The 288358-nt window shown below is 32.7% G+C and overlaps 8 protein-coding genes and 3 long non-coding RNA genes across 25 annotated transcripts; 7 read left to right on the top strand and 4 right to left on the bottom strand.

The window, feature by feature from the left end:
• Positions 1–580: 580 nt before the first annotated feature.
• Positions 581–25670, bottom strand: LOC120356994. Its single transcript, XR_005574200.1, has 3 exons — positions 25613–25670; positions 25086–25137; positions 581–763 (listed from the first exon to the last, which is right to left on the bottom strand). It is a non-coding gene; the product is annotated as an uncharacterized LOC120356994 (long non-coding RNA).
• Positions 25671–40729: 15059 nt separating this feature from the next.
• On the top strand, positions 40730–50573 carry LOC105200714 (protein krueppel). Its single transcript, XM_011168384.3, has 3 exons — positions 40730–41368; positions 48827–49487; positions 49775–50573. The coding sequence occupies exons 1-3, from the start codon at positions 41329–41331 to the stop codon at positions 50571–50573; spliced, it is 1500 nt and encodes a 499-aa protein (XP_011166686.2). The 5' UTR covers positions 40730–41328.
• A 49580-nt stretch (positions 50574–100153) lies between these two features.
• On the bottom strand, positions 100154–121981 carry LOC105200713 (endochitinase). Of its 2 annotated transcripts, none has more exons than XM_011168383.3 (10): positions 121876–121981; positions 108025–108105; positions 107004–107333; positions 106303–106525; positions 105799–105922; positions 104804–105001; positions 104619–104706; positions 103921–104141; positions 102323–102553; positions 100154–100586 (listed from the first exon to the last, which is right to left on the bottom strand). In XM_011168383.3, the coding sequence occupies exons 2-10, from the start codon at positions 108083–108085 to the stop codon at positions 100461–100463; spliced, it is 1602 nt and encodes a 533-aa protein (XP_011166685.1). In that variant the 5' UTR covers positions 108086–108105; positions 121876–121981; the 3' UTR covers positions 100154–100460. The 2 variants fall into 2 exon arrangements, with proteins under 2 accessions (XP_011166685.1, XP_039313610.1); XM_039457676.1 differs by lacking the exon at positions 121876–121981 and adding an exon at positions 108585–108624.
• Positions 121982–126650: 4669 nt separating this feature from the next.
• LOC105200712 (cysteine--tRNA ligase, cytoplasmic) lies at positions 126651–140696 on the bottom strand. Of its 3 annotated transcripts, none has more exons than XM_011168381.3 (10): positions 140538–140696; positions 137369–137547; positions 136145–136487; positions 134373–134513; positions 134089–134299; positions 132711–133186; positions 131401–131545; positions 131102–131325; positions 129900–130268; positions 126651–129784 (listed from the first exon to the last, which is right to left on the bottom strand). In XM_011168381.3, the coding sequence occupies exons 2-10, from the start codon at positions 137545–137547 to the stop codon at positions 129650–129652; spliced, it is 2223 nt and encodes a 740-aa protein (XP_011166683.1). In that variant the 5' UTR covers positions 140538–140696; the 3' UTR covers positions 126651–129649. The 3 variants fall into 3 exon arrangements, with proteins under 3 accessions (XP_011166683.1, XP_011166682.1, XP_011166681.1); XM_011168380.3 differs by lacking the exon at positions 140538–140696 and adding an exon at positions 137805–137958; XM_011168379.3 differs by lacking the exon at positions 140538–140696 and adding an exon at positions 137715–137945.
• Positions 140697–140698: 2 nt separating this feature from the next.
• On the top strand, positions 140699–158384 carry LOC105200711 (exportin-1). 7 transcript variants are annotated; one of them, XM_011168377.3, is made up of 14 exons: positions 140699–140825; positions 143640–143874; positions 144520–144714; positions 144792–145142; positions 147063–147788; positions 148257–148491; positions 148587–148750; positions 149201–149335; positions 152822–152965; positions 153042–153188; positions 153547–153795; positions 153886–154138; positions 154469–154719; positions 156285–156431. In XM_011168377.3, exons 2-14 carry the CDS (start codon positions 143677–143679, stop codon positions 156429–156431), a joined length of 3195 nt encoding a protein of 1064 aa, XP_011166679.1. In that variant the 5' UTR covers positions 140699–140825; positions 143640–143676. The 7 variants fall into 7 exon arrangements, with proteins under 7 accessions (XP_011166679.1, XP_011166680.1, XP_039313627.1 ...); XM_011168378.3 differs by lacking the exon at positions 140699–140825 and adding an exon at positions 140834–140949; XM_039457693.1 differs by lacking the exon at positions 140699–140825 and adding an exon at positions 140844–140953.
• Positions 158385–168510: 10126 nt separating this feature from the next.
• Positions 168511–185746, top strand: LOC105200913 (E3 ubiquitin-protein ligase HECW2). Its single transcript, XM_026138482.2, has 10 exons — positions 168511–168665; positions 169871–170210; positions 172257–173227; positions 173689–173976; positions 175449–175647; positions 176215–176741; positions 176823–177160; positions 178733–178933; positions 182302–183261; positions 184680–185746. The coding sequence occupies exons 2-10, from the start codon at positions 169916–169918 to the stop codon at positions 184789–184791; spliced, it is 3891 nt and encodes a 1296-aa protein (XP_025994267.1). The 5' UTR covers positions 168511–168665; positions 169871–169915; the 3' UTR covers positions 184792–185746.
• A 2811-nt stretch (positions 185747–188557) lies between these two features.
• On the bottom strand, positions 188558–232994 carry LOC105200912 (cilia- and flagella-associated protein 44). 4 transcript variants are annotated; one of them, XM_026138484.2, is made up of 25 exons: positions 232574–232991; positions 228578–228740; positions 224471–224610; positions 214188–214482; positions 212187–212331; positions 210528–210721; positions 209374–209613; positions 208358–208539; positions 205890–206028; positions 205547–205820; positions 201707–201941; positions 199996–200266; positions 199477–199643; positions 198096–198314; positions 197604–197720; positions 197306–197528; positions 197006–197191; positions 195750–195947; positions 194162–194686; positions 193211–193382; positions 191260–191549; positions 189701–189897; positions 189148–189365; positions 188923–189065; positions 188559–188856 (listed from the first exon to the last, which is right to left on the bottom strand). In XM_026138484.2, the coding sequence occupies exons 1-25, from the start codon at positions 232747–232749 to the stop codon at positions 188641–188643; spliced, it is 5325 nt and encodes a 1774-aa protein (XP_025994269.1). In that variant the 5' UTR covers positions 232750–232991; the 3' UTR covers positions 188559–188640. The 4 variants fall into 4 exon arrangements, with proteins under 4 accessions (XP_039315659.1, XP_025994269.1, XP_039315661.1 ...); XM_039459725.1 differs by having other exon boundaries at positions 188558–189065; positions 232574–232992; XM_039459726.1 differs by lacking the exons at positions 188559–188856; positions 188923–189065; positions 189701–189897 and having other exon boundaries at positions 189197–189365; positions 232574–232994.
• A 5617-nt stretch (positions 232995–238611) lies between these two features.
• On the top strand, positions 238612–256039 carry LOC105200710 (protein SPT2 homolog). 2 transcript variants are annotated; one of them, XM_011168372.3, is made up of 8 exons: positions 238612–238890; positions 239060–239160; positions 242793–242945; positions 245300–245429; positions 248435–248589; positions 252650–253562; positions 253648–253860; positions 255787–256039. In XM_011168372.3, exons 2-8 carry the CDS (start codon positions 239107–239109, stop codon positions 255870–255872), a joined length of 1704 nt encoding a protein of 567 aa, XP_011166674.1. In that variant the 5' UTR covers positions 238612–238890; positions 239060–239106; the 3' UTR covers positions 255873–256039. The 2 variants fall into 2 exon arrangements, with proteins under 2 accessions (XP_011166674.1, XP_011166675.1); XM_011168373.3 differs by having other exon boundaries at positions 238622–238906.
• LOC120360058 lies at positions 246158–247491 on the top strand. Its single transcript, XR_005576708.1, has 2 exons — positions 246158–247105; positions 247165–247491. It is a non-coding gene; the product is annotated as an uncharacterized LOC120360058 (long non-coding RNA).
• A 2353-nt stretch (positions 256040–258392) lies between the features above and the next one.
• LOC120356973 lies at positions 258393–258768 on the top strand. Its single transcript, XR_005574161.1, has 2 exons — positions 258393–258623; positions 258730–258768. It is a non-coding gene; the product is annotated as an uncharacterized LOC120356973 (long non-coding RNA).
• Positions 258769–263298: 4530 nt separating this feature from the next.
• Positions 263299–282242, top strand: LOC105200708. Of its 2 annotated transcripts, none has more exons than XM_011168370.3 (6): positions 263299–263919; positions 268170–268324; positions 268469–268700; positions 271816–272897; positions 274291–274592; positions 279479–282242. In XM_011168370.3, exons 1-6 carry the CDS (start codon positions 263853–263855, stop codon positions 279549–279551), a joined length of 1911 nt encoding a protein of 636 aa, XP_011166672.3. In that variant the 5' UTR covers positions 263299–263852; the 3' UTR covers positions 279552–282242. The 2 variants fall into 2 exon arrangements, with proteins under 2 accessions (XP_011166672.3, XP_039314764.1); XM_039458830.1 differs by having other exon boundaries at positions 263300–263919; positions 271828–272897.
• Positions 282243–288358: the final 6116 nt, after the last annotated feature.

A 288358-nucleotide genomic window follows, 5' to 3' on the forward strand; every position in this document is an offset into this window, starting at 1 on the left:
GCAACGAGCGGAGTTATTCAGCCATGAAGCTACGATGATACTGTAACACACAAACACAAGATTTAAAAATTAAAACTGTGTTCAAAATAATCGACATTTCAAAAGTTACTTTTTATACATCCAGAAAAAGATTTCTTTGAGTCAAAAAATATTTGTTTGACTTAAAGAAATTTGTACATTGATATACTGTTAAAAAAAATTTCTTTAATTCGAAGAAATTTTTTGATTCTTGAAATCCTTCGTTCCTTGAAATAATTTGGTTGTGCAACGCAAATTTTATTTAAATAAAAGTTATATATTTTTTAAAATCAAAATAACTAAATTATGTCTTACATTTCTGTCAGTACCTTCTTTGAATCAAATAATTATTTATTAAAATTAAACCAATCATTTGAATAAGTAATTTATTTACTTTAAAAATGATTGATAACGTCATTTTTTGAAATCAAATAAATTTTTATTTTCCTCAAAAGTATTTTTATTTCAATTTAAAAAAAAATCAAGTTAAAGAAACGATTTCATCAATTTAAACATAACTTTTCTCTAGATGTGTATAAAATTTAATATAAATAGCTTTTCTTTAAATAACTTTTTTTTAATTTATCGCGATAAGATCGAATAAAAGGGAGAAAGATTATTAAATTCATATAAATAAAAAATTATATTTACCCCAAGGTTGCTCCGCTGGGGCCCGATGCCTCTCCCAGGCCTCCTCCTCCTCTCAGTGTTCTTTAGGTTGTCCTCTTCTGCTGGCAGGTTTAACCTGAAACCACACAGTACGACGTGATTAATAAAGCGAAGTTAATAATTAATGGAAAGTTAATAGTTCGATAATTGCTAATTGTAATACATACTGGCAAAACGGTTACATTTCGCGAGATAACACACGTGGCTCGCGCCGCTACCTGCTCGCTCGAGTCTCGAAACGCGAATGATAGCGCAGCGACCTTGCCTAAACACATCGCGCTGTACACAAGATTAACGAAATCCAAGGCCAAATTCCTCGAATGTCGTATGTATACTGAATATTATCTCGCACTTTAAACTAATTATTAACAAAAACTTGACTTTCCACGTGCACGCAAATTGCACGCAAATGCGGCTTACAGCATTCGAAAACGCGAATCTTTACCTTTAATTTGCGTATTTGTTGTTTCACCGAGTTATTCAACATTGAAGCAAAAGAAACCATTGTTGCTTCAGTGTTGAATAACTCGGCGATAAAAAATCGTACAATGCTCGACAAATACGCAAATTAATTTTGACTTAAAATTTGTAATTTATATGAAATTATGTAATATTGAAAGTTTTGTAGCGCGTGCGTAGCGCACGCCTGTTTTGTCTAGTTTAAATAAAATTGCGATATGTCTAATATAATTAAAATTGAGCAAAGACCAACAAATGATCATAGCAAATGGTCAATAACATTTTTTATGTAATTTTGTATAAATTTTTTTCAAACTACATCGTTACTTTTGGTCTTAAAACGCAATTCTTAAATTATACCAGAGTAGTAATATTGCAATTATTTAAAATTGATAATCAATTTAATAACACTGACGTTAACAAAGAGTTAGAAAAGTTCAGGAATTTCTTATATTGAATTTTACACACATCGCCGAATAATCTCGACCTCGTCGCGGGCGGTCGTCCCGAGAAAAGCGGGACCTCCGGCCACGCGACTTCTAGAGAACGAAGATACTCGTGGTTTGACAAAGATTGGGAAAGAACGAAAAATGGAGCGCGATACCAAAAGCAATAATTATCGGTGCGTTCGGAGCGATCGCTGTGACCGTCGTCGGCGCCAGCCGGAAGTTGGTGGCGTTTAACCAGGGACCGCACGAAAAGGGATGAAAGGACGAGCCGATATCGGGCTCATTCGTCTAAGACGGACCGAGGAATTAGTCGGTACCGCTAATAAGAGGTCGCTTCCCTTTGCTTTCTCAACCGACGAGCAGGGGTGTCACCGTTAAATCTTAAGCGGATGAAGGGCAAACGAGGTGGAGAACGGGAAGGGACGACAATTTCTTAGGAGAATCTTATTTTAAAATCCATAGGCTTTTACTACTGAAAGCTAATTAATTGATTAAAAACGCGGCGACTGATAAAAATAATGTTTCTTTATCAGAACAGAAAGATGACTTCTTTTTATCGTTTGAATCATGAATTCGTGATGCATTGTGCAGATTTTAAAATATTATTAATCGTATTGCTACCTGCAAGACCGATTAATGAAGGAGACAGAGTCGGCATTTAAGAACGTCGGAAAGTTTCTTGGGATCTCAATGGGGCGATGGTCTATTCTTGGCATTTGCCGTAATTAGCAAAGGTTACTCCTTAGTAAAGCTGTCCCCTGTAATCTATCGCGATCTTGACCAGACTTAACAGAGCGTGACAAAATACTGCGCGCTGTAACCAAGGTTGTTAAACGAGCATCGAAAATCAGACAGAGAACTAAAATTCAAACTAAAAATCCGAATGATTGTCAAGTTATTTTCTTCCAATCGCGTAATCTGTTTTAAGAAGCCACATAAAATTATAGTCCACTTAATGCAAACATTCGAATCATTCTTTGATTGCTCAATTCTTAAAATTTTTTGCTCCGCTTGATCAATCAAACGTTTGGAAATATTTGTAGTGTCAAATGGATCGCAGACGGTCTCGTGTAAGTTTTGCTTTATCAGAAGAAATACGATGCGCAAAACTACGTATCACGCATTGCATTACTGGCTAGTCTCAGATTTTATTTAATTAGAAAAGGCGAAGTTAATTATTCTTTGTTTATTTAATGTGTCTACAAGTGTCAACAAATACAAAAGTATTTAATATTTCTAACTAATTAAATTTTGTTTATAATTAATTAAATTTTGCTATAATAATTATGATTAAGATTTTCATTATTAAAGTTATTACTATTATAATGTTGGTAATATTAGCAGAAGTGTGTTACATTGACAAAAAGGTTGATGACAAAAAGTTAAATTACTATAACTTAAATATCCATAACTGTCATTATAGCAGTATATAATTACTATAAAAATGAAACTTCTAACTATAATTATTTTAACATTCAATTTTAATCAAAAGTATCAAATTCTTTTCTCTCATTGTCAGTATATGAATATTTTATATTTTCGCACTTAAATAATAATAAATTAATAGGAAATTAAATGATTTGGCATTTGAATGACGATAAACAATAGTATATCCAAGCTACAAGATAACTAAAAATTGTATTTTTACACTGAAAAAGAGTTTGGTGACAGTTACCAAATGTTGAGTAAACTAATGTCAATTAAATATTTGGTTAATATACAAAAGCTGACTTTATTTTTCTAAATATTTAGTGTTACAAAACACAATAATACACATAACCAACCGTTTGGTAATACGTGTAAAAAATATATAGAAGAGTAAAATTATTTTTATTATCATTATTTAATCGAATATTTAATTGGCATTATTTCACTCAACATTTGGTAACTACTACCAACTCCTTTTTTCAATGTATATTTTCACAGTATATGTATTGATGGATTGGAACGGGACAGTAAGCAACACAAGTTAACGCATCGCAGAAGTTAACATTGTAAGCTATAACAGCGAAGCAACAAACTTTGGGGCCCAATTAATCTTTTCCAGCGGGTTCTTTGCACGCACGAGCGATTTAACGAGGTTGCTCGAAGCAACGCGCCGCCCACCAAGGACCGATTAATCTTCCCGCGAGAAAACGAGCGAGAAGAGTTCCTCCGAATCACGAGGGAAACACCGGCGTAAAATTAGCTAACACCACCTCTCGACAAGAATCCTCGGATTCCTCCTCTTCCTCAGAGATATAGCATGATGCTGCAACTATAATCCGCCATCGCGGTGGATGGCGAGAGAAATCGTCTCGGGCGCTCAGTAGGTTGCCACGGTTTGCGCCCGGCCACCCTTTGTTTGAGAAGCGAATTGCCGATTCATCTTGGCGCGTAATTATTTTTCGTAGAAGCAACGAACTTTAGACGGCGCGCCGTGGGGAGCCACTCGAAACTATTGGAATCCGCCGCATCGCTGTTGTAAATACTTTTACGTTATCCTGCTAACGCTAACCCTCTCACTTCGCCATTTCAAAATTAATTATTGTTGAAGAAATGTAATCTTTTTTATTCAATATCTGATAGATGTATCGAAGGAATTTTCTAGAATTTAACCAAACTGCTTTATAAGATAGTTTCGTTAAACTTTAATAAAACTTTTTATTAAATTATAAATTACAGTTAATTTTAAAATAAGTAGTAAAATTCTTCCAAATTCACGTTGTTTCACGACTACCACGATTTTGAGGATAAATTGAAATGAAAAAATTTGTTCCACGTAATAGCATATTACAATTTCCAACTTTTGTGAGATTTAATTCATAATGAATTAACTGCTCGCATTAACTGCTGAGAGAATAACATTGCAAGCTGATATTGAAAACAAAGCTAAAATAAGAAAATATTTTCTCACAACTGTTCGAAACCTTTCTATCTGTAAATGACAGTAATCTTCGTAGCTTAGCAAGAACTACATATAACAATAGCATCAGCTATTTATATAATTTTTTCTCTGTTCCTTGGTTATTCAATATTTAAAGATTCTCACTCTGAAATAACATGTTTCCGGAAAAAAAGAAAATGTTCGGTGATAGACCGCCAGGGAGATTAATTCTTCCTTTCTCGGTTCTGAAGAGCGAACAAAAGGGCGGGAGGTCCTGCGACAAGAAGGAAAGAAGGCGACGCGCCATTATTCCCCGGGTGCTTTATCTACGCCTCTCTCCGAGAAACAAAAGTTCGCCATCGCCACCACGACGGCGTCGGTACCTACCGACTATCGATCTTTTCGCCCTTTCGCGAACTGGTCCCTCGCAGGGAATAATGCGCGACGCGGAGATATACCTTGATCCGCAGATATCCAGCGGTCACGATCCCCGCGAACTTTTATATCGAGGGTCGCCGAAGTTTTTTGGCGCGTACTTCAAAGAAGTTCCCGCAAAAGGCAAAGAGAGAGAAGAGGAGAAAGTGAAAGAGACAGAGAGTGTAAGAGGAAAAGAGAGAGAAGATCCGGTAGACCGTCGACAAGTCCATCGTCAGGACGGCAGTGCGCCATGAAATATTCTATGAATTCCGAGTCGGCTTTGTGTCGGAATACAGCGACGGCGCGTCGCGAAAGGAGATATTTCCCCGCATTAAATTTTTATTGAAAAAACTTTTGCACACACCGCGATAAAATGTTCTGGGGGAGGGGGGAGGGAGAAGGGTGGCCCATCCCTCCCCTCTTCCCTCCCGTGCATCGTGCTTATATTTATTTATTCATGCGCTATACGCACGATAACCTTCGGCAATTTTCTTAATCGATAAAATTGTTCAGCGATATTTTTCCTACGCTTTTGTCTTTTCTCTCTGTTACGTGATATACGAACGCCATTCCGGAAGAAATTGTTATTGTAAATACTCAGTTTATTTTAAAGTCGAAAGGTTGATGTCTCTCACGCACATGTCTCGCGGATCGAAATCTCGAATGAGAAATCAATTGCAGCGTGTCTTCCATGAATAAATATAATCCGGTCAACCTACATACTAAAGCAAACTCTAAGTAATCTAACTTGCGTAAAATATTGTTCATACTCCGTATAATCTTGGTCAAAAGTATCAGACACCTTATATATTTTTTAAATATTTTTAACTGTATCTAGAAATTTAAACAGAAATAAAAATATAAATTATCCTTTCTTCAAAAACTCTTTAAGTTAATTTTACAATGTTAGTATAATCAATAAAAAATAATACAAACAAAAGTATTCTGGATAAATGAAAACAATACAAGTGCCTAATATTTGTAGCCAAGGCTGTGAATGTAAAATTAAATTATACATATAAATATACGGAGGGGTTTCTCTTTCGGAGGCTTCGGAGCGTATATCTTTCGCCTATTTCGCGCTTAAGAGCGATTTCGCGAAAGATGGCGATCTCATCAAGAAGTAATACGATACACCGCCAGCCCCTGTCGAACAACGAGAGGAAACCTTCGAACTAGCAGAAGCCATAATTTCGCAAAATGAGGTAAGCTTCTTCTATCTCTCCTTCTCAGGGACGTCCCTCAAGGCTGGCATGGGGTTACATCCCTCTTCTGCGATCGCCCCCATCGCTCCGGCCAACCCCCTTGTGTCATGTTGGGGTTGCGCGCTGCACAACTGACCAATAAGCTACCCCTCGCGCTTATGTCCACACCGACTATTCGATCGATAGTTACAGTATCCATGTAACTTTCTTCGTCCACCATCAGCTCCCTTCTCGTAACGTACGCCGAAGGCACGGCTCAACTCGGCGCGCACGACATTTCGCAGAAATAATACACCCCGCGCTTTCCAACTTTTCAGTCAAGTTTGTTACAAAAAAAATTCCCGCCGTCTCGCGATACCCGCTCGGTTTTTGACATTCGATCGTACGTCGCGAATAGAAGATAACAACAGTTTATTAACATTTATAAATAGCTAGAATGCATGAATAGCTAGAATGCATATTTACGATGATAATATGGTACACGGAGAAAACTTTTTCTTAGAACTAAACTACTTCATATTATAAAAACTATAATAAATGTAAAATATTAAGTATTCAGAACAAATATTTTATAATATAAAATAGAGTTTAATTAGATTTTACAAAAATTCTGCTAATTTTTACTAAAGTTATGGTAAAATTTTACAAAGTCCATGTTATTCCACAATTATTATAATTGTCAAAGTAAATTAAAAAAAAAATTCCGTGTAGAAGCGCCATGTAATCAAGGCAGTTTAATATAGTTATAGTTTAATGATCGAAAGCAGAATTGATAGATAAAAATATAATTTAAATTAGTTTATTTCATCGCAACAATGTCGGACGACATGATGAAAACTGCGTTCTGAATCAGCAAGTTTCTCAATTAACTCCTGGAAATGATATAAAGCTAACAACGGCCCCGGATATTTTAAAGGGCCACTTATTTTGCATCGTTGCATTTTTATTCGGCCTCGCGTACCCATCGGGAGAAACTTTTCCATTAAAACCTGCCGCGAAAGTTGCTGACGACCATCGATAAGACGCCTTGACGTAATTAATAGCGGCCGCAACGAAAGATGGTTAAGTCGACGACGCGACGAAGGGAGAGAATAATGCCGAGCTAAGAGGCTCGGAGCGAGTGTGATAGCGTACTAAAAAAGACTACACAGAATCGAGAAACTGTATTCTTTTATTTCGTACTTTACGCCCTCTCTCTCTCTCTCTCTCTCTCTCTCTCTCTCTCTCGTGAATTTTACATCGTCAATATTTTTCAAATATAATTAATATTTATTGTAAAACACAAATAAATATTAATTATATACTGAGATGAAAAAAAAGAAATAGTTATAATTAGCACAATTAAACTATAATTTATAATATATTCGCTAAAAAACTATTTATAGTTATTTCAACCATGCAAAGCTAAGAAAATGGTAACAAAAATAGTTATATACACTGTAACTGCGACTACATTTCTCATATAAAAATGTTTATTTTATGTTTACCGTCCATGACTTGATATTTTATTACACTAATATTTAAAATGATCAAAGTTTATAATGAAATTTTTTCCGAGGAGGTACAGGCTATACGTATAAGATTATTATGACTAACATTTATAACGGTAATAACAATAAGAAACGGAGCTTCTAATCGTGCAATCGTGGAATACCAAATACTTTTTTTCTCAATGTAATATCAAATGAAACAGATAAAGGAAAAAATGTTGATCTGTGAGAAAGTTGGTTCTCTCATTTTGATATAATGTACGCGCTTATTACGAAACGGTAATAAATTGTCGAGGGTTCCCCCACATTCGCGGCGAAAATTCCCGATGAAGGATCGCTCGGGATGGATTGGCCGTTAATCAGGAGTAAGGGGCTACTGATTCAGGAATTTTTAATGGCCGATCTCCTCCCACCGAAGAGAGCTCTTCTCTCACCAAGGAAAATGCCGTCGATTAATTCGGGTGACATTTTTGCGAAGAAGTTCTTTTTCGGAAAGACAATGTGCCAGGGAGGCAAGGGGGTGTGCAAGTTACAAAAGGGAGAATTCCGGACAAAGGGTGCGAGAACGCTGGAACAAAGGAACAGATAACGGACCGAGCAAAAACACTGGGGCACAGAGAAGTCTCCGTGCCTACTTCGTTCCGGATCGTGGCGCGCGTTCGTCCTTGGCGCGAGAAAAAAGCGTCTGCTTCCTGTTTTACAAGAACCAGTTCTTGACTTTATCACTCCCAGATAAAATATCAATTGAAAAATATTGTACTCAAAGTAGAAGGTTACCTTCTACATTGAAGAAACGCGTTACCGAAGCACTGTCAACCGTATTGAAATGTTTTGAATACCAGAAGTCAGTTTTTTTTTTTCCAAGAAGTAATGTTGGTCTACAGGCGACTGAGATAAGAAGCCGATAAGGAAAAGGGATTCCGTAGCTGTGCGTTGAACGGACGATAACACAAACGTGGAAGAAAGCGTGAAGTTAAAAGGAGGAAAAGAATAGCGGGAGAAGCGAGCGTTATTTTTAAAGAAAAGAGAATCCTCTACCCCTCTCGCGCGGGGAGTGCGCAAGTAGAAGACCCGCACCGTAATGAAAACATGAATACTTGAAGCCCTCCCACCGCCCATAATTATATCTTCGCCCTCCGGTTAGGCTCGAGCCACGATCCGCGAAGCTCGGGGAAACGCAGAACAGCAGAAGGGGAGAGACGGCGGCGGCGGCGCGCGGCGAAGAGAATCGAGGGGGTGGACAGGGGTGCCATTTCTGTCCCCTAAATAATTAATTCCGGCAGCGCCGCCGGCTTAAATGTGCGCGGAGAGTGAGAGAGGGAAAAACTTCGGTATAACCGGGGACACAAGTCTGCTCTGGAGATTCGACCCCGACCCTCGTAGCAGAGCGCGCGCGCGCGCGCGCAAAATCGATTGCATCGAGAACACGATGGAGTGGTATTTAAAAGCTGCTGAACTTTCCCGTGTGGCTACCACGGCGTATCTTAGAAAATGCGACCGTGACATATGGCAAACGAAAATTTATGAAACTCCCTCTCAATTCTCATACACTGACAGAATTAATGGTATTCGCTATTTGTAATTACAATTTAATGAATGAAATAATTATGGTTACAGGAGAAGCAGTATCAAATTAATATATTCAATTTAGAAATCACTGTTTCACACATAAACAAGAAACTATGTTTCTAGTCACTTAAAAAACACAATGTTCTATATATAACAGTATTTAAAAAATTCTTATTTTTTGGGTTAAAGGTATTGTTATTTTTTTTCTTTTTAAGCCACAAAAATTAATTACACAATGAGAAAACATTTTTCTTGATAAAACTATACAAAATTTATAATTATGTCCAGTTCGTTAGCAAAACAAAGCAACTGTAACGGTAACGGCGTTACAAGTAACTCGTTACTTTCCATCCCTGAAATATACAATATACATATATATAGTTGACGCCAAAAATAATTATAAATTACAATTAAATTACGGCAATAGCATAACCATTTCTCTTCTCAGTATACGATATCTTTATGAACACGAAATGAAGTTTTGATTTCTCCGATACGTTGTTATAAATCAAGATTCGAGGTATCTGTATCGAACGAAACTATAAAGGGCCTTACGCACGTAAGCAACGAAGCGTTAAGACTGACCGTCGAAAGATTGATTGATCGATTTACTCTTAAAGTATGGAGAGAGGGGAAAATCGCCGCGGCGCGGTGCCGGCGTTTAGATTAAATCGCTAATCTCTATTCTGCTTTCGCATTTGCGCGAGCGCGAGCTCGACGGTCGGTTGAGCTTCAACGTAGGTGCCTTACGTCTTGGAAGATAAGGCGGAGGATTAATGGTTGCGGCATTAGGGCGTAATTTTATGGGGATTATTTTAAAGGCCTTCTTAGATCCAGTGGCTCAGTCGCGATTATCTAGATATCATTAATCATGCGCCCCCGCGCTCGCGCTTTAAACTCCGTAAACGCGATACCAAAAACTTTTTGAAGCACCATTTACCCGGCTGCCGCCCGAGTTTAGGTAGTTACGGTATAGCTTCTCACTGGTAAACGTTAATATCTTCAGGGAAAATGAGAGACGGCGGTCGCTCGTAAAATTACACGAAAAGACGTTTCGTGACCGTGTGATATTCTTCAACACGCGTATTTGTCAGAATGCCAAAATATTTGTCCATCTCGCTGGTCCATCTCTCTCGTGTGCACATGATTACCGAAATATTTGCATTGTCATTCGTATTGCTATTTATTGTCCGACTTATATATATGTATATATTACCAGAAAATACGCCAGGAGTTAACTGTGCTAATGCCAAAGTACACGAACATGACCGTCCTCAAATATTTTCATATTGTGAAGAGCAGATGATTATTTATAAATACACCACCTTTCGCTTGATTCTGTACCAAATACTAATTCTGCGAAACTTATAAACATATCAATGACAGAGTAAACACTCTAAAATGTTCGCTCAAATGGGGTAGAACGCAATGACAAAGCGGGAAGAAAGTGTACAAACCTGTCTTTTTCTACAATTGCACTGATTGTTCTGAAAACAAACCACTGGCGTTAATCAATCAAAAATTATGAAACAAAAAAAAAAGAAATGGACATTGATTTATGGACTTATCGCATTTCTTTTTGTGCTTGGCTTGTAAGAATTACACATAGAGAATGTTCTTTTGCTCTTAAAATCATAATCGTAAAAGAACGTGAATTTCGGAGAATTTACCGTAACTTTCGTAAAATTTTACTAAAATTTAATCAAATTATTTTATATCATACTATAGAACAATTTGCTTAAATTTTACTAAAATTATAATAGTGCAGTGAAACCGTTGTTCGATTTGAACTGTAAAATCCAGACTTTAAAATCCATGTTTAGTGATTCAAACAATTTTACTATATTTTTAATCAAAATTAATCAAATTGTCATATAATATAAAATTTAGAGCATAAAATTATATATTATAAATTTAATATTATAAAATGGTTGAGTTAAATTTTATTACAATTTAGTTAAAAATATCGTAAAATTCATCAAGTTCATGTTGTCGCACGACTGCCAAGATTTTTAGAGTAAATTGTAAGAGAAAATCCTCTCTATGCAGTGAGCATTATAGTATAGTATATTTATGTATATTCAATGACGAGATTGTTCGCTAAATTTAAACTCACTGCGATCTTGAGGGTTTCAGATGAAGACAGGCTTAACATAAAATAAAATCATCACTGACTGTGAATGCAGGCAGATCAATGCAAATACTGGTACTGTTTCGCGGTAAAGGGTAAAGAGCCACGCCTCTTCTCAAGTTTTTCACCAATCCGAGGGGTGGGCCTGTCTGGTTACGTCAGCCGACTCTGGGCAGGTGCCGCATAGGGTTGGAAAGCATAGGTAAAAACCAGCGATACGAGAAGGGGTTAAACAAATCAGAGCGCATCGATTGGTCGCGCGGCGGCCAGAGGGAAGACACGAAAGGGTTCGAGGAGACTTAATGAGTTAAACCGCCATTTTGAATCCTTTATGCTCTCGCGCTACCGAAGCTTAAAACTCGATGCGGTTCCGTTCGTTAATTCTTTTCTCCTTTCTCTCTCTCTCTCTCTCTTGCGCGCGCGTAATTAAAGTCAAGCAATTTATATCGCTTGTATAAACGTTTGCGTAACGGTATTAGAGATACGTACTTAATCCCGAGCGTACATGCACCCTCGTATCTTCGGCGGCTCCGAGAAATCCCGTTACATCCCGCACACCTTAATCCTGCGGACGCTCCGTCTCCACGAAAAAAAGCAACGTAATAAAGGACCCTTGAAATCCACCGGCCAGAATCAGAGAGAGAAAAAAGCGGAGCGCTGGCTGCACGCACGCGTTGCATAAATATTATTAAGTTTGACCGACGAAGCATGCCTACATCTGCCCGATGACGGAGAAAGGAAAGGCGAGCGATTTTCGGAATCCACGCGGCCGATATAAATTTGACGATCGGCCTGGATAGTCCTTTGTACTATTTTTTTTCTTCTCCTGCCATCCTGTTCGCGCGCGCGGCACGGACCAAAACACGTGCTGAAAACTCTCCGCTATTGGAAAATCGTCTCAAGGAGTTTTTAATACCGCGCGAAAAAACGACCCCACTAGCATAAAAGTTACATTTTCGATTGAAGAATAGACTAATCGTTTCGAACTGTGCTATTGGTAAAGAAGATGCGTGGGACAGATGCGTGGACAGATGCAGAAGTTCTATTTGTAGTAAAAAGTATAATTAACCCTTATTCGTGCGAAGGAGTCTGCTATATATAGGTTTAAAAGCAACTTTTTTTATTCAATGAAACTTATTATTTTAACATTTAAAATAAACAAAGGCCCCCAATTTTTTAATGTTAAAGGGTTATAAGATTTTAACGCAAATTAATATTCTTTAACGTTATTTAAAAGCTGTGTTTAAAAAGATACTCGTACGATGTTTCTGCTTTGAAAATATGTATGTCTGTTAAAGAGAGTAAGATGCAAAATTATATTGAAAATATTGTAAAAGTTTGAACGTATTTTTCTCAAAATATTATTTTTTAGAACAGTAGCCATGATAACTTAAACATGTTTTAGGTGATTAATTAAAAATTTTTAAATAATACAGTACTTTTAACAACATTCAATTTCTGATCATGAAAGCTTTCTTCGATTTTTAATTCATTTTTCTTAAGTTATATAAAAATTTTTTTCCAGAAAACCCAATTTTTTAATTTAAAAATATATGCAGAGTTTCGCGAAAAATGAGATTTAAAAAAATTCTCTTCGTAATGCAAAAATGACAGGTGTAAAGAAGAAAAATTATTCACTTTTTAATTTCAGACATTCACAATTTATTTACTGAGACAGAATCGTGGCTATTACGCAGCATTTATTTAGAGAGAACGCTATTATTAACTCTCCGAGGACATTGTTGTTTTCCACTGTTTTCATGGCACGAAGGGTCGTTGGTGCTTGAGTGTTTTTGGAAAAATGATTCTAAAAAAATCTGTAAAAATTTTGGTACACTTTTCCGACATTCCATAATACGATTTCACATTTGCTTGACCCAAAACGTTATTCATTTTTTTTTTAACATAAAATTTAATTGCCATAAAATTATACCGAAAAACGGTATGGAAAATCTACAGATCGAAAATTTGAGGCGTGTAGGCGCGTGCTTTTACATTCACCCGCACGTGAACAAATTGAGAAATTAATATCAAATTAATATAAAAGATGAGCTTTATACCTAGCTTATTTATTTCCGATATTTCTTGTATGATTTTATATATCTTTATAAGTTTAGCAAACTGCGCAACAAATAAATTTTCAACCTTAAAATATAGTTATAAATTGAACAAGAATGTAATATCATAATATTAAATTTATAATCAATTCAATAATAGTAATGCTAAGCATCTGTTATCCTCTTTCTACATATCATCACACGCCTCGGTGGTCGAAGTATAATACTAAGACATATCCGCCCAGAAAAATTAGGAGGTTCCAGATTCGATTCTTGGCTGAGGTGTTATTTTTAGCAACAATTCTTGGTAGTATTTATGGGGATGAAATAATAGCAGCGTTATTATTAACACTAAAAGAACCGGATTAGACGACCCTCTTAGAAAAACCGTGAGAATTAATTTGGCTCTAAATACATATTGTCGTAACTAATAAATAGAAAAAAACTAAACGTACAGATATTTATATCTGTACGTTTTAATATCAATAATACCAATTATTACATATCGAATAGCAGCCAATAAGCGAATGGCGGCATTTTATGTAACCGGGGTGATTTTCCGCGCCTTATTGGTTCACCTACGGAACTACTTTCGTACCGTATTCTTCTCTTGATACAGCTGCACTCACCGATTTGAGTCGAGTCACACCGTGGCATGCACGTATAACGCGGTCCTGAATAAAGGCATTCTTTCATTAATTCTTATTTAATCGTCCGTGTATCTCCTCGATTCCACGAATTTAATCGAAAATACATTACCATACATGTATAATATATTATACCTTCACCAGTCTCGGCATCCTTGCAATTAATTTTGTTATTGTTTCATATTAAACAGACAAAATTATTTGCGGTAAAAAAAAATTTTTTTAATCTATGCAAATTCAGGAGTTTATAACAAACACTTTTTCTTTTCGCTCTTTTTTCCCTAAACTCTTTAATATCAAAGTTAAAAAACATTTTATTAACTATAAGTTTTACTACAAAAAGGTCGATACTAAAAATACTAAAAATTATCGTATTAATTTTTTCCAAAAAACATTTTAAAACTCAAAAAGCCTACTTTAAAATACATTTATATTAAATTTTGTCCGATGATATTTTATCAAACTGCAGCACTTTAAAATGAAACAAAAATATTGCAAAAAATATCAATTTTCAACTGTATGTAATTTAAGAATAAAATGTCGTTAAAACAAAATTCAAACACAGATTTAAAGCCCTGCCTTTGCTCTTTAAAATGCGTGATTAAAAACTTCTCTACGACTTTTTTCACTGAGATATTTAACTTTTCGTAAGATGCGAGAAAATTGCAAGTGTTACCAAACTTTTGATCGGCACTTTTCAAGCGAATAAATAGATAAATACACTTCAAGATATTCATTTATTTATTTAAATTCATAAAACTTGTAAATAGAATCATAAAATATATACAAATATAACATCAAATATAGAAGAGCCAAATTGACTCTAATGGTCCTTCTAGGTAGACAATTAAATAAAAAGTTAACTACTTATAATATATATATGAAAAATTTTTTTTACCAAAATTGAAAACAAAAAATAATGAAAAACCACAAAAGGATATCATGTAAAAGCAAAATTGTAAAAAGTTACAACAGTTTGAATTTTACAAGAAGTCAAATTGGCTGCCTCGGTCCTTCTAGTATAAATTAATATCATTTTAATATTGCGATATTATATTATTCTCATTCAGTTCATAATTATGTTTTAAGACTGAAAATTTAGCAATTTGATGAACTTGAAAAGTTCAAAAAAATTACACGAGAAATATCAGCACGAAAGCCTAGCTATGATCAAATAAGGCTCATCTTTAATTAATTGTGTTTTTACATCGATCTATATTTCTCTTATTCTCCTATTATTATTTAATATGTAAGATTTGACGGGGTGATGTCCATCATTATTCTGCGTGCGCTTTAAATAATGTTGTACATGACACGAAGATACACACGCGTTAGCGGATTATTACGTAAAATTATGCCGAGCCGAGGAACGTATGCAACGGCACGGAAGATCTACAGATCGGAGATTTGGGGCGCGTGGGCGATTCTAAATCCGACAATGGCGCGCTTATGCCTACCACCTGCTTAGGTGAGAATCAGGAGACAAATATTAACATCTATATTTCAGCGAGCCAGACGCGCGAACGAGAAAAAGGCAGCTTTTGTTCCGCTCGAAAAGTACGACTTCGAATTCACGTATTCACTGCGCTGCACAGAAAAAAAGATTTCTGTCAAACCGACAATCATCGTTTAATGTATATAAAAATATAAAATTTTCTTTAAAGAATTTGATAGTCTCAAACATTTTCTATAATGACATAATGACATAATCTGCAATGATATACGTAGATACAACTTAAGTAGATTCTGTTTAATAGTTAATTAAATTTCAATGTGATTATTGTGGCAAAATTTTAATAGATAAATATTTTATCCATTGAGAAAGAAACGGAAGCTTTTCTTATTTAAGCTTATTTTAGATTTGTCTTGTTTTCTTTTTATAAGAATCTTGTATTATAAAATTTTAGAGATACTGATAAATACGAAGGAATACTTATACGCTCTCTTCTTTCGCTCGTTTCTCTTCGCGGCGCCTTTTCCTGCGTTCGGCACAAAACGAGTAAAGCGTTTCGTGATGGAGAAAACGTGCATCGACATGATCCATACGGCCCACTTGACTCTTTGGCCCGTCTCTTCCGCTCGTCTTTCCCGAGTGAACATGGCTCACGCTTACGGCGCGTTTGAAGTCGGTCGTGTCGCCAGCGATCTCTCTTTCTTTCTCTCGCGCGACAAATCGTTCTGATCGAAGCAACGTGGCCAAAACGTCGCCAAATTGATACCGAAGAAAGAGAGGAAAACGTGGTAACCGACTAGCCCGACCATGTATCCACGGCCATCGGGTTTCTGTTTCCGGGAGCACGAGCGCAATAAAATGATCCATTGCCAGGAGGAGGAAAGAACGAGAAACGACGACGCCGTGATCCCGGAGGAGAAAAGAGGAGAAGGAGGAGGAGGAGGAGGAGGAGGGTAAAAAGCGGCAGCCTGTTGCTGCTCGCGTGGAGCTGCCGTTTGCACGTATGTACGTGTGGATATATCTACACGTGTATAGATACACACATGGACGGTGAACCGTGTGTGCGAGAGACGTTGGGACTCCTCAAAGGAAGAGGATGAGTCGGCGCGAGTCGAACACACGAAGGGAGGCACTGACATCGTGTAGTTGCTTGAGGAATCTCTCCTCTCCCTTCAGCTGTATTCCCAGTAGCGTTATCTCCGTCAGTTTCATTGTCGCGACATAACTTCCCACTTGTCTCGCCGTGTCTTCTTTCACGGCAAAAATGTTAATAGGCGTAGCGATAAATAGGCCGCACATATGGCTACGTATGTAAACGTGAAAGCGTTCCTCTCCAAATTTCTATCTCGCCTCTCGCCTCGAGAAACGTGGCGATCGCAAAATAACGAGATGAGCAACGAGAACCTTGCACCGTTGCCAGTCGCGAATAATTTACAAAACGCTGAGAGTGATTCTTATGCAGTTGGCAACCGGCGCGGCGCAGCGGTGGCGGACCGCCTCCGCGAATGCAAGAGGAGCCAGAGGGGGAGAGAGAGAGAGAGAGAGAGAGATCTCGCGCGCGCGGAATTCTTTCAGGGGACCATTTGTCAGTGTCCATTAGTGCGGGACACTGGCAGCGGGACGTTTAGCGCGACACAATGTTAAAGAGTTGTGTATTTGCAAAGTTAAATGAACCTTGCGCCGTGGGCGACGATTGTGCAGCTGCGCGGAGTGGCTGCCTCTCGCTGTCGCGACAAGAGCTGGCGGGGGCACCCTCTTGAGGTGTGCCCATGCGAGAAAACTGCCAAGAGGACGCGCGGTGGTCGCAGCCTGGAAAGGCTGCCCGGAATGACGAGGCGTGTGTGCTTCTCTCTTTCGATGTATAAATAAAACTAACTCCCGCATCTCTCCTTCCGTCGCGCATGAGTTAACCCGCGTGCTTCTGCCTTCCAATGTCCTGCGGAGAAGACGAAAAGATGCGCCCGAGGATCGCCCAGGAGACACGGGCACGTACCTTATCCCATTCTCGGATATTTCAGCGAACTTAACCGTTCTTATGAGAGCGCTTTTGTGTATAAACGCACTCGGCGGGAAGTCGAGTGGTTCTTTGATAAAAACAGAAAATAAACGGGACTTGATGCTAAACGCTATCAAAAGTCGCAGTATTTTGTCGATTTTTAAGTTTTTCAATTTCATATGTCCACGATAGAAATGTCAAAAGGATTTTTTTTGTTGTATTGTATCTTATCGAAAAGTTGAAGAATAATTATGGAAAAATTGTACAAAATATTTGTAATATTGTTTAGCCATTATTGCATATCAGTTACCTCATTCTCATTCAAAATTGAGTTATTAAATAAGTTAATCTAGGATAAATGAAGAATAATGAAAAACAAAGAGTGAGTAATATATATATATAGAAAATATACCAATCAATTTTTATTATGAAGCTAATAACATATTTCAATTTTCTAAGAGCTTTATAATATTTCCCACTTTCTCTTTTTTCAGTTCAATATTTTTATATTCCCGGCTTTATATAAATCCGTTTTTCATTACCATTACATTGAAAAAAATATTGTTAACTGAATTTTTCAATTTGATTAAGTTAAGTATATACATATTTGAACATTAACATTTTTTGTTCATATTTAATTTAATTACATACTCCATTGGCCAAAAATATTAAATACTTATATTTTTTTATTTGTCCAGAATTTTTCTTTGAAGTAATGATTATCTTCTACAAATAATATTTTTTTAATAAGTTTTAAAATATATTTATCACAAATTTTAGTAAAACTCATTATCAGGGTACTAAAAAAAAATTAATATTTTTTTAAGAAGAATAATGTAAAATTCGTATAAAGAAAAATCAGAATAACAAATATTCCTCTAAGTATATGATAAGGAATTTTTTTCAAGACGCGCCAAACCACACGTCACTGAGAGGTGAGCGCGTGCGTCAGTTTTGAAATCGTGAACAAAGTCTGGATAGCATGCCCACCCTGGTCGACGAGTCACGTAGCGCCTTTCGAAAATCCAAATCGGCGAAAAATTTAATCGACCATGCGGAGTTTCGCCCGCGGGCTCGCATTTTCCCGATGGATCTGCGACAATGTGAATCGTCCGTAGCGAGCACAATGGTACGGAATTCGAAGATGGGTAAAAGGAGACGTGAAGCAGAGAGAGAAACTGAAATGTAGGAAGATCAGACCACACAGGCGACGACTCGCGTGCTTCGGGCGAGGCCATATATCGTAACGAGGCATCGATCGATTAAGTTGTACGATCAACAATGAAGCAATTACAGATCGCGCGGATGCTAAATCGTGGGCCCTTCGGGATGTATTATTAATCGGACGAGGGCGCGGACGCGAGGAACGTTTGCAACGGCACACCTGTCTCGTGTGTATAAATTCACGGAACCATCTACTACGTTATGAAGGCCCTTAATTTGTAGCGTCGTAACCAAACATATCATAGAATTCGGAAAAAGAGTACCCCCGAACTATCCAAACTTTCGACTATCCGCTCGAGCAATGTAGAATCGCTGCGTCATAACAATCATTAGACATATGACTATTTAAGAAAAATAATAAAATAATGAGACTTTAAAATAATATTATTGCAAATTGATTTATATGTTTTAGATCTAATTTTCATACAGATTTTATTAAAATAAATTTTTTACTTGAACTTGTAATTATCAACAATTATTGTTTTTATTTGTTCATTGACCGGTGACTCTGGGCTTCTTCTATGTCGTGAGTTAAGCAGCAAATCGTCTTCTACGAGTAAAAAACGTCGGATATGCTCGAAAGGCGAGCCAAATGTCGGAAAAGGGACAAACGAGACGAAAGGAGAATCTCGACGTGTTCGACTCCCAAAGTTTTTACGGCTGCCGAAGCAGATGCGGACGGGTGTCCGCCGAAGGAGAACGGTGACGAGAGTAAAAGTAAAGGCTCTCGTTTATTTCTCGTTCATTGAGAGCGTGCATTCGCGAGAGAGCCGCACATCATTGTCAACGAACGTCTTGCTGAAACGATCGAGTCGACAGTCTCATCGACATTCACGCGCGTCGTGGCTGTCGACCGAAAAAGAGGGACGTTTTGAATACGGGCCGCGAATAAGGGTGAAGGCAACCCTCGCGGCCTCTCCTCTAGAAACGAGTTCGGTCGGAGTGACCTCTTCACCCTGTGGCGACGTGCGCGCGCGCGTATAAAGAAATCGAAAAAGCGAAATTGACATTCTTTGCGAGCGGCAAAAAGAGGGTAAAACTCGTAGCCTAGGGTAACACGCATTGACTTTAAGCTGATTGACGCGCGAATGCGATCCGGCCGCGGCGTCCTGTCGGCTGTGCCACTAGCATGTGGATGCAAACGAGATGCGCGAAGAAAGAGGATGCGACAGAAAATAAAAAAATACAAAAGTAATTCGTAACTCTTTGTAACAGAATTGCACGTTAAGAAATAGATAAGATATATTTATTATAAATTGTTTAATAATTAATAATAATTAATTATTAAACAATTTTTTTTTAATTATTGTTATCTCATCAGGCACGAAAAGGTTAAATACATTTTTTTTTTAGAGTGCACAGAATTCAATTTGCATACATTTCAATCCTGATTTGAGTCCTCTTCAGTACGTATTATTTGTGAATCATAGTATGTAAAATACTTTATGTTTAAATTTTATTTGTCCATTTATTCATTACAGTAAGGTATAAATCAAATTACTAAAATGCTTGAAGCTGTCTTCATAAATTGTTAAAATTATTGAAATTATCATGGCTTCACTCGAAAAAAAAGTGTTTAATTTTTAAATATTAAAATGTTTTACTTCCGTTTTACAAACACTTAAAAATGTTTTTATTTTAACCAATATAGATCTAAAACACTAAAACGTATAAAACTGTACTTTTTAACAGGCTTTAAATATTTTGGTAGTTTAAATTTAAACATCGTTTAAAACGAAAATATTTTTAAGTATTTAAAAAACAGAGACAAAAATAAAAGATGTTAATATCTTAAAATTAAACACTTTTTGAGTAGTTTAATTGAAATTATTTTAAAAACGAGAACGTGATTTAGTTTTCCGAAAAGATTTTCCGATATCGTGAGTTATGCAAGAACGTTTCTAGGAAAGATAGGAAAGAATTTATTATCGCGGGAGGAAGCATCACCGGCACAGCCAAAAACACGCAGCTCAACACGCATCCAAAAAATATCTTAAAGAAATCTTTTAGACATGCATGTTGTCTGGAACTAATGCTCCACTAAATTCTTAGAAACACATTTAATTATTACAAAACCACTTTTTGCAGTTCAATCGATTAGCAAAGCGTGAAAATCTTGGATCAAGAATCCCCCTATTGCAAACGTTTGATCTCGTAAAGATACTTCACATAAAATTGCAAGAAGGGAGACTAAATCTGATTCAAGATATGGAGCTGCATGACTACGCATGCCTTCGTGAAAAGATTAGAGTGTTTCTATTTCATAAAGTAAACAAAGCGAAAGATTGCAAGCAGCTTACAATAAAACATAAGAACAGAAAAACAACACTATTAAACAATATATGACCCATTTCTCACCCAAGAAAATTCAGATTTGAAAGAGTAAAGATAGTCTTAAATATAAGATTTAATTATGAATATCAATTATGAATTATTCTTATATTTAAGTCTAAACTGTCTTCAAGAGATGTCATCAACCAATCACAGCTGTATTAGAATCTCAAGACATTACTTAAGATAAAAAAAGACAGTCTCGAAATAAGATTTGACTATGAATAGCGGCATTCGTCTCGCTTAGCTCGCTCCAAACTCTTCACAAGATAAAATCTTAAAATAAAAATCAATCGGTCTGTGAAAGAAAAGAATACCGTGTGCGTAGTGTAAATAAAAAATTAATACTAAATAAAAATTTTTTTGCAACAAATTTTTTATAGTATTTTTTAAGAGAAAAATGGTTTTCCTATTGACATTATTGCTTGTTAGCATCATTCATTATTATATTGATTATGAATTTAATATTGTGCTATTACTATTCTTGTTTAACTTATAATTGTCTTTCACGACCAAAAATTAATTCGGCGTGCAGTTTCGTGAACTTAAAAATGTATATAAAATTATACAAGAAATATCAGCACTAATTGTAAAATCTAACTATGACCGTAAAGATTCTTCAATTATGATTTGTGTCTTTACGGTCTATTATTCTAATTATTCTGCTTTATAACTAAAAAGATTAAATAAAGCTCAAACTGATTAAAATCAATAAGATAAAACAGATTTATAAACTAGATTTATAAGCTAGATATTTATGCTTTAACTTATTTAGTCCAACTAATTAACGAATTTAGTCTATAAAACATCTAATTAATTGCAATTTAATATAAACATTGCAAAGATCGAATATTCAAACTCATACTCGAAGAATTTGCATGTCCTATAAAATTTTCTCTCTCGCACAATAATAAATCTTTATCAGAATTCGGCGTGTTTGTCCTTGCAAACGCCGGTCACAATAAGCAAATTTGAAGTCTTCCGACAGAGATCACACTATCGTCGAAAATCGTTTGCGAATTCATCGCCGTAGCGTCATTCACGCCGCAAATTGTCGCGGACAAATTACTGGCGGCGAATAAAGCGATCTCGTTTCTCCCTCTTTCCTCCTCGCGTAACCACCCGCCCTTCGCTCTTCCTCTTTGTCGCACCCCTCGGAAATATTGGTCAGACCTGTCCCGCATTCGTTTTACGGGGGGGGGGGGAGGAGGAGAGAGACCGCGCGTAACGGGGGTGGCAAACGGGCACGGTGCAGAGCGCCGATTCGAAGAGCGCGACCCTTCTGTTCGCGCCGCGCACACATCCCAGACCCGCGCCAGCCCAGCCTCGAATTACTCACCGATCTCCCCTTTACCCGTTGCCCGTTTTACCCGAAAATCCAAAAACGAGGGGATTTGCTCGTGTGTGCGGAAGCAGAACCAAACGCGTGGGGTCGATTGCTCTCCTTCTCTCCTTCTCTTTCTCTCTCTCTCTCTCTCTCTCTCTCTCTCTTCCGCGCGTCTCTCTCTCTCTCTCTCTCTCTCTTCCGCGCAGTACTTTCATCCATCTCAGAATCCAACCTTCCCTCCCCCCCTCCTCGAAACCGAATTTCTCCCCAACAAAGTTCTTTCTCTCCAGTAACTTATTCCGTGATAGAAATTTACTCTCGACGACCACTCTCGCCCGTTATAATAGCGATCTGTTAAATGGCGGTCAAATATTACTCGGTTCCGCGATTGCATCAACTGCCGGCGATAAGACTATCTTATATCTCAATAATCTGTAGATTTCAGATTAACTTGTATACAAGAATTTTTAATTTTTTTACCAAAAAAATTTATGTACTATTTAATGCATTTTTATAGTCAGTGCATTTTTTAGTGCAATTTTATAGAAAATTAATGGAGAAATTACAAACTATGGCCATCTTTTCCGTATAGCCATAATATCTCAATTGACCATATTGGATTGCACTATTTTTATAATTTTCTCATTGTCTACGTATTGAGAAGAACCAAAACCCAAGGTAGAAATGTTTACGATTCGCAGTACTAATTATTATCATGTAGAAAAAACATTATCAAGTAATAGCAAGATAAACTTATTTATGTACAGAGTTCTTCAAAAGTGAATGTTAATTGCTCGGGAGGTGATTGGGAATCCAAAAACGAGAAAAAAGTTAGTATAAAAATAAGTTTGCAAATACATTGTTTTCAAGTTATCGCTATTTTTATGTTGAAATTGCTTTCAAATTCTTTTGTCAAAATCAAAAATAAGAGATTAACGTCTCTTGGCAGAGATGGTTAAGCGGGCTGTGCCTTCACGTGGCGCATCCTGTGAAGTGATAAAGCAACCCGCAACTTTTATTTTACTTTAATTATATTCCTTTTCAATTTCGATAAAAGAAGCAAATTCAAAAACAAAGAAATTTTAACATAAAAATAGCGATAATTTAAAAACAATGCATTTTCAGGTGTTGATTCATATCTACTTTTTTTGTTTTCGGACTCTCAATTATAAGCGATTAACCTGCATTTTTGAAACACTCTGTATTTCCTATAATTAATAATTAGACTTCTTTAAAAAATTTAATAACCTTAACTTACAACAAAATATTTCATATTTTTATTTTAATATGTAATAGTCATATAAAAAACACGATGTATAGTATGATTGTTTTGATAATAATGCACTGAGAAAAAAAAGTTAATTTAACTAAAATTTTCAACATGATTAAATTTTTTTAGTTCCGATATTTATATATTTAATTCAAATACATAAAATACTTGAATTTTCATTTGAGCATTTATATATTTAAATACATAAATACTTAAATTGAAATTTAATCAAGTTGAAAATTGTAGTCGAGATAACATTTTTTTCTCAGTGTAGCAATAATAATAATAAAATATTAATCGCACCGTCAAACATGGCCAGTCGCATTGGCAATTGTAGGTACTATCTTTTAAATAAATTCCATTTTCATTTTGTCGTGTCACGCGCGAACCAAAGCGACACGTTGCGTCGCGAACGAAAGATGCCGTCCTTTCGGCATCCGGTCAGTTTTTCGCTTCCTTAAATCTCCTCTCGCGAGGGTAGCCGAATCACACGTCAGTTGCAGAGATGGACGTTTTTGTGTTATGGGAAAAAAATATCGTGCCGGTCTCCCGGGCCGCCGCGCCGCCACCGCCACCACCGATAGGGTGTAAGAGTACGCGGTGCGCACGGATGAAAGGGGGTGAAGGGCAACGGAGAATGTAGGGTGGTTTTAGGTCCTCCATTCAATTTATCGATGGATTGACAGCTCTGTTAGGCCCTTGTTACGCGAGAGCACGTTGTCGAGCAAAAAAGATAGACCGAGAGCTGCGGGAAAAAAGGAGAGCAAGCGGAGAGGCAAGGGGCAGGAGAAATAGATTTGCGATTTAATCGTGCGCACTTTACGTCCGTGCATACGTGTTCTTCTACAAACGGGAAGCACATTGCTTCTATCGGTATCAATTAAATACGGAAATTATCACCTCGAGGTAGAGCCGATCAATGGCAACATTTTCCAATATCGATACGATTTCAAATATTTTTAAGATAGAATTTCTTGAAATGAAAAATGAGAAATAAGAATTTACGTGGATAGAATCGGAAATGAGAAATGAGAATTCACATGGATAGAATTTTCTTTTAGAATTTGTCCTCAAAATTGTAGATGTTACTATATTTTAAACAAAATTTTAATAATTTTAGTCAAATTATTTAATAAATTTAAATAAATTTTACTAAAAATAATGAAGTTCTTTGACGTTCATGTTCATGTCAAGAATATCCGGCTTTATGCGAACGGCACTATTATAGGATAAGGTTGCCGAAATCGCACTACTTTTCACATAAAGGCTTATAACTAAGAAATTATAAGAAATATTTTTAATTTTCTTACATCATAATAACGTACAATATTTCTCTTTTCATATTTATTTTTTTTCAGAATTTTATGCATTGTCATAAATTTTTAATATACCTGACGATTTTTAATATGCCTTTAAATAGTGCGAGTTAAGCAACCGGTCTTCTCGTACTATAGGCTAACATTTGCAAAACATTAAAATATAATAAAGAAATTGATTTTTGACTCACCGACCCGATGCGCAGCGAGTGGAGTTATTCAGCCACGAAGCTACGGTGATTACTGCAACACAAACATAAAATTTAAAAATTAAAACTGCGCTCAAAATTAATAAGCTCAAAAGTTATTTCTTATACACTCAGAGAAAAGTTCTTTTAAATAAAAAAAGTATTTGTTCAACTCAAAGAAATTCGTGCACTGCTATACAGTTTAAAAAAAGTTTGTTTAACTTGAAGACATTTTTTGATTGTTTCTTTTATTAGAATTTAAGAAACAATTTGGTTGTGCAATGCAAATTTTATTTAAATGAAAGAAATATATTTTTAAAACTAGAACAACTAAATTATTTTTTACATTTCTATCAACTTAAAACAACCAAACTAAAGAAACGATTTTATCAATTTAAATAACTTTCCTCTGTGTGTGTATACAATTTTATATTAATTTTTTTAAGTAGCTTTTTTTTTAATTTATTCAATAATATCGAAAGAAAAGGAAAAAGATTATTAAATTCATATAAATAAGGAATTATACTTACTCTAAGTTACTCCGCTGAGGCACGATGCTCCCAGGTCTCCTCTCAGATCTTGTAAATCTGTAACATACAAGTAGAACAAAGATTATAGAAACGATCAAAATAATTAATATTTTAAAGAATAATTATGTAGTTCATTGAATTTTATTTATACTTTCAACTCCAAGGCCATGTGTCAGTAAAATTCCTCGAAATGTCTAAAGCGCTGTATAGTACGTACTTGCGAAACGAAGAACGATCACGAGATTCGCGAGATAGCACACAGAGTGGCGCGCGCCACTACTTGCTCGCTCGAGTCTCGAAACGCGAATGATAGCGCGGTGACCTTGCGTAAACACATCGCGCTGTATACAAGAGCAATAAACTCCAAGGCCAAATTCCTCGAATGCGTATACTGAATGTGTATACTGAATATTATCTCGCACTTTAAACCAATTCTCTTCACATGTTTTTTTGTTAATCCTGAAGACATGTGAAAAAAGTTACCACAATGGATCTCTTTTGTTATCAATTATTTTTGCATTATTTTATTTAAAGTGGTTCAAAATTAATATCCAAAAATAATTTTATTTTCCTAAATGTAGTATTATCCAAAATTTAGTAAGTATTATCAAATCTAATATAACTTTACTACATATTTAGAAAAGTAAAATTATTTTACATTGAACAAACACATTCAACAGCAAAATTAAAGCATTACCTATTTTGACTCTCAAAAATAGACAAAATTCAAGTGACTGTAACTTCGTTAAAAATGATCGTAAAAAAATGTTCAAAACAGCATTTTAAAGCTTGAAATCTTTAGATTTGAATTTGCTTTTTCATTAAACAATTTACAGATTGTTTACAAAGTTACGCGGATTCAAATAAGGATGCGTCAAATCTCAAAACTTTTTACAAACTTTGCATAATTCCACGGCGTAAAATAAAAATTGCACGCAAATGCGGTTTACAGCATTCGGAAGCGCGAATCTTTATCTTTAATTTGCGTATTTGTTGAGCGCTGTACAATTTTTTATCACCGAGTTATTCAATACCGAAGCAACAATAGTCTCGCGCAGCGAGACTCCGCACGCTGCGCCGTCTCTGTTAAATGCCCCACTCGGGTTATTGACCGCTCACGGTGCGGCACGCCGCGCGTAGTCTAGCCCGCCTCCCCACTCTCCTCGGTCGCACCGTCGCACGGTCATTCACACCCGAGGCGCGCATGTAGCCTGTTGGCCACGTGCGCCTCGGGTAGTGCGAATGACCGAGCGACCGAGGAGAGTGGGGAGGCCAGACGGGCCAGACGGGTCAAACGGAACGTGGCGTGCGGCCTATCTTATGGGACCGTGCGAAACTACTGCGTCTCTTAATCGCTCGTCTTCTTGCATTGCACCGTCGTTACAAACTCTAATAATTTATTTGCAGGGTTGGATAATTAAAAAATTCAAAGTTAAATAATAAAGTTAAATAATAACTTTTAACTTAACTTAGCTAATTTTAAATAATTGAATTTTTAACTTTAATTAGTTATTTTTAAAACACATAAACTTTAATTTATTAACTTTTTACCAAAGTTAAAAATTTATTTGTATAAAAAAAGGTTATAAAAAAAAATTTTTTTTAATAAAAATGAATAAAATCGGCAAATGAGCACGTACTTTACTAAATCTCGGTAACTATTGCTAATTTTGAAAAATGGTAAAGGACTTTTTTTCTTAATTTGATTTGCTCTATGAACCCACAAGAACATAACTTTTTCGGACACCCTGCCATATATAACCACGATTAAAGCAATGGTGCGATTCAGAAAACTAAGACATGGTGCGATTTAGGAGACTAAAGTATTTTGTAAAACTTTATTTAATTTACAAATAAGAGCACAAAGTTATTTAAACTTTGTTAATCTAATTTCAATAATATTGTGATCATTACAAATTGTCAAAATTTAGATTATTTATTTTACCTTTTTTGCAATTAAGCTACGAATGTGTTGAAAAATAGCAGCAAAATTACGATTTTTCTACAAATTAATAATAAACTTTTTATTATTCTTAACATGTTGAGTTTAATAAAGGATGATGATAATGTTATGTAGTTCCCAAATAAGCCCACGAAAAGTGTACGAGTACTGTGGTTAAATTTATATGCAAGGTAGTGCGATTTAGGAGCCGGTGCGGTATCGACTTTACCTTATATACTATTCTTGCACATCTAATTATCTTGTAAATAACAACTCGCCGTATGCTTAGTAATGATGACCGAGAGAGATCGTCGCACCTCGCCACGCGTTCACATTTGGCGATAGATCGAGCGAACTCGACTATCTTTATAAATTACTAACGCATTAATGCAAAAATTTGCAAAATAGTATAGGACTTTTTTCGACTCAGTTTAGTCCACTTTACTTGTCTGTAAGCGGTGTTACATCTAATGTCACATACTGTGTATAAAGTAAACGCATCTTTGAATGAGATTTTCTAGAAATTCATGATCAAGCTATTGTTAGACTCGCGTGGATTTTCCACACGAACAGAGAACTAATTTTATCCCGGTATTTGATTAGGACCGAACTCGGTCGAACATATACACACATACACACACGGGAGTCGCCGTTAATCGGACAGTGATATATCGTGTCGTGTCATCTCTTTCTCTTCCCTTTCCTTTTCATCTCCAAAATCGTCTTCGACTCAGGCCATTGTCCGAGTCCGATCGATCGATCCTTGACAAATAATCCTGTGAGGAGGTGCAGCGCCGCGGTCTGCCAGCCGCACCGCGAATCGATCGCGTGCCTCATTATTTATTAAATGAGGTGGCTGACCAGCGACCAGCGACCAGAGAGAACTCGCTGCTCCCCTTGTGGTAAACCCGCCACCGTGCTATCCGTTGCAAAATCCGTCCTAAAACCAACTCGATTTCTCTCGAGCGACCAGATGCTCGGCCCAGTGAATCGCTACGCAAGACTTACTCAGTTTTCTTCATCCCCCCTTTCTCTATCCCACCTTCTCAACACTCGTTCAATCGGATTCGCGACTAGGAGCAAATGAATACTAACGAAGAAAAAAGTGGTTTATTCGCTCAAAGAACTTACGTGTACAGATTAAAAAAAATATGTGTATAATTTTAAGGTATTAAAATATTTTATTTCCGTCTCCCTTTTTTAAATACCTGAAAATTTTAATTTTAAACGGCGTTTAGATTTAAAATATTAAAACTTTAAAATTGTTAAAGATTTCTAAATGTTTTAATGTTTTAAATCTAATCACTGTTTAAAATTAAAACATTTTTTATTATTAGATTATAAAGTATTAGATTATAAATATTTAAACAATATTCAAATCATCAGAAATAATTATTGTTACTCAAAAGTATTATAATTAATTAGATAATTCGAATATAAGTATTTAAAGAACAAAATAATTCTTTTATTTAATTTAAATTGTTAATTACAAAAATAGCAAACAAATTACAAATCAAAATTTTCCAAAGTATTCGTTATTTTCTTTTCTTTCAAGATATCGCAAAAACATCTTTATATGAAGTTGCTTAAGAAATATCACTTACTTATCTTTCTTACTTATCTTACTAATTATTTTCATTCTCAATCATTATGTATATAGATTTACTAAATATTTTCTAACAAAAATTAAAAAAAAATTTAAATAGGTGTTCTCGAACAAAAACTATTGTTTCTACTCATTTTCTCATTATTGAGATGTAATAATCACTTTGGGTGACTATTCTCGGGTTAAATGTGTAAGAGACTAAATTTTAACTCTTTCGTGCGCCGTCTAGGTCGAAAGCCGAGCAAAATTCCGCGGCGGCACGATACAAGGACGATAGGGTCAGCAAAAGGTTGAAAAAAAGCCAACTCAACATCCTCCTAGACCAGCTGGTGCGTCGGACCGCATCTCGAGTCTATTCGCACACCACATGTTCGCCAGTGGGCGAGCACCGAATTAATGCAGAAAAGAGGGCACTGCTCCGCTATTATTAGCCTAGGCCATTAAGCGGTATTGGGATCCGATAATTAGGAGATTCGGTAATAAGCTTGTAACGCGGTCTATCTCGCCGACGTACGGGTCGGTGGTCCCGACGCAAGCTCGTAAATTTCGTATCAGAAAACTGGGGTGTGCTATCCAATGACAAATATATTAATTTTTTTGTTAGTTACTGTTTCTTCATTGTTCATCAAAAGGAATAAATACACGATTGTTCTTATATTCCCAAAGACAATTGTCTCGTAAATGGAAATCATGGTAGTCATAGAACAGCATTGTCTTTCGAAGAATTTTGTATGAATTTTTCTAATTTATTATATAATATCGGCTACACTTATTTTACATTTTAATGAAGTAAAATATAAAATATGTTGGATTATTTTTACTAAACTGTATAACTATATAAATTTTAATGATTTTAAAATATGTTGAACAATTCACGGTTTTTTATTATTTTAAAATAATAGAATAAATGCAATTGCGATAAACATGTACAATATCTTACATAAATTTTACAATGCATGCACAGTCAATTTGAAATTTTAATATTAGTCCTACTTTAAATTTTATATGGAATATCCGCAAAGATCAAGACCGAACTTGTACAACGCCTTAATGAGGTAAAAAAAATGAAAAAAAGTTTATATTTGTATCCGAAAAAGTTTCATAAAAAATTTATAAACTTTCAAAAATTGTTATTAGAATTGTTATAATAATAAAAGTAAATGCTAAAAAATTCTTCCTTTTGCAGGAATGCAAGCTTCTATTGGTCGAACTCTTTCAAATAATTCTTGAACATTTATTATAATTATAATAATTGTGATAAAAATCTTTGAACGTTTATAAATTTTCAAACATAAAATTATATTACTTCAAGCGTTTTCGAACATAAGTTTATACTACTTTTCAGCTATACTTGACGACATGAAAACGCTATATAAGTTAGAACCCGATCTTTCTAGACAACCTGTATAATTTTTAAACAGATTGAAGCATTTTAATTTCGATTACATCATTTAAGGATGGATAATGTTGCTGTCGTAATACATGGCTCAGTTAATCAAGCATTGATTTTCGATTCCTCAAAACTTCATCCATCGCGAGTATTCTCTCTCAACGTAATGAAAATAGATATCTGGAAATATATACGGTAACGAATTTCTCGGGAGGAAACAGCTGACGACTTCTTTTGCGGATCTCGATCGCTCCGCAATTCGCTTGCTTAGAAAAACTTCCGGTTTCCCTTAAATAATATAAAAAAAAGAAAAACGGTAGCGTCTTAATATCCAGAAAAAAATATTCGAAAGCACGTTTGATATCTGAGTGGAACGATCGCCGCGGGAGAGAAACGGCGAGGAGAAAAAATTTGCTTGAACGATAGAAGAAAATTTCCAAGTCGGCTGCTCTCCGCTCTGCGAAAAACCGTTCGTCGGTTACAGATCAAGATACCAATACAATCCGCGGTATTGGTCTCTATGTAAAGTGGTGCGCAACGGTCAGATCTCTGATCTGGGGTAGATTGGTCGATTCTGCATACGGTAAATGGCCACGCAAAGAAAAATCTCGTTGGATATTTCGGTTCTTTTCAACGACGGAAAAGAGCGCAAAAACGCAAAAAAGCATTTCTAACCGTTTTCCACTGAATGGAGATGGCAACGTACACAATTAAAGGAGAAAAGAATACGTTTAAGTATTATAAACAAAAATCATTGAATTATTTAAATATTTTATATCGTAGAGAGAAATTTTGAAATGTAAAGGAACATCATACAGTACATATACAGTAAAACCGTGTTCAAATCAGTTTTGGAGAATACTTATATAAATACATCAGTCTTAAACAATGTTACTTATTTAACATAAATAGAAAATGTTTAATCAATATAAATAAAACAAAATGGTCATAATAAAAGAACCTAGAATCTAAATTAATATGCAAAAACACAATTAATTGAAGAGTCTTAATGATCATTGCTATACTTTAGCTTATATTTTTTTGTGATATACATTTTTAAGTTAATAAAACTATACGCCGAATACATTTTCGGTCTTGAAACATAGTTATAAATTGAACAGGGTTAATAATATTAAATTGATAATCAATTTAATGGCAAATAATGCCAAACATCTAATGTGATAATAATGCCAATAAAATAATCACTTTTTCCTTAAAAAAAACTGTAAAGAATTTGTTGCAAAAAATTACCATCTTAGCCAGAGATCAAGCCTGGCCTGCTAATTTTTCGAGGCAATGCAAAAAAGAATCAACTTTCTTAATTTTTGTTTATTGAATAAAAAGAGCAAGACTTACAATTAGTAATTTCTTGAAAACTGCGGTTATCAATAATAGATTTCAATCCGCTTATTTTAGAAGAATCTATCAACATTCTATCTATCCATCACCTATCTATCAACATTCTATTGTAAAATTCAGAAACCAAATTGTTTTTTAAATAATTTTACAATTTTACAAGTTTTCCATCTTTTTAATAACTTTTTTCCTTCTTTGTATAATATATACAATATATAATAAGCTCAACGGAATTTATTATTGTGCATAATGTTCCTGAATTGAGTAATACGGATTGGAATAGTGAGTCAGATTATAAAAATTACCAGCAATCGTTTTCAAATCTTACGTGGTGTCTTCAGAAAAGAAAAAAAGACAAATTTTATTCGTCTTCAGGACTATTTACACGAATAATATTTGAAGATAATCTCATTTTTTATCTATTCTGATTCACATTTTCTCAAAATAAACGTTACTCGGTTTAAAAATTACATGAAGCTTTAAAAGATTAAAGAATCCTATCGAAAAATAGACTATTCTTCAACACCACGTAAAACTTTTACTTAGATAAATGTGTTTCAATTTTAAAACTATATTTTATTTTAAAAAATAAGATGCAAAATTAGAATAAATGTGAAAATAAACAAATAATAATAGCATCACATACAATAAGAAGAAAATCCTAAATTTTAATAAACATTTATTCGAATAGTATTTATAAAATACTTATTTACAATACAAAAATATTTACTCTATTAGAAAAAATGATACTTGAATTAAATTAATGGTTCTTGTCCTAAATAAATATATATTTACATTTAATAAATATTTTGTTGATACTATTTGAATAAATATTTATTAAGATTTAGTAATTTTTTCCGCAGTGTGAATAAATGCACGTAGGATAACATCGATATATACGCCGCACTGATCGAATAAAATATACCAATAAAAACTTTATAATGTCTACTATTATAAAAGAAAAATTAAAAATTCAAAAGATTTATTTTCTTATGTTTAAAAAAAAACTTTGGAAAAACTTGGAAAAACTCCTTCGTTTTTGCCGTATATCAAAAGTAATGAGATTTATAGTCACTCATGAGTGGGACAATCAAATTGGACTTATTAGACATCGGATACAAGATCTAAGCTCTTTGTATTTTTGTGTACCCCATAATTTATTATGTCTCTACACTTGTATTATAAAATAATCTATATATCTATCACTTCCCACTGAGAGAGTAATTGCTTTACGTAAATTGTAACGCGTAGCTGCGTAACATTGACAAATTAACTTAACTCTCAATGCTTTCGTTAACATTAAGAGTAAGAAATTGAAATTACACAACACAATACTAATGTAACAAAAAAGCATAGAACAGAGTAATTGTAAACAAGTTATCTCTTATGGTTAGGCATTTTTTACACTAAATAAAGAGAGTTTTTACGTCAAAAATCAGGTTTCTTTTGATTTATTGCTTTTGTCTGACAAAATTTATGTAACAGCAAAACAATCATGTTTCTTCGTCTTTCTCCATTGACTCTTTCGAATATATAAACAATACGAAATAAGAGAAAAAGATGCGAATAAAAGTAATGTATAACTCTGTTGAGTTTAAAGCGAAAAACGACAATGAATCCGTTTATTGTTTCTCTTAACTCTTTGGACATGTATTTATGTTTTCTTTTCTCTTTTTACAGAGCACTTTCAAATTTTTATGCACGTGACCAAAAGAGATTAAATTATATTTAAAACTTTTATTTATTTATTTATTTTTTAAGTTAAGCAACGGATTAGTCATCCATTTCCGTAAAAATGAGAAAATATTAAAAAATCTTCGAGAAAATAAGAAAGATAAAGATGATTTAGAGCTTTTCTTTAAGGAAAGCCAAAAATCCGAAATAAACAGTCGCATTGTTAATTGATTAAGATTACTTTCAAACTATTTAACACTTTGACATGTTATCTATACTAGATGATGCATAAATTTCCCTAAAGGCTTATCTATTTCTAGGTAACAATTTTATTTAACTGATTAATAATAACTTTACTAAGTATTTAAGACATTTAAAAATAACATAAAATATATTAAAACATTTAAAATACCATAAGGTATTAAAATATAACATACTAGATCAGGGTTTACAAATGATCGCAAACCATTTTTGTAAAACTAAACATCTGCAAGCCATTTAGCTGCGAAAAATATAAAAAAGTGAATAGAGAAAAGAAATAAATTGATTAATTATTTATTCACACTTTTTATTTTTCTTACTTTATAATTTTTTATTCATTATAATTTTATAAATCTATTTCTTAAAGAACGATAAATTGATAAAATATTTTTAAATAGTTATAAAAATGTGACAAATTCATCATATAATTTTAATTTTGTTTTTCAGATATTACCGAGATACGGAAATTCTCCGGAAACTTTTCAGCATTCTTGAAGAAAATATACATGGAAACCTCAAAAACGTAAATAAATATTTTCTTACATCGGGGAACAGTTACATGCTTTCGCTTTCTCTAATCCTTAGCCATTGTCAGAGCGAAGTAATCCGTCAACGAATTTCGTGGTGAGGACTTTTTACAATTTATAGAAATATACAGAACCTACGGTTTAAATGCTGGTTTTCAATGACCTAATTTAGAAGAATTCTCTTGGCAAGATACTCTCAGTAGTTTTCCATTGCCTTCCGAGAAGTAACCATTGAATAAAATCAGATGTTTCTGATCAATGGGATTTAAACCTAGATTTTCGGCATAGACTGTAACGCACGATTCTCAACGCCACAATTAACTACAACGCTTTACTGTTTGTAAAAAATTTTGGAAAATTTTAAAACTTGTCAAATTTTTTCAAAAAACAAAAAGGAGTGCTTCCAAATCGAGAAAATTTGGTTACAACGTGCATATTCGAAATGCATTTCTATTTACACGTGTACGATGCCCACGGAACAATCATGGAAGATGGAAGAAATAGAAGAATTCTTGAAGATGACGATATGAACAGGTAATAAAAACAAAAATTTTTTTACGTAAAACATTGTGTATTAAGCCAAGGTTGTTTCTCAAACATGTGTGAATCGCGGGCTATTTTTTAAAACGGCAAACCTGCGCTACATCTCGTTTAGCTTTAGTAGATATGACAAAGAGAGAAGGTGTGTAAATTATTTTATTTATATCATTATATTTATCCTACTTTTTAATTTTTCAATAAATATAATTTTATAAACTTATTTTTCAAAATATGATACATCGCGACCATTATTTACTAAAGTAAAATTAAGCAAACCCTCGAAAAAATAACTACGAAGTGAAACAAATTGGTGAGAATACGATGCATTATTGGAACGTAATTAAGTGATTATTATAATACATTTAACTTAACGTTTCATAAAACTCCAAACGTTTCGACTTTCTTGGAGCTATCATCAGCATAGCTTTTTTTACTACCTGCCGGCAGACCGGAGAATAAATCGCTCTTAGCATAACCACACCAAAAGCAGCATTGAAATTAAAGAGTAGATAGTACGTAGTTATATACATTATTCTAATGCAAACATAATGTTTGTAATAAAATCTTGTGTAAAAATAAATACTCTGCAACATAATTCCGTAAATTTTTAATTCGTCATATAAAGGAGAAAAGACGAAAGAATAGCCATTACTTTCTTAAGATTAAGTGATGATGCTATGTCATCCTAAAACCGCAGGAAAAATGCAAAGTATTAAAAGAATTCGAAGCAGGTATAGTGTTAAGAGATGGGTTAAAGGGTTATAGGGGCCTAATAAACCTATTCGATCCAAAATAATCTCATTCATCATAAGGGCTCCCAGGCTTAAGCTGTAATAATAACCATGGTGTCTATTGTGAATGGATTTCGTCTGTTAAATTTTCACTAGGGATAAAAAAAGTTCCATTCTTCAAAAAGCGGACTTTGTTCTGTACATCTCTCTCATTACTGTTTTACGATACTGTAGAAAAAGACGTATTAGGAAAATCATCTCTCTCTCTCTCTCTCTCTCTCTCTCTCTCTTTCTGCAGATAATTGTTAATTTATTAATAATAGTTGTTTAAACGCTGACAAGTAGCAGCAAAAAATTGTGTTTCTTAATCCTAAATAGTCATTCGCTCTAAAATTTCCCTAATTGGTATTCGCAAATCCAGCGTTCCCACAAAACTTTAAATCAATACATCTTGTCAAAATTCTCATCTTTTTCAGAAGATAACAATTGTTGCAAATTACAAAATGTCGTTTAATGTCATGTTACACGAGGATGAGGATTTTGTATAGTAACGAATGTGTGTCGATAAAAAAATAATTAAAGATGCACAATGAGAGATAATGCTTTTCGTATACATCCCGAGACCCTTGCGAAGCATACAGAACTCAGCTGTTTGCCTGCGCAGTTTTTCACAATATTTTGTCAGGTTTGTATGCGGAAGTACTTTCGCGACGTACACTCGTGGCACTCTCTTCGGGTGTCCCGCCCCTTCGCCACCCCTCCGAAATATCACAAAACGTATGACATTCATCGAACAAAAAAAGGTCTTCTGGCAGTCATCCGAGTGATTGTTCATTCTCGACGCGACCTCTGAAAATCATCGTCGGGAATGTCGTTCGCACAAAATAACGCAGATAACGATGTATATCAATTTTTGAAAAAAGTCAAAATTGTCTTTAAACCGTCGCGAATAAACGCGAACAATAACAAATCCCGCCGTCGTCAGATCCGTCGCATCTGCGAACGTAGATATAAACGACCGAAGGAAAAAAGGCAAAAAAAAAAGGAGAGAGATATTTTCAGTAACACGGAAAGGAACCTCTTGTGGATCGGCCGACTCACTAATTCGACAATCGCCCCAGATCCCGCACCCCGATTCCCCGCATTCGGCTCTTTTTTTTCGTCCGTTTTTCTCTCTTTCTCTCCCTCCTCCCGTCATCATCCTCTCGCGCGACCTTCCCGTTTTTCTCTCTCGCTCTCTCGCACGCTCGACTCTCCGTCCTTCTCTCCACGGCGACGACAGGCGGCTGACAGGGTGGAGTGCTCGCACCACCTTTATACCCGCGTGTGCGTATCCGTATCCACGTTGCGTACATTTGTGTTAGTGTCACGACATGTGGCCGTGTGCGTGCGTGCGTGCGTGCGTGCGTGCGTGCGTGCGTGCCTCTCTCGCCCGTGCCACGAAGGGCCCGTGCGCGCGGGCTCGTTCGCGCGTGCATGCGTGACACGCGGTATACGCACGGGGATCCGAGAGGCATTCTTCCACTTTTTTATCGCGGCCGAACGCGCGTGTTACGGTGGCTGCGACGCGGCGACGCGCTCTCTGCTGCAGGCACGCGCGAGCAGGTGAGACGGAAGAGCGAGCGCGCGATTGCACGCGTGGACTCCACGCTTCTGTCCTTCCCCCGCCCTTCGCTTCTCCTTTCTGCCACCCCGTGAAACGACCCTCGCGGGGGTTATCGGTGGCCGCTTCCGTTTTGCGGAGGTAACAGTGGAAGAAAACGAAAGCACTGCGCTGTGGCCCCCGAGTGTACCGTTGTCGCAGCAGAGATCGTTCTTCTTGCTCCCTTGTCTCGAGTATTCTTTGCATTAAATACGATAATCATGCTTGTTTATGGCAGATTCTAACCTTTCACTAATAGTCGTTCTTGTAATAAAACAAATTCTCACTTTTATTCACGTTTTTATTTGCATTCGTAATTGCACCATTGAAATATCTACGACGAAAAAAGTTTTTTATGTTCAAGTAAATATATTTGTTCTAGTATCATTTCCTTGACTTAAACAAATATTAGCTAGTGTAAAATAATTTATTTTTAAGAGTGGAAAATATTTTTTTTTAACCAAGGAAATAATGTTAAAATAAATATATTTATTTAAACATAAAGTTTTATTCAGTGTAGATAAACACACATATAATATACCATAAATATGTAAACGTAAAGTTTAATGACACAGAACAAATGTATTCAATTTTATTTAGCCATACATTGATAATTTAAAATTTTATTAATGCACAAGTATAACAATAATTTAAGCACAAATCTATGCAATTTTCCCCTTGAATTCTGCACTTTGACCTTCATACATAAAACGCGGCATTTCTAAAAAGATCCATTTTTAGACCCTTTAGAATTCTTTGTTTCTCAGTTACTAAAATGGATCACGCTTGACAATAGAGATTAGGAACTAAAAAGCGAAAGTTACGCAATTGTTTGAAAAGAAAAAATTCAGACTACAAACAAATGTGTAAAATTGAGATTTATTTAACGTGCAAAAAAATAAAGCGACCTAAAAAATGACGCGATCTAAAAAGTAAAACGGTCTAAGAAAAAGAAAACACAGATGCTTTTTTCAGCCTTGTTTTAGAACCATTAAATATAAATTCTAGAACACGATTAAATGCCTTTACTTTAATAAATTTTAAGGTAAAAAAGCTATTTATCATCGAGACAAAGATCCGAACTCATAGACGTTTCTCAGATCTCAGGTCTATTTTCGTTTCGCGTATGGTAAAACGTAGTACGTAAAACAAAGACAGACTGATAATAAGATTTGAGAAATGATTATGAATTCGTAATTTTAAACTTAGAAAATTATAAGCATATTTAGTTCAACAATTTGTCACCGAGATATCTGAAAACTTAGAAAATGGTAAAAAATTTGCGAAGAATTTTTTAAATATATAAAATAAAATAAAAATCAATTATTTATTTGATTTTATATATGTAATAATTATTTTACTTTACACATCCTCTTCGATAATTATCCTTTATGTCAAGAATCCTTTAAATTTATGTATGCCGATAATCAATAAGAAATAATAATAACAAGTAAAAAAATTCAAATTAAATAAAAAAATTGTTTTCAATATTTTTTGCTAAGACTATAAAATCAATCTTTATTTGTTAACTTTAAAAAATTTTTAATTTGTACCAGCCTATTGAAACATACTAGTTTTCATCGGGTTTCCATACAGTTGACAAATTTGGAACACGTTTTCTTTTAGATTCTAAATTTTTGCAGTAAACAAAAAATTCCAAACTGACATCGCTATATAAGAAAAATTCAAGTTATTACTATTGTGGTTAAGGATTTATATCAAAGATTTTTTGATATTTGAAATGCAAAATATATGGAAATTGTATTTGAAATACAAAATACAAAATACAAATTATATTTCAAATATATATATTTGATAATATATAAAATAAAAATAATCTAAAGAATTCACTAGGACAAAAAAGCGCAATGGATTTAATACTCTCGATATGTATACATATGTATACATATCCTAATCGTAGATTAATCACTTGCCAAAGGTGTGAGTTGTTCGTCAACGACTTTGGCGATTTTCGCATCTTTTTTTACATTTGCTTGCGCACTGTTTACACAATGTTATATTACTCTTTCGCGCGCAACCTCGAAGACTCTCCGGACGCGACGTATCGCCACGCAATTTATATAGACTGCTTTTGAAATATTGACAGCCACGGCGAACTTTTGCAAAAAGCTCGGCCGCACCGTACTCGCGCGGAACTGTCAATAACGCGGAAAGCGGTACATTCAGCGTAGAGCATAAAATAACGAATGTACTCGTATTCGCGTGTATCTGCGTCGCAGAATGAAAGACAGCCAGCTCTCGAGGATCGAAGCGATCGAAGCGAACGACATTAATTGTGAAGCGATTGCGAGCAAATACAGCTAGAGATGCGCGATTTTACGACTTATCCTATTAACACCGTGTGTTTTTCTCAAATCACAACGCAATATACAATTGGATTTTCCGATTATTAAATGTTTATTTTTAATGAACTGATTTAATCCGCTTGAAATTATTTTTTTATTAATTGGTGAAAATTTTGTAAAATATGATATTTAATCATGTAGAATTAGGAAAATGTATCAATTTAAAACTGTTGCGAACGTACATAAGTTTTTATTTACGGTAAGATATGAAAAAAACGTATCCATCTTTTCGTATTGTGAACAAATATTTGTGTACGTTTATAAATAGTATAACATTTAGTTCTTCTAATTTAACTCAATAATGTCAAGTGTCGTATTAATTATTATAGTTCTTTAACACATTGTATAATAAAAGGTTTAAATTGCGTTTATGCAAATTACGCACAATTAAAAATAAAAATCTTGATGCATGATTTCGTAAATAGCACGTGTCCAGGTACAACCTGTCGAAATTCTTCTCGATTTCTTCGTCCTCGTCGCGCAATATTTCGCGATCTCAAGAGGAAGCGCACGCGATCGACCATTCAACTTTGGAATCGCGCGAAACGCGACCGCCGCGATCTCGCCCGTTGCACCCTTCGCGTCCTTCATCGTCCGTTTATCCCCCTTTTGCCTTCGAGACCGAGCAATCTCCCACCTTCTCCTTCACCTCCTTAGGGAAAAAGCGCGCTCTCCACACGCGCCAACCCCTACTCTTAAAGATCACGGTCGCAGGTTCACCCTGTCTCTGCCTGACCTCCCTGCCTCCCGCCCCTGCCCAGTCTTCTCCCTAGTCCTTCTCTCGCGTTTGCTCTTTCTATGCAATAACGTCTTTTTCACCCTCTCATTTCTCTCTCTCTCTCTTTCTTCGTCCACTCCCTCGCACTGTTATTCCTCTCCCTCCACTTTCCTTCTCTCTCTCTCTCTCTCTCTCTCTCTCTCTCTCTACTCCATCTTTCGCGCGACGAAGAGCGTTTCGACTCGCGCACCCGGGGTTGCGATTCGAGAGGGTAGCACGATTGTGGCGGCCTGGTGGGGAGCTTGCCAAGGCGCGTGGTGGGGCGTCCACCGGGATGCGCAAGGGTGGGGAAATGTTTGACTACTAGCGAGCGGAACTTGGTTGTCACTTAGTATTGGGTAAGGTCAGCCCGGAGTCGGTATCGTTCGTCGGTGGTAGCGGTTCGTCGCCCGCGTGATCTCGTAGCGATTCCTCGCTCCGCTCGTGCACGACAGTTAGTACTTGGGATAAGCGATTGACTGTCTAAGGGCGCGCCGGGCCTTCTTACCTTCGCAGAACTCATTCTGTGCGTCGACACCACACCCGTGCGATCGGCGTACCGATGTTTCACAGTTCTCCAATCTCCACTGGAGTAAGTCACTTGTGTTTGGATTTCTCTCCCTCTCCCTTTCCCTCTGTCTCTCTCTTTCTCTCTCTATCTCGGGGTTGTTGGTTTCCTCCTCTGTCACGGGAGAACAAACAAGAGTACCGACCGGCGACGATCTCTTGTTTTAATCGCGCCATCGATTAAATCGCATCGTCGTTGTCATCGTCGTCGTCGTCGTTGTCGTCGTCGTCGTTGTCGTCGTCGTCTCCGTCTCGGTTTCCGCATCATCATCTCGCCGTTAGTGATCACGCCTGTGCTCGGAGAGAACGCACGAGATGTCAAAGTGAGGACGGAGCCACCACGGAGCATCGTGTAGCATGGCATTGTCTTGCCTGCGCGAAGTGCAGATTTATGCAGGTACCCTTTTCTCTTTTATTTCCTTTTTCCTCTATGAAAATTGCACAAAGGAAAAGTGCCGAAAAGACCATGGAAATCGCACAGATAGTCTTGAAAGGCAACCCGACCGTGCCGATCTCTGTCGACAAATTTTATTAACTCCGCTGCGGCCGTCGTGGCAAAATTTAATGCCGTGCTCGCCTTTGTTTTCGGCAATACGTTATTTAGTAAAGTTTAGTTTCTCCTCTCTCTCTCAGCGGTTTTACGTTAACCCGACGCTCGTAATTTTTAACGTTTACCCCTTGCAGAAACGGGCTCCGAGGCTATTTAACCCCGGAGAGCTACTGTAAACGATTTTTCATCCGCATTTTATGTTAACCCTACGACCGTCATTTTTAACGTCTACCTTTTTGCACACAAACGGTTCCGGCTCTATTTAATCCTAGAGAGCTACCGCAGGCAAATTTCCCCCCCCCCCCCTCCCCGTCTCCACAAGTGCTATTTCAAGATTAGCAGTTTTCGTTATTAAAATTCGGATGCTTTGAAATAGCATTCAAAAAGATGCTGTTTGCATTAAAGTGACGTTAGATCAGCCATTCCAACACCTTGCAACCTACAGAAATGGAAAGAAAAGTACTTGGAAAATTCTTGAAAATGTAAAAAAGAAATTCTCGATTTTGTAAACTTTCGCCCGGAGCAATAATAATGTAAAAGAAAGATGTAAATAGTGCTCGAGAGTTAAATCACCTCTTTTACTCGCCTCCGGCGGAGCACGGCAACAACTGTTATATCACGTGACGTTAGAATGTTGTTACGGCGACCTCGCATTGTTTCCCTCTTCTTTTTTGATTCGCACATCTTACGATCTGCCGGATGTTGGCCTCGAATGAAAGTGAAAATGTAGGTGGTGCGTCGGCGCTTTAATATATATAGAGCAAGAGAGTGTGAGGAAGGGAAAGGGGGACAGGGGCAGAGGCGAGAAGAGAGCAATTTCGTAGTTTCTTAAGAGTCGTGCGATTTCCTGGCGTATCGCCAGAATCTAAAAGCATCTCCACGGCGCGATACCGGCGCACGTATACGTTGTGTGACACGTCGTAAACACGTCGATAGGCCTCAGGGGGGGAAAACTCGGCTAAATCGCCCGGCGCGGAAAGGGGAAGATCGTTCGAAAAATGAAATCCGTGATTTCGCGAATTACTCGCGAACGCGGTGCGAGGCGACCGTTCTAAAAATAATCAGCGCGATTGCTTCGGAATGCCCGGCACGCTTCTCCCTCCCGCGTAACGATCTCCCGATGTCTCCGCAAACGCGCTCATCTTAAACCAGCCGAAACTCGACCTTCCCGGTTCGTTATGTAGGTATGTCGTACCTAACGGTAAACTCGTATTCTACGAGCTACACGCCTCAATATTTATAATAAAGATTTGTAGAAACGCCGCGATGTACATGTCTTGCGTCCACTAAAATGATACCCAAATATTTTTAGACAAAATCCAAAGACAATGAGCATCTACAAAGCGGCTAACAAAATTAAGAAACGGAAGTACTTATTTTATAATTTTCCTGCATCTGACGAGAACGTTGCGTAGCGAAAGAAGAGAAAAAAAGATTGTGTTACTTAGAAAAATTGTGTGACACATAGGAACTGGTTAGACGGAAACACATCTTTCTAAACTTTCAACCGCTTTTCAAAGCTGTGCGGAAAAAATCTGCCCTCAAAAAGTACCGACAAAAAGTACCTACAAATGTATCAATGAACGTGATTTCTCTGTCGGCATTCTAATTTCTTTATGTGAAAACCTAAAGTGATTTTACCATTATTGTAAAAGAAATTTCGTATATTATGCAAAAAAAGAATTAGTATCAAATCGATAATTACTGTCTCATATATACATAAGTAAAAACGTAAATCTTCTTTAAACCTAATTTGCTCCAAAATTATCTTCACTGTATTCATCAGTACAATGTACTCGACGAAACTTTAAATTAATATATCTTTGCTCAAATTTAATGTAACTGAAAAATGTTCTCATTTTGAAAGCCAAAATTTGAGCAATACAATTGTGTATAATGTAAGATTGTGAATAACATTTATTATAAATAGTTTTCCGCAACACTATCGGGAGATTTGACGCACAATTAAAAAAAATTTTCCGGGTCTACTGGGCCCGCGAGTATCAATTAAAATTGATGAATTTGATAATCTTAAAGAGACATGATTCGCTTATATAGATAAACTTTTTATACTATAACTTTTTTATCAAGAAAAATATTTTTATTTATTCAATAATAATTTTCATAATTTTTAACATTATTTTTTTATTAATTTATAAAATATAATTGTACGCGAGCGCCGTCGTTCGCGCTGGATTCTCATTTACCGTATTTTATTTTTAATTTTATATTGTTGCTTATATATGAAATTATTGCGTTAAACTTAATATATTAGTTTTAATTTAACACTAATTTTTTGTGTAATTATTTTAACATGTTCAACAAAATTATTTTCAGATTTATACTCAGCTAAATTTGTAGATGCTCCGTTCTTCCGTCGGTTAATACGCAATGAACTTACATTGTCCTAATTTTTAATAAACAAAAAATAATTGATAAAAATCATCAATGTCTCACATATTAGCAAGAATATAAAATTTTCTTTAACAAATTTGATAATCTTTAAGATACGTAACTCTCTTACACGATAAAAGTTTATAACTTAAAAATTATATTTATTTTCATTCAATAATAATTTTCATGAATCAGAGGAAAACAGATAAAAGAAAACAATATCTTCAAACTCAGAATTAAAATATTTGCTCACATTTGCTTTTTTGATGTCTATTATAATATCGAAATACATATATAATATTTTACTGAAATTTAAAATTATAAAATTTTGTAAAGGTTTTACATTTTTGCTCGTATATACAGCGTTTGCCAAAAGTATTTTCAAATATTTTTAAGTGGAACGATTTAAGCAGAAATTAAAATATGATTTATCCTTTGTGTCACTCACACAATAATCTTTTAAACTTGTCCATAACGTCACTAGTAAATATGAAATAATACAGATAAAAGAAATTCCAGATAGATGAAAAAAAAATATAGGCGCTTAGTAATTTTTTCCAGGGCTACATATATATAAGGCAATGTAGATATAAAACTAATTTTTTTCTATGTAAGTATTGTGTTGATTTTTGTCAACCGCGTAAACATAGCTTATCTATATTATATCTTCCCGATAAAACCGAATAAATACGAATATATGACTTAATTTGAGACGCGCGCGCGAGTCTAGCTTGTGAGAGGGTCTTCAAGAGAAAGTACTCGCGATAGAGCTACAAGGGTTGCGACCAATTAGGGAGTAGACGCAAAAGCGGGGGCGGTACTCCTCGCGTCGCGTTGCCAAGAAACGGCGATCGTCGTAGGCTGTAAGGATTCCGGTCGTCGTTAAGGGAATTTTAGGGTAACGGGAGTAGGAGACACCGTACGCACCCTTATTGATTCAACTACACTCTCTAAATACTCCATTAATTAACGGCGCTCGAATGTGGATCTTTGTCGGTTACTGTTTCCTTATATTATACGCAATTTTACGAACAAGGGAAAACACGAGGCATAAAATTCAAAATAAAGAAATAAAGTACCGATAGATTCTTGATCTACGAAATACTTTTTAATAAAATTGATAAAAAGTTTTTTTTAATTGACAATAACGAGATGCGGCCTTGGGGAAGGTTAAGAGCGGCTTGAAAAATATATATCATTCGGAGTACTTCGTTTTACGGATTTCGTAAACGCCCGTCGGAGTGTTTTCCTACGAAATTCTCGTACCAAATATCTTTAGGTTGTATGAGAGAAACCCCTAAAAATTAACTGACGAAGGTGTGCCTCGTGTGACGTCAATTCGCGTCGTAACAGCAACCTTTTAAAAGCTGCGATCTCGCCACGTAGGTGACTTTCAAAAGGAAGACTTGCAGCAACCCGTGCTCCGATGTCCGCTCGATCATGAACTAATCGCGCACATTTATCAGAGAACAAAACTCAAGATTGCTAATCTTAGAAATATAAATTTACGTCATATCCCTTATATTTCTGTACGTTCTGTACGTTGATTCGAAGAGTATATTCTCATTGTACATTTTCTTCATTATCTCGTAATAATTATAATTAAGTGAATAAATAACTAACAAGAGACATCGTCTAATCGTTACAGGGTGATTTTGACGAAACTTGTGTTTCTGAACATAATCCGATAATGAAAAATATAATGCCAATTTTATCGGCAAACATCGAGATCAAGGTAATTAAAAAATAATTTGGAAATGTGAATAGCACTTATTGTTGGATTTCAACTCATTCCACTTTATTAAATACGATTAGACGCGTATTGTGTACAATCTGGATATATTATCTTTTATTGTCAATAACGCACCAAATTTGTTTATAACAATGGAATGTACAACATTTGAGTACTTTTACTAATTAATATAAACATCTAACGTAAAAAGATTAATATTTTTATTTGTTTAAACGAGAATTATATTATCCGTTACATATATTATTGTATACATTGAATATAAGTTGTTATAGGAAATTAAAATGTAATATGTGAATGCGCAATATTATGTAACAATATAAATAAATAAGTAATATATATATACATAAAGTAATATATGTTTAAAAATTTTAAATTTTTTCACGTAATCTTTACAATAGTAATAATTTACGTAAAAGTGCATAAAACACAGAGTTTCATTACATCAAACACGATGTAACAAATAAAAGTTAATGCGTTTAAAATATCAAATTTCCTAAACTTTTCTCATTTTTGTGATTAATTTTACTAATTTTATCATTTTTATGTTAAATATTTATATAGTTAATAAAAATACTCAAATTCTATTGTAAACACATTTATATGTTAGTATCAACAAAAAATGATATATTCAAACAGTGCAAGACGCATGATGGATTTAATCTACTAAGTCGTAGCCGTGGTTGCAGTTTGATAGGCGCTATTTACATTTTTATATTGTTTTTCAACTGTCAATACGTTGACAAATTTTTTAATAAAATTGTCATTATTATTTTTCGTTTCAAGAATATTTTTAATGCAACAAATTTGATCAAAATTGACGTCTAACGTTTGAATAGTGTCTTTCATAAATAATTTTTCAATAAATTGAAATTTTTCAATCAATTATCAAAATCTGTGTTCTAATTGTTGGGACACTAATCAAGACACTGCAAATTTATTGTTATACTAGCACAGAATAAACAATTTTGCTCTCTTCAAAAATATAAAAAGTATCTGAAAATTTACTAGATACAAATCTGAAAATAATTTATTGGATTCTCAAAATAATTATGTAGAACACTGAAACTGATTGATAAAATGTTACTTTAGCATCCGACATAATTATTTTAAGAATTTGTTCAATAAAATTGTTTTTGGATTTGTATTTGCACACGCAAAGATATATACTGCATCTATACGTATTTATAAGTAAATATTTTTTGTTCCAAATATTTCACAAGTTTATTTATCCTGCAAATATATCACAAGTTCATTATAAGTATCAAATTTATTTAAAATATATTTTTAATTCTATGAAGTTTAATATTCTAGCAAAAATATTGAAGGAGAAAAATTTTGTAACAGAAAAGTCGGGAAAACGTTGACTTTTGTTAATATAAGTATAAGAATGAATTAAATATGAGATTCTTTTGTGGATTAAAAATTTATTTTTAAAATTACAAAACATTAACGTTTAACACATGAAACTGTTGCAGCCTGACTCATCGCGCGGCATAAATCAATGCTTTTACAAAGATAAATTCGAGAATAAACAAATGTATCATGATATTTTTTTCAAGTTCAGAAGCATTAAATTTTTTACAAACTCGCTATAGTCAATTATATATGTTAATCTTTACTGGATTTCTTATTCATATAACAAAAAGCTTTCGAAACATAATGCTGTTTAGTTCAAATAAATATCAACTATATCACACTTTAATCTCTGCAAAACCATGATTTATACCGTGCGACGGATCAAACTATAACGGCCACACATATGTTGATATTTGGTTGGACTTTGAAATTTTTTTTATTGTTAGCATATAGTATGAATGATGCACAAAAGGATTTTATTCAGTTGATTCCTATTTTTATATTAACGAGGCAAAATTTACTGATTTTCGCCTTTACATCTTTCTACCTTCTTTAAATTAAAATAAAAATTTGGTTTGTTTATTATTCTGACCTTTCATTATTCAAATTTTAAATTATTCTTCTCGAAAAAATATTAATTCTTTTTTCTTTTAGTATCCTGATAGTGAGTTTTTCTAAAATTTGTGATAAATATGTTTTAAAACTATTTTAAGATTATTATCGAGAAGATATTGTTTGTTGAAGATAATCACTACTTGAAAGAAGAAAAGTAAATTCCGTAATCGCTTTTCTTAGGATAGTATTTTTCTGTGTGTGCAGCTAAATTTTTAGATATTTCAGCAAAATCATTCCTTCCATGCGGATATTCTCGTCGATTTCAAGACATCGACATTCTGATAAGCGCGAATATTCTCGCACGCCGATAAAGTCGTTGGCCCCGAGTCGAAGAGGCGGGTACGTTGTCGGCGCGTAGGTGGATAGCCGGAGCCTTATGAATGAACTCTCGCGTAGCCGAGAGTGTGAGTGAATGGAGGAGGATCTAGTAACCTCACGTGCGAGCGACATGTGTGGGAGGGCAAGTCGAGAGTGGTAGGGAAGAGAGAGGAAGAAGCGCGCGGGGAACAACTGACAGAGAAAGAGGTCTTTGGATTCGCGCAGATCGTACACATTCTCTCGCAAGATTATCCGATATCTATTCCCTCGTTCAGGTGATCGCTAACCTCGCCAGATTGTCCCGACAGGGATAACGAGGTGCTGAGGAATATCTTTGATATTCCCCAAATGATTACCTGTTCACGTACATTCGCATTTCACGCCAAGACACGAGTGACAAAGTGTTGTAGGAATGTAGGACCATAAAGCCGATAGATTAGATAATGATGGACTATCGGAATAATCATGAGAGAAATATACCTGAATACTAAGAATGAGAACCGAGGAATTCCGAGTTTGAATCTCACAAAGGCTCCGTTATTTCTTCCGTCGCTTACAGTATATTTTATACTACTATAATCATCGGATTTAAAAAATATTACGATATATCGGTGATTTTTGAATTTTCTTTCTTTCTTTCTTTCTTTCTTGAGTTTAAACTGTGAGTATCTCGCGATTTATTCTTGTGTGTATTTTAAAAGTGTACTTTAAATATAAACATGTTTTAAAAATTCTTTTTTTGTGTTTCGTAAAGTCATAATGTCGGTAATTCCGTCAGTTCGGAATCTCCGTGAAACGTAATTGCGTAATCACATCTGTGATTTCTTCGCTGCACGCGCGGTATTATATGTTTCCTTATTAAAGTGCAGGACTCCTGATCAGTCAGCACATGATGCAGGACCCCGAGAACAACACTCAGGTCGACAGCGCGCCGCAAAGAATGTTTCCCATGTTCGATCCCGCGACAGGAGGACTGCCGATAACCCAGGAGCAGCTAATTGCTAGCGCGAATCAGGCGAGGATGAGGATAGCCATGATGGCTGCCGCGACTCGACTTCCCATATCGTTACACGCTACCCTGGCCACGTCCCCGTCGCTCTACTCGCAGGATCTCTTTGGCAGTTGGATACCGCGAATAGCGTCCTCGCCGCCATCTCCCATTCGCCCACCGCCCACCGAAGTGTCCTCGGCTCCCAACACGAAGCCCACGTCCCGGCGAAATAACAATAACAACAACAATAACAATAATAACAATAACGATAACAGCGACAACAACAACGACGATGACAGAATCGTCAGGCGGGGTCGCGCCGCGAAAAGGAAACCCACGAAATCGAAAGCGGAGGCTGTGACGGAAGGCGGAGACCCGGTCAGTCCTTCCATCAGTCCCGAGACGACGAAAGACAGTAAAGATAAGGTTTTCACTTGCGGCGTATGCCAGAGATCCTTCGGTTACAAGCACGTGCTGCAGAATCACGAACGTACGCATACGGGCGAAAAACCTTTCCAGTGCCGAGAATGCCAAAAAAGGTAAGAGCAATCGATCTTCGCGTGTTATTCTAACAATAAATTATAACTCTTCAATAGAATCTCTTTAGAAACACATTAATGTCAAGTAATATTGATTTAAAGAGAACACGCTTAAAAGTTGATTCACACTATACACACAGAAAAAAAAAAAATATATATATATATATATAGATAATACAAATAAATGTAAATATTTGATATATTTGATATTTCTGATGTGCCTTTCATGCCAGAATCATTAGAATCGCAAAGTCAGCCGATAATCGTAGAACGTGGATCTTTTGCAGATTTACCCGGGACCATCATCTCAAGACGCATATGCGACTCCACACAGGCGAGAAGCCTTACAAATGCAAGTATTGCGAGCGAAAGTTCGTCCAGGTGGCGAATCTCCGTCGCCATCTACGCGTACATACGGGCGAACGGCCATACGCCTGTGACGTATGCACGTCCAGGTTCAGCGATTCAAATCAGCTGAAGGCGCATATGTTGATACATAAGAACGAGAAGCCGTTCGAGTGTGAGAGCTGTCAAATGCGTTTCCGACGGCGGCACCATTTGCAGCAGCACAAGTGCGGTAACGCGACGCAGGAGTCACCGCCGGACGCCGGCTCGCCTCCGTCGTTGAACAGCGACGAGCTCGACTCGGAGGAGTACGTCGACGTTGACGTCGACGTGGACATGGACGGGGGGGAGCAGGCGCCAGGAGACGAAGAAGCGGAAGGGATCGCGCTCAACGCCAGCAGAAAGTACATCACGCCGATCAACAGACTGGCCCGTCATCTGCGAATTAATCCCGAGCTGAACGGTCCCGTGTACCCGGCCTCGATGCCGCTGAATCCAGCCCCGGTCGTTTTGCCGGTGCAAACGGAACCCGAGGATTTGTCCATGAACAAATCGTCGTCACGCAGATCGCACTCCGGCGGCAGCAACAACTCCTCGCTAAACGCCGACGTGAGCAACGAGGACGTGAGCAACGAGACCAATCTGGACGAGAACGACGAAGAGGATGAGGCGACCATGTTCCTGAGGCGCTCCCGCGCTCATCGTCAGCAAGTGGTCATCGATAGTGATCACGCCTCCTAGTGAAGTCTCGACGGTGTACGTAGAGGAAACTACTTAAACAGCCCCCTCACCGTACTCTGCTCAACACCGTCTGCTGATACGGTAAGGGTGCTATTTACACGGCATTCTCTCGTACGGCGGCACACCGTCGCCGCGTCGCCTCGTACGTCTCATACGTCTCACGTGATAGATCTTGATACGGGTTACATGGGACGAGCCGTGTCGCAACTGTCGCAAGACGCGATCGCGTTTGAAGAAGCGCCCGCCAAGTCTTTGTCGTGTACATAGTTTCGCATCGAAGAAGAGAGTCAAAAGTAAGGAAAACAAAAGAAAAAGAAAAGAGGAATTCGTGTTTAGTTAATCGTTGTGGTAACTGTTAATGTCTTTTGTTCGACAACCTGATGAAAAACTTGGCGTAAATGTAGTTAGGTAAATAATGATGAAGGGAAGGACATGAGCGTCCTCGCGAGTGAGCGCCGTGAGCGCCTTGCTTACCACGAAAGGGAAGGAGAGAATATAGCCGTTTGGATTGGATATACTGGTATACAAGTTCCTCTGACAGTAAAAAGTAGCGGGGAGGAGAGTGACGACGGTCCGTCGGTCCACTGTCGCTGTCGCGAGTTTCGCGCGTTCCCCCGGCTACGCTTGTCCACTTGCGTTTGTACTACTTACTCGTCCGTTGTTACGTTTTCTTTTTCCTTTCTCCCCCCTTCTCCCCTTGTCCGCGGAGATCTGTTGGCCGCGCTATCTCTTTCTCTCTCGATCGGGCGAACTGCCCTTTCGAACGAGATCGCCAAATCGATTCAACATTCGCGTGTGCTCGAGACGTTCCAAGCACGATATACCTTTTATTCCCTACGTTGACAGACGTTGATTGTTGTTCACCGCAAAAGTCAAGAAATTATACCTTCGAGACAACGCTCTTGAATTAACAATCGGTGAACACGTTCTCTCCATTTCTCCCCCCCCCCCTTTTTTTTCTTCAAGTGACGAGTATTTCTCGGGCGGTTTGGCAAACCGGAAAATCATAATCGGCGAGCGGAGCGAGTCGATTTAAAATTCAAGACCCATCTCCACCTCCGTTACCTCCTCCAGTTTTCGCCTTGATCGTAGAGAATGAGGTGCGCATAATCGAGATCTGCTTCTCCGATTTCCGCCTCCTATCCTTCGGACCCCCGCACCCGGTCTCGTCGTGTAATCCTTTCAAAAAGATGTAAGCTTTTTTTACATCGGACTTCTTTTTTCCCTTTCGATCGCAACTGGCGCGCGCGCGTCTTTTGCGAACCAGTTTTTTTTGCGTGACACGTCGCATAAAAAATTTTTCGCCGAATAGCATTGAACTAGTCTCCCTTTTCAGGTTCCCTTCGCATTCCACCCCCTTTCCCCCTTTCGGGTTTCTTTAAGAATTATTTGTAGAGAATACTCATTTGATTTACGTCTAGAGACGGGAAAAGTAAATTTTTCCTTTTGGCACTGAACTTTCAAGGCCTACCTAGAGACATATTGTTCGTGCAGATCTCGTAACGCCTTTTTGAAAATGAAAAAGTGCTCCCATTTCTCTTTACTTTCTTTTGTAAAATAATGCTTGAGAATCTAAACCCGCTATTCTCGATAGAAACAAAGAAAGAGCCCGAGAAAGTACTCGAGAAAGCCCGAGGAAGGGACAGATAATGTATTTCGCACACAGTTGCTCTAAATTGCTTTCGTTTATTTGTTTCGTTCGATCATTGCGCAAGAATGGAGAAGCAAAAGCACGCACAGCCTGAATTCCAACGAATCTGCAATCTTGCCCATTTAAAGTTTCCGCTTTTTAACATATGTTAAAGCCAGCAGTTTCTGTGACGATCACTAAAGGAGCTGTTTAAAATCGCGTGAGTGAATCGGTGCTTATTCCAAAGTTTTGCTTAATACCACTCTGTCACGTGAATTTGTTTCCATATAAAGTATCGAAAAAACATTTTACAACGTTTACAAATTAACTTCTTCCTTGATTTCTCAGGACATATATGACGTAAAACCTTTCATTTTTTTCGACATTTTTTTTAACTTCTTTCATTTCGTTCTCATTTTTACTCGTTTACTCTTTTTATCGAAACTTGACCTAAAGTTTTTTCACCAAGCAGATAAAGAAAGAAAGCAATTAAAATTAATCATTACATCGTGTGCAGAATTTTCTTAGGTATTCCTTACTCAAACGAAAATCTTACAACAAGCACCACATGAATTTCCATTCAGCAGCTCCTGTAAAACATTTTTTTTTTTTTCGTTAATTTCAGGTGAACGTTAAATCTGTCCACAATCTTTCTATTTGTTTCGATCGTGGCTCTTGTGCTATTTCCCTTTTTTTTTCTCTCCCTTGCGCGTATCGTGGAACGTCTCAGCAAATGCACATTGTCAGCAAAAGTTCGCAAATTTCCGTACGATCGAGTTTTCTTTTTTCTCTGCATCAGAGTCATGTATTAACATTGTTTGTTTCATTATTATATCATAGTTTTTGTTCGTAGATTAGTTTAAGAAAGATGTAATATATTGCTTCTCGTCAATTCGTTTATGTATTCATTTTGTTGGTGACATTCCGCAGAGAGACAGCAGTTTCACGGTTCAGAAACTTGAAGCGGAAACGTGAAGCTTATTCGTACGCATCCCGTTATCGCGACACAGGATCACTGCATCAGGCGCTGAACAATCGCTAGTGAATGATGTTTAAGAAGAATATTAAAATAATAAGCTTTTAAAATAATAAATTACAAACTATTTGATAATTTTTCAGATCTAGTCTAATTTCCATACAAATTTGATTAAAATTAATTTTTTCACCTGCAAATATAATTACAAGTTGCTTTTTTTTTTTAATTCTTCATTGACTGATTCAATTTCCCAATTGTTCATTGGCTGGTAGCAGCGAGCCCGGGATAAACGCGGTTCGGAATGTAGTTGATATCGTCGCCGAGAAACTCGGCGACAGCAGAGTGACAATAGAATCTCAATGACTCGCATTCTGGAATCTCGCGAAACAATGTAGACGTTACCTCTGCTGAATGCGCCCGTTACGTCGACACCGTCGCATCAGGACGGTTTTCACTGGTCGCGTGAGACCACGCGGAAGGCGACAGAGGTTAAGATGGTTCCGACCTCGTGCCCCGGAAGAAAAGGCAAATTTTCAACCCTGAAACCCCAAGTATGTTATTGTATATAAGAGGCGACGTCCCATGCAAATCTCGATCACACTCGAGCGAAGGACCGCGCGTGGAGTTAAGTTACAAGTGTAGCGCCCGATTTTTTTCCTCTTCCAACTCATTTTTACCTTTCATCTTGGGACATGAGGGATAAACGAGCGATGATGCCGTGACAGGAGAGCGCTTAACGAATTTGCTTGTGGTCAGCGTGCGCAATAAGGGGACCGGTTGTCGGCCGGTCCTCGCGCCAGTCAGGTGACCCGACAGAGGGGTGACGGAGAGTACGACGTATCGGACCGGGGCCCGCGAGACGGGAGAGGCGCCGCGATTAATCGCAACGGTGGCGCCCCAGGAGGAAGAGTTCTCTTGTCGAGAGCGCGCGCGTTCCAGGCAAAAACCTTCCCTCGTCACGCGGCCCGATCACAGGTGCCGATTACCTCGTTACCGCGACGCGAAGGAGCGCGCCCTCGGAGCAGCGTCTCTTCGGAATCAACTAAACTAGACGCAGCCGTGACTTCGCCATGTTCAAATGTTTCGGATGCCCGCGGGAATACGAAAGCGATCTCTATGCCCGTTCGCGAACGCTAACGAACGGCATACGGTGTATCCTCGCGCGAGCATCGAGAATTGAACCGGTCGAAATCGCATCGTCTTCGGTCCATCGGCTCAGTATTTTAGGAGATGCTCCAGGGCGCGTCGATTCGCATTGTCACTTTCTCAGTACCAATGTCCACGGTGATAGGGCACGTTTTCCACGACGGAAAGACTTGCGCCTTGCTAAAGTGCCTAAAAATTTCGATAGATACAGGCCTAAAAATAATTTTATTGGATCATCGAAGTACTTATGAAGGACCCTCCAAGCGGAATGAACAATACTGCAAAAAGTTTTAACATTCTAGCAATCACTTTGACCGTCCTATGTAATTAATTTGATTAATAGCGCATTAAAATTATTTGCAAATGTATCTAGCTAAATTGAAGTTAAATTTTTCTAGCTATATGTATCTATCTGTATCTAGCTAAATTTTTAGATGCTTGAGCAAAAACATTCTTCCCGTCCAGTCACGTCTCCCTCCCGAGCGTTATGGAAGAATGACACTCCACGCGCGTTCCAACGCGAGTCACAACGTCGGAGTCCAACGATCGACGAACGGTCGACTCCGAAATCGGCAAATTGGCAATTGTCGGGAATCAAAAACCGAATAACCGAATACCACGTCCTAGTTTTGTTCCTAACGTTCGACGTCGATCGCGCGACCGCGCGGTTACCGTGAGCCGAAGAGGATTCTTTCAGCGTGACGCGCGCATCGAATTATCCGACTTCCGCTCGCGGTGTTCGCGCGGATGCGCTTTGCGCGATGTTGAATGCAAGAGTACCTTGAGAAATATCGATTCCTAGTTAATGGTTGTTAGTTCCGAACGCGCTGTTTGTAACTTACGTTCCTGCCCGGATGGTGTGCCCGCGGGACACCCCGGCCCGCTACTTCTTTTCGTTTCTTCTTGTAATAAGCAAACCTGAGTCACGAAAATATCTGAGATATCGACGAGGCGAGAGAATCACGTTAAGCGTCGTGATTAACGAGTAAAGTTATCGCTTGTTCTACTGTAATCATTATTGTTGTTGTCCTCTTACTCTTAACTACGTGCAAAAACTATGTATACATATTACAAATATATATATTTGTGTCGAATAGTAATGTAATGTATTAATACGATGTGTGTTCGATCTGGGAGTACGTTGTACGGATATGGGAATCGAAATACACGGAATAGAAAACAGAACTGATGTTGCGCGAGTAATAAAGATATACAAAATATTCTCGATGATTACTAGATTCAACGACAGAGAGTAACAGAAATACAAAGGACGATCTACTTAAAATACTAAAAAAACAAGACGAATGATCGGGGCATACGAAATCATTTGGATATTTGGATTGCTTGGAAAAAAAATATTGAAAAATATATATGTGTATATATATATAATAGAGAGAAACTTATATATATATAAAACGGAGAGGATTATCTATACCGTATATATGAATTCTAGCTGTATCAATGGGTTATGGTGGAAACACGCCTAATTCGGTGATCCTACAAAATGTCTAACTATTCTATAGAATCGCTGACTATTCTGGCGAATAAAAAAAATTCCAACACTCTCTTACGTAATTACGTATGATTTTATAAATTGTCTAAATTCCAATCTCCCTCGCTGGTGATATTACAACAGCATAACTGGACATAACTGTTTAATTTCATCACTGACGATCGATGATTTTATTTTATAAAATAATGACCGATGCGCGGCGATTTTATATTTTTTAGACCTGTAAAATCGCACCAGTGAACATACGTAATTAAAAATTTTTATTACGTGCACCGGCATAGCTAATGATTTTATAGAATCACAAGACAGCTTCGTAGGAGAAACCAATTGATACACTTCCACCGTAACGGAGCGCGGATTTTTTTCTTTTTTTCTACACTTACACTGTTAAACTCGTCACGTTGAATTGTACGCAATTTGAATTATCTTCGAATCATTGCTCAATATATCATTAATTTAATTAAAACAATGGAATTGAACAATTTAATTCATGAAATGTATTAAATTGACTCAAATTTAGTTTATTATTTACTACTAGTAAATATCAATAAACCTTAATGCGAACATTGTTTTGAAACTAAGCAACTCAATCGTGGAAATGGGTTAATTTGGATACACTTGTTTTTTTAATCACATGCTTTGTGCTGAAAGAACAAATTTTAACGCAAGCATGGAGGTTAAAAATAACAAAACGCCGTGTGCCTCGCGAAATTAGTTTAAATTTGATTCTCCAATATTTAACAGTGTACACAGTATAAGCAAACGCTTTAACGAATTAAACTCTGACGTTTATTAATGAATTCTGATAATCGCCTGCTCCTTACATCTTGTTCTCGCGTTTCGCGACAGATTCAGTTCTTTATTATTATTTTTTTATTTTTTTAAGATAAGCGAACACGTTCACTCATTGAATTTGATCGAACGTAACGATTTCCGTGATCCGGCAATCGCTCTGCAGTCCCAAAGCGCATCGACTCCAGCTCCGTACTCCGTATCCCAGTGGCAGCGGATAAGAGAATGTACGATTGTGTATACTTCTTTATATCTATATGTAACTAAATTCTATCTATAATTTTATACGGCCAATCGTTGCGCGCGCGCGCGCGTGCGCGAGTCCGAGCGCGTGCGGGACGGCCCTGTACGTATGTACACAGCATCAGCGACGCATATCGCATATCCCAGTGTGCCAAGTGCCAACTCTCTCGCGACTGCGCCGAAAAGCCCGGAAAAGCTCGTGGCGCGCGACAATAAGCGCTATCTCGCCTCCCTGTTCCGCCGCGCGTTCCGCATCGGCTCGGATCGCCCGCGCGCGCGCGGCGCGCACGCGCATTGACGATAACACGGTACAAATTCAGACCTTATGCCTACGGTAAAAGCGGTAAAGAAAATGGAACACGGTCTCACGAAGTAATAGATAATAGTGATAATCGATTATACGGCTGAGGAACGCGGAACCAGCCGCTTGACCGCCTCGTCGCGAACGTTACGCGCCTGTCCGCGATACCGCCGATGCGATGATCGTTACCGGCGATCCAAATCTCCGTCAACGATACCGCGTTCGATTCGATTGACGCCGCCGCATACGTTGCCGTTCCACGTTGCCTCGATACGCAATGTACAGCGCGCAAACAACAGCGAGTCAAGCGGCATTGTACGTATACTATGAAACTGACACTACCTCACCATACACCTAATATATCTCAACCACAAGACTGATTTTAAATAATATTCCTATAATAAATGAAAAAAAGAGTAAAGAGAAAGATAAGAGGAAGAAAAGCGAAAAGTGTGTCTCGCGAGCGAAAGTGTGTGTGAGAGTGAGAAGCGAGTGTGAGCGAGTGAACAAAAATATGATTCGTACAAATATGATATAAACTGTTTTGTAAGTAATTCGCGTCTAGCGAGAGTAACGCTAATTGTAATAATTATCATTATTACTACAATGCTGCCAATTTTGAATTCTTATTATGGATAACAGTAAAGCGAAGGAACCCTTAATATCGTACGTGTTTACTCGTAATTTCGTGCCCCGATCTTTAAAAACACATTCACACGATTCTGTAATCAGTTATCAAATGTTCCATTGAATCGATTGCTCTGTCAAACTATTTTTATTATTAAATCTCACTGTTTAATCGTTCTCAGGTGTCAATCATTTGCCACCCTTCCTGCATCGATAAGCTATAGCTCGTCATGTCGTACCCAGATAGTACATGATACTTATCATAAATATTTATTATACTATTCATTTTTTCAAATATTATATATGTATTTTATACAAATGCAATAAAATCATAAAATCTTTATTTAACATGTCATTTCAATTTATAAGTACTAAATATTTTGCACAAGATTTATAGCAACATTTTATAAATATTTTATAAATATTTTTTATACCTAGATTTATGATACTTATAATAAATTTTTATAATGTTCAATCTAAAATCACAAAAATATTTATGAAATATTTTGATAAATATTTATAAATGTTGAAATAATTATTATAAATACTTTTTACATTTTTAATAAATATTGCGTGCTGTCTGGGTACTTGCACACATCCGGAGAGAAATTTCTTTTAGAATTTAGGTCATAACACAGTTCTAAGTTGAACAAAATTTATCACCTTTATTAAATTGAAAATTAATTTAATAATAAATGATACTAACTTGCAGCTGAATGTGAGAACTTGACAAAATAAATATTAGCACTAACAATAAAATCTAGCTATTACCGTTAAGGCACTTCATTTATATTGTGTTCTCACATTATTGGTAAAATAAGATGTCTAATTTTATTATAATTTTACCATAATTTAGTAAAGTTTATTATAATTTAGTAAAATTACAATAATAATTACATAATTCAACAAAAAATAACTTTTTTAAACATCAGATTGAAACTAATTATTTCTTACAGTTTGTCGAATGCTAAATACGAATCCGTGGATTTTCAAATTGCTCCATCGTATTACAATTTTGAAAAATTTGCAATTAAAGTTGCAAAAAAGAGCATTTTTCTAAAACTACAAAAAATAACTAGTTCTGTTTAAGTGTTTTTTTTTCTTGTTGATCTATGTTATCGTGCAAAAATAATTATTATTTTCGATAAAATTGAATAAAAGTCTACTATTAATAAATTTTACAAAATTATATTAAATTTCACTGAAAATAATTATATTTATTATTTTTGCACGATAATTATTATGATTTTATTAATATTTATTAAAATTCAAAAATAAAATTTTCTCTGTACCCAACAATACAATTCTAATACTCGTACATCTAATAAGATGTAATTGCAGAAAATGGATTAAGGAAGAATTTTAAATAGATATAACTCAATAACTACAGATATCATCGAGCTAATCGTTAACTATGTCGTGAATATTTACGGAGAGAATCTCTCGGCGACAGGATTAGACCTGACGAAATTAATTATACCGATTTCAAATCCAATTTTGACACGCACGATTTTATTCTATTTCAATTTAATCAGATTTAATTTTAGTATACACCCGATCGTCGCAAATCCGGAGGGAAGAAATAATTCGTCGTGATTTTGAGGTTTCATCGAGATTCCTCGGTGTCATCGATAAAACATTATCATCGGGGATCGTTATTTCCCGAAGGACCGCGCCGTGCCGCAACTCCGGATAAAGTGTCGCGTCACAAAAGCACGGCAATATTTTCACGACTCATCCGAGGTTGCATCGTGGATACGCTCGTTGGATTTCAGAAAACGGAGTGGAAAGAGACACACCGAGAGGAACGAAAGCGGTCACCCTAGAGAAGGAGAGAAGAGGGAGGTGATCAGAGGGGGAGATGTGCATGTTGAAAAACCGTCTCCTCCCCGGTGGAGGAGCGACGCGCGCGGCGCGGCGCGACCTGCATTCAGCTGTACCATTCGGCTTTCCAAAATCTAGGATTCCATACACGCGCGATCAAGCGACGGGGCGAAGCTGCAGGCGTTGCCGAAGGGCTGGAGAGAGGGGTGGCGCGCGGCCGTGGCACAGTGACACATTATGCTGTAATATGGGGGCACGTGGCAGATGCGGCGGATCGAGTCAGACTGAATCGTTCGAATTCATAGGTCAGCAGTCTCTCGAGTCCTACGGAAACTCTTTATTCCGTTTTCATCCTGCTTTTCTCAATTCTTTTGTCTGATAAGTCTGAATAACAACGTTCATCTTGATATTTATTTGCTGTACCATTCACAAGAGATGCGTAAAGTTGTTACGTTTTTTAACATCATTAATGTCCTTTCCACTAATTAAATTTAATCCTAGATTGCTCTACCATGGATCTGACGGACTCTCGTGAGCGGAAACTTTCACAATTGAGCGTAAAAGTTATATGTAAAAAATTTTCCTTTTCTTTAAGTTTCTTTCCTTCTCTTATAACTTTCTTCCTATTCATTATTGTAAAGTGAAACTTATGTACCTTGCCTCATGACGGCATAACCGTCATCATCGCCATCATTATCGTACCCTATTGAACTACTATGACCAATATGACTATCAATTAAGCACTTTCTTCGCAACGGATGATACAACATTTCTGTATACCTAAAACACTACGTACTTGTATCACCTATGCACGTTAGTCATTATCTGCCAAAATGGCCCTCAGTAAAGACCATTGACGGTTACATTAACGTTCTCATTAATGTAAATGTCAACTCTTGACTAGAGATATATAATTTATAAAATTATCAATCACGATTGATCAATTTCAAGGTTTAAGTGATCTGTACGTGCGTAAAGTTCAGATGAATAAAAGCTATTAATTTCTAATTAATTTGTGATTTTTATATATCATTTTAATTATAAAATCTTTCATTAATAATTAGATAATTATTAATAAATGTTTGTATAAAATGTTAATTTTATAAAATAATATTATTTTATGTAGATTATTTATTAACTAAATATTTACTAAAAGTATTTTTACTTTGTTCTGCATTGCACCTGACCGTTACACTTTCTTCTTTATCAAAGTACTTTTTATAATTTTTTACTTACTATGCAATATATTTTATTTCACAAATATAATAATCATGCTGCGTGGATCATCAATAAAATTAATTCGACACGGAATGTGTTAATACTGTTATGAAAACCATTACTTTTTAGATTTCATCACGGGAACGGAACGAACGGAAGATAAGTAAGTCCTGAATTTAAAGAGTAAAGAGGAAGGGAGCTAAAGGGGACCGCGTCGCCTCTCGTTGCACAACGCAGGCGTATAAGTTTACTCCCGCAGCATTGGCCCCCATTGTCAAAAACTGTGCCAACACGTCAAGGAAGTCTAGCAGCACGCGACAAAGCGGACTGAGCGACGTGCGTTTCTTACGCAGCATTGAGTGCTGTTTTGGGGTCAGGATGCGGAAAAGTGTGCTGGGTTTTACCCCCGAGATCCTGTACGCCGCTACCTGAAGTACCGCTACAAATAGGTAAACATTCATAAATTCAATTACGTCTGCTTATGCGCACCACATGAATGGTGCGATTTATTTCTACACATACGAAAATTTACGAAATGGCGCTTGCAAGTTCCTCGTGCATTTAAATTATTCTTTCTTTATTACTTTTCTCAAGATCCTTGGTCGATTCGTATTTTACTAAATCACTTCTATCAATTTAGCAATTCAAATTTCAATACGCATCGCTACACGAGAAAGAATTTTCTCTTAAAATTTCGTAGGGCAACATATGAATTTCGAAGAATTTTACTGTACTTTTAATAAAAAATTTAAAGAAATATAATAGGTACAATCTAACATAAATAGCTGTTGTAAATTTTATTATAATTATAGTGAATTCTTCGAACTCTATATTGTCTTATAATACTATGATTTTAAGGATATGCTGCGCTGTCTCTCTGATGCAAGATATCTCGTTTTTGATATTATAATCTTATGATACCATGATATCTTTAGACATCATGATAATATTAGCAATCTTTCTCTTTCGTCGTCCATGGACAGTGTCTATCATTGGATCATGCCGAGCTGGAGATTTCATTCCTTGAAACGCTAATAAAGGCAGCCGCGGCGACATGACGATAACTTTTCCGGAATGCATCACAACAAGCGCGCACCATAAATTTCCCTTCTCTCTTTCTCGTGCGCGGCATCCCGAGATCCCGAGCGAAGACGAAGTGGAAGAATAATGGCGTCGTGTGCCACGCCACGCGTCCCTAAAAGCAAGGGCGATGCGGCAGGGCGGGTGGGAGAAACGCTGGGCTCGTTCCCCCTTTTCCGCTTTTACCTTGGCGCTCCTGGTTTTTTTTTTGTCTTTCTGATGGAAAAAAGCTCCTTTATGAAGGCAGAGCGCTCGTGCTCCGCCGCGGAAGAAGAGAAGGATGAAAGGGAACCGAGACTGCACCAACCACCCCAGGGGCCTTAGGTGGCTCCTGTCGGTTGACAATGCGCCAATCCGACGGTGCGTCCCAAGAAACGCGATACCCGGCGAAACCCAAAATTACGTGAAATCCCGGAGTGCACAGCGCGTCCTCACCGTATGTACGGCGTAACCCACCTGGGGGTGGGCTGTGCGCTGTGTCGCGTCGGTTTCAGCGAGAAACGTAGGGTCACTGCATCAGTCAATGAAGAAATAATGAATTGAACTAATCAATGAATAAATAAAAACAACATAATTACGTGAATTACATGAAATAAATTATTTTAATAAAAAAACTAATGTATGAAAATTAGATCTACAAAATATGAATTAATTTGTAATTTATTATCTTGACTTGTCTTATTGCTTTAATATTATTCTTAAACATTTACTTATTTATTGACTAAAGCAATGACCCTAAGTATGATCGTATTACGATCGTATTACGTATGTAAACAATTTTATATTATCATTATTCCGTATAAAGTTAAACTTTACAGCCTTGATCGGACAATTTCATCGATAAAAGAAAATAGAACAATGAGATAGCAAAGTGAGTAAAAAGTAATACATCGGTCGATTTCTCGGAAGACGAGACACAGCTTTTCTTACGCTCTGTTTTGTTTTTCCATATTTTTCCATTGAGAAAATGCTCTAATTTTTTTACATAATATGAATACTTGATCAAATTTTGAAAATAAATATTTGATTAATATATGTGTAATATCTAAATTCTTTCCCAATTTTTTTTCATCATATTTTATTTTATTAAATAACTTTCAAAATAATATCGAGTCTTAAGTAATTTAATCTCTCTTACAAACAAAATATACAAATTTTGAAAAACTATTTTTATGAGAAAGAAACAGAGTTTAAAGAACATTTTGGAATTAAAAAAAAAAAACAAGTCTGTACAGAACTGTACAGTTTCTCACTAAGAAATTTAGACAATTAAAAACAAAATTTAAATTATATTTGACGTTCTCCACATATTTTAATATAAAAGGCCTAGACAACGCTTGTATTACTTCCACACAATTTTACTACACATTAATGGTTGATATCTGACAATGGAATCGATTCCTAAGACTTTTACGTACACAAAGATCTACAGAGGAATCAAAAAAATACACCTCAACAACTAGACTTATAAAGAACCGTATAGACGAGAATTAAGATGCCAATCGGTGAAACGCATAATTTCCGAAACGACTTCTTGATTTACTGCTTTGCATTTAACGTGCTTGTTGTGTTTTTGTTAAATACCTTTTAACTATATATCGGAACTGTCTTCAGTAATCGATGAATCAAATAAAGATAGACTACCTAGGTCTCGAAGCAAATAATGAAAATATCTCCTAAAAGTATTTTTTTAACTGTGAATTTGTTAATTTTTTATAAACGTTAATCGTAATACATGTAATATCTCTTTTTTATAATAATATATAAATTTTTATTCCTTTAATTTTTATACCTAATTCTATTATCTATGTGATGTAATTTGAAATATTCGTTTTACTGTCAAAAGCTAAATTCGGAGTGTAATTATTCTAACTTGTTACCTCGAAATTAATCGTTAACTATTACACTAATAACTATTAAGTATGATTTTTACAATTATTAAAATAATATCATTAATAAAAAAATCATTAACCCATATATAGATACCTACATGTATGGAATTTCTTTTTATAAATTTAATTAATTATAGATTTATTCATTCATTTATTTTTTTTCTTTCAATCAAAGATTGAAAATTATTTACAACTATGAATACCGGCGTAAGTATAGTAAGAGAAAAAAAAATACGTAGACACTTACACCTCATTTGTGATATGTACGTTTTTTACTATAAAAATATAATTAAAATTTTTCTAAATAATTAAAAAATTACTTTACACCAAAATTAAAATATTAACGGTACGTTCGAGATAACGAAGTTTGAACATTGTTTCCTAGATACAAAATATAGATAACAAAGTAACATTCTTATAATATCAATTGTATTAATTAAAACGTTCTGGATCACTGTACATTGTGTAACACAACAGTCCATGACTCAGGATACTCTGTATAAATATAAATCCCTATCGCGATCGCAAGATAGTAATTTAATTAGAGCAATGGATCTCTATCAATAAATTCAAACTAGAGATTCAAACTAGATTAAAAGTAATTTGTCACTCACCGACACACGATGCGCAGCAGCGGAGTTTTCAACGTCGCGTCGACCTGTAAAACACAAATAAATATAATTTACATTATAGTAGGGTCCACAGTAATTAATATTGCAAAACGGATTACGTCACATTGAGTTTTTAGTCATCTTTTTCAAGGACAAATTATTAATGAAATAATTATATTTTTAAAATTTATCTCTTAAATATAGACTTTTAAAAAATTCATCGAACGAGTCCTCTTAAATTTGTATATAAATAAACCAAAAATAAGCAAATTTCACAAATTAAGACAAGCTTTCTTTCATTTTATTAATAATTCATTTATTTAAATAAAAGCTTTATTTAATTTAAACTACACAATTTATTTAATAACAATGAAATTGATAATAAAATAATTTAATTTATAAATTATGTACTCGTTTACCTCGTGGTTGCTCCGCCGTTGCCTGATGCCCCCCCCCCTCCTGGCGTTCCTCCTACTCCTCCTCCTCTCTTATTCATGCTTGTTGCTTTTTTATGGTACCGACATTCACTCACAAAAACACTACAACGAAAAGTGCACACGAAACGACAAACGTTTATCCGCATCAGCCGTCACCCACGGCGTCGTGTCGCCGCCGAGGAAGTTAACGCGGCAAAATACCGACGAATCTCGAGCACAAAGGTACGCGCGACCACATCGTAATATACCTAGCTTCTATTTCGGTTAGCCACAGCCCACAGCCGTGGCTAAAACATGACACACGCGCGTCTCCGGACGCTTATTATGTCCGCGCTCTCGCGTGCTATACGCTGATAAACGTACGAATTGAGAATGGAAAAGAAACATCCGCGGGTCAAAAAATACGATCAACCGACACGATTCACTGGACGTCGCGTCGTCGCGCACACGCAACAAGCTTCGTCGAATGGACTCTCACATAAGTTCGCGATCTAACAAGTTGCCCATATACTCGCGAGTAAGGCGTCAATTACGTTGATACGTAGATCAACGCGCGGCACCTTGCGCTTGCACGATACTTCCGATGTGCGCGATACGCAGTTTATTATAGTGCGACAAGGGGGAAATTAACACGAAACGACGAGCTATCGTACGAAGCTGCTGCGGCTCGCGTCACTCGGCATCGCAACGACGTTGGCCGAATCTCGAACGCTGTGACGTAAGGGTTGCACGGTCGACTTCGCGCAGTGCTCGCGGCCAACGTCGCGCCAATGCCGCCAATGCGGCGGATGCCGAGTGACGAGTGACGAGTGACGCGGCGCTTGTCCTTTCGCGCCGTGTGAGGGGGCACGGTACCGTGCGATGTTTATGCGATCAAGTTGATTAATGTCCTACGCACAAGTATATCGGCAACTCGTTAGATCGCGAGTTTCGTGAGGCTCCCATTCGACGCTCGTTGCGCACGCACGACGGCGTCGGTGAATCGTGTGTGTGTGTCGGTTGATCGCATTTTTCGACCTCCGGATGTTTGTTTTCATTCTCAATTCGTATGTTTATCAGCGTATGTGAGAACGCGAGAGTAACAATCGCCCGGAGACGCGCGTGTTTTATGTTTTAGCAACGGTTGCGACCAGCCGGGATAGAGGTTATATTACGGCGTTTCGCGTGACTGTGCGTACCCTTATGCTCGAGAGTCGAGATTCGTCTACCTCCCGCGTTAACCTCCTCGGTGACGGCGACAGCGACGACGACGACGACGACGGTGACGATGACGATGACGCGGGTGACGGCTGATGCGGATAAACGCTTGTCTTTTCGCCTACACTTTCCGTTGTAGTGTTTTTATGAGTGAATGCTGGTACTTTAAAAAAGTGCCTTAAAAAAAGCAACAAGAGAGGAGGAGGAGGAGGAGGACCTGGAGGGCATCAGGCAACGGCGGAGCAATCACGAGGTAAATGAGTACACAATTTATAAATTAAATAAAATTTTTATTCAAATAAATGAATTAATAATAAAATTAAGTAAAACTCGTTCTCGTAAAATTAGCTTAGTCTCGATTTATTTACAAATTTAAGAGGACTCGTTTATCGAATTTTTTAAAAGTCTGTATTTAGGAGATAGATATTTTGATAAAAATATTATTTCATTAATAATGAGGTTAAAGCCAGCAGCCGAACGATGGAACCCAGATTTTTTTACTAATTCATTAGGAACACATCTAGGCAAGATATAAAAAAAGTTTCAGCGTTTAGCCATCTTTTGTTTATTAATTATAGATGAATAATTGAGACCTTATACCCGTTTTTTAAAATATCAAATTTTTTTTTTATTTAAAATGTGGCCAAATGTTAAAACTTTTTTTACATCTTGCCTAGATGTGTTCCTAATGAATTAATAAAAAATCCGCGTTTGGCCACCCTTTGAATTTTCAACAAAAAATTGACATTTCGAAAAATGGGTGTAAGAGCTCAATTATTCATTTGTGTAAACGAGAGAACTATACAATACGTTATACATAAAATGAAACTTGTTATACTAATCTGTTAGCGCGTATTTAATTATTGTTAAAAAAATTAAATTTACCGTATTATCTTTATGTAAGAGAATAAAAAAATGTTTATGATTTATATAATTCTCTTTAAATATGACCGTCACACTAGTGACGATGTTGCTTGTTATTACATTTAAATTATTATTATAAACTATCTTTTTCCAATTTTTTTACATCAATAGAATAAAGAAAATATTAAAAAATAACAAATTATGATCTTTTTTCCTAAAATTTGGTTTATTATTTATTAATTTGGAAATGGCAATGCCAAAAATTTCTGTGTTAAAGGATGTATATAAACACAAAGTTACTCTTTTTACATTTTTAAGTTAGAGAACCTCCTGCGCAACAGCCAATAAAATGGTTTATTTTTTTATGACAGCTATTCTCGATATATGTAGAAGAGAAAAAAAAGTCGTCTTCTTTAATAATGCCAATGCCTAGAAATATAGAAAAGTTTTCTTTAGTAAAAAGAACATTAGAAAAGAAACATAGTTTTTTTTCATTAAAACAATACAAATTTGTTTTCTTTTCCTTGTTAGTAAGATAACTTGATATGAGTCACAAATAATCGTAAACACTCTTCAATTATTTTAAACAAAGATCAGTAATCGATGTTTACAGAACTAATAGAGCTATCCAATCTTCTAATTTCTTTTTTATACCTTTAAGTCTTTTTGGTAATGTTTTTCAGTATAGGTAAGTTTTTTAATTCATCTCGATTGTTTTTTAATTCATCTAATTATACGAAAATGCAACTTTTATAGAACAAAGTTGCTTTTGTGCATAATGCGATTGACCAATCGATCAATAAAAAAACTCGTTTTATATCTCAAGATACTAAAGTGTAAAAAGAAGTAAATCCACAGAGGTTTATTTAGAAATATTCAAAGTACTAGAAAAATATATTCAAAGTACTAGAAAAATATATTAGATTAAACTTTTTGTAATAAAGAACTTGCAAACATTGGCTCGCATAGGATCATGTAAAAAAAAATGTATAAAATGTAAATATCATAAAATTTATTAAAATGCTTTTTTGAAGATTTTACTTAATTAAAAATAATAATTACATAATGTGATATAATCAATTTTAACATAATTTACATTTAAAATAATGATAATTTAAATCTATTATCTAAAAAATTATAAAAAGTTTGTAATAACTTATACCATAATATATTAAATAAATATCTAAATAAAAAAACAAATTTTGAAAAATGACGAGATTTTTTTCTTTTATCTATATATACATAAAAACTCTATATTATGAAAGAAAGCGCTTGTTTTTTTTTCTTTATCTCTATTGTTTTATATCTCTAATGCTGCAGATAAACCGACGTACATACCTAAACAAAGACGCTATCTTGTTTGAAACGTATGAATTTTCAGTTTCTTATCTTCTTTCCTATCGATGATTAGAACAGGTATTTAAGGATTGCCAACCGTCCGGTTTTGACACAAACTATCAAATGTTCAAGAGTCTTGTCAGGTGTCCGATTGAGTTAGGGCATCGTATGTCTGGTTTTTATGTATACCCAATTAATAAAATTTACATTATGAAAAGAAAATAAACAGAAATTGGATTTTAGTTGCATTATGAATATGTAAGTAGAATTGATTTATATTGTTTAATTCAATGTTGTTTCCTGTTCATGAAACGGATTTATTTTATGAGTTATGTCACTAAAATAACGCTAAACTTAAAATATTGTAAGTGTTTCAAATTAGCATGCTTATGTAAAGAGAATACATATTAAGTATATGTGTATGCATTTTAATTATTAAATCAAGCTTTACATTGACACAAGATCTCCTAATTTACTTGGCAAATTAATCACTGCGTTTTTAATAAAACTCAGCTCAAATTTCATCACTATTTTTTGTCCGATTTTGCACAATTAGGTTTTATAACAAAACAAGAAATGTCCGGTAATTGAAACTTTTGGAGATTTGAGGTACAATCCTAGATATCTCCCAGTATCTCTCTTCTAACTGTCTAGGTATTTGCGGAAGTGTCTCTCTCTCTCTCTTTCTCTCTCAGTCGGAGAAGCGCAGCTTCGGCTCGGACACGGCCGACTGCACATTTGGCGCCCCTCATATAATATATTTCCAAAACTTGTTTTCCACGCAGATCGGGAAAGAAGGAGAGAAAAAAAGGGATAGACAATAAGCTCTCCCGTGTGGCCAGTTCTCGAGTCCTAATTATACAGCACACGCCAAATAAATGGGCCTTCGATTCCTCGAAGCACCGTTGGCTCTCGGGGCACGATTGCGGACGATTGTGGCGTCCGTCCGTTCGTCCGTTCGTCCTGCTGGCCAAGACGCCATATGGCGAATCCTTTTGCCACTGCTCAAAATCGCTAGGCATTAAACTATCGGTGTCCATCGAAAAATTTTTCGTCGCGGACAGGCAGGTGCCGACTTCCGACAATGAAAGCGCTGACCGGCGCGCGGCGGCCCGATGAAGCAGCCTCTTATTACGTATTTATGTTCTCGAGAGGAGAAAGAGGAGAAAGAGGCCCGTTCGCTTTTTCCGATAATTTATAAATCTTAAGTCATTGTGGAAAGAAAAAAAGTTGAAGAAAGAAAGGAAATGAGGAATAAGGACAAAGCGTAGAATAAGAAGCCTTTGGCAGTACTGTAACAATGTGATAAAGAAATGTAATGAAGCTTAATGGTACAGATGTCAAAGATTGCGTTAGGCAAGTTAATAAAATAAAGAAAAACTGTATAGACGCAGAAACAGGGTCGTGATAGGTGATAGAGATTAATTACGCGAAAAGAAGAGGTTTTGTTGAAGTATCAAAATATTTAGCTAATTACACATAAGAAAATAATTTTATTAGACCATCCAAATATTTATGAAAGACGCTCAAAAATAATTGATGAGCAATTTTACAAAAAATTTTAACATTTTAGCAACTAGTTTGAGCATCTTACATAATTATTCTGAGGGTCTTACGCAATTATTTTTAGATCTACATCTAATTAAATTTTTAGATATTTCTGCAAAACCGTTTTGTTATAGTTATAAGTTTAACTAGAGCTGACGTAAAAATCTGTATTAGTTACCGGCACTGGATTTGTAAGACTCATTTAATTTATGTTGACTAAAAGACTAATTAATTTTAACTAAAATTATATGATTTAAATAAATGGTAATAAATACTAGTCTTTGAATCTTGTAGAGCAAAATGTCACTCTAAAAGATTGAAAATTTATGTTGGGAAATTTTTCGAGTAATTCTTTTTGCTCTATGATATATTTTATTTTAAAAGGCAAATTAATTTTAATAATAATTTGAGATATAATTTGATTTATAATTGACGGTAGATCTATTGGATTAATGCATGTGATTAAGAAATAAATCAAGTTCCTTACCAAACAAGCTCAAGTAAACAAATTTCATTATAAATTCTAGGTCGCATCACTTAAAAGGTTGCTGTAACTATAAAATATATAAATATAAAAAAACATTTTTTTTTATAAAATACAATTTTTGTTAAAAAAAACAACAAACAATTTTTTTTTAAACTAAACAAAACAGGCGCGCGCGTAGCGCGCGCTACAAGATCTATATTACATGATTTCATACAAGTTACAAATTGAATATTACATTATGAACCCTTCACACATAGTCAAAATACACGATCTCCGCGATGACAGCCGTTTACGAAGTAAGCGCTGAAAGAGAATCAATCAGCACATTGAAAAAGCAACAACAATAAACTTGGAGATTTCGAGTATCGATGCAATGCACTTTTTGAGATGGGATTTGCTTTTTCTTCAGATATGTATTTAATGTCTATATTTTGATTATTACACAATTTTTTATAATTTAGAATTTTAGATAATAGATTTGAACTACCTCTATTTTAAATGTATTAGGTTGAAACAAAAGTTTGTAGCCTTTTTTAAATGAAATTTAGAAACAATGTTTAGATATTTGTACATAAATTTATTTCCACGTATATGCAACTACAAATTTTTTTAATCTAATAGATTACGTTAAAATTTATTATACCATAGTTTTATAATCACCATTTTTATTAGGTAACTTCTTTAAAAGAGACATTTTAGTAAATTTTATCAGCATTTCATACATATTTTTGTATGGTTATAGGCAAGCCGTTGTTTACAAGTTCTTTAGTACAAAAAGTATATTTAATCCAAGATATTTTTTAGCTCTAAATATTTTTGAATCAACAACTAATTTCTGCGAGTTTACGTCTCGAATATTTATACTTCAATATTCTGAGATATAAGGCGAATTTTGTAATTCATCGATTTATCAATTGTATTATACGTAATTGCAACTTTTCTCTGTGAAAGTTGCATTTACGCATGACGCGATTGAACAATCGATGAATGAAAAACGTGCGTAAGTGACAAAATACACTCAAAAGATTTAAATGTATTTTAGAAGAAGAAACTGAAGGTTCCTGATCCCTAATCGAAATAATTGATTGTTTATGACCTATTTGTGATTCGTGCCATTATGCTGTCGTACTAAACAAAAAGAATTCGCCGTACCAAATCTGTATGTTTTCAACGAAGAAAACAATTCTTTTACATCCATAGCTGTGACCTAATGAAGATTTCAACGGATGCATTTTAATTCGTTCGCATAGATGTTCGCGAATAGCCGGCGACGAATATTCGCCGACAAAAATAACGTGAACCAGAAATGTACTTTACTGTGTGCGCATATTAATAGTAATCGATAATATCGGTGCGACGTGATCGTCATCGCGGAATACCTCGTCATCCGAGACTATTCGAGTCTTTTCACCTGCTTTTCTATTTTTACGTCCGCGCGCTATTTATCAGCCCGTCATCTTATCTCGCTAATGCCCGGCGAAACTCAGCTTTCCGAGTGACAGGTGCCACAGGATAGGTATAGTAGCCCTTCGGGATCTACCGAAACCGTAGCGCGGAACGCTAAATGAATTCGTTCGAAAGTGGCTGGCCATAAAGCGGTCGGGTCGAATATATCCCGGGGACTTGTCTAAAGGGAGCTAATGATATAGGAAATAAACGCTTCTCTAGAACGCGTTAGCATTCTCGGTTGTTGTGGCTGCTCAAGCTGTCGTTTTCTTTGGACGTGGACATCGCATATACCATAGATAACAAATAATAATACTCGATCAATAATTCAAATAATTTCGCACGCGTTACAAGTTCCAACAAAAGCCTTATCGTTTAAATGTCAACTGCGACGCCAAGATTGCAATAAACATGAACATTGTATTTTTACTTCAAAGTGCAAATACATATATTTACCCCATTTGTACCTGCCACGTGCGATTCTATACACTGATAGATAAGAAGATTAATACGACGAAGCATAAAAGTGACTATAGTTAAAGAAGTAGAGGCTACTGATGTACATACACCTTGCATATTACTTCGCTAGCAGCGCGTCGCGTTTTAACGTTTCTCCCGTCTTTCATAAATTTTCCACTGCAAAGAGTCTTTAATTTTAATAGGCAGTGGCGATCATTCTTGACTGGCTTTGTTCAACCATCGATCGAGTTTCTTCGTACTCGTCGCGATCAGTATTTACCACATTAGCCACATAAAATTATGTAAATAATTATCTAAATAAGGAGCGTTAACCAGATTATTAGAATGTATATTACTTCTATTTTTATCTTAGATAAAAAAAATAAGTTATATATATTCCCTGTTTATTTTTCAACTTTAATTTTTATTTGTTCATTGATCCAAGTCAAAAGGGAAATTATTTTTTGTCAGATTTTATTTTTTTAAGAACCCTTGTTTTTAAGAAGTAAAAATTTATAAATAAAAACATGAATACGTTCTTTTTATATTGTAATCTATTTTGTCGGCGATTTTATCTTAATATTACATGCATAAAATTAATATACATAATTTCTTCTTTTGTCTAGATAAATTTCCAATAAAATTATCTCTATTATTTAAAATACACTTAAATGTAATTTATCTTATTTATGTGTAGATAATTTTAAGTTATCTAAGCTCAACACCCTAGTCGTGATCTCGAGGTAGCAATAACGTCAATATCTAACCCAAGAACAACTAGCCACTCATAACGTGGGGAGGTACAACAAGTTAGCTAAGCATGTCACGTAACCGCGAAAAGTGGCGGCGACTGACGTACGTTAGACGTAAAAGTAAGCCCGGTCGTCGTAAAGAGAAGGATTCGAACACGAATCGATCCAAGGGTTCGGCGCTTAGGTGACATCGGCGGGCGAGGGATCGGCCGAGCCCCTCAGGGTCCACCCCCGTAAGAGCAACCCCTGCGCGATGCAACGTTAAGCGCACCGAGCTTAAGCTGTGCTTTAAGGAGCGCTTCTCGCTCAAAAGAGTGCCGATGATGTGTGATGAAAACGAAGTGCTTCGGTTTCGAAGTCGCCGAGTTCATCGAGGATTTTCGCGAAAGGGCGACCCTGCGACATTTCGTTTATCTTGTTAATATCCGGTTTTCGTGCAAAAATGATAAAAAAAATTTGTACTAATTTGTGTCGTGGAATGATAATTATTTCTTTTTACAGAAAAAGCAATACCAAACGTTAGTATCGAATTAAAACTAATATCTTTTATTTAGCAATTATTGTTTCATATCTACGTATGTACTTGTATAAACAAAAAAATATCTACATTCTTTATAAAGAGCCACCGATATTGGCATAGCCTTCCTAAAGCGACATTCCTTTATTTCTCGGAAACTAAACATTACTCTATTATTAATACTGATAACAAAATAATTTACTTAGAGAAATTTAATTAAAAAAACAATAACTCATAATTCATAACTTTCTTTATAATTCATACATTCATAACTTTCTAAATAAAATCTGCTAAAAATAACATTTTTAAAAATCGTAAACGATCGTTGACTGTTAATACGATGGGCGTTACGAACATCGTAAGAAGCTTTACGATTGACATCACGATAAATCTAGATGGACCTTTGACAGAGTACCAAAAGTAGCGTAAAAATATTTTTTTATTTTTTTCAGTATTACATTTTTATTCACGCCGTCTGATCTTCGTCTTTGTCTTTATCTTTGCGTCGCCTTTAACCCACTCTTAGCGCAGACCTGTTATCGCGAGCATTAAACGGATTCCGGACTAGCGAGGGACTAGCAAAGGGATATTATTAGAGGGATCCGGTCAAAGGGAATGCAAAGGAATAAGAAAGGAGGAAGAAGGGCGCTATGCCCGTAGCATATTCCGAAAGAAACCGTGGCCGGGCCTCTGAAATATGCATCGACTTACAGCCAGGAGAGGTATTCCGAAGTACCTACCCTCTTCCGAGAATATACGAGCGCGCGATCGGAGCTTCATATTTCCTGATTTGGGAGTGAATTTAACTCTGGCCCCCGATATCGTCTGCTCCCCGGCCAGAGAAAGAGAGAGACACAGAGACAGAGAAGACGTCTACGTATATACTATACGTACGTCGTCACAAAGGTTCGCGCGTGTGGTCCGGAAGGAAATGCAGATAAAAGATTGAGAACAACAAGGTCTGTACGCACGTGTTCATACTTTAGCGATAACAAGTAGCGAGGGATACGCATGTTGGAACGCTCGCGATTTTCTCGATCGATCTCGGAGAACAGTTATTAAGTACAATTTCCACGAGAGAGGCTTGTAATTAAGCTTTGTGAAGATCCCATCGAACCGAAGTCCATCTGAAATAGGCTGAGAGATCAGTTTGCAGAAAACAGCTTGTTTCCGGATTTATCAATTATTCAAGATCTATCAGCGGTTGATATTCTCGCATTGAAGATAAAGTCTGCGACAAACTACGCACTGACAATTGAAAATTGCGAATTAAAGATTAGAATTCAATTAATCGAAACAGATTAAAACTAAAATTATTCGATTGGTCAAATTCTACTCTTTAATTTGCAATCCTCAGTCTTCAATATGCACATGCATAGAACAATTTTATTGAAATCTCGATAAATTTAGCTAAGTACGGATTTGAAAATTTTGTTAAACCATCCAAACAAATATATAGGATACTCAAGTATAATGAGCGAAATCACAAAAAGTTTTGACATTTTAGCAATCAATTTGAATATTCTACATAATTATTTTATTTAAGTTAGTAGTGTAGACGTTTGCCTAATTGGTTTTGTTCTGTTGTGTTTTCTTTTTTTTCTTTTTATTTTGTATTGTTTTAATTGTTTTATTTTATTGAATTAGTGTTTTTTTTTCTTGGATTAGAAATATTACTCTAAAAAAGTAACGCGTTATCGTTACCATTACTTTTTGTAAAAGTAATACATTAATGTTATTGTTACTTACAAACGACTTATTACTTTTTTGTTACTTATTTATAATGCTATATAGTAAGTTTTTAGATTTTAAAACGTTATTTTATAAGTAACGGTAAATGTAATAATAAATATTAAAATTTGTAAGCTATTCTATAATAGAGCAAGCTTTCTTTATATTAGACTTATCCAATAATTTTTCTAATTCTTTATGTTTTAGCAAACACATTTTTACAAGAATTTAGAGTAAAAGTTAATGTTATTATTGTATTGTATGTATTAAGAACGCATTTTAATAAATGCTACCCTTATTGAAAATCTATAATATACAATGTAATGTAAATTATTTTATACCGACAGTTTAAGATATAAAGTATTATATCGTAACATTTCTATCCAATCACGCAATCAGTGTGCGATAACCATATGATTTATTGAACAGAGGTGTAAGGATAATAGAAAATTAAAGTAATAATTAAATTTATTACCGTTACCGTTACAGCAGTAGAATTCTGTAATTCTTAGCAGTATCGGTATCGTTATGTTGTCGTTACGCGGATATTCTATATGGTAAAAAAGCTACGCAACGATACTATAACGACATCGATACTATTATTAAGATTTACAGAATCCCGCTACAGAGCGCAGAAAGTAACGATCGTTATCGAAATAACGAATAAATCAAAAATAACAGAACGATAAAGGCGTTACTCCTTCATTTTATAATAAAGTACATGTAATCTATACAATTATTTTGATAGGCCCAGCAAATTTATTTTTAGATCTGTGTTTAACTAAATTTTTCGAGACACCTCAGCAAAACCATTTTTTCATTGTAGATATAAGCTTCAACCCTCAGCTGACACACTATATCGGATTCGATATTTTGCCACACATGGGTGTACATCACCCGATCATTTTTAATTGCGTATAACTCGATACTTAATGTATAAAATTTGAACAATTTTTTTTTAATCGACACGCTAGAAGATCCAGAAAAAGACTAAATGGGTGCGAAAATCGAGAAGTTGAATATGTTTGAAATATTTAGAAGAGCAGGAGCGAACGATCTATGAATGCCAAGCATTTTTGTAAAACAGCCCGGGTGTATGACACTCAGTGTGTCAGCTGAGGGTTAAGTCGACCGGCGATTAGCTCAAAAGACCAGGATATGCCGAAGACGCGCGCGTCTCCTCATGCGTCTCGCGATTCTTTTTGATGGGAATCTTTCTCACAGAACGTTACACCGCTTTCCCGTAATCTACTCGGGATCGTGAGGGATGATTCGGACTTCTACGGACGAGCGAACAGACGGATGGACGGACGGACGGACGGAATCAACGAACGAGTGAGCGAAAGAACGAAAGAACGAACGAACGAGCGAGCGAGCGGACGGGGTAGAGAGTTGCTATAGAAACACTAATTCCGTCTCTGTCACACCCGCGCCGCGCGGCGATCCCTGCGACCGGGGGAAGAAAAAATAGCGAGGGTGAAAAACCTGGGGGGTGACTCAAATAAAAAAACGGATCAATATTAACTCTTTTTTCAGGGGCGGATGGGCCACCGGGTGGGGACGCTTCGGTAATCCCCCGCTGTACCCCGTTCTCCACCGCGTGGCTCTTCGTGCCGCTTCTCTCGATATCCTTATCTCTCTTGCTCTCTCTTCCTCCGTTTCACTTTTGCCGCTCGTCCACTTCCATTTTTTTCACCCTTCACGAATCCATCTCTCCTTCTTTTCCCTCCCCCCTCCCCCCTTCCTCACTCTCTCTCTTAAATTCTAACCCTTAAATTCTATCCCGTTTCTCGTGAGTGAACGCGACGAGAAAGTTTTAAAGACGTATATCTCAAAACATTACAAATATATAAAAACGTTATAGATTACTTTATTATTACGTTTTAGTATCTATCCTAAAATTTTAACACAATTGTTTCAGTAATTTAAAAGTTATTTAAATGTTTTTTTTTGGTCTTGATTTTTTGGTAAAATCACATTTTGTACTATATAATAGCAAATTTGATGAGGGAATAATATTACAAATTATATCAAATTTTTTATACACACACATATACTAATAAAATTCTAATAAATTGTTTATCCAAAAGTGCAGCAAAACAATTATTTCTACAGAAACTAAATTATTTGTTATTTTATTCTTCTTTGGACTAAAGTTTAGGTATTCACGATCAAAACTTTTGGCGTTGATTAGAAAAGAAAGAATAAATCTGAGAAGCTTGCTGCTTTAAATTTCGATAACCTTTAGCTGATATTGTATAGTCAAAACACCCTTAAGAAACTAAATTATTTGGACGACGATTTAAAAGCGAGATTCTAACGTGGTGATTGCGAGACGCTTTAAATGCGTCGCACCTGTTACTCACCGTCGTGCGAAAAATCGAGGGATGGCCTTCGAAACACACGCGACGGTACGATGCATTGACCTGGTTACTTAAACGAGGGTTCAAATTATTCTGAGCAAATGCGTGTCAAAGCGGTGCGGCCAGCACTAAAACGGCGCGTGATGAATGAAATTAACAGAGGCGCGAGTAAAATTAAATGGCTCGATCGATATCTGAAATCTGTGAGGTTTGCGAGAACGACGAAAATAATATTTTTATTTAGCAGAAAGATTGATAGTATTGCTTGGCTCTTGCATCTACTACACAATGTTCTCTTTTTTTTTTTTTTTACTGTATGTGGGTTCCGGGCGATGAAAAATCGCGATATAATACAGTGAGTTTCGAGGTATTTGATAAAGATCGGACCATATACTGACAGATATTCGCTAGATGAACAACGCACGTGCGGGATCTTAGTAATCTCACGTCGATCAACGCGCTTATCCTCTCTATTCCCGAATAAAAAATAAAAGTATATTTATGTATAAAAGTATATTTATTATACATTTTTATTAAAATATAAAAGTTAGTATTCCTTTCGTTTTTTTGAAATCTACATCTATCACTTCTAATTATTCTATTTACTTATTTTCAGCAGTACATGCTTTAATTATTTAATAATTATATAATTATATAATTTTATTATTTTATAATTTGTATCCGGTATTACATATTTATATGTAAGTACATAAAAAGAAACATCAAATTAAAATTTATATATGCTACTTGTTTTGATAATAATAATTAGATATTAAAAAATGTTTAATTTGTGTTTATATATATACTATTTTATGTTTATATTATATATGATATTTTGAAATGTAGATTTCAAACTTTTTAAAGATTTTATATTTTTGTTAATTCTATGAGACAATGATTGTTAATTTAATACTAATTTTTTTTCTCTATATTTGTATATATTTCATGTTTTCTTATATTGCGCAGTGTCACAAGAATATGCGATCCTCCTTAGGGCGAAAAAAAATAAAGGCTCCGCGCGATCGTGGCCGAGTTTCCCGAAGTCACCGAATGCGTCCTTGACTTCCGGCAGACCTTTTACAACCCTTCTTTGCATTCAGTGGCCACGAAAGTCCACCCTTTTACCCTGGGAAGCCCTCGCTCGCTGATACGACCAGAAGAGCCCCAAACAAACAGGCATTTCCATGGTTACGCGCAATTACCGGGGTTGACCAACGACTAACTACTTGCCTTTGAGTTTCCACCTTGAGGACCGATGTGAGCAAATCGGTCAGGGGTTTCGAAATCAAACGCGGTGTGTGGGGCGCTCGTCAAAAAAAAAAAAAGGAAGATACGTAAAAGACGAATGACGACGCGAGCCAATATGCAGTAAATTGGCAGAATCGCTAGTGGTCCGGTTTTGATCTATCTTCTTGCCGCTCGCCGGAATCGTCTCTTTTATAGATCACGTTTATGGGAATACCACAGCGGTCTTTCCCCGATAACATCGTCGTACAGACATGACATATGAATTTTACTTCTTTTCCAGAGCTCTCGAAAAGATTTTCACGAATGGACGTAAGCGTATGCATGGATATGCACCCACTAAAAGACATTGAACTTGAATAATCATAACTTTTTTTAAATCCAATTTGACTAATATATTTAATAATATAACAGAAAGTAACGCGGCGAATACGAGTCGTACGCGCTAAACAGTGCGCAATCTCAAATAAATAATATAATCACATAAGTAATTTATTAAAATCTAATACATTTGATATAATTTAAGGAGATTCTTCAGCTTTAAAAATGAATATTGATGTGGATAGAATTGAAAAATAGTTGTTTATAATAACAATTTAAATGTAGTAACAACTGTCAATGCCACATTTTTTCACTAGTGTGATGTCATATTCAAAGAGAATTGTATAACTCATGAACGTTTTGTACTCTTACACGAAAATGATGCGGCAAAACTTTACTTTCTTAATTCTAAAATGTTCTTTAAACTTTACTGTTTTACTTCACTCTTCTAAAAGTAACTTTTTAAAATTCTTATATTTATTTGCGCAAGATTAAATTGCTTAGATCTCTCGTTCTCATAAAACTAAATTATTTTATAATTGTTGTTAGATAATTTATTTTAAGAAAAACTGCAAAAATTGTTTTCATTTAGAAACAACTATATATTAATCATAAACTTATTTTTAAAATTTGATTGAGTTCTTACATGAAAAGATTGAAGATACTCCTTAATTCCATCAAAAATAAATAATTGTAAATAAATTGTTAATGTGAATTCGATTTATATCAGAACATTCTCTTTAGACACCCTTTTCTCAAATTGAATCACTGTGCTCATTGATACTGCGAAATTCTTTTTTTATGCCGCGAACAATAGCGTTCCAGCTCATACATGCTGAGAGAGTCCTTCTGAATTGCTCGCACGTCGCCCCATACATACATACATACATACATGTATAGCCGTCGAGTGTCGGATGGAAAAAAAAATCAATGATATCGATTCTATCGGCACGTACGGAGTCATTCAAGTTCAAGGCCAATATCCGTCCTGAAATCGGTGAGGGGGCACGCACGGGGTACATACGCTTTAAATTCGACTCATTATTAGCGATTTATTTAAATTTATAAAATAAATAAAATAGCAAATTATTTCGATTTTTTTATTTAGGATAGATCCAATTGGATTAATTTTTTTTATAGATGAAAAAATAATAAATCAATTTTGTTATTAAGTTTTACCAGAAATTTTTAACATTTACATTTTTGGCTTGAATTTTATAAAATAATACATAAACATGATATTTCTTATTGCCCAACGAAAAAAATTAGAAAAGGAAATTGTCCGATTTGCTCCAACATGAAACAGTGTGATGAAACGGTTCACCAGTTTAAAAGAAATAAAATCTAAAAGAAATGAAAATAAATGGAGAAACTCTTTGAAGGAACCTATTAATCCCAAGATCTAGCTATGACCGTTAAGACTTTTTGTTTATATTTTGACAATTAAAAATGTCTTAGCGTATTCGGTAACTTTCTCCTAAAATATTAAAAGGTGAAAAAAAAACGAATCGAAATAAAAGGCTATTAAAAAGTTAAGTATATCAGCAGGTAATATAAAATAGTACAATTTAAATCAGATATATAAAAAATATATAAAAAATTTGTAATAACGTGTCAATAATTAAGATAAACATTTTTAATTTATTACTTATTTGGAAGCGAGAATATGTCCATCTTGTATCTAAAAAGGAAGTCATAAAAATTTCTAGATCTACAATCGTAAATAATTTTGGCAAAACGATTTTTTTATCAAGAATTAATAATTTCATAATTTCTCGCAATTTCTTATCTCGCGATTCGCGTGAGCAAGTCTTCCCTCTTCTCTATTAAAGACTTTCTTGTTATTTGCGATCGTATCCATTGCCTTGTCCTTTTTTAGACAGCTTCCAGCGCGCGGGCGTTCACAATAGAAGGTCTGTGCGACGGATACTTTATTGCTCATGGCACCGGGGCACCGCCGACTGATTTGCATAATAGTAGCCGGTATACACGAGGAATCATGCGAGTTGCGTACCCGCGGATTCCCATGACCATGAAAATTTATGAAGTGCTCGGTTGCTCGCGAATCGAGCAACCGAGTCGCACTGCGCGACTCTCCCGTCGATGTAAAAGGATAAATGAAGATACGATGGAACGTAAAAAATAAAGCGAATCTAATTTATATGAACTGTTAGCTAAATGACGCAACTATGAAATTAATGCCTCTTCAAAATAACACTAGAGCAATCAAAATTGGATTTCCGAACTTTTGCTTTAAATTACAGAAATTGTTAATTACAGATTAAGACGCGCTTTTAAAAATTAATGGTGGCTTTTCTTAAAATAAAAGAACTATTTTATAGTTAACATTTGTTTTTCTATAACGGCATTTTGCTATAGAGTTTGTCGTATAGATAATTTACATTATGATATGTAAATTTATCTTGCTATCGGAGCGAGTTGGCTACAATGCAGCACGTTTGTATTTTACTTATTATAAAAAAAAAAAACTATCGTATACAGAATTGTACTCAGTATAAAAGTGTAAAGGTAAATTTTCTCTATCTCATTAGTACAGTTTAATTATAACTATCAATTGTTCAAGACATCAAATGCCAAAATTATGAAAATTGTATCAATGAGCCCCCAATCTGTCCTACGTGTTGCCACGTTTAATTGCGCGCCTCAATCAAAAGCTGGGGTAAGTCGCTCGCGTGCTCGAGCGTTCGGAATCCGATTAATCCCGAGGAGAAAAGCGAACCCATGGAAGGAATCGATCGTTATTCCGGCATAATTAATGGTATGCAAACGATATAAATGAATCAGGGGAATGATTTATTTGCGCGAATGGCGAGCAGATGTAAGGCCGATTTCGTCGTCGCGCTTTGCGCTCAATGATTTTCAGATTAATCCAGTGACTGTGAACGTGCAAATCAGCGTGCGATCTCGTCCTCCTTTATGATTCTGATAAATCACTTTAACGTTTGTCCAAAATTATTTTGCTCCATCTCGAGAAGTCAATTTAAGAATTTATTAACAATAGAACTACTATAGATAATGTCATTTTGGCGTCGCTAATCGATTTTAATTTCTTTTTATTGTATAGTACAGAATATTTTTAACACGTAAATATAATACAGATAAATCTAACGATACAAATAAATGCAAAATAATTCTTCATTAACCGAGCACAAGAATGGGAAACAACCAAATTAGCAGCTTCAGCAGTTTCAATGGAACACCATCGGCGGTTCTGATGATCTTGTAGAATAAAATTTATATAAAAAAAAATGTTTTTAATGCAAAATTTCATTTAATAAATAAATGCCGTTTCGCGTTTGTCGGTTTCAATCGTTCGCTCTGATGACCTCGTTGTCGAGACGAAAAACCGATGAAAAGAAACGCGAGAAAAAGAAAAAGCGCGAATGCCGACGCATGTCTCGCGGCTGTAATTGCTACTGCCGAATTAAATAGAAAACGAACGGGGGAGGTAGGCGAGGACAAAGGGGAATGAAAAATGCGAGAAGGAAGAGAATGGAAAGCAAGAGGAGGAAGTCGATCCTCCCTTCCTCTCTCCCGCATCCCCCAACGACGACAGGGAAAGGTAGCTGTAGTCGTCGCACCGCGTGCCGGCTAACCCGGCATATCATTATCCCCGCGCCTCTCGTGTCTCCGGTGTCTACCCATCGTCCTTCTTGCTACACCGCGTCCTCTCGGCCCCGCTGCCCGTCTTCTCCTCTCGTCCTCGATCTTTTCACCCTTCCATCTTCTCCGATAGCAACCCTCCGCGCTTCGATTCGCGCGGGGCAGCAACCCCTCCGTCAGCCCGTCGCGGCGTCGTCCCCCCGGCGCGGCGCGGCGCCTAGCGGTGGAGGCAATATGGCCGCTCTTGCACACTGGATACATTACGGTCGCGTTGCTTAATTACGCAAGATACTTTTCTTTTCAAGGGGGAGAGAGAGAAAGATTGTACACTCTCTCGTTTCCCTCTGCTCTCCTTTCCATGCCGAAGACGCGCTCCTTTACTGAAAGCGGAAAGGGGGTAGAGCAGAGTAGAGAGGTCAAAAGGCTATCTTCTTTCCCTCACATATTCTTTATTTCTAGCACTTTTCTTTCTCTCTCTCTCTCTCTCTCTCTCTCTCTCTCTCTCTCTCTTTTGTTTTCTATGGACAAGATTATAAAACAGTATATGCAATCTGTTTTTATTTAAAAGAATAATCTTACTTATTGATCCATAAATATGTATAAAGGCGATTATAAAAAAAGATTATAAAATTATAAGAGGAGATTATAAAAATAATAATAATAGGTACACCAAAAAGAGCTTTAAATATCAAAGTGTATATATATATATACACATATATACTTTGTTCGCCATAAATGATTGTTAAATAAAATGCATTGGTTATATTTATATATATATTGAAAATTCTAATACGAAAATGTCGAGGCTATAATATTTTCCGAATTATAAATTATTAAAGTTATCCAATTGTAACGCTTACAATTCGCACTACTCAGAGGTGGCACTTATTGTTAGTACCGTAGTAAACTATCAATTGAAGTATATCGATGTACTTTATTTGATAGTTTTGACAGTTCGATTTATGTATGGCTTGACATTTCGTAACATTATGTTGACATTAATCTTTATGAATAATTTAAATTAAATAATAAATTAAATTTGAACGATTCACGCGGTCCCAACGCAAAACCATTGCAAATAATACAAATTTTAATAGTGTATTGAACATAGGGAAGTAAAAGATCATATTCGTAAAATATTATATTTATTAGAATTCTAAAATTACTTTTTTTAAAAACGTTTTAAAAATTAAACTTAAAAAATATCTTAAAATGCATTTTTTGGGAACCCCATTTTTCTCGTACTTGATGTGATAGAACATTTTTACTTGTTGATTTGGATTTAGGGCACATAATATTATTATAAAAAACTATTTTTGTTTTCTAAACTGCAAAATGCAAATCTGTCATTATTAAATAATGAGAATACATTTCTTCGTAAAACCATATAAAATTCTTTAGTAAACGAGTTGTATGTTTAACGATATATAATCTTATTTCAATTTGTAACATTTTGAAAACAAAGATATTTTTGAAATAAAAGTTCTTTCTTCTGCATAACATAACGCTACGTGAATAATCACGCCGTTAATAGTTATCGATAAATGGAATGGAAATAATAAATCATTAATTTATAACATTTTTTAACATAACGATCGCGAATAATTGCGTTGATCTAAAAACGTCCTAAGGACAAGAGGACGCTTTAAAAAAAAGGGTCACGGTTCGATACCCTACTTTCGTCGGTGATGCTATTTTTTGTTCGTACGTGTCGTCACGGCAAGCGCGATTAATCAACCCTTTAATCACTGTGTCCCGCCGTAGTTGCGCGTAACTTGGTACCACTCCCTAGGCCTTGTTCCTTCTATTCCCTGCATATATATATATATATATATATATATATACATAACGCATGCACATGCGTCTACGATTTCGCGGGGTGCGTACGACCCCCGCGGGCCGTCGACGCCGCGTATATGACCTCGCATTAATCAACCGCCCACCGAAAAAAAAGAGAAAGAAATTCATAACCCATCAACTATTTAGACCACCCCGCGGCACCCCGTCGCCTGGATTCGCGCTCACCCATCGAGCTCGTAAACACGAAAAGACCGTTGCTGAAAAAAAATTAAAAATTAATATCGCAATTTCCTACCGACAGTGTCTCCCGTGTTTCTCTCGCAAGCGGGAAGAATATGACGATGAGAGGAAGCAGGAGCGAAGGAGAAGAAAAAAAGTAAGAGTTCTCTCTCTCTCTCTCTCTCTCTCTCTCTCTTTCGCGCGCGCGCAACGTAAAGCGTAAAAAATAATGCGCGCGTAAAAAGACTACGCCCGCTTTTGGACTGGAAAAGGGTGCGCGGGCAAGCTACGCGCTCGTTCGCCAGCGAGCAAGTTCACGGTTTAAGTAAGGAAGCATGAATAATAGAGAAAGAGGGAAAAAGAAAGCAAGAGAGATACTGAAGTACCGAGGATACTCGGGCACCAGAGAACGATGTAAGGCGGAGCGAGGTCAAATGAGAAGCTATTAACGGACCCTATGGAAGGTACGGAAAGGTGTCCGAGAATGAAAAGCGCATCGCTGAGGACTTGGTATTTCGCAAAGCGCTTTCGTCGGCCCGTTTCGCTCCTCGAGATATTTTTTTCTCACGCTCACCTTCACAGTCATATTTCTATTGAAAAATTCAACTAAAATCGGTCTTAAAATATAATACTTTTAGAAAGTGAATTTAATAGAGGAGGAGGTGATGTTATGGGCCGTGTATTATGATTATTTATATTATATTATTTGGAACACAAATATAAGTGATGTTGTAAGATCCAGTAACTGTCGCATTACACACTTAATTTTATGATACGTTCGCATTTGCATGAATGTAAAACGATATATTGTCTTATTTATTATGTAGAGGAGAAAAGGATAATGTGGCACCTATTTTTATTTTATTGAATAACTTTGTTTATAATTAATATTTTATATTGGAATTGGAACGGTTATATTCGTGAAAGTGTTGTTGAACAAATTATAAACTGAAAGTAATAAAATATTTATTATTTAGGAAGTATGTGTAATGAAATGCTAACATATACCTTGAAAAAGTTTAGAAGTGCTCAAAAATAAAAATGCTTTATAACGATTGTTAGCTATTGTGTATTGGTATATTAGCGCCATTAAAAAACGGCAGGCTATTAATTAAATAATTCCATAAACGATTGTTAGAATTTGTCACCTGATAACAGAGATAATTGGGGTGCCCATAATGTCCACAGTAGCCATAATACTCTCTTCTTCTCTAATAATTTTCCTTAATTATTTTCTTGCTGCATCTGCCATAAATAAAAATTTATTTCTAATTTATCTTTGTTTTTGCTGTTTTTGTTTTAATATTTACGGTGATAAACGTTTCAAGTAATCAAGTAAATACAATTTATAGAATTTCGAAGGATTTGCGGTAATTCAAATCCCATAAATTGGAAATTGTGGAATGGGTTGGGGTGACAGTATAGGACATATTACTACCAGGTTATCCCGGATCGAAATATTAATAAGATTAATTTTTTCGTCTTTTGAAGAACAAAAAAGGCTTATAAACTGTATTGACCTCTTTTTGTCGAAATAGATATTTGCGCATTTATTTAAACAAAAATTCCAATTCTTCTATACGAAAAGTGATCAGATAAATAAACATTAAATTTATAAAATAGTTGTAAACCTTTAAAATTGTAATCGAGTTTTTTATATAAATTCTCTCGTAGTGCGGCATTAATATTTCTGTCGCGGTTATAAATAAATTGCCCACGTGTACTATCGCTGTGACTTTTGGGGATTGTCTGAAAACGTTGGGTCGTCGAACTCTTTTCCACAGCGTAGGCCGAAGTACAAGGAACGCACAAGGCGAAAGGATTCATCCCTTCCATCCGCGGACCCACGGATCTGTGCCACGGAGGGGTTGAAAAAAAATGGGTTGGGTGATGGTAGGTGAGTCACTGCTATCGGTTAGGGTGATAGCGCCTGGGGTAGGCGCAGACTTTTTATCTACAGGGATTTGCAGAGCGAGAGCCTAGGTCCGGTTGCACCCTCGTGTCTAACCCTAGCCGGCAATGCGAAGATCGACCCACAAAGACAGAAAGAGAGAGAGAGAGAGAGAGAGAGAACAACGGAAATTATTCATGATATGCAAGCAACTTTTGTGCGCGTACTTACGCGAGATCGATTCGATGAATTAGAGAAGAAAGGTCGGTCGCAAAATTTGCTCCGAAAATAACTACGCACCTCGCGCACGCTATGTAAGGTCAATTGACGTGAAATACCTCAGTTGTTCAGTTCTCACGGTAACTTATTTTACTTTAACCCTGTCGATGGAATCGGGAGGACGCGAGGTGGTCGCGATTGCGCCACGCTGCTAACACGTTAACAACGAGCAATGGATTTGATAGAACGATGAATAGACTGAAGCAAACAATATATGAGTAATAATCTTGCTTATACATGTATAATTTAATCTTCTTTGAAAGAATTGAATAATTTTATATTTTATCAAAATATTTTTTATATCTTTTTATTTTAATATCGTGATGAATTTATATTATTTTCTTAACATTGATAGTGTTTCGGTCACTTTCACAATTCTACATTTTATAACTGTTAAGTTCGGTTATTAATATAGCAGACATGTATTAAATTTACATATGAATGTATTCATTATTTAACACATACACTAACTTTAACCAGCAGATTTTTTTACAAATTTTCCAACAGGGTGCATATAACATTTCGAAAATAAAGATAGTCTTGTTTTTCAAAAATAAGAATGTTCTCTACTTATGTTGTGCCAGCTCAACATTTTTTTACGTGAGAACGTGCCAAGTGCATTCGCGTAAAAATTACGTGCGAACACATCGTGGCTGATTTTAAGAACACGGTGCGAGGTTTAGGACGAGCGCGGGGAAAGAAAATTATTCTGCCGGAAGTGGTGGTCGTTGAAGGCGCTCTCCACGGAAGGCGAAATTATCAAAACGAGAATCCCGCCGATTATCGCCGGTAGGGTCGGAATTAAGAGGATCAGAAGAATAGCCTCGGCAGGGCCTAGCCGCAGCTACTGAAGCTGACCCAGCAGCTATTCTTTTATACGCGAGAGGCGGCGGCTCTTTCTCGCCGGGCCAATTGCCAGAAGGAATAAAATTTGGATGAGTAACGAGCCGTCGGCGGGGCGGCGATGCCGTTTAACATTTCGTAATCAGAGCGCACGTCGTCGGTCGAGGGAGGAAAGGAGAAAAGCAGGAACAGACCCGCTTCCCTGTACTTCTTTTCTCGGGACACTCTGTTCTTATAAAGAAAAAAAAAGAAAGAGGAAGAACAAAGTAGAGGAAAAAGCACACCCCCTTTTACCCCACAGCATTTCTCATTCCACCCCGGCGCGGCGCAGGACCGTTACCGTCAGCGGCATAGCCCCGCGCGCCGCGCCACATTCGCCTCGCGAAGTAATTTCGCTTAAAAACGTAATTAGTGTGCGTCGAGATGGGGTTGAGGGAAAAAAATCGTTAGGGGTAGCCGAGTTTTTTCTTCATGGTCCGGGCGCGCGGGCCGGGGTGGCGGCGCGTTGCTGCGAGGGTGCCTTACAGCGTGGAGCGGGATTGCCTGCTCGCTTGGGGTCCCACCCTCGACCCCTCGCTCTATTTTGCTGGCGTGGATCTCTCCTTCTCTTCTTCTTTTTCTTCTCTCTCTCTCTCTCTCTCTCTCTCTCTCCTTCCTCCCCCTCTTTTTCTTTCTCGATCAAATCTTCGGGGTGGACTTCTCGAGTGGTGCGCCGCGCCGCGCGGAGTAACTCGGCCGTGGGCCGTATCGAGCCGCGTCTTTGCCGTAAGGAAGTTGAAAGGATAAAAGATAAGGAGGTGGAGAGACGGCCGAGCACCGTCGGAGTCGAAGAAGAGTATAGATTGATAGTCAAGGAAGAGAAAGGAAAGCAAAGAAGGCAAGGTCGACGGTTTTCAATTCGAAATGACTATCGTTATTTTGCTTCGGATTTCCGATGCTACAGAGATTCTGTTCTCCGAGCATTACAGAAATGTAGGATAATTTGTTTGGGACTTAAAAAAATAGTATTAAGTTTTAGCTTTACAGACAGGTGTGATATTACAGCAAATTTTATACAAAACTCGTACAAAGTTTTTGTCGAAGAAATAATAGAATGTAATACTAATACATAATAGAATGTAAATTGATTCCAAACTTTGATTCTTAACTTTTACAGTGTTAAAAATTGAAACTTGACATTTAATCGCCAGAGAAACAAAATGTAAAATGTAGCTACACATTAGAGGTCCTCAGTTTATGGGCCGTTGATCTCCGTTAAATTTAATTCGGTCTACCAATAAATTTCGACATTTATAGTATAAAAAAATTGAAAAATAGAGATTTTTTTATATAATTTTAAAAAATTAGACTTATCCATCATCCAATGGTTACAGAAATTTTAATAAGTGGACCTCTTGACGAGGACGATTAAAAGGTCGACATTATACTAATAAACTTTATGAAACAACCAAACTTAATAACGAGACAATATTTGTGATTATAATAACTCTAATTAAATATTGAAATAATTATGAAATAATTATGAATAAAATTACCACGATTTTCACATGCAAATTGCATAATTTAAATAATGAGTATATTATTGGTAATAATATTTGATTATAATTATGTACGTTTGTAGTTTCTTAAAACCGTTTTGTTTATATTTTTCACTTTCATAGTTTTTTCGTAGTGCGGTTTGAAACATAAAATTACTGTGAAGAAATCGGTACACTTCTTTGCGATAACGGACAATAGATTTGATTGTACCGTGTTGGTTGAAGTTTAGGTTGACATCTTTAACTTGACGACTGAAAGGAAAGTTTGTCTGTTAAAAATAATAAACCGTTGTTAGACCACAGGACAACATAATTCAAGTAAGGTGTCTAAATTGACAAAAAAAGCATTGACTTTTTTGACTGTATACGCAAATCGGCGTTGTGTAATATACAAGATGTTACACTGACAAAAATGGTTGTAATTATCTTAATTTAAATATAGTTGGCACCAAAAATTATTATAATTTACAATCATTTTCGGTATCAATTACCGGATAATTCCGATATATAGGTAAAGGTAAGAGAAGACAGGGTAGTTAGGGGTAGTTTGATGATGAATAAAAACTAGATTTTTATAATCAACGAATCATGTTTACTTCTTAAATATTTGTTGGATAATCTTTGAGTATAACTATCATTAAATAAAATTTTCAGAGAATTATAAATTTTATTTTTGAAAAATAAAGAAAGCATTTCTCTCCAACTTGCCTCACGAGTGAGATAAGAGGGTATATCTCCGTGAGCAAAATGAAAAATACACTTTAAAAGTTTACCGTGATATAATACTAATGTCACAAGTGAAAAAATGAGATAAAATCATAAGGAAATCACAAAAAATATAAATTATGGTCAAACTCAATAACGTAGCTACTTTGCTGGCTCGTGGATAATTACCAACGACCGAGGGACCACATCAAACGCGTATGCTCGATTGTGATTCCCGTGCGATACAGGGAATACCCCGTTTTATCTCGCCAACCTGTCTTGCCCCTACCTTCTCTTATGTACAATATATGCCGCACCTATCGAAATTTACTATGTTTAAGATAAATAAACTACACCAATAAAAATGTTATACTGTTTATTGCTATAAAAAAAAAGTTAGAAACACGAAATATTTATTACATATGTTATAAATACGTCATTGCAGTACTTACTACATACATTGACAAATTTATTCAACTCACTATTGTTTCGTTAATATTAATAGTAAAAACTGAAATCACATTAACTCAATTACATTAATAATATCAAAACGAACGTAAATCTTTTTGCAATTACGAGAAGCTTGTGAGTCGGGCGATCATGACTATCAATAGAGCAAAACGTAGCACGTGTTTCGCCACTAGGATGATATTACGGAAAATATATCCCAATATAGAATTCGTGAGTAGGCGTGGATACCCTTTAACATCGTTTTTACGACGCCCCGAGTGTTACGCGGTCGTGCAGCCCCGTGACACCCTCTCTCGATCGAGTGCAGATCGATTTGACACAAAAAGCCCGATGTGCCAGCCGAGACCCCTACACCTCTTGAAAGCTACTCTGAAATCATTCTCGGTGGCGTATGTATTACGCAGTGCGTGTGTCGGTGATGTTAATCCCCCGCGCATTCATCGTACTATAAGTACGACACGCGTATTTATCCGATAAGATATCAATGACACGAGAGCTTCTTTTTCCCTTTCTTTCCTCGTAGTCCCTTAGGCGAATTCAATTAGCCCTACGCGCATCCGCTGGCGTCGTTAGAAGTTCATTATTTTTTATGCGTCACCTGCCTTCCCTCTTTGTCTCCTACCGCGTAAGCACTGGTACGAATGGGATGCGCCATATAACAAAAGAAAATAAATTTTCGGTAAAAGCAAAGTGCTACCGGGTTCTGGCATAAACACCCCGTCGAGCGCGCAACACCTGAGGCCAGGACTTATGCGCCTGTCTGAGAAAGAGAGAGAGAGAGAGACAAAGTCACTAACGTTGAATTTACGCACGCACTCGCATTTCTCGTTACACGCCTAAATATTATCCCAGCAGCTTGGTATTATTTATTAAAGTAAATGTCTCTGTAACCGGGCGTATAACAATGCGTATAACAAGAACCAACGTTGAATTTTTTTAAGAATTTGCAATATAAGTAATCTAATTATATAATTCACTAAAATATAAAATAAAACTTTATTATTAACATACAAAAATATTTAAAAAATCTTAAATTGTTCCAAAGATAATAGAAACTTGTGAAATGTAAAGCGAAGCATTAATTCGAAAGAAAAGAATCAATATACTAAAACAGAAGCATTTAATTTTAAGATATTAAAATGTTTTCTTATTTCTGTTTTTTTATATTTAAAAATCTTTTAATTTGATAAACTGTGCTTAGATTTAAAATATTAATATTTAAATTGTTTAAAACTGAAATCTTTAACACTTTAAACGTTTAGTGCTTTGAATCTAAACATTGTTTCTAAAATTAAAACATTTTTAAGTGTTTAAAAAACGGAGACAGAAATAAAACGTTTTAATATCTTAATATTAAATATTTCTTTTTCGAGTTTACTAACTTCAAATCTTTTAGTGTTTTAAATCTAAATACCGTTTAAAACTAAAATGTTTTTAAGTATTTAGAAAATGGAAAAAGAAATGAAACATTTTAATACCTTAAAATTAAGAACCTTTTTGAATGTATTATTTAAAAATTTAAACAAATACATAATGTTTCTTAAAAAATTTTTAAAATATTTAATATATTAACATATAAACTCTAGCATAGTTATATAACGAATTTATTAATTTATGTGAATTTCTATAATATTTAAAATAGCTTACTTACTAAATATTTTCAAGTATTTCAAAATAACAATTAAATTTGAATATTATAATAAAAAACACATTTGTGCTTAATAATAATAAGTTAATTTTTATATAAGTATAGAAGTACTTAATTTTAAAATATTAAAATATTTTATTCCTGACTGTTTTAAAAAAATTTTTAAATATTTTAGTTTAAAATGTACGTATTCAAATTTAAAGTATTCAAAGCATTTAAAATTAAAACAGATTTAAACGTTTTAGAATTTTAATTCTAAACACATTTTTATGTACTTAAAAACAGAGATAAAAATAAAACATTTTTACATTTTAAAATTAAACATTTTTTTATGTATAGAAACATATTTACTATGTTACTAAGAGTTGTCAAAAATTGATCATTGAAACGATCGTTAGCGATACTCACACTAAACAGAAACAATCGGCGCGGCGCACAAGGGTGTGCCTCCCACGTGGCTCTTCTCGTGTAAGTGATGTTGCAAGAGTTCTGACAATTCTGCTGAGACATTTATCTCACGTTAAAAACAAAAGCTCAAAACATTGCAAAATAATCGATAATATGAAGCTTATTTATATTCCAACTGCTACAACTTTTTGCTTTACATCGACTCCGATTGAAATTCATATTTTCTCATCATAAATTTGTTTTCTCAATCACTTCTGTAAAGACAAAAATAGTTTTAATTGTACAAATAAGAGCTCGACGCGAAAGTTTACAAAGAAATAGATCCCAAGACAAAACGAGCTTTCTTAAACTCATTTACACATTTTTCGTCTCATGGCGTCTCGCGGCTCGTTTGCGATATCGAGAAGGTATTCGGCGGAAACGGACAGATATGTAGAGAGAGAAAGATGAAAAAGGAAGAAGCGGGTCTTCTTCCGGAATCGCAGAAAGGAGCGAGGCGGGAAAAAGATGAAGAGAAACAGGCTGATTGAAGCGAGCACGATGTTTAATTCAACGAAACCGAAGACACGCCCCGCTAACTACGGAACGAACCTCGCCATCGACCCCGAGGAGAAAAACCTCGATGTAACCCTCGTAGCGCGCGATACTCTCTCTCCTTCCTTCGTCTTCTCTCAAATCCCTCTCCACGGTAATTGCTTCTTTCATTCAGCGGCGAAGGCGAGCTTGTACGAGCTCTTAGCGAACGACCGTATCGGCGAAATGACTAGTCATCAATGAACGGGTAAACCGTTAATCAGAGATTTATGCTTTCGAATTGTCGATGCCATTACTGTTTTAGCGTTAACCCAACGAACCGCGTTGTCCTCGTCTGGGACGTTTAAGTCGCAAAATCGGATTTGATTAGGCCGGACTAGAGACTCTGCAATCAGAGTTTAGCTAATAAGACAACTTTGATTGGTCCGCCAAGTTCTGTCAATTCTTGAGAAAGAAAGAGATGGAGGAAAAGATAAAAAAATAAAAGCTAAAGAAAATAAGAAAAAAACAAACATCAAGTCACAGTTATATAATTGTTAGTTGTAATGTCCTACTCAACAATGTATCTGTTACATAACACACTCATTATACAATAACAATTGTAAATGTATAATATTCCTTTTCTCTCGCCGATCGAATTTTGACAAAATTATTTTATAATTAGATTCTAATAGGGTTTCTAATAGCGATTTCGGCTGGTCTACCACCGGTGTGCCACCTGTGCAGACCCAGTGCAAATGCGTGTAGTGCGTACACCCACGCAGGGTTGCACTGTAACGGTTTTACCCAAACGGAATTACCGACTTTACCGATTACACCAACTGGCTTCTACTATTTTGTGAAAGCCACTTTGTGTACATCTAATATGTATCTGAGCGGTTGACCGAGCCCATACGAACACGAGGCATCAGTGAGGGACTGTAGATTTGACCAGCCGAGCACACCGACATCTAAAATGTGCAATCGGTACGCCTCAAGCGAAATCGCTACAAACTAATTGTAAGAACAATTGTGTCGACTGTTGCCTGATGTGATTTGTCAAATGTGGACGATTGCTTAGACTTCGCGATAAAGGACACTTTTATCTTTTTTTTCTCGCACAAGCGTTTATTATAATAACTAGAGCTCAAATGAACGTTGGAATATTTCAAACAGCTCAGAGAGTTCGAATTTAAGCAGTGATCTGTAATGTCAATTTATTATACCTAAAGTTTGGATAATACCGACAGTGAAGAAAATTGGAAACACAATATACGTTGGAAATAAAAGAGTAGGTTTCAATAATGTAGTAATTTTGATCTTTCAGATCTAAAATTCTAACATATCTTCGAACGAGTTTTAAGATTCGAAATATGTCCGAGCTATTCAATCACGTTTCTGAGCACTGGAGCTACGTATAACGTTTCCGCGAACAGGAGTCGATTTTTTGATATCACGCCGAATACGAAAGGGCGCGAGAGGATCCTCGATAATTTCGCGAGAAGGAACCGAGAAAGTAAACGCGCCATCGCTGTCGACGAATAGCCTGCCATTTTGTCTCGGGTGCAGCAATTACCGTGGTTGCATTGCGACGGTTGCCCGTAACGCGCATGTCCTCGAGAGCGAAAGGGTTAAAAGGCTTCCCCTCCCTGCGCGAGGAGGGCAGGTCTTCGCTGATGCTCGGAGAGCCTGGCGTGAACGTGCATTTCCCGCCGTGTCGGCATTGTCGGCAAGCATAAAAGCCACCATTCTACATAAGACACAAAACTCAGGTCGTAGACCCGATCGCAAATGTGAATGTGACAATCAATGATACTGTTAAGACTTTTGTTTGGCTGTCGCGTTTGTCACTCGCGACCCACGTCTTATGTAGAATGGTCTCAATACCGCAATTGAGAAAAGCGCGTTACGCGAATTTCCGACCGCGTCGGCACAGCATATCTTTCAGTAAGCCCTTCTCTCTTCATCCTGACTTGCTCACCACCCCACGTACGCACACCCTTCGGGCGCACAACCCTTTTTTTCCTTCTCGACCACGCGCCGTCGACGGTCGAATGAAAAAAAACCGACCCGGGTACGGGGTAACGAAGCAAGGGGAACAGTCGCGTGTGTTTTCCGCGTGCTGCGACGATAGACGTGGCAAAACAAGCAGCAGCAAGAAAAAGTTTCTACGGTGAGCCGAGACAATGACGACGACGCAGCTGGTTAAACGCAGAAGGGTTGCCGATTAGCATAAAAGGGCACGATTACACGCGAACGCGCGGCAGAATCGGATCATGCCGAGCTGGGCTGGCTGGTTGGCCCGGAGGCAAAACGATAGGTGTTTTTGCTCGCCGAAATTACGTGTATACGCGGCGGTGAGTGGCTCGCCTCTACACAATACTGCGTCACGCGAGTAAAAATGAGACGGATCCTTTTAGCGGGGGGGCATTTGTTTTGCAATAAGAGAGCATAAAGAGAAAGCCTAATCTCACATATGTGTGATTCTATTGATGTCAATAATTGTTTGATTCATTGCGAAATAATTGCTTGATGCCTCGAGATACCTTGCTACATGGCGAACGGCGACGCTATTATACGGACAAAAAAACAATATCAGAAAAGCATTAGTATCAAATTAAAACTAATAAGTACATTCTATTACATTCAATCTTTAAACTATAATGTCAATCTTATAAACCACTATTGACACTTTACTTGTCAATAGCTTTCTTAACATTTACAAGAGACGCTTTAAACTCGTAGTACATTCGTATACCGTTTGTCCTCAGCAAATAGTGCAGTGGTTCCATTATCATTCGTTGAAAACGCTTGAAAAATTGTAGCGGTCTCACAGACCGAAGTTGATCGCTCACGTTACTTTTTCGCAGTATTATTGATTCGATACTAATTTTTTTTCAGTTTGTATGGCACATCGTAAGATAATCATTGAGTGATTTATCGATAATCGATAGACTTGTTGGTGCACTGTGGTGCACGTGCCATCGGTTGAAATTATTTACCGGAAAAACGCCGAAATTCTCTTCACTGTGTTGGAAAATAAATCAAAACGGGAGGATACGAATGTATACGATCGAATGTACTTGCGGAGCTGATCGAAAATAGTGAAGAGGGTAACCGAAAAATTGTCGATGGAGTTATAAAAGTGGGTTCCGTGGCCTTTCGCCGCCTCTCCCTTATGTCCCCTTTATATCTCAGGCTACCAAAAAAAATTAGACGCGGGGTCGCACCAGCCCCGAAACACGAACAACAATGCATTATTTATATGTCGTTCGGATAGCACTGCGTCGGCACGCGCGCATCCTGTTTTCAGAATAATTTCAGAATGGATTTTTAATTAATATTTTATATTAAATATTCGAATATAATTTTTCTATTTTTCGACGTTTATTTTATTTTCTCTTAATATATATATATATATAGTGTTACGGTCGTGCGATATTTGTAATGTGTCACCGTATAGTTTATGTAATCGATAGTAATGAGTTGACGGTCGCTCGTTGACGACGGCTGTTGTTATGTTGCTGACGTTTGGAACCTCGTTTCGGTGACAGACGTGTTCTAATAAACGTCTCAGTTTCTTTTAAAGAATCTGCTCAATTATTTATTGTGCGTGAGTGCGCGTGAGTGTCTTGTGCCACCGTCGGACGTAACAATATTGTACCATTTTATTTTAAATTATTGTCGATCGATCCTGTATTTTGAAATACGAAATTTACACTAATCTAATCTAGAAAAAGAATGAGAATTCGTAAACAGTGTTTGCCATTATCTACGTATATAAAATTATCTAGATGAAGAAATGGTTTGATTTTATTTTTAGCCAGATTATATTAGAGTTATTATCTCTATTTTAAATAATAGAAGTGTTATCTTTCTCAAATTATCTGTGTAAACAACGAGTATGAAGTATTATCGCTATTTATTTAACTTATAAGATACGATTGATCCTAACAGAAGTTTTTTAAGTGATAACAGTTCAGTTTAGAAACTATTAACATAATGTAAAAATAATCCCAAACCTATAAACGATTCAAAAACTATTATAGAGAACTTTGTCAATCATAATAATGTTAATTATAGTTTGTGAAAATCTTCAAGATTTTCGAATCCGTTTGCTTTTATTTCCTTATCAATTCGAATATCATTCCCAAATATCAATTCAGTTTTTATCGATAGTACAATCAAAGAGGAACCTGAGAGCAGCCATGCTGGCATTTGGTCGAGAATCGAATTGCATGAGTCGTATGACGAGATCTTACTGTATGAATCATCCAAGAGTTTAATCTTTGATATCATTAGTACCGTTATTTTTTTTTAATTCTATATATAAATTATTTCTACAATTAACCTTTTGTGATAATTTTGAAATAATTTTCCGAGTCCATGATTTCTATATTATTCCAATCAAGTACATGATTGCGATCTATCATCTGTTATGTGATCACGTTATGTTTTGAAGGGTTCAATTTAATATTTTTTCTATGTTTTTTAATTCTTGTGCTCAACTGTCTATCAATTTGACTCACGCATGAGGCATCACATTCATATTTTATTTTATATACTACACTACTATTTTGGAACTTATTATCAAAATCTTTATGCGCTCTAACGAATGAATAATTTAATTTATTTACAATTCTACATCCTAACGTGCATTCAGCAGTACCAAAGCATCTTAACAATTTGTTTGCTATTTTCTATATGTACAGAAAGACTAATATTGTATTTCTATCAATCCAAGTATTGCCATTATTATTCGTTATGTTCCTACTGTTGAAATTTAATTTTCCCGTATATAATCAATTTTTTAATTCTATTATTGTATTTGTTTCTGTGAAAATTACTACACTGGGCGACGTAGTTTTGTTGTTTGAATAAAATTCATCATTTTCCATGTAAGTTGGTAAAAGAAAACCGTATGGCGTTAAAAAAATGTATTTTAATGATAAAAGTTGACACTTTAAGATGGTGTAAGCGGAATTAGAAAAAAAATTTACTTTGTTATCAAAAAAATCACCCAAAAACAATCAGAACGTTGTTTTTTGACATATTCGTGACACCTTTAACTTCACTTTTCTTAAAAATTTGACATGATGGAGCAATTTGCTTGCCGGATTTGTGTTTAACACACACAAAATGCATAGGAAATGGTCAATTTTATTCAAACAACAGAAAAGAAGTCTAAAAATGGCGCCCCGTGTTATTAATGAGATAACCATTGTACAATAAAACATTATACTAATGCAAAACTCTATATCTTTCTTATGAAATTTTGGGTGTGATAGCATTTTAGGTATGATATTGTTCATAAAGATTCAGATTCATGCAATCGTAAATTCTTCATGGATTCTATAAGAATGCGATAAAATCGAGTGCGACGATTGGAAAACGTCCGGAAACAACTGTCGCGAGAGAAGTGCCAAGATCGACTGCCAATCTAAACTGTCGTTAGAATTACATTTTGCAGGGTATTATTCTAATTTTTGGAAACCGTTGCGCGCCATTCACTCTCCGACACATGAAACGCGTCATCGATTTCGTTTGCACGTTCGACTTTCTCACTTTCTCACTTTTTTTTGTCGTCGTTTTCGCGGCATTATTCGATTGAAAAAGAGAAAAAGAAAAAAAAAACATGATGATTGTCGTGGAATAAGAAGGAATCGCCTTACGCATAGGAGAAGAGGAGGAAAGGAGCGCGGGCTTTGCCAGTGTTCATTCTTGCAAATGCCGCGGTAACTGGAGAAAGAAACGTGCTCGTTAAAATATAACAGCCATCAAGTTTCGCTTCCGGATAAAAGCGATGTAACAGAATGTTGAAGAAGGAGGGAATGTGGACGAAAGATTGGGGGATGAAAAAAGAAGGAAGGAGAGAGAAAATGTGTGTGTAAGTGATCGCGCGGGGCAGAGGGTGGCTCTATATGCATACGAGAACATTCAGGTGTCAATCAAGGCACCGAGATCTTTGGACTCTGGGGTGTCGCGCTTGGGACACACATACAGATTTTTCCGCTAAAAATTTACGTATTCACTGACGCGAGGAAACCGCTCGCACGAATGGAGAACGATTTCGATAGGGTGGATTAGAAGAGCGGAAAGAGAGAGAAAGAGAGAGAGAATTCTGTTTGCTTTTTCATCGCTCTTGACTTCATATTCGAGAGCATATTTTTTGCGCCAACCGTCACGCATTGTTAACGTCAAATCGCGTTTTTTCGGTTTTTTTTTTTTTATATACGTTGCGCTCTACCAATAATGGCAGAAAGGAGGAAATGAAACGCGACACTGGAAAGTCAAATCTCGCAATCTCGGGCGAGAACACACGCGAATCCGCGATTATATTCATAACCTGGCAACTGTTTGTTCTCGGCAAGTCATTTTTCACTCATATTCTATAATTTATTCTTGGTATTTAATGAATGCAGTCTTAAAAATAAAAAGTTGATATAGAAATAGTATTAAAAATCTTTAACAGATTCGGAGTACAAGGCGTGATACTTTATACTTAAGATTATTCTACAATGGCGGTAGTAGTGGATTAGGGAGTAAGCATTAAGCGTAGGCTATAGAATTAAGGTGTTTTTATCTCCGAGTGTTTATAACGGCGTGTAATAAAGGTTATCATGAGTCAATCGCGCTAGTTTTCTTATTACTATTTACTAGTGAGCTCTCATTGGCTGAGAGTAAGAGTAGATCGTAGGAAATGGATTTCACCCATTTTGCTTACTCCAACGTCACATACATAGGTTTTTTTTACGATCATAGTATAAAAATTTACAACAACTTCTCTTTATATTTATTAATTTCTAAGTTATACATTTTTAAACCAATTTCCATTTTTTCTCATCTTGCATAAATTTAAATTTTGATTAAATAATGGTTTTAATATTTGAGTTAAACAACTATATGGTAATGTAGAAGAAATTGAAAAATAATCTTGAATTTTTTTAGATTTTTTTGAAAATATAGAACGGTAAAAGAAATGAGGTTGGACACAAAAGATCCAATGTGCCTACGAAGTAAGTAAGAATATGTATGCCTACGCAGGGTTAATTATTAAAAAAATCATAATTAAAGCTCTTCTCGTAAGAGTTTTTCTCTTTTATTAAATTTAAGCTTATCAACATATTAAGCCAGTTAAATATGTTAAACAGTGTAAAAAGGAAGGCTTATGAAGTATAGAAAATTATATTTAACTCTTAGACTTTTGATAAACTGCGTATGATTTATTGTAGCTCACAGCGATATTCGCATCGCACACGTTCTCGCGCACAACAACAAACGATAACACGTAACGAACGTTCTCTGTTGAAATTATCGCAATAAACTTTCTTGTAGATTTGAGAGATGTATGTATGAATCGATGAAACTCTAAACTGAATCACTTTACGAATTAGATTTTTCTGCACTCCTCGCGATCCGCGTTAGCTGGCCAGTCGCAGATGAGCTTGGTGACTTGGAAGATTAAACCGGCTGGACACTGTGTCTTGATTGGTTTACCATGATTGCAGATAAAGTACTGCAAAAAAATGCATATTATTATGTAAGAAATATATTTGCATACTTGAAAATTAAAACACCGTAATTAAAAGAAAACAAAATTCTTTATAACAGTTATTTACGCTATGTAAGTACATAAAAAATCCAATGTTACATCCTTTTTAAACTAAAAATATTTTTTTTAATAAACAGTTGAAATATAACATTAACTCTAAAGAAAATCTTTCTAAAAATATGACCTAAAATTATCCAAAAATTAAATCATTAATTATTTTATATATTACATGATTACGTCAAATAAACATACGTGTTATATTTATATCCAATAAATAGAAAAATAAAAAAAAATAAGAAATTAAATCTTTGTTAAATACCATTTATTAATTAATAGATAATTTTATTTTTAAAACATTTTAGTAAAAAAGTTCTCATAATATAGAAAGACGAGAGTCGTGATATAGGTACGTGTGGGGTGGTGAAATATGATATCTCATACAATTCGCGTTGAATTTTAAGAGCAACCATTAATATTACTTTGTTACAGTCTATTTGGACATTATAGGATGGTTAATGGTCATTAGTGATCACTGTGTTTTTATAAAAGCTACATTTCAGTTTTGCAAACAAGTATCATCAGCGATTTTTACATGTACTCTTTGCATAATTTTGAGAAGTATATTAGATATTAAACATAAAGTTAGCAGTTCTGTATCAGTCACTGCGATTCTTACTGCTGAATAATAATTTTTAATTTTTACAATCTTCAGCTTCTTCAAACTACGTGCTACGTATACGTTAGACTTAAAACACAGTCATAAAGTCGGAATACGTAATATCAATGTTTTAAAAACACCTATAAGATCCTCCTCCACGAAAAAAACTGTAAAGAATTTTATTGCGAAAAAATAACACCTCAGCCAGGGTTCGAACCTGGATCTTTTGACATTCCGTGCGGATCTTATACATACATATATGCTTCTAAAGCATTAATATTACATATTCCCGGTTTCATGACTGTTTCAAGTTTCAAATCTGACGAATATGCGGCGCGCAGTTTGAATAAATTAAAGATTGTAAAAATTAAAAAGTATTATTATTTGGCATTAAAAATCACTATGATTAACATAGGCCTACTAATCTTGAGTTTTAATTTTGTCAGACCGATGTGACTTATTATTGTTTATACTTTGTAATTACATTATGTAGTGAGAGAGATTGTGAGATGGTCATGACTACGATGAGTCATTTGCATTACGAACGTAAGATCTCTCTTGAGACTTTGCAACTTTATGGTGGACGCTACATGCTTACTAGCAACAAAGAAATTATTTTTATTAAAAAGTTATTTCTTAAGCTAAATTATTTTAAAAATCACTTTTTCAAATAAAATTATTAGTGTATAAGATCTACAAAGAATTATAAATTTGTCCTTTTTTATAACAAAAAGTGCCTTTTGTAACATTAATTGTTAATGTTTCACGACTCTCCTACTATCTCTCCTACTACTACAAACGCATCTTTACTTTTTTCCCTCTTCAGTAAATTGTATATTCGTTCTATATACTTGACGAACTTATATTTTAATGCGTGATTGGTAAAATTCTATAGTTAACAAATTGATATTGATAAGAATTGTGTTGCGTTATTAAGTCATTTAAAGAAAAAACAAATGAGTATTCTATCACTCCGAATAATCATAAGAATAATCATTAGAAATGTAGATTCGAATATATATTTTTGTATTCACAAGCGTACCGTTGAGCAGTCCTTGCTGGGGACCATACCGTCACTGTTGCACTCGACTTCGTTTTCATCGACAGGGGGCTTTGACGTAGGCTCCGTAGGACGAGGTTCCTTGGTAGTTACTCCAGGTTCCTCGGTAGTTACTCCAGGTTCCTCGGTAGTTACTCCGGGTTCCTTGGTGGGTTTCGGTTTGGGTGTTTCACCCGTCGAAGGCGTTGTGCTAGGTGGCCTGTCCCAATCAGGCTGAAAACAAATGGCGGTTATTATATGTATTCGGCTCGTACTCCTGATATCGACACATTTTTCGTCATTTGTAATATGCACTAATCGGTGAAGAACATTTTATTTTTAAATTAAAATTTTTGTGTCAAATTTTTCTAATGTGAACGTTAATTTAATATAATATAATTATGTGTTATGTATTTGACTATTTTGCCTTAAATTGATATTCAACTAGTTTAGTATTAAAATAACACAATTTATAAGTAAGCAAACAAATAATAACAATAAATAAATAATATAGAGTTTTAAAATATAAATTCTAAGATATATAATATATAAATGAAATGTACCGAATATAACATAAATGTAACACATAGATACATATTTATGTATATATTATGTATATGACAGTATATACTCGTATATGTTCGGTATTTGTTGGACAAGTTAATTATAGTGTAAGCTGAAATTTATTCCCGTGCCTAATCTCGTTTACCAGGCGATTTCCATCATTCAGTGTTGCAACCTGCTAGTAACTGTGAGAGCTTTTACTAAACGACATCAGACAATTGACAACTTTAGTTGCGTTCAGCGAAAAAAATAGCTTTGAAACTGGTGCAAAATTCTTTAATATAATTGATTTATAGTTATACATTCATATCTAGGAACGAAGGGCAAAAACTAATCGTATTAAAGAATTTTGCAACAGTTGCAGAGCTGGGTTTTTACTGAACGCAGACTACGAACATCCATTTATTTCGCTCTGAACTGTTTTGTTTGAATATTTATTTTATAAATTAATTTGAGTTATCTTGGCAGAAAAAATTCTTCAAAATTTTACACAAATTTAAGAAATGCTATCAAAATTTACAAGAAAATATTAAAATTTGAACATTTTTGATAATTTTAATAATTAAATACATATTTCTAAGAAAAAATAAACATTTTTTTTTAACGAAAAAATAAATATTTCTACAAAAGAAAACTAATAATTTCTACAAATTTTTATTTTTAACAGAATTTTGTACTTATTCATAGATTGTTGTAGTTCACATTATAATTTGATATACCGAGAAATTCATAGAAATCTTGGAAACGATACACTATAAACATACAAAAATTTACAAAATTTTAGAAAAGTATTCCAATTCTAGCATTTTCATATAAATTTTGTAGAATTTTTTTCATTTGTGCAAAATTTGTAGATTTTTTTTGTTAGGATAAGACGTGATTTATAAAAATGCGTTAAATGTTACTCTACATTATTTATATACTTGTATATAGAAAGAAAAATTGAAGATTAGAGGCCATTGTACAAAGAAATTCTGTCGATTAATCTCCTCGCCAGTCAAATTAACCAGAATCTATCATAAGTTAGTTAACCTTACCCTGGGAGTTGTCTTATAATCTTTAGGTGTTACTGTATAACCCTTCAGACCATTGTAGATTGCAGCCATGAGAGGATTCGTAGGACCACAGAGTCCATTGAAATCGTCCATGTCGACCGCCCAGACCATGGCACCGAGATATTTCTTTTCCTTGAGGAAATTCATCTTGTGGACGATACTGTCAGCATCCTCATAACCAACCCATTGAGGGCTTTTCCCTTCTATAGAGAAAAAACAATATCAAACATTAGTATCATATTAATATATTCTATTTAACAATATCTGTTTCATGTATGTATCTGCAACATGTTATATATATGTAGAAATAAGTACACACACACACACACACACTTATTTCTACAAGAATATAAAATACTTGATATACTTTGATATACTTTTTTTAAATTAAAACAAAATATTAACTTTAAATTTTATTTAATTTTCTTTAAACTATAATCAATATTTCTCTATGAAAAATATAATATTTCCATTAGATAAAGAAATTGAATTTTTAAACAATATTTTCTAAACTAATGAACTAGTGCATTCACCCTGTAATATTTATAAATTAATTTTTTGTATTCTGTTGTTACCATACTTTCATTTATACTGTATTTCTAAGTTGCAAGTTATTCCGCGAAGTCACACTAAAATAGAAGAAATTTTTATTTTTCAAACATGTAAAAAATTAAACTCACCCTTCTTATACATATAAGGTACCTTTCCCACGTCATCGTAATCCTTGATCCATCCATTTTGATTTGGCTTTTGAAGTTCTGTACAGATCTGCAAGAGGGATAGAAGAATTTCTGACGTGACAAATGCATATCTGCTGATGTCGCTTCGCTTTCTCGTTTTAGTTCTCTTCAGATCGATTACTTACCTCGTAATAAGATAAGAATCCTTTAGCCCCAGTGTATTTACCGGGTTCACCGCCACCGGCTTCCTTGTTGATGTAAGTGCCCGGTTTGAAGTTGTTGTTGCCCTGGCTGAGGGTGAAGGTACGCCCGTACAACGGAATTCCTACAACAAGCTTGTTGGCGGGACATCCCTTGTCCTCCCAGAGTTGAAGACCGTCGTGCTGAAATAACGGCAACGAAAAACTCATATATCGTTGGACCAGTATTCGCATTGCGATTAAAAAAATTAAAAAATAATTGTCGGGTTAATTTTATTTTTAGTTAACATAGTAATGCAGTGCTTCGAGTACATCGAATATAAGCAGAGTTGTATAATAATTAATTAAAAGGTTAAATAATAGAGGTAAAAGGTTAGTAACTCGTAACTAAGTTAATTTTATAATTTTAATTAATTATCTTTAAAACACAAAAATTTTAATTTATTTTTTTCTCTTAGTTACAAATTTGATCGTGTAAAAGTAAAAAACTTCTACCTATAAATATATTGGTAAATATATTGGTAAAACTCTATGACTAATAAATAGATATTGATAAAAATTGTATCGCGTTAATATTTACTGAGTTATTTATAAAAGAAAAAACAAAATGGTAAAACAAAAAAGAAATATAGTAATTTCTATCATCTTTATCTTCCTCTACGTATTATAATTGTTTTGTTGTTTAAAGTAATCTAATTTTAGGAAATTTCGACATTCTAATTTAATGTAAATAATGCTTTTAAAATTATTTTTTAATTTAATTTATGTTAATTTAATCTTAATACAACTTTTAATTAAGTAAATTTTCTGTTCATGCAACTTTTAATGTAACTAAATTAATTTTATAAGTCATTAATTTTTAATTAATTTAGTTACAGAAAAATATTAATTTAAACCTGAATGTAAGTTTTATGAACGTAAATCGATAATTTTGTAAAGATATATTTTTTTGTTAGAAAAAGAGTATATAGAAAATGTACCACATTCAGTTTCTCATAAGCGTACTGATCGTGAGGCCTTCTGTAGAGCGGGCTGTGGACATCGGCGAATCCACCCCAGTTGCCACGAAGATCATAAGACATCACGTGGATGGCATCGACGAGTCTACAATTATTAAAAATAACAATTAAGAAAATTACAAATTATCTCTTATACACATTAAAAGAACAGCGTTTAATTTTAAGATATTAAAATGTTTTGTTTCTCCGTTTTCTTTTACATTAATAATGTTTTAATTTTTAAATTGGAATAAGACCGCGATTAAGTTACACATAAAAAAACTTAAGCAGCAAGAAGATCAACATGTTTGATTTGCCATTGCTTATCTTATTGCTTAAATTTTCAACTGTGATTAATCGATTCTGACTGTTTATGTTTTATGTGCCATTAACGTTATCTCTACTGTTTTTGTAGAGGCTATAGATTTACACCACGTATTTTTGTTCACAATAATACTAATTCACAAAACGAAGAAAGAAACTTACTCGCATAATTCAGGCACGTGGTATCCCTCGTTGAGACGGAACGTGGCCATTGGCACTGCCATCGTGATTTCCCAGCCTTTACCAGCCTTGTCAAACGCGGTCCTCAGTTCTTCGACAAAGTAGAAGAAGTTGTTCTTGTCGCTGAAGGTGCCACCTCTATCGGTAGCAGCCGGATATTCCCAATCAAGATCGAAGCCGTCGAACTTGTACTTGTTCATGAAATCTGCCAACGAGATCAGAGATTTTATTGAATTCCTTCATATTCAATTCGCGCGATTCACACTCCCAAAAGGGATGTGGCGTGAGAAGTTCTTATCAACTTTCTTGCTCTTATAAATTATATTTGGCCCTGGAATATACTATTGTGAGTGAATTTTTATTTAAATGCTAATTCAAATTTAATACAATTTTTGTTATTCAAATTTTGATAGCTTAAAATAGTATTTAATCAAATTTTGTTAATATTAAAATAGTATTAGTCTTGTTTTATCATCTTGCAACTTGTTAAATATATAAAAAGGTGGGTAAAAAAAATTCTTCATTATATTTTATCATCCACAATAGTGTTTATAGAAGAAAAATAAGACTGAACTTTAGGGTTAAATATATTGAACATGACAAATTATTCTATGATTTTGATGTACTGATCGACGCACGTTCACTCTATTTAGAATGACGCTTTATGTTTAAACTGTGCTCACCAACGATGCTGCTGATCAACGAGTCACGTCTGGCTTTCAAGCCGACCATTTGGCTGTACTTTTTACCACCCTCGCCCCAGCCACCAATCGCGACCTGAGTTTTTAAATGTGGATGCTTTTCCTTCAGTGCGACAAATTTGCTAAAACCACCCTTCTGGACGTCGAGCTCCTCATCGAGGACGAGCACACCCCAGGTGACATTGCTCACGCCGATGAAGGAGTAGATGACGTGCGTACACATATCAGCGGGAATATCGTCGATGCCATAGCTGCCTACATCCGGACGATAGATCGCCCAGTTGCTGAAGTAACAAACTAATCTTGGAGCCTCTGAAATATACATATCTTATTTGATGTAATTACGTAATTAATGTATTATTAATCGCAAATTAATTTTGATATTTATTATTTTAATTAATAATAATAAAATCGATATAATGACATAATTCAAGCAATTAAAAAATATAAATTTAATTAATTAGAAAATGTAAATTTAAAAATCACACAAGGAACATTATTTCAGCATTAAGATCTTGCTATGATCATCTATGGGTCTATCTAGATTTGAATTATGATAAGCAAACCGCGGTCTTGTTTCAATTTCAATAATAATAATAATAATAATAGAAAAGAAGGTGGCATTAAGGGCCGTGAAGATATTATGAGCATCCGTACTATCATTGTTATGATCTTCGTGGGTGACGAATTATTAGTAACTACTCATTATTATTATTATTATATTATTATATTACTCATTATTATTATTATTAATTAATTAATTAATTAAATATTATATTCCGGTCCATCCTAGTAATATAATTATGTTTTTAATTTATTATTAATAATTTATTTTATGTTATTAATTATAGAAAATTATAGATATTATAGGAAAACATAAAAGAAAATAAAATATAAAATGCAAGGTAAAAGTTAAAATCTTTAAGTTTTAACGCGATATTACAATAACGTGAATTGATTTTTCATGCAATAATCTTAACTTATCAACAAAAATAAAACCTACCAGCTGCTCCGTACGCAAGGAGCGCCAAAAGCAAGGGCAGAGAAAACAACAGCTTTCCCATTGAGAACGTTATTTTGGAATCTGTAATTAAAAAAAGACAGAAAAGGGAACTTATTAAAATAACATTAAATATCAATCACGTTAATAAAACAATTAGCAATTTGCTATTATAACGCGTTAAACTTGTCTTGTTGATTATTGTCTTAAACTATACGTAAAAAATTTTCTCATAGAATTTACCATCAGAATTATGGTAGTCATGGAACAACTCGACTATTTTAAAGATTTTTCCTATAATTTTGGTAAAAGTAAATAAGATTTTAATAAAGTTTATTCAAACTATTTTATAATGTGTAACATAAAATAATATAATATAAAATAGTTTGGTTAAATTTTACTAAAATTATAGTAAATTATAGTAAAGTCTTTGAAACACGTTGTCCCTCGGCTGTACTACGCTTTCTAGGGATAAGTTCTAAGAAAAAATTCTTTCCTAGTGTACATTTCTAAATCATTTTTATATCTGATTTTTTTACAGTTTTAGATAAATATGGTGTTACCTTGATACACAGCCGATTTCTTTCTTTTCAATAAAATGTAAGCAACTTTTATATTCTAAAACGTCGCGTGTTTCCGATCTCGTGCGAGTTACCCGATACTCGATGCGCTTCTGTATCGCGACTCACGACCGGTCGTCCGACGGAAACTTCTTGAAGCGTAAAGAACGATCGATTTATTTTCCAAGTGCCCGAGGGGAATGATCTATGAACGACCGGTTCTCCGATAAACGTTGACACCATCGTGAAATCTCCGCATGTCTGTGTTCACCGCGACGACGACGGTGTCCGGCTCGTCCGTGCATAAACGCGTGACGAAAAAATCTGCCCTCATCCGCCGGGATCGCCTTCCCGCGATCATGATCGCGAAATCAACTAATGGTTTCGCGACTCAGGGATTTATCTTTATACGGATACGCATATAAAAATGTTTCTTTTTTTTTATAAACTAATAAAAGAAGAAAATTAGGATCATTGCACAATGGCAGTAAATGACTGTTTTAAAATATTTACAAACATCACAATAATTACAATAATTTTTACGTAAAAAATATGCTATTTTAATCAAATTTGTATGAAATTTTGGCTAAAATTTGTATTAGATATAAAAATTTGAAACCAATTTTTCATACAGATTTGATTAAAGTACACTTTTTAACGTGAAAATGTAATTATATTAGTTGTTTTTATTTGATTATTGAGTGAGTCAATTTTTTACTTATTCATTGATTGGTGCAGTATCTCTATTTATCATAATAATGATAGTTGATTAGATCCAGGCAGCAAGCTGATGTTGTTAGTCATTATGTCGTCAAAGACGTTATTTTGACATCAAAATGATGACAAATTACGTCAACTTGCTAACAGGGAAAGAGAACTTAAAATTTCATAAATATATATTTCTTAAAATGGAAATATATCTTGCAATAGTTCATCGAATATCCACAACTTTGCTTAAAAAAAGTTTGATACAGTTAGATAAGAAAAAAATCTATACAACACTATCGTATTTAATTCATAGATGATATCAAATTTGTTATCTTTTTTATTTTATTTAGCATATAATTTAGTAATCATCTTTAACAAATGTCTATTTGATCATGTTTTGTTTAAATTGTCCTATTACATTTTTATTTATTAATTATTTAGTCTAATCTGAAAATTACGATTTGCTATGTGTATATAAAGCAAATCGTAATTTTTAAATTGGATTATTAAATAATTCAACAAGTTGTATAGGAAAACATATAAGGCCAGAATTATTATTTAAATGTTTAAATGAAACACTAATGAAAGACGGTAGAAATAAGTAATCTTTCTAGAGTATTTTGACGAAAAAAATTTTATACAAATTTTAAAAATGTTACAAAAATTTATTAAAGAATTGTATTGTTTCTGTGATTTTGATAAATTTCTTACAATTAGTGAAGCTACGTCAAACTACAACAAATTACATCATTCTACACATTTGTAAGCTTACTCTGGCGAAAAAAGTTCCTATAAATAAATACAAAATTATACTAACAATAAAAATTTATAAAAATAATTTGTTTTTTTTTTTTTTTGGTAAAAATATTTATTTTTTCTTAGAAATATGCATAACAAAAATTCCAATCATAGCATTTTTATATTGATTTTTGTAGCATTTTATAAATTTGTGCAGAATTTTGTAAGATTTTCTTCATCAAGATAGCTCAATTATGGGTCTAATTGAAACGATAACTTTGTTATAAAAATAAATAAAATTTAAATAAGTTTAAATCTGTTTCTATCATTTTCTACTGATTTTTTAAACGATAGATGTAAAATGATATTTGGATAAGCTTGATAGCCCGACGCTTTATAAATGGCAGAGATTAAATTAATTTAATACAAAATCGATCGTGACACATTCTACTATTACAAATATGTGTCTCCAATCATGCGTCTATTATAGTACATTATAGACACTATTTTAATCGTTAGATAGACATTAACGATATCTAACTGTTAACAGCTGATTATATATTCATCTGTCCCAGTCAGAAGTGAAACCATCGATCCGTCTTTGAATAGGATTCAGCGAATAACGGGTAACAGTTATACACGGAGTCTCGTATAATTGAATTATTCTGTGATATACAATTATTAATACGCGAAATTAGAATTAAAGAAGATGTTAAACTGATGGCCAATTTCGGAAATGAGAAATCAATTAATTGCGACGTTAACTCATTTAACTTACTCTTGCATTGAATCACAATTTTCTCGCTTTGTAGCTGGATTTTCAACCGAGCATCAAATGGAATGGAAGTAATGAGAATACGGATTTTGAGGAAGTACTAGAAAAGCACCCGAGTCTTTTCAATAATTCATGAGCTGTGATATTCGTCCTATCAATATTTAATTTATTATAAATATAAATGTATCATTATATTAATAAATTACAAAAATTATTTGTAATATATCAATAATGTGCAATGGCGTGCCAAAGTTTCCGGCCAGTGGCATTTTATACTCTATTTTATTTAAAAGATGCTTAATGAAATTTTAATTATTATTATATGTATAAGTAAGTATAAAATAGCGAAATAATATCGTGAAAGAATATTGTTTGTGTTCATGAAAATATTTATTGTTATAATTGTCATATTTACATAATGCAAAAGTTTCCGGTCACTTTGTACTACAAGCAAAATTATAAGTCCAAACATCCTATAATACATTTTAGTCAGTTTACATTATATTTTTATGTTAATATTTTGCAGCCATATATCTTTTGCGATAACAGTCAATGTATTAATTCAATTATTCGATTAATTCAATTGGGTGAAATTTTATTCCATTTTTCTTTCAATGACTTGAATAATGCGATCTTATTTGAATGCGTATACTTTCGAACTTGACGATCTATCTGTTCCCACAAATATTCTATCGGGTTCAAGTCCGATAATTGAGATAGCTAACTTAAAATTCTCACAGAAAATTTTTTTAACAGAAAACACTCCTTTAATTACTTTGATGTGTGTTTATTTATGGTCCAATTCTACGGCATTTTTTCTTCGGAATACGTTAATAAAGCTTTTTCTAAAATTTTTTTGTAAATAGCGTTCATAGAGCCTTTGATCTCAACAGGTGGATCGACTCCTGCAAAGAAAATTCCCCGAATTATCACGCTTTCTTCATAGTGTTTTACAGTAGGAGTTTGGTATCGAACGTCATTTCTGGTACCAACAGAACATCTTACATCGCTTCCAAAAAGATTAAGTTTAGATTTATCTGAGAAAGCTACTCTTTCCCTACAAATAATTCTAAAAAGACCAAGAATTATAATAACAAATCGATAATGAATACCGTATTACCGATCGAAAGCAGTTCTGCTCAATAATTTTTCAAGTAAATTTCAAGTAAATTTTATAAACATTTACAAGATTTTCCCTAAGCTGCGCGCCGCATACTTGCGGGACTTAAAATACAGTTATAAAGATGAATCCGAATATACACGAAATTAAATTGCTAATCAATTTAATTATTTATTTGACATTTATACGCATCTTTACTATCTCTCCTAATCCCGAAAAACTGTAAAGAAATTATTGCGAAATCTATTACTTCGACCAGGATTTGAACCTAGATTCCTCAATTATCCGGGAAGGGTGTCTTAGCCAGTTCGACCAGCGAGGCACTTACAATTAGTAATATTTATCGCGATAACCAATGATATAAAAATGAGCGTCCTTTTAATATCAATTTTTATATTATGTGTTTAATAATTTCAAAATTTATTTTGCATATAAATTTATTACTATATTAAAAAAAAAAAACTAAGAAACTATTTGGCAATTAAGGACATTGGACAATTTTAAGTGTGATCTTTCGCACAAGTTCTGATTTTATAATTAAGCGAGACAAAAGCATTCAAGATACTAGATTTGGCTTTAGAGTAAGTACTAAACTAACTAAAAGTTATTGAATTCAAAAACTAAAGGTTCTTTACGTTTATTCTTCTTTAGATAATAAATATTTTGATAGCGAATTTTGGCTCTAAAACCTACTTATAAAGAAGATAACAAAGAAAAATTTAACTTATAATGACGTAGCGAAAATAATCCAATTTTGCTGCAGTTTTAGGTAAATAACTTTTAAATAAACAAATAGACTTTAAATAAACTCTTTTGCACAAATATTTATTAGAGTTATTTATATATTTTTTAATATTTATAGAAAATTTAGAGTAAATATAAAATTTCACTTTACTTAAATTCTTATGAAAATTAAGAGTAGCTGTTATTATGATTTAGGGAAATTTCTGTTGAAGTTAAGAAAATCTTCTTAATGTCTATTTTAGAAAAAATTACAATAAAAATAAGAGAAAAATTCTCAAGTTGAGGCTACAATTTTTGCGGTGCAATAATAAAACACTCTATAGAATTTAAAATTTTTTTTATACTTTAAGATTCCTGGTAAAATTATCCGATAAAAAACGATAAAAAGTGATTCACATTTGTAACTTTACGAACCAAATTCCAAATTATATTTAAAACAATAAAATTTTTTTTATCGGATTCTATTTATTTATTTTTTTTTTTTTTTTTTTACTTAGGTATGTGACACATTCTTAAAAATTCTGTATGAGATCGCAAATAATCGTATGAAATCACGATCAGCACCACGTAATACGTAACACGAGGCTCGAAGGGATGAAGAATTGGTTCCGACACATCGCCTCGAGGATTTCTCAGGGCAATTTACACCCGACATAGAGAAAACAGAATTACGGCCGGCACAATAAAGTTTTGCGGCATTATAAAACGTACTCCGGGGAAACCTTAGGTTTATCCCCGCGTAAAATCGAGCGAATGCTCGCGGCTGTTTCCGTTCCCGCGTAAGAAAAGCAACCGGAAGTCGCGGCGATGCGGCACTCGCTCTCGCGTTTTATCAATTCGAAGAGCCTTCGCGCGTCCAAATAATTATGTAAAATGCATCGAGCTGTGTTTCGAGAAGCGGCGTTCGACAAACGGCCACACGAATATCAATGTTGCGATGTCTGTCACGAATATGTAGAAGAAAGTAGCATCAAACATTAATAATAAATTAAAATTATCACTCAAAAAAAGAAGCGTATATTATTAAAATATTTCTGCCTCCGTTTTTTAAATACTTAAAAACGTTTTAGTTTTAAATAATTAAAATTAAAATGTTTTTAACCGCAGTTCGTCACACCTTCCACCATTTTTCATTACTTTCCCCGCCACAAGGACTGTGGAACCTTGTATCTTTGTCATGATATATCTCTGAACATGTAGAAAACATATTTTTTAGTTCAAAATAACTGAAATCGATAGAAGAAGATATAAACGATAAGCATGATAGGAATCCAAAATATTTTATTTTTTAGTTATAATTAAAATTGTTTTAATAAATTGCATTGCAAAAAGTGATTACTTTGAATTTAAAACATTTCAAATTTTTAAATTTAAACTTAAAGCAAAAATACTGGTGGAATTTTGTAAACAGTTGACTTTTTGGATTAACAAAAAAATAGTGTAAAGATAATATAATCCGACATATTTTTTTCTCTCAACTCATAAAGATCATTATTATTGAATAAAGATACATTTTTCTTTATGAAACAACCAAAATTTTTTCGTATAAGCAAGTTATATCTGTTTAAGACTAGCAAATTCTTTAAGAAAAAGGTTTTATATTCTTGCTAATATATATGAGACAACGAGATTGTTGATTCGATACTAATTTTTTTCTGTATAGAATTAACGACGGGGGCGGACGATATTTTGAAGTTATAAAATCCTTCGTCGAAGTTGCTTTTCGCCTCTATCTTCCTTTTCTCCTCTTTTTTTTTCCTGGATAAGAACCGGCACTGAAGAACAATTCGAATTCGGCGACGGGAAGCTGCGCCTCTCGGGAGAAATCAAAGACCGTCCTTCGGATTCTATGACCGCGTGTCAGATAAAAGAGACCCAGTAATGTCGCGGCGCGGTGGTTAAAAATAAATGAACGAACGAGAACGCACGCCGCGCCGTGCCCAGGGGCCTTCGTGTGTCCGCGAAGAAGCAGCCGCCAGGATCCTCGCTCGTGAATTAAGATGCGCGATGTGGAGTCGATTCTTGCGAGACTCCTGTTCCGCTCGTTACACTTTGAATACAAACACTGGTCGAGTCAACAAACGAGTTCTCCTGATACACGTCCATACGTGTCATATTGGCAAAATGCCTTTGTCTTGTTTAACTATAAAACCAGGACTGAGATAATCGATCTCAAAACTCACGTTTGAAATCGCCCAATTCCGTTAGTTGACGAGTGGTTGAATTTTTGATTTTTTTTTATTTATATTATTTATTGACACCAATAATTATAATATTTATAATTTAACTTGTCAATTTTTATCTTTTCTACAGAATCCCGAAATAACATTAGCGTGTCATTGAATAAAACACTGTCCTAATTGAAAATACTTGCAAAAGTTTGTACATATATTTGTACTGTTAAATTTGTAATATCGAATTATATTCAATTAAAGTTATTTTTAATTCCATTGTCAAGTTATATCTATTTTGAATTGTTCTCGTAGATTGTTATTGCTCCTTAATATGTTATTAATTTAACTAAACAATAAATTTGAACAATTTAAATAAAAAAAAATATATAATGAATTTTACTCAAATTTAGTTTATTAGAGGAGAAGAGAGTAATATGTGCTACTGTGGACATTATCGCTACTTCTATTATCTCCGTTATTAGGTGATACATTCTAACAATTGTTTGTAGAATTATTCAATTAGTAGCCCACCCCAGTTCTTTAGTGACGCTAATATATCAATACACAATAACCAACAATTATTATAAGACATTTTTAATTTTGAGCACTTTTAAACTTTTTTAAGATACATTTTAGCACTTGATTATACATACTTTCTCATTGTTTTTAAACTTGAGCGAATTATCACACAAATGTATATATATATATATATATATATATATATATATATATATATACATTCCAGTGTTGTTAGTTAACTTTTTATTCGGCTGTACAGACGCTTCGAATTATGCAGAGTTAAACAATAACATGGAATTTTGTTAATATTGTTTTTAAAACAAAATTTTCATATCAAAATATTTCTTCGATAAATCGATTGTTACTCTAAAGCGCGATATTCACCGTTGAAATATCATATTTTATATTTGTTGTTTAATGTTATATATAAACAGGAATGAAATAATATTTCTCGTGATATCTCTAAAGTTTTTCTTCGGCCACCGATTATGCAGTGTTTCACATTTTTATAAATCACGTAATTCTAAGTAATAAATATTTCATTACTTTAAGTCTAGAATTTATTAATCAACACTTTAATGTAATAGTTCGAATTTGAATATGAAATATTGATTATAAACAGTTATTCAATAAAATAAAAATGAGTACCGTATTACCCTCTTTTTTTCTCTATTAAGTGTAGAATACATTAATATAGACGCTATTATTTTGAAACTAACAATTAGTACGCAGTTTAAATGAATTGGAAACTCTGTAAAAATGTAAAAATCACGATGAAATATTATTTTAACACCAAGATCTTGCTATGACCATCTTGGCTAATCTTCTATTTAATTTGTTTATTTCTTATCTCCCTTTTTTAAATACTTGAATACTTAAAAAAATTTTATAATAATTTTAATTAATTTCAACAAGTTTGGATTTAAAATATTAAAATGTTTAAAATATCTTTTATTATTAAACACTTCTTTCTTTCATTAAAGCGCGAAGGGAACAGCAGACACACTAAAAAACACACTAAAAAGATATTTGAAAAGATGTTAGAATGCTTTAATTTTAAGCGATTTGAATTTAAAACACTAAATATTTAAAATTAAATTTTTTAACAGCTTAAACGTTTTGTGTCCATTTTCACCAATGTAGAGATTAACTTTAACGTTGGTTTAATTTACTCTTTATCTATTTCTGGTTCTAAAAATTAGAAAAAAATAAAGAGTAAGTTAAACTGAGTCCAAAGTTAATCTACATTGGTGGAAATGGACATTTGTGTTTTAAATATAAACGCCATTTGAAACTAAAACATTTTTAAATATTTACAAAACGGAGACAGAAATGAAGCATTTTAATATTGTAAATTAAACGTTTCTTTTTTTGAGTACAGAAAACAAAGATGCAGCATTTGTATTCGAGTAATCGCTTGTTCGCGGGATAAGGCTAAATACGAGCATTTCGCAGCAGCCTCGTGCAGACATCGTTAGAAATATTCTCGCGTGCCAGCGATATCGCGTTGCTCGCTTTGCCAGTGGCAAGGTAACGGTCCGACCCGGCAGTTGGATGATGTTAATTAACGACGGACGATGTTTTGTTATTCGACATCAATCATGCGCTCCGTTTGCCGATCGGTAACGGTGATTCTCTTACGGAGGCTCTCGGATTTTTTTCGTTTTAGTATGGTAATACGGGCTCGCGTATAAAGATACACCTTCGGTCTTGACCTTCGCTTCGGCCGTCGAAAAGGAAGCAAAGGAACCGTGTCGAGTGTTCGCCCATCCCTCCCCCTCACCCTCCCCCTCCACCTTCACAAAAGGTAGTACAATAAAAAAATCTGAAAATATCTGTCGATGTGAAAAGAAAAGACAAGAAACATATAAATAAAAATAAAATCGAAGCGACACACGCGACGCGACGCGACGCGACGTCGCGTCGTCCTTGATGACGAAAAGCTTAAAAATTCGCGACGAGTATCGTCGATCTGCCTGGGACGTTGAGCGATCGATAACGAGTAGGATAAATGGCCCAATACTAACAGTAAATATTGAAAATTCAATCTTAAATGTTTTTCTGAATATATAAATTCAGCCTTGGTCACAAGTACTAAGCACTTTTAACTTGAGAAAAAAATTAATAAATTATAGTTTGTGTTTCAAAAATAATGAATTAAAGTTAAAAATAAAATCATTAAAAATTAAATAAATTAAGTTAAAGTTATTAACTCTTTAACTTTATCTAACTTTATTATCTAACTTTCAACTTCTTAAGTAATTACTATCCAATTTTCAAAAGTAAACTCCTAAAGAATTGAAATAAAATTACATAACGTGTAATTTTACTTGAATTTTTAAAGAGCTTACTTTCCAGTAAAAATACATACAACTACTACGTAACATATACTTTAAAAACAAGTGTTTAATTTTACGATATGAAAATATTATATTTCTATCTTTCTTTAAATAGTTTTTTTAAATAAGATAAGTGTATCCTATATAATCTAGTACCCAATATGACCTACTTGCTATTTCTAGGTAGTTATATGTTGAATTGGACAAATAACGATAGTATATCGTACAGGCTGTCAATGTAACTTGTTTCAATAGTTGACTGCTCAATGCTTTGTATATTTTGTTGTTGGCGGTAAAGTTAAAAGTAGAATTTTCTTAATTATGGTTTTCATGATCTATGATAATATTTCATAGAAAAGTTACTGCTTTCTATAACCATCGAGTGATGGTTATTGATCTCTGCAGTTCCTATTATTGTAGCTTTATATTTATACTTTACAACGCTGTATTTTATTTATACTTTCGTCATCCTGTTTATAACCAATGTAAAAAAATTCTTTATAAGGTAGAACCAATATGGCCTAGATCAATAATAAGTACACACACATTGATTGTAATGTTTTTTCAGTACTTTTTATTACTTCAAATCATAAATTTTAATCCACCTATTAAAATCCAATTCATAAATCATGATTTCAAGGGATAAAGTTAAGATAAATAAGTTAATTATTTACTTAATGAATTGTTGATGAAAATTTTCTTTGTGTACTCTTATATGTCAATAAATAAGTCAATATAATATATTAATAAACTTATAAACTTATAAATGTAATTACATCACTTTATTATCTATTTTTCTAACACTTATAAAAAAATAATATAATTAGACCATATTGAGTAACATATATACCCAATATGATCTAAATGACACTTTTTCTAAAAATCTTTATTACATCCACGTAATCATTTGATACTGTCCCATATTTTAAATTCATATTTAGAAATGTTTTTTACTTTGAATCTGGTCATCAGTTTTTAATTTTTAACACATCAAAAAATTAGAAAAAATTGCAAAGTTTAGATAGGCCATATAGAGTACAGGTACCTTACTATCATTTTGGAACACTTAAAAATTGTTCACTTTTAAACAATGTTTAAATTTAAAACGTACAGTAAAACGTTTGAAGCTATTAAAGATGATTCAGCTTCATAAACGTTTTATTATTTTGAATCTAAACACCGTTTAAAACTAAAACATTTTCAAGTATTTCAAAAATAAAGACAGAAATAAAATATTTTAAAATTAAACACTTCTTTTTTGAGTGTAAATACAATAGTTTTACAGTTATATGGCTATTACACGCGTAACTTATTTGCAGAGTTACTGTTATAATAGTTTGTTAAAAATAAAACTTTAATTTTCTAATTAAAAAAGAAGGCATTTCAAATTTCCACTATTTTGGAGCATTGTCAGTAAGTGGGCCCTTTATTCTAACAATAAGCTTTGAACGACCGGTGTAAAACGTTTGAGACGAAACACTCGAACTGTGAATGATAAAGAGAAGCTCGAGATGAAAATTTCGCGAGTCACCGGTATTTCGGCACGTAGGTGTGACATACATGTTGACCTTCGCTATGGTCTCGACAAAGGCGAGAGAAAAAGGAAATAATTAAAGGAACGAAAGAACGGAATGGAACGCACGGTAAACAATCTCGTGTCGACGATCCCATCGAGATTCTAAGTTAATTCACGCGTGGGCTGACGGTATTTACGATATCGCTCGCAAAGCCGTTATCAGGAACGGGATTCGCGGAACCTAATGGAGAAAGATGACCAAAATGACAAATGCGAGGGCGAATCGTTCCTTAATGTCCGATGCGTATAAACTGATGCGAATGTATAATTGTGTATTGCGTATAAAAGAGTTTGATGCACAAAACAACAGAAGGGAAAAAAAATATCTTCATATACTTATATCTAAATTACGCAAAATGTCATGAATATAAGATTGATACATCAGAGAAATGTAGAGAAATGTATAAAGATCATCACCACTTAACACCTACTTTAAAAAGTAGAACGCATAAAAAAAAATGTGTTTTACTCTTTAAAGCAGGTGATAAGTAGTGATAAGCAGATTAATGAAAGATAACTCTCCTGGAAATTACAAGAATATTTCCACTTACGTACACTATAATTGTAAGAAAAATGTTTAATTATAAGATAGTAAAATTAATAAAGTTTTGTTTTTGTCTCAGTTTCTTAAATATTAAAAAATGTTTTAGTTTTATAAACGGAATTTATATTTAGAACATTTAAGGCATTTAATTGCAATTTGCAAACAGTTTTTAATATTTCAGTATTTTAAATCTAAACATCAGAATTGACTAGTATCTAACTAATTAAAAGTTAAATAATAATATAAAATGTTAATAAATTTTAACTTAATTTAATTAATTTTAAATAATGTAATTTTTAACTTTAACTAGTTATTTTTGAGCACAATCTTTAATTTATTGATTTTTTCTTAAATTAAAAATTTAGCTAGTAAAAAAAAATAAAAGAAAATGTTTTTTATAAAAAAATATTTGTTACCTCACATAAACCTCATTTAGAAATAAAATATTAAAAATTTTGTTTAATGATATTTATTGTATATTATTATTATTTTGGGTAATCTAACTTTAAAAAATTAGGAATTTCTAATTTATTATGAATAATAGTTTTCAAAAATTAATTTTTAATTTAACTTAAGTCAATTTTATCTTAACGTAACTTTTAATTTAGTTAGTTTTTTGTTCATGTAACTTTTAATGTAATTAAATTAATTGTATAAGTCAACAACTTAATTTTAACAAAATATATCAACTATTTAAGTTAAAAAAATGTATCAGCTTTATTTTATAATAAATATTTTACTTTATAACAATAATCATCTAAAATACATAATACATGTAAAATTAATAATAATATCTTTTTTTAACATTTTAAAACATTATGTTAAGAAGATAAAAATGTTATTTTTATTCTCTCTCTCTACGTCAAATTTTTGTTCAACTTCTGCTAATAACGTGATAATGAGTATTTATTTGATAAAATAATTAACTCAGTTTTAATCGTTTTCTCATATTGAGAATAATTCATTAATTTGTAATTAAAATTAAATTGTTTTAACAATATAAAAAAATTGTTTTGACAATATAGCAAAATTGGTAAAACAATAATTTTAATCATGAATTAATTAATCAAATATGATACTATTTTTCAAATAAGACAAAATACATATTGATACTAAATATAGATGCACTCGAAATATGAATGTTTTCTTCTATTTCACATTGCATTTATACTGAACTTTATTCTTACATTCCCACTGAAACACATATATATACACACACACGTGTGCACGCACACATAATATTTCTCATAACTTGTTATTTATTTTTCAAAATCCGTAAAAATCTTTATCTATGCAGCTGTGTATTACACAAAGCCGGACTGCTATCTGCCTTCAAAGAAGACAGCGGAATCTTAACGAAATAATCGGTTGTCACGGAGCTGTGAGAAACTAATTGCAGACAGCACGATATTAAGATTCTCAAGAAGGAAAAACCGGCCGAATAGAGAGCCGAAGCTCTCGCTTTGATTTTTTCATTATCTTTATAAATCGTGATGTTTAACAATGAGAATTACATCGTTATATAGTTGTATAAATCCACTAATTAATCCAAGAATAATCGTTATTGGCAACGCGTTAATTTTACACGCGTTTACGGAAATCTTCGCCGATGACTCGGAAATGCACAATTTTGTTGAAAAATTTATATTAAATTTAATACATATCGCATGTCCCGAACAGCCTACTCAAATGTTTGTATTAATTTAACACAATGCATATATTGAAAAGAATCACAAATATTATACGTGAAAAAATTAATACGAAAGATGATAACTGTTTGAAAAATAAATTATAGAAGCGTTTTTTTTAAATAAAGTTAACATTTGTAATATGTTGACACATATATTATTCATTTATTTTTAATTTATTAATTTTTAGAATTTACATTTCAAAATTGCAATTTGTTATCTCAAATTAACACTTGGATATATTAAAGAAAGGGCCAGTTTTAACAAATATAATGTACTGTACTGTTCGAAGATACGCTCGTTTAGAAATCCTGCGGACGCGGGATACTTGACGAAGAGAAGAGCGAGCAGAAGAAGAGAAAGACTCACCTGCGCGGCGGAGAGATACCTCGGAAAAAGCGCGAACGAAACCACGGGCTTAAGCTCATATATATCCAGGTGGGCCTCATTAGAATTCAGATGCACAGGCTCCCGCACGATTGGCTGGTTCGTCGACCCTGCCTCCCGTCTAGAAGCGCCAGCGATGACGATGACGATGACGACGGCGACGGCGACGACAATGAGGGACAGAATCATGTTGTAAGGCAAGTGCGATCCATCGATCGTCGCAGTTCGTCACTCGCGCTCTCACGAATTGACGTAAACAAACGGGGAAAAAGTTTTCTCTCGCAATTTTCCAACGACGGAATTCGGCGCGTACCGCTTCCTTGATATACTGTTTAAATTCTTAAATTTCAATGATTTTGTAAAACGCTATCACGAAACAATATGAATTTTTTGCTTACTTTATTATTATGTATTTATATTACACTAATATGATAATAATAAAATAAATATAAATAAATGTTTACTATAATATCATATAATAGTTATTATATTATTTAAAAATAATATAATGTATACTTATATATATTTACACTAACATAATATTATAATTTTATGTAAATTTCTCTCTTTCTTTCACTTTCTCTCTCTCTCTCTCTCTCTCTCTCTCTCTCTCTCTCTCTCTCTCTCCAAAAATTAATTTTAATATTTTTACATTATTGAATAATAATGTACTAAAATTGCCGTTGTATATACATGACATTTTATTAGGAATGTTTCCAGCACTTTTTGACATAATAAATGCTATTGTTTTATATGTGAAAATATGTTTTTTTATAATTTATTCTTTGACATAGGTAAATTTCTAACTAAAAAGAAGAAAGTAAATAAATTAAAATTTATATTTTTCAAAATAACTATGTTGTTAATACACAGTTAAATTAAATATTAAGTTAAGCTAAGTTATTAACTTTATTATAATTTTATTATTTAACTTTTAGATTTTTAATTAATTATTAACCACGAAAATTTTACAAAACACTTGTGAAATTCAAAATATTTTAATGTTTCTTTTGTAATGATGCATCATATTTTCATTATCTTTATAATGATTTTTATGATACTAATAATCTTTTCCCGTTAATGACACTCGACCATTTTACAGAGTTTCAAAATTCGATTCTAATCAGGCGTAATAAAACAAGATCGGGATTGGAATGCACTGATGAATCAGTGAATGCATATTTCAGATAAATTGGAGTAGCGCAATATATCACTATAATTCAATAACATCAATTTTATTTGACGTGTCATTGAGATTTCGTGTTATCGACATAGAAAACTTCACGTTTGACATTCAAATTCAGAGCTCTGTACGGCGTTACCATGTTCATATGATAACAACTGTCATGGTAATATCTCAAAAAGTAAAAATTCTTATAAAAAAAAAGTTCTTATTATATGAACATGGTAGGGAATTGATTTTGGCAGGTGACCCAATGGCTATCGTAACATCTTGTTAATGAATTGATATTTTATTGAAAACATTAATTATGCATACGTAATGTACAAATATGTTTGCTACAGTCATAATTTCTTAATATAAATGTTACTGTGTATTTAAATGACAACCTCAATGTTAAGAGGTACTCCTGTGGTACTTTGTCATGTCACCATGCCTGAGCGCGCGAAATGTAAGCTCTGTGATTCGTAAACTTTCGTAATCACGAATAATTTAAAAACCATTGTACCCTCGACATTTTTGTATTAGAATTTTTTCTTAGAATGTTCTGAGGAATCCGCTCTTAAAAGGGGATGCGAGCTTTCTAGGACACCCTGTATAATAATATATAATCGTCTACGAAATTTGTTTTTATATGACTTTTATATTTAATGTTATATATATATATCGTTTTTTAAAAAACGCGCTTATCCTAGTAGGATTCGAAGCCAGGATTTTTGGAATCCTGGATCCATGAATTTACCATTATTTTATTATGCCTTGTTACGCCATTTTTTTCTATTGATAATTGTGTTAGACATTGTTTATGCATAAACAGCGCCAATCAATTACTATGCTACATGGAAAATTATTATGAACAACTAAGCTTGATTGAAGACATTCTACAGTGTAAAATTTATAGAAATTTATAAGATATTGTATACGTATTTATCGATATTTGAAATTTATTCAATTCAAAATAATAAAGAAACATAAATTTCATTCAACATATTTTAAAATTATTGATATTTAACTGCAATTTAGTAAAAATAAAACAAATATTTTATATTTTATTATATTAAAGGTATTAAAATGTGCATAGTAAATAGTAAATAATAAAGCAGAGAAAATCACATAAAATTCTTCGAAAAATACGTACAATGTTGTCCTATGGCTATTATAATTTTCAGAATAACTTTTATGAGAGAATTCTCTCTATGAACGCATCGAAGATAAAACGCTAAATATGCTAAATATGCTAAAATAATGCAAAATTTTTCATGCCACGATTATTTTAACACAATTAAGAAATACATAAAAATTAATATAAATCTTAGCAAAAGCAATTATTTAAATTGAAAATTAAATTAAATTAATTAATTAAAAATAATAAATGTTCATGAAAAGTATTAAATATGAATTTATTTTATTAATAATTAAAATATTAATAAAGATAGAAAAAAAGCAACTGAATGTACAACATATGATGAAGCTTTCGTTCAATCATTATCTCGCTAGGCCAGGCGTCACTGTGATATCGCGTTACTGACGTTATTTTCGATTTTTCGGCTCGATTATTGAGAAGAAATAATTGAGATGACGTTTTTCGTAATTATTTGATGTGTAATCAAACAGCGCGATGCAGCTGTTAATATACCAGAGCATGTCCAATTGTAGCGTCTTATACAATTATGCACGAGCGATCCAAACAAGTTAGGATTATTGTAATCTGAAATCCGCTAAAATTACGAAATACGATAGTAATCTCGTATCTGCAACGGAATTTTTCTACACGTGCGAAATACAGGCACATGTTACTCACTTGCAACACAGCGCATTTATCTCTGCAAATCCATTATGATTCAAAGCGTTAATCAATAAATAACATCTTGGATCGATTAACGAGAAATACGGAAGGATTAATGATCGACAATATAGATTGGAAATTCCTCTGCAATTGTTCGACTTGACACTCGGCTATATTTTTATTAATTTGTTCGTGCAGTTCGTGCTAATATTGACACAAGTGAAGAAAACTTCCAAAAAATATCATTACTTGCAAAATATCATCTGCTATCTCGTTGTTAAAACGCACTTTTGGCCTCTGCTACATTATCGATGCATGACTGATTTGTACACAAGGTTGCAAAAGATCAAGCTAATTACAGAGCGATTACTGAAAATAATTTATTAAAAGATTGAGTCATATATGTTGATAAAAGATACATGATAACAAACTTGATTAAAAGATAATTTATTAATAGATTAAACTGTTAAGATTGGATTTACGAATTTTACGATTTTTACGAATTCATATTTCTGCTCTCCTCATAAATCGTTCCGATAAAAATGATAATTACGATATAAAAATTGTACTCAAGACAAAAGGATGCTAAAGTACCGCGAATTATCGACGTTTACAGCATCTAAATATCTCTAATTTGCCGTTACAGAATCACAAAAACTTTTTATGGAATTGAAATATGCGTAAAAAGAAGAGGTGCTTAGATAAATTTTACAAGAAAATCGAACAAAAAGGTAATTATTAAAAATAATATAGCCATCACCCGAGATTAACTTTACCTTAATACAGAAGTTGTGTGTAGCTCGTACGTACAAAATGAGAGTTTTTATGCGACTATACATACTTCGAGTTATGCAAAGTTGAACAATAACATGGAATTTTATTAATATTTTTTTAACGAAATTTTTATATTGAAATATTTCTTCGATAAATCGATTGTTATCGTCTAAAGAGCGATGTTCAAAAAACATAAGAGATGTCATTTTATATTTCATGTTAAAATGATATTTCTAAAAATATCTTTTTAAGTCTTTGAATACAGGAAAATATTAAATGAGGGAAATTCTGAACGATAAAAAATTAGCAAAATAATTTAATACTGTGTTTTTTTTAACTAAACCAATTTAAAAAAATATTTTTTTGGACTAGCCATTATCACCACTTCTTTTCTTTCGCCGATTATGTAGTGCGTCACATTTTTATAAATCACGTCCTAAGTAATAAATATTTCATTACTTTGAGTCTACAATTTGTTAAACAACACTTTGACGAATGTAATCGTTCAAATGTGTTCAATATAAAATATTGATTATAAACAAAATTATTCAGTAAAATAAAAGTAGATTGGAATTGAATCAATCCGAAGAAAGAAAACTATAAACTTCAAATTTAATTACCTTTGTTTTAATTGATCAAATTCAAACCCAATCTTAACCTCAACCTTTAGTGTGATTACGGTTTTTACTCTCGCTTTCTAATAAAAATTTGTATAAATGTCGGAATCCGTGGAATTCGGGGCCTTGAACACGTGTGCGGACGTGTTCGCCCGCTACTGGAAATATTTTTTAAATCGTCGATTGCGTCACAATCGGCAATTATTTCAATTCCTAATTTTGATTTTCGACTGCCAATTTTGTGTTTTTGCGTTAAACAATGACTTTTGAGGGATGGCGGTAATGACTCCAGTTCAGGAGGTTTAGGGACGGGTGTCAAATTGAGAAGAAGAATAAAGCGTGAATGCCGCGAGTGAGCGCGAGTGTTAGCGAAAAAGCAACATTATTAAAAAAGTCTAGATTTTTTTATAAACACATTCTTTTATTACAGCACATTAAATATACATTTGTTATTAATTGACATCTCAGTTTGCTTGTTGCCAATAGGCCTTTATCCTTATTCATTTATTTTTTATAAAGTTCTCGTAATAATAACGTAATGTTATAATCATTTGATCAAGTGTAACGACGATAGAAGATCAAAAAGAAGAAAATCGCATGCGAAAGAAAACTTGAAAAAGTTTCGATAAAAAAAAAAAACTTTGCGCGATTCCAAGGAAAAGTGTACTCGAACGCACAATGCTTCATTAATAATAGATACGTAAACGCAAGTACAACACCGCGACGACACAAATATGTGCGAGAACGTGACGTGAGACGTATCGCATTAAACTTTCTCGATTAAGAACGAAAATGCTTTCTGCGGGAGGTGGTTTAAATACCGCTTCGTTCCAGTCCGGAAACATAATTTCGAAACATAAAATCGAGAGAGTGTGGGCGCGGCTGGTCGCTTTTCCCGATTATTCCGAGTTTTCGGGACCGGGCACCACCGTCGTATCGTTATTATCGGATATGATGCGTATTTTACGGGGAGTTGGAAAAGCGACTGACGGGTCGACCTGTTTGCTTGCCGCTCTGTGGGTTTTCACTGCTTTTGAATACGGGATGAATATCGGATTCGGTTCGCTCCGTTTCGCTTCGCTTCGCGTCGCGCCGAGCCACACGAGCCACATTATATCGCCTTTCGCATTTACGAAGCTGTCACTGTCCACGGCTTGACGCCCACTCGTTATGAAAGGGGTATTATGCTTTAATAATGGACAGCATCGCACGTCAAATTCATCCGGTCGAGTGGAAACGCGTAACATTTATTTTGTTCGACCACCAGTTTCGAATCGCATCGGCACGATACATGCCGATGTACGTACATCAAGTATGAATGTACCGTGATTCCGTGATATTGGAGGCGTTCTTTTTTAACACTGACTGCCAAGCTGATTTCGGCATTGAGTTTAATAATGAATCTAATATATTACTTAAATATTTTGTCCTTTTACATTAATATAATTTCTATTGTTTCTTTAATGTCTAAAATACTTGAGTTATGCCCATTTTCACCAATGTAGGTTAACTTTGATCTCAGTTTAACTTACTCCCTATCTTTTTCTAATTCTTAGAACTAAAGAAAGATAAAGAGTAAGTTAAACTGAGATCAAAGGTAATCTGCGTTGGTGGAAATAGGCATTAATTGGCGTCAATACAGATTAATTTTAATCTCGGTTTAACTTCGATTCTCGATACTATTTTTCTAAAAATTAAAAAACGATAAAAAGTAAGGTAAACCAAGATATAATTAATCTACACTGGTGCAAACAGATCTTAGTAAAATCATGCTTACGTACATTTCTACCAATAGAAAATAATTTTAATCTCGGCTTAATTTACTTATCTTTTTCTAATTTAAAAAAAATAAATAAATAAAGAGTGAACTAAACTGAAATTAAAGTTAATCCACATTAATAGAAATAAGGATTACTTAATCAAATAAATAAAATCATCACCACAAATTGTAACGGAAATTTTACAATCGCTAACCCACAAGATATATGACAGTTCAAGTAATTAATATACATAAATTTTACATACGTAGCAATCTCATGATGAAATATAAAATCACGTATTTATTGAAACTTAATATATATAAAATTCACATATATATTTCTTGCAAATATAAAATCTTATAATATTGGTTATATGACTGTTTATAAAGTACAATGTTGGAATTCCTATTACATTAATTCGAAACAATAAATGTAATAAATAAATTATAAAAGAAGGTAAGTGAAATAAATAGATTACAAAATTCAAGAAAATTTAACAGCTGAAAATATACAAAAACTCGTAGGGAAAAGATACTGATAAAAAATTGTATTTAAGTTTAATTTCTTAACTAAAGCTTTTAGAACAAAGCTTTTTAGAAAGATCTTCGTATGAACTAATTTAGATATCAGACACATATTTACTAATTTGAAATTATATTGATATATCATAGGGGAGAGTGGGGTAAATTGGTCTTAGCTGCAGTGTTTGCTCTCTATAAGGCACAAATAAAGTCCGATCGTAAAATCGAAGGTGCCATTGGAAAGATAATTTAATTTCCTACATTTTTGCTTTAGTCCATTTTGACGTATCTCTTATCTGTATTAAACCATAACGGAAAATGTAAAAACGCTTTTTCCGGTTCAATTTGAAACTATTGGTTCCCCAAATCAGACACTCCCATTTATTTAAATAAATAAATAAATAAACACCAACTTAAATAGAATTGCAAAAGATTACAATGTATTTTTTTAGTATTGAATAAAAATCAATTATTAAATAAAATTTAATTATTCCGAGTCTGATAACTCATAATATTTTACTAATTTAACATTTCTAGAACCAGATTTGGTCGGTCGATTACCAGTGCTACGATCAGGATGTAATTCCGACGTAAAAGTTCGATTTGGACATAAGTCCTTTCAAACCTTGGAACAATTTTTACAATAGACCGCAAAAGAAATCACAAAATAATTGATATTTTTTAATTTTACATTCTTTAATTATCTTAAATCAATTATCTTTCAAATTTTTAACACCTTTTAAATAATAAATAAGGATTTTCTTTTTTTTTTAAATTTTCACATGATGACTAAAAATGACTGAAAATATTCGCGTGTATTCTTCGAATGTTATAACAGAACTGTCAAACTACTGTGATATGTTCAGTGTCTTATAAGGACTTTACATTATAAATGGCACGCAAATCTGGTTAACCGTATTCATTTAAATTAAAAATGTCCGATTTGGAACCCGATCCGATTTACCCCACTCTCTATAAATTTTAAATAGCAATTTAAATATTTCTTAATACTTCAGAAAAAAAGAATTATCATTCTTTATGATAGTAAAATGACAATAGTTGTTGAAGTACAAAACGGGGAACCTGCAGTATAACTTCATAATACTCTTAATAAAATCTTAAGATAAACAATCTTTTTGCAGAGAAGCCAAGTACTCAATGTATCTCCTTTCCTGCGCCTGCTGCAACTTTTGCAACTTCTTCAGTAGGCCTTTACTAATCTCTTTACCTTCCGCATCGTGCGTTGGTAATCCCTGCATAGAAATACAAAAAAAATTTATATGAAGTATGAATCCTTATACATATAATTGAAGTAAATAAATTTTCATAAGATGTTCAATGCCTGTTAAATAAGGTTATAATGTTTACCTTATCGTCAAATTGAGAATATTTGTCTTTCTCTAATCTGAACATGTCATTTGGCGATATTTTTTGCTGCGCCTCTTTCGCCGCTTTTCTCTTTTCTTTCTCTAGAATTTTCTCTTGTTCTAATTTCTTCTTTATTTCTTTTTCCTTCAACAACTCTTTCCTGTTGACTAATTTGACTTTACAAGGTTCTTCATATTTTCCAATCTTCTTGCTGTCTTCCAATCGCACGCCAACATTCGGCAAAATATCGTCGCGTAATCGATCGCACTCTTGCAAAATATCATTCGCTTTCAGGTTTATCGCGCAATTTCGAACCTTCTCTCGGAAATTCGCCAAAATTTCGAGGTATGGCATAACAGTCTCTTCAAACTAATCATAAAATAAAATGTGTTATAATTGCATTATTTTTTTTGTTTCATATTACATTAAAATATCTGCATTTATGTACATTTATCTCTTGTTTCAAAGTAAGTAAATAAAAAATTAAGCGACAATAAGAATCTTCCAAACGTCTTGAAAAAACTCTTCAAAATTATCAGAGCACATTTAAAAAAAAAATGCGATCAAATTCTTACTCAAGCGTAACGTTTTTCAGATAAAATTAAATTAAAAGCCTCATTATCTGCCAATCTCATTATCTGCAATTAACTTAAAATCAACCTACTCTAATTCCTTAATTATTTTAATTATACATAATTTAATTGTTAAATATAATTATTATTATAATTATCATAATATCAATTAAATATTTTATTCATTTAATTTTATTTTATTTTTAATTTTATTTAGTTAAAACAATTAACTTAATCATGATTTTACATAAATTATAATTTACAAAAAATTGATAAAAAATTCTATAACTTAAAACTTATTCCTAATCTAATTTCTTAATTATTTTAATGACACATCACTTGATTATTAGTTAAAGTATAATACATAAATTATAATTTATAGAAAAGGACAAGAAAATAATACGATTAGCTTTATGTTTTACAATGGGTAATTGTTAAATCGGTTGATTAATTTAATTGGATGATGAGACCAGCCTAAGTTGCCAGTAAAACTCCAAAGTAAAACTCCAAAAGTTAAATTCATGGTGAGAGATAAAACTTGATAAAAAAATAAAAAAATAAAAAAAAGGGAAATCTGAATACAGTTATATTCATTTTTATCGATGTAACTTATTAATATATTGATCTTACATTTGTATTGTTACTGACTGTCTCATCGTCAAGCGGAAATCCGATTGTATCAGGTGAATGCGAGGAAGGAATGGCCCCGAAAATGATAAACATCTTCGTAATATACAAGGTAATATCCTTAAGAAGAAGCACATCTAAAGTTTTTGGATTTAGTGTCATGTACACATTGCCAGCTACCACAAGATCTCGTATTAAATCGAGAGCAGTCCTCGTATCGATATTATCTGAAACAGATACATCTTTTTAGCAATACATAAATCTACCAATAATTAAAATATAATCAAGACTTAAAAACTTACCGCACAATGCTTTATGTACAGCATCTTTCGCAAGATGAAATTCGTTACTGAGTTCTATTTCAGATTGACGCCATTTTATAAAACTATGAAGAGTAGTACGTGTATCCAAATTTCTAATCCTACATTTTACATTTAGGAAGAATTCCTAGAAATATAAAGCAGCACATTCATTTTCTAGACACGTAAACATAAAAACGTGTACACAATACAAAGATTTTAAATATCTACTATCGTTTTTAAGTTTGGAAGCATTTGCATCACATTTGTATCGATCATTTCGCATTTCTCAAAAAGTAAGAAAAAAAATGTGCGATTTACAAAGCACATAATACATATTTTTTCTTCTCTTTGTTCTTTTCTATAAACTTTTTAGTTTTAAAGTTAAAAAATATTTTGTAAAAAATGTATTTTTACATAAAAAGTGGTTTGATATTACTGCGAAAAGTTATCGCACCAATTTTTTTTTAAAAAGTCTTTAAGTTTAGATCTAATTTGAAATATTTTTTTAATTTTTGTCCGATAATATTTCATCAAGTTACAGCACTTCAAAGTAAAATATTTGAAAAACACCAATTTTCAATTTTATGTAATTTAAGAACAAAATATCATAGAGCTGAAATTAAAAGACAGATTTAAGAGGATGCCAAAGTTCTATTTTACCGATCAAATGCGATTTTTTTCAACATACTATTTTTCAAATTGTATCTATAGATTTAAAAATTCTTTCCCATAATTAAAGTATAGGTATAAATTTAGCAAATTGATCGATTTTATACCGAGAACGAAAAAATTTAAGAAATTTAGATTTTCTTTTCTCTTTTCTATCTACTCTTAGTCTAATATAGCGTCTATCAACATGTACTAATATTTGCTTAATACAAATTTTACAATCTGTACAAAATGGAAATAGTCTGAGGTATGAATAATGATAAATTAGCGTTGTATTCTTAGATTTTAACTTGGATGCTTAATATGAAAGATTAGTCTGCTTAAAAATTTGTGCATTTATATGCGTGCGATATTGATATAGCAGTATGTAGTGACGTATTGCCGTTTCATAAAACGTACGTATGTATTGTAAATCGTATGTGTAAATTATTTAGTTGGTAAAACTTTAGCATCCCTTTAAAGCTTTTTCATTTTTAAAGCGCATTTTTTGAATTTTTTTATGATTTCTTTTTTCTGAGATCTCAATTTTCATAAAATGCGAGAAAATTGCCAAAATTCTCGAAATTACGAACGATTAAAATTTTTTGGATACGTAATACCATATCAAGATATTATACAATACATATGAGTCTTGTACTCACGTTAAGAAACTTTTCATACTGCACAGCCATATTCATAGTATTATCACTGTAATCTAAAGTGTCTTTCCACGAATGCAAAAGGAAGGCAAGTCTGAGTTGTCTGCTCGAATATTTCTTTAAAGCTTCTTGTATCGTAACGAAGTTTTTCAACGATTTCGACATTTTGCAGCCGGCTATAGTCAGATGACCAGAATGCAGGAAGTACTTGACCCAATCCGAATTGCCATAGTATGCTTCCGCTTGTGCAAGTTCATTGTCATGATGAGGAAATTTGAGATCCACTCCGCCTGTATGGATGTCCAAACTATCTCCACAAATTGTAGATGCCATGACCGAACATTCGATGTGCCATCCTGGACGTCCTCTGCCCCAAGGACTGTCCCACCAAGGTTCACCTGACTTTGAACTTTTCCAAAGTGCAAAGTCCGTCACGGATTTCTTTTCAGAAAGCTTATCCACCGTAGTACTCAAATCGCCTTAGTAAAACAAGAAAAAAGTTTAATTTTAATATATAAAAGACAGAATGTTTACTCTAAATTTTATTTTTAAAAATTCCCGAAATTTTACAAATTTTATTTAAAATTCCAGCTAAAATTAGAAAAATTTTTTTAATGCAACTTTAAAATAAAGAATCTCGTACAATTCTTATGCAAAAAAGTTATTAATAAATTAGTAAATGTGTGCGTGCGTGCGTGCGTGCGTGCGTGCGTGCGTGCGTGCGTGCGTGCGTGCGTGCGTGCGTGCGTGCGTGCGTGCGTGCGTGCGTGCGTGCGTGCGTGCGTCTTACTTTGAACTAGATTATAACATTCAAAGGTTGTTAAAATTGGAGTATAATACTTGAGTAGGTTTATTTGTTAGTTTATCACTTTATTTTATAGTTAACTTCTCCGCTGCGGCCGTATATGAATTCATTACTTCCTACGCTGCCTACTATGTCAATTTTACCCCAATTTCTCAAACGCTCTTTTTGGGTTATGTTGCAAAAACATTACAAATAATTATGACAATTATTACAAAATATGAAGTATCACCCGAAAATAAAGTGGTATGCAAGTATTGATGACGTTTCTCTACATTCATTTTCTATAAAATTCATAAGTGATGAAAGAAATCTGTATCTAATTGTAAATTCAGAGGATTATTTTGTAATTGTATATCGAAGTGAATCGAAATATTCGGATTATTGTAATATAAATTTGAATATAATTTAATTACAATATTGCACATCATACCCATGTACCTTCAGCCCAACTTTAATTTGATAAGTTTATTAATCATAAACTTTCTCTTATTCTTAAAGTTTGATCAAGTTTTTATATATGAAAAAATCGAAGAATCTCTCTAATTTAAAAAAGTACGAAAAACAACTCAAACTTACCTTCTCCCTCCTCTAAACTCGACGTATCGCCATACGCTTCTGGTACGAGCTTAGCATAATGATGTTTCTCTTCTTTGTCAAACTTGCTCACATCAAAATACACTGATCCATTACTTTCATAAGCAAATCCATTATCTATTATTTTATCTATATACTTTATTATTTCGGGTATATATTCGCTAACTCTTGTGAGCACGGTTGGTTTTAATACCTAAAAGATTTGTGAAAAACAATGACAATTAGAAATCGAGTTTGTTCTAAAAATAGAAACATTCGAATCTTACATTTAAAGCATCCATATCTTTATGAAATTCTGCCTCCCAATGTTGCGATAATTTACTAAATATGGAATGTTCTGTGATTGTGCTACCTTTCTTCTCATCTAACCAATTGGCTAAAGGGTCTCTAGCCTCCCTCAATAATACCTATACATAAAAATTAATTACATTCATAATGTATGTAAAATAAAAAAAATAAAAAATAAATAAATAAACCTCAATTAAACATTATCATATTTATATCATTCATTTACTACAATGGTATAACTCAAAAAACAGTTTTCCAAAACATGAGTTTGAAAGTTTTAAATCGTTAAAATCATAACAATATTATTTTTAAATGCGATTTTGCCATGATATCTCACCATAAAGGAATAAAAGTTTCATTTGCTTTTTATTCAGCATATTCATCAATTCTCACCTAGTATAAAAAAATCCTTAAAAGCAATTATTTTTTTTACTTACGATACTCTCGACGCAAAGTATCTTTTTCTCATTTTCTCATTTCAATATTTAATTAAATAATTAATAAAATGAACTGAGGTACATAAAATGATTTACTTTAATTCTTTCATAATTATTTCACTAAGAGCAAATAATTTTTATAAAGCAGGAAAAAAGTTCTCTTAATTAACTTTTGTAAAAAACGTTTTAATATTTTAATTAAAAATTATCCTTTGTGTACATTCTGTTTTATTTAAAATTAATTCAGCTATGATAAATTGGCTATAATAAAGATTAGATTTATCAATCTACTTTAACTCTTTGTGACATGGTGTAGCTTTAGACTACATCTATCATCCAAGTTTGTTTTATAAATTAATTAATTGTTTCACATATTCCTTTAGCATGTTTGGTATTGCTGGATTGCTACAGGTTTCCTTTAATTATTAAGGGGTCAGACCACCTTAACCAGATTTAAAATAAGCATAAATTCAAGATAAAAAAAATTAAATGCTGCGTATAATTAAGTGAAATTTTACAGGTATAATGTATGTATATACAATATGTACTGTAAATTTTAAAAGTGATTGAGCTCAAAATAAAAACTGCACAAATAATTCTTACAAAGCTCTTTCGCCGCAACATATATAAATTTATCTCGGAAACTAATAGTCCGATTGACTTCATTTTCAATCCGATATAAAAAATTCAAAATTTTTAATGGCAGATACAATATGACGAACAAAATTATCAAAATTAATTAAATTCGCTTGAAACTTATTATTTAGATGTTTCCGAAGTTTCTGATTACGAGTCCGATGTCAAAAATACAAAATTTGAAATATCAGATGTAATATGGTAGACCAATATGGTAAACAAAATTTTCAAAATTTTAAGTGAATTCAGTCGATTTTAAAAATTTCGTCCGCTATATTGAATCCGCTATATTGAATTTTGTATTTTTCACACTGGATTCGTATTCAGCCATCTCAAAAACCTCTGGGTAATGAGTTTCACAAGATTATATTCACTAGAAAAAAAAAGTGCTACAAAGGGTTAACAATCTATTGTTTCAGATGAACTATATAGATTTAGTAGGTTGTATTACAAATCAAGCTACAAACTTTGACAGTAGCTAACATGTCTGATGTCAATAGCAATATCTATAATTTTTTAATTTTTTAAAATAAAAATTTAGTATTTTCTTAAGAAAATTTTATATAAAAAAATTGGTACAAACCCTGCTTTAATAATATTTTCAGAAAAAAAAATTCTTGAATATAGGGCTATTTTTTATATGTTTAGGTATATATAATCTCTTAAGCAATACTTACTTTTTGAAACTCTGTAATTTTCTCCTCATCCTTCTGCTCAACTGCTTTCTGCAGATCTTCAATAGCTCCTGTTATTTTATGCAACATCTTTTCTAACATGCACTTCTTATCAGCACTACTTGTAGTTCTCACAACATTTTCCACATTAGACATTACTTCTCTGACGTCATCTAATATATCATTTAGACTGTGATTTTCTTCCACATATTTTTCATAAAGGTAATTCTGTCTTGCTCTTTTTATAATCTTATCATCTATATCAGTAATATTCATCACATACATGACGTCATATCCAAAATAGTGTGTCAGTACGCGACGTAGAATATCAAAAGATATGTACGATCTACAAAAAAGAAACATCGCATATAAATAACACATATATTTATGAAATTTTTAATTGAAAAAATTTAAACAGAAATTAAAATGTGAATTATCTTTTGCTTCAAGAATCTTTTAAACTTGTGTATGCCAGTAACCAATAGGAAATAATGCAAATAAAAGAATTGACAAATAAAGAAATATGAGTGCCTGATACTTTTGGCCAAGACTGTATAAGATAAACAAATGTGTAACAATGCCAAGAATTAAATTTTTGTACAAATTTATAATATAAAATGATCTAATTATATAATTGAATATATAATCAATTGTATAATTAAAGTATAAAACATTAACACATAACCAACATACAAAAATATAACAAATTTTCAAATTATTCTAAAAATAACAAAAAATTTGTCAAACATCTGAATGAACCAGTATCCAATGTAAAACACTTGCCTTTAATGTCTTAAATGTTTATACTAGATATTTGTTCTTATAAAATAAATAGAAAAAATATCTCTATAAACATGTTTCTTAAAAAATGTTAAGAGCATTAAAATATAAATTCTAACCTGTTATTATGACAAATTAATTCATTTTTTTTAACGTTAATTTTTATATTAAAAATAACTCACTTTATATATATTTACAATATTTCAAGATTACAATTAATTTTAATATTATAAAAAACATATTAAAGATCAACAATAAGTTTTCATGTATGTAGGTATGTATAAGATTGTGTAGGTATATATATTCAATTACTAATATATTTATCTTATATACTTAATCAAATAGAATATGTAAAATAAAATTGTTCCATAAAAAACAATCTGTTTTATTAATTGGAATAGATGTTTGTAAAAAAAAAAAAATTATATTTAGAGATACTGTTAATACCTTGCATGGCCCATGTGTGAAGCATCATAAACAGTAGGTCCACAACTATACCAGTGAACCCAATTTCCAAATTTTGGGACAAACACTTCTTTCTTCCTGGTCAAGCTGTTGTACAATCGCAGCACTGGCTCGTCCTTCTTGTCCGGCAGGTGCCAAGCTGGTTGCGTTCTTTTTGCCATCTTTAATTCAAAGAAAGACAACGCGTCACTTCGTCAGTCGAAAGTATATTTCTTCGTGGCTCGTACAGATAAATTAACATATTTCTTTTAATAATTTGAAAATAAAGAAATATTTAAGAAACCATTTATAGTAAGAAATAAAGAAAAACCAATTATTTATTACTAACGATTGATTGAGGTTGCCAACACGATTTTCTAAAAATCGAGCCAAAAAATCTCAAATTTTGAGATTCAAGAAATTAAACCGAGTGTAAAACCTGTTATCACTTCTTCCTTCAGTCTGGCGCCTGTTTGTTTAACAAGGATCAATACGACCAAGGTCGATCACGTGTCCAATACCGTATCCCACAGGTACTTAGCTGACGTAATCATTAGGTATACCAAGGTATACTGAGGTATGCATATATACCATACATATCAGACATGTGCAAACAATCAACGGAAATTGTTGGATAGAGCATGCGCATGTCATACTTAAGGGCCTCGCACATGAAATGCATAACATAACATAAGTACAACATAAGACCGATGGACCAATGAGCATCCAGCATAAAATCGCCATATTGTTTTACATAACATTTTCATTGGTCCATCGGTCTTATGCTGTGTTTGTTATGTTATGCATTTCATGTGCGAGGCTCTTTATAAGCTTTCTACAATAAGCTATTAGTCGGTATCATAAGTCATAAGCCATAAAAATTGATCAATCACAGTCAAATATTCTCTTCACATTTGACCTTAGAACATATGCTAGTAGTATATGTTCTAAGCATTTGACTGTCATTGGTCAATTTTTATGACTCATGACTAAAGGCCGCGACACAGGCTTTTGCATAGCTGCATAACGGTATGCATAAAGAAATTGATTGGTCCATTTCCTTGTGCATGTGCTAACGGATCAATCAACTTCCTTATGCATACGGTTATGCAACTATGCAAAAGCCTGTGCTGTGGCTTTTACGATACCGACTAAAGACTATAACACACACTTTCCATAACCGTAACCATAAGATGTACCGTAAGAATTAGCCAATCACAGTCGAGAATTCAAATTCTTATTTCTGAATTCTCGACTGTGATTGGCTAATTCTTACGGTACATCTTATGGTTACGGTTATGGAAGGTGTGTGTTATAGCCTTAAGCCTGTTCTACAATAGCAGTAAACACAAGACCGTAAGGTCGTAACGTAAGAAATGAAAATTTTTCATTTGCTTACGAGCTCTTAAAATCATGCCTTACAACCTTACGGTCTTGTGTTTATGCTATTGTAGAACAGGCTTTAAAGGACCTCGCACATGAAATGCATAACAGAGCATAAGCGTAGCATAAAGCTTTTGGACCAATAGGAATCTTATGTAAATCAATATGGCGACTTTATGCTGAATGCTCATTGGTTCATCGGTCTTATGTTGTGCTTATGTTATGTTATGCATTTCATGTGCGAGGCCCTATATGCCTGTTCTACAATAGCAGTAAACACAAGACCGTAAGGTTGTAACGTAAGAAATGAAAATTTTTCATTCGCTTACGAGCTCTTAAAACCCGCCTTACAACCTTACGGTCTTGTGCTTATGTAAAACAGGCTTTAAGGTCGGTATTATGAGCTTTCTACAATAACTAATCGATGGCATAAATTGTAAGCCATAAGAATTGACCTATCACAGTCAAATGTGAAGAGAATCTTTGACTGTAATTGATCAATTCTTAAGGCCGCGACACAGGCTTTTGCATAGCTGCATAACCGTATGCATAAAGAAGTTAATTGGTAATCCGTTAGCACGTGCACAAGGAAATGGACCAATTAATTTCTTTATGCATACGATTATGCAGCTATGCAAGAGCCTGTGTCGCGGCTTTTACGGCTTACGACTGATGACACCAATTAAAGGTTGGTTTATGCAGGCTATAACAGCTAACTTATGCCGGAATCTATAAGAAATTGACCAATTATAATCGATTTATAGAAGAATAATCGACTATGATTAGTCAATGTCTTACAGATTACGGCATAAGTTAGCGGTTATGGCCTGCATAAATCAACCTTTAGAGTTGATATAATAGCCGTTACTGTAAGAAATTTATCGTAGTCGACTATTTTTCTATAAATCGACCATGATTGACCAATTTCTTACAGTTACTGCTATTATAAACCAACTTTAATACGTCGTATGTCGGTTGCATAATCTGTATAGGTTTTTTACAATAAGCTATTAGTCGGTATCATAAGCCATAAAAATTGACCAATCACAGTCAAATGTGAAAAGAATATTCGACTGTGATTGATGTCTTATGGCTTATGACTTACGATATCGACTAATAGCTTATTGTAGAAAGGCTAGTAAGCTTAAGCCCGTATCAGACTACGCATTGAAAATTGAAGATTGAAGATTAAAGATTGAGCTTTGGCCAATCAAAATAAAAGGAGTTAAAATTTGCTTGTTTTGATTGGTCAAATTTTAATCTTTAATCTTCAATCTCAATCTTCAATGCGTAGTCTGATACGGGCTTTACAGCTTATACAACCGACATACGACACATTGTAGAACAGGCTTAAGCCGTAAGAATTGACCAATCACAGTCAAATGTGAGAAGAGTATTCAACTGTGATTGGTCAATTCTTGCAGCTTACAGCTTGTGCAACATTATAGAACAAGCTTAATAGCTTGTTGTAGAATGGGCTTTAACTTCAATAGCAAAATTTTTCATTTTTTGCCTTTCCGCCCTAGGCAAAAAGTTACATGATCGATACCTTCGTCTATTGGAATTGACCAATTGCATTTGTCATTTTACATAACAGATAATGCAATTGGTCAATTCCAATGAATCCTAATAGATCGATTTACTTTAACAAAGATTGATAAAAGAAGTCTTAATTAGTTACATACTCCAATATGCTCTTACTTATTCCAACGTGCTCCAATATGTTTGTAGCAAATGTATTGGAACATGTAGAAGTAAAAAACTGTTGAAGTTTGTGACACGAACAAACCTCTCAAAAAGTCAAGTGCACGTGTGCGATGACGTCACAAGCGACGCCAGTCGCGTCGTTATGAGAAGTAGCCGTGCGGCATCGCGCCAATTGGCGCAGCACGGAGAGCTGAACCAATCACCGCCGCCGTCTGTCCATAATGGTCGCGTAAACTTTTTCCGGCCATCTTGTTATTATTTTCGAAAATCTTGAGGTTGAATTTTCGGGAAGACGCAGTTTGTATGCGCGGACGTCTCCGACACTTCATTCCTGAGTGACCAACGCGAAAGAAACGCGGGCTTGCATGAGGTTAGACGTGCGAGTTAATTACGAAGACGGACGGTTATAGCGATGGATATCGCACGGAACCTCTTTGCAGAGTCGATCTCTCCTCACTGGCGATCGTCGCAGAAGTAGCGGAGAGGCGCAGAGAGTGTGTATGTGTGTGTGTGTGTGTGTGTATTTATATGGCATACGTGTGAGTGAGAGAGAGAGAGTACGAGAGAATGGCAGAAGTGTAAGTGGAGGAGAGAGGGGATGAGAAAGCGAGCGAGAGACGGCGAGGAATGACGACGAGTGCGTGAAACGAGGTACGAAAGTTGATGGTCGTGCGCGGGAATCAGCGGTTGTGTGTCTGACCTTTTTATGCTTGTGATTCGCGCCGAGGTGGCCCGGCCGTCGGCGCGGAGCGTGTGCGTTTTTTAATTTCCGTAACGGAGCGAGAGTAACGTGTGTGCGAGTGAGCACGGGTAAGTCTCAGCGCGTCGTTTCCCGCGGCGGCGGCGGCGGCGGTGCGCCTTCACGGGCGTCTTCAACGACGCAACGGATGAACGTTGGGTTGGTCTGGCTGACTCGAAACGCGACGGGGGAGACTGAGATCGCGATGAGCGTGCCTCGAACGCAACCTCCGCGTGCCGAGCGATGCGCCCGCGTTCATCCATCCGCGTGATTTGCGCCCGCGGCCGATTCGCACATAACCTCGCTTCCAATTGTGTCAAATGTAGGTTAGATCGAGCGACCGCGGCGCAGCGGATCGGGAGCTCCCTTGCGCTACGGGCACGTTGTGGAGAGATACGATTCTCTCCCCGTCCCTTGTGCCCTCTCGTACACGTTCTATCCGCGTTGCGGCGCGTCCCCGCCATACTATAGATTCTTCTGAATATTTTCTCGAGTACGGCGCGCACATGTGCGACGTAGTTTCCAATTTGTTTTCATCCTTAAATCATTCTTGTATCACTGTTGTTCGACGTTGGTCATTTCAACGTTGGATGATCTTGAGACTTCTCTTCCTGCTAGATTTCTAATTGCAAACAATTATATGTAGATCTAGAATGAAATTTGTGTATTTCTTTAGAATCTATTATTCATTTGTTCAGATTGTATATAGAGAGAATTATTTCTTGAAATTTATAGCTGAGTTTTTTAAATTCATTGATTGATTAATTGCCTTATGCGCATGTATCCCTTTTACAGAGCAAATTTGTATTTGTATATACAATTGTATTTGTATAATACAATTGATCAATCGCTGAACCAAAAAGCTTATCTTTTACTCACAAAATCGTAGTAGTGATTGGGCAATATATTTTGAAGAATTTTGATATATTTTTTGTAAAATTTATCTTATTTAATTGTAGTATATACTAAGAAATCAAAAAATTACTATAAATTTTTGGAAATATATTGCCCCAAACTTTCACGATTTTTAGAGTAATTTTAGTTTCTTGCAATTTATCCTCGAAATCGCAAGACATAGTCAATAGTCACATGACAACATAGTTTTTGGAAGAATTTTACTATGTAATTTTTGTAAAATTTAATCCAATTATTTTATTGTAGTAAATATTAAGAAATCAGACAATTACTTGAAAGTTTTCAAAATACTACATTGCTCCACAATTACCCTGTTTGAAAAAATTCTACATAAATTTAAGAAATTGACAAAAATGTTAGAATTGAAACACTTGTTAATTTTAATGATTAAACACATATTTCTACTAAAAATATTTTTATGAAAATTAAATATTTCTATGAAAAAAATGTCTACAAATTTCTGTTTTTAGTGAAACTTTGTACTTAATCATAGAAATTATTTTTGGCAGATAGGCTTAGAAATGTATAGAATGTTGTAGTTCATTAAAGTTCATTAAAGTAGTTTCCCAAGGAAATTCATAGAAATCACAGTATTACACAGTACTTCAAAAATTTAGAAGTGTTCCAATTCTGGCATTTTCATGTAAATTTTTGTAACATTTCTTAAATAAGATGTATAATTTTTTCCATCAAGGTACTACAATTTTGAGAGTAATGTAATTTGAGAATAATATTTTAGTTTCTCATTCCTCAAAATTATAGTAGTTAAGGGACAACATAGTTTTTTGAAGAATTTTATTATGTGTTTTTGTTAAATTTAATCAAATTATTTTATTATAAAAGATAGTAATAAATAAAAAAAATGACTTGAAATTTTCCAGAAAACTGTATTGTCGTATGACTACACCATGACTTTGACAATAATTTCTTAGTTTATTAAAATCAGGTATCATCAAAATCATGGTAATTGTGAAACATGATATTTTGGATAAATTCACTGTTCTTTTTTGTAAAATTTAATCAAACTAACTTTTATTATAGTAGATATTAATCATAAATCAGAGAAAATTACATAAATTTTTCAAGATACTAAATTATTTTACTACTAAGATAATTTTGAGGATAATTTCTTAAATTTATCTTCAAATTGTTAGAATCATGGGATAACATGATATTAAAGTGTCTTACTAAATATTTTAATAAAATTTAATCAACTATTTTTTTTTATTGCAATAGATATTAATAAAGCAGAGAAAAAATTACATAAATTTTTCAAATTACCTTATCACTTTAGAGAGTCTAAAAAAAAATCCTGTTGGCATAAATACAGGCTCATCTTATTCATCTTGTTTCACTTTTGTGGCTTAAAATAATAATCTTTGATTCTTAAAAGTTAGAATTATCATAGTAGTCATAAATATTATTGTAAAAGTTAGAAATATATCTCTTTTAATATATCAAAGAACATATTTAAATGTTTAGTCACTAAAAAAATGAGACGTCTTTATGTTTCTCTTTTTCATTTGAAAGGTAAAACGTACGAAAGGACATATAATTAAGATACACAATGGCAACTCTGGCCGAGCAAGCGTCTAAATTATTAGACTTTAATCAGAAACTGGATATAACGCTGCTTGACAACATAGTAGGATGTATGTATACTGGAATAGGCGAGCAACAGAGAGTCGCCCAAGAAGTGTTAACAACACTCAAGGAGCATCCAAATGCCTGGACACGGGTAGACACCATTCTAGAATATTCACAGGTAAATGTCAATGTAAAGCTACCTTTTTTTCATCTTCTTTCGTCCTTACTTTTTTTGCATATGCAGCCTTAATCAAAAGTACAAAGCATCTATATCTTATGAAATATGGATTCCTAAATCCTATTGAAATATGGATTCCTAAAATATTGGCTACTATTTTTATTAGATTTTTCTACTCGCCGCTATCTTTCAATTATCTAGTCAGCCTCTCATATAACTTGAAGCATATATATAAGATGAATGTCAGAATTGAACCTAGAACCCACAGATTACAAGTCAACCATTTTTATATGGAGCCACATGTCCCATTAAATTCTTTATCAGAGTACATGTTAAAGATTGAGGATTGTGTGTTAAAGAATTAGAATTTGACCAAACAAAAAATTTTAATTTTAATTTGTTTAAATTCTAATCTCCGATTTGCAATTTTTTCTATCAATTTTTTTCATTTATCTGCAATTCTCTTATCTGTATTATTTCCCATTAGTTATTTCCCATTGGGCAATATACATGTGTTTAAAGAGTTGTTGAAACAAAGAATATTTCACATTCTAATTTCTATTTAAATGTCTCCTGTTAAAAATAAAGTGCCTGATACTTATGAACAATGCTGCATACACTTATTTGATTGTATTGTTACTTCAGAATCAACAAACAAAATACTACGGCTTGCAAATATTGGAGCAAGTTATAAAGACGCGATGGAAAGTATTACCAAGAAATCAGTGCGAAGGTATAAAGAAATACATTGTAGGCCTTATCATAAAGACGAGTAGCGATCCAGAGACGATGGAAGCTTCCAAAGTTTATCTTAACAAACTTAATATGATCCTTGTACAAGTGAGTAGAGAAATTATTCCTATAAAGTATTTTTTTCCTTAAATACCAATAATATATTAATAATCTTGCTCTGCCAGGTACTAAAACGTGAGTGGCCAAAAAATTGGGAGTCCTTTATCAGTGACATTGTTGGCGCGAGTAAAACTAACGAGAGTCTTTGTCAAAACAATATGGCTATCTTGAAACTCTTGTCGGAGGAAGTGTTTGACTTCTCCAGTGGTCAACTCACTCAGACAAAGGCGAAACACTTAAAGGACACAATGTGCAGCGAATTTTCACAGATATTTCAGCTTTGCCAATTTGTGATGGACAATTCACAGAATGTTCCATTGGTAGCAGTCACGTTGGAGACGCTACTAAGGTTTTTAAACTGGATTCCTCTTGGTTATATTTTTGAAACCAAATTGATAACTACTTTAATATTCAAGGTATCATATCTCATTATATATTATTCTTTCTTTCATTGTTTTCTCGTTTTAAGAAGATTCTCCAACTTAAAAAAAGTGGAAGTAACATAATTTTTTTCAAATATATGTTTTAACAAGAGAACAAAGCATTGTCATCTTCAAAATAATAAATGATGAACAAAATTTAAGTAATAAAAACAATAACTTATTACTTGAAAATATATTTTTTTAATATTGATAAATATTTTTGTGAAAAAAATTATAAAAAGATTAGAATAATGATTCAAATATAATGATGAGCGTTATTGTTATATTTTCACTAGGATGACATATTTAAATAAAATTGTATAATTCATAAACATTTCATATTTTTGCACGAAATAATATATTGATACTTGATTTTTTTTATTCAAAAATATTCTTTATAAACTCCTTATTCAAGGATAGTTTTTATATTTTATTTGCGATTAAGTTACTTAAAATTTTCTTTCTCATAAAACTATTCAGTACTATTTCGAAACATTACACTTTAAGTTTGTAGAAAATTATATAGTCAAAAAATTTGAGAAAGTTTAGGAATATCCATTTTATATTTATATAAATTTGTTCTCAAAATTTTATGAAGTTCTTATAGTGTTTACTGCAAAAAAATGTTGAAATTTTTACGGAATTTATTTTTGATCCTTGAATATCTATAGAATTTCATGGGATTTTATTACTTGAGGAAATTTTTGTAATTTTTTAAATGTAACTTTATTTTTTTTAATAAAATTAATCATTTTTTCTTGATAATGCAAAATATCAATAATTAACTCATGATAAATATGGCATTATAAAAAATATTAATGACTATAGAGAATACATTATTTTTTAAGTTAGTGTTGTGTTTAATTACATTTAAATTTTTGACGAGTATTTTCCGTACTTTTGGTGAGCTAGATTCATGTATTGTAGATAGATCGTTATTTATATGCCATTTAGTTCATATTTTTTTTAGTACTGTCTTAAATTTAATATTTAAAGTAGCTTTTCTTTAGCTACATGATTAAGCAACATTAAAAATTATATTAAAATAAATTTAATTTAAAACTGCATTAAAAAAATTTTATAATCTAACCTGGAATAAAATTTCTAAAAAATTAAAAAATTAGTAGGGAATTCTTCACAAAAAAAGCGTGTTACGAAATCTTATGCTCAAGGAAAATAAAACGAACATTTCTTATAGTTTGAGACGAGGAATTCAATGGTATTAGTTAAAATTACGTCATATACGACGAGAACACAGAAAATTGCATTTAAATCGGGAAGACGCATGACGTTGCAGTCATTTGCGATGTAAGATGCTACGCTACATTTATCGATGGTACTGGATATAGTGTAATATATCATATTTTGACATTAAAAATACAGAATATTTTATAAAAAATGCTATATTTAATAGAGAAAATATCAGGTGCAAAGGAAAAGTTTTCATACGCTTACACGATGCACCGCGGCAATTACTATGGTGGGGGGAAGCCGTTTCAAACACGTTCGTGAAAGCATATGACTGTTACATCTGATATTTTCGCTAATATAGCATTTTTTTATTCTATATTTTTAATATTAAAACGTGATGTATCATAATCTTATGTATAGCATATTGATCTGTCTCATAAATAACTGTGATGCTACGCGTTTTTCTGATTTTAAACGCAATTTTTTATGTGTTCTTGTTATGTGACAATTTTAACTAGCACCATCAAATTTTCCATCTCAAAAACTATAAGAAATTATGTTTGTTTTACTTTCCCCGAGCACAGCAAAACAGGCTTTTTCGTAACATCCTTCTTTGAATAAACAAAAATCTGTTATACTATGTGAAAAGATTGGAGAACCTTCTTTAGCATAATTTACTTGTGCTCTGCTATTATTTGTAACCTTTGTTTCTTTAATTCACAGTTTTTGAACGTACCAATATTTCGGAACGTTACTCTAAAGTGTCTGACTGAGATCGCGGCAGTGACCGCCACTGTGCCGAATTACGATGATATGTTCGTTATATTATTTATCAATACAATGCAGCAATTGGAGCTAATGCTTCCATTGGAAACTAACATACGTGAGGCATACGCGGCTGGTCAAGACCAAGAGCAAAATTTTATTCAGAATCTAGCTATGTTTCTTTGCACTTACTTGAAAGATCATGGCGAGTTAATAGAAAAGAAACAATTGAACGAAACATTAGTGAAGGCATTACATTACCTCGTTCTTATCTCAGAGGTTGACGAAGTTGAAATCTTCAAAATCTGTTTAGAATATTGGAACGGATTGGCGGCCGAGCTATACAAAGAGAGTCCTTTTGTAACCTCGTCATCACTTTTTATGTCTAAGAACATGACAGTTCCGCCTCGAAGATTATTTTATGGTCAAGTTTTGACAAAAGTACGTTATATTATGATCAGCAGAATGGCGAAGCCCGAAGAGGTGCTTGTTGTGGAAAATGAAAATGGCGAGGTTGTTAGGGAGTTTATGAAAGATACCGATTCTATTAATCTCTATAAAAACATGAGAGAAACTCTTGTGTATCTCACTCATCTTGATTATTTGGATACGGAAAGAGTAATGACGGAAAAGCTGCAAAATCAAGTTAACGGTTCAGAATGGTCTTGGAAGAATCTCAATACGGTAACTTTCTCTCTTAAAATACATATTACAAATAACAGAATGTTAGATGAGATAATTTAGGCATGTTTTTTTTTCACGCCTCAGAACTGAATTTTTTACATACAGTTTATTTTTTCTTTTTTTTTCTGCTTATATTGAAAAGAAAAAAAGAGAAGATGTACGATACAAAAGATTCAAACCTGAGGTGTAGAAGAAAAATAAGCTTTTAGAGTTGTTTTAAGGTTTCAAATGTTTCAATTAAGGTTTTTTGTCATTAAATCAAATCGAATTTCTTTGAATCCGAATCAAATTGTTAAAATATAACTTTTAATTAACAATATAACAATAGTAACTTTTAATTAATAACAATATTTGAAATCGAATTGCATTTTATTTGTATTCAAATAATTCATACATTTTTAGAGATAATGATAGAGATATTCTAGAGATATTATATTTAGCATCTTTTTATTTCTTTTTTTTTTTTAGTTGTGTTGGGCAATAGGCAGTATTTCCGGTGCTATGCATGAGGAGGATGAAAAACGTTTTTTAGTGACCGTAATTAAGGATTTACTTGGTCTGTGTGAACAAAAAAAAGGAAAAGATAATAAAGCTATAATCGCCAGCAATATCATGTACGTTGTTGGTCAATATCCACGGTTTCTCCGAGCCCATTGGAAATTTTTAAAGACTGTTGTAAATAAACTTTTTGAGTTTATGCATGGTAAGTAAATATGTTTTTGTTATTGAAACTTTTTATGTTTGTATAATACAAATTGAACAATAGACAAATGAGTGGAATCTATATTCATGTTTCAGAAACGCACGATGGAGTGCAAGATATGGCCTGCGATACTTTTATTAAAATAGCACTGAAATGCAGACGACATTTTGTTACTGTACAAATAGGGGAAGCGATGCCATTCATTGAAGAAATTCTTTCTACAATTAGCACAATCATATGCGATCTTCAAACACAACAAGTAGGATAAGCAATAATATTTATTTTATTTAATACACGGAGAGAATTTTTAGAGAGAATTTCAAATTATCTTTTCAAAATCATGGTAATTGTGGGACAATGTAGTATTTGGAAGAATTTTAATTTAATTAATTAAATAAAATTTAATAAAATAGGTTTTTTATTTTATTATGATTAAGAAATTAGAAAAAAGATTACAATAAAATTTTTGAAATATTATAATAGTCGTGAGACATATTTCAAAGTGCTGTATACCTTAGTAAAATTTAATCATATATCTTGTATTTTATTATGGTAGATATTAATAAATCAGAAAATCATATAAAATTCTTTGAAATATATTCTATGACTGCCATGATTTTGAGAATAAATTTTAAGATAAAATTTTCTCAGTGTATATTTAATTATATTACGCGCAATATTGTACTATCAATCTAATATTATGGAATAGGTACATACATTCTATGAAGCAGTTGGCTATATGATAAGTGCTCAAGCTGATGCCGTAGTGCAGGAACAGTTAATCGAAAAATACATGCTTCTTCCTAATCAAGTTTGGGATGACATTATAAGTCAAGCGTCTAAGGTATGTTGTAAAATATGTTACAATATAAGCTTAGAAAAAAGAAAGGGCGATAATAAAATAGATCAATTTTAGCCAATTTTACTAAAAAATGTTACATAATTTATTTATATAATTTTATAGAATTACTGAATATTAGTTTTGTTTATTATATCCATGGAAGAGTGGTCAAAATTCTATTTGAGAAGGTTCTCCTATTTTCATTTCACATATAAGACCAAATTGTAAGAATAAGTTTGTGATTAAGGCTCCTGATCCCTCGCGCAGTCATATTGAAGTCCTGATGTCATAAGCGAGAAATAACACGTAAAATTTTCCATCGTGGTATTTGTAAAGAGAATTTGGATAAAACAATAATGAGATCACTTTAAAACACTTGTAAAAATGAGTCTCGACTATCTTTTTCTCCTCTGGCAATCAATAAATTGTTGTAAAAAGCTCACAAAGTGAAGCTTATTTATACCTATTTCTACCAATGCAGATTAACTTTGATTAGTTAACTTTCACTTTATCTTTTATTTTTAATAATTGGAAAAAGATAAAGAGTAAGTTAAATTAAGATCAAAATTAATCTACATTGTGTGTATAATAAAAATGAGCATCAGGCAGAAAAGCACACGGTTAAGTTGAAGTTTCCACCGTGGCATTTGTAAATATAGAGAATTTGAATAAAACAAAATAATGAGATCGTATTAAAATACTTGTAAAAATAGGCCTCGACTATCCTTTTCTTCCTTGACAGTCAGTAAATAATTGTAAAAAGTACCTAAAGTGAAGTTTATTCAGGAAGGAAAACGCATATCGACAACTGTTGAAAAAAGTAAAAAAAATGTTTTTATGAAAAAAAATTCAAAGATAACTTTAATTGTAACCCAGTTTTACGAATTTGGTAAATATGAGAAGTCACATTTTCACAATGAAACACAATAAGGAAATGACATGCAAGACGAAATTTCATCGTCACCCTGTCACATTTTACGCCTATTAGTTCTAATTTTTTCCACGATACTACCTTGCTACCGTCAATGCGAACTTCTTGGCTGAGAAATCAGGAGCCTTAAGATATATTATACTCGCTACAATACCATCCAAAAGTTAAGTCTTATTGCGTACTCGATGACGATACTCCCATTCCCGTCAGTGAGAGAAAACTTCTGGTTGTGCCTGTCCGTAAGTTGCACGAAGACGTAGAAAGAAATGAATACAGATAAACGCAGACTAACGCAGCTCGATGCTCACTGGCCACCGAAAAAAAAATTCGATGGAAAAGTTGTAGCACAAAAGATATTTTGCAATGAGTAAAAAGTGATTGTAAAAAAAATGTGAAAAAGACGAATTTTTTCAAAATCTCGTATTTTTTGTTAAAAATAAATGAAAAACGATTTTGTTAGTGATAAATCAATAACTAACAAATTGAATCTTGAGAAAACAAAGACGGTTTTACGATCCGTTCCAAAAAAAATTTTTTTTTTGTGAAATAAAAATGAGTGATTTTTCAGTTTTACTGAAACTAATCATATGGCTGAAAATCTTTGAATTTTAATAGAAATGAATAAAAAAAGTGCTCCTGTTGTTATTCTATGATAAATATTAACAATTTATAATAACAATTTTAGTATTAATTAAAAATGGCGCCTTACAAAGAGAAATGGTATTACATTTTTATTATGTTTTTTTACTTTTTTAATAAAATATATTCATAGATAAGAAAGTAGTTTATTAAAAGAATATGACAAAATTACATTACTGTCCATGGTGAATGGAATTTCTACTCAATAATGTTTTTTAAAGTTATAATAATTATTACAAAATTAAATAAATGTATCTATGAAAATTAAAAAAAATATTTTTTGTTTCTCTTATTTAAAAAAAAACTCATTACTTTATCCAAAAATTAATAAAGATTTTACTTCAGACATTTTCTAATCAGGCAGTTCTCCTTCTTTCGATATCAAAAACACAATATTAAATAAAATAAAACGCAATATAAACAAAACATTGAATTAAATTATTTTTTATGATATACACACATGATTCGAATTACAAGTAATTCCAATTACTTACCTGAACTTTTACTCTTCCCCCCACTTTTTTTTAAAATTTGAATTTTTTAACAATCTGTACACACTGAGTGAATTTTATCCGGGCACGCACTTATGCTAACAACTTTAAAACTAATGACGTACTAAAGCCACGAATCAAAGGAATTGTCGAAAGGATACAAAAGTTTTTTCTTTCCAAATCTCAGCGTCATTGCTCAAAACGTGTTCAAATGCCACATCTTTGAAAATCAGTTCGGGTGATTCTAACCCAGTGTGCACTGAGGGTTAAAAAAAATTTTGCAATTAAAATAATGAGTAATAAGTTTTATCATATCATTTTTGTGTAAAAGTATAAAATGTTTTAAAATTATTCAATTCTCTTTAAATATGACATTGCTTGAGACAGTATTGCTTGATAATAAAAGCGCGTGTAAAGTGGCAGTCCCAATTATGGATCGTTTAATAATGGCATTTTATAACGGCAAAATATGATCCTAAATCTTGACTTTCTTTTTCAATTTTGTAAATGTAAAACAATACCACATTTTATACAAGTCATGTGACGCAATGCAATCTTCATTAATCAATGTCCTTTCACAGGAAATAAATCATTTTTGGCCATTTTCAGTTATTTCCTTTTTGGTATTGCTTTTATCAAAGTACACTGATGAATTTTTTATCGATAATAAACCAACCTTTATATCTTTTCTGTGACATTTCGACATCTTTGTTAATTTCTTAATTTTTGTTAATTTCTTAATCTTTCTTTATGCAGTACTAACAATAATTCTTGTGTATTGCATTGATAGAAGAAAGATTTATACATGTATAAAACGTGAAAATTTTTATGTAAAATTGTATCATCAATTTCGTGCTCCTTAGAGAAATGTTACCAATTATTGAACTAATAAATGCTCTATTGCCATGTTTCTATCAAAATTGTTAATATCTAAATTACATTTGATTAATTATTATAAACAATCTTTTTAATTTTTTTATATATTTTTACATATTTCTGTTATAAAGGAAATGCTTAATAATAAATAAGTTTGTTGTTTAAAATTATTTTTAAAATTTATTTTTTAAAAGAATGGAAATCTTTTTCTTTTTCTTTTATTTGTTAAAAAGAAAGAAAAATTATGTCTGCACTTCTTTTTTTAATCTAGAGAACTTCCTTAAAGGAGTCGAAAAATAAATTTCTTTTGATAGTTATCTGATTAATACATTTTGTTCGAATTATTTGATTTTCTATATTATATTTTCTCATTTCTTTTAACCACTAAAAATAAAGAAAATCTCAAAATTAAATACTTTTGATGTTAAATCTAATCGAGCGCGTGTATGACACTTTGCTTAAGCCATCATCCATCGTTCTTGGAATCATCTATCATCATCCTTTATATTTGTCTGTATATACAATTGTATTTCAATAAATATTCTTTGGCAGAATGTAGATGTTTTGAAGGACCAAGAAGCTGTGAAACAACTCGCCAGCATCTTAAAAACAAATGTTAGAGCTTGTAAAGCTCTTGGGCATCCGTACGTGATACAGTTAGGGAAAATATACTTAGATATGTTGAATGTTTATAAGGTACGCTTCTATTTCTACGTATAAAATTTTTGAAGGCAACAATGGATGACTTAATGCAAGTTTATATTTATTTCAGGTTATGAGTGAAAATATAAGTGCTGCGATAGCTGTAAATGGTGAAATAGTAATGAAACAACCTTTAATTAAGAGTATGAGAGTAGTGAAAAAGGAAACGTTAAAATTGATATCGGATTGGGTGAGCAGGACAAATGATCATCAAATGGTAAGCTGTCTCACTCATAAATTTGCATATATTTTTCAATGTTTTTCTCATAAAGTTCAAATTAATTTTTAAAATACTTTTTGCTTTATTTCTGGCCATCCACTGTCAACCTAGCTAACTGTTTTGTCAAATTATTAATAATTTTCTAAGAATAGGATTTACATTTTCTATTTATTTATTTATTTTATTATATTGACTGATGAAGACTCGGTGAATCAACATAGTTCTATTATATATTTTTACTAATAATAAATAAAACTTAGATAAAATGTATTTAGTTTATTATTTTGCTTATTTTGGCCTTTTCTTTCTTTATATTATTTATTTTATTTATACGAAATATGTATTTCTTTGGCAGGTATTGGAAAACTTTATACCGCCGTTATTGGACGCTGTTTTATTGGATTATCAAAAGACGAATGTTCATTGCGCTAGAGAACCCGAAGTGCTTAGTGCTATGGCCACTATAGTAAATAAATTGGAAGCCCATATCACTAGCGAGGTGCCCAAAATATTTGATGCAGTATTTGAATGTACTTTAGAAATGATAAACAAAGACTTTGAAGAATTTCCCGAACACAGAACAAACTTTTTCCTTCTCTTACAAGTAAGCAAAGCAGTATCGATCTCTAATTATTTCTATACAGTTAATGAAACTATACTTCAATGTTACTTTAACCTTTATTTTTTATTCTAGGCGGTAAATATTCATTGTTTCCCTGCATTTCTTTCAATTCCACCGGAACAATTTAAACTGGTACTTGACTCGATTATTTGGGCTTTTAAACACACGATGAGAAACGTAGCCGATACAGGATTACAAATTCTTTATCAACTTTTATTAAATATTGAACAGCATGAGCAGGCGGGTCAAAGTTTTTATCAAACATATTTTACGGATATTCTGCAACATGTATTCAGTGTTGTCACAGATACATCACATACCGCAGGTGAAGTAATAGTACATACACGTGTGCACGCACAATTTGTTATTAACTCTGCCGTTCTGTTTGAAATTTCTATACTATCATATTGTTTGGATCAATTTGATCAAGAAGCTCTAAAAAATAAAAAAATTTCACAGAAGAGATTAAGAGAATAAAATCATTGAATGCCAAAAAAAGACTTTTAAATAAAATATTAATAAGAAAATCCAATACGTTTTGTGTCAAGTAAACTTGAACAGAACACAACAGGGTTAATTAATAAATATTTATATTACACAATATATATATATTTTTTTTTTTTTATGTATTTAATGGATTTTACTGATGGTACAGGCCTGACTATGCACGCAACTATTCTTGCTTATATGTTTACACTGATTGAACGTGGGAAAATTCAGGTGCCACTCGGCCCTGTGCCTGATAATACTTTATATATACAAGAATTCGTTGCAAGATTGCTTAAGGCAGCTTTTCCGCATTTAACCGATAATCAGATTAAAATAACTGTACAAGGTTTGTTCCACCTCAATCAAGATATCACCGCATTCAAGGAACACCTTAGAGATTTTCTTGTGCAAATCAAAGTAAGTAATATTCAATACTTATATAACACTTGTACAGTTTGTTTGAAAATGTGTATGAGTATCTACACACAGAAAAATACATATTATAAAAATTACTTGAATTAAGTAAATATTACTTGTTTCACACAAATATGTCATAAATTCATGTGTTTACAAATCTACCATAAGTTCATAAGTATCAAATTCATTCCAAATGTATTCTAAATCTTAGATATTTAATACTTCAATCAAGAATGTTAAAGTGAAGCAAAAATTCAATTAACTTATTGTTCTGATGTTTTTCGCTGAAATTTTATTTTTATATTTTTTGAAAGAGGTGTAGTTTTTTGTGCATAATAATAAGTTTTCTTAACATTTGCAATTTGTATATTTCGAGACTATTATCAAGAAGACGTTCTTTGTTGAAAGTAACCGTTTACCCAAAAGTAAATCGAGTAATCATATTTCTTATAAATAATAGTAGAATTGATATTTTTTCATGTATTATTTCATGACCTATTTAGCAAAATAACAATTATCAGAATCACAACTGATTTATAAGGCATCTTTGTGCAAAGGAAATTTTTATATTTTGCCAATCCCCTTAATATTTTTATTTTTATAAATAAGATACCAACTTATTATAAATAAAATATTTTTGGAAATCATTTTTAAAATATATTTAGAGAGGTTAATTTTTCATTTTTTTTTTCCTGATGCTCGACATAGTCTTGAAAAATTTTAATAATATGAAATAATAAACAAGTATCCGACCAATAATTTCTAATTTTGTGACATGGTTTCTCTAAATTGATATATAATATTTGATTTTTAAGAAATTATATTTAACAGAAACACTCAATTAGTGTCAAAGGTTAGCAGAAGACATCTACCGTAGACGAATTTCTATTATAAACAATTACGGTTAAAATACTGCAAAAATCGCAATTATGATATTTATAATCGGAAGAATTATTTGCATCTTTTTAAAGAACAATTTTTTGGAAAAATCTAATAAAATAAAAATACATTACAATATCTCATTTCAGCTATACTATAAAGTGGAGATAATTTTATTTATTATGTTTTAAGGATTAAATTGCACATTTCGGCTCCTTAGCCACTTTCGCAGCTTTGTAAAACGTAAACTAAAAAATGTTCATTGTAAAATATTGCTTTTATAAGTTACGAATATAATTACATCCGCGAGAGCGAGAAGCAAACAATATCATTTATTATAAAATTTGTAAAAGTAAAATTATTAAATCTAGTTCTATAAAAGCTTTCGTAGTTTTATAGAAAACTAGCTAAGAAAAGTTTGGTAGGAAAATATTTTTCTTTTACAAGTCACAAAATATGATAAGAGTATATATATGCACCGTCAATGAAGTACAGATGAGTTGATACGTCACTTTTGTTGACTGTTAAGAATAGAGAAATAATTTTTCAAACTTAATTTATTGTCACTTTTGTTAATGCTTTTTTGTGCGGTGTACAGTTTATAGTAAACACTTGTTTGTGACAACCCTGGCAGCTATTAGACTTAAGAATTAAAATAAACTTTAACATTTTTTCCATTCATGCAGGAGTATACGGGTGAAGACGATTCCGAGCTTTACCTGGAGGAGCGAGAAACGGCTTTACGGCTAGCCCAAGAAGAGAAGAGGCGGCAGCAAATGGCGGTACCAGGCATTATTAATCCTCACGATATACCGGAAGAGATGCAGGACTGAATTTAATCGTATAGTCCTCATCTATCGTTTTCTGCACATCCGAATGTGAAACACTCTGTTAAAGTAATTATTGTATCCTTTGAGCTGTAATTATCCCTGCGACATCATCATAAAAAAAATAGTCGAATATCGGACTTATTGAAACTGTGAGTCTGCAAAAAAGAAAAACTACACCCTTGTTAAGGAGGTAAGCCCGAAACGTGGTGACTGTTTGTTTGTTATAGGATTCTAAAAAAAAAAAATTCGAGTTTCTGTTATGAATAATGAGACAATTGCCTGCTAGCGATGCTATTTCATGTAATGAAATAATAAAAAATTGCTTTTTTCGAAGAAAGTCGATTGTCTATAAGAGACGATATCTTTAGGATAACAATTTTCACAGATTAATTCCCAGTTAATTAGAATTATAAAAAAACGGTGGATATAGCAAAAGTTACATTACTAGTTTTCAGAATATCCTCGAATGAATCGATATATATGAATATATATTTCGATATATTTTCTCTGTACAAAATTTTCCATGAAACTTATGCCACTACAGTTTCGTTTTAGCATTTCCGTGCGAAAATTAAAGGAGAAAAAAAAATGCTATAGTCCACAGAATCGTTTTGTGCGCTCCATCGGTCATTTAAAATTTCTTGTCGAATGAATACAAATATGTATGTATGTATGTAAGCTTATTTGTGATAGCTTATACTAATGTATTGATACACGAATTTGTTATAATATAAATAATACAAAGAAAAGTTTTTTTCTTGTTCCATATTTTTCATTCAGTGAAACGATACATTCATTCATACCGAAAGAACACTTATTATTATTATTATTATTATTATTATTATTATTATTATTATTACCACCACCACCACCACCACCACCACTACTACTACTACTACTACTACTACTACTACTACTACTACTTCTACTACTATTACTACTACTATTACTATTACTATTCTTCAGTAATAATGCTGACAAAGCGATTTCTTTTTCTGAAAGGTAAAATAAATGGAACATTTACAGTGAGTGAGTGAGTGAGAGAGAGAGAGAGAGAGAGAGAAATGCGCGCGCGGGTGATAAAACTTACATCTATTAGGATGTGAATGCGCAGATTTAGTATATCTAACAGAGATCCGAATAATTCAAAGCCATGTAAAGAAAAAAATTATATAAATATATATAAAACAGCGACCTATTTAACTTGTTAGATGATTAATGCATTTATTTGATATATATAATAGGATTTCAATGAATACTTGGTAAATTTATAGTGTATTTTGTCGGGCGTGAGTGAATAGGAAAAATCCTTTCTAATAGTTCATGCGTGAGATGAGAATTGTGTATAAGGTACTATATTGGGTTTGACCGATATAAAGGATAATTCTTACTGCAATGGATCATATAAATGATAATCGTATGTATGTTTAAATCAGTGTAGAGCTTTAAAGTGTAATATGTCGATATTATACTTATATGCAGCGTAGGAGGGGAGAAGAGGTGATCGAGATATTTTGTGAATAATTTGCATAAAATAGTATCGTCGCAAGCAGGTTCTGACAGATGTGTACGTGAAAAGCGCGTGTTTTTATCTGACGATCAATGAACGAAGTTGTAAAATAATATCATTATTACTATTATTATGAGCCATACAATGGATACTTGTAAATTAAAACAAAAAGAAAATGATCGCAACACGGTATGTTTAGCACTTATTTAGGTACTCCATCCTCTATCTTGATATTTGTGTTGTGGAATATTTTAGCGAGTTTACAAAGGAAAGAATTACTCGAGGAATCTTCCTATCCGAAGATTTAGTGTATTACATCGAGAGGAGAATCGAGTTTTTTAAATATACATTCTGTTTTTACGAATCATACTGTCGTATCGTTACTCATATGCGGCATTCTTTGAGATTGAACAACAAATTTAAATAAACGAATTTGATTCATTGTACTGTCACCTTGTTTTCATTCTGTAGAACATGAAGAGAGTTTTATCTCTTATTATGTTTAAAATACTTTAGTTTTGAAGGCAATATCATCGTGTATTTATATATCTAGTTATTGTACGAAAATTGTTAAAAATAATATAAATCTACCATAAATTTTTCAGATTATTTTAACTTACAAGGGAAGATCCCTAACTTAAAATTTAAATTGTAAAGGGCCTCGCACATGAAATGCATAACATAACATAAGCACAACATAAGACCGATGGACCAATGAGCATCCAGCATAAAGTTGCCATATTGATTTATATAAGATTCTCATTGGTTCAGAGATCCTATGCTATGCGTATGCTCTGTTATGCATTTCATGTGCCAGGCCCTTAAGGAAATCTGCAAGTCCAGGGGGTCGATTGTGTATCTTTGTCGACTTTTCTCACTTCTCGTATTTTCATCTCACATGAAAAAATACGCGCGATTGACTATGAGCATAGTAAAAATGCGATATCCCTATGCTCACGTGAGTGAAAATCACAAATGCGAATGCGAGCAATGGTAGAATACTTCACATAACCTTTAACAAACGGGCGTCGCCTCTGAGTTAAATAATCTCCAATAATCTTAAAGTTCCTCCTGTTGACGATTGACGACGTGTGTCCCGAATAAGATACCAATTTAAAAAAAACGGTGCGTAAATATTGCATAATTTATTTACAATATATACTTATATTATTTACATCTTATTATTTATTTATTGTTATTTATTATTTTTATACTTATATAATTATTAATTTATTTATATACTTTATACAATTTTACAATGGCCTAGTTTACATCGAGCACTTGATACGCGTACTAACTCGTAACTTTCTATTAATTTATCTTACTGTCGACAATGCGTGTATACATAATACATATATTTAATTATCTTGATTTATATTGTACCAACTTAATATACTATTTTTTAAATTTATTGCCGAAATTAAGATAATTTAATAGAAAATTACTAGTTAGTACGCGTATCAAGTGCTTGGTGTAAACAAGGTCAATGTATTATCTAGAATATATTATCTAGAATATCGAATGAATCCTGAGTATCTCTCAGTCTCCTTCTTAATAAATTTAAATTTCTTTTTCTAATTCTTTTCCTAATTTGTATTTTCCTTTTGCTCGATAAAAAGTAAAAGGTACTCCATTCTGAAACGATACAAGACTCCGCAAACTTGATCAAATTCGACACAGTTTAATTGAACTCGACATCAAAATACTTGCCGAGCAATGTCACGTGAGATATGTTGCACGTGAAAAGTAGCCAATTGAGTGAGAGCTCACTTTTACCATTTTTACTAGGAATCTGGGGGTCGATTGCGTATTCCAAAACCTAGTGAAAATGGTAAAAGTGAGCTCTCACTCGATTGGCTACTTTTCACCATAGTGGAAATGCGACATTTCTCACGTGACATTGCTCGGTAAGTATTTTGATGTCGAGTTCAATCAAACTGTGTCGAATTTGGTCGAGTTTGCGGAGTCTTGTATCGTTTCAGAATGGAATACCTTTTACTTTTTATCGAGCAAGAGGAAAATGCGAATTAGAAAAAGAATTAGGAAAAGAAATTTAAATTTATTAAGAAAGAGACTGAGAGATACTCAGGATACATTCGATATTTTAGATAATATATTCTAGATAATACATTGTAAAATTGTATAAAGTATTATAAATAAATTAATAATTATATAAGTATATAAATAATAAATAACAATAAATAAATAATAAGATATAAATAATATAAGTATATATTGTAAATCAATTATGCAATATTTACGCACAGGTTTTTTTTTTAATTGATATCTTACTCGGAACACGCGTCGTCAATCGTCAACAGGAGGGACTTTGAGATTATTGGAGATTAACTCAGAGGCGACGCACCTTTTTTTAAAGGTTATGTGAGGTTTTCTACCATTGCTCGCACTCGCATTTGTGATTTTCACTCACGTGAGCATAGGGATATCGCATTTTCACTATGCTCACGTGCCAATCGCGCGTATTTTTTCATGTGAGATGAAAATACGAGAAGTGAGAAAAGTCAACAAAGATACACAATCGACCCCCTGAACGCTCTTTAGGTGCCTGGGTACACTCGGGTGGGGAATCTGAACGCAGCCTAAAAGGTTGTTTTTTTCGATTGTTTTTGAAATGTAAACTTGCTCATCAAACGGCGAACATAATTGGTTCTTACCTGTGGATCCAATCAATTACGTTCGCCGATCAATGAGCAAATCTACATTCCAAAAACCATCGAAGAAAATGTGTTGCAACCTTTTAGCTTACGACTGTATAGTCGTGAGCTAAAAGGTTGCAACACATTTTCTTCGATTGTTTTTGGAATGTAGACTTGCTCATCAAACGGCGAACATCATTGGTTAGGTTTTTTACCTATAGATCCAACCAATTAAGCATCGAACATCTAATCATCGAAGAAAATGTGTTGCAACCTTTTAGCTCACGATTGTACATACTGTGACTCAGTGAAAGTTTAAAATAATAAAATGTAGTACTGAGGCTTGAACAGAAATCCATTTTCTAGATAATCTGCAATTTATTCATTATTTAATAAGGTACAGTTATGATATAACCTCTTCCATTAATATTATAAAACTTCACCTATATAACGAACGAAATTAAGTTTTTAGTAATGCAAACGGATTAGATTGATCCATCAACCTTCTTCTTGTAACTCTTAATTAGAGTCCTATATAAAGAGAGAAGCGACATCGAACCCCCACTACAACCTTCAGTATCCAATTGAGTTCTCCACCGCCATTTTGGGACCGCTCAATGTCATCAAACACCATTCGTATCATTCTGCAAACAGCTGTGGTCACAATATGGCTGCTCGCTTAGCCAATCAAGTATCAATCAGATTACCAATCAGAGCTTCGGACATCAATGTCGCTTCTCTCTTTATAGGACTCTACTCTTAATATCTGTTCTTTCTCTTCATTTTTTTTCGTCAAATAACAGCGATTACGATTTCTGCCATTATTTTCAATCGATGCGTATAATATTTTATGTAGCGAGTTTAGCATATTTGTCTCTCTCATGTGTGCATATAGCAGCTACTTTTCTCTTTTCAATCTCACTATTCGGCAAGACATTTCTTGTCGAATAAACTCACGTGAGATGGCTCACATTTTCACCATGGTGAAAATTACAAAATCACGTAAACTGTTCATTTTTCACATTTTCACCATATTTTAGACAATCGATACCCTGTTGTTTTTGGCCGTAACCGAAAAGTTGACTCAACTTTATCTTTTCGGCCTACAGCCTACGGAGAGGAAGTCGAATTCGTAAGGTGGCAGCATATGAGTGCAAAAATATTAGTAAAGTTTAATTATTTTGTTTTTCCACACACTGCAATTTCGAATAAATCCATATTGGTAATTGTTAAGAATACCCACTGCACCTCCGATTTTGACGAAATTAGGCTCATTCGACGCGTTTTCACTCAAAATGAAAGAATCTGGCAAGAAAAAGTGTCGCTCTGGCCCGCGAATCGAGATATCAAGTGTTAAAGTTGGCGATTGCACAGGTTAAGATACCTGTCATCTCGGCGTTATGTAGCAAACTGAGCATGCGCTTTGGGCACGTTTGCATGCTCCATGGGCACACACATACAAAAAGTGCGCGAATTTGAAACATAAATACAGAGCAATATAAGTGATTCAGTGATAAATGAATAAATTAATTAAGTTATCGTGCGGAAAGTAAATGCTTAAAAGGGGGAGGGGCTTCGCCCCTCCCCCCGCTCCCCTTTTTTTTAACCCAACCCAACCTGAATCTTAGTTTTAAATAAAAAATTGTTTTGCATGAAAGTTGAAACTACCGATGTCTGTTTTACAGTGAAATTAACTTTTATCTTAATTTGCATGATACAAAGCACTTTCCACGTGAAGCGAGGTCATCCCCATCCCACTTTCTCCACCCCCAGCGTACCCTCCCCCACAGATGTCTGCTTTGCAGCCAAATTAATTGTTATTTTAATTTACATGATATAGGGGGCTTTTTACGCGGAGCGAGGTCCACCCCCACCCCACCTTCCACCCACCACCCCCCCGCGCGGGGGGTGGAGGGTGGAAGGGTGGGGTGGGGGTGGACCTCGCTCCGCGTAAAAAGCCCCCTATATCATGTAAATTAAAATAACAATTAATTTGGCTGCAAAGCAGACATCTGTGGGGGAGGGTACGCTGGGGGTGGAGAAAGTGGGATGGGGATGGACCTCGCTTCACGTGGAAAGTGCTTTGTATCATGCAAATTAAGATAAAAGTTAATTTCACTGTAAAACAGACATCGGTAGTTTCAACTTTCATGCAAAACAATTTTTTATTTAAAACTAAGATTCAGGTTGGGTTATTATAAGAAATATTGTACAGATTCATAAATTTCAAAATTTTTATTTAACACTTTTTAAATAAATTAAGTTACTAAAACGCATGCGCATGCGGTCACCAGCATGCAAACGTGATCACAGCGCATGCTCAGTTTGCTACATAACGCCGAGATGACAGGTATCTTAACCTGTGCAATCACCAACTTTAACGCTTGATATCTCGGTTCGCGGGCCAGAGCGACACTTTTTCTTGCCAGATTCTTTCATTTTGAGTGAAAACGCGTCGAATGAGCCTAATTTCGTCAAAATCGGAGGTGCAGTGGGTATTCTTAACAATTACCTCCATATTTTCTGTGCAATTTAAATTTATATTAAAATTTTTAGGGTGGGAGGGTTCCGATAGCGCACATCCCAATAGCCCACCAACCAATCATCTTGACTTATCGCCGATAGCGCACATCCTGATAGCACATAAACCACTCACAATGGCAGATGCCTAGAGATTTTTCGTAGGTTGGGTTAGATAAGTCAAGATGATTAGTTGATAGGCTATCGGGATGTGCGCTATCGGAACCCTCCCATCGCGATCATACTGGCTATTATAGAGTGCTTTCCAACAAGAGACACAGGCGACACTGTGTAACACATTGGCTGTGTTCCGATATTAACTGCCAATACTGAAAATGTATAGTATATGTGACGTGAACTATAAATTTTCAGTACTGCCAGTAAAAACGGAACACAGCCATTGATGCTACATTGGTGCTTTCCAACTATGACACAGAGAGTAAAGTCACTAGATTAATAAAGTACCGCAATTCATAAGACTCAATGTATAAGGATTTGGAGCCAAAATGGCGTCGGAAAGTGTAAAGAGTGCACACTTTCATAATGTATGTATCTACACATTAAGTGCAATTATTTACCGTGAGACACCGTGAGATGCGTTAGATCTGTTGTGTTATTGTTGTACTCTGAGAAATTAAACGTTTAAAAACATGCCTAATTTCGAATAAATTAAAACCTTTAGACTCTATTAAAGTGTTTTTAAATAATTGTCGTACAGACTTTGTGCCATCATGCCACAATATTGTTGTTAAACTTATCAAAACATTTATTATAGGACGCATCCATTTTACCTTCAAAAAAATATATTAATATTAACACATATAGAATACGCATATATAATATTAACGCATATTGAACACATATAGTAGTAAAAGAGTTGCAATAAAGTCATATGTGAATAAGAACCATTGTAAACAAAATTAATTTATATAGTTTATGATTTTCTTTCTTATTTAAATACATTTATACACATATGCACGTTTTAAATGTGCCGCATGTTGGAGCCAAAATGGCGGAATGATTGCGGTACTTTATAAATCTAGTGACTTTAACAGATGACACAGAGAGACACAGAGCGACACTGCAAAACACAGCTCAATCTTAAGTTTGGCCGTGTCAGCCATCAATAGTGCCAACACATCGGGCAAATAAATTATTTTTTGAAGTGTGGTACTGGTACATTTTTGTCATGTTCAGTCATGTTTTGTCGCCTTAACATACAAAATTAAAATTATAGTTTAAACCTTTCGTTTCTTTACATGCTACATCTTTAAATTAGCACAATGGACTTATATTTTTACTAAAAATGTTTTCGTGTTCGAAAATAACGTACCGGACTCAGAATTCTTAGATAGTAATCAATATTCATTATTTTTATTTAAAGAATTGTATAAGCCTAAGAAACAATGCATTCGTTGATTATTCATTATTCATACGTATTTTATCGGATTAATTTGCAAGTTTATTCTTTTGTCGGCATTGTAAAGAAGTTATTCCTACATTGGATAATGTAAAATTTCTTCTTTAACGGGTCTGGATTTTCTACGGATAGATTTCTGATTCAATTCGAATCTGTGTTTTTTTACTAAATCAGTCATTTACGCACTCTAGTGACCGTGTTTGGTAACTTATCTGTTCCATTTAGACTACACAACTGTGGGTGCTTTCCAGCTACGACACAAATCGACACGGTGGGTGTTTACGATAACTAATCGGATCTCGGATTGGATTGAACAATGGTACTCAACGTAAGTATAGAAAATTTCCCTAGGCTAATCGGATTGACGATTGCTGTCTCAAATGTAATCCGATTGATGACGAAAGCGTGGAGACCGAGAAGTATGCTTGAAAAGTAAGTCTCTTTATTTTTTTAAATAATAACACAAAAAATCAAAGATTAAGTTAAAAAGAATGATTTGAATTTAGATTTATTGTAATTTGTTTTGTCTAAACACTGGATTTCATTTAAATTTCTGTTTGTAAAAATTAATTAATCTATTCTAAAGTTTGTGGTTATATCGGAAACAAATCAAAATTAATAAAACAATTATTAATTATTAGGTACATATTAAAGCATATAATATTTCAAGCATATCATATAGAATTCCTGTTTATTATAAACTTAGTAAACATAACTTTGAAATTATTCAACTACATTATACATTAATCAATATTAATTTATATGTTAAAAATCAATAATGTTTCTAAAAATGTTCTTTTTATTCTTTTCCAGATCGTAAATAAACTTCAATTCCATGAATAAATAAAAATTACTGGAAAATGGATTTATATGAAGAGGGCATTATTGAACAATATCAATTTGTGCTAACTTAAAATTTGTAAAATTTACTTTTCTTTATTAGTTGTTTATTAGAGAGTAATAAGTTATTAATGTTCAATAATGCCCTTTTCATGTCAATCCATTTTCCAGTAATTTTTATTTATTCTTGGAGTTGAAGTTTATTTACGATCTGGAAAAGAATAAAAAAACATTTTCAGCGACATTATTGATTTTTAACATATAAATTAATATTGATTAATGTATAATGTAGTTGAATAATTTCAAAGTTATTTTTACTGAGTTTATAATAAACAGGAATTCTATATGATATGCTTAAAATATTATATGCTTTAATATGTACCTAATAATTAATAATTGTTTTATTAACTTTGATTTGTTTCCGATATAACCACAAACTTTAGAATAGATTAATTAATTTTTACAAACAGAAATTTAAACGAAATCCAGTGTTTAGACAAAAAAATTACAATAAATCTAAATTCAAATCATTCTTTTTAACTTTATCTTTGATTTCTTGTGTTATTATTTAAAAAAATAAAGAGACTTTTCAAGCATGCTTCTCGGTCTCCACGCTTTCGTCATCAATCGGATTACAATTGAGACAGCAATCGTCAATCCGATTAGCCTAGGGAAATTTTCTATACCTACGTTGAGTACCATTATTCAATCCAATCCGAGATCCGATTAGTTATCGTAAACACCCTGTGTAACACAGTGTCCATTAGTGTAAGAGAGAAAATTTTAGTTGTTTCACTCACACTAATGGACACTGTGTTACACAGTGTCGACTTGTGTCGTAGCTGGAAAGCACCCTGTGTTACACTGTGTCTCTCTGTGTGACACTGTGTCACACTGTGGCACTCTTGTTGGAAAGCACCCATAAACTGCCCCTTTACAGATTACGGTAACGGCTTTATGGCTACGGCCACCGCAGGTCACCGGATTAGGGTAAGGGCAATTATAAACCAACCTTAATTCAGGAAGTTCAGAAACAGAAAACAAACGGACTGGGGGCCTATTCTCGAAAAATATAGGCCCCCTGTACCTCTTTTGATACGCGTATCACACGATGGGTGCTTTCCAACAAGGCTGTGTTCCGTTTTTACTGGCAGTACTGAAAATGTATAGTATATGTGACATGAACTATAAATTTTCAGTACTGCCAGTAAAAACGGAACACAGCCACTGTGTCTACGGCTGTGTTCCGATATTAACTGCCAGTACTGAAAATGTATAGTATATGTGACGTGAACTATAAATTTTCAGTACTGCCAGTAAAAACGGAACACAGCCTACATTGGTGCTTTCCAACTATGACACAGAGTAGAGTCCCTAGAAGTAGAGGGTCTGGACATTTGTGGATTCCACGTGATTGGATGCACGTGACTGTGCACCTAAAATGGCAGCACCAATACGGATCCCTGTTTAATCCTCTTTAGCCAATGCGATAACAGTATACAATACGTTCAAGTGCACACAATGATAAACATACACACACATAAAGCTCACATACATATACTGACATATTCATCACCGACATTTTAGGGGCAAATGTCCAGACTCTCTACTTCTAGGGACTCTAACACAGAGAGGCACAGAGCGACACTGCGGGTGTTTACGATAACTAATCGGATCTCGGATTGGATTGAATAATGGTACTCAACGTAGGTATAGAAAATTTCCCTAGGGTAATCGGATTGACGATTGCTGTCTCAATTGTAATCCGATTGATGACGAAAGCGTGGAGACCGAGAAGCATGCTTGAAAAGTCTCTTTATTTTTTTAAATAATAACACAAAAAATCAAAGATAAAATTAAAAAGAATGATTTGAATTTAGATTTATTGTAATTTTTTTGTCTAAACACTGGATTTCGTTTAAATTTCTGTTTGTAAAAATTAATTAGTCTATTCTAAAGTTTGTGGTTATATCGGAAACAAATCAAAATTAATAAAACAATTATTAATTATTAGGTACATATTAAAGCATATAATATTTCAAGCATATCATATAGAATTCCTGTTTATTATAAACTCAGTAAAAATAACTTTGAAATTATTCAACTACATTATACATTAATCAATATTAATTTATATGTTAAAAATCAATAATGTATCTGAAAATGTTTTTTTATTCTTTTCCAGATCGTAAATAAACTTCAACTCCAAGAATAAATAAAAATTACTGGAAAATGGATTGACATGAAAAGGGCATTATTGAACATTATCAATTTGTGCTAACTTAAAATTTGTAAAATCTGCTATTCTTTGTTAGTTGTTCATTAGAGAGTAATAATATAAGAACGGAATATACATAAATAAAATTAAAATAATTGTATGCATATATGATGCGTATATTACATTTTTATATTATTACTCTCTAATAAACAACTAATAAAGAAAAGTAGATTTTACAAATTTTAAGTTAGCACAAATTGATATTGTTCAATAATGCCCTCTTCATATAAATCCATTTTCCAGTAATTTTTATTTATTCATGGAATTGAAGTTTATTTACGATTTGGAAAAGAATAAATAGAACATTTTTAGAAACATTATTGATTTTTAACATATAAATTAATATTGATTAATGTATAATGTAGTTGAATAATTTCAAAGTTATGTTTACTAAGTTTATAATAAACAGGAATTCTATATGATATGCTTGAAATATTATATGCTTTAATATGTAGCTAATAATTAATAATTGTTTTATTAATTTTGATTTGTTTCCGATATAACCACAAACTTTAGAATAGATTAATTAATTTTTACAAACAGAAATTTAAACGAAATCCAGTGTTTAGACAAAAAAAAAATTACAATAAATCTAAATTCAAATCATTCTTTTTAACTTAATCTTTGATTTTATGTGTTATTATTTAAAAAAATAAAGAGACTTACTTTTCAAGCATGCTTCTCGGTCTCCACCCACGCTTTCGTCATCAATCGGATTACATTTGAGACAGCAATCGTCAATCCGATTAGCCTAGGGAAATTTTCTATACTTACGTTGAGTACCATTGTTCAATCCAATCCGAGATCCGATTAGTTATCGTAAACACCCCATGTTAGTCGAAAGCGCTAAAAGTCACTAGCTCTCTTTTATACCCCGCATATAGTCTGCTACATCGCCGCTGTCAAAGTTACTCGTTCACGCGTGTACATGGGTCATTGATGAGAGTAAAGTTAAGTATAAATAAAGCGACGAATACTACGTGAAAAGGAAGAGGAACGATCATCCGAACAGGTATTCTGTTACGTGTCGAGTATGCGGCACCGCGGCGAACAAGCTGCCTTCGTCGCGTAGCGTATTCTTGTTTTTACGTATCGCTCGATTTCGCGTACGCGCGGAGGAATGTGCTCAGAGGCACCGTTAATTTCTACGATAAATTAAACGTCGATGAGATATTTCTGTTTTCATAAAGTGCCGACTCTTTATTCTTTTCATATCCGATAATTCCCGATAATCAGTTGACATCGTCAATTCGTTTCTGTGTTTTAACGGGACTTTAACCTGTTTTCTCCGTTTGGTATTTTGTTATTTAACCGTTAATTCAAACTTCATTTTCTTGTCCTTTTGGAACTTTACATTATAAAAATTACGAAATTGCATTATTTAAGCATCTGTAATTTCCATTGACTTTTGAAATTGAAGTTTGACGAAAAGATGATTAAAATGGATTGATTTAGCCCCTCCCCCCTCTTGGAGTGGCAAGTAAAAATGGAATGTTTTTTTTGTAGTTTTTGAGCTGCTGAATCTGATTTTTACCTGATAAAAAATTAATTTATTGGGAAGTCTTAAAATTAACATATGAAATCATTAAATATGTAAAAAGTCATTATGGCTGATACTTATTTATAGTTGAATTTTATTTCAAAACTGTCTGAAAGTAACAATTTAAGATGTTAATTCGGTTCTCTGATTGGTTAATGATATTTTAAGGCAATACTTAAGACAATCTTAAATATAAGAATATAAAATATTCTTGGAGAAAGTTTTTAAAAAGATGTGATGAACAACAATGCTTTCAATTGCTTTAGTTAAATTAAAAATGGGTCTCATTAGTAATATCTTTGTTTTTTAGATATTAATAATTTTTTTGATTTTTTAAATCAAGCAGAACGTGAGATATTAGAGATGAGAGTATCATCTCTTAAGAGAAAAAATGAACTAATACATTTGTAAAGTTCAATAATAATAATTTATGATCCTAGATGTTTAATGGCTTTGTACACTGATTTTAATTAATTTGTTAAATTCCCAACATTAATTTTTTTTGAAAGTCAGTATCATATTCAGCAACTCAAAAATAAAAGAAAAACATTACTTGCTACTTGGATAGACAAAATTAGTTCATTTAATCCTTGGAATTGAATTTTGAATAAGTTTTTAAATTGAAGTTTGATTAAATTGTATTAGAGTTTTTTGACAATAAACCATTTTTTTTGTAGGATTTTTTGTAGGATTGGAACTTCCGAATATGTTTTGAGGAGAAGATGCCATCCGAGACAGATGCTATGTGCAGTGTTTCCAAGGAGGAGAAGGATACCGACAACTCTAACGAACAATCTGTCACATTGAGGACTTTAAATTCTCAAGACTCGAATGTGTCTGCGAAGCATATAGATACTCATCTAGCGAATGCTAATGGTAACAAGGTATCCACATCGGATGTCAGAGCCAAGTTCTTTAACTCAACTGAAGTTGCAGCGTTGACAACAAGTGATAGCTCTGTAATGACAAATGATCCACTTGAAGCAGAGGACCTATATTCCCAACATAAGATAACAGGTAGAGTCAGTGAATCAGTAAAATTTTAATTTCTATTATTTTTTGCTAAGATATAAAAAATATTGCAAAGATCTTATTTAAGGTTTTTCAATTTTTTCACATAATGTGGGAATTTGATTAAATTTTGAAAATAAAAAAATATATTAACTTCTAAAAATTGTAAAATTATTTGAAATTGAAAGAGACTAATGAAAGTGTACGCACAGTAATCAATGCTCAGTAATACTTGTTGATTTTTGTTATCTAATTTTATTTAATCTTTATGAACGTTTCTGCCCCATTTTGGGCCATTCTCGGCATACTAATTTTTAAAATTGAAAATTTTGTGGCAAAGAATCATTGAGCATCTCCCCAGATGTCAATGATATTATAATAACATGGTCAGATTTGATAGTCAGATGGCAACAAACAAAGCACTCAACAATATCATCATAGTTCAATCAGTGCCAGGGAGTGTAAATTCTTGAACTATTGTGAAGCTACAAATTCTTGATCGAAAAACTTAATCTATAATGATAAGCGAAAACAAATTTGAATGGCAGTCAATTTAAAATTAGCGATTATTGTCGTACGGGAAGTTTATGTGGCATCGCGCCGCTCATGTGTATTTGCCACTTATTTTTGTGTAAGAGTATGAAATGTTTATGAATTATACAATTCTCTTTAAAAGAGAACTACAAAGAAGGAGGGAGGAGACGAAAGAGAGAGAGAGAGAGAGAGAGAGAGAGAGAGAGAGAGAGAGAGAGAGAGAGAGAGAGTGTGAGAGAGAGGAGGAGGGGGGGGGAGAAAGAGAGAGTGAATGAACAAAAACAATAGTAAATAATATTAGCAAAAGGTAGAATAAGCAGATTAGGTAATAGAAGTTAGATAGGTAGGCTGTGAATTTGGTTTTTTTTTAATTGTAAATCATTAGAAGGCTGTAATTGAGGTTGTGAATAGAAAAAGCGCAATTTAAGAAGAATATAAGATTAAGAGTAAAAGTAGATAGGAACAGACTGGTAAAGGTAAAGTAAAATATAGGATAAGGACAAGAGGAAATGTAAATGTAAAGTAAATATAAGGGTAAAAATGTAGAGGCAATATTAATTACTAAGGCATGGAATAAATAAATAAGATTTAGGTAGAATTTTAGGTAGAAGACTAGTCATAGTACAGATATTACACACAGTTTTAGGAATGAATGGATGGGTGCGTTAGATTGGATTGTAAACCAAGTCCATTTCTCGGCTAATTGTACGCTGAAGATAATAAATATATAAATATACAATTCTCTTTAAATATAATGATGTTACACTAAAAATGTGGCAGCATCGCTTGTTACTATATTTAACCCTTAAACACACCAAACTCATAAAATACGTAAACACATTTTCCAGTCTGGAAGGGTTTTTCAATTTTGAAAAGCTATAACTTTGATTTCAATCAATATTTTTCAATAATCTTTTTTTCAAATAAAAGTTTAAAATTTCAGAAATGTGACTGCACAATCGGCATTGCTTAAAAATGATTTATTATGAAGTTATAAAGAAAAAAATTAGGAGTGTAGATACTATAGGATATATAGATACTTCTGAATTAAAAAAAATTTTTTAAGTATAGTTTTTTTTAAATAAATTTCTAAAATAACATTGAGTTTTATTGGAAGAAAAGTTTCAAGTAATTTTTATTATTAAAAATTAGTTATATTATGAAAAGCATAGGACAATTAAGAATTAAAAAACTTATAGAAGAAATGGAATAAAATTCGTGGTTATAATGAAAACATTCATGTAGATAGGATTAAGAATTTGAAATTATAGAACATTAATATAAAGAAACATTAATATAAAAAAATATTTTTAGCCAAATTATTGATTTTTTGCTTTTGTTCATTATTTACTATTTTGAAGATGGCAGTATCAAAAACTTCTGCATTAAAAGATATATCTGAAGAGTTACGTGGCTTTCCACTTTTTTAGGCTGGGGAACCTTCTTAATCTTTAGATTTGAAATATATAATTAAGACTTGTATAATATAATAAAGACATATTTTTATTGAAATTGTAGATACATCAGTACCGGTCAAACAAACCAAAGAGAATGACGATGACGCAGGTACTACATGTAACGATACAGTACAAAATTTGAGTAAAAAATCAATTTTTCTTGCTCATAGAAATCTGGCCAAAAAGAAAGGCTTGTTAGCTGAGAGCATTTCTGAAATTCATCATAATACCTTAGAATCGGCGACCCATTCTAACAATATCCTAGATGGAAAAATTTTTGGATCTGAGAGCAGCCACAATATTGATGTTGAAGAATGTGATTATGAATCAAGTACAGAGAATTTGTGCAATAATATCGATGTCGCTTTGGATATTGGGCACAAAGCGATCGAAGACACTATATCTTCACACACTTACGAGCGATCTTTAAAAAATGACGATTCTGCTGTGAACTATGATAGTCTCGTGAACACATTGTTAAAAACGTCTAGCGATAATGATGAAGCTTGCAACATAGATCACGATAGCAACTTATCGGAAGATAGATTAACATCCCTATCTTTAGATAGGGTAGAGTCTAATGACTCGTCAAATTCGCAAAGTACACCTTCAGCCAGTTACAGTGACGTGATTAACGATGTGAAAATATCTTTAAATACGTTAGACAATAATAAGAATTCGTCTGAAAACACGATCGACGGAAATGCATCACTCGATTTGTCCGAACATGTTTGCAAAGAGATGTCGATGTCGCAAGACGTGGTATGTGCTTCATGTTACGATGAGTTAGCAAGTACAAGTAAAACGTTTAAACTGCCAATCTTAGAGAAAATGCCTAAAACTGCCAGTGTTCAGCAGCCTGAGATCGAGGAAAATGCAGTTGCACTTTTGGATTCGTCGTTTATCAAACAAAATCAATTAGAGGGAGTTCATTGCTTAGATTTGGAGCCTCGTTCGTCGAACAGCAGTGAGGAAAGTAATTCAGATATAGAATCGCACCACGCGAGTACAAGTAATAATGATAATAAAAAGGTAAATAAATCATATGTCTTGTCCCTTTCTCAGAAAAATGACAGATTTCATTGTTACTGACACAAGTAGAATAATTATTCAATATAATGTGTAAATATTGCTAATTGTATGATTTAATGGCAATGTTAAGTTTTTGTATTATTTATTTTTAATTAAATATATTTTTTTTCTATGAAAAATATATGCGAATAATTTGATTTGTTTGTCGTCTCAATGAATGTCACATTAAGAAGCAGAAACATTTGTTAACGTATCACTAAAGTGAACAGTTATTTACAAATTGCACATATATCTTTTGGTACAGCTCTCGATTTCCATAAAAGGATTTAACTTCTTAGTTTTTGATATTCTTATATCTTCAAGATAAATTTTTCTATTGTTCCCTTTTGCAATCCCTTTTATAACCTTTAGTCTATCTTTTTACAATAAATTTATAAAAGTAAAACTATTTTTTATTTTAGAGACAGTGTAGACCCAATGGAGTTGTAACGAAAGAAGGAGCCGAATATTACCAACTATGGCGCAGTACAGCTGGTCACTCGTCTCCCGAATCTTTATACGAAACTCTGTATCCAATGCCGCCACCGCTTCCACCGAGAGCAACACATCGTCCGTTACATAGAACTAACGCTTTACCAAGTGGCGCACCAGAATTACCCAGACGACATCAAAGACATCCTGCACCATTGCGCCCAGAGGATTGTTTTGGATTCGAAATTGTTGATGTCGACGAAGTTTCGAACCTTAAGGTATAATTTTCAAGGCTAACATGATTTTTTAAAAACTATTGAAGCTTCAATTTTTGCATATTGTAAAATACATGTCTGTTTATTGCATAAGCTAAGATAAATGAAAAATATTGTAATTTATTAAAATATTGCAAATTATAAAATGGTTTAAAAACAAAATAGATTGAATTAACAAGCTAAACCAAATGGAAAGAAGGATTGAGAATCGGTTGAGAATAGGATACTTAATACCGTGCCGTGTGAATCATCAATAATTCACACTGGACTTTTTGTTTAAACTGGGAGATCTTTTGACTATAAAGAGAAATAATCATGAAATACTTTTTGATATTATGCATACATTTGATGTTACATATAATTATAACGTCTATAGTGCACTATTAATTCCATGAGTCTTTATTATTATGAATGACTTGTATGGCACTGAGATCAGTTTTTCAATTTGAAAGGTCAATATCGCAATTTTTAATTTTTTTGATAAAAATTATTGATTAAATTTATTCGATTGTTTGTAAAAGTTTCTATTGCTACGAAATAAATATTTAAAAAAAACACAAGTACATATTAATATTTTTTTACTTTATAAAAATTAAAATTTTTATTCTGTCACACGCAATCAAACAACATGGGAAACAACGTAAACTGTTTAATAATTAAATAATTAAAAATCTTTATATAAAATGTTAATTATGTAAAAATAATTTTATTAATTAACATTAATAAACATAAATTTTATTAAGTTAATTTTTTTATTAAATGATTTTTTACAAATGATTAATAAAAGTACTTTTGCTTTGTTCTGCATGACTTTTTGTACATTAGATCTTCATAATATTTTTTAGTTATTATGTAAATAATTACATTTTATTTTACAAATATAATAAGCATATAATAAACGTGGATTATTGGCATGATGGATAAATCATGAAAAATTTGGCAGGAAACATGCTAATAATACAGCCTTTGTCAAAAGTATTAGACACTTTATATTTTAAACAATTTTTTAATGTGAAGGATTTAAATTTATTATAGAAATTAAAATATGAATTATCTTTTGTTTTAAGAATCTTTAAATTTATGTACAATATATATCAGTAATCAATATAAGAAATAATATAGAAAAAAGAATTCCAGAAAAAAGATGTAGACACCTAACACTTTTAGTCAAGTTTAATTTTAGTTTTTTTGTAGTCTATTTTTTTACATAATTTTATATATTTTCTGGATCTTAAAATTGTATTTTAAGATTAAAAATAATAATGCACAATTTGAAGAACTAGAAAAAATATATAAAATCACATAAAAATTATTATCATTAAGTACTAAAATTCTGTTCTGATCATTCCTTGGCATTTTCCTTCACTTAATTGTGTTACACATATCACGATGTTCTTATTTATTATCTCACTCAATTTTTATATTTAATGCGATGTTATTGAATTTAAACTATTATAGATTATTTAACGTTTTAGTTAAGGACAGCGGTTACAAAAAGTATTGCTTTATTAAGTTCACCGAGACCGCACAGACAACGAGAAAGGCCAGAATCGTTAATGGCTAATCAGCGGGAATGTCCACCCACACCCACGCATCGACCCAAACCCTTGTGTCCGTTGCCAGTATGCCAAACGTCAAACGTATCTCTACCCTCGGAAGAACCTTTGCCTCCATGTAAGTAAATATAACACCTAATAGAGCTATTGCACCAGTCGTTGAACAGTTAGAGAGTGTTTATTACCAAGAAAATGAATTTTCTTTTGCAGTGATTTTTTCTCTCTCATAAAATGGCTGTGAAAATGATTTTATTGTTGATGGTTTTCCGCGATACTTATTGATTCTTTCGTTTAGCTTACTTCGTGTTGCGAGAGTAACTGTCTTTGCGTTGATTGAATTTTGACAGTTGTTACATTGATAGCTGTGAAAATGAAATTATGTAATATCAAAAGTTCTGTAACGCGCGCCAAAATGAACACACTAATGTTTAAAAAAATAATAAAATAGTATCGTTGTATGATGTTAGTTTATAGGCATAATAATTTGTTCATTTTCAAAAGTTGATATTTTTTAGATCTAATTTTCATAAAGACTTGAATAAGATATTATTTTTTATTTGGAAATGTAATTATATTAAGTTGTTGTTATATTTGTTCATTGACTGGTGCAATAACTCTACATGCGTTTACTTCGATCTCCACGTTTTTTTCAATGTTACTTGATTAATTATTATGTGTATTTCAGCATGGGAAGCGAGAATAGATAGCCATGGTCGAGTATTTTACATAGATCATATCAATCGAACCACAACATGGCAAAGGCCAAGCTTGACGACACGTAATACTGGCTGTGATTTTCGGAGACAACAATTGGACAGACGTTATCAAAGTGTACGACGAACCATTTCGCGTCCCGACAACATTGATCGTGAAGCGAACGGTTCGAATGATAATTCCTTCGACAATACCGAACGGCAGAGTGATTGCACGGATAGGAGCGAATCCGAGCCGTTCGACATCACCACGATACCGCCAGTGTTGTTCCTAACGCGGCCTGACTTTTTCACCGTGCTGCATACTAACGCGGACGCCATGGAAGTGTACAACCGAAATCCAAGCTTAAAACACATGATCAATAGAGTCAGAAGGGATCCAATTGTTTTCCCAAGATACGAGCACAATAGAGATTTAGTTGCCTTAATTAATGTCTTTGCCGATCCAAGCAAAGAGCTCCCAAGAGGGTACGAGTCGAAGCTCGATAGGACAGGCAAAGTAAGTTTTTCATTGAATCACACAGAAGTCAAAGGCACTATATAACCGCGGGATATTGATCATCAGATGTTATGATTTCAGAGATTTTTCATATGTCATGCTAGGAAAGCTACGTCCTTTATCGATCCGCGATTACCCACGGAAGCCGCTCATATACGAGCGTTGCTGGATGAAGCTCCCGTTCCGCCGCCCAGACCGCAACAAGCGTCCGTAACAGCTACTCCTGACATACCTGTTGCCTACAATGACAAAGTAGTTGCTTTTTTACGTCAGCCTAATATAATGGATATTCTAAAGGAGAGGCATTCTGCGTTAGGACAGAATATCGCACTTCGAGAGAAAGTTAACACTATAAGGGTCGAAGGGACTACGGCGTTACAGAGATGGAGTCATGACGTTCCTTTAGCATTGTTGCTAAGGTAGAAAATGAAAGTTCCAATCAGGGTGATTTATTACTGAGAAAAACCGAGAACCTAAAAATTTCTTTTTTCTATTTTTGAAAATAAGATTTTCATGGGATTTTATTACGTAAGAAAATTTTTAGAATTTTATTTTTAAATTCTATCTCTCTGACAAAATTGTTTCTTTAATCATTTTTTCTTGATAATATCACAAAACATCGATAATAACGGACTACAAAATAAAAATCACATCTTGTTTTTTGAAGTAGACTAGTTGATTTTTATAGATTCTTAGGTGCTAAAAATGAATCCCACGTTTAAATTTGCGTATCACATCAGGATTTTGTGTAATTTAAATGGACGAAAATAGTTTTTCTATCAGGATGCAGCCTTGGCATTTTTTTCCTTAGTGGCTTTTCTTTGTGATTGCTTGATTAAGGAACATTAAAAAATATTTACAAAATAAAGTACTTGTGTGATTATGTGCTGTTATCAGTGCGCTAGTACATGTTATAACTTTACGCTAGTACGTGACTATCTTAATAACATCAGAGTTACTGATATCGCTTGACTTCTTTAAATATGAATCAAGATATTTATCTAGTTTTTATGTAATTTATTCAGTTTTTATCTGTATGACCAAACATTTTATTATGATGGAAGTTATCGATGGAAAGTTTAGTTTTAATTCTGCAGCATAACGTCAATTTCTCACATAGGAATAAAAGAAATATTTAAAAATTTGGAATATTTCCTTATACAGCTTTCCAACCGATAAGAGTGATATACGCGCTGATCTGACAACGTGCTGTTGGAGAACGAATTAGATGCCTCAACCTCAATTAATTTTTGTATAAGTAGTTTGAAGATGGCTCGAAACATGGTGTAAAAATACATCAGCTCTAAACCATGGCTTGAAAGGTAGCCGAAATATATAAATTTGTGTTGAAATTTATAAATTTTAACACATACTAGCGCACTCATAGTAGCGCATAACTCACACAAGCTCTTTATTTTTGTAAAATTATTTTAAATAGTGGAGTTCTTGGGGTTCTATTTTTATTGTTAAAAATTATTATAAAAATATTTGAAAGCTGTATTAAAAATTTTTTGATTTTATTTGGAATTTGAATAAATTTGAGTAGACACCCTATCCAATACAGGATGCTTGGCAACAAAAATAGTAACAGGCGGAGAAAATTTAAGAAATTATTCTAGATGATAAAAATAAAACAAAAATCAAGGACAAGATTGCGAATAAAACTTTTTCTTTTATAATAAATGTTTAAATATTAACTTAAAAAATGCCTGTGAAGAATATGTGAATATTTAGATATTATAATTAAAAAATAAAGCTAAAATTTTGTAATTTGGAGTATTTAAATATTTACATAAAAAGTATCCAAAAAATACCTAAAAAAGTGCGTATAAATATTTAGACGTTTATAATTATAAAACAACCTTAATCGTAATTTTGTTAATCCTGATCACTAAAATTCTTATCTCTCTTATCGAACATCCTATGTATCTTTTATTAATATTATGTAGATACATATGTAATTTAAATGCAATAATATTGTATTATTACAGTTTATTCGAGCAAGAAATAATGTCCTATGTACCTGGTAGTATGGGCAGGTCTCCACTTGGCAGTCCGCACGCGTCACCTGGGCTGACAAGGGCTTCTGCCAGAGCTCCCGCACCATACAGGAGAGATTTCGAAGCTAAACTTCGAACCTTTTATCGAAAGTTGGAAAGCAAGGGTTATGGACAAGGACCGGGTAAATTGAAGTACGTTTCAGCGCATGTATAATATATATGTATCTCAAAAATGACAGGGACACAGGAAAAAAAAGAACATTTTTGTTTCGAGAATGTCTTTATTCTAGAATGTTAAGGCTCCTGGATCTATTGCCAAATCCGCATTGATAGTGATTTAATTCAAAGTGGTGAAAAAAAGAGAAAATCACATTTTATATATCGACATAAAATATACACACTGGGGTTTCTTTTCACATCTAATGTGCATGATATACATATTTATTCTTGTTTACTGAATGTTAAACAAGGATGCACCTATACATATACATACAATGTATGTGTGAAAAATGGCAAAAAGCTGAATTAAAAGCTAAATTATTCTTGCAAAATACTGCATTATTTGTTATTTTTTAGTGCTGTGTTTCTATATTTATTGTATCCAAAAATTTTAGTCTTTTAAAATAAATTTTTGCTTTAGGTACAATATGTAATGATATAATAAAATATGTTATAATATTTAATTAAAATATTTGTCCTTTTTTTATTATTTTCTGCTACTTTGGGTAAATTTTAGATTTCTTCACGAGTAAAAGACAGTTTAAAGGTAATGAAATTGTCATTCTATTTTTGTATCTCAACCATATTTCAAAAGCACTAAAGAAAATTGTTCGAATAAGTGATAATCCAAAAGCGCTAAATACATTGCATGTAAAAGAACTTTCTAGCCCAAATTAAATAACCTAAGTTAATAGTTTGCTGAGTATGCGAAGGGCAATATGTGGCCTAGTATTGTCGCGCAGTAAAATAACTTTCTGGTTTCTTTATCCAATAAATAGTTTTTATTGTTTAATTTTATCGGCCTAATTATTTGACGATTAACTCTCAACTGTTTCGCGAGTTCTTGTGTTTATGACGGATTTTCCGATCCTTGCAAATCATCGACCTTCAATTTTCGTGATATTCTAGATCGTGATTGGTTACTGACATCAAAATCATTAGCTTAAACAGTCAAAATCAATATTTGTAAGTATTGTGAAACACAACATCTTCACCAAGTATAGAGCAAATTGATTTGCATTCTTTAATAACATTTTTCCCTGTTGAAACTCGTACCGCGTGCAGTTTTGAATATATAGTTTTTCAACGCTCATTATTCATCACTTACTCATTGTGCTTACTATTATTTTACAAGTATATGGATGTGTTCCGTTTTACGCATGATGCATTACTTATCCTTAATATTTACTGAATATTAAACAAAGATAAAATACATCATGCTTAAAACAGAACGCACCCTATGTTTATCATTAAATTAACAAACAACGCTTTATAAGTATTAATATCAACTCTTCAAAAATACAAAACGGCAGAAAGTTTAAATTATATTAAAGCGCTGAAAAAAAAGACTAAAACTTTTGTACACAACTAATAAAATAATTATAGTGTAAATTTTAGTATAAAATATATTAAAGACTCCCATTTTGATACAATTTTATATACATAAAGAAAAAATTCATAGTGGTGGCAACTATAAAAGTAACAACTATACATATAAGTTTTATATGTAGACTTAATGGACATACAAGTTCAAAACTATTTTATAATTATTGCAGTTTTAGTTGCAATAACTGTAAAATATAATAGTTTGTAACATGGCAACAATATTATTTGTACAATTGTTAGTTTATAATGAAATAGTACTTCAACTATAATTACATGGTTATATAGACTTTATTATGAATAAATTACGATAATATTTCCAGTATGTACAGCTGATTAAGTGACTGGAATAATTATGATATAATAGTGTAGGACTCTGAATGTTAAGGAATGAGAAGGATTCTGAATTCGAATTTCAGTTGGTTCAATTTTTTCATCATCTACATTTGCAAAACTATTTTTTTTGTAGTTTAGCCAACCATTTTATTACAAACGGTTAATATTATTGTATGTTATTAGTTTATATAATTTATTGTTTTTGTTACAACATTGTAATATATAGTTGAATGCTATTTGTTCACAAATTCATAATTGCTGATAAGATTTTTTTCTCTAAGTATGTGTGAAAGCAAATATTTATTTCAATTCGATAGCTATCAAACATCTTTTTTTTATTTTTAATTAGTCACATTTCAATTCAACATGGGTATATGGGTTACCCAAACAAAAGTTTTCAGTAAATTTTACGAGCTGTTCTATCGATTACAAATAGTATTTTATTGGAAAATATTGTTATTTTTTAATATACGTTGCAAGAATTTTTATGCTGTATTTTCTCACCTGTAATCTATCCAAGATGACTGCGGTGGATGAACAGGAGCCTTAAATATAGAAATGAGATTGTATAGCGATAAACAGATATAATTTGTTTACATGAAGAAATTTTGTAGTTTAGTTTTATCAAGAAAAATATGTTCTCACTATATAATAATTTTTATAAGTTGAGGTGAAAAAAATATCGAATAGAAAAAAAATAACGATATCTTTAAACCAAGAATTAGAATTTTTTGACTACTATTATTAGCAAAACAATCATTATGCTCTTTAGATGACTATAATAGTATTGAAATAAAAATATAATAATTTTAATTTTATAAAAGCTAACAAAGAATCAAACAGTTCCATGTCAATTGAAATAAAGTTATATATCTTAAATGTTAACAATATGGAACGTTTTAACTCTGCTGTTTGAGCATGCTTGAGTTAATATCATTTTAGTGACATAACAAATATATAATTAGAAAACCGATATGAGTGTAAACTGCACATATAATGCAAGAGAATGTTGTGAGTGTAAACGCAAAGGTTTAACAGTGTAACAAAGATCATGATTTAAAAACATTTTATAATTGATTTGTTATTTCCTGTTTGCGAATTAATCGAGTTTGATGCTGTAAAGTGTATCAAAATCAATTGTTGAATCAATGAGTGTATCCTAGTCCGAATAAATTAAGACTTGCTATGTTAATTCTTGAAAACTGTGTGATAAATTAAAAATACGAGATAAAAATAGAGAAATGTTAAATGGTATATGGAAATGTTTGGTATTGTTAAAATATTAAAGATATATCTATGATTTTTTTAAAATTGATATCCAACTGTTAGTTCATTTATTAATCTTTATACTATTAGTATTATTTTTTATTACATATGACCTGCTAAAAATATATTTTGCTAAAATTTAAGATTATTAAATTTTATGCAGAAGATTAAATTATGTATAAGCAAGATTATATAATTATCATTGTTTCATAAGTAAGAAAATAATTCTTTGTTATTATATTTCTGAAAAGGATTGCTAAATAGAATATTTAATATTAATGTTTTTCTGTGTATTCTGTGAATACATTTTGAAAATTATATATTTATCGAGGAATGTTTATATTGTCTATATTTAGATTGCACATCAGGAGGGATCATTTACTCGAAGATGCCTTTACGCGCATAATGGCCGCATCTAAGAAAGATTTACAGAAAGGTAAATTAGTGATCATTTTTGATCACGAGGAAGGATTGGATTACGGTGGGCCGTCGCGAGAATTTTTCTTTCACTTATCACGCGAGCTGTTTAATCCTTATTATGGACTGTTCGAGTATTCCGCTAACGATACTTACACAGTACAAATCTCGCCGATGTCGGCCTTCGTGGACAACTATCACGACTGGTTTAGATTCTCGGGCAGAGTTCTAGGTTTAGCATTGGTTCACCAATACTTACTTGATGCATTCTTTACGAGACCGTTTTACAAAGCGCTTTTGAGGATACCGGCGAGTTTGAGCGACTTGGAAAGTTTGGATCAGGAATTTCATCAAAGTTTAATGTGGATTAAGGAGAAGGACATTAGTATCGAACCATTAGAATTAACTTTTTCAGTAACTGAAGAACTTTTGGGACGAGTTGCTGAGCGTGAGTTAAAGCCGGGCGGGAGAAATATCGCGGTCACCGAAAAGAATAAGAAAGAGTATCTCGAAAGAGTGGTGCGCTGGCGACTTGAGCGTGGCGTTGCGGAGCAGACGGAATCGTTGGTCCGCGGTTTTTACGAGGTAGTGGATCCACGTTTGGTGTCTGTTTTTGACGCTCGCGAGTTGGAGTTGGTTATCGCGGGCGCGGCTGAGATTGATCTGAACGACTGGCGAACGCACACCGAATACAGGAGTGGTTACCATGATGCGCATCCGGTGGTAGAGTGGTTCTGGAGCAGCATAAGCCGATTTACGAATGAGCAACGTTTAAGATTACTGCAATTCGTCACCGGCACCTCGAGCATTCCATATGAGGGGTTTGCAGCTTTGCGAGGATCCACAGGACCAAGGAAATTTTGTATCGAGAAATGGGGAAGGCCAAACAGTTTGCCTAGGTACTTAATATTTTTTAATTTGCTAATAATGGCTTATATTAAGCTATTGAGCGTTGTACGTACGAAGAGAATTTTTTTTTTCTTGAAAGGAAGGAGTCTGAAAATTACCAAAATTTATCCTAAACGGATACCTTTGAAACCTATGCAGTTATTATCGAGAGACCAGATATTCATGAAAAAAGCTTATTTATCTAGAAAATGACGGAAAAACTTTTCCACGATAATTGTGAAATGGACATCAAAGAATTTTACTATAATTTTATTAATAAAAATTACTCTAATGCTTTTAAAGCTTACCACTCTCTATATGTACTGTAATTTTTTATCAAAATTATATACAGGGTGTCTAAAAAAAGGGTCACATATTTTGATAGCAGATAGTATTGATCAAAACAAGAAAAAAAGGTCTAATTAACAAGGGTCCTAAAACTAATATCTTCAAAGATACAAGCTATTTTGTTATTTGAGCTCTTTGTCATTTTCTTATTAGTCGTGTCATCTTTAGAATGTGTCTCCTAATATTTACATTTGGTTTGATATAGATATTACAAGTCAAACGACATTGCGTAGGCCTTGACGAATGTGAGCAGCCCTAGTAAACAAAAGAGTATTTACTACTGTTGCTATACGAGAGTTCGTCAGTACGAGATTAATCGTCTCAGTCAGCATTAAAATTTTTTTGTTTTTTGTAAAAAAAGGAGTTTTCATTTTGTTATCATATGTACATACATTCAGTTTCTTTATTTCAGTTTCTTTTATAAAAGATTAATGATTATATTTCATATTAAAATAAAAATTGTTTCTTTATCTCTCTTCGTTTATTTTTTATTTTTTAAAGCATCTAGAAAAAAGATCCCCATTGTACCCCACTCTCCCCTACTCCTTTGTTCATTACATTCTAAAGATGATACGACTAATAAGAAAATAACAAAGAGCTCAAATAACAAAATAGCTTGTATCTTTGAAGATATTAGTTTTAGGACCCATGTTAATTAGACCTTTTCTTCTTGTTTTGATCAATACTACCTGCTATCAAAATATGTGACCTTTTTTTTTAGACACCCTGTATATATAAATTATTCATAATTTAGTAACTTATTAATTATAATATTTAGTATTAACTAAATTATTAATAATAATTTTCAAAATTATAAATGATCTTAGAAATTTTACTAAATTGTAAATTTTACTAAATTATAAATAAAACATTTATAATAAAATTACAAGAAATTTTATTTTAAAAGGTAATAAATTTTACTATATTGTAGTAAATTTTTTAAAATTGTAATAAAATTTTTTGATGTTTATTTTATCCCACGATTATCGAAATTTGATTATTCTTACTGTGAATTTTTATTATTTCTCTCACATATTTTACAGTAATTTAATTTTATTCTGCTTTATCATTGTCGTTTCAGAGCTCACACATGCTTCAATCGCTTGGATCTTCCGCCTTATCCCACGCCCGAAATTTTGTATGAAAAGCTGCTGTTGGCCGTAGAAGAGACAAATACATTCGGTATAGAATAAAGCGATGAATTTTGGATTTGTAATTATAAAAAATTGTATGATTGGTAGAATTGAAATAATTACCTAGATTGATTTTCCGCTAAGAAAAATAAGATGAGATTGTATAGGCCTAATGGTTTATAAATTACAGTCATAATTAATTCAATTTATTTAAATTGGGTATACGATGTAAATAACGAAATATTCGGCAGCTTTCAATCTCTTAGAATTTGATCAGACGATGTGTTTTTATGTGAAGTATATGAGATAGCATAATCAATCATTAATTGATTATTCTTTAAACTTTAAACTTTTGTGAATCTTCGTGATTCGTCAACTGTAGAAGTAACTTGTTGATGCAATCGTTATGTACACATTGAGATCTCGTAAATAATCTTTTCTATTAATTTTTTCTATTCCGGTTTTCATTTAGTTAGCGGAGCTGATTCTTCAATTTTTTAGATTTTTTTTTCCGTTCGTATTTTTTATCCTGTTTTGTTTTCAACAAAATAAAACAAAAGAAAAAAAAATTTATTTGCTAAGTTTGTAAATGGCTACTAAATCTACAGCAATTTTTAAAATAAGAATACATGCATTCTAAACATTATTATTATATTTTCTCAACACATAAGCTTCTAAAAAGAAAATTAATGGAATTAATTTAGATAAATACATATACTCTGTTCACTGACAATGAGAGAAACCGAAACTGTTCGGACAAAAACTCGTTAGGCTCCGCCTGCAGGACGATTGAAAATACTCCCTACTTTTCTGCTCGCACAGATCTGTATAGGCTCATAATGTCAGTAGGTTCAAGCGTGTGGCATGAGAAAATATCGTTATAACTGTTTATTCATAAAGTAATACCGTCGAATGATTTGATTCTATATTTTTGAGAGAAATGTAAAAAACTAATTGATATGACGAAAGAAAAATTAGATGTCGAAATATCTTTAACCTTTATCTCCTGTGAAAATAAACAAAAAAGATTAGCTAAACGATGTTGAATAAAAATTAATAATTTGTTTATAGCATATCGGAGGTTGTAGTTTTAAAGTTTAAAATACTTTTTTTAGTATGAGTTTACTACAAGAAAAATATGTTCAAATTTAATAAATTATGTAAATAATCACGAGTAAATACTTTTTGATAATTTAAGCTTGGGCTCTAACGTGCTATATTTACGTATATGGCACTAAGTAATGTGCTTCGTTCTCCCCATTGTACTGTTCATGTGTGCAAACCAATTCTGTTTCTCTCAGTGAATAGAGCATAGAATATGTCTTGTTACTATTATTACTACTATCAATGAATTACTACTATTAGTATTATATATTATTGTTACTACTATTACTGCTACACTGAGAAAAAAATTGTTAACTTTAAATTGTTAATAAGTATTTATTTAAGTTAAATATATAAATATTTTTAAACATTTAAATATTTGAAGTAAAATTCAAGTATTTTATGTATTTGAATATGTAAATACTTAAACTGAAGAAATTTAATCAAATTGAAACATGTTGTCAAGTTAATAATTTTTTTTCTCCATGTGTATTGCTATTACTACTACTAATACTATTATTATCATCATTAATATTAATATTGATTAATATTAACATTAATATTAGTTAATATTAATATTGATATTGATAATTACTAATTATTATTTTATCATAATATGGAATTTGAAAGATAACATTGTATTGAAATTACTTACAGCTCTGCTAATATCTAAAACATATTTTTGTTGTATATTTTTCTACGTACAATTAATTTTCTTTATTTCGGGGTATATCGAGGTCCAAGTGTATCACTTCTGAAATATTTAATTATGGCCGTCACTGGTATTTCTAGTCCGTGCGTTGGAATTTCACGTGCAGCTGCCTTTTAATATATCTTAACACACATTCCGAAAATTCTTGTTAGTTATACTTAAAGAGTTTATGAATCAAGATTGTTATAATGCAGAAGAGATAAATATTACACCTCTGTAAATTGGCGAAAAAGTTTACTAATGCAGCACTTTTATCTTGTATTTATTTTTTATTACTTACAAGGACAACCCGCGATTAGCGCATCACCGATTTTAACAAAATTTTATGGGTGTGTAGTATTCACTTATACATTTACTACAGTAAAGCCGTAAGTTGCGAAAATTAGACATTCTCGAGAAAATGACAATTAAATATTTCCAGCACCTATAGTTTTATTACAGAAGAATGATTATCTAATCAGCGGCGTAGCGTACGACGTTGACTGCTACGCTCGCAGTCTCAGGTTCGATCCCCGCGGATGAGATTTTTTTTCATTTAAATCTTATATTTTCAAGTTGTTATATATAATTTTTTAACCGTTCTTAATTATTTAATCTATAATATGTTATATTTTTTAAAATCAAGGAATTTAAAAATGTTCTTTTATTGTTAATTAAATTAAAATTTCTCATGTACATAAAAAATATTTATTTGCAATAAAATTTTACAATGATTGTTTTAAGAACGTCAAAATAAATGTTTCTATAAATTGTAAATTTTTATTGCAAATATATTTTTTGTGTTTATGAGAAACTTTAATTTAATTAATAATAGAGAAGAAGAATCCGAAATAAGGAAAGACGAGTAAAAATTTGATTGTTAATATAAAGTAAGAATCACAAACGTTTCGACTCTACGGAGTCTTGCTGCACACTGAAGAAAATTCTGTACGGTTGAAACGTTTGTGATTGAATGTTAAATTAAAGAATTACTATTTATATTAACAACAAAATTTTTATTTGTCTTTTATTGGCTTTTCTTTATTTCGAATTATTTTCAAATATATATGAGTGACTTATTTTAGTTTAATAATAAAAGAGTATTTTTAAATTCCTTGATTTAAAAAAATAACATTAAATAATTAAATATTAAATAATTAAAAACAGTTTAAAAATTATATATAACAATTTAAAAATATAAGCTTTAAATGAAAAAGAAGTTTTATTCGCGGGGATCGAACCTGGGATCCGAACGTAGCAGTCAACGTCCTAATGCCGAACGATACGCCGTTGATTCGACAATCGTTCTTCTGTAACCGAACTATAGGTGCTAAAAATATTTAATTGTCTTTTTCTCGAGAATGCCTAATTTTCGCAATTTACGGCTTTACTGTAGTGTGTGAGTGAATACTAAACAACCATAAAATTTTATTAAAATTGGTGATGCACTGGTCGTGGGTTTCCTTTGTTAAGGGCCTATTTTGTAACCTTGACCTTAACTATGCTGTTATAGTATCGTTGTGTAAATATTACACGATGTAAGAAACCTGCGCAATAACGCTATAACGATATCATTAAGGCTACAGAATAGGCATAGCGATCCCTTAGTCATAACGACATAATATAAGTATAGATCTTTTAAATGAAAACTTTGCACATAGTATAAAAAGTATTAAGGAATAATTAACATACACGAGAAATATAGACTTATTACGATACCTTTTTATTGAGCAAGTATGTTATTATTTATTATTGAATTGCTATGTATATGTGTGTACACACACGCACGCACGTGACACACACGCACGCACGCGAGACACACACACACACACACACACACACGTTATATATATATATATATATATATATATATACATATATATGTATGTATGTATAGCAAACTTATGTATTTGTACAGTTATCATATAATTGTTATATATAAGCGATAAATAAAATGCAACGAACTTAAAAACCGTAGTTTTTAACGAACAAGCCTACATAATTAATAACTGTATCTACATTGATTGATTTATACAATTTATTTTATAAATTATAAATAATATTATAATACTTATTAATATTTATAATTATTTTATAAATTATATTTATTGATATTATGAAGTCATGAAATAATTGCAAAGTTCAATTTTATCATCTTTACCATTGGATATAATTTCCTTAGATTGAACAGAATCTTGCGACTTTGTTCTTAATCTAAGATTTTTAATGTCCTTCCGAAATAGATGTTTCTGTCGTATTTGATTTTCAAGGATACTCTCCATCTTCATTATATCACTTTTATATTTCTGCTCCAACTGTAGCATATCCTCCTGCAACAACGATAGTATCGAAAAATGTGAAATTAAATGTTTAATGAATATACAAACATGATTTACATCTGATATGATGTGTCGCTTCAATAGTTTCTGAAGTTTTGATTGTTCCTCCACTAAAAGTGTTAAAAAACTCAATTTTTGCGTATGTTCCCGGATCAGGTTGTTAAATATGACTAATTCTTCCGCGTAATTCTCTTTGACATCTGTAAAACAAAAATATTTGAAAAAATATAGATATATAAAATTAAAATAAATTATATTACTATATTATAGGCCACAACTTACGTTTAATTCGTTTGATGAAATACGCTGTTGTCTCGTTCAAGTTTGCTTTAATATCATATACTATTCGACGAAGTATTGTCTCGTATAATTTACTTAAGGACACATTTTGGCCAAACTTATTCATTATTTTCAGCTTTATCTCATTTTTCAACTTTTTATTATTGACACGCATGTGATTGCAATCAAGTTTGATTCTCTGAAGATGCGTTCGAGCATGTCTGTAATGCGTATATTTTGTTATAAGATCCATTAAGAGAAATTTTTCCTTTGTCGCACTGATTTTTTTAAAAGACTTGTTAGGATTAAGGATTTTTTAAGAATTATTTCTAGGAAAGTGAGCAAATATTTATTTGTTATCTTTAATTTATTTCTAATAAGCAAGGAATATTAAATGAACATTTTGAAATATTGATTTTATATGACTTTAATCAACATTTTTACTCACTTTCTTAAGAAAAAATTCTTAGAAACCTAAAAAAATCAGCGACAATGTAAAAAATTTCAAGCGAAGCTTAACATCGATTATTTTTGGACTTGGGTGAATTTTACATACTTATGTTTAGCGTGTAATTCAAGTGTTTCTTGATACAACTCTTGTATTCTCACGTACAAGTTAGACAATTTTTTCTTATCAAATACCACGCAATCATGCACTTTAAATGAGATATAAGATTCCTCGAAATACTGCAGCTGATGCAATTTTATTAGTATCGTAACGTCTACGTCATTTAGTTTCCGTTGTTTTTTAAGCTATTAAACAGAGTAAATAAATGATTAAGCAAATTCTTAATGAAAAATTCTTATAATATAATATTTTTAAGAATTTTTCATATTTTGTACTTTGTTTACATATTTCTAAAATTATCTTAAATTTTTTCAAATTTTCTAAGCATTTTTTCGGAAATTATGGAATGAGAATATTTCAAAATTCACATACACAAAGAATTCTAGAAAAGATATAATCTTCTTTTTAGTATTTTTGAGAAATTTGTTTCAATTTGTATAAAAAAATTCAAGAAATTTTCTAAAATGTTAGAGGAAAGAAGAGGGTTGTGGAATATTATTTTGTTTTTTAACAATAACTCAACAAATATTAACGCGACACAATTCTAACAAACGCCAGTTTATTAATTAAAGAGTTTAATCAATCACCCTAAAGGTAAAAATTCATCGGGATATAGAATGAACATAATTTATAATTTACTGGAAAAAGAAAAAAAGATGCGTTTGTGAAATAGCAGGAACATTGTGGAATACTAACAACTAATGTCATGAAAGGCACAAGATCGTTATGCACTAAAATCAAAGAAACTGCAATTACATGCGCTCTGTGTGAAGGAAATCACTCAGCAAATTATAAGAGCTGTATTGTGTATAAAGAGATTCAAAAAAAGCAAATTTCCAACACTCAGACCAAAACAATAGAATTAATAATGTAAACAAACAAATAATAACCGGTAAAACCTGCAACAATCTCAAACCAAATACCACATTCACTCAAATGGTCAAGACGTCAAACCAGCAAGTTGAAATTAACCTTCATAGAGGTACATATTTTCAAAGAATCTTCTTTCAAAAAGTGATCAGACGAAAAAAGATTCACACTTTATATAGATCTTACTACTTGATTTAAGTGTTAATCTAATTTTATGCATCCAGAAATAATCTAATGTGTAATTAAGTCAAAAGCGGCAGGTAGGCTGCCAATAGGCAATCTCCTTTTTATTCTAATCATGTCAAAGATTTTACTTATTATCCTAAGATAGATTGTAAATACAGCATAGAAGTAGAAAAAAAATTTTAATATAAGTTATAAAAAGCACAATATAATTATTTCAATGATAGTATTCAAAAATCCTAACTCCGAAGATGTTATTTCTTATCTGATATTATTTTCTCTCTAGTTATAAAAATTATTGTTTAATAACAAAAATATATTTTTCTTGATAAAACTGTAGAAAATTTTTTATATAAGCAAATTATGTTTGTTTAACGCTATATAATCCCGTTCCAAAATTTAATTCAAACAAAAAGTTATTAAAGATATAAAACAAGAATGTCCTTTCTTTCTGATACAATGATATAATAAATTTATGTAATGAATTATTATACCATAAATATTTTTAAATCATCCTCGTTTTTCTTCAAATTGCTCTCTATAATTTTCAGCTTCTTCAAATAAATTTGAATCTCCTTATGAAAGGCTTCCACAATTCGTTGCGCATCTCTAATTTGATGTTCGCATGCGTATCGTTTTTCTCTCATCGAAAATGCTAAGTCGTATAACATTTTATCACATCCTGATGGACATATGTTTTCATCGAGATAAATCAACTCGGATTCTCCATTATTTCCACTAGTCGTTTCATCTGTTTCCGTTTCAGTTGTTGTAGTAGTGATCTCTGAAACAATAATAAATGACCAATTCATACTCAATGATGCACATAGGATGTTTGATAACGGATGGAAAAAATTTTTTAAAGTATTGTTTCCAGATAATGAAAAGAAAATAAGAAAATTAAGAATGAGAAACAAAATATAATTCAAGCTCTATGTGTATACAAGCAATAATAAGTTGTCAAAAGATCGATAGAGAGCAATCATATGTAGGTCTTAGTAAATAGATATATAATTATTAATTAATTTTTACATTTAAAACATGTACGTTTCGAGCTTACTTGCCCTTTTCCAACATGTGAAATAAATAAATAAATTACACAATCAGACGTTAATAAACGGAATCGGAAGACAGAGGTCAATGTAAACAATCATCTAAAAGTAAATATATAAATCGTGACGCTAACGCAGACGTAATAATGGACTGAGGTTTCTTCCAGTGACGTAGAAATTACATTTTTTTCGTTGGTAATGTGCGGAGGTATCGTAACTTATAGAATTCTTATTGAGCAGTATTCTAAATAAAACAAACTTGTTGAAGTAACAAATAAATAATGTGGACTCTAAAATAGTTTAAACTTACGTAAAAAACCATCATGCCATTTAGTTAAGATTTTTGTTATGGTCAATGCTTTCGGTCCTAGTGGAACATACTATTGTCAACTTGTTTCCAAAATGAGATTTAAAGGACTAAAGTTTTGAATATCTATTTCATTATTTTATAGATGTGTTTATGTGATTGACTTCCAAGAAGGTTTATTCACTGAGAGTTCATTGCTCTTATTCTAAAAGCTTTTCGAGGATATTGAGATATGCTTTATCTAATAACTCTGTATCTTTCATGAAGTTAATACAATTCTTTTGTTCTTTAATGTGTATCATTTCGGAAACAAGTAGTTTTTGATAATTAGCTTCCCTGTCCAAAATCGTTACATGTTCCCAATCAAAAATCATGATCACATTGAATTATGTGATCAGAAACAACCGAATGTTTATCAAGATCTAATTTAATATTATTTCGGTGTTCTCTGATTCGCGTCTTAAGTTGTCTGATTGACCAACATAAGTAACATCACAATTTTTGCACGTCAATCTATAAATAATGTAGTTATTTTCAGTGCACAGGATGCTATCTTTATGTACTTTTACGATTTTATTTAATTGGTTGAAACAGCGAAATCTTGTCGAATAGTTTTTGCTTAATACTTTTTTATTGCATCAGTAGTACATGTTGTATGTAAGGCATGACCAAACGAAAAATATTAGAGTGAAGAATGACAACATTGGTGTTTAAGGTTTTTTTTTATTATAAACGTTTAAAGCGTATATGCGTTATTCACATAAAAAGTATCTAAGGTAACGTAAATATTTGAGCATTCATTAAAAAATCAAGCTTCCGCTAAAATTTTGTTATTCTTAGTTTTGTAATTCTAAATATTTAAATAATCAATATTCATATAGAAAATGCCTAATGCACGTAAATATTTGCATATTTGTAATTAAAAAATAAAATCTTAATCACAATTTTGTTATTTTTAACTTTATCTTGTTTTATTATCTAGAATTATTTTTTAAATTTTCTCTCACACCTATTGTCGAATACTTCGCCTATCGATAATGATAAATTTTTTTTAATTAAGCAATCTTTTTGAAATGCTCTTATTACCATCTTCTTCTTTCACTTCTTTATATTTCTTCCTAAATATTCGACATAGAAAATTACGGAACTTGTTGTCATTTATTCGACGCATGTACTCGGAAGAGATATCTTTAATTTGATTATGTAATCTTGTAATTTCCTTGACTTTAACGTCTACTTTGTCGGTTGCCGTCTGTATCTGAAAACGTCAAAAATTCTATAAGTAAATAAAGTTCTAAATTAAATTACATTAAAATATGTTTATAAAAGCCTACAAGAACTAATGCATATAACAGCGTAAATTATTGCGAGTATTTACAATAATTATAGAAAATTTCAATTTTAAATTTCGGTCTTGTATATTTCTTTCTGGGAAAAAATTTTTTATATATAATTATATATGAAATATATCCATATATATACTTAATTATATATAATTATATATATTTTAATATATGTGAGCATATTTGGTATATAATTATATACATATAATTAGATATGATTATGTATGAAAAATTTTTTTTCGAGTTTTATACTCTGCTTAAAAAATCCTACTTGAAAATAGAATTAAATAAGAAAAAATGTATATAATTCTATCATGTTTTAGTATACATATAAGTATGAATGATATTTTAATTTTGGAGATTTTGTTTTATACGTGTAAATTATTTTGGTAAATAGGTAGCAGGGTTGGAACGTTACCTTAAAAAAGTAACGCGTTACCGTTACTTGGAAAGTAACGATTCGTTATTTTTTTATCAAATTAATAAAAAACGTTATATTACATTGTCATCACGCTATCACAGCAAAAGTACCAAATTTTGAAAACGAAATGTACGATCATTCAATATAATTATATTCAAATTGTATTTGGACTAATTTTTATGTACTTCAGCAAAATTGTTCTTTTTGTGCATATGCGTTATATTCTTTCTAATTGCTAGCAAAGAAAATGTTAATAAACATAATGCAACTAACTTTCTGCATCACTGCTGCAACCTCTTCTGATCTACGATTAACTTGGTCATGTAATACATTTTCCATTGTCTCAAACTCCTTCAAAATAATATATTCTTGACGGAGCGTCAATAAGAATAAATTAAGATTGACATTCTCGGCAACTATATCCAATCTATCGCGTTCCAATTTGTCCAACTTTATGTCTAAATTTTCACAACTGATTTGTATATGTCTTAATATGCAATCCTGTTCATATATTTTGCGTAGCATACGAGAAGACTTCATTTGTCGTTCCCACGGACTTTCGACGTCATCTCTTAAATGAAGTAACTTCATATTATCTTGAACTATGGGTTGGATCTTCATCTTCTTTTCCGCAATAGAGAATAATGCAAACAATCCGTTTGAAGTTTTCACGTTTTCCAGAAATTTTTCATCTAAGAGCAACACTTCATATTCTTCGTCTGGGCAAACGGGTGTCTGCTCCGATAATATTATCGTTGTTCGTCTCTGCTTATCTGCTTTCAGTGTATGTTCTTCGATCTATGTGTATATTAAATAAAAAGCATATTCTTATATAATATAAATTAAACATTAACATTTTTTTATTTTATTAATAAAGTGATTATTTACTATTATGGTTATAACTATTATTATAAATGACAAAGTTTTAACGGAACATGATATCATAGGAATATTCTGTTTTCATGTGGAATGTACAAATAACATGCTATAATATGGTAGAATATTTTTATATCTTTATGAAATATTATTTTTCGTATGTCAGGATATGCTCAGAATATTAGTATAACATCTTTATAAAATATTATTTTTCTTCACAGAATATTATGTTGCCAAAATATGCTGAAAATATTACAAATACATTTACAAACTTATACTTATTTTTTAATAAAAATTTTGTTATATTTAATTTAATTATTGTATTATATTGACTTTTTCTAGTTGTATTCTTATTCTAGATGCTATTCTATATTTGTGAAAATCAATAAAAGAAAGTATAATTTTTTATATAAATAATATGTTTTAATTTTATGTATATATATATGTGTGTGTGTGTGTGTGTGTGTGTGTGTGTGCGCGTGCGTGTGTGTGTATGTGTGTGTGTGTGTGTGTATGTGTATATATATATATATATATATATATATATATATATATCACAAATCATCACTAAGGATCAGGAATGCAGTTCTCAACAATCGCAGAAATCAAGGTTGTTTAGTCAGACTTGGATAGGTGACCACTTGAAAATTTCCAAAAAAAAAAATTTCTTACAATGAGAGAGAAATCTTTTTTTATTGCAAAAATGTTTTCTAAAATGCTACAAAAATATATTTTTCCTGAGAAAATACTATAAAGATTCTGTATAATATTATAGATATTATAGATATTATATACTTCAAATCACTGTAGGGTGCAAACAGAAACTTGCTCAGAATGTGAAGCATATCATAGTATGTATATGGAATGTGTTACAAATATTAATAAACTGTTTACTAATATTCGTAACACATTCCATATACGTAGTGTTATGATAGTTTTAAAATATTCTAAGAATATACTTGTTTCATTGGGGTAATATACGTACCATTACTTTTCTTTCAGGAAATTCCATATTAACATTTAACACAGGTATAACCGGCAAAGGTTTCACGCTTTCCAATGGTATTTCGGCATGAATATTTTTGAGAGATTTTATTAAATGTAAAACTTCTGTGTGCAAGTGTTCCTTTTCAGTTCTTACAGCTTTCAACTTTGTGTTGAAAGCTTCTTGCTGATAATAAAGCTACAAATATCATCAAAAAAATTTTGTAAATAATAGAATTTTTGGTAAAAAAAATAAAATAAATTATGTAATTAAATAAATATAAGTGTAAATTAAATTCAAGTATTTATATATAAAATATTAGTAATTGTTCAGAATACCTCACCTCTGATTTTGACGGAATTAGGCTCATTTGACGCGTTTTCACTTGAAATGGACGAATCTGAAAGAAAAAAGTGTCGGACTGTCCTGCGAACTGAGATATCAATCGTTAAAGTTGGCGATTGTACAGGTTAGAGAACTTGTTCCCCCTCCCCCCGCCACGGTGTGTGTGTGTGTGTGTGTGCGCGCGCGCGCCCGCGCGCGCGTGTGTGCGTGCTAACGTGACCACAGCGCATGCCCGTTACATTACGGCGAGATGATAGGTTAAATTCTCTAACCTGTACAATCGCATCAATTGATATTTCGGTTCGTAGGGCAGCCCTTAGAACTTATAGACATGGAAGGAGAATGCCTATTGTTCTCGAAAGAAAAATATGTTTAGAGAAAGTGAGAAAAAAAATTATAGTTGCCTCTCTCTCTTGTGAGTAACTGCTCAACAGTGCGCATGTGTAGCTTACGTTTGCTTGGCCGGTTTTATCCATGAAAATAGGTTAGGATTCTTTAAGGTTCCAAAGTTGTTAAACGTACTCTTTCGCGAACTGTCAAAAGTTAAACAATGGGCTTATATTGCATTTTATGTAGTAAAAAAGACAAAAATATCTACATATATCTACATCTACAGATACGATGCTTGTATGCGTCAAATTGGCGCGCATGCGTATTTTCGAGCAGTTACAAGAGAGAGGCAACTATGATTTTTTTTCTCACTTTCTCCAGACACATTTTAGTCTGTTATTCTGCTTCCATGTCTATATGTTCTAAGGGGCAGTCCGACACTTTTTTCTGCCAGATTCGTTCATTTTGAGTGAAAACGCGTCGAATGAGCCTAATTTCGTCAAAATCGGAGGTGAGGTATTCTGAACAATTACCTTTAAATTTATTAAAATTTTATTAAAATTTTTTCAAGCTATGCAAACCTTTTTTCGGCAATTTAGTAGTTCTTCATATTTCGAAGAGAGAGTATCTCGTTCTTCCGACAAGTTGAAAGTGGAAGATGTCTTTAATTTATAATCGCCAATAGCTTTTTTTGCTTCGTCAATGGCGAATATATCATGCGTATGACTGACAGATATATCTGGTTTTTCATCATGTATAACTTTCCACTGAATAAAATAAATTGATTAAATAATAATATATTATTATAATATTATTATAATAGCAAGAACACTTAATTTTATTCTAGTATTTATTCTATACTGCATTTATTTTATACTAACTTCTTTTTCGCGTTGTTCCAATTTTGCCTTTCTCAATATATATTTGCGCAACATTTGATTCAATTGAATTCCTAGGCTGCTATCTAATACATTTTCATAATTCAAGTCTTTTAAGAAATCTTCGATTGGTCTCGTTTCTGCCACCTTAATTTCTTCGCCCATTTTCACTTTACCTTCTTTTTGTTGCTCTTCTTCATAATGTTGCATTTTGTCATCCGTTATACTAGTGTAAAGACATTATAAAGACAAAGACATACGAGTTGCTCACAATAAACATTTATTCAAGCATATGAATTACCTATTTCCATTCTCTTTTTTCTCGAACACATGTATATATTTCGTCATATTGATATGGTGCGAAGTATCAATGTCCAAGATGTGTTGGCGTAAAGAATATACAATATTATCTGATTTCCTGCATACAAATATCAGAGATCATATTTTCATATTTTTGTTGAAAATTTTTTTTTTATTTTTTACATAATATTTTTTCATAATATTTGTATAGAATTTTTCACACATTGTATATAATTATAATTTTATTACTTTTTAAAAAATTTTTTAGTTTTTTGTATGAATTTTATATAAAAACTTACATTTTTTTAAGAATCTTATATAAATTTTAAAATAGTAAAAAAATATCTTTTTTTAATTTTCGAAAAAAATTTAGAAAATTTAAAGACGTTTAAAATATTTTTTAAAAAATTTAAAGTATAAATTTAAAATTCTTAAAATTTGTATAAGATAATGTTTTTTACCAGTTTACATTTTTAAAACGTTTTTTACTTACAATATTTTGCAGACGACAAATGGTAAACATGTAATAGGTTGGACAAAATATTCTACGAGCTTTTGCAATCCAAGTTCGCTTTTCTCCACTTTAAATGCCAATTTTTCGCGTACCGTAGCCATTTCCACATCCAGTTCTTTATTCAGATCAGCTGTAATTCTAGGATCCAACTCCAATTCTTTGTAACTTATTTGATGAGATTTTGGCAGGGCGTTATTCCTAATTGTATTAAAATATGAATTAATAAAATTTTTTATTTAAAGTTGTTTAACAATTGAAAAGTTTTCTACAAAAATGAAACAAGTCCATTTTCTAAAATCTGTGTTATCACACCAAATCATTAAAATTATATTACGTAATGTTACATCGTAAGCAATTATATTCCTGCAAGAATCAAATGGAAAACAGAAAATATAAATATAATATAAATAGTAAATATAAACTTTGAAAAAAGTGACACACATACACTTGCATGCGCGCGTAAACACACTCATAAAATAAATTCAGATGGATTTTATTTTAATTTTAAATTGGTTATCAAAATATTAATCAAAGTCTAACTTTGTTCTTATATCTATTATATATCCGGAAAAAGTAACTTTTAAATAACGATTTATTAACTTCTAACTTAATTAATTTCTAATAATAAAGTATAATACTTTGTGATTGTGACGTGAACGTCGGGAGTGCTGTACGAAGTACCGCGCGATCGTTTATTCCTTATCGTCATGAGTAATTAATCGGTGTTTTCGCGAATTTGTGTCATGCGACGGAAAACCTGCTACGAAGGAAGAAGAGAAGAGAAAGAGGAGGTTCAAGACGGCATCGGGCGTTGGCGGAGCAATCCTAAGAGGTGAATTGTCTGCTATTTATAATTTTATCTGTTACTTTCGGAATCGTTTGTAATTATTTTATACACACAACTGTCCTCTGGAGTACTAATTATTTTGAATGTCGCTATTTGAATCGTGTATTTGTATTTTACAAATCAACATAGCCGCGACGTAGTTATAACTCTGCTGCTGCGTATTGTGTCGGTGAGTGAAACAAAATTATTTGTTCTATGTTGAAATATACACACACACGCACACACGCACGCACGCGCGCACGCACACACACATTACACACATACTTAAGATGCAAACATGTATTAATGCATATACTTTGATTCTGGTAATAGGATGTCTAAATCTATAAAAGTAATAAATACACGAAAAGTTGTCACAAAATTATTGCATTTAATCGATAAAACAAGATAAACTATAAGATCCCCTTAAAAATAAAAACTTTCTTGTTTCTTAAAAATTTAACGTTTAGACTTATTTAAACTTTGGTTTTTGTAGTAAATTTTTCAATTATGTATGTTTGACATTGTTTAAACCTTTCCACAATCTTGCTATATTCTTCGCTTAATTTGAGTAATATCTCCAATGTCCGATATTTATTCTGCTTCACTGCAGTTGCGATTCTGTCGTATTCAGCTTGTTGAATCATCTCTTCCAAACTTTTATGATCAATTTCTTCGATATCTTCAATACTAGTGTGCGGCTGTATCATCACATTAAGAATTTATCAGATTTTATGTTAGAAAATTAAACTAGTTTGTTAAAAAAATTTTAACAACATTTTGATGATAAAGTTTCGATAAAATTGTCGTTTTATTAAATTTGATGAAATATTACTAAATATAATTAACGACATTTTAATGAAATTAAGGCAATTTTTGATAAAATTTTAACGAAATTACTGGTTAAAATGTTCTAAAATGGATATAAAATTTAACAAAACGTTGTTGAACCCTCATCAAAGTTTTATTAGAATGTATTAAAATTCTTTTATTATGGTACGCTAACTTCAAATTAACAGGATTTTGAAATCTAATTAATAAAAATGTAAATACCAAGGACAAGGTTCCTTTGGTTTTTTCAAATTCAATTTCTTCGAATGGCGTGTCATCGTTTATCTCGTAAGAAAATAAATTTCCGTCGTATCCACATGTAAATAACATCTTTTGATTATGACTGAGAACCATCTTTGGGATATAGCCATTACAATTATCGTGCATCGGAAGTATCCAGTAATCCGAAAGATCTGTATAATTTTCGGGTTTCCATCTGCAAACCCGTATTTGTCCATGCTCCATTGCCAGGAACAAGTACTTCTTTTCCTTGCTAACGGTAACATAAGTTGAACAGACAATAATATGCCGTTTGAGTACAAAATTATTAGTGCGACAAATATAGTTTATGCTAGTAAAATTACTAAGCCAATCAAAAACAATCACTAATAATTAAACGAGTCTGTACTCTTTTGCATCCATCATTAAGATAACAATCTTTAACTTCATCCAGACGTTAAATAAATTGATATTTGAATAACAGCAATACAACAACTACAATAACATTTTAATTTCTCTAAAATTGTTAATAAGAAAATTATGAAAAAATTCAAATACGATTTTTACACAAGAAGCAACAATAATAAATAAAGAAAAAATTTTTGTTAAATAAAATTAACTAGGAGTTGAAAGAATTAAGAAAAAATATTAAAATTATAAGACTTCCAAATAATAAATTACAAATTAATTGAATAAGAGTAGGGAAACCGGGGCTATTCGAAAGACGAGGCAATTTAAAAAATGGAAATATTTTTTTATAGGTACATGTTAAAAATTTATTTTAAATACTATAAACGCGCCTTAATGTAATGACGCTGCTAACAAAGTTTGTTGCAACGGCATCATATTGAAGTAGTAGCAGTGAAAAATGTGTTGCGACAATCGAAGTAATTTCTGATAGTCAGTATTTCTTTGAAATTTAAGTAAGATACATAAAATTTTTTTTGAAAACTTTGAATGTATCGTGTCCAGTTAAAAGTATTTAAAACATTTCGTGTTTACTTTTTGCTGTGTGATGTTTATTTTTGTAAATTATACGCAATAATGCGTACAGTTGACGTTGGGGCTATTCGAAACACCAAACGTCGAATCGTCGTTTGGACGATTTTTTCTTTCATATTCGCGTTCTATGTACCAAAATATTCATTTTAATACTTAACAGATGTAATTACACGAAATACGAATAGTCCCTGACTTGTTCCGAAAACACTAAAGCAATAAAATTTTCTATTGTGCGTTTGTATTCTTTTATTGTAACATTTTTTTATAATACTATATATCCGTTTTTGAATAAAACAAAGTCTTAATAATAGTTTTTTACATTTTTTTATTTTAAAACATAAATTTCAGAATATTCCCGGACTAGCTTCGAATTGCCCCGGGCTCGGGGCTATTCAAAACACTTGGTTCTGGTCGATATTTTTATTTGTAGTTCAAAGCAAATACATTTCCGTCTCTTATCTATAAGGGCATTGTGAAAGAAAAGGTTCAACCTTTTAAACCAACTTTATTTTTTAATGAATACAAGATTCAGAAAACGCAAAAGAAAAAAGTGTTCCGAATAGCTTCGGGTTTCCCTTATATATTTTTTGGATCTAACTTTTATACAGATCCGATTAAAACATCACTTTCTAATTATATTGAATTGTTTTTATTTGTTTATTGATTGGTGCATTTGGTCCTACGAATAATAAATAGTTTTATTCGCGCTTACTAGAAAAGACAACTTCGTATTTCTACGTCGTCCGCATCGTATATCACGGTACTTTTAATCGGCTTTTCTTCAATAGTTTCGATAATTTGCGGACTTGGATATTCATAGATATATCCCGCATCAAATCCCCCCATTAACAACCAAATAATATCATGACTGATATACTGCGCTATCAATACCTTATTTGCTGTTTTTGGTGTGTAGACTTCCGGCAATGGCTCTTGTTCTTCTATAGCTGTTGAAATATTTAATTTTTTATTAATTTTATTGTGACTCTGCTGTTACTATTTTAAATTGAATAATAAAATTAGAATAATATACTTTCTGGGGAAAAAACTTTAAATTTTAATAATTTAAAAAATTTTGTTTGCTATTTTGTTGTTTTATATTTTTAAAACAATAATATATATAGTTTTATTTAATACACGCGAATATTTTGAAAAGAAATTTTTTGGAAAAATGTTTTAAACAAAAGTTTTACGATTTTAATGGAAACATAAGAAGGTGTTACTGGTTTGACTTTAGGTAATTGTTTCAAGATTACGTGAAGGTTACTTTCAATTTCTTAAATAAAAGCCCCTATTTTTTATTGCATATTTTTGTAGTTTACCTTCAGAGTTTTTCAAAACGCTATATAACATATTGAAAATTAAAGCAAGAGAATGTGGGTATATTCATACAGTAGATATTTAATGAATATCTACGTATCTATAAAATATTCATATCTATTATGGATATTTAGTACTACATGGGCTGAAAAGTCTCGGGATTTTTCAGTAGGTGCCGCCACTAGAAAATGAACATGATTTATTTCGAGAGGTTTATCTGTCACTAGTTTATGTGTGAAGTTTCATGACATTTCGTTCATTTGTTTACAAGCTACAATCGTTTAAGTGTCGCTACTTTTACCTTCGTAAAAAAAAATGGAAAAACAGGAATATCGCATATTGATCAAACATTGTTTTTTGATGGGAAAAACTCCTGAACAATCAATGAAATGGTTGAAGAAATGTTATCCCACATCTGCTCCTTCGAGAACAACAGTTTATCGTTGGTTTAGTGAATTTAAAATGGGTCGCACAAGCACCGAAGACGCACCTCGCTCTGGAAGACCAAAAGAGGCTACGAGTTCGGAAATCGTAGAGCAAGTGCATCGAATCGTTTTGCGTGATTGTAAAGTGAAATTGCGCGAGTTAGCTGAGGCCGTTGGCATCTCAAAAGAACGGATGGAATACATTTTGCACGATGTTTTGGATATGAAAAAGCTATCTGCGCGATGGGTGCCGCGTTTGTTGACCGTCAGCAACGCGTTGATGATTCAACGGCCGATTTGGCGTTGTTGTAACGTAATCGAGCGGACTTTTTTCGACGTTTTGTGACGATGGATGAAACATGGATCCATTACCATACGTCTGAGTCCAGGAGGCAGTTTGCAGAATGGCTGAAAAGCCACGAAAGCCGACCAAAGCGGCCAAAAGACCAACGCTCGACCGGGAAGGTTTTGGCCTCGTTTTTTGGGATGCGCATAGCATCTTCATCGATTACTTGCAGAAGGGAAGAACAGTTACGGGAGAGTATTAGGCAGCGTTATTGGACAAACTGAACGATGGAATAAAGAAAAAATGGCCCCCTATGGCGAAGAAAAAAGTTCTGTACCATCACGATAACGCACCGTCATACACATCCTTAAAAGCGATGGCCAAATTGAACCAATTATGATTCGAATTGGTCGCTCACTTGCCGTATTCTCCAGACTTGGCCCCCGGCGAATATTATTTGTTCCCAAACCTCGAGCGGTGGCTCCAGGGAAAGAGATTCACATCGAATGAGGAAGTCATCGCGGAAACCGAGGCGTATTTTGAAGGCTTGGACGTTTCGTATAGAAAGTTAATCAAAATGTTAGAAAATTGCTATACCAAGTGTATCGCATTCGAAGACAACTATGTTGAGGAATAAATATAACTTTGCCCAAAAAACGCTTGTTTTTATTAAAAATCCTGGGATTTTTTAGCCCATGTAGTAGATATCTAATAACTTGTCCATATATCCATATCCATTAAATATCTACAAAAGATACTTTCCCTCAAATTCCTACATGGGTCAATTACGGTTTTACATTGGTCTTACACGGTTCTACATGGGACCATTACAATCTTATATGGAATCACTACAATACTATATGAGACTATTATGTCCTACGTAGAATGGACCCATGTAGAACCATATAGGACCGTGTAGGTCTTATAGAACACCTAGATTCTTTGCCTATTGGAATTTGCAGCAGGGTATCTACTAAATATCCACATGTCCACATATTTACATCCATTGAATATCTACGGAGGATAACCATTGGATATCCATATGCTATCCACATATCCATGTCCATTGAATAGCTACGGAAGATATTCATTGAATTATTCACATGTTGTCCATATATCCATCTAATAACTATGAAAGATATCCATTTGATATTAACGTGTTGTCCATATATTTATGTCCACCACATAGTTACCAATCAATATAGCATACTTTATTCTGAGAATATCAAAAATTGTTCCAGATTGACAAAAACGATCCTACAGTTTTCACTCGGGCTTTAGAACTGTTAAACTTCATAACTCGGAAAGTACTTAAGAAAAAATAACTTTATTATAGAGTTTTGAAAAACTCTTGATACCAGCTATTAGATTCTGAAATCAAACATAAGGCGTTAAAAAAAATTTATTTGTTCTTGACCTAGCCACAGTATACACAGTAACGCAACTCACTGTCGGCATTTTTGATGTTGGTGTTGGTCAATACGGAGTGCGCAAACGCGAAATAAGTAAGTTGCCTAGTACGCCATCTAAATTTCTCCCTAAACACCAATATCAAAAGTGCCAACAGAGAATTGCGTTACTGTATAGACTGTACCTGTAGGCCTATTCAGTAACTCTTTAAAGACAATTCGTTATTGCTACAATGTCGTTGTGCAACTTTTCTACCATGTACAATATCTGCGCAACGACGTTGTAACGATACCGAATTGTTGCTAAGTTAAGCCTGCCGCAGACGATACGTTTTTTCTTACTGGATTTCTAATTGGATTTTCTTACTTGCTACCGTACGGGCAATGGTACTGGCAGTGCTACTGGCCGTGACTTCACACAGTGCGAGTTTTTGTACGGGCTGAGCAACTGAAATTTGTTTCATAGAAACGGCACGCTTAAATATGGATGAGATAGATGAGAAGGATGAAATTATTGCAACAATTGTACATTGTCGTAAAATTGCTATTGCATTATTTTTAATTATTGAAAAATTGCAACAACGAAATAAATATCGCCGACGTTTATGGAGTCGACAGTAAATACATTCTTTAATGCCTCACTTTTAATGTGTTTATTATGGTAATTTGGTGTGTTTATCGCATATAAACATAGTTCCTATTAGTAGGCTTCTATTAAACATAAAATACTTTCTTTGGACTATTTTGAAGTCTTTTCATTTCTGCACGACATCATGTTTGCGAAGTGAATTCACGTTTGAACTTTGACAACACTTCGACAGTATAACCTGGTATAACCCAGTATAACCTATAAGACTGCGTCCTGATTGGCTTTCACAATAAACCAGTACAGAATCACGTAAGAAAAATAGGACATGATCTATTACGAAAATCCAGTAGCGTAGTCCGTAAGCTACCCATTTCCAGTACGGGAGCACGTAAGACTGCCAGTATAGGAGCACGTAAGCAATCACGTAAGAAAAAACGTATCGTCTGCGGCAGGCTTTACAGAGTAGACTTATCGAGGGCACTCGTATTTCTGAACGCAGTATAATAATAAGAAATGTGTTAACCAAGAAATGTTTCTTCGTTAATTTCTAGTCCGGGACTTTCTGCTATTAATCGCTCTAGTTCTTGACGTTTTGTCTCTATCTTCTCCTTACTTTTTTCCTCTCGACGTAGGCGTATTAATTCTCTTTGAATAGCAGATTTTACAGAATGGAATTTAAACGCTTTTGGTCGACATTGAACGAGTTCGTACGAAGCGGTAGTATATGGTTGAGGTGTCCTTGGCAAAACAACTTCTACACAATCACCTTGCATACATCCAATTAATAACGTTGTTTCCTATAAATAAATTTAAATTAAAAGCGATAGCGAATATACATCCGGTATAAATTGTAATATATTGTTTACACATTGTGTTTTCCATGTGAGACACGTGACTCCCGAAGGTACTTTGACGAAGCCAATTGGCATAATAACAGGAAAGTTTTCGGACACCGTTATAACGAAACTAAATACTGTTGAATCATCACTACCAGTTACCAGTAAGCTGAAATATTTTTTCTTACATGTAAAAAATTATTTTTATAACTATGAAAAAGACAAAAAGAATTATACACAGTCTGAAATGTTATAACTTTGTGAAAATAAATTTATACAACAATTGGTCTTTGAATTGTTATAACTTCAAATTACATAGTGTAATGGTTACATTGATTTACGATTATATATATGAAAATTCAAAGTAGCAAGCCACACCAGAGGTCAGATAAATAGAAAATAACAAAACAAAAAATGTATATAATTGGAATTCATTTATGTTAGATGAAATTATCCATCGAAAACAAGTTTCAAAAGTATAAAGTGTTCCGTGTCTATTTCTTTGTTCGGTAATGAGAAAAAGTATCCACTTTTAAGGTTAAACGCCTTTGAAAAAAATCGGTTTTTTTCTTTCAAAGCGTATATCGTCGAAACGATAAAAAATAGAAAAAAATGTTCTAATTGAAAGTTAAATGGCTTGAAGAGTACTTTATACAGCAATAAAAAAATTTCAAAAATTTTTATATTTTTTTCCGCTACTTATTTTTTCAAAATTTTTATTTTTTTATAAAGAAAATAAAGCTTATTTTATTACAAATTTAATGATATATGATAAAGTTATGCTGTGACATTTCTATTTTTCAAAATAATTAAAAACCACTTCATAACGCATGGTACGCACATCCGTCCGTACGCTATACGGAAGTGTTCCCCTCCGATTTTGATAAGTTTTTAATATGTTGTAGTACAGCTACAAATATGGGACACAATTATTTTTTATACGTCCTCAATCTCTTAGGGGATACAACGCTTTTTTAAAAAAATCGGTTTTTTTTGTTTGAAGCGAATATCATCAAAACTTTAAGAGATAAAAAAAAATGTTTTAATTGAAGGATTTTGCTTATAAAAAGAAATAAAAGTTTTCAAAAAAAGGTAAGTGGTGGGGAAAGTGTAAAAGAATTTAAAAAGATTTCATTTATCACCGTTATAAAGTACTCTTCAAACCATTCAACTTTCAATCAAAAAAATTTTTCACATTTTTCTTACTACTTATCTTTTTTTTAAATTTTTATTTTTTTTATAAACAAAATCTTTTAATTAGAACATTGTTTTCTGTCTCTTATAGTTTTGACGGTATACGCTTTGGAAGAAGAAAATTGATTTTTTTTAAAGAGATGTTTCATCCTCTGAAAGTGAGATTGGGCACGTATAAAAAAATATAATTTGTGTAAAATTGTGTAAAATACTGTGGTCAGTTTGGTGAGTTGTCTCTTTTTCTTAAATTTTAGGTTTTGTTAGTTGATACTGGACTTTTAAACCAGGCTGTTACAACGAGTGGATACTATAGGGTCACATTGAACAATTTCTTTACTATGAAGTTTTAATCAATATTAAATTTTTTTTGTTTTTTATTTGCTAAGAATAGCCAAAAATGGTGCCAAAACATTTAAAATAAAATTTGCATATTGAACAAAAATAACTTGGGCAATTATTATCGCGCCATGCTCTCATTAGCCTAGTAATTTATTTAAAATTTTTGAGAGTAAAATTTCACGGATTGAAATTTGTTTCAAAATCAATAATTTTGTAATACTTATTCAATTGAAAAAATGAATTCTAAAATATGATTTGTAATCGCAGAATGTCTCGATGTGTCCAACTTGATATTATTTATTATGTGTTTATTGATTCTAATTTAAAAAATGTTTTTTTCTCCTATATATATATATATATATATATATATATATGTATAGCATCTTTATAATAAACTTTACGGACTAAATTATTTTTAGAGGCCGGTCTCATTTTATCTTCGTGCATTTCTACGTTTTTGTTGAGTTTACTGAAGTTCGAATCCTACCTGAATATAGATTTGTCGATCAATCTCGACACTCTTTGAGATATATTTTTGAGGTACGGAAAAGCGACAAATGTTTTGTTTTTCTCTTCTATATTATTTAAGATTGGCTGTGGTTTTCATCCGTCAATTATGCATATATTTTTATTTTATTTTCTGTTTGTCTATATAACCTTTGATGTGGCTTGCTACTTTTAAATTTTCATATTTATCATCGTAAATTAATGATTATTACACCGTTTTAACATTATTAGAATGGGTTGAGAACGACTAAGTCGAAACGTCCCCGTAATTTAATTATAACTATAAATAAATAATTTTAAAACAAGACCTATTTGATGCTCGTTTTTGATTTTTCTTAAATTTTTTTTAAGAGAAAGAGAGAGAGTGAGAGAGAGGTGGGGGAGAGAGAAGAGAAAATATTAATCCAAAGTAAACACTAACAATAAGATACTGCTCATTAAGGTAATGCTTTCCATACCGGCATGATGGATTTAGAGACATTGCGGTTATTGCCATTTTGTGCGGTTTTATAATTTGAATCAGCCGGACATAATCTCCTTTTATATCATCAGTAGCGTCAGCTGCTGATACTGCTACAGCAATTATACGAATTACACCACTCTCGAAAGCACATGCAAGTGTCGATCCTGTTGCTTCAATCTTGCGAATATATGAAAAAAAATATATGGTAACTATTTAGTTGAGTGGACACCTTGACATACATTAATTATAGAGGCAAAGTACTGATCAATTTTTCATAAACATATATATATTTTTCTTGCATGTTTTTCAAACTGACACTGTTTAACATTCTTAATATATACATATATGTATGTATATCATTAAATATTTCTGCGTATACTTATAAAACCGGTTGGTCTTATATAGTATTGCAATGGTTCCACATAGGACCGTCATAGTCTCATGTAGGTTTATATAGATTCCATATGTAGATTCTATGTAGGTCTTAATATAGGTCACCTGAATCATTTTCCTATGAGAGTTTGCAACAGGGCTTAGACTATACTATTACCGTATTCTTATTATTAGTCGCTTTTATAAGATTTGTTTCACGACGCAGAATTTCGACTGATGTCTATAGCGATAATTTCAATAATTTTAAAGGTGTCAACCGAGAATTAGCTCCGACGTTCAATCATCTAAAAACCGATCTCGATTTGATTAACCAAATGGCTAGCGACGATACAACCTGACAATATTTCTCAAAATACGTAAAGAATATACATCTACGTCTACTACTTACAAAACTGAAATTCAGTTTTTATGAAAACGCAGTAAAGATTAATGAATATTAACCATCCTACAATGTAGACTGTAACGAGGTAATTTTAATGGTTGCTTTTAGAATTGAACGCAAATTATATTAGATTTTATGGTATTTCACAATCTGACACCTATCTCACAATTCTTTTTTTTTTCTCTACTTTAAAAGAACGTTTTTAATAGGTAAATAAATTTTTAACGTTAACTTACCTGGCATGGAAACCAGACAACTTGACTGCCATTATCGTTAAATTTATGCATTAGAATTAACTTTTTCTCTAGGTAATTATAAATATGCAATTGTCCTGTTTTACTAAGTGTAGCTACAAAGGGGCCCCATGTTGCATTATCCATGTCAGCTATAGCTCCCGCGTGGCATGTGAATATTTTTTGTGGTAATTCTGCTTTCATGGTATGTAAATCTATTAACCAAATTCCACCATTTCCATCCTGAAAAAAAGGATAAACATATTTTATGATTATTATTACTATTATTTTAAGATAAGTACCTCCCTTTTCTCTCTCTCTCTCTCTCTCTCTCTCTCTCTTTCTCTAATTTTCTTCTTAAATTTATTTATCAGGATTGTTTACTCAAATTTTTTAAAAGAGAATTTTTCTTGAGAATTTTTCTGGCAATTCTATTAAAAATTCTAAACAAGTTTAAAACATTTTTAAATGCAGCATTGAAATAAATTATATTATTTAATGTTTCTTAATGTTCTTTAATCATACAAAGAAAAGCCATTTAAGTTTTGAATATTGCAAGGAGAAGAAAATTGACTTAATCATTTGCGTCACTTTTTTCCAGTTAATATAATTTTGTGAAATTTGTTCTGAGAGACAGAATCGATGACCGTGAGTGTACATGGATGTACACCCAGCGTCATCAACTCTGTCCCTTATAAAATTTTTTAAACTGAGAAGTCACCATCTTTCTACATACTCGTAGTTCATGATTGATGTAACGACTAAAGCTTTTTGGTCGTTACGTTAATTATATGAACTGTAAGTATGTAAGAAGATATCGACTTCTCAGTTTGGAAAATTTTTCAAGAGACAGAATCGATGACTGTGAATGTACCACATTGTTAATTGACTGTCGACATTTTGCAATATGAAGAAAAAAACTATCAAAAAAACAATTTTATGAAAAAAAGAAATAGAATTTAAATTTAAAAGTAGAATTCTAAAAATTACCCTGTATACCAATAAAAATCTGTGATTTTTAAAAATAAAAAATAATTTTCTTGAAAATTCAGATTTCCCGATAGTAAACACTCTATTCATTTATTTATTTATTAATAACTTCGTTTTATACTTAAGCATCAATACTTTTAAATATTTAGAGGAAATTTGTTACCTACTTGAGCATACCAGAATGTACTTTCTAGACTGTCTGGTTCTTGCTTATATATACACATTAGCATTGAACCATTAGCTCCATTCTCACTAATGTGATATTCATAAATAGGCTGAATCTCTAGAAAACGTTCATCATTATGGGAATATGCTTGATCTATAGTTTCATAGAACCAAATTCGAATCCATCCATCCATACCTATCGTAAGAAACATTCTTTTATAAGTATTTATTATTCGAATCCTTTCACAAATTCCAAATTTTTGTGCAGCCAAAAATATTTTTATCTATATTTGTTTTTTTATTTATATTTATCTGAAATTCTTTTATCTGTATTATTTTCTATTAATTACTGGTATTATACATAAATTTAAAAGATTCTTGAAATAAAAGATAATTCAAATTTTAATTTTTTTCTCTGTTTAAATCCCATCAATTAAAAATATTTTGTAACAATAGAATTGGAGGCTTATTATGAATCATTGATTAAAAATATTTTAACAAATATGTATACAGAGTGTTCGATAATGGTGGTCCCCACGTTTTACCATAGGAGCATGATTTACCGACGGAGATATATTTCTAACATATTATTGTACTAGAAATTACAAATGCGTGCTCCTATGATAAAACGTGGGGACAATCATTATCGAACATCCTGTGCGTGCGTGCGTGCGTGCGTGCGTGCACGCGCGCGCGCGTGTACATATTCTAAAGCTAAGGGCACATGATGCGATTTTTCGTGTTGGTTTTGTTGATAGATTTATTACGTGTAGTTTGTAGACTGCGCTGTGTACTGCTGTGATAGAAATGCTGCTAGTCAGATTTCACACGTATTTTTTATTTTTCCGGTTCTATTCTTTGGTTGCTATCAAGAGAAGAGCAATCGCAGCAAACTTTCGCTTTCTTGTAACTTCTATTTCTTCTATTTTTCTTTTAAAGTTAGTTTTTATTTATTATATTACAAATGTGCTAAAATATTATCTTTTCATTGAATACCTTTATTACAGAAATGTACTACTGATAGTAATAATAATTGTTAGTATTAAAAGTACTAACAGTATACTTAATATTTTAAATAAGTAATAATATTTTACTTAAATTATTATCTATTTAATACTATTAGTATTACATTTCTGTAAGGGTATCTGTATTTTCACCTAATTCTTTATCTACCTAGCAGCAAATCTCACAGGAAAAATAGCATCAGATCTATTATTGAAAATCAGCACGTTAGCACACATGGTAGCACGCAATACGTCATATTTCTGGCAGCATCGCTAGCATGGCTATTAGGAAAATGCCTTGCATGCGATCTAGCAAGAAAAATCGCACCGTGCCCTTAGATTAACTTTTTGCTTAATTTTAATCATTAACTACGTTTTGGTAAAAAGACAAAGATTGAAAGAAATTTTTATTTAAAAACTTCCTTCTTTGAATTTCTAGTTTGACAACTTCTTACTAAATTAATGTTTCAATATTATGCGATAATTTATATAAAATTTTTAAATTAGTTATTAAAAGTTTTTAAGAACTACGCAGCATGTACAAATTTATTTTTACATGCAGTAATTCTTTTAATAAATATCTTTTTTGCTACTCTTTTTCTTTCTTTTTATCTTTCTCTTATTGATATACAATAATAGTATAAAGAAGATTTTTACCAACTGATATAAGCTCTCCATTTGTATATTCAAATTGTGTAATTGCTTTAGCATGACACGGCTGTCGATTTTTTTTACATATTTCAAAAGTAATTAAGCCTTCTTCCCACAATAAAATATTCCCCCATTCGCAACCTGATACAACCTAAGAACAATATAATTCTAAACAAACATCGAACAATATAATTCTAAACAAGTCTAAAACTTATGAAATATCTAGTAGTTCCAGGTAGCATGATATTTGTGATAAATATTCGTAAATTTAAAATTATTATTTATATAATCTATAAATAAATAGTATTGAAGGGTATAGCTAGATTTGTATATAAAATCTGCCCTTACCCCAAAATAGATTTATCATACGCCAATCTTTGGCTCTCTATAAAAGAACAATTTTCACCAAGTTTTAACCCGCTATGATTCTTGCTATTGCGATAGTGACAAATAAAAGCACAATTATTCAATTATATTTTTTTTCTATTCTTCTGATTCACAAAAAAACTATGAAAAAAATCAGTGATGTTTTCATCAAGATACATATCTAGAAATTTTTGAAGATATAAGTTTGAATTTTAAAAAATTCAAGAAGTATAAAATTATCAATTTTTAAGTGAAATTAAGTGATTTAATTTTGTTTTGTTACATCTTTTCAACATTATTTACCTCAAATTTTTCAGATTTTTTTAAAAATAAGCGTTATTGTTAAAATATTGAAAATATAATTGTTTCAAGTTTTTACGCAGAAGATAATATTTAATCTATGAATTTTTTAATATCGTATTTTATGTGTCCAATTATTAATTGTATTAAAGGGATCAATAAACATCTATTTATTTATCTATTCATTGTGTGATTAATACATTTTCAAATTCACAAAACTGCGCGCCGAATAACTTCGGTCTTAAAACACAGTTCCAAGTTGAACAAGAAATAGTAATATTACGATATAATACTTTTTAGTATTAGTTATATTAAATTGAAAATCAATTTAATGATAACTGATACTAACAATTATTTAAAATCATACAATAACTATCAGCTCGGCAATAGAACCCGGCAGTCAGGCATTACCAATTTTAATAAAATTTTATATGTGCTTAGTAATATTTATTCAAACATTTACTACAGTAATATAAGTTGCAGTATTTAAGCATTTTCGAGAAAAAAAAAGAAAAAAGGGATAAAAAAGTTATTGGCATAACGTCCGACATTTAGACGTTGACTGCTACCCTTAGGGGTAGGCGCATTTTAGGTTTGATCCTCAAGAGACTTTCTTTTCATTTAAATCTTATATTTTAAAATTGTTATATGCAATTTTTACACCATTTTTAATTATTTAATATAAATTATGTGTTATTTAAAAAGAATAAGAGAAATTGAAAAATGCTCTCTTATTATTTATTAAATCAACATTTTTCATGAACACAAAAAATATGTTTGCAATAAAGATTACAAGGACTATTTTACAATAAGTTTACAGCTTTTGGAATGGTATTTATCATAAAAACAATTGAAACATAATAGTTTGTGACACTATGCACAGTTTAAATATTGTATTATATATAACAATTTAAAAATATAAAATTTAAATGAAAAAGTCTTATTTTCGAGGATTAAACTTGAGCAGTCAACGTTTTAACGTCAGACGCTACACCACTGACTTTTTTTTATTTTTTTTTATTTTATGTATATATATTTTTTTCTCGAGAATGTCCGAATATTGCAATTTACAGGTTTACTGTAGTAAATGTTTAAGTAAATAAACCCATAAAATTTTATTTAAATCGGTGATAACCGACTGTCGGGTTTTCCTTGTAAGATCTAATTGCAATCTGTAAGGATACTTTGTTTAAGATTTGTGTTTTCACACATATCGATTGATGTTTTCTATTTAATATGATTTATTTTGGTGCATATTTAAAAAATATTCAAATAATTATAAATATTTTGTAAATTTTTTATAAATATTTTGTGCTGTAGGGATTATAGCAATACTTATACCTTTCCGTCTGGCATAATATACACGCCCACAATGTCAGAAATCTCTGTCTGACCATATCTACCAATTTCGCTTTTTAATTTAAGTCCCGTGAATGTTTCGGAGATTCTCCAAAATTTTATATGTCCTGAGCCGCACGTTGCTAAACATCCAGGTAACGATGGAGATATCGTTACATTGTAAACATCCCGATTGTAAGACTTGCATTTTAATGCTATTTCAGATTTCTGCCAATTCCAAAGAGTAATTGTGTAATCTGGGTATCCTGCTTGTGACACCAGCAACAAACCATCTGCACTACGAAAATGTATACAAATTATAAATCTATAAATTTAAAATTTATAATGTAACTATAAACAAATTTTTGTATTATAAAATACATATAATAAACATATTAATAAATGATAGGTTGTAGGATTGGGATGTTGGTCCGGACCCGTCGTCCGGAAGAAAGAGTGATATTCATTAGTCCGTGTAGGTGTTGTGAATAAAGTTTTTATTTCTTGTTGCATAGTACACTTGTTGGTTATTGCGCTCCCGTCTCAATTAGTGCGTTTATAACAGTGTTTACGATATACGAGCGCCACGCGATACCTTAGCGTATTTAGATGACTGAATCCGCCTCCGTCTTCCTGAGACTCTCTTTTATCTGAGCTCTGGTCAACTTGGCCTTGCCAAATCGGCAGACTTCTTGTTTTTCTAAAGGGGTCGCTTGGCGCTCCCGATATTGGTCACCGTATCGCTGTGTCGATGTTACCGATATCAGTCGCGTAATATGGTCTAATATTATTTTTACATTTAATTAATTGTTAGGTTGAGTCAGCGGTGGCTTTCACTAATTTATATGTTGGATAGGATATTACAAGAAATTGCAAGATCGTATTTATGTACGGTTTGTGATAGATGTTGAGCGTAAGTGCTTTTGAATCGTTCTCCAGTTTTTAATTTTGATCTTAAAATTAAAATGGAAATGCAATCCTTCCGTTAGTTGCATTGCTGCGCTCTTTAGTGCGGTTATTATTTTCTCGGTCGGAAGCAGTCTTGTCATTATTATATTGTCTTTAGTATACGTCAGATAGTTGATTACATTTTTGGCGTCCCTAATTAAATTATTCATTATGGTCAGGATCAGCAAGTATTCGTTCATGTCATCGTGTTGAGTAAACTTCGCCAATTGCACTTCCATTCTTCTCGTGATATTCATGATTAGCTGTTCGTTGTGTATCAGTACATTTTTTAAACTGTCGACTTGTACAATGGTCTTATTCTGGTGCAGCATTTTCAGCTGCTCGATAATTTTGGTATCTTTAGCGTCCATTGTGCCGAAAAGTGTCTTACTAACTGTTCCGACTATTTATTAGTCCGCGTCTGTGATCCCTTGTCTTGTATATTGTTTCCAGCTGATTTAGCAACGTATGTAGCTTTGTGTGGTCTTTTTCTAGTAGCTTTAAAGTATTTTTACAGATCTGTTTTGTATTATCTATTATGACATTGCATTTCCTTTTGATGTTTCAGGAATACCTTTTCTAGGTATTCCTGAAACTGTTGATGCCTTGAACGCCTCAAACACCATGATGTCCAGGTTTTTTACGACTTTTTATATTGATTCCACCTTATTCATTTGGCCCACTTCGAAATAAACTCCGAGTTCATGGGGGAATTTCTTCCATCTAATCGCTTGTTTCATGTCCGTAGTCTCCACCAGGTACGCCCTTGCGATAAGTGTCCTGTAGACCTATTCTGTAACTCTTTAACGACAATTCGGTATTGTTACAGCGTCGTTGTGCAGATATTATACATGGTATAATATTATACAAGCTTCGACACGATACCGAATTGTCGCTAACGAGTTACAGAATAGACCTACTGGAAAGGTGAGGATTCACATTACTTTTCTGCAAGTCCTTGCTCTGCATTTTTTTCTCTTTGTGATGTTTAGGTTAGTTATTAACGCTAGCTGTCTATCAGCAGTCTCGTGGCTTATTACCCGTTTTGGTCTCCTTTTTTTTCAGTCATGTACACTCACGGGGGTGAAACTAATATAGCAGTTTCCGGTAACACGGAAAAAGTGGGGCCCACTTGAAAGTGGGAGTTAAAATGACCAATCAGAAAATGCCTTGATGTAAGTTGGTAAGAGTGAGCATCTGCTCACTCGATTTTTGTGTGGTAGCATTGATGAACTGGTCTCTCCAACAATGCAGAACAACGAATGGTTTATGCAGGCAATAACAATTAACTTATGCAGGATCTGGTAAAGTTCAATACTAGAATTTCAAGGCTATTGTTTATTGAGACCTCGATAAACAGAAGCATTGTAATCATAATAATGAACTTTACCGGTTCCGGCATAAGTTAATGGTTATTGTCTGCATAAATAAGCTTCTTCTATTCTCTCTCCTGAAGACCCCCTTGACCCCTCTTCTACAGTCCATTTAATTTCCCACTTCACCACCAGATGGCAGTGCTTTTTTGTTTTCCATGTTAAGTACAGGGGGTCTATCATGTAACATTTCCCCTAGGGCGGAAACGTGAAAAGTGAAAAGTTTCACGTGAACTGCACGATCATGTACGATTCCACGGAATCATGTAACTCACTCATGAGCGGAAATATAAACTTTTTCACGTGAACTTTTTCGCCATCAGCCGTGATGGCGAAAAGGTGAAAATTTAGGGAATTAATAAATTGTATGTATTTTGAAATAAGAATGAAAGTGTGGTAACAGTGTGGTAACAGTTTGAAGAGGTATTATTGAAGAGGTTAACCTTTTTGGTATTGCATTGCGTTGATAGGATAAAGTAATACATACATAAATAAAAATAATGCTTTTGTGATGTAATTAGGTTTGATATTTATATTTGACAAATTGATATTTTGATAATTATATAGAATGAGGTTTCATCAAATGCAAATTTAGATAAAAATATACTTTAAACGCGTTTTGATACACAATGATATAAGAAAGGTGCGTCTTGTGAAATAGAATATTAATCAATCATGTAAGTGTTTATAACTTATAAATTTGGAAAATACATGTGTGAGCGGAGAATTCAGTTTTGATCAAGGTCCGTATTCTAAATTATTCAATATTTTTTAATTAAACAAAGTTAAATTTAATGACTAATGAAACTAATTTACTTTAAAATTTGCACACATAAAAAACTAATTAAAATTAATTTTGAAAAACAATGTTTGAATTAAATTAAAATGTAATTTTGAGTATTAGATTACTACATAATAAAATAGTTGTTACAATATATGGATCATTAAAAATAAATGTAATATATATTATATTTGTAAATTAAGTTTATGCAATATAACTAAGAAATATTGTTATTTATTTATGAATATTTTTTACAATTTTTTTTTATATAATAAAATTTTTACAGTAGAAGTTATACTGTAAAAGCAGGTAGAAACTTTTTTCACGATCGCTTGATAGTTGCAATGATAGATGATTTACTATCCGAAATTCACTCTAATGGTGAATTTCGAATAGTAAACTAAACTTCCGCGCATTATTCATACGTAATCGCTACGTGTGAAAAGATTCACGTGAACTCTCTATGAGTGAAAAATGAAAAATGAAAAGTGAAAAGTGAAACGTGAAAAGTGAAAAGTGAAACGTGAAAAGTTCCACGTGAAATTACATGATTGACCCCCAGAGCTTTCATTTCTCATAGTATATGTTCTGTGTGTACACCCATGGCATTTGATTCTGTCCATGGGGAAATTTTCCAAACTAAGAAGTCGCTATCTTTCTACATACTTACAGTTTATGATTAACGTATCGACCAATAAAATCTAGTCGTTACATTAATCATAAACTGCGAGTATGTAGAAAATGGTGACTTCTCAGTTTGGAAAATTTCCCCATTGACTGAATCAAATTCCGTGGGTGTACACCCACAGTAATTGATTCTATTCCTCGAAAAATTTTCCAAACTGAGAGGTCACCATTTTTCTACATACTTGCAGTTTATGATTAATGTTACGACCATAGACTTAGCAAACTATAGACCGAGCGTAAACTGATATCTTAAGCCTGCCGCAGACGATACGTTTTTTCTAGAGTCCTATATAAAGAGAGAAGCGACATCGAACCCCCACCACAACTTTCAGTATCCAATTGAGTCCTCCACCACCATTTTGGGACCGCTCTAACGTCATCAAACATCATTCGTATCATTCTACAAACAGCTGTGGTCACAATATGGTTGCTCGCTTAGCCAATCAAGTATCAATCAGATTACCAATCAGAGCTTCGGACATCAATGTCGCTTTTCTCTTTATATAGGACTCTAGTTTTTTCTTACTGGATTTCCAACTAGATTTTCTTATAGCGTTTTCGATTGGGATGCACTGGCTGCACTCAGTGTCAGGCGAGTGTTCGATTGGCAGTGCCAATGCGCACTTGGCTAGTGTCACGTGTTCGTTTGAACGCACGACACTCGCATAGTGCGCACTAAGTGGCACGAGATATTTTGACCGTGCCAGTTCAGTGCATTGGATGCATGCAAGCATCAGTGCATTATTGTAAGCAATAACGAACGAAGTTTCAAATTTGAAAAAATGAGCAATCCGGATTTGGATCTTTTTAATATTTTGGAGACATTTTTGGAATCTTCTTCTAGTTCAAGCGAGGAAGAAAAAATAATTGCAATCTTCCGAACTAGAAGAATGATTCCAAAAACTGTAAATTATGTAGCATGTGTAAAAAGAATGGATAATGACACCGTAAGTGTTATATCTTTTATACAAGTACATCAATTTTATACCTTTTTTAAAATATAATTAATTACTTGATGTAATATAATAACATTTTTTTATGACTATATACTATTTAATTACATATAGTAAAAATCATTACTTACTAAGTACGAGATTACTTTTTCGAGGTTACTTTTTTCTTTTTTGCGTGATCTATTATAATTAACTCAAGTGACACACTTGGGCTGCGGTCCGATTCACGCTCACAGCGCTATCAGCGCATTTCCGGTTGGTCCGATTCACTTCCTGAGCGTTTTCTGTAAGCGAAGTGACGTAATGAATTTGTGACGTCGCGCGCTCACGGTGACCTTTCTTCGAAGATGGGTCGGCGTGAGCGTTTGCGTCATTTGTGCGGGAAATATGTTTAAAGTTTACACTTTGACTAGGCGTGTAGAATCTGTTGGGACCGTCAATGTGTTTGGGCGTGTTTTTTCGATAGCGGAAAATATTTTTGCAACCGTTGATTGCACAGCACACAATAGTTATAAAATATTTATAATACTTATGTGAATATCATAAAAATAATTGTCAAAATATTTGATAAATATTTTTATGATCTTACATTCAACAGATCATAAATATTTATTATAAATATTATAATAAATATTGTATAAAATATTTAATTTATATTTTAATATTTTATACAATATTTATGGTAAGTAAAAAAAATATTTCCATACTTATTTTTTATTAACAGTAAATATTATAAATATCAAAATATAGACAAACAAAATATAAACATTTATTATATTTATGATTTGTTCCATATGAGAGCACAAAAATATTTATAAAATATTTTAATAAATATTCATAAATATTTAAAATAAATATTGTATACTGTCTAGGTAACTATATAATCTTATTTTTTGAAAATTATTAAATGTACTTTTTAAAATTCTATTTATTATAAAACTTTATTAGTGTTTTAAAAAATAAAATAATTTTAGCTTTATTTAGACTAGGTATCCTACTTAGGTTATGTCCTATGAGTAGCGTTTACAAGTGGTCCGAAACATTGTTGTCAGCGTGCCTTAAGCATGCTAACGAATCGGACCGATCATGAGCATCGTGAGGACAGTGGGCACTGTGAGCGTGAATCGGACCGCAGCCTTGCACTGAAAATTTGGGCGTGTTCTTTTGCATTTGCACTATTCAGTGCAACTCATGGAACTTGTTCAGTGTTGGCGTAAACTGAGTGCGCACTGGTGCGCACTAACTTTTTCCCAATCGAAAACGCTATTACTTGCTACCGTACGGGTAATGGTACTGGCAGTGCTACTGGTCGTGGCTTCACACGGTGCGAGTTTTCGTACGGGCTGAGCAACTGAAATTTATTTTATAGAAGCGGCACGCTTAAATATGGATGAGATAGATAAGATGAATGAAATTATTGCAACAGTTGTACATTGTCGTAAAATTGCTATTGCATTATTTTTAATTATTAAAAAATTGCGACAACGAAATAAATATCGCCGACGTTTATGGAGTCGACAGTCAATTCTTTAATGCCTCACTTTTACTATGTTTATTATGGTAATTTGGTGTGTTTATCGCATATAAACATGGTTCCTATTAGTAGGCCTCTATTAAACATAAAATACTTTCTTTGGACTATTTTGAAGTCTTTTCATTTCTGCACGACGTCATGTTTGCGAAGTGAATTCACGTTTGAACTTTGACAACACTTCGACAGTATAACCACAGTATATACAGGCTGTGTTCCGTTTTTACTGGCAGTGCAGTAAATGTGACGTCATGACAGTACACTGTCACAACTGTTCCAATATTATTGCATTACTGCTAGCACTGCTATAGCATCGTATTTCGGAACAGCATAGTAGCCATATTGCACTGTAGCTACCTCACCTTGGAAGCTGCAGTAGTCACAGTGGCAATATGGCTACCATTCATGACGTCATTGATGTTACTAGATGCTGTCGCAGTGCGCTGCGTACCAATAACGGAACGGATTTTTCACCACTGCCAGTACTGGCAGTTATATCGGAACACAGCCACAGTAGCAACGGTAGCTGTCGGCTTCTTTGATGTCAATGGTCCTCGATCACGTGACTGTCAGCCATTTTGAGGATTGTATAGGAGGGCTGAATTTAAATGACAACAAGAGACGTTACAATATTTTGCAAACTACTTTTACAATTCAGATAAATCCTGTATATGATTTTCAATATACAACTATATATACTAAAATAGATTTATTTTTTTAATGTCAATGTATTTCTGGAATAAATTAATAACATTATAACACAGTATGTGAAGTGTGATAATTGTAAGTTAACAATTTAATGGCAATCTTAGGCAATACAAGTTTAAAATTGAAATATAAGGTATCTTTAAAATGTCACAACTTAAGTAGTCTGTAAGATGTTTTATATCCCAATTTTAGATGTGTATACAAATTTATGCTATCTGGTATCAGAATAAGAATAGGGAAAATAATAAAATAACGATAAAAATTTATTTAATTATCATTAATACTCTAAAGTCTAAATAATTCCTACTTACGGAGTAATAAAAAATCCAATATTATATTTTTCACATTATTTTTGTATAAAATTATTTACAAATTGACTCTTGCAGTATGTAGCAGCATTTTCATCGCAATAGATGATACGTATCTTGAAAGATTCCAAGATATTTGGTGTTATTCTAAAAAAATATTAAATAAATTAATCATAATTAATAATTGTTGATAATAAACATTTAGTTCCTATTGCACGGAAGTGTAGGATGTTGCAAATGGGGTTAGCAGTTGACATATATCAGTTAAAACTCAGAAATAAATAAATTAATTAATAGAAATTTGAAAGCAGAATAAATGAAAAAATAAAAAGTAAAGTACAATAGAAATTGTAGTAAGATTATAAATTACTTTCTGTCCGTCCAGAAATATTTTTGCATGTAGCAAAAACACAAGAATAGCCTCCTCTTGCATTCATTTTAAATAATAATAATAAAATTATAATTATATTAGGAGTATAAATAAGTTTCTGCCGTTTTTTATCAAAAATTGGGTATTTATTGTGAAAAAACGGTACCTAATGTTTTATTCGAAGTATTGTCCATCGCTAGCCACTACTTTTTCCCATCTTTCTGGCAGCATACGGATACCACGTGGGAAGAATGCTTCATCTTTTGAAGCTGTCCACAAATCGACCCAATTTTTTGTATCTTCATATGATGTGAAGTGTTGCTCAGACAGGCCATGCGCCATCGATCGAAACAGGTAGTAATCAGAAGAAGCAATAGGCTTGTTTTCTATTCCTACACTAGACTGCACTGGAACGTTCCTTCTTGCTTTCACTAACTTTCAAATATATATCAAGGTCCGTGGATTGGCGTTGGAGGGGAAGGAAGGTCGTTGCATCCACTTCAACGATGTGGAACGAAAATGGCGGCGGCCATACTTTTACTGCACACTCACTCACTCACACAACTAATAGCTGTAGTACCTTACTATCTACGTACATACACTAACACTGACTCGCTGTCTCGAAAATGGCGGCTATGCAACGACCTTCCTTCCCCTCCAACGCCAATCCACGGACCTTGATATATATCTATTTCATTTTAAGTGCATACTAATTCAGGGAGTTCAGGAACAGAAAACAAACGGTATGTCTGGTGAATACGGCGGGTGGAGTAAAACTTCCCAATTGAGTGTTTCCAGGTAGGTTTTGACCGGCGCTGCAACATGTGGACGAGCATTATCATGCAGAAGAATAACTTTGTCGTGTCTGGAGTAGTAGTGGGCACGTTTTTCCTTGAGTACTCGGCTCAATCTCATCAATTGTGTTTGGTAGAGAGCTCCAGTAATGGTTTCATTCGGTTTGAGCAACTCATAATACACGACACCAAGCTGATCCCACCAAATACACAACATGAGCTTTTTGCCATGAATATTCAGCTTGGCTGTCGATGTTGAAGCATAACCAGGTGGTCCCCGTGATTTCTTCTTCTTTGGGTTATCGCAGTGGATCCATTTTTCATCAGCAGTGACTATACGATGCAGAAAACCCTTTTGTTTATGCCTGGCAAGCAGCATTTCACGTGTGAAAAATCGGCGTTCAACGTTTCTCGGCTTCAGTTCATATGGAACCCAGTTTCCTTGTTTTTGAATCATTCCCAATGATTTTAAGCGATGTGAAATTGCTGGTTGAGTCACTCCTAATGTAAGTGCAAGTGCTTCTTGCGTTTGGCACGAATCTTCATCTAATAATGTTTCCAATTCTGTGTCTTCGTACACTTTCGGCCTTCCGCTACGTTCTTTGTCTTCGACGTCAAATTCACCGTTCTTAAATTTGTGAAACCACTCACGGCAACTTCTCTCACTTAAGGCAGCCTCACCATATGCTTCTACAAGCAATCGATGCGCCTTGGCTGCAGATTTCTTCAAATTAAAGAAGTAACTCAAAAACTCCCGCAAATGACGCTTATTCGGCTCAAAACTCGACATTTTCGCACGAAAAAAGATATATGATGCTGATACAAAATCGCTAATATTTTAAGGCTATGTTGTTGCCAGATGTCCAACCTTACGATATAACGTTTTACAACAATTTCAACCATAACATACTAGTGGCGCCATTTTTTGTGAAACGGCGGAAACTTATTTATACTCTTAATAATATAAAATTTTCCTCAGTTTTACTAATTTTTACACTTATTTTATTTACTGGTATATCGTCGCAGTTTAGTGTAGCTTGACTACATATGTGATATCATGTGATGTTGTTATGACAGTCCGCCATATTCTTGATTGTATAGCCAACGCATGCGCAGAAGAAATTTGACCCATACTTTTCTCGCACTGTCGCTACTGTATATACTGTGGTATAACCTGATATAACCCAGTATAACCTACAGACTGTGTCCTGATTGGCTTTCACAATAAACCAGTACAGAATCACGTAAGAAAAATAGAACATGATCTATTACAAAAATCCAGTAGGCGAGCCAGTAGCGTAGCCCGTAAGCTACCCATTTCCAATACGGGAGCACGTAAGACTGCCAGTATAGGAGCACGTAAGCAATCCCGTAAGAAAAAACGTATCGTCTGCGGCAGGCTTTAGACAAGAGAGAGCGATATCGACGTAAGGGGAAAAACACACGCTAGCTTATGGCCCAGAGGACGAATAGAGGATAACTTGGAAATATTCGGCACGTTTACGCATACGTGAAGCCGAGTTTATCCTCTATTTCTCCTTACCGCGTTTATCACCACCCTCGCAAGAGTACGCTCGGGGTGTGGTTACGACTAGAGCTTATTGGTCATTACGTTAATCATGAATTGGTAGTATGTAGAAAGATAGTGACTTCTCAATTTGGAAAATTTTTTGATTCGAGGGATAGAATCAATGACGTTGAATGTACATTTAATAAAAATTTTTTTACGTTTTATTGAAAAAAGATAAAAAAACCGAATGAACTTAAGTAACAATCCAATATTTATATGTGCGTGCGAATGTGTGAATATAAAAACTTTTATCAGAAACATACCTGTATGTTAAATAAGAATAGGACTTCATTGTACCATTGTGTAAAATTGTCACGATATCCAACGAAGGCCATTTATAGATTATTATCGGAGGTTTAATACCATTCTCGCCAACGGCAATATGATCAAACATTGGATTTTTCTAAGGAGATGGAAAAATAATGCCATGAGAAATCATATTACATGTTTTCACATCAAAATTGTGATTTCCTCTTCGAGAAAAATGTACTAAAAGTTAATGAAAAAATTAGACTTCATTTTCTTACTGCATTTCTGTTTTGCCAGCACTTTAGTTGGATACAATATTCTCTAAATAAGATTAATAAAAATTATTTTTTTTTTTAATGGAATAAAACATTCTTATTTAAACGGTTTTTAATGCTTTTAATGTTTTTACAACATATGTTTTTAATGCTTCAAACAGTAATTAAAAAAACATAACCTTAACTTTCATAACCTTAACTTTCACAATATTTAATCTTCAAATGATACACCAGTAGGAATTCGCATCACAAAAATTTTTAAATTGCTGCCAGTTACGTAGAAACACTTGCCGCGGCTTATCTCCATTACGTTTGTTAAGCCCCCTCTCTCGGGCATCAGGAACAAATATACATAGTTTCACAATCAGTCTCGTTTAGCTATCCAATCAGCAAACAATATTTTTTAAATGTTTTTTAAATATTTATTTAATATTAATTTTTCATTGTACAATTCATTATAACAAAAATATTTATTAAATATTTACTTAACATTAACTAAATATTTAAAATAATGATTTGGGAAAATGTTTAACGTTTATTTAACGATTATTTAATATTTATTTCACATTAATTTTTTATTTAAAAAAACATTTTCTAAAAACATTAATTTAACATTTATTAAACATTAATTTATTATTTATTTTACATTAATTTTTTATTTAAAAAAACTGTTTATAAAAACATTAATTTAACTTTTACTTAGCATTTATTTAATATTCATTTTATATTAATTTTTTATTTGAAACAACATTTTCAAAAACATTAATTGTACATTTATTGAATATTAATTTAATAATAATAATTTTTTTTTAATAAACATTTTTTATATATTTATTTAATATTGTTTAAGTATTTACTTTTCATGAATTATTTAATTGAAAAAATGATTTCAGTAAGCATTTTTTAAATGTTTATTTAATATTTATTTAATGTTAATTTAATATTAATTTTTTTACTTATTTTTCATCTCTATAAAATTATGTTTATTTATTATTTATTTAACATTTAAGCTTTTTATTTTTCAATTATTATTAAATTTAAAATTTGTTTAAAAAATGTTTCAATAACATCTATGAAAATCAGTAAAAAATTAACTTATATATGTTTAAATAAATAATATACTTTAATTATACAGGGTGTCAGGTAACGATCGCCCGTGGTTTCGTGGATTGATAGATCAAGTAAAACTGAGCAGAAAAGTCCTTTACCATTTTTTAATATTTGCCATAGTTAACGAAATAAAAATTAATAAAGTCTGCGAATAAGCGCGTATCACCGCGCGCAAGGACCGCCCGCCGGTCGCCGAGACGTAGGCAGCCGCGGCTGTAGGCGTGGCGCTGTGCGGTGAGGAGGGAAAAACAGCTACTGCTTTTCCTTCCTCACCGCACAGCGCCGCGGCTGCCTACGTCTCGGCGACCGGCGGGCGGTCCTTGCGCGCGGTGATACGCGCTTATTCGCAGACTTTATTAATTTTTATTTCGTTAACTATGGCAAATATTAAAAAGTGGTAAAGGACTTTTCTGCTCAGTTTTACTTGATTTATCAATCCACGAAACCACGGGCGATCGTTACCTGACACCCTGTATATATTTTGTCTTTTCGATAACATATTGACTTGATCTATCAGTGATGTAGATGCATAAACACAAAGTGTTTACAGATCATCACGAGGGATCAGTTCGCAGCGATCGTAAAAGTCAAGCAATGTTCACTGGAGTCGCAACTTGGATGGGTGACCGCGTGAAAATTTCCGAGAAAAAAATTCTTAAGAAAAAAACCTCAATCTTAAAAAAAATTGTTTAATGTAAAAAAAGGTGTAAATCCACTAATTTTAACGTTTTTAAAAAAATTTTTTATTGCAAAAGCTTTTTTTTAAATATTGTTTTGCTCATTTATGTTTCGTTAAAAAGAACGTTTCTTTAACGTTTAATAAACGTTGTTTTTAAATGTTTTAAAAACGTTTTTATAATATTTAAAAAACATTTTTTTTAATGTTAAAATAAATATTTTTTTAATGAAGAAAAGGGCACTTAACCCATTATTTTTAACGTTTTTATAAATATTTTTAAAAATGTTTTTTAAATGTTTTTAAAAACATTTTTTAAATATTGTGTGCTGATTGGGTACTTGAGCTAGCGATTTTTAAAAATCGTTTTAGTGCGAATTAGCACTCGTATATGAATAATGTGTATAAAATCAGTAACTTTTTTCAATATTTATAGAACGCTATTTTTATTTAAAGTATTTTTGTATACTAAATGTTATTTATTAATTATTTTGGAATTATAAATATTATTTTTAAAAAAATTTTAATTACTTTTGACGAGTTATTATATAAAAAACGATGTGATTGAAATATAAAAGTAGTATATATATATTACGACAAATAAAATAGTAAAAAAAAATTAAAAAAGTATGAGATGCTTATTATGAAAGATTGAAAAATAAAAGTTGTTATGTATTTTTTAAAGATACTTTCTAGACGTCTTTCAGAAATCTTGCGTAACACTTTTAGACATCTTTTTGATATTTCGAGATATGTATCTTAAAGATTTTGTCTTAATATTTTAAAGATATCAGTATCTTAAAAATATCTTTTAGACCTCTTCAAAATATCACAGACGTGTCTACGATATTTTAAAGAGGTGTAAAGGATATCTTTAAAATGTCTAAGTTTTGGTTTACAATAGGCAGCGTTGAGCAAAAAGTACTTCAAATACAAAATACATTGTACGATTGTAAAGACACTTAGTTTAAGATAATTTTTATTATGATAATATTGTATAAACCGGACAGATTGGTTTGCACTCACGCACTTTCGCACAATGGAAGTACACGTGTGTTCACGAAATAATAAGACAGACTTTATAAAATAATGATTTTTCTAAATTCAAGACATGACAATTCTTTAAACAAATCCGGGAACAAGACGAAGCCAGACGACGATAGATGATCATCAATCTAATATCGTTCACGTGCCGGACAATATCATTCAAAACACATTTTATTCAACTCTACATTCACATGCGAAACAATTAAAACTTGGTTTAAATTAACGTCAATATTTAACAATTATTGACAAATAAGAACAATCTACGACGGTTGTTCAAAAAGTAATACACCACATTTTTTTTCTCCAAAACTATTTGTCCTACAAAAATAATGTTTACACATGTGAAAGAATGATGTTTTACTTACTCACTTGATTTTTCCAGATAATCTATTGCTTTCCTCCAGCGATTTACTAGGGCGTCTATGCCCTGTTGGCACCAGTCCTTGCTCTAGTTACGGAGCCAAGTTTTCACTGCACTAATCATCTCTTCAAGTAGTAGTCTTCAAGATGTTTTTCACGAATGCTATCCTTAAGGTGATTAGCACAGTGAAAACCTGGCCTAACTCCAGAGCGAGGACTTGAAAATTATCTAGAAAAATCAAGTGAGTAGGTAAAACATCATTCTTTCACATGTGTAAACATCATTTTTGTAGGACAAATTGTTTATGAGAAAAAAAATGCGGTGCATTATTTTTTGGGCAACCTTCGTATTTTTATGTATTATTCTAGACTTTTGTTTTACAGTTTTAATATTTTCTTGTAAAGCTTTACAATTTTATATAAACGGTACCGCGATGTCATCGGAAGTTCAAAAATCAAATATTGAGATTCAACAAAGATGTTCGTTCAGTTTTCTTTTATAAGATTTGTAGCTAAATTTAAACTTAAAATAGATTCAACGAAAGAACATTATATAAATAAATATTTTAATTAATTGGATTAAAATTTATCTATTCCTACATAACAAATTTCTAAGAACGCCTATATTATAATAGATATATAAATAAAGATACCGTCACGTGTCCGATTCCACCACCTGTGTATCCTCTTCTAAACCACAGCTCGTTCGTCGCAGTATTCAAGAAATGTAAGATGTTACCAGAAGCAAAAACAACAACATTTGGCTCTACTACGCAAAGATTAAAGTATCTTTGACAATCGTACGAAAACGAATGACTGGTATTATGTAAGGAATATTTCTTTCAATTACGAGTGTTTTATAACTTGGGCTTATTAAATCATGTTGAGAAAAATTTTTGTAATATTAAAAAAAAAAATTATTCATAATTTTTATGAAGATTTCTTAAAAAATATCTTAAACTAAAGTTTAACAAAAACTCTGAAAAAATATCTTAAATTAAAGTTTAACAAAAAATTTGAAAAAATATTTTAAACTAGTTTAACAAAAATTTTAAAATACAGAAAAGCGCATAGGAATTATCTAGGACTTAATAGGTTAATGACCCAGTTAGCAAAATATTCCGTTTGTTTTCTGTTCCTGAACTCCCTAAATTAGTGTGCACTTAAAATGAAATAGATATATATTTGAAAGTTAGTAAAAGCAAGAAGGAACGTCCAAGTGCAATCTAGTGCAGGAATAGAAAACAAGCCTATTAGCAGTGTCGACAGATTGGCAACATTTGATCAGAAAATTCCAATTAACTAACTTGTAAGCCTACAAAGAGAATAGATTTAGCGTAGAGCATGCTATCATCTTTGATGGCAGATTAGAAACAAATTGCACGCAGTGTCCGTACGTATGTATCATCTGATGCAAAAAATAACACGAAGCTTGCTGGTTATATCATCAGATTAGCGGCAAAATTCGAATAGGGTTTGTAACTTGTTAATTTATCACAGTGCCCATATATGCAGATTTTGTTCATGTCTGTCACCAATCTACTGACATGTTAGCAGATTTCGTTAATACATCCTCCCTTTACGAAAAAAAGGCTGCTAGTACAATAGTGCACAGTAGTGATACTATTAACATTCAATAGTATTACTACTGACATATGCAATAGTGTCACTACTGAGCCAGTAGTGCTACTAATAATGTTTAACACTATTGCACTACTATCACTGCTAGTGAAGGAGAAGGGGGGGGAAGGAGGTGATGAAATTATGGATACCTGGGCAAAACAGGACATTGTCATTTTGATATTTTCTTGTAAAAATTGCTTTTTGGCGAAAAATTGTTGTTGTTGCTATATAAATAACATACTAACTAATTTTACAATACTATAATTAAGACTCCTTGTATCAACGTTGGAATTAATATTGAACTAGGTTTTTTATGCATTTTTCTGGTTAAAAAAAATGATAGCGAGATCAGCTTTACATTACTTTTTTAGCAGAAATGTCGCACAATACTGAAAATATTTTTTCGCAATTTATAAAAATGTTTTATTAAACAAAAAATTTTGATAAAATCGTGAGAAATAGTAAAAAAATTTTGAAATATAAAACCAAATAAATCGAAAGAAAGAAATTTTAAAAAATATTTCACTATTTAGGCTTATAGCTGTATGTTTCTAGTTTAAATCTTTTTTTGAAAATTTTTTTCCGACCATTTGTTAAAAAGTTATTTAGAATTTAAAGCATAAATACATTCTGCATGCGGCGTCACTTAGATGCGCGATTAGCCTCCGGAGGACATCATAAAAAAATGAAATTTGAAAAAAAATGTTTTTGCGATTATTTAAAAAATGGAGGGTGAGAGAAAGAAACGAACAACGTAGTGCACTTCAGCGCATCGAATTCCTATAAAAACATCTTTCAAAGTTCAAAGCATAAGACTTCTAAATTTTGTAGATCTGTGTTATTAAACAAACCATTTTAAAAACAAATGTAATTTTAACAATTAGTCTAAAGACTAATTTAAGTTATATTTACTAATTTAATTAATGTTTATGGTAATTATTTTGTGAATAATTTTGATTAGCGATTGTCAAGAAGCATATTTTGTTTTATTTTTTATTTTATTTTAGAAATACATTAATTTTGTTTTTATTTATTTTTGTATATAATGTGCTTTTTGTTTTCCTCATACTTAACATTATTATAAATAAAAAGAAAAAACTTTGATGACAAAAACTTATAACTTTAAAGACAGAGACTAACAGTAGTCTAACTTTATAGGAACCATTCTGTAGTTATTTCTCATTAACATAGATTTTTAACTTTAGTTTGCCATACTCTGGTCCAGTAAATTTCTAAAATATCGTCTCGTTTTATACTTTACTTTTTCTCGCATATTTTATTATAAATTTAATTATTTATAACTTAAATCATTTTTTCGGCCTACTATCATCTTATAAACATGATATTTAGACTATATATTTTTAATTTTTACATTACATGCTTAGAAATATCAATTAGAATGAAAGTGACAAGACGAAAATTCGAGTTTCACAAATTGGAGTATGGCGAATTATAGGCTCGAAAATAAGTGTGGCAGCCTAGAGTTAAGAAATCACATTGTAAAACAGGTAACTTTGATACTAGTGAAATACGGTTATATCTTAGTACTTTTGAAATTTTTTAATGAATTTTTTGACCATGAGAGAAAAAACTGAAAACGTCTGCCGAGAAATTGGAAAAAAACGAGTTTTTTCCTGAACCTTTAAAATTATAATCATTATTTGCTAGGAACATGTAACGTGAAACGTTTGAAAAACTGCAGCGGTCTCACAGACCAGTACCGTTCACGTCACTTTTTCGTTTTCGTTACTTTTTTGCAGTATGGTTGTATAAAATACATGTATGTATTTCTTCATTTTTGCATTTTATTTAAATATTATAACTCTTATTTACTGAGGTGATGTTATATTTTAATATTAGAATTTTAATGTTAGGTTCTAATGATTCAACTCTTTCTTGGTATTTTTTAGAATTTAAAAAATTTTTGAATGGGACAAAAATTAGTCTTTTTCGAAGTATAACTCTAAATAACTCCCAAATAGGTCAACGTATCAACCTTCGCTTTATACTAAAAAATTTCTTTTTTTATGCTCTTTTAAATAATATATTACAATATGGAAGGTTCTATTTGAAATATTTGAGTTGAGGTCCTGCAAGAGTATTCCTTGAAGGAGGCAATCTCTACAACCCCTTCTAAGAAGCCCCTTGAAATGATAAAACATATATTCTCGATTTTTAATCATATTGAACCGTTTCTGAAATTTCTATAAGCGCTACAATATATTATACAAATATTATTAAAATAGAAGTAATATTAAAATAATATTCCAAGAATATAATGTTTTTTAATATTATAGGAATATTATATTAATGTTACATGTCCACTTAATATTATAAAGTCATATTCGTGGTATATCATTTTAATCTCCGTGAAATATTACAAAAATGTTTTACGAATATTATTTTTGTTTAAAAATTAATATAAATTATTACATAAAATATTCATTAATTTTATACAAATAAATAAATAATTAAATAAATAAATAAATATATATATATAATTATCACCTTTAAACATTATAATATTTTCGATAATTTAAAGTATTGAAATAAATAATACTATTTACTTTTAATATAATATTCATATAATATTATGAGTAAACATATAATTATTTTTTATTAATATTAAATAATATTTCAGAAATATTATTTAATATTTAATATTATTACAAGACTTATAGAGATATAGCAAATAAAGTTCTATAGATTTTAGAGAAACATTGTATATGAGATTTTTTGCAATCTTCATATTAAAACGTCTTTCTCCGATTCTTTTATTTCCAAGTATTTAAAATAATTAAACATATATATTTTTCATTATAATGGACTTATAAAATTAATAGAAAGCGGTTTGTCAGTTTGTCAATAGTGTAATTTTTTTAACGCGCGTGTGATAGTTAAAGATTAATTCTTAATGCTATTAATTCAGTTAATTTTTTGTTTAAGTAATTTTGAAGTTAATTAATTTTATAATTTAACTTTAACTTAAATTTAGGAATTTACAGTATATAATAAAAAAAGGATACTGAAATTGTAAAATGTTGTCTGGCACAGTTCCGTTTGGCGTGCTACTCGCTCCGGAAATGTATTTATTTGAATCGTAAGTTCTCATCTCGTGCATTCCGTTATTGTCTCTTTCCGTTTTCCATTTTTTTTCATTATGAAACTCCCGCACACGATTCCACCACTCGTTCTCTGGCATTTCGTTTTATTAGCATACTTTCTTTTGTTTACATTTTATATTAACGTCCAGCGAAAATACAATCTTGTATAAATCCGTTTTGCTAAGATACAGTAATACGTACAGCTAACGAACTTCGCAAGGATAACGAGTTTCTATGGATACGTAGCTTTTATTTATTCTATTGAGCTCTTGTTTTCTGCTTATCCTGCGGACGCGCATTGAAACTTTTATTGCTGTTTCACTGTGTTCCGAAATTTACTTAAGTACTGAAAATCTATAGTTTACGTTACGTATACTATAGCTTTTTAATACTGGCAGTGAATTTCGGAACGCAGCCACAGTTTAAGGGCCTCGCACATGAAATGCATAACAGAGCATAAGCGTAGCATAAGGCTTCTGGACCAATGGAAATCTTATATAAATCAATATGGCAACTTTATGTTGGATGCTCATTGGTGCATCGGTCTTATGTTGTCCTTATGTTATGGGTGTATTCCGAAAGTTCTATTGAAAATAGTCTTTTTAATCATAAAGTTGGTTACACTGTAACTAACTGCGCTGTATTCCGTAATGTAAGTTGAATTTGTGATTATTGTTGGCTTGCAAAGATCAGCAGAGAGATTAGTTTAATTTCTTGTATTTTAATTATTTATAAAATAATTATAATTATGTATTATTGATTAAAATATTATTTACTAACAATAATTTTGATTTAAAAATAGGAATTAAAAAGCACAAGAACTTCCAAAAACTGAAAATTAACTGCAAAGTTTGTAGGATACATTTTTTGATGTTGCCAATATTGATATTATTTTTTAAAAATTTTATTTGATTTTGTATGAAATAAGTATGAAATTATATTATAATAATATCTAATAAAAGTCTAACATTTATAAGCATGGCAGCTAAGCTACTGTAGCTTCTCCAACTACTTAAACAAAATAAATTTTATCATACATTATTAGTGCACACAAAGATATAATCTAATTTACTTACAATTAATAATTTAAAATTAATCAGAACTTGTGATTTTTAGCATCACGGATTTTTCGAAAATCCATCTTTTGCTTAATTCTTATTTTAAAATAAAAATTATTGTTAGTAAATATTATTTTAATAATACATGATTAGAATTATTTTAATAAATAATACGTCATTAAAATTATTTTATAAATAATTAAATTACAAGAAATTAAACTAACCTCTCTGCTGATCTTTGCAAGTCAACGATAATCACAAATTCAACTTACATTACGGAACACAGCGTAGTTAATTACAGTGTTACCAACTTTATTATTAAAAGAGATATTTTTGATAGAACTTTCGGAATACACCTTGGGTGCTTTCCATGGCTGTGTTCCGTTTTTACTGGCAGTGCAGTAAATGTGACGTCATGACAGTACACTGTCACAACTGTTCCAATATTACTGCATTACTGCCAGCACTGCTATAGCATCGTATTTCGGAACAGCATAGTAGCCATATTGCACTGTAGCTACCTCACCTTGGAAGCTGCAGTAGTCACAGTGGCAATATGGCTACCATTCATGACGTCATTGATGTTACTAGATGCTGTCGCAGTGCGCTGCGTACCAATAACGGAACGGATTTTTCACCACTGCCAGTACTGGCAGTTATATCGGAACACGGCCCAACAAGAGTGCCACAGTGTGACACAGTGTCACACAGAGAGACACAGTGTAACATAGTTGTGTAGTCTAAATGGAACAGATAAGTTACCAAACACGGTCACTAGAGTGCGTAAATGACTGATTTAGTAAAAAAACACAGATTCGAATTGAATCAGAAATCTATCCGTAGAAAATCCAGACCCGTTAAAGAAAAAATTTTACATTATCCAATGTAGGAATAACTTCTTTACAATGCCGACAAAAGAATAAATTTGCAAATTAATTCGATAAAATACGTATGAATAATGAATAATCAACGAATGCATTGTTTCTTAGGCTTATACAATTCTTTAAATAAAAATAATGAATATTGATTACTATCTAAGAATTCTGGGTCCGGTACATTATTTTCGAACACGAAAACATTTTTAGTAAAAATATAAGTCCATTGTGCTAATTTAAAGATGTAGCATGTAAAGAAACGAAAGGTTTAAACTATAATTTTAATTTTGTATGTTAAGGCGACAAGACATGACTGAACATGACTAAGGCTGCGGTCCACTTAGCGCTTCAAACGCTACAGAGCATTCGTAGCATTAATATGGCTGGTCCATTTGACGCTTCGGAACGCTCCCAATAGCTCTTATTACGTCATCAATACGTCATCGTTTTCGCTCTCGTTCGCTCTAACTGCCTCACCTCGGGAGATGGGTTAGCTGGAGCGTTTCAATATTTGGCGGGAAATTACGACTTGAGCCGTATTTCGATTCGCGCTCAAACCGCTGTTGGCTTCACCAATAGTTTGTTTGGGGCCGTATTTGTGTTCATACATGTTTAAACATGATATATCAATTGACAATAAAAAGGAATTATTATCATTAACTTTCTTTGTTTCTGTTACGCGAGAAAATATAAATTAAAATTATGACTTTACCTGAAATGACTCTTGGGGGGTTTACGATAACTAATCGTATCTCGGATTGGATTGAACAATGGTACTCAACGTGAGTATAGAAAATTTCCCTAGGCTAATCGGATTGACGATTGCTGTCTCAAATGTAATCCGATTGATGACGAAAGCGTGGAGACCGAGGGTGCTTTCCAGCTACGACACAAGTCGACACTGTGTAACACAGTGTCCATTAGTGTGAGTGAAACAACTAAAATTTTCTCTCTTACACTAATGGACACTGTGTTACACAGTGTCGATTTGTGTCGTAGCTGGAAAGCACCCCGAGAAGCATGCTTGAAAAGTAAGTCTTTTTATTTTTTTAAATAATAACACAAAAAATCAAAGATTAAGTTACAAAGAATGATTTGAATTTAGATTTATTGTAATTTTTTTTTGTCTAAACACTGGATTTCGTTTAAATTTCTGTTTGTAAAAATTAATTAATCTATTCTAAAGTTTGTGGTTATATCGGAAACAAATCAAAATTAATAAAACAATTATTAATTATTAGGTACATATAAAAGCATATAATATTTCAAGCATGTCATATAAAATTCCTGTTTATTATAAACTTAGTAAAAATAACTTTGAAATTATTCAACTACATTACACATTAATCAATATTAATTTATATGTTAAAAATCAATAATGTTTCTAAAAATGTTCTTTTTATTCTTTTCCAGATCGTAAATAAACTTCAATTCCATGAATAAATAAAAATTACTGGAAAATGGATTTATATGAAGAGGGCATTATTAAAATGGAATATACGCCTCATATATGCATACAATTATTTTAATTTTATTTATGTATATTCCGTTCTTATATTATTACTCTCTAATGAACAACTAACAAAGAATAGCAGATTTTACAAATTTTAAGTTAGCACAAATTGATATTGTTCAATAATGCTCTTTTCATGTCAATAAATTTTCCAGTAATTTTTATTTATTCTTGGAGTTGAAGTTTATTTACGATCTGGAAAAGAATAAAAAAAAAACATTTTCAGAGACATTATTGATTTTTAACATATAAATTAATATTGATTAATGTATAATGTAGTTGAATAACTTCAAAGTTATTTTTACTAAGTTTATAATAAACAGGAATTCTATATGATATGCTTGAAATATTATATGCTTTAATATGTACCTAATAATTAATAATTGTTTTATTAATTTTGATTTGTTTCCGATATAACCACAAACTTTAGAATAGATTAATTAATTTTTACAAATAGAAATTTAAACGAAATCCAGTGTTTAGACAAAAAAAATTACAATAAATCTAAATTCAAATCATTCTTTGTAACTTAATCTTTGATTTTTTGTGTTATTATTTAAAAAAATAAAGAGACTTACTTTTCAAGCATGCTTCTCGGTCTCCACGCTTTCGTCATCAATCGGATTACATTTGAGACAGCAATCGTCAATCCGATTAGCCTAGGGAAATTTTCTATACCTACGTTGAGTACCATTGTTCAATCCAAACCGAGATCCGATTAGTTATCGTAAACACCCCAGTGTTAAAGATGGCGATTGCACAGGTTAAGATACCTGTCATCTCGGCGTTATGTAGCAAACTGAGGCTGTGTTCCGATATAACTGCCAGTACTGGCTGTGGTGAAAAATCCGTTCCGTTATTGGTACGCAGCGCACTGCGACAGCATCTAGTAACATCAATGACGTCATGAATGGTAGCCATATTGCCACTGTGACTACTGCAACTTCCAAGGTGAGGTAGCTACAGTGCAATATGGCTACTATGCTGTTCCGAAATACGATGCTATAGCAGTGCTGGCAGTAATGCAGTAATATTGGAACAGTTGTGACAGTGTACTGTCATGACGTCACATTTAGGCTGCGTTCCGAAATTCACTGCCAGTACTGAAAATCTATAGTATACGTAACATGAACTATAGATTTTCAGTACTTGCAGTGTATATCGGAACGCAGCCTTACTGCACTGCCAGTAAAAACGGAACACAGCCTGAGCATGCGCTTTGGGCACGTTTGCATGCTCCATGGGCACACACATACAAAAAGTGCGCGAATTTGAAACATAAATACAGAGCAATATAAGTGATTCAGTGATAAATGAATAAATTAATTAAGTTATCGTGCGGAAAGTAAATGCTTAAAAGGGGGAGGGGCTTCGCCCCTTCCCCCGCCACCCTTTTTTTAACCCAACCCAACCTGAATCTTAGTTTTAAATAAAAAATTGTTTTGCATGAAAGTTGAAACTACCGATGTCTGTTTTACAGTGAAATTAACTTTTATCTTAATTTGCATGATACAAAGCACTTTCCACATGAAGCGAGGTCCATCCCCATCCCACTTTCTCCACCCCCAGCGTACCCTCCCCCACAGATGTCTGCTTTGCAGCCAAATTAATTGTTATTTTAATTTACATGATATAGGGGGCTTTTTACGCGGAGCGAGGTCCACCCCCACCCCACCTTCCACCCCTACCGCCCCCCGCGCGGGGGGGTGGGGGTGGAAAGGGTGGGGTGGGGGTGGACCTCGCTCCGCGTAAAAAGCCCCCTGTATCATGTAAATTAAAATAACAATTAATTTGGCTGCAAAGCAGACATCTGTGGGGGTGGGTACGCTGGGGGTGGAGAAAGTGGGATGGGGATGGACCTCGCTTCATGTGGAAAGTGCTTTGTATCATGCAAATTAAGATAAAAGTTAATTTCACTGTAAAACAGACATCGGTAGTTTCAACTTTCATGCAAAACAATTTTTTATTTAAAACTAAGATTCAGGTTGGGTTATTATAAGAAATATTGTACAGATTCATAAATTTCAAAATTTTTATTTAACACTTTTTAAATAAATTAAGTTACTAAAACGCATGCGCATGCGGTCACCAGCATGCAAACGTGACCACAGCGCATGCTCAGTTTGCTACATAACGCCGAGATGACAGGTATCTTAACCTGTGCAATCACCAACTTTAACGCTTGATATCTCGGTTCGTGGGCCAGAGCGACACTTTTTCTTGCCAGATTCTTTCATTTTGAGTGAAAACGCGTCGAATGAGCCTAATTTCGTCAAAATCGGAGGTGCAGTGGGTATTCTTAACAATTACCTAGCGTTTTTCATTGGGAAAACTAGTGCGCACTGAATGTGCACTTGCTACAGGTAATTGGGCGTTTCCGTTGGCACCGTCATCGCGCAAATCGAAACGTCCAATTGCCAACGGCAAGTGCACACTCAGTGCGCACTAGTATTCCCAATGAAAAACGCTATTAGTTTGGCTTACTTTTTTTTAAAAGTTGGCAGCCATGTAACTAAATGAAAAAGTGTTTAGCATATGTTCTGTGTGTTCCCTACTCATCATTTTCATGTCGCCCGTGTCGCGTTGGAAAGCATCCATTAATTCTCATTGATCGACGATTGATATACGGGATACACGTAATTAAGTGCAATTAAACCTGTTTGTCGGCAAACGTAATCAAATATTTTTATAGGAAGGTTTTTGAAGCATTTATTAGCAACATAATTCAATAATCTTCATGAAGGAGAAACTTTCTCGAAATATTTATCAGCAATGATGTGATTCAGTGTTCAGGTTAATTGAACTTCTGGTATCATCAAATACTTTTATATTATTTCATTTAAACGAGATCTTTGAAATCTCGCTGACTTGACTAATTAATCATGACTAATTTATGTAATCGAACTTGATTAAAAAAGAATTTCCGCTGATACAAATATATGATGATTTCGTAAAATTGCAGATTGGCGATTCTTTGATTTATGGTCTTCGTGATATATTACTAATAAAATGGATTTTGGTACTGTGATTTCCGTCGCACAAAAGAACGAGACGAAGAAACAGGTTAGTCCATTTTGTTGATAGTCCATATATATTTATTTACAGTGGGTTAGCAAGTATGCAGTTGACATAAGACGGATAACAGTCGATTTAGGCTAAACACTTTGTTCATTAAAAAACATTATTAATGAAGCTAAAATCTTTGATTTGGATGAAATTTTATGTGGTATATAAAATGAATGCAGCATAAATGGCAGTATGTACCATTCATATCTTCTCATCCCTAAGAGCACATTTGGATTCTGCATTGGAATGTCTGTATATTATTTTATTATCATTACGCAATTGTTTACGCATAAAATATAAATAGATAATTAAAGATAGATAAATAATCATATATATATATATATATATATATATATATATATATACAAAATGTAAATTGTTTTCTATATAAACAATCTATGGATTATATAAAATTTCACAGAAAATTATATTCATTTTTAAAAATATATATTTATATTATATATTTTTATTTTATAATTTATTCCATAATTTATTCTATAGTCAGATTAACCTTTTCTTGTAAATCTTGTATCTGATCGATTTTTATCCAAGGAAATTTCTTAAAATTTTTAAAATTTTACTCTTTATGTTTTTGTAAAAAAAGTTTATAATAGAAGGAACTCTGTGATGGGATTACTGAGACTGTCAATTTTTCTACGAACAGCATTGGGTGCATCCAGATGCGCGACCGCTCACTGAGAGCGTAAATAGTAATTAAAGACGATTGGTTCTTATCTTTGGATCCAGCCAATGATCTTTAATTGCTACTTACTCTTTCAGTGAGCGATTGCGCATCTGGATGCACTCATTGAAATGATTTTTATGTCAAGTACTTGGGTGTGTGAAGTTGGCATATTATTTTATGAAAATTTACCAAACATTGAGAGTTCTATCTTCATTTTCAATAGTTCTATACTTCCTGATAGATAAAACAAATAGTTTTGACCATTAAAGTAAAAACAAAAAAACCTTTTAGAAACTCTGTGAAAAGTACTTTGGCACACTCAGAATTATTTGAGAAATTTTATAGAATTGATAGAACTCTCGAAAATTGACCAGCGTCTCATTTTCATTCCTGTAAATACATTATTTTTACGATAATTAAATAAAAATTAAATAAACAATGTTTATGGTTAGAATTCTTTCTAGAACTCTTTCAAAATCCTACAAGAATTGTATCTAAAACTGTTACAGAACAAATTGAAACAATGTGTGAATCTGACGTCTCACTTAGCTCTAAGCGTTTTTTTTTTTTCTTTAGTCCCAGTATACAATAGGTGTAGTAAGCTTTAAGCCGTAAGAAATTGACCATAGTTAAATAAGAGGAGAATAATTGACCATGGTTGGTCAATTTCTTACGGCTTAAAGTTTATAACATTAATTGTAGATTGAGACTTAATTGTTAGAAAAAAACTGAAAATTATCGTCAGAATAACACCACACATAATAAAAAATTGTTATATTGAAATAAAGTGAATGAATCATTATTTGCATTATCATGAAATTGTCAATTATGCTTCAATAATTTAGAAATTAATTCAAAATTGGATTAAATCGAGTAATAATGTATAATTTTTGGTTTCTACGAAGAAAAATACACAAGAAAATGTGGAAATGGAACGATCACCGAATGGTGACGAAATCCTTGAAAATTTGTATACTCCTTTATTTGATTTTTGACGAATGTTATTTAAAAATTTTATTTTGACAAAACTGCTGCGTTATAATGTATCATCTTACCGCAATTATTCAAAATTTTCGTCAGTTTGTAATACCATTATACAAAATAATATTCGCACAATGTGCCTATTAGAGAATCTAAATATCGTAGTATGATGTAATGATATGAAACATTATTTCATATAAATGGAAATGTAATTATATGTCAAAGAATTTCTTGTTCTTATCAACACATTTTTCATTAAGTATTGCCGAGTTGTATGACATACAATGTATTTTATCTTTTCTCTGAAGTTGGCTGTTTTGTGAATCATTGACATCTCGTGAATTTTGATAATTTATTATAATTATTTTTAATATCCCGTAATATTTTTATATGATCATGACATGTATAATGCATATACTAATTTATGTTTAAATATGGTTCCATCAATAAGGCATTTCAATATCATCATAATTACTTCAATGTAATAACAAGTTTACAAAAGTGCAAGAGCATCCATTGTCATTGTACTATCAAAATTTTAATAACGTATTCCTTACTTAAAAGTAAAACAAAAATCCAAATACAAAAATGTCGAGGCTGTAATACTTTTCAAATGAGAAGTATTTACAGTAGGCGAATTAAGTAATCTAAAGATTGTGCGCTCAGTGATGGTACAGTGACAGTGGGTGCTCTTGCACTTTTGTAAACTTGTTATTACATTGAAGTATTTACGATGATATTGAAATGCTTTATTGATTGAATCATATTTAAACATAAATTAGTATATGCATTATACATGTCATGATCATATAAAAAAAAATATACACACACACACACACACACACACACACACACACACACATATATATATATATATATATATATATCTACATACAGGGTGTATGATAATGGTTGTCCCCACGTTTTACCGTAGGAGTTGACTTATCGACTTGCACTTGTAGTTCACTAAACGCGCCTTAGATGGCAGATGCTTCGGCACAGGACCGAGTTACACTTACATACAGGCCCCTGGGTGAAACTTTATCTCAAATTTTTTTTGTATCATTTTTCAGAACATGTGTATAATTTTTTATAAAACGTTATAAAATTTAAAAAGTTAAAAAAGTATATTTTTAAAATTGTGAAATGAGAAATCTCAGAATATTTCAGAATTCACATGTATAAAAAGTTCTAAGAAGAGATGTAGACTTTTTAAGTATTTCTAATTGTAAGTACTTTCAAAAAATATTCCAATTCGTATAAAAATTATGAGAAAAACTTTAACCAGGGATGTTTTTGGGAAAAATATGATAAAATATAAAAAATTTTTTATAATTACAAGTGCAAGGTAAGTCAACCCCTACGGTAAAACGTGGGGACAACCATTATCATACACCCTGTATATATATATATATATATATATATATAGGGTGTCAGAAAAATAAAATTTATGCTCTTCTAGGTTGATAGAGGAAGTCATATTGAGAAGAAAAGTCTTTTACCATTTTTCATTATTCGCAATAGTTATCGAAATACAAATTAGTAAAGTTTCTCAAATAAGCGCGTATTTTCTCTACTCACCGCATACGGAGACCGCCCGTCCGTCGCCAAACCATAGGTAGCCACGACAGGCGGCGCCGTGAGAAGGGAGAAACAGCAATGGCTGTCTTAACCGCCTCATCGCATCACTTGCCGCGGCTGCCTATGGTTTGGCGACGAGTAGGCGGTCTCCGCGTGCAGTGGGTAGGGAAAATACGCGCGCATTTGACGAACTTTACTAATTTTTGTTTTGATAACTATTGCGAATAATGAAAAATGGTAAACGACTTTTCTTTTTAATATGACTTGCTCTATCAACCCACGAAAGCATAAGTTTTAGTTTTCTGACACCCTATATATATTGTTAATATTTATAACCTGACAATGCTGCACTATCCACCCTAAAACGTTTATTTTTCCGCAGACTGTTCCAGACCGTTGCTACCAAACAAAATTTACGCCGCCGAAGAAACAATCTAAGCAATCCAAATCTCTGTCCGATAATATTAAGAAATTTTTAGCTCGGAAAGAGGAAGAAGAAAGGCAAAAAGCCTTACAAGAAAAAAGAAAAAAGGAGGTAAATGTGTTTAAAAAATCAATTTTAATCTACTACAATAATAAAAGATTATCGACTTCCGTTTCCAGTTTTGGATGAGTAAGAACTTGTGAGTTATCATGAGAAATTGAGGTGCGTGTGTAAAAGAGTAAGAGAAAAAGAGTGAGTGAGTGAGTGAGTGAGTGAGTGAGTGAGTGAGTGAGTGAGTGAGCGAGCGAGCGAGGCGAGCGCGCGTGCGCGCGTGCGTGCGTGCGTGCGTGCGTGCGTGCGTGCGTGCGTGCGTGCGTGTGGGCGTGTGCACGTGTGCGCGCGCATGTGGGGGGTGTGAGGAGAGGAGAAGAGCGTGTGAGTGCGTAAGAGTAATGGAAGGTGGAAGGGAAGGGCAAAGGGCCGGAAGAGTAAAGCGATAGAAGAAGAAAGGGTAGGAAAGAAGAGGTGAAGGAGATGTTGGAGGAACTACAGAGAAAGATAAAAGGGATTAGGAGGGGTGAGAGTTGAAATAAGAAAAGAGGCGGAGAGTCAGAAGAAAGTGAGGATGGAGGTGGAGAAGATGGAGGAGTTAAGGGTTAGGGAGGAGAGATGGAATAAAGAGAGAAAGAGAGAAATTCAGGGAAAAAATTAAAGAGGTAAAGCAGGAAATAGAAGGGTTGACGATGAGAAGGAAAGAGGGAAAGAAAAAAAAACAAAGGAGTGGTAGAAGAGAAGGGTGGAAAAGCTAGAGAGGGGGGGGGGAGAAATAGAAGAGTGAAAGGAAAGGTTTAAGTTGCTAGAGAGAGAGGGGAGACAGAAGGCGAAATTTGTTAAAGAAAGTACTGAAAGGAGGGGAAGAAAGCATGAATGAAAGAGTGGAGGGGGTAATAAAGAAATTCCAATTGGAAGTAGGAGTGGAAGGTAAAGTAGAAAAAGTAAGGAGGATAGATACAGGCAGAAGAGGAAGGAGGAGATGGTAATAGTGAAGATGACGAGCAAAGACACAAAGAGGAAAATTTTGGAAAATAAATGGAGGCTGAAAGGCAAAGATGTTTAGAGAAGGACTTGATGGATAGAAGACTTAACGTGGGAGAAAAGAAGGAATAGATGGAGCGCCAGGAGAGTGGCAATAAAGAGGGGACGGAAAGGGAAGGAACAGGGAGAAGATTAGGCGTGGAGAAGCGTGGATTGAGGGAGATGGTGGGCATGGGAAAAGAGGGGGAATTAAGAAGGGGAAGAGTGGCGTAGTTGAAGAAACCCAGAAACAGGGGGAAGAGAAAGAGGAGGGGTTACAAGGGGTAGGAGAAAAGAGCGGGTAAAGAATGGAGAAGAGGAGAAAAGGGGGAAGGAGGGATAAAGAGAAGGGAAAAGGGAGGAGTAGGATGGAGAATAGGGGAATGGACGGGAAAGGAAAATTTATAGTATTCTGGAATGTAGTGGGGATTGCAAACAAAAGGGATGATTTTTTGGAAGAAAGTAAAGAAAGGGGAGGTAATCATGATGAGTGAGATTTGGATGGATGAAAAGGGATGGATGAGAGTCAGAGATTATTTATCTAGGAGATATAGGTAGGAAGTGCAGTTGGCGAGAAGAAAGAGCAAAACAGGAAGCGCGATGAGGGGAATGTTATTAGGAGTAAATGTAGAGATAGACGTGAAGAAAGTGGAGGCAAGTAGGGAAGAAGGGATAATTGAGGCAGTGGTTGAGATGAACAAGGAGAAATGAAAGAGAGTAGGGTTATATATTAATGGGGACATGGATAAGAAACTGGAGGGTATGAAGAAATTGGTGAAGGAAGGGGGGGAGGGGGGGAGTAAGGATCATTATAATGCCAGTGGATTTTAATGCCAGAACTAGGGAAAAAGGTGAGGGAATAGAAGAGCAGAATCGAGAAGAAAGGAAGAGAAGAAAAAATCGAAAGATAAGAGGCTAAATAAGGGGGAAAGGGTTTTGATAAGAAGGGATAGAGGAGGAGGAGTGGGTGATCTATAATAGAAACATAAAATATTATTTCAGTATGAAGATTTTGCTGATTGTCTCGGCCTATTTGTTAGTTAATTTGTTGTATACAATATGTAGTCACATCTATATATTTAAAAATTTTTTGAATGTATTAAGAAAAAACATACAATAATTTTTTTATGTGCAATTATTAAGCACTAAGATCTGGTTAACTGATAGTTTTGTTTCTCTCTTTTTGTGTTATTAAGAGAAATGTATTACAATTTGATTTAAATTTATTTTTTAGTTTAAATCTATTTCTCCTCAAAAGATATAATAAACTTGTTCCAACTAAAATAAAATTTGCGCTACATATTAAAAATTGCACTTGGCACTTTTTTTGCTTTTTTCTAAAACAGTAGTATTTATTTGACTTTTAATAAATTACATTTATTTTTTTTCAGAATCTTTTATCTTTACGAGACCAGAAGACGCAAAATCGGATAAACAAACACTTAAAAGTTTGTAAAGCAGCGAACAAGTCGGTGATTGAGGATGCCATTGATAGTGAAAACACGGCTATTACTATTGCAGGTAATATGAAACTTTACGTATATGCAAAATTTTTTATTGGATAAAATAAGGTACTTTGGATACAAATATAAGTTGGATATAATATTTTATCAAACTTTTATTAATATCTAAAGTACAAGTTACATGTTATCGGAGAAAAAAAACGAATTTGGAATAAAATATAAAAATAAAGTTCCAAACGAAAAAACCAAGCTTTTATTTTATTTATTTTGTTGGGTTCCGCCGAGTGCTAGGCTCGACCATGAGCAAGCAACCATAGGAGGGCGCGACAGTCAGTTCTGGTGTTATGACGTGGTGTTACGACGTGGCTTATACACGCTTGATTCTCTCAATAGAGAGAAATAATGTACGGTATAATTTATATTTCTTTTTGTAACGAGTAGCTTTTCTTAAACATTTTTCAAAAATTCTGTACTATTAAATAGCACAATAATAAATACAAAGTAGCGAGATAAATAAATTTGTACTATGCAATTTATAAAATAGTAAAACTATATAATAAGACAAGTAAGCTGATGAAAATCACGCGACAAATAGCTTATTTGTACCATAATGAATTTAATATTAGTTTGATCAGTGAAAAAAAATTATCCATAATGGGCAACGTTTTTGCCCACAGGTTGTAGTATATACAAGCAATACAATACATTATTTATCCATCTCATCCCAAATCAAGGCAGAACAAATTCGCAGTGGATTTGCACAGCGATGGATACTTTAAGGTCAGCCATATGTAATCCTGAAGTAATCTAGATTACTCATAAGTACGAAGTTGATGCTGCAGTTATTTCGGTCTCTTTGTAATATTTGCAAATTTTTTTCTATGTGTTATAAAGCCATGATTTTACTTATGATTTTATTCTTGGAAAAAAAAGTTACGCATAGATCTAGACTGTCGATTTTTGAGCTGTTATAACTTTGTGAAAAAAGTCAAACAATAATCTTTGAGATTATTTTAAAGTAGAGGCTTTTTACTTTCAATTGATTCTATAAAAAATTGTATAATTTTTTTCATGAAATTAAAATAATTTACTTGCGCGCAATTTTTTATCAAAAAGTGTATTTAGGATATTGAATGCAAATTATATATGCCTATTGCTTTATTATTATAATTTTTTTTTCTTCAGCAAATATTTTTCATACGCATTTCAATGTGCAATTTTTACAAAATTTTTCATAACTTTATTGAATACATTTTATTTTTTGTTCCATACTAATTGTTATTTGAATGATTTTAAACGATATTAAATGTAATGCGCGCGCGCGCGTGTGTGTGTGTGTGTGCCCGCGCGCACGCGCGTGCGTGCGTGTGTGCATGCATGCATGTACGTGTGTATGTAATAATAAAAATGTAATAAGGAAGTTTGGTAAAAAGTACCAATTTTTGCCCATTATTTCGGATGTAAAATACATGTGGATTATTATTGTTAGTACTTTACTGAATATGAAAACATTTTTTAAGCTTGGAACCAATGAGAACTTACGGAGATTTGATAATAAAGATGGGATATTACATATGATATCAGCGATTTTTTCAATATTATATGTAGTACTTTGATATTTCGCGAATGATTTATCAGACTTTTTTCAAATTTGGTAAGGAAGTATTTTGGGGACCAAATAACATCCTTGTTGATTTTTAAAGAAATCAATTTGGGCTGACGTGGGAAAGTAGAGTAAGTATTTTGTCATAGATGCTGAATGTGCTGATATATTGTTAATGACTATATTTTAGAACGGTACATGAAAAAAAGACATTGTGAGACAAATACACAATTATTTAAATATTAGCATCTAAATCTTTATTAAAATCAAGTGAATATGACATCTCAAATTCGATTTATTTAATCTATGTAAATCGGGATAGAGACAAATAGGTAGGTATCTATTTGGATGATACATGATTTATTTAAAATTGTTATCAAATAATTCTAATTTATTTGAAATAAACAATGTTTATTTACCTCAAATAAATTATTTTCGTATATAATTAAACAGTAACAAAAAGAACAGAATTATTATAACATGAATTATATATAACATTCTTATGTAAAAACTGATCTCTTCATTTACTAGTTTCTTCACGTAGTTTAATACTTTTTTTATCATTCTCTGTATCCAGTGTAAACGTAGTTACTGTTAAATCATGTTGATTCGGAAGCGGTATATTTTAGAACATTGACGGACAGTTTGCGCAGGCTCCACTGAATTGAGCAATCTTTTTAACGGAGACTTACCTTAAAGAAGGACCCCGAATGATAAGAGGTAAAGGAACTCGTATTCAAAACGCACAATTGACCAAGGATTACTAAATGTTTTTGATTGACTCATCACATATGATATACTAGCGTATAACACAAAACTTACCACCCTTTTTCCCGTAGGCCTCAATCAATTTCTTTAAAAATTCACAGAGATGTTACTTTGTTCCCAAAGTATTTCTCTACCAAATCTATCTGAAGAAAATTGGATAAACCGTTTGCGAGATATCATGATACTACACACAATATTTGAAAATCGTTGATATCGTTATATCCTATTTTTATTATTAAATCTCATTAAGTTTCTATTGGTTCTCATTAAGTTCCCATTAGGTTCCTAGACTTAAAAAATATGTTTTTATATTCTACAAAATACATTAACAATAAGCCACATGTATTTTACATTCCGGATGCGCAAAAATCAGTACTTTTTACCGATTCTCCTTTATAAATTGAGTAAATAACGAAATATGAAGATGTTGACATTTAGGATAGATTATATGGTATTGCTCTTATTTTTTAATTGTTTTTTTTACTACATTTATATCATTTATTTACTTATTTGCATTTTTTCTATTTTGTGATACTTTATTAGTATTGAAAATTTTCTTATTTATAAAATAAATTTGTGCTTGGTATTTGGAACTTTATTTTTATGTAATTGTAAAATGACGTACACGCATACACCACATACACACATTGTTATATATTATATATTACAATATTATATGTTATTTATTGCAGGTCCATCTCAACCAGATGAAGATGATTATGGATACGAATCACAAACAGCTTCTGCATTGTACAATCAGTTTATGAGCAAATATAATAGTTTACCTCAAGAAAAACCCATTTTTAATAACGAGACGAGAACAGTGAAGGATATTGCATCTACAAAGGTATATTTTTTACGAAAAATTAAAAAAAATGTTTGGGCTGAATTACGTAATGTATGTAAATGCAGGATTAGAAACTGTTATAAAAATAACGCGATACTGTTATCATTATTTTCTGAAAAAATAACTTGTTACTATTATTTGATACTAATTTTAAAAAGTAACACGATACCGTTACCATTATTTAGAAAATAAAAGAGAGGGGGAAAATAGTGACAATTTAAGGGGGAAATCTCATGTAAACAGCCGTTTTTTTTCGATTAAAAAAAGTGACAAAATTTATTGAATGTAGACAAATTGCTTGTTTTTTATTCCTGCATTAGACTGCACTGGAACGTTCCTTCTTGCTTTTGCTAACTTTCAAACATCTACCTATTTCATTTTAAAGTGTACACTAATTCAGGGAGTTCAGGAAGAGAAAACAAATGAAAAGTATACAATAATCACTATTTAACAGGATGCTAAAGTACCACGAATTACCGACATTTACAGTGCACTAAATATCTTTGAATTGGCTTTACAGAATCACAAAAACTTTTTTTAGAATTAAAATAGGTGTAAAAAGAAGTTCCGCTGAGGTCAGTTTTACAAGACAATCGAACAAAAATTTAATAAATCGTTAAAAATTTAGTTGTATAGCCGTCACCTGAGGTTAACTTTACCTCAATACAGAAGTTGTGTAGCTCGTACGTACAAAATGATAGTAGAGCGGGCTTTAGAAAATATGCACGAATAATACTGACCGTGTGAAATTGCGATTAAACACCTAACAAAAAAGATACGCTAATGTGCTTTTACCACATGCACATTTCGCTTAGCGAAGCTGCACTGTCTTAAACAGAGCAATATGGTCCTCAACAGTAGTTAATAGGTCTTTTCGCAGATGGCGAAATAATCGTAAAACAAAGATCTATGCGATGGACAAAGAGCGATAGCCTGACCTTCTTCAAAAAATAATCTGCAGTGATCTGCAGGACGTTGAGGAAGTTCTTCTGTTACTTTAGCATTTTCTTAAACTAATTAAAAAAAATTTTTTCTTGAAAAATTTCAAAATGGTGGCACAGCAGCTGCTTGAAGTTGACTCTTTGAATTTGCGCCGGCCTACGCCGAGATCATAAAATTAATGTGAAATAAAAATTTTAAGAAAATTTTGTTTATGTAAAAACGCACAGCATATACTTAAATAATTAAAAATTTCATAAAATTGCAGAAACGTCAACATAAACAAAAAAAGCACTTTAAACAATTGTTAATAATTGATGTTTAAAGCAAAATATTAATGCTCAGATAAGTATATGCTGGGACCAATTAAAGAATGAGCATGTAAAATTTGAAGATGATTGGTCAAGTAGTTTTCGAGTTACATAGGTCGGCGCGCAAAATTTAGCGTTTAAAGTTGTATACCTACGCGCTCCAGCCGCTGAGGCCGACTCACCTTTCCTTGAAATTAACAAAAAAGGAAGTCTCTTATAACTTTCCAATGTTTTTTTTTATATTTTTGAGATAATTTCCTAATTTCAATTTTAGCAAAAAATAGAAAACGTGAAAAAAATCGATTTTACATGAGGTTTTTCTCTTAAATTTCTTTTTTCTCTTTCCCGTACATACCTATTCTATTACGTATTGTCAATACGAATATAGTTCTTAAGTATCTCAGTATTTTCTAAAAAAGCTGTGAAACTATAAAGCCAAATATAGCTAAAGGAGAAGCTTAAAATTTTGTCTTTGAAAAATACAAGATTAAATCAGAATTTTATTTTGATACTTTAAGGTATATTGTTGATTGCTGAATCTTTGAACGACATTTAACCTATTCTGTATTGTACAATACATTTTTTCCTCTATTTTGATATAATCCGTATACCTGAATATCAAATTGGTTTTTCTTAGTAAAGTTTTAAAAGAGAAAATAGCTTTCGGGACAAACAGTGACAAATATATACTTAAATTGTTCATAGAGAGGTTAGAGTTGTTTTGTTTACAGAAAGAGGAAGAGAGTGGACAATTAAATTCATATTACTTAAAATTTTAATTAGTAAGCAATTATAAATTTTGTTTAAATTTTTATATTGTTTTCTTATAAATTACGAATCTGTCTTGCAATTACGATATTTTGTTTTTATTATTCGTGATTAATTTTTCTTTCTACAGCCATTACTAATATATACACAAGATATAAAAGCCGTTTTATTTAAAACATTAATTGTTATCATTTAGCCTCTAGGATGTCACTATTTGCCTCATATGGTTTATGCGAGCTTCAATTAAATTTTTCTTATATTTTAAGGTGGAAAGTACTTTTTTTAGTGAAAAATTATGTCTTAGAAACCTGAAATCAGCTTACAGGAGAAAGAAAAGAACAATTCGTCACTATTTACTTCTCTCTCTTTTAACGATTATTATTCTCATTACTTCTTTGTAATGCTAAAAAGTAAGACATTAGATTTTTTAATTACGTTGTTTTTTAATTAACATTAACCCTTAAACACATAAGTGAATCTGAAAGACCCCATATGAAATTTCGAACGCTTGCTGTGTGAAGACGGAATGAGATAAGAGGTTTGGACCAGGTAAAAAAAGTTTAAAATTTCCTCTTTGGATTGATATGGTTGATCAACTTTTTTGGTCAATTAGAATTTGAACGGCACGGCAGTAAAGTTTTGTTAGGGTCAATGCGACCCATATAGTGTGTAAATGAAACATTTTGGGGAATAATCTCTTATGTAAAAAAAAACTGGACAAAACACGTTCAAACAGGTCCGTTCGCGTATGTTACTCTGTCTAAAGTTAAAATACTATAGTGCCGTTAAAAAGAGGATTTTTGCGTAAGGTCCGAAATATATTATGAAACACATCAATTTTCAATTTTAGACACCTTGAGTTTATGAAAAATACCTCATGTTTGCCTTGTTACGTAAGTATATTTTTAAATAGAAATAGCAGTGACATAATTTTTTTGAAAGTATGACTCTTTAGCTTTAAAACGCCGTATTGTAAAGTCTTAAAAGTTTTTTGTTGCAAAGATATGATTTTTTTTTTAAATGTGGATTTTTAGACATCTAAAAATACCTCATATTCTCCTTGTTATATAATTCTACTTTTTAAAAGGAATGACAATACCATAATTTTTTTTTTGAAAGTATGACTCTTTAGCTTTAAAAGGCCGTATTTGAAAGTCCTTAAAAGTTTTTTATTGCGAAGATCTGATTTTTTAAAAGAAAAGTGGATTTTTGAACAATTTCTAATTTTTGCTTAATGGTTTTTTTTATAACTTAACAATAAGTCATTTTTCGACAATATCGATTATGCAGTTACGTTTTTGAGATTCTGAACTTTCATATAAAAAAAAGATTGTTGAAAAATGTTGATTAGAACCAAAGTTATAACTTCTCAAAGTTGAAAAAGTCTCCCAGACCTGAAAATGTGTTGACGTATTTTACAGGATTGGTGTGTTTAAGTGTTAAATATAATCATCAAGAACAAAATATAAACATGACAAAACGAGGTCAAGTCGAGCGAAATAATGATCTACCCATCTAAGAATAATAAATTAAAATTTAATATAAAATTACATAAACATGTTTCGGACTTACTTGTCCATTTTCAGTATGTTACAATATAGATTTATAATATGTCGCTTACATAAATAGAATGATCTTGATCTAAACGTGATGACCCGAATACATAATTGAGAAAACTAAGCCTTCTGTCATCTTAATCTTTGTTTTGAATGTTTTGTATATATTGTAATAAAAGTAATTTATATATATATATATATATATATATATCGAAATAGCAAAAAATATAATTTACTTGCAAAATACTATTTTGTCCGTCCAAGCGGCGTACTGGTGGTACGCGTTCGACTTAACTTATTGTTGTACAAAACAAAATTGACGAAATATTTGGCCGATAAATTCTTATTATCAACAACTTTCTTTAAGGAGGTAAAAGCGATCTTTTCCATTTACAGTGTAACGAAAAATTCAAAATTTGCCCGTAACTTAAAAGATATAAAACAATATTTAACTCGGAGAGTTAAATATTGTTTTATATGTTACAGGATAGAGTAAAACAAGCTTTGAAACAAGAATTAGAGGAAAGTAGCGGCCACAGAAAAAGAAGAAAATCATCAAATGCAAAAGAAATTGATGTCGATGAAAAAATAGAAAAGACAACGAAAAGCAAAGAAAATAGCAAAGAAATTAATAATAAAATCAATGAGAATAAAGATGAGAAACCTAAGATAAAGAAAAAATCACTGCCACCGCCTATGGGTTTCGCGGATCTCTTGAAACTCGCCGAGATAAAACAGCGCGAACCCGTAGTCATAGAAATCAAACCGAAAGTCGAGAAGGAACGACCAATGACGAAACGTCAAAAACTGGAATATGTACAAGAGAAAGAAAGGAAGGAACAACGCGAGAGGAAAGATTTAGAAGTAAGTAAAAAAACGAGCCTCATGAATTCATCAAGCAAACTTGATAAAACACAGTCGAACAAGATTCCCAAATCTAATGAAAAATCTGTAATTTCAAATTTAACATTGAACAAAAATGCTTCCAAATGCTCAACGACTATTTCTAAACAAATTACTGATAAATCTGATAAATATAATATTCAAAAATCAAATTCGAATAAGAGCTCGTCTAAGAATGAGATATTAGAAGAACGAAAGAAATTGGAAACTGAGAGAAGACAATTAGAAGAGATGCGACGCGCTATCGAGGAAGAAAAGAGGAAATTAGCACAAAGTAAAAATAAACTAGAAGATCTGAAATCTCAGCCTAAGTTAAACGCAGCTAAATCTAAATCTATAAACAAGCAAATATCATCTAAAAATATTAAACAGCAATTCTCATCTTCAGATTTAAAGTTGCAATCCTCATTAACTAATACTAAACCCAGACAATTTCCACCATCCGACGTTAGGCCTGTGAAATCAAAAACAGTTGTCAAAAAAGCATTTAATAAAAGTAAGTTTTCTTATAAATTGTCATACAGTAAAAGAATTTTATTAAAAATCACATAATTAATTATTTGATATTTAAAATTTTGCAGGACGCATTTATGATAACGAGAAAGAAGATTCCGATTTGTCTGATTTCATAGACGATGGACCAGGAAATGACGAGGAAGATTATAGTAAACATATTAGCGAGATATTTGGCTATGACAAGAGTAAATATAAAAATATCGATGATGAAGATGATATCGCTATGGAAAGTAATTTTGCGCAACAACTAAAGGAAGAATACATATCTTCAAAAATAGGTATTTATTTATATTTAGCGAGTACTTTGTAAGATATGAGCAAAAATTTTTTACGGAGCAAATTTTTTGGAACTTTATTTTTAGAAAGTAAACCTTAATTAGTAATTTATTTAAACCTTAAATAGCAACTTATTAACAGTGAATATAATAGATTATGTAGAGGTGATAAACAAAATAATGTAAACACCTGAGAAATGTATATTTTTTGTAAGATATTAGCCCTCTTCTTTAATATAGATTTTGTTTTTGGAAAATTATATAATGCTTAATCACCGATGCAATCGTTCTTTTAACACAATGTTTTCAAACTTTTATTTGCCGAGTTAAATAAAGAACCAATTTGGTCGAAACATTCAATCGCATATGCGCGCGCGTTCACTTACCTACAATTCAATCCATCCCTAATCAATGCATTCCCTGCAAAATTTCTCGTGAATTTTGCTTTCTTTTTATCCCCATATTCCATTCATATCAATATGTAATATAGTAATATTTTTTGTTCCTAGTCTTGCTTAAATTTCCACCACGTGGAACTTTATATTTTCATGTTTTTTTTTATCCTTTAGAACTACGATCTTTTATTTCTGGCTCAATTAAGCCATCCATTCTCTCGTCGTGCGTCGAAAAGATGTTGCTAAGGAGGCATTTGGCTTCTATTCTTCTTCGGCTAACTTAAACGTCTTTTGCTGCGCAATGAGGAGAATCTTTAGATACAGCACTTCTGTATTGCTTTCTTATATCTGGTCAAAGCTCAGATTGCTGGGTCTTGCTAAGTTGAAATTCTCTGAGCCTTCTGATATTTTGCTTGACGAATTGAATCTTTTCTTTACTTTTTCTCATCTCTTCTCTTTATATTCCTTTTTCCTCTCATTTCTTCCTATTTCTGTTCCTCAATCTCTTTCTCCCTTTCCTTCTATTCGATCCGAGGACCTACTAATTCTTTCATATCACTCCCGAAAAAGATTATCATTAAAAGCTTGTCCAATTACTCCAATCTTTAATCTTCAATCTTCAATTTTTAATCGCTAGTGTGATTTGGGCTTAAGAGAAATAGGCTAGCGCTCTTCATCAAATACACTCATCTGTTCTTGTTTTTCGACTTTAGCGCCATCTAATCTCGCAAGATCTCTTAATTACAATATTACACATTTATTGCTCTGTTACTATTCAAACTGCCTCCGCACGCCAATTTACACATGAAATTCTCGAAACAGTGTTTCTCTTATACTGAAGCTTCTAGACTCATTCCAAAAACATAGTATTGTTCTTACGGCTTTACTACGGTAAAGGTTTGAATAAATACTACACACCCATAAAATTTTATGAAAATCGGTGGTACTACTGGCAGGTTCCCCTTGTAAATAAATAGTCTTTGTTAATATAAGTAGTATGCAATTTTTTTTATTTTAAATAACATTAGAACTGAATAAATACTCTTTTTTTTCTAATCAGCTTATATTGGAGCAATAGCGTAATTTTTAGTTTGCGTTACAAGAATGCCCGCGTTATACGGGGTTCTACTGTATTTAGAAAAGTTCTTGGTATCAGCTATTAGATTTTGGAATCAGAAATAAGGTGAGCCATTTAAAAACATCGACGTGACTTTGACCTGATCTTGGCAATATCATCTAAAGTCAAACTAAGATCATCAAGAAATAGATCTTTTTAAACCCTACAACTTTAATCTAAAACATTTTTCAGAAATGCTAAGTTTTCAAGATAATTTAGGGCTAAAAATTCGGGACTTCTTTTAGGACACCATATACTTCATACTCATGATTAATAAATTGATAATTAATGTTTACTTTCTAAAAGTAAGGTTTTAAAATATCTTCTCGGTATAAATATTAATTGCACTCACTCTGCGAGTAAATAATATGATTAGTTTGTTAATGTAAAATGCAATGTAAAATTAAATATTTGCAGGATACATGGAAGACTTGGAAGATATGCGTATTGAAGCTATAGAAAAAAAGAGGAAAGCCATTTTGAAGAAAAGATCCCAAAAATAGTATAAATTATTTCAGCTGTGTACATATTTATATGTAACTTTAATTTTTGTGAATATTAATATTTATTGTGAATTATCAATATTGTCACAAAATGTATATATAAAAACATTTTTATTCATCTGATATAAGTTCATATTTTACATTTTCTTGCCTTTTCTTTTTTCTATAAATAATACATAAAATCTACATTATATATAAATCTGTAAAATAAATGTTTAATAAAATCTAAAAATATTTCAAAAATTATATTTAATTAATTTGAATTAAAAAGGATATGTTACTATATCCTATTGTAGCCTGAACTACAACTAAAAGCACAAAATCACAATAGCATATATATGTATATAGTAACAAGTTTTTTGAAAGTCTCAATATGCATAGTTCTTAGAGGTTTATTTTCTATTCCTGCACTAGAACGTTCCTTCTTGCTTTCACTAACTTTCAAATATACAGGGTGTCCCAGACCAATGTATAAAGATTACTACGAAGAGGTAGAAGGGATCGAAATTAATCAAAAAGTCTAATAACAATTTGCGATATTTGCAATAATTTTCGTGTAATAAAATATTAAAGTCAGCCGAATAAGAGCGCGCGAGAAAAACGGTTGGTCGTCTGAGCCGTAGGACCGCCCACTGCGACCCGATTGTAGATGACGGTAAATAGCGTGCGGCGAGGGAAAGGATAGCTTGGCACCGCACCGCGTCGAGCCGGGCGGTCTTACGGCTCAGACGACCAACCGTTTTTCTCTCCGCGCGCTCTTATTCGGCTGACTTTAATATTTTATTACACGAAAATTATTGCAAATATCGCAAATTGTTATTAGACTTTTTGATTAATTTCGATCCCTTCTACCTCTTTGTAGTAATCTTTATACATTGGTCTGGGACACCCTGTATATCTATTTTATTTTAAGTGCACACTAATTCAAGGAATTCAGAAACAGAAAACAAACGGTAGAAATCATATAGCGTTTTCGACTGTAGTAGGTTTTAACCACGGGGGTGACACTAGGTCTGTTCGAGTTGCTTGAAATCCCCAAAAATTTTTGCACTTGAGATGAGATAAATATATATTCGATCGTAAGAAAGAGAGAGACGACAAAGAAATTAATTCAAAAAGGGCAGCAACACGAACAGGCCTACTGCTAAAATTTACGCGTCTAGATTTTGTCTCACGGGAACATTAAGCCATATTGGTGGTGCATAAGTCGACCTGCATCCTTACAACGCTTACAATCGATTTGAAAGTTATTGTTTTACTAGAAAATGCAGGTTCAAAAAACACAATTTAATCTTATAAGACCGAATAAAGCTTTCTAACAGTTTTAATCGTTTTAATGTTTAGTAGGTCTATGCGTCAGCCAAATCGGTCAAATCAAAGGATGCAGGTAGGAACTAGCGCCTCTTGTGGATTTTTTGATCGTAAGGAGACATTCGAGGGACGCGTAAAAGCATAGCGAACATGGTGGAAGTATAACATGGTGTGCTCAATTTGGCTAAACCACGCCTCTTTTCACGGCAAAGTGTCTCTTATTCCTGAAGGCTGCCAACTGTGAAAAAATGAAATATTTAATGTCGGAAAGTTGCTGAACCTAGATGGTCGCATCTTTGTCACACGTACGAATGCGTGCATTGCGTCTTTTTCTGTCATACCAGCGCCGCCAGCGTCATTACTCCAATTTCAGCGCCTTTGCTTCATAGCGTCCATAGTAACAACACGTATTTTTAGGTTATTTTTTAAACTTTATTGTAAAATAAAGTGAAAATGGTACGTTGTATAGTGAAATCGTGTAAAAATTGCAACGAAACGTGCTTGCCGGCGCAAGTAAGCTTTTTCCGATTTCCGGAAAATGCAGTAATGCGTGAAAGCTGAATTCAGAGAATCGGAGAGAGTTTTATGCCGAAAAATATTAAGAATGGTAAGTCTTATTAAATATTATTAGCCAATTTTTTGTAATGACATTATTTCCATTACAATTTGTATTACACACACAGGCACACACACAACATTCCAATACTGTTCCAATAGAAAATATTGTAAATATTCGTATCTTAATAGAGCAACCTAACCTAACACCAATTACTTGATATACATACTAACCAACAACTTTCTATTTAATTATCTTAACTTTTGCAATAATTTTAAAGAATAGTACATTAAACTGATGCAATATGTTTCAAGATAATTAAATGTACATATCATGTATACATTTATACGTATTGTCGAAATTAAAATAATTTAATAGGAAGTTACATAGCACACATCAAGTGCTTGATGTAAACTAGGACAATTGTTAACTTATTAATTGTTAGTTAACTTAACTATTATTCTGTCATTTGAATTTTTAGCAAATATATGCTTAGCACACTTCACAGAAGATTTGTTTGTGAGAAGTAAGAAGATTTGACCTCCTATGGACATTCGAAGACGGTCGCTTTTGCCGAGTGCAGTTCCAACATTATTGTTACCAAAAACGGAAAATAGGTAAACATGAATAAATAATAATTGATGTATTAATTACTGAAAAATACATTCCTTTTTTTGCATAACGTTATCAAAGTAACATTTATGTTTTCTATTTTAGTGACAATGAAAGTAATATGGACTTCAAAGTCATAGACGAAGATTTTCCGCTTCCCGTCATCCACGAAAATGTACATGCAGTCTTCCGAGTTACTCGTCAGCCCTGATGATCCATCGAATATACAGGAATGTATGATAGATGTAGAATCACCAAGATCGATTTAGAAGGTAAGAACAACATTGAACGATTACTGATGATAGTAATTTGCTATCTTAATTGCACGAAATTCTTGGTATATACAATAAACAATAATGTTTTGTTTTATTATTACAGTAATCGAAGGCTGGAGGAAACATATGCAATGTGTCGAACGCCACCAAAAACAAGAAAAAAATGAAAAAAATCAAATAAAACTTTTAGCTCTTAGCTTTTTAACTTTGAAATGTATAAAATAATAAATTATTATATTTATCATGAAACCTGCATAAAAAATAATGACTTATTTCTACACATTTTGTCGGTAGAGATTGTCTTAGTCAGTTCATTCGAAAACAGCAACATGTGGCTCAAGCATAAAATCAATGAATATTATTTTATTTTATTTTATTTAACTATCTCAACTATTTTTTTCTTTTCATTCTTAATGAAAAAATATCTTCAATTTTCAATAATTTCTTATTTACAAAAAATTGATATTCTGTAACGATTTGTGGACTTAATAATTCTATTTATTTCTTGTTTTGGAAAAAATTCTTGTATATCAATGGTTGTTTTTAAACTTTTTAAGAACTTTATTTTTTATTATTAAACTTATCGTAAAATTTATTAGGATATTTATATTTGTAGTGTTATTTCAAATATTATTTTATTATTAAATACTATTAATCTTTATATTTTACACAAACTGTTTAATTTTTATTAATTTTTTACAATGAGCGCAGTTAGTCTTTCGTGTCGTGTTGTATTTAATAACATTTATTTACAGCGGTAACTATCTACAAAAAGAGACAGAGTGAAAATAGAAAACGTCTGACAAAGACAGTTATATCAGGTGTACAGACTTTAGAAAGTGAAATACTTCAACTTTTCACAGTTGGCAGCCCTCTGGAATAAGAGGCAGAAAAACGACAGAGAGCGCAGATTTTAGAGAAAGAAGGCTGCAAATTGAGCACACCATGCTATCCCTTCCACCATGGTTCACTGTAAAAATATACCCACTATACCCAGCGCGAACGAACGAAAATTCGTTCATTTCGCGCACGTTTACAAAAGGAGAACTTGGGAGAACTGAGCATGGTGGAAGGGATAGCATGGTGTGTGCAATTCGGCTAAACCACGCCCACTTTTGCTCTGCAAGGGCTACAATGTACCAGACAGCCAACTGTGAAAAGTAAAATTATTTAGTGTCAGCCTGTTGGTATGCTGGATCTACCTTCTTTGTTTCACACATGTTAGTTTCTCTTTCTATCCTTGTATGTATATTTCCATAGCTCGATTTACATACGTCAGAAGGAAGGTGCGATTTGCATGTGATATTTTTTAATATTTTACAATTGAACAAGTTTGTTGTTATATCAAAATTAAATATTAAATTGGAAAGGCTTAACAATAAGACAAGCAAATACAGTTATTTTCGTTCAGGTAATTCTGAGCGTCCTCATTATTGTATAGATTTTTAGCAATAAAAAGTAAATAGATAAAAAATAAATAAGTAAATAAATAAATAAATAAAAAATAAAAAGACAATAAAATTAAACCTAAAAAACATATTAAAATATAATAATACGAAAAGTCTTGTAGTCATGAAAAAAAATATATATATTAACAATAAACGCCATAAAGCAGATATGGATGGGGCGCGTGTATAGCGATATAGATATTTTTAGTTTATTTCTGAAAAATGTGTTTTTGAACTATAACTTTACCATACATGTTTGAATTTGTTGTTAAATATGCTATAAGTTTTGATATAAAATAAATTTTAAATTTTTCAGAAATTTAGGAGAGAAGGAGAATTTTGAGAAAAATGACATTTTAAAAAAATCTAAAAAAAGTGTTATAAAATACATAGAAATATATAAAACTTTTATTTGAAATTTTTTTTTATATTTTTTACCATTTCCTTTAATCTAGGTTAAAGAAAGAAAGAGATAAGAGTATATATACTTCTCGCTCACTGGATTTTGCCAAGATTGCCTGATGGCGCGACTCTTATTATAGGGTCTCTAGTACAGGCTAGAGTCTTGTATAAAGAGAGAAGCGACATCAAACCCCCACCACAACCTTCAGTATCCAATTGACCTAGTTTACATCGTTAAAACTTTGGTACTCGTATTAAATTTGGTGCGCACCAATGCTTTAATATAGGCTTGTTTACATCGAACGTACTAACGTTTCTTACACGAAATTTTTTAATATGTTATCGTTTCAGAGAGACCAAATAAGATTACTTATCATAAGACCGGTCAATTAAGGTTATATTTAATAGGCCTAATCCGCTACAAAATACGTTTCAGTGTTTACATCGTCATTTGTATCATTTGGTACGCGTATCAGTTTGGTACGATACTCTTGCTTGATACGTTCGTACCAATTTGATCTTGCATCGTTTACATCGTGAGTACTAAAAATTTAGTACGAATTTGATACGAATATAATGCTTAATATGTGTATCAAGTGCACGATGTAAACTAAGCCATTGAGTTCTCCATCGCCATTTTGGGACCGCTCTAACGTCATCAAACACCATTCGTATCATTCTACAAACAGCTGTGGTCACAATGGCCTAGTTTACACCGAGCACTTGATACGCGTACTAACTCGTAACTTTCTATTAAATTACCTTACTTTCGACGATGCATGTATACATGATACATATATTTAATTATCTCGATTTATATTATACCAGCTTAGTATATTATTCTTTAAATTTATTGCCGAAATTAAGATAATTTAATAGAAAATTACTAGTTAGTACGTGTATCAAGTACTCGGTGTAAACTAGGCCAATATGGCTACTCGCTTAGCCAATCAAGTATCAATCAGATTACCAATCAGAGCTTCGGACATCAATGTCGCTTCTTTCTTTATATAAAACTCTAGTACAGACCGCTTTTTTACAGCGGATATATAGTATAAGAGCATCATAACTTTGCATATGGATATTAAATTATTTCTGAGAGGCTATATATTAAAGAATAATATAATAGAATAAATTCGCAAAAAGACATTGCGTGTCTCGACGATCATTTTAAGTGTACACTAATTCAGGGAGTTCAGGAATAGAAAACCAACGGCATGTATGTATGTATATACATATAGTACACATACATACATCACTGATGGATCAGGTCAATATATGTTATCGAAAAAAAAAACGAAATATATATAATTAAAGTATATTATTTATATAAATATATATAATATTAAGTTAATTTTTTATTGATTTTCATAGATGTTATTAAAACATTTTTTAAACGAATTTTAAAATCAATAATAATTGAAAAATAAATAACTCAAATGTTAAATAAATAATAAATAAACATAATTTTATAGAGATGAAAAATAAGTAAAAAAATTAATATTAAATAAACATTAAATAAATATAATTAAATAAACATTTAAAAAATGCTTACTAAATCATTTTTTCAAATAAATAATTCATGAAAAATAAATACTTAAACAATATTAAATAAACGTTTAAAAAACGTTTAAAAAACGTTTATTAAAAAAAATAAAATAAATATTAAATAAATATTAAATTAATGTTCAATAAATATTAAATAAATATTAAATTAATGTTCAATAAATATTAAATTAATGTTTTTAAAATTGTTGTTTCAAATAAAAAATTAATGTAAAATAAATATTAAATTAATGTTAAATAAATGTTAAATTAAAGTTTCTAAAAAATGTTTTTTTAAATAAAAAATTAATGTGAAATAAATATTAAAGTTAAATTAATGTTAAATTAATGTTCCTAAAAAATGTTTTTTTAAATAAAAAATTAATGTAAAATAAATATTGAATTAATGTTAAATAAATGTTAAATTTTTGTTTTTAAAAAATGTTTTTTCAAAAAAAAATTAATGTGAAATAAATATTAAATAAACGTTAAATAAATATTTAATAAATATTTTCTCTAAATCATTATTTTAAATATTTAATTAATGTTAAATAAATATTTAATAAATATTTCGTTTAATAAATATTTTTGCTATAATGAATTGTACAATGAAAAATTAATATTAAATAAATATTAAAAAAACATTTAAAAAATATTGTGTGCTGATTGGAGGATTGTTCTATTGGGCGCAGCCCGAAAATTTCTTATTGAAGCGTTGTATTTGTTTACATATGTATGTATGTACCATTAATATATATATAATATAAAAAGGCCATATAATATTATTAAAATATATTACGCGTAATTAAAAATATTATATTCTTTGAATATTATTTTATTATTATTTTAATTTTTAATAATATATATTCGTATAATATTCTAGGAATATTGTGTGCTATAAGAATATAGTATTAATTTTATGATTTAAATTATTATTATTCTCTGACGTTTCTTAGATATATTTATGTATTTATGACCCGAAAATTCTTATTTTTATTAAAAATTGTAATTTTAATATTATATCATCCAAGTTTGTGATTACCCATGGCCGGTATTCATAATCGATTCTTATTTCAAGATCGTAATGTTGTAAGATGCTAATATACCGATTGGTTGATGACATCGATCTTGAGATGTTTAAGATCTTAAATATTATACAAGAATCTACTATCAACATACTAGCCCTTCTGTATTTTCACAATGGTAAAATAGATCGATTCTCCGTTAACACTCGTAAGTGGCGCCACGATCGCCGTGGCATTCCGTTCGCGACCCGGCCGTCCGTTCGTTTGTGTCAATCGATCATTTCAGGAATTGGTGCCGCGGAATTGTTCGTATATATCTCGGATACGCGGCTACCTCGAACCTCAAACGAATTATCCAAGAGGGAACCAGAGGAGACGCGTGAGTGCCACGCGCGTGTTTACGCGCGTACTCACGTACGTGCACGATACATCGTCGAAGGTGAAGTGAGAGAAGAGCATGGTAGTTGCCAGGCGGCGAGGCTTGGCGAGGCTAGCGCGTACGAGGATCGAGGATTCTCTCGCGCGTGAACCTCGTGTTCCCTCCGTGTTTCTCACGGCCAGGCTGGTGTGAGACGTATGAGAGTCTCGTGGTTCAGTTGAGATGCAACGATATCGCGGACACGCGACGACGACGCAACGACAGTTTGCTGTGTGATTCGGCCGCTCGAGAAACGACCGAAGAGTGCTTTCAGCGTTTCAGGTTTGCCACAGACGACGAGGACGAGGAGTGGTGGGCAGGAGGAAGGAATTCCTTGCAGGGAATCCCCGAAGACACGCCGGAACTATGACGAGATAACAGATGCAGAATGAAACGCAGCAGTGGTAACCTGTTCGGTTACGCGGTCCTCACCTTTACTCTCACTCGCCTCAAGGGTGAGTTCATTTATTATGACTAAGCCAGGCACGGTACGCACACATCCCCGACATGTTCCCGCGGTCCTCCGTCGTGCCTTTTATTTTTATAGCGCCATCGATTACCAAAGGGAGCCACCGCCGTTGCGTATTGTGTCCCGCTTGAAAGTCGAATGCTCTCGAGAGCTGTCAAGAAAAATGGGGCAGGTTCTATATAAATGTGTGCATAAGCGTACACACACACACACACACACACTCTCTCTCTCTCTCTCTCTCTCTCTTTCTCTCTCTCGCGTGCACGCGCGCAATCTCTGCCTGCACGTAAACTATGTGAAAGTGCATAAGTGCCGCGGAATATACGTATATTTTCTCATACATTTACCATTGCTGCATTTACTCCGCAAATCAAGTCGAATTGAATTTAGATTAGGAAAGTTCTCTTGTCTTTTTACGTGATGTAAGAATTTGATCAAATTTTCCAATCAAGTTTATGATTAATATACAGGGTGTCCTCAAATTCCTGCATACATATTTTTTGCAAAAACTAGATTTAAGTTACCGATTAAGCGCTCTTGTAAATGTGGCATTAGAATCTAGTGCGCTTATTTGCTATATCTAGTTTTTCATATTTTTCTGTATTATATCGTTTAAAATGTGACAAATTAAAATAAATATTACGAAACAAAGTGCCTTACAGCCCTAGCTAGATAATGCTGATATTTATTATGTGATTTTATATATTCTTTTAAGTTTACAAGAGTACGTGCCAAATAAATTATAGGTCTTGAAACACAGTTCTAAGTTGAACAAGAAAATAATAACATCGTGTTATTAATAAATTGAAAATCAATTTAATAATAAACAATGCTAACGAGCCTCTATATGTGAGAACCCTTTACTCTAAAAAAAAAAAAATTGTACAGCATTTGTTGAGAAAAATAACACCTTAGCTCAGCGATCGAACTTGACTTTTCTACTTTATTAAAATAAATATTCTTTTTACCTTATGTACTAAATAAACAAAAAAATCTTCTGATTCTCATAGAATAGCAACATTTTAAAATAATGACAAATGTAAATACTATAAATGTTGCTGAAATCACATCTTTTTTACATAAAGGCTTATAAAGAAACTTAGAAATTATAAAGAATAGTTTTAAATTCTTTACGTCATGGTTGGCAAAACACCTTTTTTTTTATTTTAAACAAAACTTTTTTTTTTCTTAATAAAATGTTTTTCGTTTTAATTGTGTTTTTTAACAAAAAACAAACATGTTTTAAATAAGCAAAAACAACATTTAATAGCTTTGATCTGTGTAAATATTTAAATCTTTCAACATTACTATGATGCTGAAGCTAGCAGACGGCCGCTGCGCAACACGTTCAACGCAGCGGTTCTCAACTAAGTTTTCGCTCACAGCGTCTGCTGCTCTCACAAATTTTTTTAAGCAACTACTTTAACAGCATACATTATATACCACTACAGAACAGTGGTACAAAGTGACACTTTAGGTTTAACAAAAAAACATGCTAAAAACATCATATAAAATTTTCAGAGAATTACAGGTTGCATTCGGAATTAAATTCCCGGAAATAAGTTTGTATGTCGACTTCTAAGAGGCTCATTTTTTTATAATTTGCACACACCTTCGGGATGACATTAGAGAGTTACCAGTAAATTTTTAACAAATGAGCCCTCTTAGAAGTCGAGATTTAAATAAATAATTGCTAAATTGAATGACTTTTTGTCGTATGTCTTGGAAATAAATTTGTTTATAAGTCGGCTTCTGAGAGGGCTCATTTGTTAAAAATTTACTGGTAACTCTCTATTGTCATCCCGAAGGTGTGTGCAAATTATAAAAAAATGAGCCCTCTTAGAAGTCAAGATTTAAATAAATAATTGCTAAATTGAACGACTTTTTGTCATATGTCTTGGAAATAAATTTGTTTATAAGTCGGCTTCTGAGAGGGCTCATTTGTTAAAAATTTACTGGTAACTCTCTAATGTCATCCCGAAGGTGTGTGCAAATTATAAAAAAATGAGCCCTCTTAGAAGTCGACATACAAACTTATTTCCGGGAATTTAATTCCGAATGCAGCCTGTAATTCTCTGAAAATCTTATGATGTTTTTAGCATGTTTTTTTTGTTAAACCTAAAGTGTCACTTTGTACCACTGTTGTGTAGTGGTATATAATGTATGCTGTTAAAGTAGTTGCTTAAAAAAATTTGTGAGAGCAGCAGACGCTGTGAGCGAAAACTTAGTTGAGAACCGCTGCGTCGAGCGTGTTGCGCAGCGGCCGTCTGTTAAGTCCGTCTGCTAGCTTCAGCATCATAACATTACTTTGGAAGATACAGAGTAACTTTTATTAACTGTATATAAAAGTAATCATTTCTACTTAAACAATATTTGTCCTGTGTTTCGAAGATTGAAAATAATAAATGCTAGATCGGGTATACCGTAATGTAAGGAAAAAGCTGATTAAACAAAGGAATATTAATGATATTTCTCAAATTATCAAAAGTTTCAAATTGTCTTATTATATTTGAGGTGGAATTTTTAACGTTTTGTTACTAATCGAAAGAAGACCTTATTGATGTTGAGTCAAATGGGAGCAGAGAGAATAAAACTAACGAAAGGATATGTTAAAATACAGATAAAAATAAGAGACACTTATTTTTTTTTACAAATCGCACGTTAAATGAGTGAAATATCTTTTTAAAAAAATGGGGTTTTTTTTCCTTTTGAAGCGTATACGAGTATTTTATAATAATGATAAAACAATTTTTTTACATTTTTTTTTACAATTTCTCTCACCATTTTATATTTGTTTTAATTTTGAAATTTTTTACAAACTTAAAGGTTATTATTTTTCTATGAATTTAATCATATAAAATAAAATTTTGTTCGGACAGACTATTTTTGAGAAATAATTACAAACTCGTTGATGAGCGATATATGTTATCTTGTTCACCTCTATGAAGCTAGCGAACCCAAATCGGCAGAATCAAATAAAACTTATTGGAATATTTAGTGTTCATTTTGTACTAATTTGTACCATAAAAATTAATTTTGTATCCTATGCCGTTTCGAAGAATCTCGTGGGCCTGCTAGCTTCATATGAAGCCAGCAGGATAAAATTTTTTTTTTTTTTAATAAAAATAAAGCAGATATAATTAATACTGCTTTTGTTCTAATTTGTACTACTCCAGATAAATTAATAATATAAGTTTAATTAATATAATCAGCTTCAAAATTTACACTTCTATTCTAGACCAGCTCCAAGAGTAAAGTACTCTTTTTCCTTAGCAGAATCGAACGATACTATTTTTACTTGATGCGTAATAATTTGTACTGCCAAAATATGAAGTTTGAGAATTTATACTTCTGCCATTTTTCTTAAAACCACTTCTAACTTTTGAGAACCTCAAAAATAAATGTACAGTTTATACCAATAAAAATAATTTTGTTCTCTGTGCCATTGCGAAAAAATAGTGCTGAAAGAAAGAGAGAGAGAGAGAGCGAGAGCCCTCTGGTAGGACAAAAGCAAAATAAAACGAAAAAAAGATCTGAAAATGGAAGAACTGAATTTGTAACGTTGAACATAATTTAGAATTTTGTGCGAAAGAAAGAGAAGGAAAGAAAATTGCCATTACAAAACCTGTTAGTGTTGCATAATTACAACATTAAGATTGTTCATTAATTGTATAATATTATAATTAAATCAAAAAATTCTGTTTTAATTTTCTGTGATGTCTAATAAAAAGCTGTTTACTATACATATATATACACAGTAAATAAAAGAAGCTAAAGTGCCATTCTTTAATCCAGAAGTCACGCAAGAGGAAAGGGAAATATAGCACTGCTAATTTAATATTATGCTTAGATATTAATTCAAACTAGATTAAATTAATTTGAACAATATTGTGATTATTAAAAATTATTAAAAAATTTTCCTATGTCTCTTTATGTTTTTACAATAAAATTGAACTTGTTAAAAAAAAACTTGTTAAAATATGTTGAATTTTATAATAATTACATAATTATATAAGCTATACCAATATCTTGAAATTTGTTCAACATTTTAAAAATAATTTTTTATAAAATGTCAGAAGAACTGAAATAATTGTTTATTTTATAAGGAACCACTAGTTTTTACTTCCTACATTTTATTATTTTCTTTCTTGACAAATATTTAGAGTGTAGTTATCGTTATAGTCTATAGACTTATACTTATAATTTGATTATACAAATATGCGTTAATATTTATAGTGCATGCGGAAGGTGGAGTTGCCTGCAAAGACCAGCATGGGCACTCTTACGAAAGCGGCTATCATTATATTCCTGGACCCGAACCGTGCACCTTCTGCGTTTGTGATAATGGCAATCCGAAGTGGTGCAAAGCATTTATCTGCAAATTTCTCGAGGTAACGTCAATAATCTGATACTGAAGTAAATTCTGTATCCAAACAACCTTTGGTAAATTAGATTTACACTCGTTGGAATTGTTTAACGAACTAAGAAATAACCTGCAAATTTACAAAGTAAATTCTTTACTTTTTGTATAACAGGAGAACTGCAAATCTTTCCGGCGAGGTAGTACCTGCTGTGAATTCATTTGTTTGGACGACACGTTGTCATCGATATCCAACGACAAGGCCGACGAAGCAGGAACTAATGCGATAGATGGGAACGCGAATTACGATATAGGTCTACGTTCGGTCGCCAGTTTCGTAACAGCAATATTTTCACTGAGTCTGCTATTTTTTTTGATACACCGTCTACGCCAACGTAAGATACAAGGTAACACGACGCTTCCATCACAGAACGTTTCAAGTCTGTGAAAAGAGATGGGAAGGTGTCACTATAATAATTTTATACAGTGAGTCCGGAGAGCTAAATATGTAGTCAAAAGTAAATCTTTAAATGTTTTGAAATAATTTATGTCATTATATTATAGATACTTTAAAGTAATTGCGGCATAATTTGTATGATATTTTATTAATTAATGTTTTTTTTGCACTGCTTAATTTAAAGTAGATACTATTTTCCTGGACGCGATTATTTGTGATTAATATTATTATTATTATTATTATTAACAAGAGGGGCTAGTCCTCACTATTGAAGATCCATCTATCGTACCATCAAACTGTTGTCCATTGTGTCCTCTCTAGTCGTTTTCCGCTTACGAGAGTTCTGCTCTCTTCCAAAAGAGGAATAGGTTCCTCATCGATAGTCCGTTTATCTGTTTGTTATCCGCTTGAGAAAAACCAACCTCAACTGTTAACTGTTTCAGCTTAGCATATGTCGAGTAGAAGCCAAACATGGAGATTTGTTTTCTCTTCTTTGCTATATGCTTGGCCATCTCACTACATCCCAGCTTGTGCATCTGACAATATCATGGCCAGTCAGTATCTGCATTGCTAGTCTGGCGTCCTTTCTACTCAATGACTTTATACTTTAGGTCCTTGCTGAGCGTCTCCCTTAGCAAAACTCTAGCTTGTCGACACTTGGTTCTAGTTTTGCTTTTTCAATGATTGAGATATTTGTTTCGCAGCGAAGTTTCCATCTTCCTCTTGCCCAGACAAAAAAGAATTCCTAGCGCCGACCCAATAATCATTTCCGATACAGCTCTGCTGAGTTGATCATCAAATTTATTACCATGAATCCCTAGATGGCTAAAGACCCAGGTTAATATAACATCACTAGATTCTCGCCAGTTCCTCTGAGGCACATTCGTAACTCCAAACTAACCGCGAGATGAAGATCGGAGCGCTAAACGCCTTTATTGTTGTCGGAGCAAATTCTTATGCGCCTTCTGGTTATCCTTCTTTCTAGAACAGATTGAACATATCTTAAAATCGCTGATGTCTGTCTGAAAGATCGTAGCATATTCGTAAAGAGATAAGCTTTCCTCTACGTCTTCCTGACAACAATACAGACCAATACGACCGCGGATTGTATCCGTCTTGGAGCCATCTAAAAGTCGATGTCCCCGTTTTGAGCATGAGTGACCGATACCTTTGATTTCTTCCGGTTTTTGAGTCTTGTGATGTACATCTTTAAACGCTTATCCAAGATCCAAATTACTGGTATCCTATCTTGTCTCATCTCAAAAATGGGGTCAAATAGAACGCATCTAGGGAACTTTGTATGACATTCCCATTTTTTACTTGAGCAATGAATTGGTGCGCAATAGCTACCGCCACCGCTAATACCACCTGATGAAGTAGTTCGATGTCAAACAGCATTCCCATTGCTGCCATAGGCGTAGTTTCTTGGTAACTAAAGTTCTTCTTAAAATTTAAGTTCTGATAAGCTCTAATGTTGCCGTGCTATATAGAGCTACCGCACATAGTTCTTTTGTTCCAACTGTTCCTTTATAAACAGTAGAGTTGAGAGAAGCAATCTCCGTGGAATGATCTGTGCGATATGCATGTTGAGTGTGATATAATTGGCGCTGTTGAAATACATCTCTTTTTCTTGGCAGATTTCCATCAGTTTGATCGTTAGCTCCGGTGGCGGCAACGAATCCTCCTCATCATTGGGGACTAAATATGCCACCACTTTTCTTCTTCCTCTAAAGTCATCGATGATATCTAGCTGAACTACACTCTTTAAAACAAAAATGAGGCGTTAGTTATCTATACCCTTAACCGCCACACGGACTTTGGGCTTTTTTGTCAGAAATTTGAAAATTTTCCTGCTAAATCTCCAACACATCGTCGAATCAACCAGGGTATCAGTGAAATAGAATCTGTTTGTTACCTAGCCAAAATAGTCGAAACTCTTTTGTTGTGTTGCAAGTTAATCTGGATGAACGCTATTTTGGTCCGGTCTGATTTTTAATACAAGATCTTAGGAAAAGTCTCCTCCTTATCTCTTTTTTTCTACTTGGGCCCTGTTCACCTTAAAGATGACTTGGTCAAACCCTAGGAATGATTTATATATTCTATCATTCTTAATTTTAGAATTCAGGAAACCCTAGAACTCCTATCCCCTAGAACCCCCACTATCATTGCTGGCTTTATATTCTCGACAAAAACTTTTCAACTAGTGGTGTTGAGGCCGTCTCAAAATAGCAGCCGCGACTTTGAGAGGCTTTGGTACCAAAACCATTGCTTTGTACTGCTTTTGCATTACTTCCAAGCCCATCACCTTGAATTTGGCATTTTTCCACGGTGAGATGCCACAGATCCGCTCTTTGAGCAAGCTCAGCGATATCTCATCTGCGCATTTGACCATTGCGGCTTTTCCCTTGAGATAGGTGTAGAGTAGGTTAGCCCTCTCTTGATCTTGCTTAGCTTATATTTTCTCTGCACGAGAACAGTTCTGTCTAGACGGAATATTTGTTGCGGCAGAATTCGCCAACGTGGCCGTGATGCTTTTTGAGTCCAGTTGAGCTCTGTTTGCTGCTACTGTCCCAATGTCTTTCCCGCTGCGCGAAAAATCTCTTTCATGATGTCTCAATGAATTTAGGTTTGGTTCTTTATCCTACGAGTAGCTAAGGAACTATCAATCCGTTCACGTAGAGCTCCACATGCGTCGGTAAAGCTAGTTACTCTGGGATTTTGCTTACAATTAGAGGCATCGTACGAGACACTGTCTTCTCAGTGTTACGCAGTCGTTGTTTCGATAGATTCGAGATTGATTATGAATATCACCCCAAGTAATAAGATATTTTTCAGAAATCTTTATAAATTTAAAATAAGAAAAATTTTTTAAAGTATTATTAGATATTGCGAAAATTGTTTCCACCAGGAAAGAATAGTATACATAATTAAAGATGCGTGCATTTTTTCATAAATATAACGATATAAATATATAAATGTGTATATATATATATATATATATATATATATATATATATATATATATATATATATATTATATATGTGTATGTATGTTGTTGCACTAGTTTGTGTGGCAGGTCGAGAAAACGGACAACTCGGAGAAGACCAAAGAAGCTTAGGTAATATGGGATATCTGGAAAGGGGCGGGTTACCTCACGGGGTTCCTATGGATGACATACCTTGCGGGACAGGTTATTCTCTATGGAAACCGCCCGGCAGCAACTACTTTCCGCGCGGTGAAGCGCCTCCGCCTTATGAAGAGGCGATTGCGGCTGCGAGGGCAGAGCAAGCATTGTTGTCGATAAATCCGCACACGCTGTTGTCAATGAACTTCTCCGATAATTATATGCCAAGCACTAACACTCACGCGAGTATGGCGATTGTTGCGGACGCGCAAAATGATTTGACTGCGAACACGCAGACGTCCAATGATAGCAATATACATACACCCTTAATGTCTTCGATGAGCAGACCACTGTCTAGTCCTGGCGCGTACGCTAGCGGCAGTTATCGGCCAATAAGCCAGAGTAGCGCGTCGTCCACTGTCGGTTTGAACATGAGCACTACCACGAGCTTTACGATAGGAACGAACACGTATGAGAATTTACCAATCTCATCAATTGCCATGACGAGTTTCAATGATAGTACACAACCACTGCATTCCGCAACCAGTGCCAACACGCAACCACTGTTATCGATATCGCATTCTACCATACCTAAGAGCTATCGCCAACACACGACGATGTTTCCACGGCAGAACAACGGCGGCAGCGGCAGCGGGAGCGGGAGCAACAGTGGTGATGGTGGCGCATTCACAATATCAGCAACTTTATCGAATTCGGACGTGTCCTCCCATCGTACAATTCCGCGAACATTGACTTGTGCTAACAGAGCGAAGGACATCTTGAACGATTGCTCGACAAGGGATTATCTTCGTTTATCGCCAAACAACATCGCGGCACCTCAAAGTCTAACGCATTCTATGCAACTGTCTGCAGCTGCGGTCGCGATTCCGGACAGTTACAAGAGTACCGAAGACTTGGACACATTTCGTACGGACCCCGTGGCATCGGCATCCAATGTAGCGCAATCGGAAATGTGTACCGCGGACACGATGAATATATCCAAGAGGAGTTGCAATTACACGGTATAAAAACATTAATTTAGTATAAATCGTATTTAGACCTTTATATTAATAATTATATTATTAAATACAATGTAATGAGAATTTTGTCTGTCGTACTCAGAAGAAAAAAAATTTTTTTTTTTTAGATTGTCTTTATTTTCAAACTGTTAAATATTAAAGTCAAATTATATAGTGTTAAACAGATGAATTTGCTTATAAGAAAAAAATTTATATAGTTCTATGAATGAAAATGTATTCTCATTATTCAACAATAATTTTCACGAGTTGAGAAAAAAAAGTATCGACTGTATTTAAAATGAACCCAACAAGATCGTTTTTACAATTTTTTTTTTTTTTACAAAGTTCAAATATCGACTTCAGCAAAAGTTGAGTGAACGATCAACAGCAAAATTAAAGGATCACCTACAGTTACTTTCCAAAAGAGAGTGTAACATCGATAAAAATGATAAATCCTACTAAAATTTTTTAAAAAGCATTTTATGCGGAAAAACATGTTACAAATTTTGCGAGTTTATTTAAGTGAATTAAAAATCGCACGTAAATGCACTTTACAGCGTTCGAAAACGTGAATCTTTATCTTTAACTTGCGTACTTGTCGAGCGTTGTACGACTTTTATTCACCGAATTATTTAACATTAAAGAAATAGAAACCATTGTTGCTTCAGTGTTGAATAACTTGATGATAAAAAATTGTATAACGCTCAACAAATACGCAAATTAAAGGTAAATATTCATATGCTGTAAACCTATGCTATAAACCGCAGTTGCGTGCAATTTTTATTTCACGCCGTGGAGCTTTGTAAAAATTTAGAAATTTGACGCATCCCTATTTAAATCTGCGTAACTTTGTAAACAATCTGTAAATCGTTTAATGAATTATCAATCTTGAAACTAGAGATTTCAAGTTTTCAAATATTTTTTTCAACATTTTGTTTACGATCATTTTTGACAAAGTTACACTCTTTTGAATTTTTGGGAGTCAAAATAGGTGATACTTTAATTTTGGTGTCGAGTGTATTAACAAAAGTAGCCTAAAAGTTTTGAAAAAATAAACCTTTTTATTTTTATTTTAAAAAATCTCAACAAATCTTTTAACGTTCTAAAGTAGGTACCTCCCTTAATAGAATACAAATCTGCAATAAAACAGGCGTTTTGAAAGAAATCAACTTGAGCCTTATTGGGCTGAAGATAGATTCCGGACTCAAAATATAAATGGCTTATCTGTGTGATGCCCCTCTTCAAACCCTACAACTTTTATCTGAAATATTTTTTTCCGAAGATGCATTATTTTCGAGATATCTTGGTTAAAACGCTTTGTTTATAAAATAACGACCGTTAAATAAGATATATTTTTAATTTGATATTAATGTTTAATACTGTTTTTTCTGTGTAGCCTTCGCTAGGTATAGCCAATGAGATCAACGCGAGCGGTAGCTTTGAATCAGTAACGTGCACTTGCAGCATACAGGCGTTACCCACTCTTCACGACGATACGGACGATTATCGGAGCGAGTGTGAGAATTGTAAGAGCGCAACAGGCTCTCGTTATTACTTGGATAATGAGGATGAGCTTGTCACGTCCCTTCACGAAACTATGACACTGCACAGAAGACCAGACGAAGCAACATCAAGTGCCACACCACAATATTATAGAACTTCACTTACACTGCCGACGAGTACGCGCCAACGTACAAGGTAGACATTTTGTCAATTTTAGTATTAATAGTATTTTCAGTATCAATAGTATTAATTTAATATTTTTTTATTCTTTAGAGTTACGTCAAATTTTTTTATTTATATTTTTATCGAATCTAAAAATATATTAACACTCAAAAGTTTCAGCACGCTTGAGAATTTTTTGCATTTCACGAAAACAAGATATTTATTACTGGAAAAAATTAGAAAAATTAAGAAGTTTTTTAGGATTTCTTATTTTTTGAAAATAATAAATTTTTATGGGATTTTATTGGTACTCGGGGAAATTTTTGAAATTTCACTTTCAAATTTGAAACAACCGTAGACCCGATGCGCGGATAAGCTCGTTGAACGAGTGCTCGGAATTGGTTCGTGCGAAAGAGAGGAATTAATTGTAAGTGCGTGTCTAACATCATATGACCGTAACGACCATACGATCATGATAATCGTAACTATATTATCAAAATCGGTTAAAATTAGATATATCAGCTGCGACAGATGACAGCTTAGTGAGAGCCATGATCCATCTACGTTTACTGTTTATTACTGAGGATAACCAAGGGTCGAAATGTTTGAAGCTTGTTATTAATTAATAAATAATTGATATCTGTTAAGTTAGCACCCCCACCACAAGAAATCGAAACGCCACCTATGCCAAAATTAAGTGCTTTTTATGTGCTAATTATGTACCCAATTTGAAATTTTTGTGCTCGAGCGATTTAGCAGGAAAATGAGATTGAAGGTGGGGGTGCCAGCTTAACGTTGAGCCAGCACCCACTCATATAAATAATTAATAAAATAAAAAAATAAATATACTACAATTAAGTGCTTTTTATGTGCTTTTCAACGATATATAAATAAATGTTCGTACTCAATCTCTTCGACCAGAAAATCGTTCAGAAAGTACAAATACACATTAATGGAACAAGAGTAAAGTACCAGAAAGAAAGCAATTCTGAAATTGATTGTAGGCTTAAAATATTCTCCTATTTATGTGCTTTCGAAATATGCAAGACAGGATTTTTGTGCTGAACCCCTTGATCGAAAAACCGACCCTGAAGTGAGCACCCCACCGTTCAGCTACAAGAGTAAACTACCAGAAAACACGGATAAATTTTTTTGTTTAAATTTTTCCTGTTGAATTAGGTGTCTAATTACAAATCTAATTCTAAAAGCTTATTTCTTTGTGTAATCTACACGTCTGAAGATTCAAATTTTGTAAGTACAAACTGTAGAGTTTTTATATTAAGTAAATATTATGGCTTGGATTGGACGCCATATTTGCCTAAGAAATGATAAGAAAGGTATAAAAAAAAAAGATTTTTTTTGTTGTCTGCATAAAGTCTACATCGAGGGGGTAATTACTCGATGTAATCGTGAGGCAGTGTCCCCGAAATCATTATGAAATCTTTACGAAATCCTCATGTAATCACTTTGCAATCAAATGTAATCATAAAGTCAGATAAAATTGCGAGAAATTGTAATGAAATTGTATATAATCAGTCGAAATCATTTTGGATTTCTGTGTAATCATTGGAAATCATGTATGATTATCATGAAATCTGATGAAATCAGAGTAAATAATTCCAAGATCGATTAACATAAACAAGCGCAACTATGATGCCTGCATTTGTTTTGGCGCTTACAGCACTTGTATTCAGTCGCACGTTGTGTACTGTCGCATAAGTATTGAACAACAAATAGCAGCCACAAATAAAATTATTTTTATAAATTATTGTAAAAAGTAAGGAAACACCTTTTCTCTTTAACTACAAAACACTGCAATCTTAACTAAAATGAAGAGTGTAGATAAATCTGTATTTTTTTACGCTTTAAATTGCACAAGTTCTTCATCTTTAGATGAGGTTCTACATGAATTTACAAGAACTGACATCTAATGATTATTTTATTTAATTTCGTTTAAATAAATTAGCAATCAATGGTGTTTCTAGTCAAATAAAATCATTTTTAATCACAAGAAATCTAATAATTATATAGGTATGTAATTACGAGAAATCATTGTGTAAATAGATGAAATTATTTATTTTACAAAATTTATTTTCATATACAATGAAGAAAAACATTTGTAATCAGATGAAATCAAATAAAGTCATCTAATCTGTGGCACAAGATCTTAGCTAGTGGTTACTCCCTCGATTCATACTGCAGACATGTATTGATGCATATACTTTAATTTTGGAATAGGATTTCCAAATCTGCAAAAGTAATACATACGAAAAGTTGACAATATTATTGTGTTTAATTGGTAAAACAGAACTTTTCTCTCAAGGATTTCTCTTGTACCCGAACTCACTCAACGTATTACAGATTGTTTTTTCGAATCAGAATCGAGCGGCACGTGGTCGCGCGCGAGACGAAGGGTAAGGGGAATAACGCTAAAACTGAGTGAGTAGGTTCCCTAGTAGCACAAAATATTGGTTCAATATTGGGAAATAATGTAAACCCAATATTCTATATTGGGTGTGAATTGATTTTCAGTATTGGTCCAATATTGCAGAGTATGATATCGACTCTTATTTAACCAATCTTGAAGTTGCAATATTGGTCCAATATTGAAAAATCATGTCAACCCAATATTATCTATTGGATGTGAATTGATTTTCAATATTGGTCCAATATTGCAAAGTATGATATCGATTCTTATTTAACCAATATTAAAAAAAAAATAAATACGATATTATATATTGGTTGTGCATTGGGTTTTCAACATTGGTCCAATATTAGAAGGTTGCCACTTTAACCAATATTAGTCCAATTTTTTTTTAACCCAAGCGGTCACCCATCCAAGTCGCGACTTCGGTGAACGTTGTTTGACCTGTGTGATCGCTGCGAACTGATCCTTCGTGATGACCTGTGAAAGCTTTGTGCTGATACTTGTATATAACGGGTAGATCAGGTCAATATACGTTATCAAAAAAATGGAATATGTATAATTAAAGCACATTATTTACATAAACAAATATAAAATTATAGTTTTTTTACTAATTTCACAAATGCGGAATAGTATCTGGAATAACTTTTCTGTTATTTGTTTGAGTAAGAATGCAATTAGAAAATATATGTCAATATAATACAAAATAAATATAAAAAATTTTTATAAAAAAAAATTTTTTTAAACAATTAAAAAATATTGTTTGCTTATTGGAATCTAGATTGAGGTTTCTTCATTTATGGACCTATTTCGTTTATTGATAATATTTACAATACAATTATTGACTCGTAACATTGGCAGCACATTAATATTTCTTTTATAACCAATATTCGCTTTAGATTTGGAAATCTTGACCAATAATGCGCTTCCAATATAAGTGCAATATTGTATCATTGTTAACTCGTAACATTGGCAGCACATTACCGTTTCTTTAAAAAACAATATTCGCTTTTGATTGGCAAATATTGACCAATGCACTTCTAATGTAAGTGCAATATTGTACAATTGTTGACTCGTAATATTGGCAGTACATTACCGTTTCTTCAATAAACAATATTCGCTTTACATTGGCAAATCTTGGCCAATGCACCTCCAATGTAAGTGCAATATTATACAATTGTTGACTCGTAATATTGGCAGTACATTACCGTTTCTTCAATAAACAATATTCGCTTTATATTGGCAAATCTTGGCCAATGCACCTCCAATGTAAGAGCAATATTATAAAATTGTTGACTTGTAATATTGGCAGTACATTACTATTTCTTTAATAAACAATATTCGCTTTACATTGGCAAATCTTGGCCAATGCACCTCCAATGTAAGAGCAATATTGTAAAATTGTTGACTCGTAATATTGGCAAAACATTGTCATTTCTTTAATAAACAATATTCGCTTTACATTGGCAAATCTTGGCCAATGCATCTCCAATGTAAATGCAATATTGTTTATTAATTGGCAAGCAATATTACAAGTACATGTGCAATTGATTCTATGACCAATATTGGCTCTTTATTGGGAAATATTGGCCAATGTACTCCCAACATAACCAATGTTTCGCCAATGTTAACCAATGTAAAGCCAATGTACTGTGCTACTAGGGTTAGCGCTTTTTGTCCAACACATTCATGAACGTATCATCTCTCTTTGTACTTCGACTTCAGCACCATCTAATACAAGATCTGTCACCTACTGTGCCCCATAATACCTGCTCTATTTACCACGGTTCATTTTCGTTGCATACACAAATTTTCACAGACGCAAATCTTTCAAAGACTTTTGAGCCAAATTTCGGAAATTCTACGTTGCTTTTGAGTGTAATCTGCACCTCGTAGTACACACATTTTGTAGAAAAAGATTAAATATTTGTTTGAAGCATATATTGGCACTCGTTGACAGCTCTAGATGCCATGTTGCACCAGGCTTACATAAAGTAGATATAAATTTTTGAGATTTTTTTTATTTTCGCTATAAAGACGGCTATTCTGAGGTACATTAATGTCTATACTTTATTTGAGGATTTTTAAATCTGTAAATACAATTAAGAAAATGCTTGAAAATTAATCGTTTTTAGTCGGTGAAAAGAGGACGTCTTCGGCATTCCCTTAAGGGAATGCTAAAGTTGCACGAATTATCAATATTTACGTCATTTGAATATCTTTAAATTGGCTTTACAGATTCACAAAAGCTTTTTCTAAAATTGCAATATGCGTGAAAAATATATTGGTAACGATATATTTTACGAAACAAAGATAGATTTAAAGCTTTTCTGTTTAAAATACGAATATCTATCTTTAAATTTCGAAAAATTCTTTAAATTTTTGTCGCTTATATACTTTTTATGATGCGAGAAAATCACAAGTGTGCTACAACTTTTGAACGGTATTGTACTTGAAAGATATTATTGTATTCTTAAAATATCTTTGCATCTAGGATTACTGGAGCTCGTGAGAATTGGTTCAATACCATGCCAGAAAGTTCTAGCGGATCATCAGATGAAAATTAAGTATTACGGAAAAAATAAAGAAATATATTCAGTGCGTAAATAAAATTATACACGCACACACAAATACATAGAATATGTTACATAACTATTAAAAAAAAAGAATTTTACCTATACAGAATGTCTCAGAATTACTGCGCCTCTCCCTTCTGATAAGACTGTTGGTCTGTTAAATGTTGGCGCAGCATTTGTAATTTTCGCACCATATGTTGCAGTTTGAGGTTAAAAACAGTCAGATTTGTTATGTAACATTGGCTACGGTTCACTTAACGCTGCAAATGCTTCGAAGCATTCTTCTTGGATTGTTCAATCTGTAAAATTCTTTGCTCCCATTAGTTATTCAAACGCTTCGAAGCATTTATAGCGTCATATAGATCGTAGCTGTTATAATGCATTATAAGGACAGCTCTTAGCGACAGCTCATTAAATTTTTTCATTCCGTTTGTCACGGTCTTGAGTCTTTCAAAATTCTTAGCATTTCTACTCTTTCCATGTAACATCTCTGAGAGAAACGGTTAGTTTTTGAGACATTCTTTATAGTATTCATCATAATTATCATAATCGTCACCATTGTCGTCGTCATTATTATTAAAAATATCAAAGGCACGCGAGATTTTATTGTGAACGAATATTCATAGCCTGAGATGCATTGATTAAGAATCAGTACAGCATTGTAATCCTTGGTGGAAAATTTTTATGACATTTTACTAAAAAATTTTGATTCAATTTTAATGGCATTTTTAAAATTTTCATATTTATTTTAGAACATTTTGATCAATGATTTTATCAAAATTTAATGACAAATTCATTAATTTATTAAAATGTCATTAATTTAGCATTATAGAGTATCTGCGATTTTTTATTGCAATTTCTTTATATCCAAAGTTTATTACAATTTTAATAAAATTTCTTTATTTTCTCATTAAGTAGTATTGATAATTTTTCATTAAAATTTTATTACATTAAATTCTCATTAAAAGTTTTCTGTTTTTCATTAAACATCAAAAATGAACTCAGCGAAATATAACTAAAATTTTGTTCCATCTTCATTAATTTCATCAAATTTAATGAAACATCAAGTTCATCGAAATTTTATTAACATGTTTTCTACCAGAGATCTCTGAGAGAAGTACAGGGTGCACCAGTAGAATTCGGACAATTTTCAAATTAAAATTTTCGCCATATAATAACTTGTGAGCCGGCAACTAAATAGCATTCAAGTAAGTCCCTCATCCATTGGGAATAAAAACATAATTTTCTCATGGTCGAGCTGGTTAAGCAGTGTCCAGAATATAACCAAAGAGCTCTGCTTGTTGAAAATCTTCGCGCTGGACGTACTATATTCGAAATAATAAAATTCTCCGATTACGAAGGGTCCGAAGAAGGTTCTTAGACGGCCACTTAGTGCAGAATCGACTCTTCGAAAACATGAGAATGTATCGGAGTAAGAAATTTTGGTCTGCTAACAGCCCGGACTGTATCCGCTGGATTATTTGCGTATGCAGCGTGTTTGAGGGGCACTCTAACAAGACTCGACTTCCTAACGTTGCATCGTTCGCGAGTATGGTGAAGGAATTTTTGACAAAGGCATGCGTGCCTTTCTGGCCCAAAATTGAAGCGGTCATGAAGTAGAGGGGGGGGGGGGCTATATAGAATAAAATTATTTTTTAGGGATGCTCTAATCCAAATATAAAAATATTTTTCATGCGATTGTTATTTTTTATTAAAATAAATGATTCTGAAAACTCACAATAGTTTTTTCTGGATTCTACTGGTGCACCCTGTATTTCTGCAATATTTTTATGCTGTAGCAGGTATAGGCATTTATATACGAAAATATCGCGAGCCTTTGCTTTAGATATGAGTCAACCATTATTGTCATTATCATTGACTACGTCTACACGGTCCAATTTATACAGAAGTTACAACATCGATGTTTTAAAACTGGCCAATCATAAGTATTCCTCTGAAGAATGATCATCTTGGGCTTAAATCGAGCCGTGTAAACGTAGTCTAAGTTTATTTTATCTGCAGACAAAGAGATATTCCATTTCTCACAAGGGATTATACAGATTTTAACGATAGATCTTCATTGTAAAAAATAGAATAAAATTCATATCTGTATATGTATATGATATTAGGATAGCCATAAAAATGTAACAAGTCATGAAATTCTTTCTTTCATGAAAAATGTCTAAAAATAACGCGAGGTTCTTTTTAATGTATAAATTACAGTGTATAATTTATACGTTTATTGATATACATACACACACACACACACACACACACACACACACAGACACGCATACACACACACACACAAACATACATACATATGTGTGCGTGCGTGTGTGTATGTGTGTGTGTGTGGGGGGGGAGGGGTAAATTGGACCTATTTGCAGATTTCGCTCTCTATAAGGTGCAAATAAAGTCCGATCATAAAGGTGCCATTGGAAATATAAATTTATTTTCCTTTATTTTTGCTTCACACCATTTTGACGTATTTCTCACCTGTGTTGAATTATAATGGAAAATGTAGAAACGTTTTTTTTGTCTGATTTGCAACCAGTGCACAGTGATTCCAAATTTAACCATCTCCTAGTCCAAATCAGTCACTTCTATTTTTACCGACTGTTACATAGAATTTTAAAAGATTTATATATATATATATATATATATATATATATATATATATATATATATATATATAGTTTAGTATTGAATAAAAACGAGCAATTTGACAATCAAAATTAAAAAGAAAAAAATTAGTAACTGTTTATATAATTAGATGTTTTGATTATTTTATGATATATTATTACTGGTATGTAATTGATGTTGAAATCAATAAAATTCAATTATTCCGAGTTTTATGACTCATAATATTTTACTAATTTAATATTTTTATAATGGTTGGCCAATCAACAGTATTACGACTACGTTGCAATTCCGATTTAAAAGTCCGATTTAAACACGAATTCTTTTAAACTTTGGAACAAATTTTACAATGAACCGCAGAAGTAATTATGAAACATTTGATATTTTTGAATTCTACACTTTTTGATTATCTCACTCTCGAATCAATTATCTTTCAAAATTTCAACATCTTTTAAATAATAATTTACAAGAATTTTAAATTTCATACGATGGCTGAAAATACATATTCGCGTCTATTCTACGAATGTTACGACAGAGAACTGTCAAACTGCTATCACATGTTCGATGTCTTATAAAGGCCTTATATTACAAATGGCACGCAAATCTGTTTAATTCCTTATTCATTTAAATTAAAAAGATCCTATTTGGCATATGGTTCGATTTAGCCCGTTCTCCCCTCTATATATACGAGGTGTGTTCAAAAAGTAACGGGAATTTTTAAATTTCGCGGGTTTGGAGAGTCCGACAATCAAATTTTTTTTTGTTTATGTTGGTATACATGCCCCTGAAGTATGCTGAAATGTTGAGCTGTATTCATTGTTTACTTTGTCTGTGGCAGCCGGTAAGGTTACACGTGTTTTTATGAGCTCGGCGATTTTCGTTTCTGAAAAAAAATGGATCAAAGAATTTGTATCAAATTTTGGGTAAAAAATAACATAAAGTGTAACAAAGTGTGTGAAATGTTAGGCCTATGGTGAGTCTGCTATGAGTAAAACAAGAGTTTACGAGTGTTATAATCGTTTCCAAGATGGCCGTGAAGACGTTGAAGATGACGAACGCCAAGGACGCCCCAGCACATCAAGAACCGATGAAAACGTCGAAAAAGTGAAAGAAATGGTTATGAACAATCGCCGAATCACAATCAGAGAAGTCGCTGATGATGTTGGCATATCAATTGGCATATCAATGGAAAAACAATTCATGACTTTTGCACCACAATAATGCACCTGCTCACACTTCATTGCTTGTTCGTGAATTTTTGGCCAAAAACAATACTGTAATGATGCCCCAGCCTCCATATTCGCCAGACATGGCTCCGTGTGACTTTTTCCTATTTCCAAAAATAAAGAGAACCTTAAAGGGCCGTCGTTTTACAAGCATAGATGACATTAAAAGCGCATCGCTGAAAGAGCTAAAGGCTATCCCAAAGATCGAGTTTGAGAAGTGTTTCGGGGATTGGAAGAAGCGCTGGCATAAGTGCATAATATCTAATGGTGACTATTTTGAAGGCGACAACATTAATGTAGACGAATAAATAAATATTTTTTTCAAAAAACGAAAATTCCCGGTATTTTTTGAACACACCTCGTATATATATATATATATATATATATATATATATATATATATATATATATATATATATCGGTTCTTGATGTGCTGGGGCGTCCTTGGCGTTCGTCATCTTCAACGTCTTCACGGCCATCTTGGAAACGATTATACCACTCGTAAACTCTTGTTTTACTCATAGCAGACTCACCATAGGCCTAACATTTCACACACTTTGTTACACTTTATGTTATTTTTTACCCAAAATTTGATACAAATTCTTTGATCCATTTTTTTTTCAGAAACGAAAATCGCCGAGCTCATAAAAACACGTGTAACCTTAGCGGCTGCCACAGACAAAGTTAACAATGAATACAGCTCAACATTTCAGCATACTTCAGGGGCATGTATACCAACATAAACAAAAAAAAAATTTGACTGTCGGACTCTCCAAACCCACGAAATTTAAAAATTCCCGTTACTTTTTGAACACACCTCGTATATATGTATATATATATATATATGTATATATATATATGTGTGTGTGTGTGTGTGTGTGTGTGTGTGTGTGTGTGTGTGTGTGTGTGTATTTATATTTATTAGAGTTAGTCAAATAAAAACGAGACAGACTGTATAGCGAGCATGACGCGGACGTTGGTAACCCCTTTCTGTGCGTTTATGGATATGACCTCCATTGGAAATTAGGGGAGAATGGCGCTAATGTTTATTGCTGTGTCATTTGTTTGTTAGACGTGCTCAAAGTCAGCGTAGTGTGTTTGTTCGATATCACTATGGAGGCCGGGAAAGAACAGCGACGTGTAATGCGGTTTTTGACTACAGAAGGGGTGTCAGGAAGTGCAATTCAAGCTCAAAAAATTCGAGAAAATCGTTTATTCCACGCCAACACACGCGCACGTGACATACTGTGTTCGCCATATACAGCGGACATTTGGGCTTGAATTGCACTTCCTGACACCTCTTCCGCAGTCAAAAACCGCCCTACACGTCGCTGTTCTTCTCGTCTCGCTGTCCGTCTCTTCGTCTCGCTGTCCCGGCCTCCGTAGTGATGTCCGACGAACACACGACGCGCTGATCTCACTTCGAGCACGTCTAACAAACAAATGACACAGCAGTGAACATTCGCGCCGTTCTCCCCTAATTCCCAATAGAGATCACGTCCATAAACACACAGAAAAGGGTTACCAACGTCCGTACCATGCTCGTTATACAGTCTGTCTCGTTTTCATTTGAATGAATATATATATATATATATATATATATATATATATGTATATGTATATAGTATACACACATACACACGGAGAAAAAGTCCTATAAGAAGTGGCCAAAGTGGACTAAACTGAAAAGTCATCATTTTACAATTTTCACAATAGTTAACGAGTTATTAATTTATAGAGATGACTAAATTTGTTCAACTTGCCGTCAAATGTAAGCGCGCGGAGAGATCGCCTAGGTTATTGTTGCTGAATGCACGAGAAGATGTTTGGAGATATGCTCTACGTGTGACTTCTGCGTAGCCATATTTTGCATCTTAATTGCGTCACATTTGTGCAGTAGGTCTATTCTGTAACTCAATATCAGGTCTATTCCGTAACGACAATATCACCAGCTAGGGATATCGTTACAGCGTTGTTGCGCAGATGTTATATATGGTAGAAAAGCTGCGCAACGACACTGTAGACCTATTCTGTAACTCCTTAGCGACAATTCGGTATTGTTACAACATCATTATACATAGTGGAAAAGCTGCGCAACGATACGTAACGATATCTCTAGTTGTCGTTAAGAATTACAGAATACGCCTACTGTAACGACACCGAGCTGCCGTTAAGAGGTTCAGAATACTCGGTACTTTTTGAAGCGTTTCGACTCAATTCCGCTACCATGATAGCATGATACGTGACATTGTTATTATTAGGATGCGTGGATATTTAACAGTGACATACACTCTATTTCTCGAAAAGAATGAGCACTTGTGCAATAAAAGGTTTCGCCGACTCATTCAGAAAAAATAGCTAAATTTAAAGATCTTAAGTATTTTACATTTCCAAAAGACAAAGCGTTTACTAAAGCGTGGAATAAAGTGTGCAAAGATAAAATAAATGTGACGAAGCAAGATAACATTGATTTACATTAACATATTAAAAATCCAAGGAAGAAACAGGTTTTCACATTTTAGATGCTTATTAGCATCAGCTGTTATTAAATTGATAACTCGTTAATTATTTGCTGGACTTGGACTCGGTTTAGTCCGTTCTATTTACACACGATCGCTTGGTTATTTCTTATGAGACACTCTATATGTAAGTTGCCTATGGTACCGAGTATCAAGGATCCGCAGCAGCCATGTGGGTGAATTTTTGTGTGAAAACGAGTTTGCCCGATATTCCCGAGGATAATTGGAGAACGTTGCCATTGTCGCCGACTACTTTTAATCGCACGATATAATCGATATAAATATCCTAATGTTTATTCCATTACATACAGTGATGGGCATTAATCGATTAATTTATTTTTAATTAAAATAATTGATAAAAATTTTAAATACACATAATTTAGATTAATGTGATCAATTATTGAAATTAATTGTCAAACAATTTTGTATAATGTTGTGTCAAGACAAAACATTTGTAAATTTATAATCGAGAACTAAATTTTTAGTCGTAATTATTAATTGATAAGTTTATTAAATTTTGTTCCACGTTGATATAATTTATAATTGTATAATTTGTAGACTTGTGTAGATAGATATGTTTTTTTGCAGCATAGCTATGTTATGTATATTTGTCAAACCGTTTTCTTATTTACATTTATTTAATTCAAACTATGTTCTTGCATATTATTATTCTGATAAAACAAATGCAAAGATAACACAAAGATCTTTTTTAATACGATTTTGTGTAAAATTTTGTTAAAGTTTTTTTTAATTAAAAGGATCGATTTTAACCAAAAGTTGGAAAGACTAATGGACAAGCAATCGGTTTTTTATCAAGTTTTTGGTAGAGAAAAAAATTGTCTTTGCATTCGTTATGTATAGGAATCAAAGAAGCGATTTATTACATCATGTAGATATATGTAAAAAGAAAGGATAAACCTTGGCTGCACCTGTAAGGTTGTATTCAAGTCGGAAATTAATAAGGAACGGAAGTGCCAAAGTGTTCACGTTAGACGAGTAAACGGAAATGAAATTGTGATATTTTAATTATGAATTGTCTAATAATTCAAGTAGAAAAAGAATATACGTATCCAAGTACAAGCGCGATAGTAGAAGCTGCGCTTCGTTTCGGCGTTTTAATCACAACAGTTTTTTTTCTTTCAAGAGATCGACAAGAGATCAGCACGAGGAGGCGTTTGTTTCGATATCGCAGTATTTACAATAATCTTTCGATGATTCACACAATATCAACCGAACCATAGTTCTTTGTGATTGTAACATTGAACTCTTTTGGGCTTCTTGAAACCTGTTGTAACTTCTATTCATGATACTGTGAAATACAAATGATTAGCAAATAAATCTTTTCTTCTGATTAGCCAATGTACATCCACATATCTCCCGTTTTTATTTTGTCTCTACTTCATGCTATTATATATATATATATATATATATATATATACATATATATATATATAACATTATAGGGTAAGTGCACCTATTATCGTGGCGTTTTCTGAAAAACCCAACTTCAATGCATCGTAAAAAAAAATAAATGAAAAATTTAAACTTTTTTCTTAACGTTTATAAAAGAACTAAAAGAATATATAAATCTATCTATTATTAACAAAATGCAATTTTATTAATATTAAAATTAATAAAAACGCAATGCGCTTGTTACCGTGGTCATGTATGTATAAGAATTATCATGTAGCCGTTTTCACGGATTTACCAATTACCGTGTCCCAAATACCGTTGATGAAAAAAATGCTTGGTTCTCACGCTGTGCTTACTTCGTGAGCTATTGTCATTGTGGAGATCGCGTTTTGACAGTTATTAAGAATTATGTATCGAATAAATTTGTAATTTATAATATCAAAAGCTGTGTATCACGCGCGTAGCGTGAAAAAATGATAGAATAGTAAACTTAATTATAGTAAGTGTGAATGACTTGACACATAAGTAAATATTAGGAGTACAAATTGAAAACCGCCGTTTTTTGTCAAAATTTGAGGATTGATTGTTGAAAAATGGTTACATACTTATTCTTGAAAGTATTGTCCATCGCTGGCCACTACTTTCTCCCACCTTTCGGGCAGCATACGAATCCCGCGTCGAAAAAACTGCTCGTCTTTTGCGGCGATCCACGAATCAACCCAGTTTTTGGCCTTTTCGTAATAATGGAAGTGCTGCTCAGCCAGGCCATGCGCCATTGATCGGAACAAGTGGTAATCTGAAGGGGCGATGTCAGGAGAATACGGCGGATGAGGTAAGACGTCCCATTTCAATGTTTCCAGATAGGTTTTAACGACCTGAGCAACATGTGGCCGAGCGTTGTCGTGCAGCAACATCACTTTTTCGTGTCTTTGCTCGTATTGTGGCCGTTTTTCCTGCAATGCGCGGCTCAAACGCATTAGTTGTGTTCGGTAGTGAG

This window comes from Solenopsis invicta, chromosome 2 (assembly GCF_016802725.1).
Source record: "Solenopsis invicta isolate M01_SB chromosome 2, UNIL_Sinv_3.0, whole genome shotgun sequence".
NCBI lineage: Eukaryota > Metazoa > Arthropoda > Insecta > Hymenoptera > Formicidae > Solenopsis > Solenopsis invicta.

Excerpts from the sequence above, each read along its gene's own strand:
- LOC105200714 (XM_011168384.3), top strand. The coding sequence starts at position 41,329 with ATGGCATTGTCTTGCCTGCGCGAAGTGCAGATTTATGCAG. Across the intron at positions 41,369-48,826 it reads CGAAGTGCAGATTTATGCAG|GACTCCTGATCAGTCAGCAC; the intron begins GTACCCTTTTCT and ends ATTAAAGTGCAG. Across the intron at positions 49,488-49,774 it reads TGCCGAGAATGCCAAAAAAG|ATTTACCCGGGACCATCATC; the intron begins GTAAGAGCAATC and ends GATCTTTTGCAG.
- LOC105200713 (XM_011168383.3), bottom strand. The coding sequence starts at position 108,085 with ATGGGAAAGCTGTTGTTTTCTCTGCCCTTGCTTTTGGCGCTCCTTGCG. Across the intron at positions 105,002-105,798 it reads CTTATGAGAAACTGAATGTG|CACGACGGTCTTCAACTCTG; the intron begins GTACATTTTCTA and ends CCGTTATTTCAG. Across the intron at positions 104,707-104,803 it reads GATTCTTATCTTATTACGAG|ATCTGTACAGAACTTCAAAA; the intron begins GTAAGTAATCGA and ends TCCCTCTTGCAG.
- LOC105200712 (XM_011168381.3), bottom strand. The coding sequence starts at position 137,547 with ATGGCAAAAAGAACGCAACCAGCTTGGCACCTGCCGGACAAGAAGGAC. Across the intron at positions 131,326-131,400 it reads TGTACATAAAGCATTGTGCG|ATAATATCGATACGAGGACT; the intron begins GTAAGTTTTTAA and ends TATCTGTTTCAG. Across the intron at positions 130,269-131,101 it reads CAGTCAGTAACAATACAAAT|TTTGAAGAGACTGTTATGCC; the intron begins GTAAGATCAATA and ends TTTTATGATTAG.
- LOC105200711 (XM_011168377.3), top strand. The coding sequence starts at position 143,677 with ATGGCAACTCTGGCCGAGCAAGCGTCTAAATTATTAGACTTTAATCAG. Across the intron at positions 154,139-154,468 it reads AGATACATCACATACCGCAG|GCCTGACTATGCACGCAACT; the intron begins GTGAAGTAATAG and ends CTGATGGTACAG. Across the intron at positions 154,720-156,284 it reads ATTTTCTTGTGCAAATCAAA|GAGTATACGGGTGAAGACGA; the intron begins GTAAGTAATATT and ends CCATTCATGCAG.
- LOC105200913 (XM_026138482.2), top strand. The coding sequence starts at position 169,916 with ATGCCATCCGAGACAGATGCTATGTGCAGTGTTTCCAAGGAGGAGAAG. Across the intron at positions 173,228-173,688 it reads GTAATAATGATAATAAAAAG|AGACAGTGTAGACCCAATGG; the intron begins GTAAATAAATCA and ends TTTTTATTTTAG. Across the intron at positions 176,742-176,822 it reads AGCTCGATAGGACAGGCAAA|AGATTTTTCATATGTCATGC; the intron begins GTAAGTTTTTCA and ends TTATGATTTCAG.
- LOC105200912 (XM_039459725.1), bottom strand. The coding sequence starts at position 232,749 with ATGCCAGAGAACGAGTGGTGGAATCGTGTGCGGGAGTTTCATAATGAA. Across the intron at positions 189,366-189,700 it reads GAATTACACGCTAAACATAA|ACATGCTCGAACGCATCTTC; the intron begins GTATGTAAAATT and ends TACGCATTACAG. Across the intron at positions 189,066-189,147 it reads TTTCATCAAACGAATTAAAC|ATGTCAAAGAGAATTACGCG; the intron begins GTAAGTTGTGGC and ends TTTGTTTTACAG.
- LOC105200710 (XM_011168372.3), top strand. The coding sequence starts at position 239,107 with ATGGATTTTGGTACTGTGATTTCCGTCGCACAAAAGAACGAGACGAAG. Across the intron at positions 245,430-248,434 it reads CACGGCTATTACTATTGCAG|GTCCATCTCAACCAGATGAA; the intron begins GTAATATGAAAC and ends TATTTATTGCAG. Across the intron at positions 248,590-252,649 it reads AGGATATTGCATCTACAAAG|GATAGAGTAAAACAAGCTTT; the intron begins GTATATTTTTTA and ends TATATGTTACAG.
- LOC105200708 (XM_011168370.3), top strand. The coding sequence starts at position 263,853 with ATGAAACGCAGCAGTGGTAACCTGTTCGGTTACGCGGTCCTCACCTTT. Across the intron at positions 268,325-268,468 it reads TTATCTGCAAATTTCTCGAG|GAGAACTGCAAATCTTTCCG; the intron begins GTAACGTCAATA and ends TTTGTATAACAG. Across the intron at positions 268,701-271,815 it reads ACGCCAACGTAAGATACAAG|TTTGTGTGGCAGGTCGAGAA; the intron begins GTAACACGACGC and ends TTGTTGCACTAG.